General features: G+C 44.6%; 8 protein-coding genes, 2 non-coding genes and 2 pseudogenes across 30 annotated transcripts in view; 6 read left to right on the top strand and 6 right to left on the bottom strand.

Annotated features, from left to right (window-relative positions):
* Positions 1 to 3,545: 3,545 nt before the first annotated feature.
* On the top strand, positions 3,546 to 3,669 carry LOC121446635. Its single transcript, XR_005974075.1, has one exon. It is a non-coding gene; the product is annotated as a small nucleolar RNA SNORA11 (small nucleolar RNA).
* Positions 3,670 to 7,555: 3,886 nt separating this feature from the next.
* Positions 7,556 to 10,091, bottom strand: LOC121446576 (annotated as a pseudogene).
* Positions 10,092 to 12,100: 2,009 nt separating this feature from the next.
* Positions 12,101 to 36,734, top strand: Mapkapk5 (MAPK activated protein kinase 5). Of its 5 annotated transcripts, none has more exons than XM_041648970.1 (14): positions 12,101 to 12,807; positions 17,368 to 17,441; positions 18,519 to 18,594; positions 19,270 to 19,367; positions 20,562 to 20,670; positions 21,908 to 21,997; positions 23,305 to 23,400; positions 28,089 to 28,169; positions 29,753 to 29,940; positions 32,400 to 32,520; positions 33,452 to 33,582; positions 33,807 to 33,922; positions 35,029 to 35,133; positions 36,548 to 36,734. In XM_041648970.1, exons 1-14 carry the CDS (start codon positions 12,772 to 12,774, stop codon positions 36,640 to 36,642), a joined length of 1,416 nt encoding a protein of 471 aa, XP_041504904.1. In that variant the 5' UTR covers positions 12,101 to 12,771; the 3' UTR covers positions 36,643 to 36,734. The 5 variants fall into 5 exon arrangements, with proteins under 5 accessions (XP_041504904.1, XP_041504908.1, XP_041504903.1 ...); XM_041648969.1 differs by having other exon boundaries at positions 12,102 to 12,807; positions 33,807 to 33,928; XM_041648974.1 differs by lacking the exon at positions 19,270 to 19,367 and having other exon boundaries at positions 21,912 to 21,997; positions 33,807 to 33,928.
* Positions 36,735 to 40,742: 4,008 nt separating this feature from the next.
* Positions 40,743 to 43,364, top strand: LOC121445953 (disintegrin and metalloproteinase domain-containing protein 1a-like). Its single transcript, XM_041648131.1, has one exon. The coding sequence runs from the start codon at positions 40,743 to 40,745 to the stop codon at positions 43,149 to 43,151; it is 2,409 nt and encodes an 802-aa protein (XP_041504065.1). The 3' UTR covers positions 43,152 to 43,364.
* Positions 43,365 to 65,249: 21,885 nt separating this feature from the next.
* Positions 65,250 to 67,553, top strand: LOC121445954 (disintegrin and metalloproteinase domain-containing protein 1b-like; the record flags this gene model as incomplete). Its single annotated transcript, XM_041648132.1, has 1 exon — positions 65,250 to 67,553. A coding segment is annotated over exon 1 (2,304 nt), but the record flags the coding sequence as incomplete, so codon positions are not given.
* Positions 67,554 to 69,794: 2,241 nt separating this feature from the next.
* On the bottom strand, positions 69,795 to 132,849 carry Tmem116 (transmembrane protein 116). Of its 8 annotated transcripts, none has more exons than XM_041648136.1 (13): positions 118,621 to 118,687; positions 118,231 to 118,391; positions 117,691 to 117,737; positions 116,754 to 116,817; positions 114,276 to 114,407; positions 85,790 to 85,894; positions 79,606 to 79,655; positions 77,757 to 77,840; positions 75,264 to 75,402; positions 73,452 to 73,596; positions 72,956 to 73,029; positions 72,108 to 72,353; positions 69,795 to 69,894 (listed from the first exon to the last, which is right to left on the bottom strand). In XM_041648136.1, the coding sequence occupies exons 2-12, from the start codon at positions 118,372 to 118,374 to the stop codon at positions 72,147 to 72,149; spliced, it is 1,191 nt and encodes a 396-aa protein (XP_041504070.1). In that variant the 5' UTR covers positions 118,375 to 118,391; positions 118,621 to 118,687; the 3' UTR covers positions 69,795 to 69,894; positions 72,108 to 72,146. The 8 variants fall into 8 exon arrangements, with proteins under 8 accessions (XP_041504070.1, XP_041504069.1, XP_041504068.1 ...); XM_041648135.1 differs by having other exon boundaries at positions 69,888 to 69,993; XM_041648134.1 differs by lacking the exons at positions 69,795 to 69,894; positions 118,621 to 118,687 and adding an exon at positions 132,632 to 132,849 and having other exon boundaries at positions 71,583 to 72,353.
* LOC121445862 lies at positions 122,016 to 122,526 on the bottom strand (annotated as a pseudogene).
* Positions 132,850 to 132,944: 95 nt separating the features above from the next.
* On the top strand, positions 132,945 to 139,380 carry Erp29 (endoplasmic reticulum protein 29). Its single transcript, XM_041648142.1, has 3 exons — positions 132,945 to 133,170; positions 136,966 to 137,104; positions 138,597 to 139,380. The coding sequence occupies exons 1-3, from the start codon at positions 133,027 to 133,029 to the stop codon at positions 139,094 to 139,096; spliced, it is 783 nt and encodes a 260-aa protein (XP_041504076.1). The 5' UTR covers positions 132,945 to 133,026; the 3' UTR covers positions 139,097 to 139,380.
* Positions 139,381 to 141,840: 2,460 nt separating this feature from the next.
* Naa25 (N-alpha-acetyltransferase 25, NatB auxiliary subunit) lies at positions 141,841 to 196,700 on the bottom strand. 2 transcript variants are annotated; one of them, XM_041648375.1, is made up of 24 exons: positions 196,613 to 196,700; positions 186,921 to 187,006; positions 184,654 to 184,792; positions 181,951 to 182,069; positions 177,139 to 177,213; positions 175,573 to 175,680; positions 175,221 to 175,299; positions 173,362 to 173,473; positions 172,443 to 172,532; positions 170,114 to 170,283; positions 168,925 to 169,037; positions 167,202 to 167,409; positions 166,053 to 166,142; positions 164,460 to 164,640; positions 163,855 to 163,954; positions 159,965 to 160,116; positions 159,102 to 159,227; positions 155,560 to 155,803; positions 154,823 to 154,946; positions 153,646 to 153,711; positions 151,804 to 151,901; positions 150,533 to 150,643; positions 146,946 to 147,092; positions 141,841 to 144,604 (listed from the first exon to the last, which is right to left on the bottom strand). In XM_041648375.1, exons 1-24 carry the CDS (start codon positions 196,668 to 196,670, stop codon positions 144,482 to 144,484), a joined length of 2,919 nt encoding a protein of 972 aa, XP_041504309.1. In that variant the 5' UTR covers positions 196,671 to 196,700; the 3' UTR covers positions 141,841 to 144,481. The 2 variants fall into 2 exon arrangements, with proteins under 2 accessions (XP_041504309.1, XP_041504311.1); XM_041648377.1 differs by lacking the exons at positions 181,951 to 182,069; positions 186,921 to 187,006; positions 196,613 to 196,700 and having other exon boundaries at positions 184,654 to 184,790.
* Positions 196,701 to 209,996: 13,296 nt separating this feature from the next.
* Trafd1 (TRAF-type zinc finger domain containing 1) lies at positions 209,997 to 226,099 on the top strand. 2 transcript variants are annotated; one of them, XM_041649026.1, is made up of 12 exons: positions 209,997 to 210,091; positions 211,549 to 211,606; positions 217,267 to 217,402; positions 217,480 to 217,533; positions 218,124 to 218,529; positions 219,087 to 219,293; positions 222,065 to 222,141; positions 222,700 to 222,930; positions 223,685 to 223,805; positions 224,291 to 224,627; positions 225,187 to 225,259; positions 225,423 to 226,099. In XM_041649026.1, the coding sequence occupies exons 2-12, from the start codon at positions 211,560 to 211,562 to the stop codon at positions 225,474 to 225,476; spliced, it is 1,743 nt and encodes a 580-aa protein (XP_041504960.1). In that variant the 5' UTR covers positions 209,997 to 210,091; positions 211,549 to 211,559; the 3' UTR covers positions 225,477 to 226,099. The 2 variants fall into 2 exon arrangements, with proteins under 2 accessions (XP_041504960.1, XP_041504961.1); XM_041649027.1 differs by lacking the exon at positions 209,997 to 210,091 and adding an exon at positions 210,480 to 210,656.
* Positions 226,100 to 228,330: 2,231 nt separating this feature from the next.
* The window catches only part of Hectd4 (HECT domain E3 ubiquitin protein ligase 4), a 191,178-nt gene continuing 132,892 nt past the window's right edge, over positions 228,331 to 286,616 (bottom strand). For 3 of the 8 annotated variants that reach the window (XM_041649106.1, XM_041649105.1, XM_041649101.1), the window contains exons 50-76: positions 286,309 to 286,546; positions 285,498 to 285,634; positions 284,950 to 285,076; positions 283,172 to 283,309; positions 275,834 to 275,970; positions 273,848 to 274,008; positions 266,390 to 266,571; positions 264,786 to 264,991; positions 264,390 to 264,520; positions 263,941 to 264,146; positions 262,063 to 262,242; positions 256,409 to 257,715; positions 255,555 to 255,762; positions 252,125 to 252,348; positions 251,880 to 252,031; positions 247,889 to 247,995; positions 247,129 to 247,252; positions 244,517 to 244,707; positions 242,788 to 242,934; positions 242,006 to 242,125; positions 241,381 to 241,536; positions 239,345 to 239,448; positions 238,990 to 239,211; positions 234,271 to 234,434; positions 233,598 to 233,793; positions 233,238 to 233,460; positions 228,331 to 231,993 (exon numbers count right to left, since the gene is read on the bottom strand). In XM_041649106.1, the coding sequence (XP_041505040.1) occupies positions 231,857 to 231,993; positions 233,238 to 233,460; positions 233,598 to 233,793; positions 234,271 to 234,434; positions 238,990 to 239,211; positions 239,345 to 239,448; positions 241,381 to 241,536; positions 242,006 to 242,125; positions 242,788 to 242,934; positions 244,517 to 244,707; positions 247,129 to 247,252; positions 247,889 to 247,995; positions 251,880 to 252,031; positions 252,125 to 252,348; positions 255,555 to 255,762; positions 256,409 to 257,715; positions 262,063 to 262,242; positions 263,941 to 264,146; positions 264,390 to 264,520; positions 264,786 to 264,991; positions 266,390 to 266,571; positions 273,848 to 274,008; positions 275,834 to 275,970; positions 283,172 to 283,309; positions 284,950 to 285,076; positions 285,498 to 285,634; positions 286,309 to 286,546 (5,625 nt within the window). In that variant the 3' untranslated portion in view covers positions 228,331 to 231,856. Of the gene's footprint in view, positions 231,994 to 233,237; positions 233,461 to 233,597; positions 233,797 to 234,270; positions 234,435 to 238,989; positions 239,212 to 239,344; positions 239,449 to 241,380; positions 241,537 to 242,005; positions 242,126 to 242,787; positions 242,935 to 244,516; positions 244,708 to 247,128; positions 247,253 to 247,888; positions 247,996 to 251,879; positions 252,032 to 252,124; positions 252,349 to 255,554; positions 255,763 to 256,408; positions 257,716 to 262,062; positions 262,243 to 263,940; positions 264,147 to 264,389; positions 264,521 to 264,785; positions 264,992 to 266,389; positions 266,572 to 273,847; positions 274,009 to 275,833; positions 275,971 to 283,171; positions 283,310 to 284,949; positions 285,077 to 285,497; positions 285,635 to 286,308; positions 286,547 to 286,616 lie in introns of all 8 variants that reach the window. The other 5 variants (XM_041649103.1, XM_041649104.1, XM_041649100.1 and 2 more) reach the window with 3 other exon arrangements.
* On the bottom strand, positions 245,394 to 245,556 carry LOC121446643. The gene has a single exon (XR_005974080.1). It is a non-coding gene; the product is annotated as a U1 spliceosomal RNA (small nuclear RNA).

A 286,616-nucleotide genomic window follows, 5' to 3' on the forward strand; every position in this document is an offset into this window, starting at 1 on the left:
TTCTGGCTGGTGGTTTTCCACAGAAGCTTCCCAGTATAAAACGCTTTAGTCAGGGCAAAATAAAGGTTGCTGTTCTTCACCTGAAAAGAAGCCTCTGTGTCTCAATCCCAGTCTTGGCATTCAGGCTGCAGTGGCTCAGCAAGTGGAGGTCCCACCAAGATCTGGAAAGTGGTGATACGTGAATGGGGTCGTTCTGTCTGCTGGCTAAATCGAGGAGCATATTGGGGAAGGTAATGTGTTTTCTTTTTTTTTTATCCCCAGAGATACTCTAAGGGACATCCTCCAAAAGATTAGCAAGTGTAAAGAAGAGGCAGGAGGGTGAATTGAAGGCCTCAAAAGTAACTGAAACTCTTAAAGCTATAAGGCACAGAAGTAACAAGGAAGACAGCTGAAGATTTTGTACAAACAATAGCTCAAGTTAGCCCCTGGTTTATTATGGGAGAGGGTTTAAATGTTCCAGACTGGGAACAAGACACGTCAGATTGAAAGGAGTATGTGTTTCTTCATCCCCAGAGACACTCTGAGGTATGCCCTCTGGAAGATTGGTCAGTAGGGAAGTAATAAAGAGGAGGCAGGAGGGTGAATTGAGGGCCTCAAAAAGATAGAATATGTACAGATGTATGTTATTATGTTGTGTTGTCTCTTGTGTTCTGGATTAGAGAAAGACCTTTGATTCTGGGAACTGCTAAGAAAAGTATTTTGACTTTAAAATATGAGCCTAAGGATTTGATTCTTTGGAAAAGAGGTTCTGCTTTTGTCTCCATAGAGGATGAGAACCTGTAGATTCATTGCAAATTTATGTGGTTTGATACACCGAGACCCCCTGAAATGTTGATGTAAAATACCCCCAAGAATGCAGCACCCCCACTCAGCAGGAAGTAGCGAGACAGGTTGACGACACCCAAATTCCCTAAAAGATTGTTGAACCAACAAGTGGCTCTGGTTCAGGAGCAAGTGGACTATCTTTGGACTTTTCAACAGTTAATCATGTTATGTGCATTAGTCCTGGCACTGTATTGCAGACTTCTGCTACTGTTGTGGGACTCAACCGTCATATGAGAAGGGTTTGGAATACTGCTTTTGTTAATTTTACCACCCAGTTAGTACATGAATGGGCCTGGATGGCTAAAGTAGAGGGATGGTTGCAGTGCTGGTCTGGCTGGTTGGCGATGTCAGTCCTGGGGGGATACTTGGTTTAGGGCTATGTGTCTGGGTAGCCATGAATGGGCAATACTTTGGGGGCAGGATGCTACCTAAGACAGGGAATATTAGAGGGCTATTCCCCACGACGGGCAAGGTATTCCACCCAAAGTAACAAGACAGGTATAAAATAAAATGGGGGGGGGAGGGTTGTGATCTAGCTACACTCACTCCCCCTGACTGACAGTGGAACTTCCTTGTGGTCTGTAATTGACAAGAATTTCTGTGTTCTTTCTGGCCCGTGGTTTCCCACAGAAGTTTCCCAGTATAAAAAGCTTTAGCTGTGGCAAAATAAAGGTTGCTTCTGTTCTTCCACCTGAAAAGAAGCCTCCATGTCTAAATCCCAGCACCTCCACCAGTCTCGGCATCCAGACTGCGCTGGTGCAGAAAGTGGCAACTGAAGGTCCAGGACTAAAGAGTTCATGCAAAGAAGCTGAAGTTTGGTACCATGACTCTATGAGAGGCTGATGGTGAAAGGAGATGCCAGTATTTTGGAGGTGCCAATCCTGTAGGATGACTGCCAAGAACAGCAGCAGTGGAATGAAGCCATCCTGAGCCTAGGAGACAAGCTGTGTGTGCAGCAAAGGGCAAGGCTAGAGAGGGGACCCTAGCTCTCTGGAGGAGCCCAGAAGATGGTGGGAGGATTCCAGACCTGGTGGACTGAGGTATTTATTACACTGCTGGAGTTCAGATTGTGACCATGCCCTGGTCCTTCCTACGTGGAGTAAGAAAGAATTTAATTTACTTTAACATTATAGAAACTTGCAGATGAGAGACTTTGAACTTTTAGAGAGATTTTGGAGTTTTAAAGAGACTGATTTTTTTGTTTTGTTTTTGTTTTCAATAAGCCAAGGCTTACCATGCAGCTCTTGCTCTCTCAGAACTCATTATGTAAATCAGGCTGGCCTTGAACTCAGAGCTCCTTCTGCCTCTGCCTCAGGAGTTATGGAATTAAGGGTGTATGCTTCCAAGCCTAGCTGAGACTGAATTTTAAAGTGTTTGATTTTTTTTTGTTTTTGTTTTTCAAGACAGGGTTTCTCTGTAGCTTTGGAGCCTGTCCTAGAACTAGCTCTTGTAGACCAGGCTGACCTCAAACTCACAGAGATCGGCCTGCCTCTGCCTCATGAGTGCTGGGATTAAAGGCGTGCGCCACCACTGCCCGACAATTGTTTGATTTTGTAAAAACTGTGAGACTTTTTTTTTTTTTGGTTTTTCGAGACAGGGTTTCTCTGTGGCTTTAGAGCCTGTCCTGAAACTAGCTCTGTAGACCAGGCTGGTCTCGAACTCACAGAGATCCGCCTGCCTCTGCCTCCCGAGTGCTGGGATTAAAGGCGTGCGCCACCATCGCCCGGCGAGACTTTTTTTTTTCATACCTACCCCCTCAAGACAGGATTTCTTTGTGTAACAACCCTGGCTGTCCTGGAACTTGTTCTGTAGACCAGGATGGCTTCAAACTCACAGAGATCTACCTGCTTCTGCCTCCCGAGTGCTGGGATTAAAGGTGTGCTACTGCCTGGTACATTACATTTTTAAATGAACTACACAATCACAATACCTTAATAAAGATCAGAAATGCATATACATATACAGAGCTAGTTCCAGGACAGGTTCCATAGCTACAGAGAAACCCTGTCTTGAAAAACCAAAAAAAAAAAAAAAAAAGCCGGGTGATGGTGGCGCACGCCTTTAATCCCAGCACTTGGGAGGCAGAGGCAGGCGGATCTCTGTGAGTTCGAGACCAGCCTGGTCTACAGAGCTAGTTCCAGGACAGGCTCCAAAGCCACAGAGAAACCCTGTCTCGAAAAACCAAAAAAAAAAAAAAAAAAAACCAAAAAAAAAAAAAAAAGAAAAAGAAAAAAAGAAAGAAAGAAGAGAGCATAGAAGTCCAGCACAGGTATAGTAGGAAACGGGAAAGGATAGTCAGGGGTGACGAGATTTGGTTGGCCAAGAGCAGTTAAAAGATGAGACTTCTGGGGCTGGAGAGATGGCTCAGTGGTTAAGAGCATTGCCTGCTCTTCCAAAGGTCCTGAGTTCAATTCCCGACAACCACATGGTGGCTCACAACCATCTGTAACGAGGTCTGGTGCCCTCTTCTGGCCTGCAGACATGCACACAGACAGAATATTGCATACTAAATAAATAAATAAATATTTAAAAAAAAAAGATGAGACTTCTGAGTTGGGCGGAGCGCATTTCTTTAATCCCGGCACTCGGGAGGCAGAAGCAGGTAGATCTCTGTGAGTTCGAGGCCAGCCTGGTCTACAAAAGCTAGTTCCAGGACAGGCTCCAAAGCTACAGAAGAAACCCTGTCTTGAAAAACAAACAAACAAAATGATGAGATTTCTGGGGTATGTGCTCAGAGCAGGGCCAGGAGAACAGCTTCTCTGTTTACAACACACCCAAGAAGATCATGGGGACATGGTAATGAGGCGCACAGCACTGTGTCCTCTCCGTGACCTGAGAAAAAGCGAGGCTTCGAGAGTAGAAGGCCCTGTAAATGAAGCGGGACAGGAAGTGTGCACCGGCAGGGTTGCTCTGTGTAACCCTGACAGTCCTGGAACTCACTCTGTACACCAGGCTGGCCTAACACTCACAGAAATCCACCTGCCTCTACCCCCTGACTACTGGAATTAAAGGTGTGCACCACCACCACCAACTGAAGGTATTTTTAACCATTGTGTTGAAGAGGGCTAGGGGCAGGATGTCTACAGATACCCCCTTAGCAGACAAGGCTGAAATGCAGAGTTGCCTGGTGTAAGAGCAAACATGCATTCAACTGTTCAACCACATCAGAAGCACCCACAACATCAGCAGGTGCAACGCAAGCTGCACTATAAGAATGAGAACAAGACACCTGCCCTAAGAGCCAAAGGGAATCCACCCCCTCCTGCAAAAGCACAGTCCGTCGATCCAAATTCAAAAGTCCAGAGCACTCTGTGTCCACAGGACCCCGTCAACCTCCCCAGACAGCACAGTGTCTGCAGTCACAGCTTCTGTGAAATGGCAACTCCAGCAACTGTAGCCGCCCCCGTTGGCAGTGACAGCAATAGCAGCAACAATTGCAGCTGTTATCCCAAAGTCCCGCCACTGTCGATAAAGGATGATCTCCAGACGTTCTGTTAGACCCCAACTCTGGGATGCTAACTCCTCAGGAGGGTCGCCCCAAGAAACCACTCACCAGTCCGGTTGGTGCAAAAGCAAGAGGAAGTTTATTCTCGTTTGCACAAATGGGCTCCTCAGCCATGCCAGGGAGAGAAGCCCTGACTAGCTATTATAGGCTACTTTTAAAGGCAAAAACCACATATTCAGGGAGGGAGGTACAATGAGTTGTTTGTCAAATGCAGGGATTGGCTCATTTTAAGGGCATTTACTATGATTGGTTATGTCAAAGGCGGGACAGGCTGTTGCTGGGTCAGCAAAAGACAGGGAAGCACCTGCAGGCTGTTGGAAAACAGTTATCTTCTAGTCAACAGGCAGGATGGGGTCACGACTAGTTCACAAAAGCATGTTTTCTCTAATTCACAAAAACATGTTTTCTTCAGCTCTTGAGACACCAGCATGGGCAGAGGAATCACAGCAGGCACTCGAACGATCAAAGCTCCATCAGAACCGTCCCAACAATTACTCAGCTTGCAGATCCTGGAAGAACAATCAGGAGTATTGCCCTCCAGAGTGCCATTCCACAATACAAAGAAAAATGGGGCAAGAACGCAAGCCGAGTATCGAATAGTCATATTGCATCCAGCAGTATAACAAGTCAGGCTCTTGAGTGATAAAGCCTGCAATATCATGTATACCTGCACCAGAAGAGGGCCCTAGATATCATTCCAGAGGGTTGAGCCACCATGTGGTTGCTGGGAATTGAGCTCAGGACCTCTGGGAGAGTAGGCAGTGTTCTTAACCAATGAGCCAGCTCTCCAGCCCCACTTTTGTATATTTCTAAGCATCACATATGTGCCTGGTGCCTTTGTCTGTAACTCTAGTCTCACGGGATTCAATGCTTTCTTCATACCTCCAGTTAGTTGTGAGCCTCCATGTGGGTCTTGGGAATAGAAACTGGGTTCTTGGGCTGGAGATATGGCTCAGAGGTTAAGGGCACTGGCTGCTCTTCTAGAATTCCTGAGTTCGGGTTCCGTTCCCAGTAACCACATGATAGCTCTCGACCATCTGGAGTTACAGATAGTTGTGGACTGCCATGTGGGTGCTGGGAACCGAACCCAAGTCCTCTGTTAGACTGTCAAATAGACTAACTACTAGGCCATCTCTCCTGCCTTTTATTTTTTTTAAAGATTTATTTATATGGTGGTGGCACCTGCTTTTAACCCCAGCACTCAGGAGGCAGAGGAAGATGGATCTTTGAGAGTTCAGGGCCAACCTGGTCTACAGAGTGAGTTCCAGGATAGCCAAGGCTACACAGAAAAACCCTGTCTCAAAAAAAGAGATTTATTTATGAATATGTATATGCATGTGTTAGTGTATGCCACATGCAAATGAGTGTTCAAGGAAGCCAGGAGAGGCTTCTACAAATCCCCTGTAGCTGGAGTTATAGGTGGTTTAGTAGCCACCCAGTATAGGTGCTGGGAATTGAACTGGGGTCCTCTGGAAGGGCAGTAAGCACACCTAATTACTGAGTTGTCTCTCCAGCCTTTTGTTCACCTTTCTGTGGGTTCTGGGGACTGAACTCAGATCCTTAGACTTTGAGGCAGACACACTGAGCTGCGGAGTCCTCTCAACAGCTCCCTCTGGTTTTTTTTGTGAGACTGGCTGTTGCTGTGTCATCAAGGCTGGCTTCAATCCCACAAGCCTCCTCCCTCAGTCTCCTACATCCTGGGATTTCAAGCTGTGTCACTACCCCAGCCTCACACAGCTCCAGCTTTTTGTCTGCTGACCTGTAAGGGAGGATCGCCCCAGTTGAGGGAGGAATGGGGACATGAGCACAAAGCACAGACTGACTCTGCTCCTCCATCTCTAACACTGCTTGTTCCGTTTCCAACACAACCAGCAAACACAGCCGAGGCTAACAAGTTCGCCACGGCCTGGGACCCAAGGTTAGGCACCTCCCTAATCCTAGGAACCTGAGGTCTTTTACTAATTACTGTCAGGCCTGGTGTGCTAGTCACCTGACTCTAATCGACGTCCAGTCTCTCCTCGCACCCAGGGCTGACCGCAGCATCTGTCAGTTTCAGTACTTCGATATTCGCTCGCCAGGTCCAACATGTGAGCCTGACGCCCCCAGGATTGTGCCTGGCTCACCTCAGTGTCCTTCTAGTCTCCTTTCCAGGGACCTGGGCTTCAGTCACAGGCCCACCTGACTGCTCCATCTTGGTTCTCACAGCTTTGGTTTTCGAGACAGGGTTTCTCTGTAGCTTTGGAGCCTGTCTTGGAACTAGCTCTGTAGACCAGGCTGGCCTCTATGTCACAGAGATCTGTCAGCCTCTGCCTCCCAAGCGCTGGGATTAAAGGCTTGAGCCACCACCTTTACATTTTTTCTTTTCTTTTTTAAATATTTATTTATTTATTATGTATACAATATTCTGTCTGTATGCCTGCAGGCCAGAAGAGGGTACCAGACCCCATTACAGATGGTTGTGAGCCACCATGTGGTTGCTGGGAATTGAACTCAGGACCTTTGGAAGAACAGGCAATGCTCTTAAGTTCTGAGCCATCTCTCCAGCCCTACATTTTTTTTCAATTAATTTTTATATGTGGGGGCTGGAGAGATGGCTCAGTGGTTAAGAGCACTTACTGCTCTTCCAAAGGTCCTGAGTTCAATTCCCAGCAACCACATGGTGGTTCACAACCATCTGTAATGAGGTCTGGTGCCCTCTTCTGGCCTGCAGGTATACACACAGACAGAATATTGTATACATAATAAAGTAAATAAATGTTTTTAAAAAAAAAAAAAAAAAAAAAAAAAAAAAAAAATTTTTATATGTGGGTGTTTTGCTTGTATATACATCATAAAGGGTGGTTGCAGCCCCTGGAACTGGGGTTATGGACAGTTGTGACCTGCCATGCGAGTGCTGGGAATTGAACCCAAATGCTCCTAAGAACTGAGCTCTCTCTCCAGCCCAGCTCTTCTTTACTGTCCAGCAGAGGGCAGGTCGCACTGAGCCTTGTCTATGTGTCTTCCTAGGCTGGATTCCTTAACTTCCCATGGGCCAAGCAAGCATTCCCAGGCTGTGTAAATGGTAAATGTTTATTGTAAATGGTACCTGCTGAGGAGAGTCTGCTGCCAGGTGTGCACTAAGGGACTGATTGCCTTTTTTTTAAATATGTTTTTATTTGATAAGCACAGGGGTGGGGAACACTGCAACCTGCCTCGGGCTCCATGCACACAGTTCTGAAATGACAGTCAAATCTTATGTTTCTTCGACTCTGATTCACGCTTCCAGTCTTCATCATAGGATTCCACTTGGGCAAACACGGTTTTGGGCTGAGTTTTGGAATACACCGGCGAAACCCAATATGGGTTCTCTTCTGCTGCTTTGGCGTGAAGCAGAATGGCTTCCCGGGAATTCCTGTTGTTGGTCTTCTCCAAGGCAATGTTTTTCACAATGTAGGATGACAGGGTGCACCCCCCGTGGGCTACAACTCGGCCACCACGACCTGGGCCTGCTACAGGAGGTTCTGGCTTGTGTGACTTCAGGGGGTCCAGTCTGTCCCTCTCCAGCTGTTTCCTCGTACTTTGTTGGCGGGGCTCAGGCAACATGGGCAAGACATGAGGGGTAATGATGTAGTCCTGGGTTAGGCTCTCAGCTTGTTTTGCCTTCCGTTGGGTTTTAACCACACATAATTTTGCTCCCCTCTGGCTTTTGTCGGGGTCATAATACACTTTGGCCAATCCGTTTCCAGTTCCAGCCATGATCTGGTTCAGCTTTGGATGCCAGAGGCAGCGGACAATTCTGGCATTTGTGACGTTGGTCTCATACACCCTTTGGAGAGTCTGTGCTTGAAGAAGACAATCTAGCCGTTGCACATCCCATTGAACAGAGGTCCCGGTGACTATGAGTTTGTCATCGGGGCTGAAACAGCAATCCGTCATTGGGAACAAGGTGGGGAGGTCTGAGGCTGAAAATAGCGGCTTATTAAATTGTATGACATCCCATAATTTTAATGTATCATCACCTCCGTGGGTGGCAAGTACATTACCATCATAGGAGAAAACCATACAAGAAGTATCTGTGCCAGGGTCATGAGCCTGTTTATAGTGGAATTCAGGGTGAACTGTCAGGTTTCGATCCCAGATCTGTATGTTTCCGTTCTGGCAGGCAGCTGCCACCAGGTTCCCATCTCTACTGTATGTATACGTAGTGGGAATGACCATTTTCCCCTGCATCGTCCAAGGTTTAAAAACACTCTTTGGCCTCTTTGGATTTTCGACTTCCCAGAGTGTTGAAATAGGAGCGGTGGGGCTGCGTCCCCGGCATCTGGCCGCCCACCTGGCTAGCTTATGCCCCGAAATAATTACATGGAAACTGTATTCTTTTAAACACTGCCTGGCCCATTAGTTCCAGCCTCTTATTGGCTAGCTCTTACACATCAATCTAACCCATTTCTAATATCCCTGTAACACCACGAGGTGTCTTACCAGGAAAGATCTTAACCTGCGTCTGTCTGGAGTGGAAGAATCATGGCGACCCCTTGACTCGGCTTCTTTCTCCCAGCATTCTGTTCTGTTTACTCCGCCAACCTAATTTTATGTCCTATTAAAGGGCCAAGGCAGTCTCTTTATTTAACCAATGAAATTAACACAAGCCAGAAGACTCTCCCCCATCACCAGAGTCTTACAGTCGCATCGTTTGAGCAGGTCATAAACTCTCCTCTTATTCTGGGATGCCGTGAGCCAGTATGAAGAATCGCCGTGTGACCCTTGGTGTTGGCCATATCGACAATATACTGGTCTCCTTTTATACATTCCATGACTTCAAGACTATCTCTGTCAATCACCTTGGCCTGTGAGCTTCCTGATATGACAAGAATCATGTCTCCTGTGTTGCTGTATTGTAATGCCTTGATCTGGTGGCACTCACAAGGCTAAGGGATCGAAACGCCTTGAGAGAAGCATCCATTCCAGCAAAAATCCCAAAATTTAACACCGTAGTCATATCCTCCAGTGACCAAACGGGCCCCCGAGGGATCCAAACCCAAAGCAGAAACTGTTTTAGTGCCATGCTTCAGTGTTATCTCATGTGAGTCAGGAATCCTCAGGACAGGGTTTTCCTCTTCTTCTTCATCCTCCGAGTCATCATCATCATCATCTTCTCCTTCTTCACCAAGAGGCGGAGCTAAAGGACCAAGGATATCTTCATCCCCAGTACAAACTGGTCCTCCTACCGTTTTAGGGGGTAGAGGAGGGCCAAAGAACTCGTCATCAGATGAATCAGAACTGTCTTCACCTTCTTTGCTGCTCGTGTCCCTGGACGATGGCTTTGAGCTGGATGGTGCTGGTTCGACATCTTCAACTTGTTTTTTTGTTTTTTTGTTTTTTGTTTTTTGTTGTTTTTTTTTTTGGTTTTTCAAAACCGGGTTTCTCTGTGGCTTTGGAGCCTGTCCTGGCACTAGCTCTGTAGACCAGGCTGGTCTCGAACTCACAGAGATCCCCCTGCCTCTGCCTCCCGAGTGCTGGGATTAAAGGCGTGCGCCACCATCGCCCGGCTCAACTTGTTTTTTTAAAAGTTTTTCTCTGTTCATTTCTTCCTCTTTTCTCTTGCTTCCAGTGTTTTCCAGCTTCTTTCCACAGCTGTCCTTCGAGTTTGCTCAAACATGGCCTCCAAGTCAAATGTGCGAGCTTTCTTCCTGAAGGCTGTGAAGCCCATGGTGATGGCCAGCTGAGGGTGGGGTCTGGCCGCATCTGTGCCTGTCACTTCAAAGGGTCCCGAGTGCTCCATGGCTAACCGATCCCCACAGCCTCTGCCGAATCACAAATGCAAGCAGTGTGCCACTCCCGGCAAGACTGACCTGATTGCCTTTGTCTAGGAGGAGAGAGATGAAATTGAGACAAGATTCCAAGCAGCCCAAACTCAAAATCATCCTCCACCTCCACTCCCTAAATACTGGGATATAGTGTGTGCTAGGAGACCTGACTTGGTTTAGTGACCTGGAATTCTGTAGCCTAGTTGGCCTTGAACTCAATGGTCTGTCTCAGCCTTGCAAGTGCTGGGAGGCAGCATGCAAGGCTTGATTGTCTCTGTCTCTGTGTATTTCTCCCAAAATTGTGTGGGCAGTGATCTACATGGGCCCCACAGCAGCCATGGCTATAATATAGCCCACCACAAACACATGAACTAATTTAAAACCATGTGTGGAGGGATATATTTTTAATCCTAGCACTCAAGACTCAGGAAGATCTTTGAAGTCAGCCTGGTCTATAAGAGCGAGTTCCAGGACAGGCTTTAAAACTACAGGGATACCCAGCCTGAAAAAAAAAAAAAAAACCAAATAAAATAAAAACTCAGACAGAAATTGGGGATCATCCTGAAGGTCTGGAAAGCAAAACAGTCAGCCACTTGTGTTAGGTTGGGAGCGTAGGTCCCAGTTCCTTGCATCTATCCCAGCCCCCAGGCCTGGTTTGGACCTCAAATCCCAATAGGCCAGGTCCTGAACCCCTCCTGTGGCTTCCCGGTTTCCCCCTCTGGGCCACCTGAAAACGCAGATCTCCCATTAAACCCGGATATTTCTTGTTGTTTTTTTTTTTTTTTTTTTCGAGACAGGGTTTCTCTGTGGCTTTGGAGCCTGTCCTGGAACTCGCTCTGTAGACCAGGCTGGTCTCGAACTCACAGAGATCCGCCTGCCTATTGCCTCCCGAGTGCTGGGATTAAAGGCGTGCGCCACCATCGCCCGGCTAAACCTGGATATTTCTTAATCTGGCTTGTTTTGATTTGGCTTGATTGGCAATTTTTGTGTCGTCAGGGAGCCAATATTAAGAAATAATCCTAACACCGGAGGTTCTGCCGAGCTAGGGCAGGTACCTTTTCCTCTGGCAGACCATTTTCAACTTTCTGGAGGAGTCTGCCTCCTGCTGTGCGAATCGATAAACACAGTTCTGACTGCTGAAGGTCAGGCTCCCCACGTCTTCTCTGCCTGACTGTCCCGTTGAGCGATCTCAGACATTTTATAGAACAGGTACTAAATTCCTGGTATAACTCTAGTGGCTCCTGGTTTCATTTTTATTAACTAATGATTTCATCCAAAGCATCTCCAAAGGCAGTTCATATGTCTTCTATCGAAAGAGCAGCAGGGTTGGTGGGAGAATTTCTTCAGCAACCCTCCTTCTCAGACTTTGAGACATGTAACCTGGCCTGGAACTCGGAGATCCACTTGCCTCTGATGGAATTAATGGCATTTGCCACCAGGCCCGGCTTCTAGCAACCTGAGCCACCAAAATAGTACAGTTAACAACCCTCCACGATTGGGTACTCCTTGCTTTCCCTAAATTTACTCTTGGGAAGCGCATACTCCCATTTCTATGCCTTTTAACTCTCTCATGTAAATAATCTTTAACAAAACTTTCCACTCCGCTTCATAATCTGTCTAGTCCTAACACTCGCAGCGTGGAAGCCACGAACTCGTTTGGCCCCGAGAAGTCTAGGGGCACTCCTCGGGATATTGAGGTGACAGCAGGCAGCTGCATCTCTGAGCCCTCACAGGTGACAGGACAAGCACAATCTAGTCGGTTCCCACATAGCGAGGTCTCGGTACGTCCCAAGTTCCGCTCCCTAGCCAGCATCCACCACCGTCTCCACGAACTTTTTCCAGCACACGCGCACAACACGCGCCCCGCTGCTCCCTTGTCCTGACTGGCCACCGTACCGTCTTACGTCATTACCACAGCGCCACCATAGCGGAAGGCCCGGGGTCCTCTGCTGCATGCGGCGCGCTCCGGGGATGACCCGGCGGACGCCTGCACATCAGCCGCGCGTCCCCGGAGAGCCTCGGAAAGCCCAGAGGACGCCGGCGAGGCGCGCGTGGGGCTCTGGGGTCGCGGAGCTGGGCAGCAGCATGGGTGGCGTGGGATTGCAGAGGGTTCGGCGCTTCCGGGCGGCCGGCAAGGCTGCCCGGCGCGGGCGTCCCGGCGATGTGTGGCGCTGAAGCGGCAGTGGGAGCGGCGGCGGCGGCGGCGGGCTTGGCTTTGGCTTCGCGGCGGTGCGGGCGGCGGCGGTGGCGGGGCAGGCCCCTCCTCAGGAACTGGCGAGCCCGGGCCTAAGCGGCGGCCCCGTAAAATCCCCGCACGGCGCAACAGGCCGGGCTCCTCCTCGTTTCGCCCTGCCCCGGGAGCCTGCCTCCCCGGCCGGGGATGAGGCCGGGAAGCGGCTGCGCGGGGCCCAGCACAAAGGCTTGTCCCCAGGGGCCACCGCCGCTGCCGCCGCCACCGCCCCCACCAGCCTAGAGTCACCTGTGGAAGCCGAGCCGGCTCCCGGGCCCTCATCCCCTCCGGTCCCCAGTGGCGGGCACTACCCGTGTCCCCGAGGCCCGGGAACCCGCGCTCCAAGCCCTTTGCTTCCTCGGCTGCCAGGGGATCAGACAGCCGCGCAGCCTCCGCCGCTCCAGACTGTGGGAGCCCTGCGGAGCATGTCAGAGGATAGCGACATGGAGAAAGCCATCAAGGTAAGAGAGAGATGCCACCCACGTCTTCCCTGCTTTGTCCTGTGATTTCCCCGCAGCGCCAACCTCGGAAAATCAAGAGAACTTGGACGAGAGTTAGTGGTTTAAGTCACTAGAATCTAGTGAGTCCGGGTTTTGTCTCCCCCGGATCCTTGGACCGTGTTGAGTTGTGGAGAGTGGGGTGTCCGACTCTCTTCAACTTCCTTGGCTGAGATAGTTTCTGTTCACCTAGAACGAAGGCGAGTAGAGTGGGAATACTTGATATGTGTGGAACGAGTAGGACTTCTTAGGACTCGGAGGTTTCTGTCGCCCCCAAGTGCCTCCATTTGCTTCTCGGTGGTCCTCTGTGACACTTGGCAGTGGCTTTAACGGACCCCTCCTGATAGGTCTGAAACAAGCCTGTTTGAGAGCTTGAGCTTCAGGAGTTGGTTCGTCTTCATTCAAAACCTGTTCTTCGGATTTTCCCTCCTTATCCGTGTGTTCATTTTTTGCTGTGCTCTTGCGTGCTCTCCTAGAAATCAAGATTTTATTTCTGAGGAGCCAGCAGCACCCTATGTGCTAAAATGACCCCAAACGGGACTAGGAGTGTAGCCGGGTTGGTAGAGTACCTTACTTACCATGCATGATTTCCTGGATTTGATCCCTAGAATCCCAGAAAACTGGCACAATGGTGCAAGTCTTGTCATCCCAGCGCACAGGAGGATCAGAACTCAGAACCAGTGCCATTCCAAGGTTTTGGTGGATAAGGGCACCTGAGCTCAGGGCTGATGCCTTGAGTAAGATCCGTGGACCCACATGGCTGGAGAGAATCAAATTTCCCTCCCCTCCTCCCTCCCTCCCTCTCTCCCTCCCTCTCTCTCTCCCTCCTTCCTTCTTTCCCTCCTTCCCTCTTTCCTTTCTTTTTTGAGACTGGGTTTCTCTGAGTAGCCCTGGCTGTCCTGGAACTTGCTCTGTAGACCAGCAGAGATCATCTGCTTCTGCTTCCCAAGTGATGGGATTAAAGGTGTGCACCACCTCTGCCTTTGGAGAACTGGCTCTCGTAGGTTATCTTCTGGTCTCTGAGTACACACATGCACACACGCAAAGTGAAATAATAATAATAAGTTTAGGGTCGTTTTTAGCCATCTAGGTCATGTAGCCTGGAGCTACAAACTCTGTGTATAAATAAATAATTACATAAATTAGAATGACCCGAGTAAAAATGACTGTTTTTCTTTGGTTTTTCAAGATAGGGTTTGTCTGTGTAGCTCTGGCTATCCTAGAACTTGCTCTGTAGATCAGGCTGGCCTTGAACTCACAGAGATCCGCACACCTCTGCCTTCTGAGTAGATATTAAAGTTCTGTGCCACCCAGGATTTATCACTACTGGTTGTACTGGCTTTTTGGGATCCCATTCTCTTTGGATGGATGCTTTGCTCAGCCTAGATGTAGTAGGGAGGACCTTGGACCTTCCCCCAAGCAATGTTCCTTACCCTCTGAGAAATGGGTGGAGTGGTGGTGGGGAGGTGGAGGGAGTAGGAGGAGAGGAGGGAGTGAGAACTGGGATTGATATGTAAAATGAAAAAAGATAGTTTGTTTTTTTTTTTAAAAATTAAAAAAAAAAAAAGACTGCCACTACTGCCTGGCCAGAATAGAGTTTCATTTGTTTGTTTAGGTATTCTTTTTCCTATTTAGAGCGACAGCTTTGTTATGGGTTGACACTTTTCATGTTTTTATTTGACAGTTTCACACATTCTTCATTGTTTTTGTTTCACCATTGACAGTATTTATATATGCTGGGTATGGTGGCATGACCATGGTTGGCCTAGGCAGCATAGTGAGATGTCATATTAAAAACAGAAACAAAACAAAACAGAGATGAAAAAAGTCTTTAGTTTGACTCAGTATCAATATTATTGTCTTTTAGTCTTTGAATGTATCAAAAATTTAAAAACATTTTAAATGTGTGCTTGTGTATGTCAGTGTGTGTGTGTGTGTGTGTGTGTGTGTGTGCATGCAAGTATGCACATGAAATTTGGTCCTATCATTTGGGTTCCAGGGATTCAGCTTAGGCTTGGTGGCAAGAGCTTTTCCTACTGAGCTGAGCCCTCTTTAGGCAGATTTTTTTTTTTTTTTTTTTTTTTTTTGGGTTTTTCGAGACAGGGTTTCGCTGTGGCTTTGGAGCCTGTCCTGGAACTCTTTAGGCAGATTTAAAAAAATAAAATAAAAAATAAAACAACACAACTTTTTCTCGGGAGGGCTGAAAAGATGGCTTAGTGATTAAGAACATGTACTACTTTTGTAGAAGACTTCATTCAGTTTGGTTCCTAGCAGCCACACTGGGTGGCCCACAACCATTCATAAAAGTCTGTAACAACTCTAGTTCCAAGGGATCTGACAACCTCCTCTGGTTCCAGGGCACTTATACCTGTACGCAGGTACCCACACATAAAAAACAAACAAACAAACAAAACAAAACATGCAGGGTGTGGTGAAGCATACCTTAATCCAAGCACTTGGGAGACAGAGGCCGTGAACTCTGGATTCAAGGTCAGCCTGGACTATACTTAGTGAGACTCTTGTCTGAAAAAAAAACAGCCTCTGGAGAAATGTCTCAGCAGTTAAGAGCACTGACTGCTCTTCAGAAGGACCTGGGTACATTATTCACAGCACCTACATGACAGCTCACAACTGTCTGTAACTCTAGTTCTAGGGGGATCTGACATCTATCTCCACACAGACCTGAATGCAGGCAAAATAATACATATAAAATAAAAATAAAATTGATTCAAGACAAAATAAACTATTAAATCTATGCAGAGCCTATCTATTTGTGTACAGTAGTCAGAGATATTGCTATTATTTTTTCCTCTTCTAGCATTCAATGATTATTTCCTGGGTTTTATATATCTAGTGATTTTTGTTGAAAGTCGGACACTTGGTAACATTGTAACAACTCTGGACTCTGATCCCTTCCCCAGCTTGTTACATTTGTAGCTGCCTAGAATTAAAGTAGAATTTCTTTTCTTTGTGCATGCTAATGTCTGCTCAGGGATGGTAGTCTTTGTTTTTCTCAGCCTGTGTGTGGTGTCTGCTTAGCTAGCTATGTCAGCCTGATGTGGGCAGGAACTGCAGTGTTTTTGGACTCCTGCCGCTCTACCCCTGAGGTTCTCGAGTCCTTTCAGAATGGAACTGACTGCAAAGTCACTCAGGCTTTATGTTTCTCTGGCCTCTCAGTCTCCCTGTCCATTGTGGAGAGCTCACTTCAGCCTTATTCTATGGCTCTGTGTAGTGATTTGCCCTCTAAATCCACATATTCTGCATTCCTGGCCAGGACCATTGTCTTGGAGCCTAACACAGCTGTCCCTTGTCACCCACATTTTCCTGTTCTTGCCTGCACAGCCCAGCATTTTCTTCCCTGACCAGTAGAGCAGCAGCACTGCCTACTTTCCATGGCTCCATGCTGGGAGCAAGCGACACCACTGACTGCTTTGGGCAGGGAGGCCAGAGGCTAGGAACTGCAGGAGCCAGACTGCATGCTGCTTTGACCTCACTCTGGTGGGTTAGAAAAGATAGTTCTCTATTTAGCTTACACTCTTCTGAAATAATTATTTTGACAACTGACAGGCTCTGACTGTGCAGCTCTGGCTGGCCTGGAACTCAATGTAGACCAGGCTGACCTGCCTCTGCCTCCAGGTGCTGGAGGTAAAGGAGCAGTTTTGTTGTTTTTGCTTTGACAATTTTGTCTAGCTGTAAACATGTTTACGGAAAGCAGTTGCCTGCCTTTCACACTGTATGAGAATCTGAGCCCCAGAGAGTGTTGATGGTCTACCCAAATAAAGATGAGTGACGGATGAAACTAGAATACATCATCTACTCCATCCCAGATCTCAGATTAAATATTGAATTTAAATATTCTCAGGTGGCTGTGGTGGGTGGTTACTGAGGACCAGCAGTCTGGAGTGGGTCTGTCTGCAAGTGCCTTTCTTCCTTCTGTAAAAGCAGGTGTCTGAACTCCAGGCTTTAATGTATAGTCCTTTCAGCTCTCTGTCAGTAGACTGTCACCTTCACATGGTGGAAGATCAGACCTGAGAGTCTACTCTCCTAAACGCACAAGTTGGGCAGTTTGTTCAAGGATGTAAAGCTCTACAGATACCTGACACAGTTTTCTGGACTCTCAGAAGTCCACTGTTGTTGTGGTGAAGATGCACAAGTTACTGTGCTGTGTGTGACGTCCATGAGCATGGAGGTGCAGTGCTGGGGGTGCAGGCCTCGCATGCTAAGTATTCTGCACCCATCGAAAGTCCTGACTTTGTAGTACTTTGACATCCTCCATAAAGCATCATTTGTCTACTTAAATAGACCATGTAGGCGGGCTGCAGAGTTTCCTTTTATTCTGGAGCCTGTACGATTAGGAGGTAGTGATTGTGAGGTAGCAGCAATCACATAGGCAAGTGCGATTATAAAGCCCATGGATAGCTTAGAATGTGAGGTGCTGGACCATGGCTGTCCAACCTCTGCTCAATTATCTAGCTTAACAGTGGAATCATCTCTCCCCCCGCCCCCTTTTCTTCTTTTTAATAGGAAACCTCCATTTTAGAAGAATATAGTATCAACTGGACTCAGAAGCTGGGAGCAGGAATTAGTGGTCCAGTTAGGTAAGACACCAAGACACCCACGTGGAAAACAGGGTGCATTGCTCTGGGAGGAGACACACAAATTGAGCCTTGAGCTACAGGCATCAGATGTACTTTGAGAATTAGCCTGAGTTTAAATAGAGTTTCTGTTTGGTTTTGGATTTGTAGTGTCTTGCTTAGTGTGTATAAAGAACTTGGACCATTGAGCTATACCCCCAGCTCCTAGTAGAGGATATTTATTTGATTATGTTTTTTACATTTTTATGAGTGAATGTGTGTGCATATGTTGTGCACATGTGTGCCATAGCATGTGTGGAGGTCAAAGGATGACTTTCAGGAGTTGGTTCTCCCTCTATGTGGGTCCTGACCCCTTAGTAAAGGCTTCTTATTAGTTTTTTTCTTGCATCTAGACACAGCTAGGTAGCAAGGTCACATGGTCTATAGTATTATAGGTTGGTTTTAAGATGTCAAGTTATTTGGGCCAGTAAGATAGGCTATTGGGTAGAGGAGCTTGCTTACAGTTCTGATGGCCTGGATTTAGTCTCTGGGAGCAACAATAATACTGGAAGGAGAGAACTGATCCCTGCAGGTTCGCCATGTTCTCCACGTGTACATACACACACCCACACCCAGTAAGGATTTTAAAATGGAATTGAAAATGTAAAAGGTGGGGCAGGAGAGATGGGTCAGAGCACTGGCTGCTCTTGCAGAGGATCTGGGTTTGATTCCTAGTATCCATGAAGTAGCTCACAGCCATTTATAACTCCTGTTCCAGGGTATCTGATGCCCTCTTCTGACCTTCACAGGGGCCTGGTGGTGAACAGACTTACATGCAGGCAAAACATTCATACAAAACAAAAACAAAACAAAAAACTAAAGATATGACATTTTTTAACAAATGTAAAAGAAGCCTGGGCCTCTCAGAGAGGCTGTCATTTCTGTAGCTGGGCTGAGACCCAAAAGACCCTTGCCACCTGCTGCTCTAGGGCAAGTTGTCTTTTTTTTGTATTTGTCTGAGACAGAGTCTATATAGGCCATGCTATCCTGGTATTTGCTATGTAGATCCTAACTGCCACCATGATTCCCCTCTACGCCTAGAGTCTGTGTGAAGAAATCGTCTCAAGAACGGTTTGCACTGAAAATCCTTCTCGATCGTCCAAAAGCTAGAAATGAGGTATGTTCCTTTATTACTTTGACTTGCTCACATACACACCACACATGTACACGCGCGCACACACACACACACACACACACACACACACACACACACATGGAAGAGTGAGGGAGGTCTATGCAGATGTCTTGGAACTATAGTTACAGGCAGTGTGAGCCACTCAGCTTGGGTACTGGGAACTAAATTTGGAAGTACAGGAAGCACTCTCAACTACTTGACCACCTCTCCAGCCCGTTTAGGTGTTTTTGGGCCCTAAGAATATGTACATGTTTACAACTAAGGCAGGCAACTTCTTGGAAAATATAGAGATGCATAAAACATCTGTATCCCTACTGAACTGTTCTCTGTTCACATTATCATTGTCAAGTGTTCTGTCTCAGCATGGAATGCTAGCTAGCATACAGTCTTTTTCCCTTCCAGCCACCTCACATTCTTTTTAAAATGAGTAAAAAGAGGGTGTAGACAGCAAATCTGTCAGTGCAGTTTTACTTGTGGAGAGAACACTGGGGAGACGGTCTCGCAGGGCCGCACTGGGTGTTTTCTGTTAGTCTAGGTGGTGAGTAGTTTGACAGAAGTAGACATCCTTTGGACTTAGTGTGGTTAGCTTTTGATGGACATTTGGGGGAAATGATGGCACTTCCTTCGCACACAGACATGTCCTGTGTTCTCTTTAAGGTGCGTCTGCACATGATGTGTGCCACACACCCCAATATAGTGCAGATAATTGAAGTCTTTGCTAACAGTGTACAGTTTCCTCACGAGTCCAGTCCCAGGTAAGACTAAACAGGGCCGTCACCTCTGGCTATATGGAAGCCATGTTGTAGCAGAATCGTCCTCTTCTGTGTTCTCTTCCCATTTCCCTCCCACTTCATCTCTCCTTTTCCTACCTCTTTCTCTTTGTGTTTAAAAACTTGGAGACAGTTGTGAAAGTGGAATTATGTAATGAATCATCACTGAGTTTTACCAGCTGCCGGTGGGAAATCTGCTACTCCTCCTCCATCATTGTTTTGATTATTTTCTCTTTTTAAAAAAACTTTTAAGGGTTGGGGATTATAGGTCAGCGGTAGAGTATTTGCCAAGCTTACCCAAGGCCCTGGATTCAATCTCTAGCACTGGTATGTGTGCTTATGCGTATGCATGTGCATGTGTGTATGGATGTGCATGTGTGTATGGGTGTGCGTGTGTGTATGGGTGTGCGCGTGTGTTAAAAGCAAAATAAAACAGTATAGAGCCAGGTGTAGTGGTGCATGCCTGTAATCTAGCACTGAGAAGCAGGAGCATCATACATCCCAGTCTAGCCTGGTCCACATAGTAAGGCTGTTTATAAATAAACAAAAACATTGTAATTGAAATAGATTCTATTCCAAATCGGTGGGAGGGGCCCAAATGTTCTTCCAGGTTAAATCTTAGAGGCTCGTACAAAGGCCCCATTGCTTGAAGGGAAAAGCCATCATCATTCTTTTGGCTGCACATTTGGGAAGTAGCTTAGGTAGAGACCAGGATGTGACCCTGTCATTGCAGTGTGGCAGGTGTCAAGAGAGGAGCCTCTTCCTTGCATTCGGAACCTTACAGAGCAGCAGTAGTGTAAGTGCAGTCTGGGAGGCAAGCGTCTCACACAGGCTGTGGGAAGTGGGCCTTGTGGAGCTGGTGAAAGAGATGGGAAGTCGATTGTGTCTCACAAGGCGTGCTCTGTTGGTGAGAGCATTTGGATGAAAGCAGAAGCCTTTATGTGAAAGAATAGGAACCAAAATTCACATTTTGTTTTGTTGTTGTTGTTGTTGAGAATGAAGATCATTGCTCTTAATTAGTGGCTAGATAACCCTGGATATAGAAAGTGGTTACATATTTTGTTGATGAGTTCACTTCATGTCAGTTTTTTGATGCTTCCAGGTTTTTCTTTTCCTTTTTTTAAATAATGTTTAAAAAATTTTTTTTTTAACTTAACAAAATCAAATGCTTTCAAACAGGGCTCGACTCTTAATTGTAATGGAGATGATGGAAGGGGGCGAGCTGTTTCACAGGATCAGCCAGCACCGGCACTTTACAGAGAAGCAAGCCAGCCAAGTAACAAAGCAGGCAAGTCAACAGAGGGGTAGGGTCTGGGGCGCTGACACTTTGGCTGAGCAGTCCAATTGCGCCTGGGAAGAAAGCTGAAAGAAAAGCTCTGACCTCTCAGTGCCTGCTTTGTTATAATCAGAAAAGACGCCTTCACAGGGAAGCACAGCCGCTTTTCTACTTTGAGAGGAGGACTGTATTTTTAATTGCTTGTCACATGTGTGCCAGGGCTGCTGTAGAGTTTCCTCCACTCACTGTCTGAGGACAGCTGTGCACAGGTAGACCCTTTAGTATAAACTTGTTCTCAGGCATTCGTACCCGAGATGTTTCTTGCACAAATCATCGATCATTTCTGCAGATTACAATGCTATTCTTGAATTTTTATGATAGTGAATGATTCTTAGTCATAGCCTATCATATTTTATTGTATAAATTTATGGCCCATTTGATACCCTGACTCCAACTAGCACTGAATACTCATAGAGGTGACACGCTAAACCTCAGGCTTGTCTTCAGAACAAGCAAACAGACCGTAGGCCAGCATATGGCATAGCAGTTAGCTTTGCGAGAAAGCACTCACACATTTTCCACCCCTAGTTTTCAAGTCTTTGAATGCCTCCTTTCCTGTTGACTGGGTAGCAGTCAGTATTTGAAATGCTAAGAAGAATCACTAAGTTGAGGAACCACAGAATCTCTGGTTTAACTTTCAAATTACACCATTCATTTCTCAGATACTGAGACAAAAGAATGTAATCTGATCATTCATTTAAAAAGAAAACAAACGGTTGCAGTCTACAGGGACAGATGCATTGTCATTAAGTGAGATGTACAAATTGCAACATTAGGTAGAAAATCAAGCCAGCTGGCTGGAAGGCAGTGCCTGCCGTTCAACTCCCTAGAGTGCAGTTGTCTCCCAGGCGCACCCCTGTCGCCCACTGGGCAAGCTCCTGCCTACTGAAAATGCTGCCTGTGGGTTCTCCTACAGTATCTGTCACAGCACAGGTCAAGGAGCATCTTACAGCATGTATCCACCGCTTTATTCTGACAAAGGATTGTTTGCAGTTATGTTTTGGTAAGTATAGGTTATAGTTAAACTAAGGCTAATTCATTTCTGTTTCTTGGTGTCCTGAGTCTTAGCTTCTGTTTTGAAATCAACACTGACCACAGTTGTAATTGACTTAACTCCTGAAGTTTCACACTAGGTGTGTGAGAGATGGTGCTTTTCTAAGAAGTGTCTGGTCCCTGTGCCCTTTTTCAGATAGCCCTGGCTCTACAGCACTGTCATTTGCTAAACATTGCGCATAGAGACCTCAAGCCTGAAAATCTGCTTTTCAAGGATAATTCTTTGGTGAGAAAATTTGCTTTTTCTCATTTGATGCTGTCACTTTGGTTTTTTTGTTGTTGTTATTGTTTTTTGTTTTGTTTCTCTCTCTCTCCCTCTCTCTCTCTCCCTCTCTCTCTCTCTCTTTATTTCCCTCTCTCTCTCTCTCTCTCTCTCTCTCTCTCTCTTTTTAGATAGAGTCTGTGTATCCCAGGCTGGTCTTGAACTTTCAGTGTAGCTGAGGATGACCTTTAACTTTTGATCCTCCTGCCTTTGCCTCCTGAGTGTTGGGATTCCAGGTATGCATCTCCATACTTGGTTTATGTAACTGGGGGTTGAACGCAGGACTCTGTGCATAGTAGGCAAGCACTGCCAACTGAGGTCCATCCCCTCATCTTGATACATAGATCAGGCTGCCCTGGAATTCATGGAGACTAGGTTGGCTGAAAACTCAAAGTTGCCTTTGCTGCACCGAGTCCACGTGCTTTTTTAGGCCACAGTGCTTCTAACACTTCAGTTTCCTCCACTTGTTTCCATGTTGGGGCTCAGAAAAGTGGTGACACCTGTGGCATTGGTGATTTGGATGTGGGACTTAGGAATTTGGATGATATTTGGAGTGTGTTTGGGGAGAGGCAGGAAGTAACGTGCTTTTTTATATTACCTTGGAAGTTTGATTTGCTGTCAGCTGTTGTGTTTTTCCCCATGTTCCTATTCTCTGCCCTATATTCTACCAGTCCTTTGCTCTAGTTGCTATGACGCTCATGGCTAATGTTCAGAATGAAGCAGTGCTCTGGGTTGATGAGGGAGGGCCAGTAGGGCTAACATACTGCGAGCAAAGCTCACAGCTGTGAATCAAGGTTGACTCCCTTCTGTATTACTTTTAGATTACTGATTGACTGCTTTTTATATGTATGAGTGCTTTGCTGCAGGCTCATGCAGTGCCTGTGAAAGCCACACTGGGACTGGAATTACAGGTGATTGTGAGCTGCCACATGGGTGCTGGGACCCAAAACCAGGCATTCAGCAAGAGTAGGAAGTGCTCATAAATTCTGGGCCCTCTGTAGCTCCTTTGTACTAAGATCTACATCCTCTTCATAGGCTCAAGTCTCAGCTAGAAACTAACAAGACCCTCATGCTTGCGTTGTCCTTCCTCCTTCCCTCCCTATCTACCTACCTACCTACCTACCTACCTACCTATTGTTTTATCCTGGAAACAGGCTATCTTCAAACTCATTGTAATCCTCCTGCCTCACTGTCCACAGTGTTGAATTACAGGCTTCTGCAAGTGTTTACTGACAAATATGAAGAACTGACCCCAGTTTGTTTTCTTTCAGGATGCCCCTGTGAAATTATGTGACTTTGGATTTGCTAAAGTTGACCAAGGGGATTTGATGACACCCCAGTTTACCCCTTATTATGTAGCACCTCAGGTAAGCATGTTTTCTTTCTTATGGTGTATTGCCAAATTGCCTGTAGACTCTTGTTCTACTTTTCCTTTTCTTTTTTTTTTTTTTTAAACATTTAACTATATGTATGAGAGTATATTTTGTTGTTTCTTTGGGTGTTTTTTTTTTTTTTTTTTTTTTTTCCCCCGAGACAGGGTTTCTCTGTAGCTTTTTAGTTCCTGTCCTGGAACTAGCTCTTCTAGACCAGGCTGGCCTCGAACTCACCAAGATCCGCCTGCCTCTGCCTCCCCAGTGCTGGGATTAAAGGCGTGCACCACCACCACCCGGCTGCAGTTCCGACTCTTGTTACTTCTGTTCTAGGCTTGTATTAAGATGGAGAGCAGGAACTCAATTTCAGAAACCTATACATTGCTTCATTGGCATAGAATTTTGCTTTTAAAATCAGTTTTTAGGCTCTGCGTAAAGTATTTCCCTCACAAGCCCGAGGAACTGAGTTTGAGTCTCTAGAGCCTGTATAAGGCTGATGTATTTATAAGCCCATGTTCTGTGTGAGGTGTGCATTTATAATCCCGTGTTCTGTGTGAGGTGTGCATTTATAATCCCGTGCTCTGTGTGAGGCAGGAGGAGACAGGAGAGTTCCTGAAAGCTCATATGCCAGCTAACCTAGGTGTACGCAGTGGAGAAGCAAGAAACTTTGTCTCCATGTGAGGTCATCCTCTGACCTCCATGCATGTGTGTTGTAGCATGCACAAACCTATACTGACACAAAAACATGTAATTATATGTTCATACATACACACAATGGGCTGTGCCTTACTGATCCCATCATGCATCTGTAGTGCTGTTACCCGAAATTGCATTCAGTATATTCAGTCTGCTGTGCATCGTAGTGTATGCTTAGACTAGCTTGCTTGTTTGTGTTTTTGTTTTTATACAGCATAATCTTTATAAGGGACAGAAGACCACATTGTATTCAGTTTAGTAGAGCCCAGGTTCTGGTGCTCTTGCTCGCAGTCCTTGGAGACACTTCAGGCTTTGCCACTTAGCGCATTCTCCAGGGCCTGGCTACTTCATCAGCACTCAGAGACACATTCTTCTCTTGGCCAAAAGTGTACTGGGCCCAGAGCTTGGGCTGTACCTCTGAACATTCGTGGATTAGAAGGGACAGGCCGAGGTGTGCCTTCTTCAGCTCCACATAATGGAGCTGGGTGAAATCCCTGACACCCTGGCTGCCCAGTGAACACTGACTGGTTGAAGTGGATGTAAATCTCGCAGCCTCAGCTTTGTGCTGATGAAGGGAAGAACCACATATAGGAAAAGGTTGTAATGCATTGTATAGTTGTTCTTCCTCTACCTTGTTCTCTCTCTCTCTCCCCCTCTCCCTCCCCCTCCTTTTCCCTTTCCCTCCTCTCCCTCTCCCCTTCTCTCCTTCCCTCTCCCCCTCCTCCCCCCCCCCCCCCCCGCCGTGTTTTGTAGCTGTTGGTTGTTTTGGGATTTTGTTTGTTTGACACAGGGTCTCATTATGTAGCCCTGGCTGGCCTAGAACTTGCTATCTAGACCAGGCTAGCCTCAATCCCAGAGAAATCTGCCCGTTTCTCTCTCCCAGGTGCTGGAATTAAAGACATACATCACCATGACTGTTGCTGCCTTCTTTCTTTCTCTCTTGCTCCTTTCTTCCTTTTTTTCTCCCCCCCCCCTTTTTTTGTTTGTTTGTTTGTTTGTTTTTGGAGATAGGGTTTCTCTGTGTAGCCTTGGCTGTCTTTGGAACTCACTCTGTAGACCAGGTTGAACTCAAACTCATAGAGGTCCATCTGCCTTTGCCTCCCGAGTGCTGGGATTAAAGGCGTGTGCCACTACTGCCCAAGTGCTGCTGATTTTTTTAAGACAAGGGTCTTACTGTGTGGCACAGGGTGACCTTGAACTCCTGATCCTCCTGCCTCTCTAGTGTACTGGGATTACAGGCATGCACTATAATGCCCAGCTAAAAACATTTAGGGATGAGGTGATGCTCATGAAGTGTTTCCTAGGATAGAAGAAGGACCTGAGTGTGATCTCTAGTCTAGTGCTCATGTAAAAGCTGGGTCCATACCAACCAGGCATTATAGCACACACTTGCAATTCCTGTACTGGGGGAGGCAGACAGGAGGGTTCTGAGCTTGTTCTTCACTGAGCTCCCTTCTTTGTTCATCAAATAAGGTGGAAAACAATGAAAACACCCACAGTTGACTTCTCCACCTATGCACACACTGCACCTGCACACATGGACGGACACACACATACACCTACATATACACTGTTTGTGTTTTGTGACGTGATTCATGTATCCTGGGCTGTCCTGAAACTGCCTATGTCGCTGACTGACCTTGAACTCATTTTCCTCTTGATTCTACTGCCTCTATTTCCTATGTGCCCATCTTAAAAAAAAAAAAAAGTCATTACGCCAGGTGTTGGTGGCGCATGCTTTTAATCCCAGCACTTGGGAGGCAGGGGCAGCCAGATATCTGTGAGTTCAGGGCCAGCCTAGTCTACAGAGTGAATTCTAGGACAGGCTCAAAGGCTACAGTTAAACCCTGTCTCGAAAAACAAAACAAAATAAGTCATTGCAAGGATTGTATGTGGGTTTAGGTTTTATACCTATTTTATATAACCCATTTGAGTAAATTTTTACATATATATTAACTATAGATGCCAGCTCAGCTCTTAGCATTTGAATTTACACTTGGTCCGGGACATTTGTTCTGAAGTCTTCTCTGTTGTTTTGGAGTTGAACATGTGTGTGTGAGTTTACATACAGGCTGAGTTCTAGTGCTTACCATTCTGTCTTCATGCCAGTGCTCCATTGTGTTGCTCACTGTTCTTTAGGACAACTCTCAACATTGGCTGAGTGTCAGGCGCCTTAGCGGGTTGATGTTAAGTTCTCTGACCTTGAATTGCCCTGTGGTCTTCGGGACCTCTTGACGATAAAAGCCTGAGATCTAGCCGGGCGGTGGTGGCGCACGCCTTTAATCCCAGCACTTGGGAGGCAGAGGCAGGCGGATCTCTGTGAGTTCGAGACCAGCCTGGTTTACAGAGCTAGTTCCAGGACAGGCTCCAAAAACCACAGAGAAACCCTGTCTCGAAAAACCAAAAAAAAAAAGCCTGAGATCTGACTGATTGTTGGAGAGCTGTGATATGGTCTGCCATCACTGCCCTCTAAACAACACTGGTGATTACTATTTTTTTTTTGCTTCTGAGAAAGCCTCATACATACACACACACACACAGCTACACACAAATATATATTTTGTATATAATTTGTATAAATATATACACATATATTTGTATATCTCAAGGGTGCCTCAACCTTGTAATCCTTCATTCTGGACCATACCCCTCTGAACATGCCTGATCTCAAATTCCATCTGCCTTCTCTAGCCACTGGGAATTATAGGCATTTTCTGTGATGCCTAGCTTCCATTTCTTTTGAATGATATTTTTGTTTGCTATTACTTGTATAGTTTTCATTGTTCAGGTTTTTTTTAAACATACTTTTGTAGACTTGCTCTTTTTTTAAAAAAATATTTATTTAAGCTGGGCGGTGGTGGCGCACGCCTTTAATCCCAGCACTCCGGAGGCAGAGGCAGGCGGATCTCTGTGAGTTCCAGGCCAGCATGGTCTACAAGAGCTAGTTCCAGGACAGGAACCAAAAAAAAAAAAAAATATTTATTATGTATACAATGTTCTGTCTTTGTGTATGCCTGCTGGCCAGAAGAGGGCACCAGACCCCATTACAGATGGTTGTGAGCCACCATGTGGTTGCTGGGAATTGAACTCAGGACCTCTAGGAAGAGAGGCAATACTCTTAACCTCTGAGCCATCTCTCCAGCCCCTTGTAGACTTATTCTTCGCATTTAGTACTTTTATGCTGTTACAAATAGCATTTTATTTTTTAAGTTTAATTAATTTACTTTAATTACTTACTAATTTATTTATTTCTTATTTTTGGTTTTTTGGTTCTCTGTGTATCCCTGACTGGCCTGGAATTTGCTCTGTAGACCAGACTGGCCTGGAAGTCACAGAGATCTGCCTGCCTCTGCCTCCCAAGTCCTGAGATTAAAGGTGTGTGCCACCACTGCCTGGCAACTGGACACACCTTTAATTTACAGGTAAATTACTAGCTGTGAGAAAGAAGCTTGGAAGTGTTTTGGTTTTGAGACGGGGTATCACTGTGTCCTGAAACTCACTATGTAGACAAGGCTATCCTTGGGATTAAAGCATGTGCCAACATGCCTGGCTGAAAGTTATAGTGATGCTTTTTGAAGTTTTTGTTTGTTGGTTGGTTTGGATTTTTGAGACAGGGTTTCTCTGTAGCTTTGGAGCCTGTCCTGGAACTAGCTCTGTAGACCAGGCTGGCCTCGAACTCACAGAGATCCGCCTGTCTCTGCCTCCTGAGTGCTGGGATTAAAGGCGTGCGCCACCACCACCCAGCTGTTTGTCTTTTGAGACAGAGACATGGTTTCTTTGTGTAGCCCTGACTGCTCTCGAACTTATAGAGATCCACCTACTTTTGCCTGCCAAGTGCTGGGAATAAAGGCATGTGCCACCACCACCCAGCCTGATATTACTTTTGATTGTTGATTGTCAGTTCATTTGTAGTCTTCTTGTTGGTTCTGAGCTGTGGAACACTGGTGGTGTGATTCCAACAAGCTATCTCATTGGTTTGCCTTTGACAGGTACTGGAAGCACAGAGGAGGCACCAGAAGGAGAAGTCTGGCATCATACCTACCTCGCCAACGCCCTACACTTATAACAAGGTAAGGGAGCTGGTGGTCTCCTTCCCGCTGTGGACTTCGTGACTGTGAGGTGTTGTGATGCAGCAGCAGCTGATCTAATGAGGGCCTGAAGCAAGGCTCTCACTTGTTTAGTGCGTGCAGCAGGAGCCAGAAGCTGTAGCCCCGTACAGACACTGACGACAGTGAGGCTAACTTTCATTTTAGGAGGAAAGGCCATTTTTGAAAAACTGAAACTCAAGCGCACTCTGGTCATTTATGTATGGCACTATTCCTTGGTGCTTTGTAAAATAACAGCTTGATTAAAGCAGTTGCCTAATTTGAACAGAGCAAGTGCTTAGTTCCTTGGTGCTGTCTTTAACTACAGCCACATACCAGACATAGCTCTGTGAAGCTCACGAAGCCAGCGCTTCTTGAATGGGTTGCCGAGTAGATTTTTAAAAGTGTGCTTTTTGGGCACTTGAAACTAGCTCAGGGTGACAGGGGCGTCTAGGGTCACTCCTGTGGATACACATGCTCCAGCTTTGTGGCTTCATATAGGCCACTGAGCTGCACTCTGAACAGGAGCTTTCGGGACTGAGTTTGCAGTCCACTAGCCTAGCCAGAAAATGACAGGTTCCGTGAGATACCCTTCTCAAGGGAATAATGCCAGACATGATGGAGCAGGACCCTGGGTAGCCTCTGGTTTCACATGCATAAGGCATAGGCGTGTACATCCTCCTACAGTTGCACACAAGCATGCATCATACACAGAGTTCAGCAAAGCGTTGATGCTGAATGCTCGCTGGCAGATCCCTTGACCTCCTGTACATGTTGCCTGATGGGGCTTGCATGGTGTGTGACTGCAGGACAGGACAGGTGACTGCAGACCCAGATCCACCCGAGCCAGTGCAGAGTGCTGACAGAGGCCCCAAACTGACTGCCTGTGCAGCCTTCCACCAAGAGGCTTTCCAGAGTCATTTTAGAAATAAATTTGGCTCCTAGCATTGTTACAGCCTCCATATCTCTGAAGAGTAAGTAGTGAGGAATTCAAGGAAATGTGAAACATGCCTTCAGGTCTCACACCTGACTACTGAGTGTTAGGAGAGAAACTGCTCATTTGGGCTTTTTATTTGGCTGGAGAACTTTCTCTGCTCTCTCATTGCTTACCATAGTCTCTCATTTGCATAGTATTTTTTTTTCAATTCAAATAGAAATTTCTTATGAGAATAGAGTAGAACACAGTTGTCATGTGTGACTAACAGCAAATGCTTTTAGGCCTCCAAATTTTGTTACACTGCTTTGGCCTTTTCAAAATGGCTTAGGCCGCGTGTGCCTTAGCTGCTGCAGTCAGCACTCTCCTGCCCCATCTGGATTGAACACAGTACATGGTCCAGTGTGAGCTGGCTTTTAGCTCTCTGCTTCTCTGCTCTAGGCTGTCTCATGTGCATGTGATATATGCAATGTTGGTGGCTCTCAGAGACAACAAGAGACTCTTAGTCTCTAAAATGTCCTCAGCTGCCACTGCCCTTGGTTATATTAGCTTGTATGTGTGTGTCTGCACACACCTGGACGGTAGTTGGAGGCTCTTCTCTGATTGGAGTGATTCCTTTCTATTTTGCTTTCAGAGCTGTGACTTGTGGTCCCTAGGGGTGATCATCTATGTGATGCTATGTGGATATCCTCCTTTTTATTCCAAACACCACAGTCGGACTATCCCAAAGGATATGCGGAGAAAGATCATGACAGGAAGTTTTGAGTTTCCAGAAGAAGAGTGGAGCCAGATCTCAGAGATGGCCAAAGATGTTGTGAGGAAGTGAGTCCCTGGGCTGCTGAAAGGGTGGTTAGGGAGTCCTGGGGGATGCAGGGCAAAGGGAAGTCCTTTGTCATCGTGTAGGCATCTTCTGTTAAGAGTTCTCCTTATAGTCGGACGGTGGTGGCACACACCTTTAATTCCAGCAGTTGGGAGGCAGAGGTAGGAGGATCTCTGTGAGTTTGAGGCCAGCCTGGTCTACAGAATGAGGCCCTGACTTGAAAAACCACCCCTCTCCCTGTCTCAATTTTTTTTTTTCTCAAGATTGTGAACCCAGGGTTGCTGTGTTAAATTCAGGCCCCTAAGTGGTCAGCTCCTGCTGTGCCCTTCTACCTTCCCCCACCTTATCTTCTGTTTGTCATGTTTTGTTTGCTTTTTTTTTTTTTGTCTTGTTTTGTTTTGAAATAGGATCTTATTCTAGCTCTCGCTGGCCTAGAACTCACTTTGTAGTTGAGGCAGGCCTGAGATCTGTGGCAATCCTCCTGCCTTAGTTTCTTGAGTGTTGGGATTACAAGTGTGCACCTCCATGCCCTGTTGTGTCTTTCTTGTATATAAGCCAGCCATCAGGGATGGATGTGATGCTAGGACTTTAACTGGGATCCCAGGTAACACTGACCTTTGGCCTTTCATTTCTTTACACTGTTGAAGTGTGTGGTGTTAGGCTTAGGGCCACTCCCAGCCTATTCTGCCAGGTGGTTGCTCTGGAAGTATTAAACTGAGGATTCATAAGAATTAGGGATATCAGGGGCTGGAGTGATGGCTTGGTGGTTAAGAGCACTGATTGTTGTTGCAGAGATAGTTTCTTAGTACCAACATGATGGCTCCTAACTGCCGGGAACTTCAGTTCCGTGGGGCTTAGTGCTCTCTCTGGCCTACTCAGCACTGCACACATGACACGTGTGTACAGATAACATTCAGGCAGACACTCAAATATAACATAAAAATGAATATTGGAAAGAATTAGGTGGGCAGTGGTTGGTGGCTCAAGCCTTTTATTCCCAGCACTCAGGAGGCAGAGACAGGAGGATTTCTGTGAGTTCAAGGCCAGACTGGTCTACCAATTGAGTTCCAAGATAACCAGAGCAACATAAACGCTGTCTTGGAAAACCAAAAAGAAAAAAAGAATAGGGCTAGCGACAGTGCATGAGAAGGAGCCAGTGCAGACTGTGGGTAGCAGAGCTGAGCTGAACTTTTGAGTACTCTTTCTGCTACCCGTGTGGAAAATGCAGCTCTGCCCACCTGATCGATTTCTTCATGGGTTAAGAGAAAGGGAAGCATGAAAAGGGACATGCTTGAGGATTGTCCTACTGACAACAGTCTCTTCCAAGTGAGCTTGTGCCAGGCATGCTGATGCCTGCATGTAATACCAACACTTGGAAGACTGAGACAGGAGAATCATGAATTCAGTGCCAACCTGGCCTATGTAGACCATGTAGTGGTTTAGGAAGTCTGCTGCAAAGAGGGACTAGTTCCTAAACTGTATAAAGGACTTTTTATGATGTTGAAGGCAGGGTTTGACTTCTCACCTGTCTATATGCTACTTTCCTGCTGTTTGCCCAGCTTTGTAGTAAACCTCGGTCTTCTTGATGGCTTTCTGCCTCTTGTGTGTGTAGGTTTATGTAGAGGTCAGAGGTCAGTCTTTAGTGTCATTTTTCAGGCCTTCATCCATATTTTTGACAAGGAATGTAAGCTTGTCCTGACTCAGACATGGGAATGAGGGCTATGTAGTTAGAAGAGGTGATCATGCTGCAGAGAGCCCAGGGTAAGCTAGGTGTTGTGTTGTATTAGCCTGGATGAGTGGGGGGCCATGAAGTATGACCTAACGCAAGAGAAAGTGCTGTGCGATGGTCTGTTGGAGTTGTTGACTATCTCTGAATAAGAAAGGTCTAATGTCTACCTTGATGGGATCTCCTTTTATCTTAGATTACAGCCTGGTTCAAAACTGCAAGGCCCTCAGCTAATTTACAGTCCTAGAGACCTCAGAGTGGGGATTAAATACAGCAGGATGTTTAGGCTTGTTGGTTTATCTACTGAGTCTTGTGATATGGACTATCTGAAGGGTTTTTTTTTTGTTTATTTGTTTGTTTGATTTTTTTAAGACAGGGTTTCTCTGTGTGGCTTTGGAGACTGTCCTGGGTGGCCTTGAACTCACAGAGATCCACCTGCCTCTACCTCCATAGTGCTGGGATTAAAGGCATGCACCACCACACCTGGTTTTGAAGTATTTTTGAATAAAACTTCTGGTGTTCCTTTCAATCTGTTGCCCAGGAGAGTAAACCATAGCAAGTACATGGGACTTCTGGTACTCTGTACATCCTGCCTTGCTGCTAGATGTCCCAGGTCTGCAGGAGTTGATAGAAAGTCAAAAGAAGACAAGGTTATTTGGAATCCAGCCCAAGAACTTCCTTTGTTTCTTCTGAGGATATCTATGCATGTTGTGTGTTGGTATGTCTTCTCTACAGGCTCCTAAAGGTCAAACCGGAGGAAAGACTCACCATTGAGGGAGTGCTGGACCATCCCTGGCTCAACTCCACAGAGGCCCTGGATAATGTCCTGCCCTCTGCTCAGCTGATGATGGATAAGGTTCTGAGTGAAACTTATTTTGTTGCCTGAAAAAACAGTGTGAGAAAGGGCTACTGAATATAGGACTTAAAGGGAAACGGGAAAGCTTGTTTTCTCCTATTTCCTGAAAATAGGAGAACAGGTCCCAAGGACTATCCTTTGCACTTGCTGTGTGGGTTTGATGGCACAGGACATAAAAGGTCCTTTCCCCAAAGATGTTTATGTCAGGTTGTTGGGAAGGCAAGCAAATGAAATGTGAGTATTTTAGAAACAGATCTTGCATGCTATGGGAATTCAGAAGTTGGCATCTCTGAGGGCGTGTGCTGCCTAGGATGAAGGCAAAGAGCCTCACACTTACTGGCTGCTTTCTTTCTTGAGGAACATTAAAATTTATTGTATTTATCTGCGTGTGCCACCATGTGCATCCAGGTGCCTCTGGAGGCCAGAAGAGAGCATCAGATCTTGATCTGGAGCCATAGTTTGTTGTGAGCCACCTGCTGTGAGTGCCAGGAACTGAACTTGAGTCTCTGTAAGAATAGTGCCTTTCTAACTGCTGAGCCATCTCTCTAGCACCATTAGTGCTTCTTACTGAAGAAGGCTAGCTGGTAGGTGGCCTGTGTGTGGTCTGCTGGTCCCTGCTGATCCAGGGGAGGGAGAATCCTCTGCCTGATTAAAAAAAAAAAAATTGTATGGATCTCCTTTGTCTTGAATTGGCTGTTAAGTGGTTAAATAACAAATGTGGAAACAAGCGGACAAAACCAGGCACAGCAGCACAGCACTCCTGGCACACACTCGGGAGCTTAGGTTGGCAAATCACACGAATTCGAGAGTTCAAGATGAACTTGGGCAACACAGCCAATATATATATATATATATATATATATATATATATATATATATATATATTTTAATCCAGAAGGTCAGGGTAACTGATGATAGCATTTACATGCAGGCAGTGGTTGCAGGAATCCAGCAGGCTCATGCTGAGCAGCTGGCCAACATGAGGATCCAGGACCTCAAAGTTAGCCTCAAACCCCTACACTCCGTGAACAACCCCATCCTGAGAAAGAGGAAGTTACTTGGGTAAGTGAGCTTATTTCTTTGATCTTCTTTATGATAGGCATGGTTGAGTGCTAGGAACTCAGCCAGGGGTCTGCTCTCTTTCTGCAGAGGGCAGACAATATAAATGGCCTCAGAAGTTGGACATACTCTATTAGTTGCTTTTTTTCTGAACGTTCTGGTATCTTGAGTTTGGAGCTGGGTTCTGAGGTCTTACCTTACTATTATCTTTCCCCACACTTGTAAAGCACCAAGCCAAAGGATGGTATTTATATACACGACCATGAGAATGGAGCTGAGGATTCAAATGTTGCCTTGGAAAAGCTTCGAGATGTCATTGCCCAGTGTATCCTCCCCCAGGCTGGTAAAGGTCATGCCACTTACTAATGTTCTGCATGTGTGTGTCTGTGTGCCTGAGACAAGAGGAGCGAATAATTTGTGGTGGTCTGTTTGTATCTTAAATTAAGTACATTATATAAATGAGTCCACATCTACTAGGAGGTATAAACAGTGCTAACTGCAGACACATGGTAAGTTTGTGTCTTTGGTCTTCAGTGAACTTCTTGTTTAGTCTATCTGCTAATGCCAGGTGTGGCATGTGATTTGTGTTGTCTGAACTTCACAAGGAAGGCACAAAGTAGAGAGTAAAGGACGAAAATGTGGACTAGGTCTAGATTAAAGGCCATCAACACCATTTCCAGAGCCTTTATACTGCAGCACTGTATCTGTGAGGATAAGGACACTGCATGGGCTCACAACCAGCCCTGCTGCAGCTTCCGTCCCTGGACTTCACTGGCCTTTTTACAGGAGAGAGCCTCCCTGTCCAGATGGCCATGATGTGAGTGGCTCTTCTTATAGTGAGTAAGGCTTCATGTTCGTTGGGGTCAGAAAAAGTTGGATTAACCCGTCTTCCTAAATCATTTGCCATTTAAGAGTCTGGGAACATGCCTGAGTATTTTGAGGCGAGGGATGAGTGTAGGAAGAGGGCAGAACACACAGACTTGTTACTTCTTCCCTCTTTTGGCTAGTTGTTTTTTGTTTGTTTGTTTGTTTGTTTGTTTTTTCGAGACAGGGTTTCTCTGTAGCTTTGGAGCCAGTCCTAGAACTCACTCTCTAGACCAAACTAGCCTGGAACTCACAGAGATCCACCTGTCTCTGCCTCCAGAGGGCTGGGATTAAGGGTATGTGCCACCACTGCCTGACTGTTTGGAGGTGGAGGAGGGCTAGGTGTTTTTGTTCAGAAATGCCTCTCACATTTCTCTTGGGTTGTCAGAACACGTGTGTGAAGATGCACTCTTAGAAGAGCTCAGTGACAAGAGGGTCAGCCTGCACACCAGGACCCGCAGGAAGCCAGCAGATTATACATTTTGTCTTTTCTCACCTAGTTGGGCCTCATGCCCTTCCATTTATGACACTAAAATCCCATGATGCTACTTAAAATTGAAACTTCCTCTCCATTCTTGCCCATAGGAGAGAATGAAGACGAGAGACTGAATGAAGTAATGCAGGAAGCCTGGAAGTACAACCGGGAGTGCAAGCTCCTGAGGGACGCTCTGCAGAGCTTCAGCTGGAACGGTAAGCCAGCCCCTGGCATTTAGACACAGACAGTCTCTCTGAGGCCAGAGCCAGGTGAGGATGATGTGTGACGAGAAGGGGCTCTGGGGGGCAGGCTCTGCTTTACCTGCCCAGGCATCTCTGGTGTCTGCTCTGTGCATTTGTTTTCCAAAGTGCAAGTGCATTGTGTGTTATAAAATGAACACTGGAGAGCTCTGTCAAATATTTCTTGAGGAGGGAAAACAGACAAAAGCGAAAGCAGATTCTTGACCCCACATTCCTGGGCTGTTCACTAGGTGACCAAGGAACAGCAGCACACAGTTGCGCTTACCAGAAAGTTCCCCTAACCAGCTGTTAAACTCAGAGTCATTTGACTGAGGTCTGCCACTGGGAAGACAAGGTGGAAAGGAGAGGTGCCTTTTTCCTACTCAGCCCGGCTCTCAGCAGCTTGTGGTGACATCACCACTCCAGCCGAGAAGACTGCCAGGAGCTGCCGCAGTGCCGTCGGAGCATGTGCTTTGACTCTGTTCCTCTGCCTGTGTCCTCAGTGGGCCTGGCTGCTCCATACCTGAAGAGAGTCTAAGACAGAGACCTGTACAGAGTGTGTGCTGGGTGCCAGCAGCAGTCCAGGAGAACTGCAGTGCTCTCCATCCAGCCTCTATTCAAAGGCTATTCCAACCCTGACACTTAGTTCTATAGGCTGCGGGGGGGGATTGACTTTATGTGTGTGGATGTGGACATTCGCGCTAGTGTCTGCACAGTTCACAAGGGAAGTCAGAGTGCCCAGAGCTGCAGTTAATGGGTGATGGTGAAGCCACATGTGGGTACTGGAAACTGAACCTGTGTCCTCTGCAAGAACAGCAAGTGCTCTTAACCTTCTGCCCCAAGTTTTGTATTTTATGTAAACAAAATCAGACAGATCTACGTTCTTTTGTCTCTGGCTTCTTTTTTGTCAGTATTGTTTTTGTGTGTTCCATTCACGTTCTCATGAATATACTGTCCACTCACCACTGAGTGGACATGTCGTTTGTTTGGAGGTTCTAATAAACAAGGAAAGGTTGTTGGGAATACTTTTCTATGTCCTGATGAACAGTTTGGCTTTGTTTTGTTTTTCAAAACAGGGTTTCTGTGTGTAACAGCCCTGGCTGTTCTGGAACTTGCTCTGTAGAACTCATAGAAATCTGTCTGCCTCTGCCTTCCCAAGTGCTGGGATTAAAGGCGTGCACCACCCCACCCAGCTTCTAGGCGGTTTTCTATGCTTGGGTATGAGTGCCTTGTTGGATGGTGTCAGTGATCTCTGGTTTTGTGGCATGTGAAACTGCTCTCTTGCTGCTTGAAAGCAGAGGCTCCGAGCTGCTTTTGAACAGTGCAGTGAACTCTGGCTGGTGAGGTTGTTTGAGTTGGAAAACTGACCTCATTCTTTCTTGAGTTTCAGGTCGTGGATTCACAGATAAAGTAGACCGACTGAAGCTGGCAGAGGTTGTGAAGCAAGTGATCGAAGAGCAGACTATTCCCCATGAGCCCCAATAGTAAAACGTCAAACTGTTTTTAACAATTGGAAAAATAATTCCTTAATGTAAAAAGTAATTTTTATGTAAATTAATAAATCATAATTTCATTTCCTTGTTGCTTAATGTTGCTGTTTAGATTTAGTGTCAGAGTTTCCTAACAGTTAACTGTTTTCCTTTAAAACAAAAAGCTCAGTTCCTATACTATTGACATAGGATAGTCGAGTCTTGTAGTATAAGACGACACTGTCAAGAAAGACAGGTATAGTTACAATAAAGTATTAGCAACCATTTGTCAGAGGCAGGTAGAGGAGCTGCGCCAGGCTCTGCTCAGTCTCTGTTGCTTCTAGCACTGTGGAGCCTTGCTCTATTTGCTTTGACTGTTGCTCCCTGGTCTTAGGTAGATTAATTCTAGTGCTGACCTGTTTTTATGAATTAAGTATTTCTGTCCTCCCCTGCTCCCCTGGCTTCTCTCTGGCATGATTTTACTGAAAAACGTCAGAGGATCCAATCTTGTTTGGTTGTTTTTCTCTTGTGGCTTTCCATAAGTAGTTGTTCTGCCTGGATTTACTTGCATCCTCCTGGCTGTGTTTATTTTCTTCAGTATCCTTCGATCTCAGGTGGCATAATTAAGCAGCTTTGGTTTGTTACTGTGTATGTAGGCACAGCCAACCCCTCTCCTAGTGGTTGGTTTTTAGAGCTGTTTCTGGTGACTGCCTTTACTGACACATAAGAGCTCACAGGTAGACAAAACTGTTTCCTCCGCTTCAGTCAAAGTGGATTTCATGGAATTTGTTATTTTCTAGCTCCTGAGTGTTGTCACTGTTCTCGGGGGCTATGTGATAAAAATCACAGTGTCCTTGGAGCCCGCTGTGGGAGGAAAGGCTCAGTGCTGTTGGGTGAGCAGAGGTGCTGTGGTGAGAAGTGGGGGCTCTGTCGAGATAGCAAGACCTCGGGGCTAGGCAACAGAGAAAAGCCATTTTAAGCAAAATTTCTGGCCAGAAAGATGTAGCTGAGAATTGACATAGGGGCCTGTTCTCCAGTGAACATGTTCTAGATCATTGGGGAGACTGCTTGCTTTCCAACACACCTGTCCTGGGGCAGGAATCCAGTGTGCCCGTGGGGGTAGAGGTTGTTGGTCTCGTCTTTAGAGGAACTTGTTGGCACACCAACTCTGCCATTCATCTTAGAAATTTATCAGCTGGGTATCTTGTAAAAGCTTAGGATGTTTTCCCCTTCCACCGGTGTGGTGTACTGTAGACATGATTGGAAAGGACATAGATCTTGATGGTTGCTTTTGTCTGACCATGGCTTACCAGTGTCACAGCAGCTTCAGGTTGACTTCACCTTGTGCAATAATGAAATCCATGCCTATGTTTGTCCAAACGAGAACCACATTGGATGTCTGTAAAAACCATGAAGATGCCCAACCCTGGACAAAATTCTCCCAAACAACTCTGCTTCAGAGCTGAGTTTTCTTTGTATATTCCTAGGCCAATAGTAAATTATGTTTTAACATGAGTCAGTCTTGGTAATAATACAAAATCTACACCTAGCTGGAAGTTAAACTTTATCTTCCTGGTAACTTACTGCCTGCCTACCACTGATGTCTGTGGAAACAACAGCTCCTGCCAGGCGATGAGCTGTAGTCTCCAGTTTGCTACATGGCCACTGACCCTGCTCATTAAGGCCATTGCTTGTCACTCAGATGGAGAGTGTCTTACCACAGTTACTTCTGCTCACTGGACAGAAGTGTCTTTCTGGCTCACACAGTGTGGCCTTAGGAACATGCATCTCTAAGATGGGTTCATTTACTTATTTTGGGTTTTTCAAGACAAGGTTTCTCTGTGTAACGATCCAAGCTATCCTAGAACTCGCTTTGTAGACCAGGCTGACCTAGAACTAATAGTGATCTGCCTGCCTCTGCCTCGTGAATGTTGGGATTATAGGCTCGTACCACCACTATCCAGCAGAAATTTTTTGAAACAGCTACTGGCTGAATGATGTCACCATAAGGATTCCTTTTATTTTAAAGAGTTTTTTTTTTTTTTTGGTTGTGGACCCAGCCCCCAACGGCTGAGCCATCTGTCCAGCCCAAGTTATTTTAAGATTTATTTACAAAAACAAAAAAACAAAACAAAAAAAAGATTTATTTACTATGTATACAGTTTTCTGCTTGTATATATTATATCTTCTGCCTGCAGGTCAGAAGAGGGCACCAGATCTCATTATAGATGGTTATGAATGGTTGCTGGGAATTGAACTCACAGGACCTCTGTAAGAACAGCCAGTGCTCTTAACCTCTGAGCTATCTCTCCAGCCGGAGAGTTATGTTCTTTATACATTTGAGAATGAACAAGTTGAAAGAATAGACTATCGTTGCTAAAGAAGTCAAAAGATTTTATTCAGATCTTGTGCATCAGGATGTATGTGTATATTGAAGAAAACGTGTTTCAATTTGAGAACAGGAAAATTTGGATATTTAATTATCATTTCATATTTTTAAATTTAAAAAGACTGTTATTCCATTATTGGTCCTTGGTTTACCATTGAGCTGCCCTAACCTTTCTTATGTTTGTTAGTTAGGCACAGGGAAGCAGTGGGGGACTTTGGCATTCCAGGACAATACTCTGAAGAGAAGACGGTCCATACAGCTGAGGACCCACTTCCTTTCCAGTCAGTTCTCAGACGCATGCATAGAGCCAGTGCGGCTCCCTGCTGGAGCCTGAGGCCACCTGACAGGAGCCAAGCATCCCTGGCCGATTACATGCTTAGCTTTTTAGGTTTTTTTTTTTTTGTTGTTGTTGTTATTGTTTTGTTTAGACAAGGTCTTGGTTTATGTTCTTGGTGCCTTGCCTTTACTCCCAGCACTCAGGAGGCAGGGGCAGGCGGATCTCTGTGAGTTCGAGGCCAGCCTGGACTACAAGAGCTAATTCCCGGACAGGCTCCAAAGCTACAGAGAAACCCTGTCTCAAAAAACCAAAACAAAAAAACAACTCATGCAGAGACCAGGCTGGCCGTAAACTTGCGATCTTCCTGTCTCTGCCTCCTAAGTATTGAGATTATAGGAGTGTACCACTTTGCTGAAACAAGCAGGGCATTTCTCCATTTCCAAGTGTTAAATAGTTAATCCTTGTATGTTTAATGTTGTAAATATTTGACTTATAATTTAAAATTATTTTTATGCCATGTGGAAGATGTAGTTTTATTTTAATCTCAGAATATGCAGGAGAATGAAGAAATGAGGGCAGGAACGTTATTCATAGCTTCTGTTTTCTTCTAAACGTATAGTGTTAAATATACCAAGAGCATTAACATGAAACTAAAGCCTGGAATTGGCAGACAGGATAAGCCACTATAGTCAGAGACAAGTATGGGAATTTAAGGGTTCTTCCAGAGCTTGTTTCCATTTTCTTCGCTGTTGAAACTAGTGTCACCAGTCTGTTTTACCATTTTATTTTCATGGTGAGGCCATTGGAAGGATTAGCTTAGGTTTCAGGCTCTAATGTACCTCTGTGGAAAACATCTAACACTTAATGCCTTAGAAGTACTCCATAGAGAAGGAGTGTGTTTGACGTAGATACAAAGTGTCAGAACTCACTGGGTACACAGAAAAGATGAGGGGAAGTAGAACACCCAAATACTGTTCCCTTGAATGAAAGGAGTAAAAGAAGAGTAGCCCTGAGTAAGCATGACCACCATGAGGGTGAGAACAGAGACAGGACAGCAGAGAACTCTGCATTGTTCAGAGAACCCCAAGAAGCTTTGTCCCCTCCCCCACAGCACTGCCAGAATATTGGGCCCAAAAGAAGGAGCAGGTTACCAGATGTTGTGTCCACAGCCTGGGGAGGAGGAAGATGATCTGACTTAGAGAACTGGCTGAGTCACTGCTCTACAGGGCTCACCTCCATGAACGACAAAGGAACGTAAGCAACACGGAAGGAGGCCCAGGAAAGAAGGAAGAACAGAGAGACAGCCTGAAGGCTGCAGGATTCAAGATGGGCAGCACCCCATGAGGGACAAGCACAGATGTGGATGGCTAAGTCAGTGAGAAACCTGCCTATTAGGAAGGGCTGCCGCTGATGGACATAGATCCTACACTATCAACGGTTTCTTTGGGCCATGTCAGTGGCAGCATCAGTGAGAGGGATTGCCTCCATTCTGTCTTCTCTACAGATAACACAAGTGGCTTTAGAGACAGCTAAGATAACATCACACATTTGGGCTGCCCACCAGCTGAACTTGGCTGTGAGACTAGTGCCAGGACACTCATCTGTCAAAGCAGGGCTCCTGGTGCTGTTAATTTTTCTTCCAAGTACGTTCTGTGACATAGGATCTGTATATTCCTCTTCCTATGAAACGGTCATCCCCAAGAGACTGCCAGTCAAGGGGAGTGAAGATCCCGGAGGAAGGTTGTCCTACATGCTGTTGATGCAGGGCCGGCAGCAGCTGCTTCACCTGGAGGTAAAGGGAGACCATTCTGCGAGTAACTTCCCAGTCTACAGTTACCACAATGGCGTCCTGGGGCAAGAAATGCCTCTCCTCTCACAGGACTGCCACTATGAAGGTTACATGGAAGGGGTGCCAGGCTCCTTTGTCTCTGTCAACATCTGCTCAGGCCTCAGGGGCATCCTGATCAAGGAGGAAACATCCTACAGCATCGAGCCTGTGCTCTCCTCCAAAGAGTTTGAACACATCCTGTACACTGTGGCACATCAGCCTCGTGTCTCCTGCAGTGTCATTCCCAAAGACAGCCCAGGGGACACTGGCCAGCAACAGAGGAGCAGGAGACCCGATGACCTGCGGGAGCTGTCTGACTTGTGGTCACACACCAAGTACGTGGAGATGTTCGTCGTGGTCAACCACCAGCGGTTCCAGATGTGGGGCAGCAACGTCACCGAGACGGTCCGGGCAGTGGTGGACATCATTGCTCTGGCCAACAGCTTCACTAGGGGACTAAACACAGAGATGGTGCTGGTGGGCGTGGAAGTCTGGACAGAGGGGGACCTGATAGAGGCCCCGGTGGACCTGCAGGCTACACTGAGGAATTTCAACCGCTGGAGACAGGAGGAGCTCCTGGGCCGTGTCAGGCATGATGTGGCACACTTGATCGTCGGGCATCACCCAGGAGAGAACGAGGGCCAGGCGTTTCTCGATGGTGCCTGTTCTGGTGGGTTTGCAGCGGCTGTGGAGGCCTTCCATCATGAAGATGTCCTGCTGTTTGCGGCGCTTGTGGCCCACGAGCTGGGGCACAACCTGGGAATCCAGCACGACCACCCAGCCTGCTCCTGTGACCCTAAGCACTTCTGCCTCATGCACGAGGATATCACCAAGGACAGTGGCTTCAGCAACTGCAGCTCTGACGACTTCTACCGTTTCCTCCATGACCACAGAGGGGCCTGCCTGCTTGACAGGCCTTGGCACCAAAGCCGCAAGCGCAGAGCTGCCCGTTGTGGAAACGGTGTGGTGGAGGAGTCGGAAGAGTGTGACTGTGGTTCTGCTTGTGACAGTCACCCATGTTGTGAGCCAACATGTACACTGAAGGACGGTGCAGAGTGCAGTGATGGCCTCTGCTGCTATAATTGTAACTTCAGAAAGAAAGGGGCCTTGTGTCGTCCTGTTGAGGATGTGTGTGACCTCCCCGAGTTCTGTGATGGCCATTCCCAAGAATGCCCTGTAAACAGCTACAAGCAGGACGGCACGCTGTGTGACAGGATTTATTACTGCTCCGGGGGTTGGTGCAGGAATCCTGATAAGCAATGCACAAAGATCTATGGGTATCCTGCAAGATCCGCCCCCGACGACTGTTATATTTTAATGAACACCAAAGGGAACCGGTTTGGAAACTGTGGCCATCCCAGCACGGCTAACTCAGGATACGAAGCGTGTTCTGATGAGGATATATTTTGTGGCAAACTGGTATGTACTGATGTTAGTTACTTGCCACAAGTCAGACCCCTGCACACTCTCCTCCAGGTTCCTTATGGAGATGACTGGTGCTGGAGCATGGATGCCTATAACGCTACTGATGTTCCAGATTTTGGAGATGTGCAGGATGGTACTTACTGTGCCCCTAACAAAGTCTGCACGGAGTCCTTGTGCACTGACCACATGGTGCTCCAGTACGACTGTGAACCAGAGGAAATGTGTCACGGAAAAGGAGTGTGCAACAATCTCAGGCACTGTCATTGTGATGATGGTTTTGCTCCTCCCAACTGCAACAGCCCAGGAAATGGGGGCAGTGTGGACAGTGGTCCTGTTGGTAAGCCAGCTGATCGAAACTTGAGTTTATTTGCAATTTTCGGACAAGAGAAGCCTAAGATGGAAGATGATGAAGATGTAAACATGGAAGTGGTGCTGCTTGTGGTCCCTATATTTCTTGTCCTTTTACTGTGTTGTCTGATGCTGATTGCCTACCTCTGGTCTGAAGTACTAGAAGTAGTATCTCCAGAGAGTTCATCATTTTCTTCAACACAATCCTCAGAAGCAGCACCTCCTCCAGGGGCTCCACCCCCCAGGAGGTATTATTGAAGATCTTCTCATGATCGGGGCTATCAACGTCTTTTATCTGCAGGGCAGTTTTGACTGATTGGTTTTCAGGGCGTTCTGCATCTGCACTGTTTAGTGGAATGTGTCATCTGTACTTGTGTTGCTCACCTCAGTAACAACTGCGATTACATCGTGAGTGCTCTCATGGGAACTGAATGTTATAACTTGCCCTGTCAGCTGCTGTTGATAAAGTAGAGGTGGTTTTAAATAAATATAAATAATAAGGTCTTTTCCCCTTCAGATGATGCATCACTCTAGACTAGTCATCCTCATAACGGGATCTTCAGCTTTAAGGCTTTTTGGACAAGGCCAGACCTCAGGTGCCCAGTAAGTGCTTGGCACAGTAGTCGGCCTCAGCACAGTCCGAGCTCATAATAGCAACACTTAATTTTTCTATTTGATTTATCAGTTTTTCTATTGAATTTGATTTTTTAAAAAATATTTATTTATTTATTCTGTCTGTGTGTATGCCTGCAGGCCAGAAGAGGGCACCAAACCTCATTACAGATGGTTGTGAGCCACCATGTGGTTGCTGGGAATTGAACTCAGGACCTTTGGAAGAGCAGGCAATGCTCTTAACCACTGAGCCATCTCTCTAGCCCCTTGAATTTGATTTTTAAAAGATTTATTAGCTGTGTAGTAATGGAGCACACCTTTAATCCCAGCACTTGGGAGGAAGAGGCAGGCGGATCTCTGAGTTTGCGGCCACCCTAGTCTACAAAGTGAGTTCCAGAACAGCTAGGGCTACACACAGAAACCCTGTCTCAAAAAACGAAACAAAACAATGCCTGCATATGAGCATGTGTGCAAGTTGTGTGCCTAGTACCCAAGGAGGTCAGAAGAAGATAGTGTTGGTTCCTGTGGAACTAGAGTCAGACAGTGTGAACTGTCATGTAAGTATTAGGGCCCTCTGCACGGCCAGCAGGTTCTGGAACTCCTGAGCATCTCTCCAGCTGCAGCCTGGCATCTAACATCCTGTGACATCTGACGACACTGCCTGGTCTTCAGTATGGAGGTGGTTGCCTCTGTTAGAGCGTGCAGAAAAGCTCGGCTCATTCCTTATGACACAACAGTCACTGCTGTTATCTCCCTAGCTCCCAGGAAACAGGCAGGAAGAGCAAGTAGTGAGTACTGCACACCCAAGTTTAACCCAGCAGTCACATTCCATGCCCCACGAGCCTTTCCCATCAGTGAAAAGGAAGAACAATGGGTGAGTCTGTAAGTGTCCATGCCATCCCTTTCTCACGCAGAAAAGAACCTCGTGCACAGTGCAGTCAGTATGCGGCTATCTAAACTCTAGCCACTATAAATCAATAGTATTCTTGCCTAGCACGTGCAGTGCCCTAGGTTCAGTCCTCAGTCAACTATGGTATCTCTTGCCTGTAACCTCAGCACTAGGAGGCTGAGGCAGAAGAATTGCCATAAATGCAAGCCCAGCCTGGACTATAGAGGGCGCATGCCTTTAATCCCAGCACTCGGAAGGCAGAGGTAGGCGGATCTCTGTGAGTTTGAGACCAGCCTGGTCTACAGAGCTAGTTCCAGGACAGGCTCCAAAGCCACAGAAAAACCCTGTCTCGAAAAACCAAAAAAAAAAAAAAAAAAAAAAAATTCTAATTCATTGTGTAGTTCTAGAACTATATCAAGTCTTGCTTTGTTTTGTAAGTGGAAGATGCTGGCCCTCAGGATGACAGCAGTTAGATGCTAGCCAGCCATTTTCAACCTGGGGGTCAAGTGACCCTGTCACATGTCACATCCTGCATATCAGATATTTACATTATGATTCATAACAGTAGCAAAGTTACAGTTATGAAGAAGCAACAAAATAATTTTAAGGTGACCTTGTTCCAGGCCACACCCTCTGCCTAGAGCCATCATGCAGATGAGCTGGCAAAGAAGAACGCTATGGGGTTGTGTCCGGGGGGCAACCCAGCAGTCTTTGGGGGCCACACTTCCCCTTTCCCAACTGTTCATTCCTTTCCTCAGCTCTTGTCAAAGCAGTGGTGACACCAGAGCAGGTGGGTTTGGAAAGGAGGGGCCTGCTATGTGCAGCATTCGTGCTGGAGTGGGAGGTGGGCTGCGGGCTAGGGCAGGCCAGCTGTGCTTGCCAAGAGGATGTTAGAGAGTTAGGACAGCCCCACTCCCCAGACAGCAGGAGACAATCCTGTCATAGCTGTGAGCTACGCTAGAATCTGGTCTCAGGGTCTCTGTCTCTCCCTCTGTCTGTCTGTCTGTCTGTCTCTGTCTGCCTCACCCCTACCTCTCAGAATATAAAATAATGTCTTCACTGTACTTTCATGCAAACACCATTGCACAGCCCCTCACTGCCTTGTCAAGTCTCTCTGTGTGAATCCCTAAGTGTCTCCTTCAAGGTTCAGATCGGTGGCCTCTGACTAATAAATAATTTTACTGCTGAGATCCAGTCCACCTGCACATGCTATCAGCTACACATCCAGAATGTGGTGTCTTTTCAGCACCCTGAACCTTCCAGTGCTGGACAGCTCAGCATCAGCACCCATGGGCAATTGCAGAGGACATGAATTGATCTCTGCTTCTGCCTTGTAGTCTGCACCCAGCAGTCAGTGTGGCTCTTAAATGGAAATGAGATCCCCAATGAACTTTTAGATATCACTGATGGATCCATAAAGAGGCCTAGATTGCTTGTGTGACCTGCCATGTGCTTGTAAGCTCCAGTGGAATGATCTGGGTTAGGGGGAACCTTATAAGCCCATCGGTGGAGCTTTTTCATGACTTTTTAAAAAAAATGTTAATGGGTGTTTTGCCTGCATAGTATCTGTGCATCACATCTGCCTATGCCTGGTGTCTGCAGAGGCCAGAAGAGGGGGTTAGATTCCTTGGAATTGGGGTTAAAAACCACCCTGTGGGTGCTGAGAATTGAACCTGGATCCTCTCTCTACAAGAGCAATCAGTGCTCTTAACCACCCAGCCATCTTTCTAGCCTTAAATGACAACTTTTTAAATTTTTTGTTTGTTTCTTGAAACAAAGTCTCTTACGCAGCCCCAGCTGTTCTGAAACTCGCCACTATATAGACCAGGCTGGCCTTGAACTCTTAGAAATTCACCTGCCTCTGGTCTCCTCTAAGTGCCAGGACTAAAGGTGTGTACCACAGTGCTAGGCTTGCTTTCTGAGACAATGTTTCATGTAACCTAGGATTACCTTGGACTTGGAATAGAGATGAGACTGGCCTAGAACTTTTGACCCATCTCTTGAGTGCTGGGAATACAGATGTGCACCACCGCCCAGTTAAATAAGTGTTCTTAAAGATGTCTATCTTCTGCAGGCCTTTAATCCCATTGCACTCAGGAGGCAAAGGCAGGCAGATCTCTGTGAGTTTGAGGCCACCTTGGTCTTCGGAGGGAGTTCCAGGACAGCCAAAAACCAACAACAAAGGGTGCCTATTAGTCCCTTGGGAGATGTAGAGAAAATCACTTATCTCAAAAAGTAAGGCTGATAGCCAATACTGAGAATTAGAAATACCCATTATGTTTGCAGAGTATGGGATATCATGTTGAAATAGTTTATCACATTCTAGTAAGATTTACACTCTGCCTATCTCACGAGCTGGGAATTCCCTCCCAAATATATCTATCTTCCAGAGACCATGTACATTTGTCGTGCGCATCATTAGTAATATCCAAAACGTTGCTTATAGTATTGCCCAGACTAGAAGGGGTCGCCAGGGAGTGAGTTGTAAGGGACTACTATAGAGAGAGATTAGCACAGAGGACAGAAACGGGCCAGGGGGGTAACATGATGACAACTTAGAATGTGAATAGAGAAGCTAAATGTAGAGTTTATACATGTGCTTGTATAAAATCCAGAAAGGCAAATGAAATGATGTTCTAATTGTATACCTAGAAAGCAAATTACCAATGTGGAAAAAACACCATACAAAGAGCATGATTGTGCATAGTGGGGAAGGTTCAGACATTCAGAAGTGTATGGATATGGTTCTGAAGACCTTACAATGCTAAGTACTGGGTGAAACTGGTGGCTAAATAGTTCTATCTTACTCCTTCCCTCAAATCTACACATCTTCAAAATGTACTGTACCATTTGGGAAACACTAAGGCCCGACCCAGTACCCTGCAGATTGAGGACCACTGCTGTCATGGCTAGCACCCTTGGGTCCCATCTGCTTTCTTACTTGAACTCCCACAGCCTTGGGACCTCAGCTACTAGAGAGTGAAGCCAGACTTCACACACTTCCATCCTTTCTCACTGGTCCCTTAGGAAGTCCCAGGTACACCCTGCAGCTCTAGGGCTGTGGCTACTTGTGGTGCCAGCCTCAGGAGAACCTGTTTCACCAAGAGAACTAAGGGACTCTCTCCAACCTGACATTAGGACTGTGGCTGCTGATGCCACTTGTCCTACAACATGCCCAATGTTACCTGTGCTTGTCCTCAAGGTGATACCAAGTACATGCTGCTACTCTAGTACCATTTGCATATAGCTTGTGTACACTAGGGAAGGGCTTCCTGATACTAACTGCTCATGCAAAAAATTCCAGTCCCAGCCTAGCTTGTCTCTCAGGATAAGAAGGTTCCAATCTGCATCCTGTAGCCCCAGGATCATGAATACCAATGACACAAGCCTTAGTCACATCAGTACTGTTCTGTGTAACTTAGGCACATTGCTATCTATGTCTTATAGCTCCAAGACTTCAATTACTAAAGTTATATGCTTCAATACTACATACACTCACAGGACAGGAGAGATTTTCACAGATTTGAGACCCAGACTTTGGTACCAAAACTCTGAGTATGTAAGATTTTCCCTTGGTAACAGCCAGCAGCTTTAGCACTACAACCCCTTGACTATTGGAGGATCTAGTGGAGGTTCTCTTTGTCACACACAACCTTGAGCTTGCAATTCCTGGCACTACACCCTATATTAATGTGCCCATCCCAGGGGAACTTGAGAAAAGTCTCCCCTTCCTGTGGAGTAGCAGAACAGTTCTACTTCATGTGTTTTGACTTATAGATCATGCCTACATGTGTCACGGACGTTAGCCTTACCTCTGTCCTGAACAAACTGTCTCCCTCTGGTACCACTGAGGTAGCACTCACCATGAAACCAAGTGCCATCCATACTCAACTGCAGAGAGGGAAGACACAAGCTGCATAATTCATAACCGCTAGTCTCCAGGTTCTCACTCCTGACTATAGTGGTATTTTATTTGTGTTTTAATAAATAAAGCTTGCCAGAAGATCAGAGTGCACAGCTAAGTCACTAGAGGCTGGGAGTGGTGGCACACACCTTTAGTCCCAGGATTTAAAGTCACTCTGGGCTACAGGAGATTGAGTCTGTCTAAAAGAAAAATAGAATTCACACAAAGGTGCTCCCAGTACTTGGTAGTCACATGCCTTTAACCCCAACAGCACTAGGGAGGTGGAGACAGGAGGAATATGGTTGGGCAGAGAGAGCAGGAGGAGACAAGAGCTCTTTGCAGCTTGAGGTTTGGTGGAGAGCATTGCAGTCTGCAGTCACACTGAAGACAGGACTGCCCCTTCATTTGTCTGAACCTTGGTAGAGGTAAGAACTCTCCAGTGGCTTGGCTGCTTTGCTTTTCTGATCTTCAACTTGAACCCCAATATCTGTCTCTGGGTTTTTGTTAGTTGTGCTATACCTGACAATGACCAAATCTGAAGAAACCTCAGTCAACATTTTTGAAGTATGACAGTCAAAGCCCCTGACACCCTCTATCTCATCCACATATCAGAAGATGTTACATCATATACACACGCATCAGTGTAGGGGCATGACTACAAGAAAGAAACTACGATACCTCTTATAGGAGTAACACTGCTCCAGAAAAATACCAGTTTGAAAGAGATTTAACAAATTCATGGAGGATAATTCAAAATAACAATCCTAAGGAAACTAAGATACAGGAGAATACAGGCAGATGATACAAAGGAACAAGAAATGCAACTGAGGATATAAACATTATTAATGATGTAACGGTCCAATGTCAAAATCATAATATAGCATCCTAAACAGTAGAGTGAAACCACACATAAGAGAGCTGCCTGCCCTGCAGCCAACTGATCAGCAAAAACCACAGTCTAGCAAGATCTGCCAACAACATTACCATGCCCTTAGATGGAAAGACAGCTTATCCAATAAAGAGGCTGCTCCTACTGAGGACCCAGGTCCAAATCCCAGTACCTGCATATACATAAACACTCATGTATATAAAATGAAAATGAGTCTTAAATACCCTTCAGAACTGTGAAAGAGGAAGGTTTTCACAGGTGAGCAGAAGCCGAGGGAACTCATCTCTGCTTGGCCACGCCTATAAAAACCTGTAAAGGAACAGCCAAGAAGCTCAACACTTGACAAAAGATCATCAGCCACCATCAGGAAAACACACGAGCACAGAAAACTCACAAGCACTCAAGGCATGACTCAGTTCGAACAGTGCTTGCCTAGGGTTCAATCCCAGCCCCATACAATTTAGACGTGGTAGTGCATGCACATCTATAATCCCAGCTTTTGCCAGGAGGTATTGGTGCTCGCTTTTAATCCCAGCAGTCGAGAAGCAGAGATTAGGTAGATCTCTGTGAGTTCGAGCCCAGCCTGGTCTACAAGAGCTAGTTCCAGGACGGGCTCCAAAGCTACAAAGAAACCCTGTCTCAAAAAAAAAAAAAAAAAAAAAAGAAAAGAAAAGAAAAAATAATCCCAGCTTTTTGGCTATAAAAGGGGAGTATCAGAAATTCAAGGTTGTCCTTGGCTATATAGTTTGAGGCCAGCCTAAATTCATATAGGAAATATAGGAATTATAAATACATATGTGCCTATTATGGAACTATTCAACAACAAAGAAACATCTGTTCAACTATACTGTAGGAAAAAGTGTCCTGGAAGACACTACAGAATAATTCCTCCAACATCAAATGGGCATACATTATTTCTATTGGCATATGGAACATTCTCTAAGATAAATGTTAGATTAAAAATCAAGTCTCAGGGGCTGTTGAGTTGGTTTAGTGGTTAAGTATGCACACCACACTCATAATGGACCCGAGTTCACTACACAGCACCCAAGTCAAGGCAGCTCACAACTGCTTGTAATTGCTCCTCCAGGGACACAAACACCTTCTGGCCTCCATGGACATGGGCACTCACAGACACATACACACACAGACATAATTAAACATTTTAAAATCAAGTCTGAAGAAATAATTTTGTTTGTTTTTGGAGACAGGGTTTCTCTGTGTAGCCTTGGCTGTCCTGGTACTCACTCTGAAGATCTTGAACTCAGAGAGCTGTTTCCCTCGGTTTTCCAAGTGCTGGGATTAAAATCATATGCAACCACCACCATCAAGTTTCAAGAAATCTTAAAGGCCAATGAGATGGCCCAGTGAGTAAAAGCCTTGTCACACAAGCCTGAAGACCGGAGTCTGATCCACAGAATGCACATTAGAAAGCTAGATGTACTGGCTATGTCTGTAAGACAGCACTGCTCCAGCAAGGTGGGTTGTAGTAATATGAGCGGTGGGCTGCATTCTGGCCACCCTGGCTCCTGCATGGCTAGCTTACGGAAATAATTACACAGAAACTGTATTCTTTTAAACACTGCCTGGCCCATTAGTTCCAGCCTCTTATTGGCTAGCTCTTACATATTGATCTAACCCATTTCTAATAATCTGTGTAACACCACAAGGTGGCTTACCAGGAAAGGTCTTAACCTGCGTCTGTCTGGAGTGGGAGAATCATGGTGACTGCTTGACTCGGCTTCTTTCTCCCAGCATTCTGTTCTGTCTACTCCACCCACCTAAGGGCTGGCCTATCAAATGGGCCAAGGCAGTTTCTTTATTAACCAATGAAAGTAACTCCTCCATCAGTGGGTGGTGGTGACAAGAGGATCATTCAGAAGCAGAGCCAGCTGGCTTGGGGCAGTCAGCAAGATAGAAAAAACAGGGACCATGCCTCAACCAGCTGAAAGGAAAGAACCTCAAATAAAAGAAATGGGCTGGAGAGATGGCTCAGTGGTTGGGAGCGTTGCCTGCTCTTCCAAGGGTCCTGAGTTCAGTTCCTGGCAACCACATGGTGGCTCACAGCCATCTGTGATGCGGTCTGGTGCCCTCTTCTGGCCTGCAGACATACACACGGACAGAATATTGTATGCATAATAAATGAATATTTAAAAAAAAAAAGAAAAATACCTTTAAAAGTTTTAAAAATCTGAAATCATTGCCAGGTGATGGTAGCACATGCCTTTAATCCTTACTAAGGAGGCAGAGGCAGAGGCAGAGGCAGGTGGATCTCTGTGAGCTCAAGGGCAGGCTGGTCACAGAGTGAGTTCCTGGACAACTCGAGCTACACAGAGAAACCCTGTCTTGAAGAGCCAAAGCATGGTAGGCAGTGGTGGCTGATGCCCTTAATCACAGCACTTAGGAGGCAGAGGCAGGTGGACCTCTGTGAGTTTGAGACCAGTCTGCTCTACAAAGTGAGTTCCTAGGACAGGCTTCAAAGCTACAGAGAAACCGTCTTGAAAAACAAAACAAAAAACAAAAAAGAAAAGCTAAACTATACTCATCATACTCCTCTTCTCAGATGCTGAAAGGACAAACTGCAAATCAACAAAAATGGACAGTACACGAGCACCTGGAAACAGTAAGATGCACCTAAGGGACCAGCTAAGTAAAAAAATCAAGAGATTTTATAAAAAACAAATGCAAGACAGCACTGTTGGACCCTGGAGTCCAACTACCAGGAGTCGCCCCAAGAGACCATCTCTCACACCACAGTTGATGTAAAAGCATGAGGATTTTATTAATTCTGTCATGACAGGGTCTTTCAGCATTCGAGAAGCCAGAAAGACCCTGAATAGCTGGCACAGGCTACTTTTAAAAGAAAAAGCCACAGAAACAAGGGGGGTCTCTGGGGGTTGTTCCTTAACTATTATGATTGGTTTATTCAAAAAGGCTATTACCAATAATTGGCTGGAGAGCAGTTGCCAGATTAAATGAGGTAAGAGGGAACATCTGAGGGTCACTTTGCCCCTTTCCCAGGGACTGAGTCAAAACACCAGGAACAGAGTCAGCACCTAAGGGTTATCTTGCCCCCTATCAATAACTGAGTTTTATTTAGAGTACATTCACAAGGACTCAGGGAGATGGAAGTTCCCAACATTTCAGTATGTGCATGTATAGTTGTTAGATTCCCAGCGAGGGGGGGAAGCACTAAGGCACTGAGACTGAGAGGGCCCAGAATTGTTCTCAGAATTGTCTTAAAGTTTTACAGTACCACATACGGGAATCTACAGCTAAAACAAGGCAATGATGAGAAGGTAGCTTACAGCAATCAATTCCCACATAAAGAGGGTTCTAACATTAACAGCCCCTACGCTCAGATTTGGAAAAGTAAAAAGAAGCCAAACCCAAAACTGGTATAAGGAATAATAAAGATCAGAACATAAGAAGTTAAGACCAGAAGAAAACAATGTAAAAGAGAAATGGGGGGAAGGACTGGGTTTCTGAACATGTAAAGGGCCTGACAAAGCATTAATTATTTTATAACGGACACCATGGAACTGCAGGAGCACATCCTGGCCTTCTGCACTGGTGTGGCCTGACAGCAAGTGGCACTTGAACCTCTCTACTTCTGTGACTGGAAGAAAGATGAGGGCTCCTAAAGACCTGCATGTCCAGAGAGTTAAGGGCAAGAGCTCACAGTTGTTCCTTCTGTGGAGCAGCCTAAAGTGTGCCCTGATGATCACCACTGACATGGATGGAGGAAAGAGCCCCTGAGTTTCCCATGGCCTAGCTTTGCTTGCATCTCAGCACCTAGAAACCATACTTCATTTCCATGAGCAAGTTCTCCACTGACTCCCAGGACTCTGGTGTCAGGTGCTATCTAGGAGACATAATCCATCTTCTGAGAGCAGAATGGTTACCTAGCATGCAGGAAGCTCTGAGCTCAATCCTACAATAGAATAACAACCTCTCTTCAGGAATGCTGGCTATGAAGTTCCCAGAGATCCCAAACCATACAGGTCATGCTATTGCTATGGGTTACCACCAGGACCAGAGGGTAAGACCCTATAACAAAAGACACCACGTCTTGGTTTCATGATAGAGAGAAACCATGCTCCAGCTTAGCTAGAGACTTCCTTTCTAACTATAGTTCTAAGCTGCTCTGCAGGCAGCTGCAGGACTGTTGTGTCTTGGATAAAATGGCCCTTTGTAGTTTGGGTGTTTGAACACTTGTATTCTAGTTGATGGCTGGACTTGCTGGAGGAAGTATGCCACTGGAGGCAGGGTTTGATGTTGATTATTATTATTATTTTTTTGTTGTTGAGACAGACAGGGTCTCTATATGTAACAGCCCTGGCTGTCCTGGCACTTGCTATGTAGAGCAGGCTGGCCTCAAACTCACAGAGATCTGCCTGCCTCTGCCTCCTGAGAGCTGGGATTAAAGGTGTACACCAACACCTAGCTTGGCTTTGATGTTTTAAAAGGCTCCTGCCATTTCTAATTTGCTCCCTCTCTTTTTTCCCTGCCTATAGTTTGAGAGGCAAGTCCTCAGTTTTTTATTCTGCCATGCTGGCAGCATTTCCCCGCTGTCATGTGATGGCCTGTATCCCGCTAATACTACAAACTCCAAATAAACCCTTCCTTCTGTAAATTGCCTCAATCATGGAGTTTTATCATAGTAACTAAAACAAAGAGAAAAGTCAGCAGTCTGCTCTCCAACGTCAGACCTTTCCACGGCGTGGTGATGAAAGACATAGATAAATCCAGACCCTCCCCCCACCAGCAGGAAAAAATAGAGCCAAAAATCTAAGCGGGGAGAGAAGAATCAGAAATCTAGGATTAGCCAGTTCAGTTTCAGGAACTAGCTGAAGATAAAGTTAGATTGTAATCTTGAGTATAATCTTGAGAACCAGGGAGTTGCCCCCCTTGTGATCATCACTGGTATTTTCGTAATTTTCTGTGACGCCCTCCCTGCCCCTTTCAGATTACTGGGCTGTAGTTTCTTCCTTTAAAAACCCCTCTCCCAGTTACTCGGGGTCGAACTCCTCCCCTGAGTGGGTTATGAGTCTCAGCCCCAGTACACTGGTATCTGTCAATAAACCTCGTGTGATTGCAGCAAGGACGGTCTCTCGTGAGTTACATGGGGGGGGGGGTCATGTTATCCCGAGACTTGAGTGAGAGTCTCCCCACACTGGGGGGTCTTTCATTTGGGGGCTTGTCCCGGGATTGGCGACCACCCTCGTCTCCAAAGACCCACTTAGAGGTGAGACATTGTCTGTGTGTCTTTGTGTTTTTGTGCCTGTTGAATTCAGGTTCAGGTTCTGTACTTTTGGGTTTACAGTCATGTCTGTGTCTGTGTCTTTGTGTGTGTGTGTGTTTTTGCCAGCTGAATTCAGGTTCAGTTTCTGTACATTCAGGTTTACAGTCCTGCCTTTGTGTTCCCGTGCTGGTTGAATTCAGGTTCAGGTTCTGTATTTTCGGTTTTGCAGTTGCTTGTGTCTCGGGAGGAGATGGAGGCAGTGATCAGCAGACATGCTAGATCACTGACTGCCGCCCTGGAAGATGTTCCGGGAGATGAGAAGGGACCCAGGGACGCCTGGGAGATTCCCATCTGGGTGCTGGTGAGGATATGGAAGTTCTCCTGGATTGGAGGAACTATGTCCTCTCAGCTGTCTGTATTTCTGGAATGGTTTTGTCTGTCTTGGTAGAGACAGACATTTGTTTGCGTGTCTTGTGTCTTCGGTGTTTTGTTTTGTCTTACTTGTGACTTTGACGATTGGGACAGATTGTGACGTTGACTCTTCTGGATCAGTGGTTTTGTCTTTCTAAGTTTTGTTAGCCTTTGTCTGTATATCTTCGGTCTCTGTTTTGTCTTACAGGCAGGTAGCGTGTTCAGTTCTCTGGTGAGATACGCGGGTGGTGTTTCCCAGTTCTGTGGTATGACACTTGAGTGGCGTGGTCAGTTCTCTGTAGAGACATGTGTGGATAGCGGTCTCATTTAGAAAGTGGGGCAGGTCACACCCATGAAGCAGCTTGAAGCTGTGTCTTTGGTTTGTTTGGCGCCTTTGTCCTGTATGTCTGTATAATGTGTGTTGTGCTTTTGTCCTGACTTAGACTGATGCTGACATACTCAAATCATGACTTCTTTGACTTTGATATTGTGACCACTTACAACACTTTAGAGATAGGACCATAAACATAGGGGTATATTTCACAAAAAAGAGTCAGCCTCGGCCCCAAGCACGTGGCTGCGGGCAGCATGCTTGTATGGATGGCAGGGCTATTCAGCCTTGCTGTTACAAGGTATTGAGGCTGCCAGGCACAGTTGTAGAAGGCAGATTACCCCAATAGGATTTCAAACACTAAACAAAAAAATCTGAGGGTAATCGCTATGACCTGAAGAGGTTAACAATTTTTCCCCCAGTGCTGCGTACCACCCTGCCCCACCCCATGCTGATGGACAAGTTCCCTCCGCTGCCCTGGGAGCCGCACGCCACAAACCTCTGGTCAAAGCTGACCAAGGCTTGGCTCCACCAGTTTAGAACTCTTTCAGATCCTATGGATTATAAGTATTATAAGTATCTGTCATCATTTATAGGGGCTGGTTACAAATTATTGTTGGTTAATTGTTAAATAAAAAAAACCATTGCTCATCTCAAATGTTTCACACTGGTACAGGATTTTACATGCTGCTGTTTACAAATTATTGTTGGTTAATGTTAAAAAAACTATTGTTGGTTTCAAATGTTTCACACTGGTACAGGATTTTATGTGCTGTTCTTAATTAAAATGTAGCCATCCATCCCCACTGAGAAAAACCACAAGAAAGTGTAAGACTTTAAGACAATCCTGAAGCCATTTTTGACAATTCTGAATCCTCTCAGCCTCCGTGCCATAGTGCTTCCCCTCCTCCCCTGGGAACCAAGGACCTAACAACTACACTCACATGTACTCAGTTCCTGAACAATTACCATATACGTATGTTTTGATTCAGTCCCCTGGGAAACGGGGTCAAAATGACCTCTTACCTCATCTGATCTGGCAACATCTCTCCTGTCAATTATTGGTAATAGCCCTTTCGAATAAGCCAATCAGAATAGTCAAAGAACAACCCCCCTAGCTTCTGTGGCCCCTTTAAAAGTAGACTGTACCAGCTATTCGAGGTATCTCGGCTTCCCAAATGTTGGGGGACCCTGTCATGACAGAATTAATAAAATCCTCATGCTTTTGCATCGGTTGTGGTGTGTGAGATGGTCTCTGAGGGCGACTCCTTCTCGGTGTTTGGACGCTAGAGTCCAACAAAAGACTTTGGTAAGAGTTTTTATGTTGTCTAAAAGGCAAGAGAGATTTTTGGTGTGTTGTCTAAAAAGCAAGAGAAAATTTTGGTGTGTTGTCTAAAAAGCAAGAGAGATTTTGGTTAAAAAATGTGTAAACAGATGTGGGCCTTCTCTCGTTCTGCGTGTCTGTTTTCAAGGTCAAACTTAAAGCAGGTAGGTAGCAGCTGACAGTCAATCATTGCAGGGCTCCGCCATCTGTGTTTCTTAAACATTTAAAGGAGGCTTACAGGCGTTATACTCCCTTTGACCCAACCTCTGAGGGTCAGCAGTAGCTATGGCCTTCACAGGACAGTCAGCATCAGATATTAAGAAAAGTTACAGTGGTTAGAAGGGTTGCAGGATTATATTTTGCAGGATTTGGTTAAGGAGGCAGAAAAAGTGTTTCATAAGCGAGAGACTGAAGAAGAGAAGCAAGAGAGAGGGAGAGAGAGAGAGAGAGAGAGAGAGAGAGGGAAAGAGAGGACCGGAGGGATTATAGACAAGAGAGAAATTTGATAGAATTTTGGTCGCAGTGGTAGGAGAGAAAGGGAAGACAGGACCTAGACAGATAGAACCTGGGCAACAGAAGACCAACGATGAGTGAAGACGGACAGAGGCACCCCTTGGACAAAGACCGATGTGCTTATTGCAAAGAAAAAGGACATTGGGCCAGAGAATGTCCAAAGAAGAAAAAGGAAGGACCTCTAAAGTACTAGCCCTAGAAGAAGATGATTAGAGGGGACAGGGCTTGGATCCCCTCCCCTGCACCTAGAGTAACCTTGACTGTAGAGGGAACCCCTATGGATTTTCTAGTGGACATAGAGGCTGAGCACTCTGTGCTGAAACAACCATTGGGGAAGCTAAAGAATAAAAAGACTACAGTAATTGGAGCAACTGGACAGAAACAATATCTGTGGACCACCTTAAGAACTTGGATTTGGGGGAAGGACAAGTGACTCATTCCTTCCTTGATTTCCCTGAGTGTCCTACGCCTTTATTAGAAAGAGACTTGTTAACAAAGTTGAAGGCCCAGATCAGGTTTACTCGAACCAGTCAGAGGTGATTAAAGCCTTTTGTTGACTGAACCAGTGACCTTCGCTCCCTCTGCTGTCCTCAATCCTGCTACCCTACTGCCTGAGACTTAAGACACCTCATCTACCCATCACTGCACTGACATTTTGGCAGAAGAAGCTGGTACCCGAAATGATCTGAAGGATCAGCCTTGGCCTGGAAGTCCGAGCTGGTATACGAACGGCAGCAGTTTTGTGGTTGAAGGTAAGTGGAAGGCGGGGGCAGCAGTGGTGGATGGGAAGCAAGTAGTCTGGGCATAGCCTCCCTGAAGGACGTTGGCGCAGAAAGTTGAACTTGTGGCTTTAATACCAGCTCTACGAACAGCAGAGGGAAAAGTCTCAACATCTACACTGACAGCAGATATGCTTTTGCCACTGCCCATATACATGGGGCACTATACAAAGAGGACTGTTGACATCTGCAGGAAAAGACATAAAAAATTAAAGAAGAAATTTTGAGCCTCCTCGAGGCCATACATTTGCCAAAAAAGTTAGTCATCATACATTGTCCAGGACACCAAAAAGCTTGAGATGTTGTGGCTAAAGGAAATCAGATGGCAGACCTAACTGCTAAACAGGTGGCTCAGGGAGCAAAGATCCTGGCAGTCAAAGAGCCTAAAGATTATCATGACATCAGTGAAACCAACGTTAGATACACCCCCGAGGACCATCAAGTTATGAGCAAATTAGGACTGTTAAAGAAAACCCCATATGGGGCAGTAGAGACAGAAGGAGGAAAACTAGTCCTCCCACAAAAAAAAGGGCACAAGTATGTTACCAACTTACATTACCTGACCCACTTGGGGGCTGAGAAACTAAAAGATGTGGTTATGTCCTCCGACTATTATGTTATGGTACTCTCTGACTTGGCAGAAGAAGTAGTCAAAAGCTGCAAGGCCTGTGCTATGACTAACGCAGGACACTCCATATATACAGAGGCTCAGGGGCGACCGGCCTGGGGCCTACTGGGAAATAGATTTTACAGAAATTAAGCCAGCCAGATATGGTAACAAGTACTTATTAGTTTTTATAGATACCTTTTCAGGCTGGGTAGAAGCTTTTCCTACCAGGACTAAGACAGCCAATGTGGTGGCTAATAAGATCATATAAGAAATCTTCCCAAGGTTTGGGATACCCAAGGGTCTGATAATGGACCTGCGTTTGTTGCCCAGGTAAGTCAGGGATTGGCCACCCAACTGGGATCAATTGGAAATTACATTGTGCTTACCGACCCCAGAGTCAGGTCAGGTAGAAAGGATGAATAGAATTCTAAAAGAGACCTTTACAAAATTGGTGCATGGGCTGGGAAGAGACCTGTGGGAATGACTGGACAGCCCTCCTTCCCTTTGCCCTGTTCCAGGTTTGGAACACCCCAGGGTGATTTAAACTCACCCCTTATGAGATCCTATGTGGAGAACCGCCACTGCTCACTGAGTCGGGTGGAATGTATAATCCTGATGCTATTCTTTCTGGACCTTTATTTTCCCGCCTAAAGGCCCTTGAAGTGGTGAGACGCCAGGTCTGGGAACAACTGAAAGAAGTATGCATCTCTGCCTGGATCCATGCCTCCCACGTGAAGCGAGCTCCTGGACTACCCAAATTGCAGTATCTGGGGCTTTTGACAACACTACCAGTCAAGAGGCTTGTGTTTGGGGGACTAGTCAGTAAGGCTGACTCTTACTGAGGTTATGTAATGAGACTCTTAAGAGCCCTAAGACTCCTGACACCAGGTACTAGGTTCCCGGTTTAGCTAAATGGTGGGCTTGTAGTACAGGCCTGACACCTTGCGTGTCGACATCGGTTTTTAATGACACCAAAGATTACTGTGTGCTTGTACAACTGGTACCTAGGATCTTTTATCATCCAGCTAACACGCTTGAAGATGAGTTTGACAAGCACCCAACTCGCTTTTGACGAGAAGCTATTTCTCTGACATTAGCAGTAATCCTCGGCCTCAGGGTAGCTGCCCTAATACAGGCCCCTTAGTACTTTAATGAATTAAAACTAATTACCTTCATTAGAGAAGGAATAAGTGCTGTTCAGATTTTGATGTTACGCCACCAATGTAGTGCTTTACAAGGTCAAGAAGATACTGAAATCTAGTTCTACGATTAGAACTAGGTACTAGAAGAAATGGGGAGATGAAAGACCTGGATAACTCCAGATCCCCCTAGCAGGAAAAAATAGAGCCAAAAATCTAAGCAGGGAGAGAAGAATCAGAAATCTACGATTCAGGAACTAGCTGAAGATAAAGTTAGATTGTAATCTTGAGTATAATCTTGAGAAACAGGGAGTTGCCCCCCTTGTGATCATCACTGGTATTTTCGTAATTTTCTGTGACGCCCTCCCTGCCCCTTTCAGATTACTGGGCTGTAGCTTCTTCCTTTAAAAACCCCTCTCCCAGTTACTCGGGGTCGAACTCCTCCTCTGTGTGGGTTATGAGTCTCAGCCCCAGTGCACTGGTATCTGTCAATAAACCTCGTGTGATTGCAGCAAGGACGGTCTCTCGTGAGTTACATAGGGGAAGGGTCATGTTATCCCGAGACTTGAGTGAGAGTCTCCCCACACTGGGGGTCTTTCAGTAACAACTCAACAAGCTCACTGGTACAATAGCGGCAGCACTCTTTGGGGGTAACCAGCTGATGTTGAATTAGATCTGATGCATGCCCTGAAGGAGTAAGATCATTCCAGTTCTGTGGACCTGGTCAAAAGCCATTGGATGGGGAAGTCACAGGACCTAAGGGCACCTCCTACGCTTCATTTTATTAAATGGACATGTTGTAAACTGTCTGACAAATTTGTTTACACTCACAGGTTCGTGCTGTCCTCAGCCTTGATCAAAGCAGTTTCTCTTTGCAGCACGACGTCTAGTGAGAGACACTGTCAAGGTGTTGAGGATTAATGGGATACTGGTATCACTCCCTAGAAGGATCCTAGCATATCACAGAAGGGCCTGAAAGAATTTAAGAGCCCAAATGGATGGTCATAACATGGTTGAAGTGCTCAGAACTCAAACTAGCTGCAGTTACCCAAAGAGAGTTTGACCAAGTGTGAGGTAGTTAACATTATAGATAGGGGAGGTACTTATGTGGCCCATCCCACTCAGAGAAGCTCATGGCTGTGGGAGGAGAGGAAGCCATTGTCTTCAGTGATGCAGCCACTGGTGAGTTACCTATGCTCCAGTGGATAGCATTTCATACGTGCTCACAGGACAAGCCCTGGTTAAACCTAGTGGGTCTGAGTCACAAAGCAAATACAAAACAAAAAGACATGAACTGAGGACCTGATGGAGGAAGGATGTGGGGACTGGCAGGGTAGGAAGAGGGAAAGAGGATGGAGGGTGAGTGTGACCAGAATATTATATTCATACATAAAACTGTCAAAGAATTAGTTGAAAAGCTAACAAAGAAAACCGGGTGTGGTGATGTGTGTCTGATTCCAGCTCCTAGGTTGTGAAGAAAAGATAATCCTGAGCTATAAGAGACCTGGTTTCAAAAAGGGGGGTAGGTGGCTGGAGAGATGGCTCAGAGGTTAAGAGCACTGGTTGTTCTTCCAGGGGTCCTGAGTTCAATTCCCAGCAACCACATGGTGGCTCACAACCATCTGTAATGAGATCTGGTGCCCTTTTCTGGCCTGGAGGTATACATGCATACAGAACACTGTATAGACAATAAATAAATAAATAATATTTTTTTTTTTTTTGGTTTTTCGAGACAGGGTTTCTCTGTGGCTTTGGAGCTCGTCCTGGAACTAGCTCTGTAGACCAGGCTGGTCTCGAACTCACAGAGATCCGCCTGCCTCTGCCTCCTGAGTGCTGGGATTAAAGGCGTGCGCCACCATCGCCCGGCAAATAATATTTTTTAAAAAAGGCAAGGAACCAGTATAAAAATAGATACAGAGACAAATTAAATGGACAGAAAGGCACACACAAAATTAACACACATGGTTAAGACACCCACAAGATTCCTTCCTTGAGGCTTTGTTATGGTGAGCACATTACAAAGAACAGCAGGTTGACCAGTCATAAAAATACTGCTTTCAGGCCACCAGCATGACATCTGATAAAGGTGCCAAGAACAAGCAGAAGATACAGTCACACCAATAGACACTGCTGGCAAAACTGGATAAACTTATGTGAGAGAATTATGCTGAATTATATCCTCTAAACATATGCAGAAATCAACTCAAAATGAGCCAAAAAGACTAAACAGGGCCTGATGTGCGGCTCAGGTGGCACAGTGCTCACCTAGCATGCATGCACGAAGCTCAAGGGCTTGATCTCTGGCACCAAATAAACTGGTTGGGGTGGAGCACACCCATGACCCTAACACTTGGGAGACAGAGGTACAAAGACTACAAGCTCATAGTGGATTCCGGGCCATTCTGGGATACAGGAGTTCCTGTGAAGAAAGCAAAAGAAAGAGAGGGAGAATGGAAGAAAAAGAGGGGCAAGCTGAAATGTAAAACCTGAAACCTGCCAGGTTACTGGTGGTGCACACCTTTAATCCCACTCTGGAGACAAAGGCAGGCAGATCTCTGTAAGTTCCAGGCCAGCCTGGTCTACAGAATGAGTTCCAGGAGGGCCAAGACTACACAGAGAAACCCTGTCTCAAAAAACAAAAACAAAACAACAACAACAGAAACCCTGAAACACTGAGCAGCAAGACGACATGGGGAAACACTTCAAGGCATTGGCGTGGAGCGGCAGGTCTCAGCCAGTGAGTCAGGAACCCTCTGGGGTCAAATGACCCTTTCACAAGGTTGCATTTTAGATATCCGCAGTATCAGGTATATTTACATCACAACTCATAGCAGTAGCAAAATTACAGTTATGAAGTAGCAATGAAATAATTTTATGGTTGGGGTCACCACAACATGAGGAACACATGGGTCACAGCATTGGGAAGGTTGAGAACCTCTGCTCTGGACAATGATTTCTTTCCTAAGAAGCCTTCTCAAAGACTTGGGCGAGTAAAAATAGAACAAGTGTCTATCAAACTACAGAGGTAAGACAAAGACTGTGGAACCTGAAAAAGACACCTGTAAACCATTCATCTGATAAGGGCTTAAATTTTGAAAACATATGATGATCATACAATGCTGAACACTAAAACCAAATTAATCCAAATTTTACAATGGGCTAAGGAATCCAAGAGACACTTCTTCCAGAGAACACACAGTTGTGTGTGTAGCTCTGAGGCAGTGTTTGCACAACACATACAAAACATACATTTGATTTTCAGTATGAAGGATCTGGAGGAGTAAAAGAAGGAGCTAGGGCACATGGTAATGGGCCAGAGACTGTAGTGCCTGAAACCTCAGCACTTGAGGCACAAGCAGGGGGCCAGGGGATATTTTTCCTTTTCTCTTTCTTTCTTTCTTTCTTTCTTTCTTTCTTCCTTCATTCCTTCTTTCCTTCCTTCCTTCCTTTTTTCCTTCCCTCCCCTCCCTTCCTTCTGCCTTTCTTTTCTTTTTCTTTTTTTTTTGTTGCTTTTCAAGACAGGGTTCCTCTGTGTAGCCCTGGCTGTCTTGGAACTCACTTGCTCTGTAGAGCAGAATGGCACCAACTTACAGGGATGCACCAGTCTGCGCCTCCTGAGTGTTGGGATTAAAGGAATGTGCCACCACCCCTGGCTGAAGCAGGGGGATTTCTAATTGGAAGACACCCTGGACCACAATGGTTATTTCCAGGCTAACCTGTGATTCATCCTGAGATATCTCAAAAGACAAACATTCTACCCAACAAAACCTTCAATCACCAATAAATGTATGAAACAGTGCCCAACCACAGTGGTTATTGAGGCGTTAGAGATCAAATCAGGAGACCAAAACCAAACACTCACATAATGGGAAGGGAACTCGTACACATTGTTGAAGGGGATGTGACTAGCACTGCCATTACAGAAAACCCTATGTAGAGTCCTCACAAAACACAAGGATAGGATCTATAAAAGATCTAGCAACTCCACAATTGGTTGTATTTCTGAAGGTGGACGATTATACCTTAGATATACAGCCAGCCTACTCATCTGCTATAATGTAGAGGGAACTGGAGGTCACACCAAGTGAAGTAAGTCAGACAGCAAGAGAAATAACATGTGTGTTAATCCTCTGCAGAAACTGAAAAGTTTAATTTTGCTAAAGAGCAGAGTGAGTGGTGGTCACCTGAGTCTGGGTGGTGGTCACCTGAGTCTGGGTGGTGGTCACCTGAGGCTGGGTGGTGGTCACCTGAGGCTGGGTGGTCACCTGAGGCTGGGTGGTGGTCACCTGAGGCTGGGTGGTGGTCACCTGAGGCTGGGTGGTCACCTGAGGCTGGGTGGTGGTCACCTGAGGCTGGGTGGTCACCTGAGGCTGGGTGGTCACCTGAGGCTGGGTGGAGGATAGGGAGTAGAAAACAGTTCAGTAAGATTCACAAACACAGAGAATTGCTTCTAGTTTCGTTCCGGGTTTTGGCAGCACTGTGGGTAAACTGTTAAAACAATGTAATACTCTCCAAAGTTAGTCAAGAAGTATGATATCCCTGACATATACCGGCTAGAAATACTCCTTACTTTAATTACTGTGCATTGTTTACACATACAGAATGAATGCAATGCATCCCCTAGGGATACACAGATATATCGTGTGAAAACTTAGTGTGTGTCTGCACGCATATTTGCATGAGATCACGGGACTCTTGTGCATAGAGGCTAGAAGAAAGGCTCACACAGGTAATCCCATCAAATGTCAGGACCAGGACGAAGATTAAGAGTTTCAGGATAGCCGGGGCTATCAGCAACACCCTGCCACATAAACAAAGAAGCACATACAATCCACACATAACCCTAGAGGATCAATGTATCAGGTGACTATCAAGAGGGTGACGCCTTAGAGATGCCAGCCACTGTGGACACAAACACACATATGGGGAGGGTACCATGCCATTGTCCACGGCCTCTGAGAAGCCAAATCTAGAGATAGGAAGGGTGACTACTGTCTTCCCCACAGGCTGAAACACACAGTTAAGGGAGTCAGCTCACTGGCCTGATCTAACAGCCTGGTCTCCCCTCTCTGAGTGCGTTAGGATGCGCCTGTCTATTGAACAAGGACTTTAGAGGTCAGGACACAGATAACAGTGTGTGCACCTAAGGTATCTCCAGGATACCTGATCTGGAACATCTGGGGTTGGCTGAGCAACTGACAACAGGAAGGGTGGGAGAGCCGTGGGGGAGGGGTGTTCCGTATGGCCCTGCTGAGTGAGCCGTGGAGATGTTATATCCTCTTTCAAGGTAGTCTCATGTTATAGAGTTCAGAGTCTGTCACGGTACATCTCTCCATCTTGTCAAAGGAACTGATCGATGGAGCACTAGAGCTGACTCTGAAAGAAGCCACCAATAATGGAAGCGATCTGAAAGGGCACAGAGGTCAGAGACACCAGGACGAGACCCAGTTAGCAAGCTAAGTTCACAGAGGTGGGAAGTAACCACTACTTAACTACCCAGTGTAGCTGGGGGGTAATAGCAGGGGCTCAGTGTCGGGGAGAGTGGCTGCCACCACTGCTGCTTAATACACAGACCCATAGCATCAACCGATTCAGGAGAGCCATGGTAGACAGGTCACAGTGATATACTCAGCCTCCTCTTTCACTTCCAAGTAAACCCTAGGTAGCTTTGTATAAAGGTTGCAGGAGCATTTTAGACTTGGGCTCCCAGATGGAGAGGCTAAGGCTGGGGCAAATGTCAGAACATTTGTGTGTCAGGCTGGTGGCCATGTTGCTCCTGGTTCTGTTAATTTTTCTTCCAAGTACATTCTGTGACATAGGATCTGTATATTCCTCTTCCTTTGAAACGGTCATCCCCAAGAGACTGCCAGTCAAGGGGAGTGAAGATCCCGGAGGAAGGGTGTCCTACATGCTGTTGATGCAGGGCCAGCAGCAGCTGCTTCACCTGGAGGTAAAGGGAGACCATTCTGCGAGTAACTTCCCAGTCTACAGTTACCACAATGGCGTCCTGGGGCAAGAAATGCCTCTCCTCTCACAGGACTGCCATTATGAAGGTTACATGGAAGGGGTGCCAGGCTCCTTTGTCTCTGTCAACATCTGCTCAGGCCTCAGGGGCATCCTGATCAAGGAGGAAACATCCTACAGCATCGAGCCTGTGCTCTCCTCCAAAGAGTTTGAACACATCCTGTACACTGTGGCACATCAGCCCCGCGTCTCCTGCAGTGTCATTCCCAAAGACAGCCCAGGGGACACTGGCCAGCAACAGAGGAGCAGGAGACCCGATGACCTGCGGGAGCTGTCTGACTTGTGGTCACACACCAAGTACGTGGAGATGTTCGTCGTGGTCAACCACCAGCGGTTCCAGATGTGGGGCAGCAACGTCACCGAGACGGTCCGGGCAGTGGTGGACATCATTGCTCTGGCCAACAGCTTCACTAGGGGACTAAACACAGAGATGGTGCTGGTGGGCGTGGAAGTCTGGACAGAGGGGGACCTGATAGAGGCCCCGGTGGACCTGCAGGCTACACTGAGGAATTTCAACCGCTGGAGACAGGAGGAGCTCCTGGGCCGTGTCAGGCATGATGTGGCACACTTGATCGTCGGGCATCACCCAGGAGAGAACGAGGGCCAGGCGTTTCTCGATGGTGCCTGTTCTGGTGGGTTTGCAGCGGCTGTGGAGGCCTTCCATCATGAAGATGTCCTGCTGTTTGCGGCGCTTGTGGCCCACGAGCTGGGGCACAACCTGGGAATCCAGCACGACCACCCAGCCTGCTCCTGTGACCCTAAGCACTTCTGCCTCATGCACGAGGATATCACCAAGGACAGTGGCTTCAGCAACTGCAGCTCTGACGACTTCTACCGTTTCCTCCATGACCACAGAGGGGCCTGCCTGCTTGACAGGCCTTGGCACCAAAGCCGCAAGCGCAGAGCTGCCCGTTGTGGAAACGGTGTGGTGGAGGAGTCGGAAGAGTGTGACTGTGGTAACAGCTGCCACAGTAACCAATGTTGTGATGAAAACTGTAAATTTAAGCAGGATGCAGAGTGTAATAATGAGCTTTGCTGTTTTCAATGTAAATTTAAAAAGAAGGGACAGGTTTGTCGTCCTGCTGATGGAATTTGTGACCTGGCAGAATACTGTAATGGGACCTCTGCAATATGTCCTGAGAACAGGATAGTGAAAGATGGCTCTTTATGTCATGAAGCTTACTTCTGCTTTGAGGGTCAGTGCCTGGACCCTAGCTCTCAATGCTCACGTATTTTTGGGTTTGGTGCAAAATCTGCCTCTGATGAATGCTACAGTTCCGTGAACAGCAGAGGGAACCGGTTTGGAAATTGTGGGCCTTCTTCTGAGTCTCCAGGAACATATATCAATTGTTCAGATCAAAACAGTCTGTGTGGGAAACTTACATGTACAGAGTTACAGTTCTTACCACCAATCAAACAGAAACATACACTGATCCAAATCCCTCACAAAGTGAACTGGTGCTGGAGCATGGATGCTCCTGGTGATGAGACAGACATCCCTGGCAGAGGCTATGTGAAGAACCTGACCAACTGTGGCTCAAATAAGGTGTGTCAGAATTTCATCTGTGAAGACAGCGACACGTTCTCCACCTACCCTTCCTGCAGTAAGGAACTGTGTAGTGAACATGGAGTTTGTAATGATTTAGGGCACTGCCATTGTTCATACGGCTTTGCACCCCCTGACTGCAGACATAAAGGAACTGGAGGCAGTGTGGACAGCGGTCCCACTCCCGAACTATCAGATGAAAATCCTCCAGAAGCTGAGAGTCAAAATCCTGAAGATGAAGGTAAAGAGTTGGTACTTAACTTAAAACTGATAGTTCTTTCTGCTATTTTGATACTCACAATACTCTTTATAATTGTATGCATCATGATTGCGTACAGCAAGTCAGAGACTCCTTATGAAGTAGAGCCTTCAGAGTTAGAGAAGGTTCCGGAAGAGGCTGACAAAGAGGAAGAGAAGGAAGAGGAAGAGAAGGAAGAGGAAGAGAAGGAAGAGGAAGAGAAGGAAGAGGAAGAAGAGGAAAAGGAGGAGAAAGAAACAGAAGAGGAAGAAGAGGATGAGGGAGAGGAATAAGTAGGGGGAACATAAAGCCAACCCAACAGCGAGGCCTCTTGCAGCCCTGAGAATAAGAGGCTCAGTAAAGCAAAGGCTGCACAAACTGCCAGCTGTGATCCCTCCCTGGGACTCCAGGGCCTACGGATACACTTGCGAGTGAGGCAGGAGGCTCTGTCTTTACCATTTAGTTGATGGGTGTTTCCATAGTCAGTATTTCAGTACTCTAGTTTTCATGTTTCATTTGAACTTGTCACATATATCTTTGGACATTCAGGTTCTTGTATCTTTGGGCTAATTCTTTTGGTCACCAGAAACTGTATTTTAGGACATGCTTTCTTCCACATCGATTGTCTGGTGCTCCTGAATTTATCACTATCTCCAGGATTTTTATTCCAACTAACAACTACCTATTATGTAAGGGCAATTTCCACAAGATTCAGTGTTCTGACTTGCCCAAAAATATATTCAATGGATGAATCTTTAAATAAAACTCTTAACATTAGATATGCCTTCGGGTTCCATGTAATGTATTTATTGAGTATGTTCAGTTCTGTAGCTGTGTGGTAAAGGCTGTACCTCATAAGGAAGAAGGCCTAACTTTGAATCTTGAGTTAAGAAGTCAGCATTACAGACATCAGCCACATCCCCAGGACAAAGAGTGCTTGCTGTACAGTCATTAAGTTCAGATTCCCGCACTCACCTGACAAGAGACAAGACAGGGATCTTGCACATGCCCATAATCCAAACTGGCAAGACCAGGAGGTTCACTGGGGTTTGATGGTTTCTAGCCCAGAGAATGCAAACTCTAGGTTTAGGGAAAGAATAGACCAAGAATCATAGAGGAGGACACTAAACACCTCTTCTACCCTATATGTAGATGCATAGGCACCCCCATCTGCACATATATGAGCACTACACAATAAACAAACAATCGTATATTGAAGAGGAAGCAGCAGCAACCAGCACTAAGTAAGTATTGATGGTGCTGTTTGCCATATTGCCAGCTTTCTTCAGAAGGCTTAGCAAGGAGACTGAAGTGTAAGGCCAGCCTAGGTTACTTAGCAAGACTTATCCTAAAAACAAAATGAAGCTGAACAGAATTACTTTGTGCTCTGACTGTAGAAAGGACAGCCTTTCTCATAAGTCATCCTGCCATGTGTTTGTAGCATCATGAGGAAGAAGTTCAGTAATTGATGTGTTAATGCTCCTATAGGACCATACTCCTCAACAGAGTCTGGCCATGTCCTGCCACCTTCTCCCTGCCTTCTCTGGGTGCCTCCGGCTAGCCAAGACCCCAGCACTTTCCTTAGTTTCCTAAAGCCAATTCCAGATTCTAGATTTGTCTTCAGACTTGAGAGGAACAAAGGGAAGTTACAGTGTGGAAGAGATGCTGCAGTTAGTGATGCTCTCATGCCCAGGGGTCATGTTGTCCTTGGGGGTCCAGGAGCAGACCCGTCTCTCCTCAGGCTGACCTCACATCTTTTCTCACCCCATTAGTCAAGCTGAGCTCCCTTGTTTGGAGTTCAGTTGAAAAAAATAAATAAAATAAGGTAACTCCAAATTGATACAATTCTGTGCTTGATGAAAACAAAGTGTTACTTTTGTTTGTTTTTGATATAGTGGTTCACACATGTAGCCAAGGGACTGACTTCCAACTACATAGCCTAGGTCAGCCTCAACCTCAAAGTAATCTTTCTAACTCAGCCTCTGGAGTCCTGAGATTACAGGTGTAAGATATAACATGGAGATAAAAGTGCTACATTTATTTGAAAAGGAACATGGCTTACTGTTTCTCCAGATTTCTTCTGAAATGGAATTTTGTCATTATGATTGAGTGGGGAACAGCTCATTCAAGTGTTTTTTCAAAGGGGAAAAACCGTTCTTTTTCCATCAATAGAAAAGAAGTAAAAATAAGCTTTCACCCTGAGTTGAGAACCAGCTTCAAAATTCCCCATATCCTATCAATCATGGCTTCCCTGTGTGTGGGGAGAGGAGTCTTCCACTTCTCTATCCCATAAGCAAATGCCCTGCACCATCTAGAGTATTATTCTAGAAGATGTCACCACTTCTGCAGGGGAAGCACTCCAACACCAGCCTTGATTCTGGGTCTTTGAAGTTTATGGACATAATGAAAGGATGAACTGTAATTAGAGGCATTTCAAAGGCTTATTTGTTTAATCAGAGCTACAGGCAAAAATTGTCTTTAAATAGGAGAACATCTTTTTTTGTGATTTCACTTCATATGAAGGCAAATCTCAAACTCTTCACTTTCCTAGAATGGAGAAGACAGGATTTATAGACTTGACTCAAATTACAGCTGAACTGTTTTTAATGTGGATAGGTAAAATCCATACTTTGTTATGATGTTTACCTGCATTAAAAAAAAAAAAGGATTTTAAGCTGGGTGGTGGTGGTGCACGCCTTTAATCCCAGCACTTGGGAGGCAGACGGGAGGATCTCAGTGAGTTCAAGGCCATCCTGGTTTATAAAGTGAGTTCTAGGATAGCCAAGGCTACACAGAGAAATCCTGTCTTGAAAAAAAAAGAAAGGAAGGAAAGAAAAGAAAGGATTTTAATGTCACAAAAGTTGGGAACACAATGAGGGAAAAAGAATGTGGTTTAAGAATGCTGGAAGGCAACCTCATCTGGAGGGACATGGCCTAGGAAATGTGCTCAGACCAACCATGAGCGTACCTTGTTAAGCCCACACTGAGAACGCACACTCTTATAACACTGGTCTCACCTCTGTGCTCCTTGGATTCTGGATGCTCATCCCTTTATCAAAAGATATCTTCATTTCTCTTGCTCACCATGTCCTGTCTTCCCTTCTGTATTGGCTATAGGTCTCTGAACCCTTGTTCTGCAAATCTCTGTGAACCTATTTCCACATTTTACAAATCCTTTCCATGTTCATATAAATATATATTTGAGGACCATCTTTTATAAATAAGCCTATTATTTTTTCTAAAGTGGGCAACTCACTAAGCCTTATATATCAATGATTTTTTTTCTTGTTTTGTTTTTTGAGACAGGGTTTCTCTATAGCTTTGGAGCCTGTCCTGAAACTAGCTCTTGTAGACCAGGCTGGCCTCAAACTCAGAGAGACCTGCCTGCCTATGCCTCCCAAGTGCGGGGTTAAAGGTTTGTGCCACCACTGCCCAGATGTTTTTTTTTCATAAATTATTCTTTATTACTAGAGTTCCAAGGCATATTAGTATATCCATAGTTATTTACACCATGTTCTTATAAATAGATATGCATTCTGTTTTGACTTTAGCTATTACAGACTGAATGCAGACAAAGCCCTCAAGTCAAGGCAAAGGGCTTTCTTTTGGGTTCTGTTGCATGCTGTAGGCTGGTACATTTCCCACCACTCCCTGTGGCAGAATTTTTGACCTGGGTGTGCTCAGGAAACTCACTTTAGGTCACTTCTGTTCATTATATAAGGCGGTTTCTTCTGACCTAAATCCTGGAGAGCTTCTGGTCTCACTGTTACCCATAAAACACTACCAGTATGTCTGCGAAAGAAGTGTTAGGAAACTGTTTAGATGCTGGACTGACAGTCAATGTTGTGGAGAAAGCATAAAGCTGCCTTGAGCTTGGTAGGGCTCAAGGAATAATGATGTTGGGAACACTAAGAATCCTAGGGCTGGCTGAACTGTGGTGACTACTGCCACTGTCCTGGGAGCCACGGCTCTAATTATGGGGCCTCTGTGGTTTCCATAGCAACTGTGACCAATTCCTCTCACCATGTATAGGACATACAATTCTGCCACCATAGCTCTATTGGTCACTAAAGAAGCTTTGCTTAGTTATAAATATTTCAGATGGATACAGCCACCAAATCTACTTATTATTTTAGATAAAGTTTAAAAAAAATTGAGCCGGTGGTGGTGACACATGCCTTTAATCCCAGGACTCGGTAGGCAGAGGCAGGCGGATCTCTGAGTTAGAGGAAGGCCTGGTCTACAAGAGCTAGTTCCAGGACAGGCTCCAAAGCCACAAGTCTCGAAAACCAAAAAAAAAAAAAAGTTTTAAAAATTCTATATAAAATTGTTATAATAAACAACTTGAAAAACACTAAAATACTACAAATGAGGGATACGGCAGAGCATTTTGGCTGTGTGAGCATTCTCAGGTCTCCATGAAACCTCACTACAAGAACCCCAACTGCACACCTGCAAGTTGTTGCATGGCTTCCTACTTTTCTTGTTTTTATGGAGCAGAGTTTGCAAATGACACACATATATGTGAACCTGAAATTTATTTTTTCTTGAAGAGATGTAAATAAATCTAGTATTTGAAAAAGTAATGAATCTCTTAGATAGAAAGTAGCTATACCTCCCTGAATGAGCACCTGGAGAGATCCTTCCTAATTCACTCAGAACCGTTACTGACCACAGCTTACATTCCCTTTTAGTTCTCCAGTCTGGGGTATGCCAGAAAAGATGGGAGTGTTCCCTGCAGACCTGCAGAATCCACTCACATGAAACATTCACTTCCGGGATGTTCTAGTTCTATAGTTTCAAAGAATGGTGGAAGAGCTGGAAGCAAAAGCAAGAGAAAACTCCGGTGGGTCTAGGCTCCTGCTATAGATTCTCTTCTGTGAGCACAGCAATGGGGTCTGAGTATCTGCATCACGGCGAGGCTCACGCTTTAGCTGCTGGAACTTGCACTGTGTCCAGCCATATATGCCACAGTTGATCAGACCCTGGGATGCTGCTGTGAGAGCCTGGAAGAGACGAAGAACAGTGGAGCCCAACCCTCTGTGCAGCGTCGTCACTGGAGCTGCTGAACTGTGCACAAGCTCATCTAAACTCTTCACATTGCGTCCTGCTGCGGACAGCTGACGGCTGTTATACTTTTTAGTATTTATGAGGACAAGAAAATGGCTTCAACTGCCAACTGTTCTAAAAAGTTTTCTTCTGATAATGGAGGAAAATGGAAAAGCAAAAAATTCCCTTCCTGCTTATCACTCACTACACACAGGTAATTTGTGCCATTTGATTCACTCTGGATGGGAGAGCATCACCATCAGTGTCTCACAAGAATATATACCCTGGGAGACCTTATTCTACCAACCATATCTTCAATATATCAAAACAAAGTTGCCCAGAGATAAATGTGCTCCAAACTGGACCCAGAAACACTTAGACTAGCCTTTCAGGAAATGGTTATATTCTTCATTAGTAACCATAAACATTAGATGTTCTCTTTTGCAATGCACAAATGAATATACTGAAGGGGGAAAACCTGTGTGCCCTCTAAATGGCAGTGTGAGAGAACCAGGCACAAAGGTGCAAGACAAAAGATTCTGGCTTTGGAAGGGGTTACCTGGAGCACAGAGAAAGCCATGTGCAGGGAGGTATCCTGGGGCTTGGTCAGCTCTATGATCAACAGTGTGGCAGCTGCAAACACACAACGTGTAAACTGCTGTCAGCTCTCAGTGCACACGCCTGCACATCCCGTCAACAGAAGCTACAGGGAACTGAAGATCAGCACTGAGATTAACCAATTATGTAAACCACTGAGACTTTGGCCTTCATTTCTGGTCTGTACTGATTAAAACTTGCAGATTAATGCCAGGTGGACTTGTACATGTCTTTAATCCCAGCATTGAGGCAGAGGCTGTAGGTATACCTCTGGTGAGTTTGAGGCCATTGCCATTGGGGTCTACATAATGAGACCTTGTCTTAAAAAATAAAGCAATAAGAAATAAAATTTACAAGCTAGATAGGAATATGCAGTCATGATTTTAGTGAGATCATTTTGTTTGATGAAACCCATAGCCACCTCCTTCACCTCCAATTCCTTTTACTAAGATACCAACCTGGGCCCCAGCAGCATACAAAGGCCACCGGGAAGAAGCGCACTCGCTGGCCCACAATGTAAATCACTGCCCACTGCTCACTCTCCAGAAAGCCTGTCGATTTCACAAACTTCTTATACAATGACTGGGCATGGATGAGCAAGACCTAAACATGAGTGTAGCAGTGAGTAGTAGGCCTGTGGCTTAGTCAAATTTCCCGGCATCTTAGAAGGCTCACTCTGCAAGGAATGCCTGCCCGGAAAAGTCACTCTCCTTCTTTACCATGAGAGCAGACTTTGGAGAATTACCCAGTGGGAATTTTCATGTAGACAAACAGATACTAACCAAACTTTTAGTTATTATGTTCAGTGTGTGAACATCATCAACCCCTGGCTTTCCCAATCTTAAACAAATCACAATATATATGGGAAGGTGTGTTGTTTTCTTGTGGAGGTGGGAATCAAATCTACAGTTTAATAATAGGCAAGCATTGTACTAATAACTTGCATTCCCATCCAGGAAGTTAAAGTGAGTTCTAACTAATCCATCTCTTAAAATATCTTATTAGTGATTCTTTGAGACTATGTTTTATACTTCATGCCCTGAAGTTTATCAGTACAAAGGCTAATACTAAATTCTCAACTCTGAGTAAAAGAGGAGTTTTAAAAAAATCTCTTCTTGCCGGGCGGTGGTGGTGCACGCCTTTAATCCCAGCACTCGGGAGGCAGAGGCAGGCAGATCTCTGTGAGTTCGAGGCCAATCTGGTCTACAAGAGCTAGTTCCAGGTCAGGCTCCAAAGCTATAGAGAAACCCTGTTTTGAAAAACCAAAAGAGAGAGAGAGAGAGAGAGAGAGAGAGAGAGAGAAGAGAAGAGAAGAGAAGAGAAGGGAGGGAGGGGGGGAGGGAGGGACAGAATATCTCTTCTCAATCAACCAATGGTGGTGCGCACCTTTCACCCCAGCACTTGAAGACAGAGGCAGGAGGATCTCTGAGTTTGAGGCCAGCCTGGTCTATAGAGTGAGTTCCAGGACAGCCAGGACTAAATAAATTGTCTCATAGGTAAAAAAAAAAAAAAAAAAAGAAAGAAAGAAAAAAGAAAAACCCATGCTTTCATTATCTGGGAAATTAAATCAAAGCACAGGTTCTATGTCACAGAATGTCACTTACATAAAGGATACATCATGTCATGTGATCTTTCTACTCTGGGTCCTCATGGGAATCAAAGAAACACATTAATTCTAGAGTGAACATGATTGTCACCTAACTAATATAAGCTTCTTTTCCTGCTTATCATGTAATTTTGGGTAGTCCAAAAAAAACAAAGGCAGTAATTACACTGTCAACAAATCCTTGTCACTTCCTTCCTTTCTTCCTTTTTTTTTTTTTGAAAGAATTTCACATACAGCCCAGACTGGCTATATGAAACTAAGTATGACTTTGAACTTCTGATTCCCATGCTCTCATGCACTCTAGGGAAGTGTTCTACCAGCTGAACTATATCCTCACAGTCATGGTCACTTCCCTGGTGCTGGACCATGGGAAACACCTCTTTTATATATATATATATATAATTTATTTATTATGTATACAATATTCTGTCTGTGTGTATCCCTACAGGCCAGAAGAGGGCACCAGACCTCATTCCAGATGGTTGTAAGCCACCATGTGGTTGCTGGGAATTGAACTCAGGACCTTTGGAAGAGCAGGTAATGCCCTTAACCTCTGAGCCATCTCTCCAGTTCCCGGGAAACACCTCTTGTAGTGTTCCAGTCTTGGTACACTGCCTATCTCTCTGTCCATCCTTTCAGCAGTAACAAACAGGTGGAACCATACCGTGATGAGGAGGAGGCTGAAGAAAAAGCTGGCCAGGAAAACAGTGACGCCATAAAAATAGAGCACACTGCAGACAGATGTGTTGGTGGAAGGCAGGGGTTCAATCATGGCTGATGGAGGCGAGTGCATTAGGAGACACCTGGGAAGAAAACCAATGGGCAGGATGATACAACAATGACAACACAAGAGAAACAAAACCAAACCTGAATGTCAGTGAGGTCACTACTGCTGTGATAAACACATGACCATCAGCAAGCGGGGGATGAAAGGCTTTGTTTGGTCTACTCTTCCATATCTTAGTCCATCACTGAAGTAAGTCAGGGCAGCAGCCTGGAGGCAGCAGCTGATGCAGAGGCCATGGAAAGGTGCTGCTTACCAGCTTGTTCCTCATGGCTTGCTCAGCCTGATTTTTTATAGAACCATGGGCCAACAGCTCAGCGGTGGCCCCACTCACAATTGACTAGTCCCCCCAACATCAATCACTAATGAAGAAAATGTCCTATAGGCTTGCCTGCAGCCCAATCTTATGGAGGCCCTTTCTCAATTGAGGCTCCCTCCAATCTGAGGCCATTAGTTTGTGTCAGGTTGACAGGAAACTACCCAGCACAGTGAGTAATGGGCTCTTACCTATAACTATAACACCCTGTTCCTTCCCACAGATGAAATGCCTTGAGTCACTCTGGACTATCTATTTCCTTGTGTTTCTTCAGCCTGACTACATCATATTATATCTAGAACCCATTTCCAAAACAAGTAATTTTTTTGAGATAGGGTATGATGTAGTCCAGGCTAGCCTCAAACTAGTAAGTAGTTCAGATTGGCTTCAAAACTCTGACCTCCTGTCTCTATCTCCTATGTGCTGAGGTCACAAGTATGCACCACCACACATACTATATGCAGCTCTGGGGATCCAACCCAAGACTTTGGGTAAGCCCAGCAAACATTCTACTGCCTGGGCTAGCTACCTCCACAAGTAAAACAAATGGTTATGGCTAAAGAAGCTCCATTTTATGCTAGGTATTCATTTTAGTACCCACCAGTTTTCTGTTGATGACTCCAGTCCCTGGAAGATAAGTTCCCAGTATAAGAAGGAACCAAACTGAAGCCATTTTGAATAAAAATTCCATCTTGAAAAGCAAAGTGAAATAAAGTTTAAGTTTCCAAGACCTCCCTGGGTAACTGACATCACTAGCATCCTGGCTAGCAAGGTGAGACACGGATGGTGGGCACGCTGCTCCACCACACTTGAGTAGAACAACCAACGAGAACAAGGCAAGTGAACCAAAGAACAGTGTCCCTAGGAAAGTCCCCAATCCTTTCATCCAGGTTGGTGGGAAATATAAGTGCAACTTGGTACAGACATTTGTGGTTTTTCTGTTTAAATACTTGCTGATCACATAGCAGAGACAGTACAAAAAAAAAAAAAGAAAAGAAAAGAAAAGAAAAAGAAAAAAATCAATCATGCCACAAGGACACGTGCTCAACTATGTTCATAGCAGCTTTGTTTGTCATAGCCAGAACCTGGAAACAACCTAAATGTTCCTCAATCGAAGAAGAATGGATAAGGAAAATATGGTACATTTACACAATGGAGTATTACACAGCAGAAAAAAAAACAACAGCTTGAATTTTGCAGGAAAATATGTGGAGCTAGAAAACGTTATTTTTGAGTGAGGTAACCCATACACAGAAAGACAATTATCACATGTACTCACTCATAGGTGGTTTTTAATCATAAAGCAAAGAAAGCCAGCCTACAAACCACAATCCCAGAGAACTTAGACAACAATGTGGACACTAAGAGAGACTTACATAGATCTAATCTACATGGGAAGTAGAAAGTAGAAAAAGACAAGATCTCCTGAGTAAATTGGGAGCATGGGGACCTTGGGGGAGGACTGAAGGGGGAAGGGGGAGGCAGGGAGGGGAACAGAGAAAAACGTAGAGCTCAATAAATATCAATAAAAAAAATAAAATTAAAAACAATACTTGCTGAAATGAATGCTCAGTGACACAGTCAGCTCCCAAGTCTGTACTGCTGGATCTTGCTTTGAATGAGTTCCTGTGTATTTGGGTTGTTTGGGTCTTCTTGGACCCTACCAGTACCCCTGATTCAGTGATAGCTACCCAAAAATATACAACCATTGCTTTGTTGTTGTTGTTTCTGTAACTTACTTATGCAGACACCCAAAGATTGTTCTGAGGTGCTTTAACCACTTAACTTGGCAGAACAAAACATTTTTATTTGCTTACATAGATAGTGAAGGTCTTCATGTGGTTTCCTCTTTAATAATCTTCCCCATAACCCTCCTGCATGGCAACCTAAAATTTGCTTCAGAGATTGTTCACCCTGCTAGCAATTAAACAATACATATTTTAATTATAGTGGGATTGAATCTATGGTCTTTTCCCAGAAGTCATAAACACCAAAGCAAAACATGTTGGCTAGAAAGTATGTAGAACAAATGAAAAGCTGAGTTAGTCCTTGCTTACCTGTGGCTCTGGCTAAAGTTGTGGAAGCATTCATTGACATTGCCCAGACAAAACACAGGTGTCATCAGCAGCAGAGGTAGCAGGCTGATAGGAGAAAATGGATTATGCCATTATCCAGAAATGTTCATGCCCTTCTCCCTTTTGTAAAATAGTCTCTTCTGACTAGATTACCCCACCAACTCCCTATACCTGACCTACATGAAGAAAAACATCTTAAATACCATAGCTATCCTTATTTTATATTTCCCGAAGAACTTCATTGTAAAGTGGACTTTATATCTAACTTGACCTCTTAATAGTTTCTTGAGAATCTTTGGAATTATAGCCAGATAAAAATCTGCTAGGTCAGGCAGTAGTGGAAAGATGTTAAAAGCATTGCCTGCTCTTCCAAAGGTCCTGAGTTCAATTCCCAGCAACCACATGATGGCTCACAATCATCTGTAATAGGGTCTGGTGCCTTCTTCTGGCCTGCAGGCATACACACAGAATATTGTATACATAATAAATAAATAAATATTTTTTTAAAAGAAAACAAATCAGAATCTAAGCGATGTTGGGTGTGGTGGTGCAGGCTTGTAATCTTAGCATGCAGGAAATTGAGGCAGGAGGATCTTGATTTTGAGGCCAGTCTGAGCTACATAGCAAAACTTTGTCACAAAAAAGCAAAACAAAACAAAATTTACATGAAAAAATCTACATGAAAGAAAACAATGGAACTGCCACGAGGTGGTGGTGCACACCTTCAATCCCAGCACTCAGGAGGCAAGGGGCAGGATCTCTGTGAATTTGAGAGGTCAGCCTGGTCTAAAGATTGAGTTCCAGAAGAGCCAGGGCTACACAGAGAAACCGTCTCAAAAAACAAATAAACGGGCTGGAGTGATGGCTCTGTGGTTAAGAGCATTGCCTACTCTTCCAAAGGTCCTGAGTTCAATTCCCAGCAACCACATGGTGGCTCACAACCATCTGTAAAGAGGTCTGGCGCCCTCTTCTGGCCTTCAGGCTTACACACATTCAGAATATTGTATACATAATAAATAAATAAATATTAAAAAAAACAATCACAAAAACAAACAAACAAAACTATGGAACAGCTCTACATGGTCTCCTTCACTCTGCAGTGGCCAGATTAATTCCTGTCCTTACCCTTCCTGTGTGCTTACTCTTTAAACAGACAATTGTTTATCCACTTAAAATACAGCCACTGACCTAGAAGGGATTTGGGAGCAAAGTTATAAAGTCTAAAACCAATGTGATCACTTCTTTGTGTGGATCTGGATTCTTTCTGGACTAGGATTCTCACACAAAGGTGGACTGATCTTGAGAGCTGGGCTCAGCAGGTAAAGCTTGAGGACTGGAGTGGGGTACAGTGGGATGCCCAGGACCCACATAAAAAACTGATAGCTCTTGAGGTCAGCCTGTTGTCCAGCATACTGGAAACAGAGATGTGAATCACCAGGATAAGGTAGCTTGGTCCGACGAGCAGGTATGCTAAGTTCTGGGTTCCATGAGAAACTCTCTTGGTGTATAAGAGAGAGTGATAAATGAAAGGAGCTGACATCAAGCTTCCTTCATACGCAAGCATAGAAAGTATTCACCCGAAACATAAGCATATATATACTCACATATATACAAATGCAAGAAAGAGGTTTGCTCAAAGCCACAAAGAATTGGTGTTATAGAGTTGGAGCTAAAACCCAGCTCTCTAATATCAAACTAGGGAAAGGAAGAAAGTAATCAATAATTATGTTTGTTGCTTCCTATCATTTAATGCTCTATAAAGACACAGGAGTGACAGTGGAAATGAAGAGTAACAGGCATTCGTTCCTTACCAGCAAGAAAAAAATCTTACCTTGACAAAATGAACACTATGTGACTACTTTGACAAGTATGTTTTATCACCTATGAAAAGATGAGAAGTGAAAAATGTTAGGACCAGTGCCAAAGTCACCAGTAAACATTCACACACATTTCCAGTAGCCCCCTTGCTTTGTCAGTCATATTGTTTATAGAACCCACCAAAGTCAGTTCCCTTAATATAGATAAAACATGACAGTGTATAGATAAAACACGCCTTTAATCCCAGCACTTGGGAGGCAGAGGCAGGCAGATCTCTGTGAGTTCGAGACCAGCCTGGTCTACAAGAGCTAGTTCCAGGACAGGCTCCAAAAGCACAGAGAAACCCTGTCTCGAAAAACCAAAAATAAATAAATAAAATAAAAAGAAACAACAATAATAAACCCAAAAGACTACAGAAAGTAATTTAATCCAAAGCCCGAGTGCTGAAACAAATTCTTTTAGGGATAAAGGCATATTTGAAGTCATAGGATGTTTTTTTCTTTTAGCCCCAGAAAGGCACAGATGAATAAAGCCATGTATAAGTTGACCAGCACAAAGTATTAATTGGCCAGTATTGACATGAGAGAGTCAGAGAAGCCCTTGGATATAAGACTATGCTAGAGTACGGAACATTTAAAATCTGGAGACTTAGGAGACAGTTCAGTAGATAAAGTGGTTTTTGAGCAAGCATAGGAACCTAAGTTCATATCCCTAGCACCCACACAAGAAACCAGGCATAAGCAGCACTTGTCAGCAACCCTAACACTGTAGAGGAGGCAAGGGAAGACAGACAGACCCTAGGGGCTTCACAGGCCAATCAGACTAGCACAAATGGCAAATACAAGGTTCAGTAAGAAATATCTCAAAAACAAAAAAAGTGGAGAACGTTAAGTGGTGGTGGCACGCACCTTTAATCCCAGCACTCAGTAGGCAGAGGTAGGCCAGATCTCTGTGAATTCAAGGCCAGCCTTGTCTACAGAGCAAGTTCCAGGATAGCCAAGACTGTTACATAGAGGAACCTTGTCTTGAAAAACAAAACAAAACAAAGAAGGTGAAGATCAACAGAGGAAAGCAGCTGGTGTTGACTACTGATCTCTACACACTGATGCACAGGCACACGCACTACACACACAGACACACACACTACACACACACTACACACACACTACACATACACCACACACAGAGTGTACTGCATTACACAGGGTGATGGAATATGTATTTATCATAGAGAAGTCTTGGGTTCAAATCCATAACACTCCCAGACAGACAGATGAATACTCCCCACTTGCATCAGAGCCTAAACAATTTGAAGCAGCATAACTGCTATCATGATAAGCATAACTTGGTATCATGATGGAAAGTTCATGGCCTATGGGGTTTGCTTTTCACACTTGGCCAGTGGAGCCCCAGCTCAAGCCCAGGGCTTTGAGTGAAGTCGTGGGCAAAGCTCTGGGAGCTGCTGTGCTTTGAGGCACTCATCGCCCAAAGAGAAGAAAACAAACTCCCAGCTCTTTGCTTCCCTACAAACAAGCATAGAAAGGGGTAAGTAGCCACAGGCCCTTCCTAACTGGAGAGATCATGCAAGGTTAAGGTGCAGAAGACACCTATGCCTGTGGAATGCCCAGAGTGGGCAAGATTAAATGGCAGAAGAGAGAGTGGAGTTTTTGTTGTACACAGCAGCTACTATCCGCATATAGCTACTTACAGTAAAACTAAGTAAAATGAAAATATCAACTCCTGTCATGCATGATGGCATATGCCTCCAAAACCAGAATTTGAAAGGCAGAGGCAGTAGGATGGCTGCAAGTTAGAAGCCAGCCTAAAGTACATGGCAAGTTCTAATACTGCCCCAACCAGGGCTAGAGAGTAAGAGACTCTGGTTCAAAGCCTGAGTTCTCCAGTCAGTTCCTTCATTTTGCAGTTACATGACAAGCGCTCAGTGGCCACTGCGGCCAGTAACTATGGATACAAACACACTTGCTACCAGGTGTGGTGGCTACTCTGTTAGTCCCAGCACTTGGAGGGCAAAGGCAAGCAGCTCCCTGTGAGTTCAAGGCCAGCCTGGTCTATATAGTAAAATCCTGCCTCCAAGAAGTTTCATTGAATGCTTTTGTAAAGACTGTAGTATCTTGTTTATGATGCTGCTTATGGGTACTTTTCATGTTTCATTTTCATTTATTTTTTTTTACCATGTTCTCTGGGAAGTGGGGACCAGAGGGAAAAAAGAGAGAACATTATTTGTTCCTACCCTTTCTTACCAGTGACTGTCTTGAACAAAGCTTAAAAAAAGGAAAAGCCGGGTGTGGTGGTGCATGCAGAGGCAGGTAGATCACTGTGAATTCAAGGCAACCCTAGTCTACAAGAGCGAGTTCTAGGACAGTCTCCAAAGCTACAAAAAAAGAAAAAAAGAGCCGGGTGGTGGTGGCACACGCCTTTAATCCCAGCACTCGGGAGGCAGAGGCAGGCGGATCTCTGGGAGTTCGAGACCAGCCTGGTCTACAAGAGCTAGTTCCGGGACAGGCACCAAAGCTACAGAGAAACCCTGTCTCGAAAAACCAAAAAAAAAGAAAAAAGAAAAAAAGAAAACAGAAGGAAAGAAAGAAAGAAAGAAAAAAAAGAAAGAAAAAAAGAAAGAAAGAAAGAAAGGGGAAGAAATGACATTTTCACGATCCCAGCATTTTGGTGTTGAAGAGGCAGCATGGATTATAGAGATTAATACTAAACTTTACGATGAAAACTTGATGCCTGTCTTGGCTACATACTGAGCTGTGGGCCAGCATGGGCTACATAGCAAGAGCCTTTTCAACAAGCAAAACATGAGAGATATAAATCAGACAGTGACCCAGCCAGGCAGTAGTGGCATGCTCCTTTAATTCCAGCACTCAGGAAGCAAAGGCGGGTGGATGGATCTCTGTAAATTCAGGGCCAACCTGGTCTACAAGAGTGAGTTCCGGGACAGGCTCCAAAGTTATACAGAGAAACCCTGTCTCAAACAAAACAAAACAAAACAACAACAAAAAACCAGACAAGTGACCCAGAACAATGCATATACATCATTTTGTGAAAACAAAATATATAGAAATTGGAAGCAATCTTCTAAAATTAATATCCACCATAAATATTGAACTCAATATTTGAATATTAGTTGATAATGAATAATGTTTGTGGGACTAGGGAGATTTCTCAGTGAATAAGAACATTGACTACTCTTCCGGAGGACCCTGGTTAAATTTCCAGCACCCACATGGCAGCTCCCAACTATAACTCCAGTTCCAGGGGATCAACACCCTTGTACAGTTAGACATGCAAGCAAAACACCAATGTACATGAATACAAAAAAGAATAATGTTTGTTATCTGGGTCAGTTGGAGACAGTGACTTCATCCCTTGTAAAGTCCTATTAAAGATCCTGTAACATTCTCACCCTGCCTCCTTAGATGATACTTCTGTGCTGTTCGCTAAGAAGACATGGAAAGCCCTAATGGAGGGACAGACAGACACAGGGGCAGAGTTACAAGACAGCCTCAGGCAGGCCCAAATTCAGACACACAACAGGCAGGACAGAAGGCACAGAAATCGTGAAGTAGAGAATTCAAATCTGGACTCACTCTTGTTCAAATGACTCCAAAGGGAAGTGCTTTTGTTTCTACCCTTAATGCAACACTGATGCGTTGCTGATGACTCTGAGTCAATCACTAACACATTTCATCCACACGCTCTTCCACTTACTCAAACAACAAACAGTCACTGGGCTACTCCCTGTGTCCACTGAGAAGCAATCTGCAGGTCCTAGGGAAGGGTGGGGCAGCTTTCCAGACTGTTTATCATCCTCCTAACAGAATTTTACTTTAAAAAAACATAAAGTGATAAATATTACAGAAGTTAAGGTTAGAATATTTAGTAAGATGTGTAAGATGAAAACAGGCCTGTGTCCTGTAGCACAGTTGGTGGAGTGTTTCCTAGCATTCTAGAGGTCCTGGGTCTAATCCCAGCACCACATAAACTGGGTTTAGTGGTCCACACCAAGAATCCCAGCATTTAGGAAGTAGAAGACAGAAGATCAGAAGTTCAAGATCATCTTCGATTATGTAATCTGAGATAGCCTGGGCTACATGGGACCCTTTTTCAAAAACAAACAAACAACAATAACAAAAATATTAAGTCTAATGTGATAGTGCACGCTTTTAACCCCAGTACTTGGGAGGCAGAGGCAGGTGGATCTTTTGAGTTCAAAGCCAACATAGTCTACAGAATGAATTCCAGGACAGCCAGGGCTATACAGAGAAACCCTGTCTCGGAAAAAAAAAAAAAAAAAACAAAACAAACAAAAAATGTAAAGACATTTAGAAATAAAGACTGAGAAATCACTAATATATTACCCATCAGAATCAGTGATGTTCTCAAAGCATCAGAAACAAGAAACTCACTGGTCTATGAGCACACATACATAACTCCAGCACTTGGGAGGTACAGGCACAAGGGCCAGAAGTTGAAAGCCAGCTGCAGCTGGTTCAAAGCCAGCCTAAGCGCCTAAGCTACGTGGAACACAGTCTCAAAAAGAAAAAACAGCAACAAAAAAACCCTACTAGAGTAAAAAAGTAAGACACTCAGGGGCTGGAGAGATGGCTCAGAGGCTCTTCCAGAAGTCCTGAGTTCAATTCCGAGCAACCACATGGTGCCTCACAACCATCTATAATGAGATCTGGTGCCCTCTTCTGCCCTGCAGTGATACATGCAGACAGAACACTGTATACATAATAAACAAACAAATCTTTTTTAAAAAGAGTAAGACACTCAGTTTACTACACAATGAAGTGCTACTTATTCGGCAGTAAAAAGACTGAGTGGTTTGCACATGTGGAAACGATGACCTTTACAGCACTGTGCTGCTCTTTGCTTTCTCCGTCCTTTGCTCTCCTTCCCACTCCTTGTACTCACTCTCCAGTCTACTACTTTCCCTGCTCTGGACTCTTCCAGTTGCCTTTGGCTGTTCTCTCCCTCATACCTATAATAAAATCTTTACCTTCAACCATAGTAAAAATAATATAAAAATAACTAAAAGCACTGTTATAAATGAAAGCAAACATACATATACATGCACACACATACAGTATTATTGTTACATGAAGTATCCTGAAAAGCAGGTCTATAGAAAGGCACATACAGCCAGGTGGTGGTGGTGCACGCCTTTAATTCCAGCACTCGGGAGGCAGAAACAGGAGAATCTCTGTGAGTTCGAGGCCAGCCTGGTCTACAGAGCAAGTTCCAGGAATAAAGAAGAAAGGCACATATATTTGAACACGTAGAGCAGAGAGTGTAAAGGACTTAATGGTAAATAGCACGAGAGATACCATTGGGGAAAGAAAACATCCTGAAATGATATGCTGATTACACAACTTGAGAGATTACTAAAATGTGGATCCAAATACTCAGAAGGGATGGACTGTGTGCTGTGTGGAATACACGCACGCACACACACACACACACACACACACACACACACACACACACACACACTAAGAACCCAGAAACACTGTGGGTTTGGCATTCTATCTTTTACTGTAATACTGTGCAGTGAAAAGTGTTCTCTGGATGCTTCCTGGCTTCTGACTGTCACATAAGCAACCTTTTGCCCTTCTGCAAAACAAAAGCTCCCACTTATACTGAAGTACAGCAGAGAACATTCTCCCTTGACACCTGTCACTCTAAAACTCATGTCAGCAGACATAGCACCTTCCCTAACTCTTCTTCATGGCCTGTATTTTACTGACAGTGATGGGTGACATGGAGCCAACGCTTTCCCTTTGGCTGAATCAAGCTAAGCAAGAATGGCAGTAGCATCAACAATGTTCCTACATTAAAACATATTGTGTGACAGGAGCAGTGGTGATACAGGCCTTTAATTCCAGCACTCAGGAGGCAGAGACAGGCAGATAGATCTCTGTGAGTTCAAGACCAGCCTGGTCTACAGAGCAAGTTCCATAACAGCCAGAGCTACACAGAGAAACCTTGAATTAAAAACAAAACAGCAACCAACCAAACAAACCTTTTATGTGTCAAAGGAGGAGAGGAAGTGATAAAAACAGATGGAAACTATGAGAACATTATTCCCATCTGCTTCCACACACTCACTCAGTCAGTGCTAAGCGCTTGCATGACTTCCTGAGAACCTCCAGGAGTCCATCTCTGCTTACCTGAGCAGTTGTGCTCCGTCCACTCTGGCTGTCTCTCATCCTCAGCTCTGTGTACAGATACCAGATGTAACTGACGGTGCAGAAGAGTGAGGCAATGAACAGTATCTAGGTGAAAGTCAAGACAGCCCATCAAATTTGCCCCATTCCTATTTTCTTTTTTTTTTTCTTTTTGGTTTTTCGAGACAGGGTTTCTCTGTGGTTTTGGAGCCTGTCCTGGAACTAGCTCTTGTAGACCAGGCTGGTCTCGAACTCCCAGAGATCCGCCTGCCTCTGCCTCCCGAGTGCTGGGATTAAAGGCGTGCGCCACCACCGCCCGGCTTCCCCATTCCTATTTTCTTAAATTTACTCCATTATTCTCAAGATAAGATCTAACTTACCTAAACCATCCATCTTCATCTTACCCTTTAGACTGCTCAGAACCACAGATATCCACCTCCTCTACCTAACCGATCCACTTTTCTGAAGATTTTTCTATTATATTTTTAATTTATCATCATCATCATCATTGTGTGTGTATGTGCATCACAGCTCATATGTGGTCAGAGGACAGCTGTGGGTTAGGTTCTCTCCCTTTCCCCTTGACTTGGGTTCTAGGGATGGAACTACTCAGGTCACCAGGTTTATGTGGAAAATGCTTTCACCTTCTGAACCATTTCATGGGCTCTGTGCTCTTTTTGAAATAGAAAAGGTAGTTAGAATTTCAACTTTCAATAATAGTTAATATATTATTCCTTTTTCATTACTGTAACAAAAGATTAGAGGCAGGTTACTTTTGAGAGAGAGAGGATATTGGCTCAAAGTTCTGGAGGTACAGGGTTTAGGGGTCTCATCTTGTGATGCTGTCTTGATGTTAGAATCCTGGGGTGGTGTTGATGACCTCAGCAGAGGATGAAGAACATGTATGCTTATCTGTACCTGTGTGTCTTTCATGATAAAGCCCCCAGAACCAACTCATGTGCTTTAATAGTCTTACAGTTCTCATCATCGCCTGAAGATCCCCTCTAAACAGAAGAGCAAGTCTCCAACCTTCCAATGCCGTGCTTATGAATGTACGTATGTAACATGGAAAAGTCAGTGTCTGTGCGTGTGTTCACACATACATATCTGCAAGATTTGAGTAATTAAAACTCTACGCAAATTTTATGTGGACAAAATGTATTCAAGACACAGAAATGGCCTATGTTATTTTAACTAAACCTTTCATTCAAAACTTGAACTACACAGGCAAGATCATTTTAAAAAGAAAAAAGGGACCTCAGGTATCCCATTCTGGACTTGAACTTTTTATGTAATCAAAAATGGTCCTTTATTTGATTTTCTTGAGGAAGGGTATCTCTATGTAGTTCTGGCTGTTCTAAAGCTCACTATATAGACCAGGTAGGCCTCTTGATTTCACACAGATCCTCCTGCCTCTGCCTCTTAAGGGCTGGGATTAAAGATGTGGTTTTCACATCTTTAATGATCTTCAAAAATGATCTTAAAACTCTTGATTCTCTTGCCTCCACCTCTCAGGTTTATGGAGTGTTGTGACTGAAGCCAGGGCATCAGACATACAAAAGCAAGTGTTCTATCAATTGATGCGTCCCCAGCACTGATGTTTAAAAGAGCTTTCAGAAAAGCAGGTGCTAGACGTGCTCACCAGGGAAAGTATTTACTGCCAACCCTGGTACTGGAGCTGAATTTGATCCACAGGACCCATAAAGCAGAGAGAATAGATTCCTGAAATTGTTCTATGATCTCTCTACACACACACACACACACACACACACACACACACACACACACACACACACACAATCTGTGTATTGCCACATGGCTGTGGCTTACTGGCTAAAGTTCTGACCAGCATCTGTCTCCCGTGGTTCTATGTTGTCTCTCTGACTCCGCTATTCTTTCTCCCAGCATTCAGTCCAGTCCTCCCCACCTACCTAAGTTCTGCCCTATCAACAGGCCAAGGAAGTTTCTTTATTCACTAATGGTAATCACAGCACACAGAAGGGACTACCACATCACTTTCCCTTTTCTGTTTAAATAAAAAGAAAGGCTTTAACTTTAACATAGTAAAATTACATATAACAAAACAGTTATCAAGCAAGAATTACAGTTACAATGTTTATATCTACTTTATCTGTTGTCATAACTAAGGAAAACTATAACTATAACTTCTTCAACTTCATCAAAGACTCCAGAAGGGCACAATATTACCTAAGTAAACTGGAAGTACATTGTAAGCAACTTCCAAAACTCTAGAATTGACAGAGACATCTCGCTGCCTGGACAGTCACCCAAAGTTATTTTGTAACATTGGGGCATCCATCTTCAGCCTACAGGCCTCTAGTATCCAGCAGACTTTTTCACGAAGCAGAAAGTTTCAAAGACTGTTCCACCTATACTGGCAGTTTGTTTGTCACATTTTTCTGTGTCCTGCAGAATATCTAGCAGACTCTTTCATGAAGCAGGAACCCCAAAGGATCATCTCACGTTTAGGAAAGTTTAGCAGTCATTTCTCTGTGGGTCTTGCATGTACAGTTAAGCACTTCAGACAAGAGAAGTTTCTTGCCCAAATGGCTAAGAAGCCTCTTTGATGCCCATCTTCCTCTAGAAGTAATTGGTACTGCCAGGAGCAGACGTGTCTCATTGTCATAAAAAGTCCTAATTTATTAAAACATTTTAAATGCCATATTCTGAAGGTCTCTGAATTATTTGAAGAACACCTATTTAACTGAAATGCATCTCTGTACATCTAGAAAATCTAACTAACATGAATATAAGCTTGACTATTATAGATGATTATCTATTAACTAATATTACTTAATTATACCTTACATTTTTAAATGAGCTACACAAACACAATACCTTAATCAAGAACAGAAATACATATACATATAACAAAACTGACCTTAAATAATAATCAATAAACCAAGATCCATACCAATGCAAATTATTCATATCATATCTCCCTTTAATGTAAACAAACATTTATAGACAATATGGGGATATGGGCATAATTTTTTTCTCTCCAAACTGCTTCCTGCTATTTTTTGGGTAAAGTAATTTTTTGAGGGCATTTTTGAGGTGTTCATGGCAACCTTTTAGGGCATCTTGGTCCATCAAACCATATTAGCCTGGAATGAATCCACAGGTTCTCATTCTCTGTGGAGACAAAAGAAAAACCTCTTTTCCAAAGCACCATATCCTTAGACCCAAATTCTTAAGTCAAGATACCTTTATAATATACATTCTGGTTTAGCTTAGCAGCCCATACAATGAAATGTCTCTCTGTACTTGGCTCCTTCACAGTCAAAAATTTCAAAGAAAACACAATATACATAATGCAGACTCTCTGTATATAGTCCATCTTTACGTGGCTTATTTTTCTTTACTCCCTTTAATCTATGACAGTCTTTACTCTGTCTCTGTCTCTCTTTGGTTGTTTGAGATAGGCTTTATTTGTAGCTTTGGAGCCTGTCCTGGAACTAGCTCTTGTACACCAGGCTGGTCTCTAACCCACAGAGATCTGCCTGCCTCTGCCTCCCAAGTGCTGGGATTAAAGGCGTGCGCCACCACCACCCGGCTTGTACTCGGTCTCTTTAAAGACTTTTTTTTTTCTTTATGGTACCTGGAGGGACAGCTGTGGGGGCTGGAAACCAAGCTCTTATATTTTTGGTTGTGTGTCTCGCCTTTAATGGCTGAACCACCCCTCCAGGCCTAAAGACTTTTTTTTAAAAAACAATTTACTTCTTTCCAACTCTCTGTACTTTTTCTTCTCTTTCCCAAACCTATGTACATCTATCCAACACTTTTTTTTTTTTTGGTTTTTCGAGACAGGGTTTCTCTGTAGCTTTGGAGCCTGTCCTGGCACTAGCTCTTGTAGACCAGGCTGGTCTCGAACTCCCAGAGATCCGCCTGCCTCTGCCTCCCGAGTGCTGGGATTAAAGGCGTGCGCCACCACCGCCCGGCTTATCCAACACTTTTATACATCCTTTTTATCTGGATTTTTCTTTATTGCATTTCTATAATTATTTACTGTCCAGGAGTGCTTTTTATAATGCTAAGCACTTCTTAAAACTTAAGCTGTGCCATTACTATGACATATATGGTACTTCCTGCTCCCTCAGCACAGTCCAGCATGGTGGAGCTGCTCACCACCTCTGAGACATGCACAGTGCCCCATCTCTAGGCACACAACCTGTCCATGCCGTCATTAAGAAAGCTGCAGCAGTCTGCTTACAAGCCCATCTCCCAAAAGAGTCAGAAGTTGTGCTGGCAGCGTAGCCCAGAAAGCTGGCATTTTAAAATGGCTGTGGCGTTTTTTCTGCTATGGCTGAATCAGGAAAATCTCTCTTAAAGGAGCTGCGACATGCCGCCAGCAAACAGCAAGAAGCTGTGTTAAACTCTGTATTTTTGTGTCTAGAATTCCTTTTCAAACTCTCTCAGGTTTTAAGTGGATTTAGCTGGCCACGTGAGCTTTGGTTCAGTTCCCAGCACCCGCAGCAGACTACTCAAAACTGCCTGTAGCTCCAGCTCTAAGGAGTTCTGATACCCTCTTCTGGACTGCATAAGCACCCTCATGCATGTGTACATAGACACATATTCATAAATAAAATAAAATGCATAGTTTTCCTTTAAAGGAACCAAAGAGCTAATTCATACAATAAAAAAGAAACCACATAATATCATGTAAGGGATGAATTCCTGCTCCTACACAGTTATGGTAACAGGATTTACTCTTCATCCTCATGTAAGCAAAAGCTGGAGCTGGGCAGACAGTTCACTGTATGAAACACTTACCACACCAATGAGGGAAATTCAAATCCCCAGCACCCACAGATAAAAGTCAGGCATAGGCCAGAAAGATGGTTCAGCAGACAGAGGCACTGGTTGCCAAGCTTGAAAATCTGAGTTCAATCCTTGAATCCTTGGGATTCTCCCTCCTGCCCCCCCTCTCTCATACACACACACACACACACACACACACACACACACACTATATATATATATATAAATATATATAATTGTGCATATATATGTATATAATTTTTATAATTATATACATATATTTATAATTGTATAAATAGAAGTATTTAGTATATACAGTTATATATTACATATGAATATATTGTATATATGTTTATAATTATATATACATTATTATATATATATATATACAATTAAAAAAGAAGTCAGGCTCTGCTGCATGTGTTTGTGCTTCCAACACTGGAGGGCAAGGACAGGTGAATCCTAGAACCTTATTGGCCAGTTTGCCTAGTCACAGCGATGAGCTTCAGAGAAAATGAGAAACCCTGTCTCAAGAAATATGGCATAAAACTATAAAGAAAGACAGCCATCATCTTCCTCTAGCCTCCACATACATGCTCACAAATGCATGCACATACCATATGTGCATATGCACAGACCACGCACACAGATGTAACTAACCTAAGTGATTTTGGGAAACAGTATTTTGTCCATATATTAAAAGGCAAAAAGGGACTGGAGGGATGGCTCAGTGGTTAAGGGCACTGACTGCTCTTCCAGAGGACCCGGGTTCAATTCCCAACACTCAGATGGCAGCTCACACCTGTCTGCAATTCCAGTTCCAGGGAATCTGACACCTTCACACCAATGGACATCAAATAAATTTCTTTTTAAAAAAGGCAAAAAGAACTGTAACAACACAAAAAGACAATTACTACATATAGAGCTTAGAGAGCCAGACCGGAGTGTGGTCTAGAGTAGTGGTTGATAGGGGCAAGGGGGAAGGGAGTATCTGTCCACCAATTCACTTTGGAGAGTGATGGGATAGGCCGCACAGGATTTGGGTAAGATTGTAATGTCTAAAATTAATTGGGGTAGTGTGTACTTGGGGTCTATACCTTATGAAAAGGTTAGTTGATGACAACCAAAAGAAGGGATGAAAATAGAGCTCTATTGCAGTAGGATGGTACTATTTGGTGAGTCAAACCCACAGAAATAAAGGTTAAAATGTATCCTCCACCACCAAAAAAAGAGATAAACTTAATATAACTATAAACATGCTGTGTCTTTCATTCTTTTCTTAGCTTCTTTAAAAACACATTATAAGCCGGGTTGTGGTAGCACACATTTAATTCCAGCACTTGGGAACCAGAACTCACTCTGTAGACCAGGCTGGCTTCAAACTCACAGAGATCTACCTACCTCTGCCCAGTTACCACTGTTTTTTTTTTTTTAAAAAAAAGTCTGTGGTTGTATTTTGTTTGTGCTATAACAAATAAAGCTTGCCTGAAGATCAAAGCAAAGAACTAAGCCACTAGTTAGCCATAGGGGCTGGGCAGTGGTGGCACATACCTTTAATGCCAGCACTACAGAGGTTATGGCTGGGAGGAGAGAAGAGCACACACAGCATTCAGTCTGAGGATTTGTGGAGACAGGATCTTGTCCACTTTGGTCTAAGGATTGGGTAGAGATAAAAGGTCTCTCCTTTACTTCTCTGATCTTTCAGCATCTACCCCAATATCTGACTCAGGGTTTTTATTATTTAGAACAACTGGAATTCATGCTACACATGTCCCCAGTAAATGTGCAATATGATCTAGTCGACTGTTCTTCCCTTTTGCTGACCTAGAGAATGATCTTCTGTGATAAAAAATAAATAAATAAACAACAAATCAGACTGCCAACGGTTACCAGGTGTCAGGCCTGTCACTCCAGCACGTGGAAAGACAGGACAATCATGAGTTAAGGTCATCCTAGGCTGTACCATGAGGAAACACGCACACACTTAGAGATTAACAAAGGAAACAATCTTTCACAATAGCACATGACCACTGTTCTGCTGGAACCTCCAGATCACTCCTGCTAGATCCCTCCCTCTCTCTCTCTCTCTTCAAATCCCACCATCTCAGAGAAACTGCAAGAAAGAAAAGGTGCCAAAAACACAGTTCCACATTCTTGATGGTTAGAGCAGCTCCTCCCCTAAAGTTGCCAGCAGTCTAAGGTCCCGCCCAAGCATTCCAGCTTTTGACCAGACTTGGGCACAAACCTAGCTTGTGACACACTTTATCATCTCTCACCTACAGGCTATATAAGCTTCCTGCTTTAGTTCTGGCATGTAACTTCTGCCTTGATTTCTGGAGTTGCTTTGCTCAAATAAACCTGTTCTTTTACTTTTTCAGTTCGGCTTGATCTGGCTTTCTGTGTGGGTGGAGAAACCTTTATCAGGGTATGGAAAACCTATTAACTACTAGTTTTGGCTAACACACAAGGAGAAACCATCTCAAACAGAGAACTGTGGCCCAAGGCTTATGGCCTTACCCTTACCCTTAAATCTCTTTTATGTCTTGGCCTCTGGTCACACTTTGAACAATTTAAACAAAGACAGTAGACTCCAAGTCAGGCCACTTAAGCAGATGTGAGACTTACACAGCAAAGATATTGTCAGGGTTACTTAAGTACAGCAAGAAATGTTGTTCTTGGGCTGGAGAGATGGCTCAGCGGTTAAGAGCATTGCCTGCTCTTCCAAATGTCCTGAGTTCAATTCCCAGCAACCACATGGTGGCTCACAACCATCTGTAATGAGGTCTGGTGCCCTCTTCTGGCCTGCAAGCATACACACAGAAAGAATATTGTATACATAATAAATAATAAATAAATATTAAAAAAAAGAAGTGTTGTTCTTTTCAAATAGTTATTACCCAGGGTCATCTTGCCTGCAGGAACTATGCTTCTCCTGTTAAAGACTTAATGACAATAATAACCTTGCACTGGCCCTCTGAGCTGCCTATTGGAAGCCTGTTCTTTGATATAAAAGGGCCTAATGGGCTGGCTGTAAATCAGGGCTATCTCCTTTTGTTATAGAAATAGTACCTAATCAGAGGTCAATCTTGGTAAATAAACATTAGCAGAAACTTTCTCAAATTCAGAGAGAGAACTCAAAAGAATGGAGTGGAGAAGATGTGAAGACACTGGATGCCCTTTTCTATACATACACACTCTCCAAATAGTACAAACACACACATGCAAACATGAGCATGCACGCACACACCACACACACGCTCACACCCGCCATAAGTGTTTGTGTACATATAAACTTACACACATGCATTCACACTTATGCAAACACACACACCACACACATAGGCAAACACACATCCCAAAGTGGGAAGAGGATGAGGAGAAAAATAAACAGGATGAAGAAGAAGAGAAACAGGTAAGCCAGTATGGTGGTTTATGCCTGTAATCCCAGCGCTTGAGAGGCTGAGGCAGGAGGATGGCTGTGAGTGCAAAAAATTACCTGGGGCCGGGCGTTGGTGGCGCACGCCTTTAATCCCAGCACTCGGGAGGCAGAGGCAGGCGGATCTCTGTGAGTTCGAGGCCAGCCTGGTCTACAAGAGCTAGTTCCAGGACAGGAACCAAAAGATACGGAGAAACCCTGTCTCGAAAAATCCAAAAAAAAAAAAAAAAATTACCTGGGATAAATACTGAGTTTCCTTATAACCTGTGTTGGAGTGAGAAAGTATAAAGAATAGTAATTTCACTTAAGGCCAGTAGAGGGAGCCAGGATATCATGAAACAGATTCCTGAATGGACTCGGGCACAATAAACCATCTTCTTTCATGTTCTTATAAGGAAAAGGAGAGGAATCTGATCAGGCCTGGGGGAAAAATTGATTATTTTTAAAAAATTAAAAATTTGACCGGGCGGTGGTGGCGCACGCCTTTAATCCCAGCACTCGGGAGGCAGAGGCAGGCGGATCTCTGTGAGTTCGAGACCAGCCTGGTCTACAAGAGCTAGTTCCAGGACAGGCTCCAAAACCACAGAGAAACCCTGTCTCGAAAAACCACAAAAAAAAAAAAAATTGGCTGTGCGGCGGTGATGCACACCTTTAATCCCAGGACTTGGGAGGCAGTGCCAGGCAGATCTCTGAGTTCGAGGCCAGCCTGGTCTACATAGGGACAGCCAGGAGAAACCCTATTTTGAAAAAAATAATAATAATAAAGTTAAAAACCTAAAAAAAATATTCTAAAAGCCTGAAAGGCAGTGTCATATTGTTTACTATTAACATTATTGTAGTTAATCTTGTTTTTGTTGTTGCTGCTATTGTTCGTTTATTTGAAACAGGGTTTCTTGGACTCAAGAGAGATTCTCCTGACTCTGCCTCAGAGTGCTGAGATTAAAGGCATGTGACTCCCCTCCCACCCCCAGCAATGTTTTCATTTTCAACATCAACGAGAAGTAATGCAAGTCTATTATTCTACTTTGTTTTTTCTTTAGAGACTCAGAAATCATCTCTATTTTTCTGAATCAGGCAAGGGCCCATTTAATTACTATCACTTGGGGAAGGGAAGCAGGAGAGCCTCCTGCTCAAATCTGCATTTGGACTTTCAGTCCTTCAAATTAAACAGAGTGTAGGCTAATATTTCTCCAGACCTTATAAGAAGAGTAAAGCTTTTTATTTATTTATTTTTATTTTATGTGCATTGGTGTTTCGCCCGCATCCATGTCTATATCACTTTGAGCTGGATCAACAGACAATTGTGAGCTGACATTTAGGTGCTGGGAACTGAACCTGGGTCCCCTGAAAGAGCAGCCAGGTCCCAACCACTGAGCCATTTCTAGAGCCCCAGTAAAGCTTTTTAAACGGCTCTTTAAAAGGCTCATTAGTTTTCACTTAGTATTAAATGAACATGCTAGACTAAGGAGATGAGGGATGAGCTATTACCCATATCTTCCCCCACACCCAATACAGTATGTGCAAACAGCCAATCCCAGAGTCTTGGTTTTCTTTATCTTTTGTTGGTTTTGTTTTTGAGGCAGGGTCTCCTGTCACTTAGGCTGACCTTAAGATCACTATATCGGTGAGCATGAACCTGAACTATTACTCCTCCTGCCTCTACCTCCACAGTGCTGGCTACATACAGGACCCATAAAACCCAGTTCATAACCCTGATATTCAGTCAGAACTAAAAGATCTGAAATGTCACATTGGTGGCACAGACCTGAAATCCTCACCCCTGAAAGTTGAGACAGGAGGACTGCCACACCTGTGAGGCTAGTCTGAGTCTCACAGTAAGTTCTATGTCAGCAAGGTAATGAGGTCCTGTCAAACAAATCTTGATTTTTTTTTTTTTGGTTTTTCGAGACAGGGTTTCTCTGTGGCTTTGGTGCCTGTCCCAGAACTAGCTCTTGTAGACCAGGCTCTGGTCTCGAACTCCCAGAGATCTGCCTGCCTCTGCCTCCCAAGTGCTGGGATTAAAGGCGTGTGCCACCACTGCCCGGCTAAATCTTGATATTCTTATTAGCTTATTTACAAGATGAATGCACCTAAAATTCTTAGTAGAAATAAATAAATAGGTCAAGGTTATTACAGGGAATAGTTTTAAATTTATTCTTAAATTTTTGTTAGTTATTTCAATAATCTGAGTATCACGTTTTCAATATTGAAAAAATTATTTGTAATCCTTGATATTTAAACAATTGGAGGATCAAACAATCACCCAATGATCATGTTACCTAGCCCCTCACAGGTAAAGGGTATAAGGTCCTTATATTCACAATCACTGGAGAAATTAGGAATGTTACACACACAGGGTTATCGTCTCAATAGAGGCAATGGATACCTGATTTCCACCCTGAAGGCTGGATCTGGCTGTAGTTCATAGTTTGGTGACCCCTGCTGACTGTAGGGCCAGGTCACATCTGAATCCCCCTAGACTATTATGTTTATCCCAGACTCTTCTTAGACCTTTCTTTATCTTGAGCATTGTTTCAAGTCAATAAAACCAATCTATATGGGAGATGTCACTTACACTTTATAACAACTTAGGTAACATGTATGTTATCTGTAGGTCCAGGCCCCTCCTAACTCCCAGTCTTTCTCCTAGACCCTTATCTTGAGCATTGTTGTGGTAGTTTGAACATAACTGGCCCCCATAATCTCATAAGGAATGGCACTCTTAGGAGGTGTGGATTTGTTGGAATGGGTATGCCCTTGTTAGAGGAAGTGTGTCACTGTGAGGGTGGGCTGTGGGTTTCCTATGCTCAGGATACTGCCCAGTGTCTCAGTTGACTTCCTGTTGCCCACAAGATGTAGGGCTCTCAGCTAATAGCACGATGTCTACCTGCATGCTGTCACATACCACCATGGTGATAACAGACTGAACCTCTGAAACTGTGAGCAAAATCACCCAAATTAAATGCATTCCTTTATAAAAATTGCCATGGTCAAAAGGAGAGATGGCTCAGTAGTTGAAAGCACTGGCTGCTCTTCAAGAGGACTGAGGTTCAATTCCCAGTACACACATGGCAACTCAGAAGTATCTCTAACACCAGGATCCAACACCCTCACACAGACATACATGCAGGCAAAACATTAACAAAATAAAATAAAAACAGATAAATAAATAAAAGAGTTGCCATGGTCATGGTGTTTCTTCACAACAATAAAAACGCTAAGTTTCGGAGTCAGAGAACCTGTGTTTTAAGGAAGAGGTCATATGGACTCTATAAAAGAATTTCAGTGTAAATATGTCTTAAGCTTAGTTGAACACATAGGATTGAGTTGATTATCATTAGAAAACTCTTTTTCAAGATGGTGCCATGCTTAAACATGGCTAAAGTAAACTGCCTGAGATGAGGCCGTAGACGTTTGCCGCCGCACCTGTTGCTGAAAAATGCTGAACAGGATTACCTTCTTGCCTGTCAAGGAGCAGCACTCTGCTGGCCCTGAGATCTGCAGAGACCTGCACACAAACTATTCTAAATTGTAGGGCTTAGAGTTAGGAGAGGTAAGCCAAAGGGGTCAGACAGGCGCTAGAACAAGCAAAGATCATTAACTCTTCAGCTTTTATCTAACTTCACTGCTACCCTAAGAATCTATCATTTCTCCTCTTGTAAGTATGAAAACTATGACTCAGAGATTTTAGAATGACTAGAAAGTGCATGGCTACTTGTCATCATGAAGGTTTTTTTTTTTTAAAAAAACTTAATTTCTGCTGTTTTGAGATGAGGCTTCTCCATGTAGCCATAGCTGTCCTGGACCTTACTCTGTAGACCAGGGTGGCCTCGACCTCAGAGATCTGCCTGCCTCTGCCTCTAGAGGCTATGTAGCTGAAGACTCTAAACCTTAACTCTAACCAACAAACATCATGTCATTTGCAACCCAAACTGACATGTCTACAGTATGTGACAGGCATGTTCTTTCAGGAAATAGAAACTGGACATTTCAGTCCAGTATACCCAAGAATAAAGACACGCCGCAAGGCATTTCTGACGTTATCACTGTTCCCTGCTCCTGTTTCTAACGGCAGCTGTTTCTGCCAAACAGAAGTCTGAGCAGAGCAGCACTCTGAGGCCCTTAGGGAAAAGACACAGAATTTGTTCCTGACTCTAGCTTGAACAAGCAAGCAGCTATCTAGTGAGAACCCTTCAGTATCACAGACCATGAAACAGTAGACACTGCAGGTAAGGACAAGGACTCACTCATATGTGACTTTGGCACGATAAAACCTGTTTACTGATTGGCTAGGCTGACAAAAGAAATAACCCTTTAAAAACCCCAAATAGGGGGCTGGAGAGATGGCTCAGCGGTTAAGAGCATTGCCTGCTCTTCCAAAGGTCCTGAGTTCAATTCCCAGCAACCACATGGTGGCTCACAACCATCTGTAATGGTGCCCTCTTCTGGCCTTCAGGCATACACACAGAAAGAATATTGCATAAATAAATAAATAAATAAATATTTAAAAAAAACCCAAATATTCTATTAAGCAAAAACAAAGGTTATTCCTGATGGCTTGGTTATCTGAGCCATTTTGCTTCCTAGTAAGATCTGGAACGGAAGCCCAGGTCTGAGTAAATGTCAACTTCTTCTATTCCAGCTCGGGTGAAGTGGCCTCAGGTACTCCAGCTTGGCCAAGCACATACCCTCACAGCTCTGAGCTCCATTACAGCCTTCCACTACGAAGTCAAGTTCAGGAACAGCAGTCACATGATTGAGCTATGCAAACACAAGATGAACAAGTCTACTTATTTTTCTTTTTTCTTTCCTTTTATTCATTTTTTTATTAAAAGAAAACAAACTTTTTTCATTATACATACCAATCCAAGTTCCCATTCCCTATCCTCTTCCCATTTCCTCCACATACCCTCCCGCCCCACCCCCATCGAATCATAAAGAGGGTAAGGCACATTGCTTTGTGGAAGGCCCAAGGCCCTCCCTACTATATCTAGGCTGAGCAAGGTTTCCATCCAAAGAGAATAGGTTCTCGAAAAGCCAGTACATGCAGTAGGGATAAATCCTGGTGTTGCTGCCAGTGGCCCCTCAGTCTGTCCCAGCCATGTAAGTGACAACCACATTCAGAAGGACCAGTTTAGTCTTATGCTTGTTCCTTCCCAGTTTGGCTGGTGTTGATGAGCTCCCATTAGCTCAGGCAAACTGGTCTTGACCTCTTTACTTATATTTTCACTCCTCCTACTCTTCAATTGGACGTTGGGAGCTTAGCCCAGTGCTCTGATGCAGGTCTCAACCCTTATTCATCCAGGCAGAGAAGGAAAATCAAGGAAGAAACTTCTTGAAGCTTCAGCAGTCTAGCCCAAGAACAACATTCATTGGCTGATAATGAAGCCGGTCTAAGAACACACAGAAAGGTGTCCACAATAATAATGGGTTTCTGATAGGGCTAAGTTTACTATTTATTTTTTAGAGATTTATTTTTATTTTATGTGTATGTGTGTTTTTTGCCTTCACTCTGCATGCACCACATTTGTGCTTGATCCCTGAGAAGCCAAAACAGAGTATCAGACCCCTGGAGCAGGAGGTGTGTTGAGAATGGAACCTGGTCCTCTGCAAGAATAAGTGCTCTCCCCCCTGAGTTGTCTCTTCAGCACTTTTTTTTAAAGGGTTTATTTATTCATTATGCGTACAGTGTCCTGCCCAGAAGAGGGTACCAGATCTTATTACCGGTGGCTGTGAGCCACCATGTAGTTGCTGGGAATTGAACTCAGGAACTCTGAAAGAGCAGCCAGTGCTCTTAACCGCTGAGCCATCTCTCCAGCCTAAGAACCACTATCTTTGAGGTTATATTTTTAACAAGTTTCTTTTTCTCTTTTCTTTTTTTGAGACAGGGTTTCTCTGTGGTTTTGGCGCCTGTCCTGGAACTAGCTCTTGTAGACCAGGCTGGTCTCGAACTCACAGAGATCCGCCTGCCTCTGCCTCCCAAGTGCTGGGATTAAAGGCGTGCGCCACCACCGAGTAGCAAGTTTCTCTTTTTCAAATGACATTTATCTTATAAATAATATTTTTTTCCCTTTTTGGCTTTTTGAGACAGGTTTCTCTATGCAATGGCCCTGGTTATCCTGAAACTCACTTTGTAGACCAGGCTGGCTTCAAATTCATAGAAATCCACCTGCCTCTGCCTTTCTAGTGCTGGGATTAAAGGAGTATGCCACCATTGCCTGAAGGGATTTTATTGTTATTCATCTGCAAAATTATAAAGTCTAAGAACCACCGAGTTCTTTGGCATGTCACATAGCTTTCCTAGAAAAGCAGCACTTTTTTTTTTGTTTTTGTTTTTGTTTTTTGTTTTTTTTTTTTCGAGACAGGGTTTCTCTGTGGTTTTGGAGCCTGTCCTGGAACTACCTCTTGTAGACCAGGCTGGTCTCGAACTCTGCCTCCCAAGTGCTGGGATTAAAGGCGTGTGCCACCACCGCCCGGCTGAAAAGCAGCACTTTCAACAGTGGAAATCGAGTGTACATTTGGCAGGCAGATCTCTGGGAGTGGAAGGTCAGCCTGGCCTACAAAGCAAGTTCTAGGACAGCCAGAGCTGCTACACAGAGAAAACCTGTTTTGAAAAAAAAAAATAACAAGCAAACAAACAAATGGTTCCCATAGGCCCATAGGGAGTGGTACTATTAGGAGGTGTGGCCTTGTTGGTGGAAGTGTGTCACTGGGGATGGGCTTTGAGGTTCCAAATGCTCAAGTCTTTAATACCAGCATTTGGTAAGCAGAGGCAGGTGGATCTGAGTTCCAGGGAGGTTTGGTCTACAAAGGAAGTTCAAGGATGGCCAGAGCAACACAGAGAAACAATTTTGAAAAAAAAAAAGTCAAAAAATGCTCAAGCCAGGCCCAGTATCTATCTATCTATCTCTCTCTCTCTCTCTCTCTCTCTCTCTCTCTCTCTCTCTTTCTCTCTCTCTCCTGCCTATGAATCTGGATGTAGAACTCTCAGCTACTTCTCCAGCACCATGTCTGCCTGCACACCACCATGTCCTGCCATGCTGATAATGGACTGAACCTCTAAACTGTAAGCTACCCCAATTGAACACTTTCTTTTAGAGGTGTTCTTGTTGTCTCATCACAGCAACAGAACACTAAGACAATGGGCAAGGATGGAAGGAAAGAAAGAAATTCAGGTAAATGTCAACATTATATCTCCCTGGCATTATGAGAACAAGCTGTCTTTGAGCTCACGCTGCTGCTGCTGCAACCATGTTCTTTTAAGAAACCCATCAAGGTAGAAAAGACCCAACTCCTGAATATGGTTCTCTGACTTCTACATATGCAACACTGCATATGCACATGAGAGCATGTGCACACACGCACACACACATAGAACATGATCTAGAAATATTATAAAAAATGGAGACCAGAAGGTGGATTGTGGATGGAAGTCAGAGATGGAGAAGTGAACTGTCCAGAAGTTAGTCTCTTAACCTACATGGTCTCATCAAGTGTGTGCCTTGATGTAATAGGTAATGTTGTTAACTTGTTGGATGTAGAATCATATAGGAGCTGGTGAGGTGTACTTATCTGAGTGGAGAAGACTCATCCTGCATGTGTGTGTCACTGTCCCATGGGCAAGGATGGAAGAAAGAGGGGGAGGGAGAAAGCCAGTATTGAGTAGCAGCATTGTCCCACCCTGACATGGTGTCATCTAGATCATGTTCCTGCTGCCATCACATTCTGCATAAATGTATGGAGCCAATGTTACACATCAGGACTGTTTATCATGAGCTAGTGTGGGTCACGACAAAATTATAACTTACAGCAATGGAGGGCTGGAGAGATGGCTCAGTGGTTAAGAGCACTGTCTGTTCTTCCAGAGGTCATGAGTTCGATTCCCAGCAACCACATGGTGGCTCACAAACATCTGTAATGAGATCTGGCGCCCTCCTCTGGCATGTGGGCATACATGGAGGCAGAATGTTGTGTACATAATAAATAAATAAATCTTTAAAAAAAAACTTACAGCAATGGATAATTCAGATGTCAACCCACCTGAGAAATTACTCTCAGATGGAGGAACCCTGTCTGGTAAAGCCAACAGGGCCACTGACTCAGAAAACTGTGGCTTTCATCTGTAATTTTGCTTTTGCAATAACAGCTGTGGTATCTCCCCATTACCAATCATTTTCATTTAATATGTACATGTAGACCTAGGACGGAGAGGGCCTGAGGAAACAAGCTGCACCAGGAGCAGAAGATGTAAGCAAATTCAGTCCCAGGAACCAGCCCAGCCCCAGAACACTGGCAGATCAGGACTGAAGGAGGGACCAGATCCAGAGTCAGCGATCTCTACCAGAACAGGTCCAACTCCAAGCCAAGGACTTCTGCAGGGGAGATCCAGGCCAGGATTTACAGAAACAGATCAAAGCCAGTGTCCTAGGCCAAAGTAGGCCAGAGACAGCAAACTCCAAGGGAGCAGAGCAAGTACAGGAGCACTGAGCTCTCTGGAACAGGAGTAACCAATGGGGTAACTAGAACTGTGACTCTGACTGAACCATGAGGAACAACCATATGAGCTTTGGAATCACTGGCACCAAGAAGATTATTCAACAGAATCTCCGACAGCCCCAACCACACCTGAAATAGAAACAATAAAGAAAACACAAGCCAAAGAAATTACAGAAACAGAAAATGTGAGAAAAAGATAAGGAACCACAAATGCAAGCATGAACCGCAGAATACAAGACATGGAAGAGAGAATCTCAAGTGCTGAAGATACAATAGAGGAAATAGACTCATCACTTAAAGAAAACATTAAATCTAACAAAAGCTGAACCCACAACATCCATGAAATATGGGACACCATGAAAAGGCCAAATCTTAGAATAATAGGTATAGAAGAAGGAGAAGTTCAACTCAAAGGCACAGAAAATTTATTTATCAAAATCATAGTAGAAAACTTTCCCTACCTAAAGAAAGATATGTCTATGAAGATACAAGAAACTTACAAAACATCAAATAGACTAGCTGCAAAAAAAAAGTCCTCTCACCACATAATCATGAAAACACTAAACATACAGAGTAAAGAAAGAATATTAAGAACTGCAAAGGAAAAAGGCCAAGTAACATATAAAGGTAGATCTATCAGAATTACACCTGACTTCTCAGTGGAGACAATGAAAGCTAAAAGGTCAGAGTCAAGCATTATGCAAACATTAAGAGACCACAGATGCCAGCCCAGACTACTATACCCAGCAAAACTGTCAATCACCATAAAAGGACAAAACAAGAGATTCCATGACAAATCTAGATTTCACTAATACCTAGCAACAAACACAGCCCTACACAAAATACTAGAAGGAAAACTCCAACCCAAGGAAGATGGCTACACCAACAAAAACACAGACAATTGATGATCTCATAACAGCAAATCCCGAAGAAGAAAAAAATGCACAAGTTAACATCACTAATTAACAGGAGATAGCAACCACTGGTTATTAATATCCCTTAATGTAAATGGACTCAATTCACCTATTAAAAAGCCACAGGCTAACAGACTGGATACAAAAAGAGAATCCATCCTTCTTCTGCATACAAGAAACGCATCTCAATCTCAAAGACAGACATCGTCTCAGAGTAAAAAGTTGGGAAAAAATATACCAATCAAATGGACCCAAGAAACAAGCTGGTGTAGCTATCCCAATACCTACCAAATAGACTTCAAGCTAAAATCAGTCAAAAGAGACAACAAAGGTTATTTCATATTAGTCACAGGAAAAATCCATCAAAAGGAAATTTCAATACTGAATGAACATCTATGCCCCAAATACAAGGGCACCCTCATATGTCAAAGAAACACTTCTAAAGCTTAAATAATACACTAAACTCCACACACTAATAGTGAGAGACTTCAATACTCCCCTCTCACCACTGGACAGGTCAATCAGACAAAAAAATGAACAGAGAAATAAGAGAACTAACAGATGTTATGACTCAAATGGACTTAACAGATATCTATAGAATATTCCATCCAAACAGAAAAGAATATACCTTCTCAGCACCTCATGGAACTGTCTCAAAAATTGACCACATGCTCGATAACAAAACAAACCTCAACAAATACAAAAAAATTGGAATAACCCTATGTACCTTATCAGATCACCATGCTTTAAAACTAGAAGTCAACAGCAATACTAATTCCAGAAAACCCACAAACACATGGAAATTAAACAATGCTCACCTGAATCATCAATGGGTCAAGGAAGAAATAAAGGGGGAAATTAAAGACTTACTAAAATTCAATGAAAATGACCACACAACATACCCAAATTTATGGGACACAATGAAAGCAGTGTTAAGAGGCAAGTTCAAAGCACTAATCGCCTACATAAAGAAGCTGGAAAATCACATACTAGTGATTTAACAAAACATTTGAAAACTTTAGAACAAAAAGAAGCAAACTCACCTAAGAGAACTAGATGGCAGGAAATAATCAAATTGAGAGCTGAAATAAACAAAATAGAAACAAAAAAAAAACAATACATAGAATCAATGAGACAAAAGCTAAGCTGGGCAATGATGGCGCACGCCTTTAATCCCAGCACTTGGGAGGCAGAGGCAGGCGGATCTCTGTTAGTTCGAGACCAGCCTGGTCTACAGAGCTAGTTCCAGGACAGGCTCCAAAGCCACAGAGAAACCCTGTCTCGAAAAACAAAACAAACAAAACAAAACAAAAAAATCTGGCTCTTCGAGAAAAATCAACAAAATAGCCAAACCTTTATCCAAACTAACCAAAAGGCAGAAAGAGAATATCCAAACTAACAAAATCAGAAATGAAAAGGGGGATATAACTACAGACACGGAGGAAATACAGAGGATCATGTCATATTTTGAAAACCAGTCCTCCACAAAATTGGAAAACGTAAAGGAAATGGACAACTTTCTGGATAAATATCACTTACCAAAATTAAATCAAGACCAGATAAGCAAATTAAACAGACCTATAACTGCTGAAGAAATAGAAACAGTCATCAAAAGTCTCCCAACCAAAAAAAGCCCAGGACCAGATGGTTTCAGCTCAGAATTCTACAAGACTTTCAAAGAAGAACTAATACCAATACACCTCAAATTATTCCACAAAACAGAAACAGAAGGAACATTGCCAGACTCTTTTTATGAGGCTACAATTACACTGATACCCAAACCACAGAAAGACATTACTAAGAAAGAGAATTACAGACCAATCTCACTCATAAACATTGATGCTAAAATACTGGCAAATCCAAGAACTCATCAGAACCATCATCCACTATTATCAAGTAGGCTTCATCCCACAGATGCAGGGATGGTTCAACATACGAAAAGCTGTCAACGTAATCCACCATATAAACAAGCTGAAAAATAAAAACCACATGATCATCTCATTAGATGCCGAAAAAGCTTTTGACAAAATACAACATCCCTTCATGATAAAGGTCTCGGAGAGAGCAGGGATACAAGGAACATATCTAAACATAATTAAGGCAATATACAGTAAGCCAACAGCCAACATCAAACTAAATGGAGAGAAACTCCCAGCAATTCCACTAAAATCAGGAACAAGACAAGGTTGTCCACTCTCTCCATATCTATTCAATATTGTTCTTGAGGTCCTAGCTAGAGCAATAAGACAGCAAAGAGAGATCAAGGGGATACAAATTGGAAAAGAAGAAGTCAAACTCTGACTGTTTGCTGATGATATGATAGTTTACATAAGTGATCCCAAAAATTCTACCATGGAAATTCTACAACTCATAAACACTTTCAGCAATGTAGCAGGATACAAGCTTAACTCAAAAAAATCAGTAGCCCTCCTGTACACAAATGATAAAAAGGCTGGAGAAGCTGGGCGGTAGTGGCGCACGCCTTTAATCCCAGCAATTAGAGGGCAGAGGCAGGTGGATCTCTGTGAGTTCGTGGCCAGCCTGGTATACAAGAGCTAGTTCCAGGACAGGCTCCAAAGCTACTAAGAAACCCTGTCTCAAAAAAAAGACCAAAAGGGGGGGGCTGGGGAAGAAATCAGAGAATCAACACCCTTCACAATAGCCACAAATAGCATAAAATATCTCAGAGTAACTCTAACCAAACAAGTAGAAGACTTGTATGACAAGAACTTTAAATATTTGAAGAAAGAAATTAAAGAAGACACCGGTAGTTGGAAAGATATCCCATGCCCTTGGGTAGGCAGAATTAACATAGTAAAAATGGCAATCTTATCAAAAGCAATCTACAGATTCAATGCAATACCCATCAAAATCCCAGCAAAATTCTTCAAAGACCTCAAAAGAATGGCACTCAACTTCATATGGAAAAGAAAAAAGCCCAGGATAGCCAAAACAATCCTGTACAATAAAAGAACTTCTGGAGGCATCCCTCCCTGACTTCAAACTCTACTACAGAGCTACAATTCATAAATTAATACAATTAATAAATGGGACTCCTGAAACTGAAAAGCTTCTATAAAGCAAAGGATACGGTCAACAAGACAAAACAACAGCCTACAGAATGGGAAAATATCTTCACTAACCCCACATCAGACAGAGGTCTGATCTCCAAAATATACAAAGAACTCAAGAAATTGGTCACAGAGAACTCTCAACAGAGGAATCTAAAATGGCTGAAAGACACTTAAAGAAATGTTCAACATCCTTAGTCATCAGAGAAATGCAAATCAAAACAAATCTCAGATTCTATCTTACACCTATAAGAATGGCCAAGATAAAAAACACTGATGACAACTTATGCTGGAGAGGTTGTGGAGAGAATGGAACACTTCTGCATTGCTGGTGGGAATGCAAAGTGGTACAACCCCTTTGGATGTCAGTGTGGAGATTTCTCAGAAAATTAGGAACCAACCTTCCTCAAGACCCAGTAATACTACTTTTGGGTATATATCCAAAGGATGCTCAATCGTGCCACAAGGACATGTGCTCAACCATGTTCATAGCAGCTTTGTCTGTCATAGCCAGAACCTGAAAACAACCTAAATGTCCCTTGATCGAAGAATGGATAAGGAAAATGTGGTACATTTACACAATGGAATACTACTACACAGCAGAAACAAATAACAACATCTTGAATTTTGCAGGAAACTGGATGGAGCTAGAAGACATTATTTTGAGTGAAATAACCCAGATACAGAAAGACAATTATCACATGTACTCACTCATAGGTGGTTTTTAAACATAAAGCAAAGAAAGCCAGCCTACAAACCACAGTCCCAGAGAACTTAGACAACAATGCGGACACTAAGCGAGACTTACATAGATATAATCTACATGGGAAGCAGAAAGTAGAAAAAGACAAGATCTCCTGAGTAAATTGGGAGCATGGGAGCAACCCTTCAGGAAGGGTTGAAGTGGGGAGGGAAGAGGCAGGGAGGTGAGTAGAGAAAAAAATGTAGAGCTCAATAAATATCAATAAAAAAATGTATAAAAAGAATTTTAAGAAAATGGTTGACAGACAAACCTCTATGGGTTAAGCAATGACCTTTAAAAATAGAGAAAATGCAGGCTTTAAAATAGCTGGTGGAGGAGCAACAAGATGCTCAGCATATTAAAGAATCAACTAGCCCTTGGAATTATCCCATATTTGGTATTAAAAAGAAATCTGGAAAATGGAGAATGGTAACAGACCTGAAAACTGTTAAGGTGATTCAGCCAATGGGCTCTCTACAGTCTGGCATTCCTTTGCCTTCTCTGTTGCCGAAAGGATGGCCCTTATATTTTTTTAATATTTATTTATTATGTATACAATATTCTGTTTGCATGTATGCCTACAGGCCAGAAGACAGCACCAGACCTCATTACAGATGTTTGTGAGCCACCATGTGGTTGCTGGGAATTGAACTCAGGACCTTTGGAAGAGCAGGCAATGCTCTTAACTGTTGAGCCATCTCTCCAGCCCCCTGTATACAATATTCTGTGTATATGCCTGCAGGCCAGAAGAAGGCGCCAGACCCCATTACAGATGGTTGTGAGCCACCATGTGGTTGCTGGAAATTGAACTCGGGACCTTTGGGAGAGCAGGCAATGCTCTTAACCGCTGAGCCATCTCTCCAGCCCGGATGGCCCTTATATTAATTGATTTAAAAGACTGCTTCTTCACTATACCTTTACAAGAAAAAAAGCAAAAATTTGCCTTCACAGTGCCTACTTGTAATAATTATCAGCCTGCTAAATGATATCAATGAGAGATTCTCCCAAAGAGAATGTTAAATGGCCCTACCCTGTGCCAATATTTTATAAGTCAGTCATTTGAAATGATATGTAAGCATTTTCCTGAATCTATAATTTACCATTACATGAATGCCATTTTGATATCTGATTCAAATGTAAATACTACAGAGAGAATGCTTGAAGAAGTAAAGAAAATTTTGCCTTGCTGGGGATTACAAATTGCTCTTGAAAAATACAAAGAAGAGATTCTATTCAATATGTAGACTATAAAATAGGTTTACAAAAAATTAGACCCTAAAAGGTGAAAATTAGGAGAGATTGATTGCAGACTCTTAATGACTTCCAAACATTTCTAAGGAACATTTCCCATCTACAGTGCATTATTGGGATAGATCCTGATGACCTGGTTAATTTAAACAAAAGCTTAGATGGTGACAATGACTTAAAGAGACCCAGAGAATTATCAGCTGAAGTTCAGAGAGAGAACTGACTTTGATTGAAGAGAAATTACAGAAGGTACATGTGGATCATGTGAAACCAAATCTTAACTGCATTCTGGTCATATTACCCTCCAAACATTCTCCTATATGAATTTTAATGCAGAGGAAAGATATTATCTTAGAAGGATCCTTTTACCACATAAACCAAGTGAAACTTATAAACGTATGTGGAAAATGTCTCTGAGTTAAATATAAAAGGAAAATTGAGACTTTGCCAATTAGCAGGAATAGACCTAGCAGAAATTATAGTACCTTTTACTAGTGATGAAATTTACAAATTATGGGAAGAAAGTGAACACTGGCAGAGAGCTTCTAGTAACTTTTTGGGAGACACTGACAACAACTATCCCAAAAGCGAGAGAATCTGACTTATTAAGAGAACTAATTGGACCCTTTCTCACATTTTACAGGACACACCAATAACTGGAGCCCCAACATTCTATACTAAAGCAAATAAACCAGGAAAGGTAGGTTACAAATCATAAAATTTAAGTAAAGTGGAAAAAGCGCCTTATGATTCTGTCCAAAAGGCAGAATTATATGCTATTCTCATGGTACTAAGGGATTTTAAAGAATCTCTCAACATAGTTACTGATTTGCAATATGAAGAAAGAGTTGTTTAGCATATTGAGACTGCTGAATTTATACCAGGTGATACAGAATTGACTTCATTATTCATTCAGGTACAAGATATAATCAGGAATAGGCATCAACCCATATCCGATCCCATACGGGTCTGCCAGGTCCTCTAGCACAAGGTAATGCAGAAATTAATCAATTATTGATTGGAAATGTGCTGAAGGCCTCAGAATTTCATAAAAACATCATGTCAACAGCAAAGGTTTTTTTTTTTAAAAAAGACTTCTCCATTACATGGCAACACGACAAGGAAATTATAACAAAATGTCCTATTTGTTCTTTATACAACCAAACACCACACCCTGCAGGAAGTAACCCAAAGGGTACTCAGAGAAATAAAATCTGACAGATGGATGTATTCCATTTTGTAGAATTTGGAAAACAAAAATATGTATACTACAACATTGATATCAATTTAGGTTTTCAATGGGCAACTGCTTTGAGTTTGGAAAAGGCTAATTCAGTATTTGCTAGACGTTATGGTCATCATGAGTATACCTGTACAAATAAAGACAGACAATGCTCCAGCATATGTCTTTAAGAAAATGAATCAGTATTTTGCTTATTATAATATAAAGCACATTACATCTATAACACACAATACTATAGAGTAGGCAGTTTTAGAAAGACCAAATCAAACCCTAAAGGATATGTCAAACAGAAAGGGATGATGAAGACCCCAGAAATAGATTGCACAATACTTTGTTACCTTTGAATTTTCTAACTGCTAATGAGAAAGGAACAACAGCTGCAGAGAGACATTGGATAGTAGAAAAAACTACAGAATTAAATCATCCATTATACTTGAAAGATGTATTGACCTCAGAATGGAAACCAGGACATGTGTATGTTGGCAAAGGGGTTTTACTTTAGTTTTTATAAGAGAAAAAAAGTTATGGATACCACCAAACATAAACATTTGATTTGAACAAGAGACACTGCTTAAGTAGAAGAGATGATAGTTCATCAAACATCTTGGCCTTTTAATCTGTACTATCCTATAAAACTAACAAATGGTTTTCATTTTATCAGATATAACTCGCTGAAAGAGAATCTCCCCAAAGTTAGGGCTGGGGAAGGGTTTTGTTTTCTGTCTTTTTTTTTAAAGATTTCTTTATTAATTATATATATACTAGAAAAAAAGAAGAAAAAAATAATTATGTATATACACACCCACCAGAAGAGGGCATCAGACCCCATTACAGATAGTTATGAGACACCATGTGGTTGCTGGGGATTGAATTTAGGACCTCTGGAAGAACAGCCAGTGGTTTTAACCTCTGAGCCATCTCTCCAGCCCCCGTTTTTTGTCTTTTCAAGAGAATAAAGGTATCCAGCTAAGGAATCTGAAGACTACTGGACAAACCAGACATCTGAAGAAAAGGGACAAATCATCAAGAACTGTTTCAAGAAAAAGAGTAAGTTGGCCTATTGGTATATCACATTTCTAACAGGATAAAACTTTGTAAATCTTCCCAAATGTTTGTTTCTGCTATTCTCTACAGACATATATACAAACGGTCTTTTGTAGTCTCAGTCCAGTTAAAGATTAAAGCTGGCTTTGGAGTTGAATTATGGCTCTCTCCTTCTCTAAAACCAAGTATGCTTTATTAAAGTGAAATCCAAAATCTCCATCTCATATCAGAAGAGCCACCTGATATGGGACAGAAGAAAAGCAAAATTTTAAGGACTTTTTTATTGCTACTAATCTCATAATCCTTTGGTTTTATATTGACTCTTTAACAGCTTTTCTTAAGGTATAAGATTATAATATATGTGTGTGTGTGTGTGTGTGTGTGTGTGTGTGTGTTATGACATTAATGGTCATATAGAATACTACCTAATTCTAGAAAAAGATTTCATCTACCTTCCTGTACATGATTATTTTGGGTTTCAGTCTCTATCAGTTTTCTACATTGAACCATGAGCATGCCTAACCATGACCTTTGACTCCTCTAGGAGTATGTTAACACCACTAAGCTGAAAAACAGCACCTAAAGATCAGCTTCTGGAATACAAACTGGTCAGAACAATTTCAAGATGGCTAGCTAAAATGATCGAGATTAACAGACTACTCTAGCCAGGACTAGGCAAGCCCTGCACTTTCGCATTATGCAGAGACTGGAGAACAAATAATAAAGCTATCTCTCTTAGAATTTTACAATTAACCAAAAATTTTCAGGATCCCCTAAAGATGCTGCCACCCCCAGACAGCAGGAAGTAAATTTAAGAATATGGCACCCACATTCCCAAGAGGTGGGGTGGGTGGTTTTTGGTCATTCATTGGATTATGAATATTTGTCACTGTTTAGGGGGGTTGGTTACCAGTTGTTATTGTTATTATTGTTTATGATCAGGAGGAAATTTGAACAAAGGAGATTAGATGCAGAGTTCTTGTTTTGAAAAGAAAAACAAGATACAGATATGATAGAATAAAAGGGTAGAATCTACTTTGAAAAGAAAAAATGGGCCGGGCGGTGGTGGTGCACGCCTTTAATCCCAGCACTCGGGAGGCAGAGGCAGGCGGATCTCTGTGAGTTCGAGGCCAGCCTGGTCTACAAGAGCTAGTTCCAGGACAGGAACCAAAAAGCTACGGAGAAACCCTGTCTCGAAAAATCAAAAAAAAAAAAAAAAAAAAAGAAAAAAAAAAGAAAAAATGGGTAATATAGATAAGATAAAAAGACGGATCATTGAATCTACTTTTAGAAAGCAACTACTAGTTTTAAATGTTTTATATTGGATTGAACTTGATATACTGTATACTAATTTTGTATATTGATAGAAATTTGAGATTAATTTTGTTAAAACAGACTGCACATACGTTTCTAATTCAAGGTATTATACCTATAGAGCTCATTTAACAATGTAATGCAATTTTCTAGTCCTTGGAAGTTATTATTACCAACTATTTAGAATAATAAGAAATGTAGGTTAGCAATTAGTCACTGGTTACAATCAAACTTGAAGTCATACTAAGTATGCTTTCAAGGTCAAACAAAGAAATATATTAAATAGACAGGTCATCTTCAACTACTTCACAGATATACAGAATATGGCATTTAAGATATTTTAATAACATTGATTATTTTTTCTTTTTTTGAGACAATGAGACATGTCTGATCCTGGCAGCACCAATCTACTTCAGAGAAGATGATGGACATTGAAGAAACACCACATGGAATTTACTTTCTTTGTGACAAAAGTAAGTCACTGGGCAAGAAAAATGTGCTTTCCTCAATTGCTGACAGATGCTGTCCTAATGGGACAAGCAGAACACAAAAGAAGAGTGACTGCCAACCCTTGCTCAGACAAGCTGGTCCTTCAAAAACCCTGCTTCATAGAAAAGTCTTTCAGGCCGGGCGGTGGTGGCGCACGCCTTTAATCCCAGCACTCGGGAGGCAGAGGCAGGCGGATCTCTGTGAGTTCGAGGCCAGCCTGGTCTACAAGAGCTAGTTCCAGGACAGGCTCCAATGCTACAGAGAAACCCTGTCTCAAAAAACCAAAAAAAATAAAAAATAAAAATAAATTTTTTTAAAAAAAAAGAAAAGTCTTTCAGATATTCTAGGCCTATAGGCCAAAGATGGATGCCCCAACATTGCAGAGGAACACTGGGTGACTGTTCAGGCAGCCAGATGTTTCTGTCATTGCTCACATTTTTTAGAAGTCTCTTGCTTACACTTCCTGCTTACTCATTTAATATTATTTGCTTCTTGAGTCTCTGAGGGAGTTGAAGACTAGATAGTTTTAGTTATAGTTTTAATTGTTTATGAATCTCAGAAAAGAAATTTGCTAAAGAAATATAAAGTATATAAAATTGAAAGATATCAAAAGATAATTTTGGACGATAATGCAAGTTATGATACAAAGTAAATTAGGTACAAGGTTTTGGACTCACCAAGATAGGATAGATATGGAGTATTTTCTCTAAATTTGTCAAATGCCATTGTTAATGTATTTATTGCCTGTATATATTGTATATAATTATTGTACCTACTATATATAGTTTTTCTTATATTAGTTATAGCCTTTTTATTTTAGAGAAAAAGTGGAAATATAGTGATTTTTTTTTTTTTTTGGATTTTCGAGATAGGGTTTCTCCATAGCTTTTGGTTCCTGTCCTGGAACTAGCTCTTGTAGACCAGGCTGGCCTCGAACTCACAGAGATCCACCTGCCTCTGCCTCCCGAGTGCTGGGATTAAAGGCATGTGCCACCACCGCCCGGCTAATATAGTGATATTTTATTTATTTTGGTTTTTTGAGACAGGGTTTCTCTGTAGCTTTGGAGCCTGTCCTGGAACTCCCTTTGTAGACCTGGCTGGCCTCGAACTCACAGAGATCCGCCTACCTCTGCCTCCCGGTGCTGGGATTACAGGCGTGCACCACCACCGCCCAGCTACTTTATTTATGTTTTATAAATAAAGCTTTCCTGAAGACCAGAATGTAAAACTAAGGCACTAGAGGACAGGCAATGGTGGTACACAGATTTAATCACAAGATTTGAGAGACAGAGGCAGATGGAGCTCTGTGATTTCAAAGCTACCCTGAGCTACACAAGATCAATGCAGAAACAGATCCAGGTGGTGGTGGCTCACACCTTTAATCCCAGTACTAGGGAGTCACGTGCCTTTAATTCCAGCACTAGAGAGGAATATAAGGCAGGATGAGGCAGAAACTTGCTCTCTTTTCAGTTAGAGGATTTCTCAGAGGTAGGAACTATCTACCTCTCTTTGGTTTGGCTGCTTTGCTTTTTCTGATGATTGGTTAAACCCCAATCATCTTTCTCTGGGTTTTTATTATTTGTGCTACCTATCAAAGTGTAACAGTGGATGATGTGTCTGTATTTCCATAATGGATCATCTCTGATCTGAATGGTACTTATCTGAATCCACCATCCTTGCACAATGTTGGTGGAGTCTAAGAATGCTCACCTCTCCGACTGTCTGTAGGTTATAGCAGATGCTGTCCTTGTAGGGTGCTGAAGTTCCATAGAGAAGTGCTTTTATAAGCCAGCAAATTCCCAGGAACAGGTCAGAAAAGCTCAGATAAAAGAGTGGTTTTATCTGTCAAAAATCACAAAATCTTGATTCAGTAAGTGATGTAGCTAGGAAAAAAATATAAGTTACCTTTATGTTTTATGCTTTGAGTTGAAAATTGGTGCCAAGCCCTCTGCAACTGTTTGTCTATTGATAATGTAAAGAAAGATTCCCGATAGGAAGGGATCTCTAACCAGATCTTCAAAGTCCTGGAGTAAGAGAGATTGTGAATAGCTCAGCACTCTCACTCAGAGGGACACTCCTTCCTCAGCCACAGGGGCCAAAGCTAGAATGGAGAGATGAAAGATTTACAGTAGAGCTGTAGCAAAAGCACTAAGGATACACAGCCGACATATTCTAAAGTTAGAAAATGATGTCATGAGCTACGTGTTTACACATGTAGTCAAGGACTTAAAAGTGAGAGAAATCCAGTATGATCGATGTGCTTTCTTCTGCCTTCTGACTATACTGATGAAGTCTCCATATTTTCTTGGTTTTGTACGTATCTGTGTGAGTGTGGCATGTATTAGATGTGCTCTGTGCATGGACATGAAGACAGAGGAGGGCTGCTCTACCACTCTCCATGTTCCTCTGAGACAGGGTCTTCCACTGAATCTATGAAAGACTGATAGCCAGCAACTCCAGTGGTCCTCGTCTCCACCTACACAGCATTGTGCACAGCCATGCACATGGCCAAGCACACCCTTTACCTGAGTGCTAGGATCTGAACTCAAGGCTTCATTCTTGCATGTGCTCTTATTCACTGAGCCCCTGACTGCTTATGTTTTGGTATCTTTGTGCCTCCATGGTTCCAATTACTTTTTTTCCACTCTATTTTATTATTTAGTTAATTTTTGAGACAGGATCTTACTCTGTAGACCAGGCTGGCTTCCACCTGCCTCTGCCTCCTGAGTGCAGGGATTAAAGGCATGCACCACCACACCCAGTTCTTTTCTGATTATTATACAGAAGAAATATGTTTATTAAGATACAGCAGAGAAAATCTAAGAAATATGTAGTAATCATGGATGTAAGATACTATAAAATGGCAGTTCTCTCTAAATGGATGTATAAATTAAATGCATCTTATTCTCTACTGATTTCCCTGTGGAACTTAACAAGCTGACTTACAATCTGAAACATGTATTAACCACGTGCACCAGAACAGGCTGGTGATCATGGTGCTCAGCAGACATAGGCAGAGAACCAAGAATCTGAAGCTACCTGGACTACAGCAAGACTACCTGGGATTCATAACAAGATTATCAAAGAAATATTTAGGGTTTAAAGCACCGAGAGAATATACCTAGAGTATAAAAAAATATTGTATTTGCTCACTTCGGAGAGACTTGGTCTTCTGAAAAGCCTGGCTCTGCTACTTGGTGTGTAACTTAATCTTGGGCCTCTGCAGTTTCCTCAAGTGTGAACTGTGCCAAACCACAATCTTGATGGTTTTCCAGATCCAACAGCTCTCCAGCATACACATTAAACCACACTGTGGCTAATTCTGAGCCATTCAGTCTGATTACAGCAATAATTTCTCCCTGTCCTTTAAAGTCTTTATTGAGCTGGCAAGTAGACCACTTCTTGCTAGCACTTCATGAGTGCAGTGGGGGGAGGGGGTAGGCACCAGCGCACATGTTGGCATGTATGTGTCTTATTCTGAGATAGAGTCTCACTGTGTCCAGCAGGAAGGTCTTAAACTTGAACATTTTGGTGTGATTATTTTTATAAAGGATGTATTTTTTTTTTCAAAATGAAACTATAATTGCTGAGGAAGATGGGACCAGCAAATAAGTATGTTTCAAGCAAACAAGACTTGGAACTGCCTCTTGGCCACTCCAGTGTTCTCACAAGTCATGATCAGAAAGCTCACCTAACCTGGCCGTGGTGGTGTACACCTTTAATCCCAGCACTGGGGAGGCAGAGGCAGGTGGCTCTGAGCTTGAGGACAGCCTGGTTTATAGAGTGAGCTCCAGGACATGTAGGGCTATATAGAGAGACCCTATCTTGAAAAAAAAAAAAAGAAAAAAAAAGAATCATAGAAAAGGAAAAGGAAAAGAAAAAGAAAGAAAGCTGCTCACCTGGAGGGAGAGCCTTACCACACTTAGCATCAAGACAGGCCCCAGGCTTCAGACAGCAGCTTCCTTAACCTTAACAATTTACAGTACAAAGAGGGTCACACTTAATAGTTAATCTCTAGAAACTGAAGGTACAGCTTGCAGTCCTGGCCAGAGGACTGCCCATCTATTATAATTAGGGACGTATTAGTAAATCACAGAATTCTCCACTGTGCACAGTTGGTGCTTTCCTGGCACTTACTTTAGAGGCTAAATCACCAGCAGTTCAAACTTAATGGAAAGACACGCTTACCTCTGCAGACATCTGTGGGTTCTGGAACACAGCATAAGTGATAAGCGAACTTGAACCTATAACACTGAGAGACACAGACAATTGGCTATTACAATACAGTGATAAGACTCTGGTTTTATTATTTATTTGCATAACTGATATAAAATATACCACACATATTTTTAAATTTAGAGTATTTCATGAATTTTCATGTTCTCCTTGTCTAGATGCATGCCAATCTTTTCATTATCATTCCAATTTCTCTCACTAGGTAGCCTCTGATGGCCTGGAACCCACTCTGTACACCAGGCTGGCCTCAAATTCACAGTGATCCTCCTGCCTCAGTCCCCTAAGTGCTGGGCTTAGATGTTCACTTTCCTCACAGCATTTAACACATGCAGTGCTGAGGTGTGTGCTGATGCTGGTCTGCACCCGTCCTGCTGACAGGCTGCCCACTCACTTCAGATGAGTGGCCTCCCTCCTTCCTGTTACTCCAATTCTTGCTTCCACTGGGAATAGGAGTAGGTGTGGTGACCCAGCAGAGGAGGGCAGCCAGAGGTCAATGTCAGTGTATTCCTCTATCACTCTCCACCTTATTTTTTGAGACATGCTCTCTCACTGAACCTGGAGCTCCCAGATTCTGCTGGATCAGCTAGCCAGCAGCCCCCCAAGAGCTTCTGTCTCTGTCTCTCGCGTCTGAGACAACAGGCAGGTAACACACAGCTGGCTTTTCATGAGAGTGCTGGGGATTCCAACTCAGCTTCTCATGCTTAGGAAGCAAGAACTTTATCTACTAAGCCATCTTCCTAGCCCCTGGACCTTTTACTAGTGAGAAAATATCAACATAGGAAAGAATTTCTAACTAAAAAGTCAAATGGAACCCTCAGGAGCTAGACATAGAAAGCTGCACAGCTCTCTAGTCTGCCAAGTCATGTGATATGAGACTCAAAAAACATACCTCAGAGTAGCTGTGACAAACTGTATCCACTGTATTGCAGGAAAAAACTAAACAAGAGAGAGGAGAGAGAGAGAGAGAGAGAGAGAGGTGTTAATATCCTACATTTAATGTTCAACCTGACTTCCGTTCCAGTGTTTATTAACAGACCCTCAAATCCACTCCAGGTCTGGGAAGGAGTGAAATCTGAGCAGACCTGTGGGAAGGCAGGACCTTGTTGCTCCCAACCCAACTCCTTAAACAGTAAAATTTTAAAGGAAACAGAGCAATGAACGGGAAGTGACTGACTGCGAAAGCAAAGTTGAAAAAACTACAAGAACAAGATGACAAAGAGAGAGGAAAGGCTAAGGTCTAAGGGAGGACAAACAGATGGCAGGAAGAGAATGCTAACTGAAGCTGACTGACAAAGTTGAAGAGAGACAAGGAGGAAATGATGACGAGGGAAAAGGTTATTAGTATGGAGAAAGCCACTGTGAATAAGACATGGAACAGACTGGAAGAAAGGAGCAAAAAGCAGGGGAGGACGACCAGTTTTGACCTTACAGGGTCCCATCTGCCTTCCGGATGGCCAATCTCCAGTGGAAGGTCCATAAGGACTTCAGTCCCAGCAACTCTCCAGTCCAGGCCCTTCTCAGCCAGGCTCATAACAAGTAGCTCCACCCCTGTTTCAGCTGGGCTCCACCCCATCTAATCCTGCCCCGAATCTTAAGGGCAGGAGGTGGAAGGGCCAAGGAGGACAAAAACAGAAAAAGTAGGTGACATAAGAAACCAGGTTGTAAGAAACATTAGAAATTTTAAGAAGGAGCAAGAAGCAGGAGCAATACAAAGCAGAGAGTATATTTTAAAGTGAAAAGATAAAATTTCAAAAAAGAAATAGAATAGGAAAAAAGAAAAAGGAAAAATGGAGTAAAACAGAGGCCTGTTAAAACTTACCCATTTAGGGACAGAATGACGAAAAAGGTGGCAGGCACACTTGATTAACAAAGTTTTAGTAATAGTGAAAATCAAGAAGAGAATAGTTTTTTTTTTCTTGGAGACAGGGTTTCTCTATATAGACCTGGCTGTCATTGAACTCACTCTGAAGAGTAGGCTGGCCTCGAACTCACAGAGATCCTCCTGCCTGTGCCTCTTGAGTGCTGGGATTAAAGGCATGTGCCACTGCCACCACCACTGTCCAGTGAGAGAAGACATTATATTTGTTATAGTCAATATTAACATATTAAATACTATTCTATATCATGCCATTTACTTAGCATGTGTAATCAATTTTGTATAAGTCAATGTATTATAGGAAACACAAAGATAAAAAAAGAATCTAGATAGAGCTTTCCAGGAGCTTATAACACAGGGGGAAATGTTTGAGCACCAAGAAACAGTCTGAATAGGACAACGATGTATAGAACAGCATGTGGACAGTATTTGGGAGGATTCTGACAGAGCCTGGGAGAGAGAAATCACAAGAACGCTCACTGCTTTATCTATACTTTCATGTGCTCAGCAAACACCTCTTGTGTCTAAGGGCTGGGACTGAGCCTAAAGCCTGCCAAATGTCACACAAGCATGCTGACCACTGAGCTACATCCTAGCTCTTGCATATTGTAACAAACATTTGCATGGCTGAAACTATTTAAATAAATGGTGTTCATATTAGAGTGAGAGTATAGTCTAGCATGGAAAACCAGACATTTTAAGTGGATGATTGCACAGAATAACTTGTCTTAAACAAGTAAAGATCGGTAGTGAAGAAAGAGTCTTGGGAACATTTGGAGGTTTTTGATCATGTCTCCCTACTGAGGGTGAAGAGACTAATGACAGCGTCACTGCATGATAAGAAAATGCTCTTGAACAAAAGACACTTCTGTTACTCAAGACAAATCTCAGATTGTTCAGAGAACTTTTCCCTTTGGCATATTGCTAAAGTATCTATGCCACCTTTCTGCACACAAGCCGGTGTGCCTGTACGTGCTTATATGTGTGCTTGTACACTTTCTCCTTGGAGTTCCTTTGTAAATAGAACTATGCCTTCTTTTGCTACAAGGCTAACCCAAACTCAATGATATCAGTCATATTCAGTTTTTGCCTCTGTATTTAAGTTCTGCTGCTGACTTGTGTTTATCTTCGTGTGTGGTTCTGAGATTGCACCCAGGAGTTTGTACATGACAGACAGCTGCCCCAGCCAAGCCCCATTCTTTTTTCTAAGAAGCTCTATAACAAGTTCAGGTGCATGTATGTTCAATGACCATGATAGGTACTGCATGTTACATATCCATCTACATAACAGGAAGTCATTAAACTAACAAATGTCCATGATGTTTTGTTGCTGTTAGTGTTTTTGTCCTTGTTTTGAAATAATATCTCATTGTGAATGCAGTCCTGCCTTGTCTGAATTTGCTATGTAGCCTAGGATGACCTTGAATTTGTAACAATCCTGCCTCCAGAGTGCTGAAATTACAGATTTGAGCCACAATACCTAGCCTGAAAGCTTTACAGTGGTAATGATGGCCAAATTTTAAGTGATTTCTATGTATAAACATCTATGCTATGGTAATTTGAATGTAACTGGTTCCCATAATCTTATAGGATGCAGAATGTGGTGGTTCAAGAGAAAATGGTCCCCCAAGGTAGTAGTACTATTAGGAGGTATGGCCTTGCTGAAGTAGTTGTGGCCTTGTTGGAGGAAGTGTGTCACTGTGGGAGTGGGCTTTGAGTTCTCCTATGCTCAAGCTACTCCTAGTGTCACAGACTACTTCCTGATGCCTTCTGATCAAGATGTAGCTAGCACCATGTCTGCCTGCATGCTACATGTCCTGCCATAATCATAATAGATGAAACCTCTGAACTGTGAGTCACTACCTCAATTAAATGTTTCCTTTATAGGAGTTGCTGTGGTCATGGTGTCTCTTCACAGCAACAGAAACCCTAACAAACACATATGTTAACATTTTAGTCTTTTCCACATTTTTTTGTTTTTGTTTTTCAAGACAGGGTTTCTCTGTATAGTTCTGGCTATCCTGAAACTCACTCTGTAAACCAGGCTGGCCTTGAATTTACAGAGATCTGCCTGCTTCTGTCTTCTGCGTGCTGGGATTAAAGGTGTGTGTTACCACTGCCCAGGGAGGTTTTTTTTTTTTACTTAAAAATTTCCACCTCCTCCCCTCCTCCCATTTCCCTCCCTTTCTCCTCATCCCCCCCCCATCTCCTTCCCCCTCCCTCTCCAGTCCAAAGAGCAGTCAGGGTTCCCTGCCCTGTGGGAAGTCCAAGGTCCTCCCCCTCCATCCAGGTCTAAGAAGGTGAGCATCCAAACAGACTAGGCTCCCACAAAGCCAATACATGCAGTAGCATCAAAACCCAGTGCCACTGCTCTTGGCTTCTCAGCCCTCCTTGTCCGACACATTCAGAGAGTCCAGTTTGATCACATGCTCCATCAGTCCCAGTCCAGCTTGCTTTGGTGAGCTCCCATTAGATCAGCCCCACCCTCTCAGTGGGTGGGCGCACCCCTTGCGGTCCTGACTTCCTTGCTCATGTTCTCCCTCCTTCTGCTCCTCATTTGGACCTTGGGAGCTCGGTCCAGTGCCCAAATGTGGGTCTCTGTCTCTAGCTTCATCCATCGCCAGGTGTCCATGGGGATGTCCCCAGCTAGATCCTTGGGTAGCTGAGGAGAGGGAGCCTGAAATGGCCCTATCCTATAGCCACACTGATGAATATCTTGCATATCACCAGGGAGATATTTTTAAAAGTCATACCAGGCTAAAATGTTCTCTTTGGACAGAATAACTATACTGAGTGTATCTGGGATTTGGGCAGAGTAGCCTGTGAGAAATTTCATAATATAAAAATAACAACCTTTGCCAGGCATGGTGACATACACCTTAAACCCAGCACTCTGGAGGCAGAGGCAGGCAGGTATCTGTGAGTTCAAAGCTAGCCTGGTCTACACAGTGAGTTCCAGGACAGCCAGGGCTACCTATAAAGATCCTGTCTCAAAAAACAACAACACTTTATATTATATTACAATGAAGGTCATTTCTTGCACAAATAAACTGTGGCCAGCATCTACATTCATGTTCTTCAGTAACACTGGTGAGAAGTAGAATTCTTCAGCCACCTCCTTTCCACAGGCTAAAGCAGGCTTGTTTCCAAGAGCTTCTGCCACTAGTGAAAACAGCGTGATCTGTTTGTGTCCTTGACACGGTACATAGACAAGTCAGTCTCCAGGCCTGGCTATAGCTCAGTGCTCTCCTAGGAGACATCAGCCTAACCAGGACCCATACAATTTGGTCAGCACATGATTTGAAGAAGTCACTGGGGGTCACATGAATCTTTTTTTTTTATAGCCAGAAAATAACTTTATTTGTTCCAGGTAAGAACTTTAGGAACTGTTTCTTGGTGCCAGCAGCCTTGGTGACGTTGAGCACATTGAAACACACAGTCTTGCTCAGGAGCCTACACTCTCCCCCAGTGACGATGTCGCCGATCTGTACATCCCTGAAACAGGGGGACAGGTGCACAGACATGTTCTTGTGGCGTTTCTCAAAGCGATTGTACTTTCGGATGTAATAAAGATAGTCCCGGCGGATGACAATGGTCCTCTGCATCTTCATCTTGGTCACGACACCGGACAGGATCTGACCTTGGATGGAGACGTTGCCAGTGAACGGGCATTTCTTGTCAATTGTAGGTGCCCTCGATGGCCTCCTTGGGTGTCTTGAAGCCTAGACCGATGTTCTTGTAGTACCGAGGGAGTTTTTCCTTGCCAGTTTCTCCAAGCAGAACACGCTTCTTGTTTTGGAAGATCGTGGGCTGCTTTTGGTACGCTCATTCGGTCTGAATGTCTGCCATCTTCCCGGCAGCCTGAGGAAAAGAGAGGTGGGCCAACTCCCGGGTTTCCTTCTTCACCATGAATCTTTACAGTATGGGGATTCTGGGTACACCTGACCTGTGGACAAAACTAAACTATCTATCTGTGTGCATTTTCACTTCCTGGTTCTGAATCCGCATAAATGAGGCCCCGGCAGTGAGCATGACTCTCACCCTCACCAGTGGATATGTTATTCTGCATCAGGACCCTTCCTGCAGTCACGGTCAGCACTTCAACAAATAAAACAAACCACCACTGTCTTAGTTAGGGTTCTATTGTCTTTTTTTTTTTTTCATTGACCTCTTTTTTTTTTTTATTGCGAAAAGAAGAAAAAAAAACATAAACAAAAAACAAGTTTCCACCTCCTCCCAGCCTCCCATTTCCCTTCCCTTCCTCCCACCCTTCTCCCCCTCCTCCCACCCTTCCCCCCCTCCTCCCACCCTTCTCCCCCTCCCCCCACTCCTCTCCCCCTCCCTCTCCAGTCCACAGAGCAGTCCGGGTTCCCTGCCCTGTGTTAAGTCCTAGGTCCTCCCCTCTCCGTCCATATCTAGGAAGGTGAACATCCAAACTGGCTAGGCTCCCACAAAGCCAGCACATTAAGTAGGATCAAAACCCCCTGCCATTGTCCTTGGTGTCTCATCAGCCCTCATTGTTCGCCATGTTCAGAGAGTCCGGTTTTATCCCATGCTTTTTCGGTCACAGTCCAGCTGGCCTTGGTGAGCTCCCAATAGATCAGCTCCACTGTCTCAGAGGGTGGATGCACGCCTCGTGGTCCCGAATTCTTTGCTCATGTTCTCCCTCCTTCTGCTCCTCCTTGGGACCTTGGGAGCTCAGTCCAGTGCTCCTGTGTGGGTCTCTGTCTCTATCTCTATCCATCACCAGATGAAGATTCTATGATGATATGCAAGATATTCGTCAGTATTGCTCTAGGATAGGGTCATTTCAGGTTCCCAATCCTCAGCTGCCCAAGGAACTAACTGGGAACCTCATCTTGGGCACTAGGGAGCCCCTCTAGGGTCAAGTCTCTTGCCCACCCTAAACTGGCTCCCTTAACTAAGAATTGTGGTTCCGTGCTCCCCTATCCACCTTTCCTTTATCCCAATTCTCCTGTTTCCCAGGTCCCCCCTTCTTCCCTTCTACCTTTTCTCTCCCCATCTCCCCTTACCCCCATCCCACCCCTCCCCCAAGATCCCATTTTCTCCCCGGAAATTTGGTCTACTTCCCTTAGCCAAGAGGACAACTATATGTTTTTCCTTGGGTTCACCTTCTTACTTAGCTTCTTTAGGTTCACCTCTTGTAGACTCCGTGGTCCTTAGGTTTGGTTTTCGAGACAGGATTTCTCTGTGGCTTTGGAGCCTGTCCTGGAACTAGCTCTTGTAGACCAGGCTGGCTTTGAACTCACAGAGATCTGCCTGCCTCTGCCTCCTGAGTGCTGGGATTAAAGGCGTGCGCCACCACTGCCTGGCTAGGTTTCTATTGTCATAATGGTGGGAAGCATGGCAGCACTCAGGCATATATGGTGCTAGAGAGGGAGCTTAGAGTTCTATATCTGGATCCCAAGGCGTCAGGAACAGACTAAGACACACTCCCTCCAACAATGCCACACCACTAATAGTGCTACTCCCTATGAGCCTATGGGGTCTATTTTTATTCAAACCACCACCAATAAAAACCCAAACATTAGCAATGACTGCAATTATTCCCATTTCAAACTCATTTGTTTCTAGAGTCACATAGCTCCTAAGAAAGTCCAAGGAAAAAACACTGCAAAACCCAAACTTCAGTAGAACCACAAAACTACATCCACAACCTCCCCAGAAAATAAAACCTTATACCATTATGGTGCTCCACCATCTGCATTTGGTCTTAGTATTATAGCATCCATTAGCATTCCCCTTCCTTTTAACCTCCATGGAATAGCCAGGGTGAGCCTTTAGATTTTCCACATCAGGGCAACACTCAAAGTAGTTACAACAATTACTTTTGCAATGTAATTTATAATAAAGGTGTCAATATACCACCTCCAACCAATGTACTTCCTTCCCTTCTTCCAAAATCTAATTCTATCAGAGTATAGTGGTACATGTCATTAATTTCAGAACTTGGGAGATAGAGGAAGGCAGATCTCTGGGTTCTCTGTGAGTTTGAGCCAGCCTGGTCTACATAATGAGTTCTAAGGATATCCAGAGGTGGGGGAAAAATCTACTTCTATAGCTGAGGAGGCTCAGTAAGTAAAGAGCTCACTTCACAAGTCTTAATAACCAATATTCAGACTCCCAGAACCCACCTAAATGCCAGGTGTGCATGTCAGCCTGCCTATAGTTCCAGCAGATGGACACAGGGAATCCTTGGAGCAAACTGGTTAACAAGATTGACCTTATCAGCGAGCTCTAGGTTAGAGTGAGAGACCCTGCTTCAGTGCATAGGATAGAGATGGAATATGACTGCTGACGTCAATATCAGGCCTCTGCATGCACACCCACATGTGCTTACATAAATATGAATACACTTCTCTCTCTCTCTCTCTCCACACACACACACACACACTTATGAAAATGGAAAAAATGTTAAGCCTTCCATACTAACCACAACCAGAAAAGCACTTTTGGATAGCCATTCTAATGGAGCATACCCAGAGCATTCATATACTCAGAAATGAGCAATGTCAAAAATGTCAATGTTTTGCTGGGCACTGGTGGTGTACACCATTAATCCCAGCACTTGGGAGGCAGAGGCAGGTGTATCTCTGTAGTAGGAGACTGCTTGTTCATTTCCCAGCCACCCTGATCCAAATAATCACACCAAAATTATATTAATTATAACACCGTTTTGCCAACAGGTAGACATATTTCTAGCTAGTTCTTATATTTTAAATTAAAACATTTGTATTATTTTATATTTTACCAAGAGGCTTGTGGTTTATTACCTCTTGCTTCCTGGGAATCTACATGGCATCTCTTTGATTCAACCTTCTCTCTATATATCTCTGTTAAAATTTCCTGCCTGGCTTTACTCTACTAAGCCATTGAGCAAAATAGTTTCTTTATTAACCACTGGTAATAAAACTTATTCATAGCATACAGAGGGGAAACCCCCCATCATCTCACCTTTTCTGTCTAAATAAAAAGGGATGTTTTATCTTTAACATAGTAAAATTACATATAACAAAATAGGTATCAAGCAAGAATTAGTTACAATATTTCTTTATGAATCTAAAGTTTCATATCTAATTTATCTTTTCTCATAACTAAAAAAAACTATAACTATCTTCACTCTTCAAAGACCCCAGAAGGATATAATATTACCTAAGTAAATAGGAGGTGCACTGTAAGCAACTTCCAAAACTCAAGAATTGACAGAGACATCTTGCTGCCTGGACAGTCACTCAAAGTTCTTCTGTAACACTGGGACATCCATCTTCAACCTGCAGGCCTATAATACCTGGTAGACTTTCCAGTGAAGAAGAAAATTTGAAGATTTGTTTCACCTTGTACTGGCAAAGTTTGTCAGTTGCTTTCTTCTGTGTCCTTCAGAATGTCTGGCAGCTTCTTCGGTAAAGCAGGAGCCCTGAAGGATCATCACATCTTTTGGAAAATTCAGTAGTCACTTATCTATAGGTCATGCATGTCTAATTCATACAGCATACCATCAAGTAGTCTAAGCAAGAGCAGTTTCTTGCCCAATTGGCTAGCCTTGTCACATTGAAGGCAAATTCCAAAACGAGTTTCTTCAATGTCCATCAACCTCTCTGAATTGGTTGTGCCAGAAGCAGATATGTCTCATTACTGAGAAAAGTCTAAGTTCTTAAAACAGTTTAAATGCTATATTTGTAATTCTTTGAAGTGTTGAAGATTATCTAAATTAAATATATCTCTATGTATCTAGAAAAATCTATCATGACTAAAAGTTTGGCTATTATAGGATGACCACCTATTAATCTGTATTTCTTTTTTTTGTTTGTTTGGTTTTTTTTTTTGTTTTTTTCGAGACAGGGTTTCTCTGTGGCTTTGGAGCCTGTCATGGAACTAGCTCTGTAGACCAGGCTGGCCTCGAACTCACAGAGATCCGCCTGCCTCTGCCTCCCGAGTGCTGGGATTAAAGGCGTGCGCCACCATCGCCCGGCTAATCTGTATTTCTTAACTATACATTACATTTTTTAAATGAGCTGCATAAACACAATACCTTAAACAAGAGCAGAAATATATATATTCAAATGAAAACATTTAAAACAATAATTTTTGGAATTTGGGGATAGTTTTCTACAAACATAACTTTCTCCTGTTGTTTGTTGGACAAAGTATTTTTAGGGCTCATGGAAACCTTTCAGGGAGATCTTGCCCTATTAAACCACATTAGCCTGGAAGGAACCTACAGGTTCTAATCTGTAGAAACAAAAGCAGAACCTCTTTTCCAAAACAACATATCCTTAGACCCAAATTTTGAAGTCAAGATACCTTTATGTTTGTTTAACATAGCAGCCCCCAGAATCAAATGTCTCTCTGCAGTCAAAAAAATTCAAAGAAAACACGATAATATACATAATCCAGACTATCTGTGTATATTCCATCTTTACATGGCTTATTTTTCTTTACTCCTTTAATCTATGACTGTCCTCTTTTATATTACTTTTACTGTCTCTTTAAAGACTTTCTTTTATTTTTTAAAACTTTTTTACAACTGTCTATACTCTTTTTCTTCTCTCTCCCAAGCCCATGTACATTTTTAAAACACACTATGACCCATTCAGAGGTTTATTTCTGTCTGAATCTGTCTTTATTGTGTGTCTAATCATTTCCTGACTAAGAGCACCTTTTTTTTTTCTAAATGCTAAGTGGACACGACTAGGATCAACTCCACGCCTCTGCCTGTTGCCTCTGCCCTGTCCAACATGGCAGAGGTATGTTCACCTCCTCTGTGGGCCATGCTCACCGCACCAGCTCCAGGGACACGGCAGGTCTATATTGCCATTAAGCAATTAGTAGCATGCTCCTTACAACACCACTTAAGTGCAGGACCTCCTGAAAGAGCCAGAGTTCATGCTGTTAGCATGAGCCAAGAATCTGGCTCTTAAAGAAGCCACACAAGTTTTGCTGCTAATGCTCAATCAGGAAGCCTTTTCTTAAAGGAACTGTGCTTCTGCTTGCTTCTAGCAAACAAAGCCCACCCAAGAAAATGCTGCTACCAAGAAGCCACATTTAGCTCCTGTTTTTTTGTGGGTCTATTAGTCCTCTTTTTTTCTTAAGCTTCTTTTAGGTCTTATGTGAATCCATGCCTGAGATGGTGGGTAACATTTTGTAATAAAACTTATTCATAGCATATAGAAGGGAATCCCATATCAGATCTCTGAATTCGAGCTCAGCTTGGTCTACAGAGTGAGTTTCAGGACAGTCAGGACTGTTACATGGAGAAACTCTATCTCAAACACCCCTCCGCCCAAAAGAAAGAAAACAGAAAAAAGGTAAACGTTTTATAAAGAGTTTTCAATTTTCTTTTCTTTCTTCCTCAAAGAGACAGGGTTTCTCTGTGTAGCTGTAGCTGACTTACAGAGCTGTGGCGTTGAACTTCCGGAGATCCACTTCTCTCTCCCTCCCTCCCTTGCTCCCTACAGAATTCTCATCCTATGGGTTGGGGGAGTCTAAACAATGTCCTACCCCTTCCTCATAAGGTCCAAATGACAAAGTTTGATTCCATCAAAGTCTACCCTGGCTAACTAAGGAGTTTATTAGGGTTACTTACAAAGCATGAATGAAGAGTTAAAAGCAGGAGCCTCGGTGACCCTAAAACAGCCACATTGGGAGGTCTGTACCCAGCATGGATGAAAACTAGCCCACAGGCTGCATGGCTAGTGCTTCCTTCCTAGTCCTTCACAGCCTGGATACTCTACCTCCTCCCTAAATCATGCACAATTAGGACAGAATTGCATATAGTCAGTTGGGAGGAGTGGCTGGATTCTCAGATGAGGGTCCTTTAGCCCTCTCATCCCTCCTAGAAGGGAATGTTAACAATCAACAAGCTTAGCTGTGATGGTCTTCTGGAACTGGGCACATCTGATCTGAAGATGGTGGCAGTTAGGCTTGGGAGATAACCCTATATAATATACACATTGAGTTCTTTTTCTCAAATTTACCAAAGATTAGGTCCTGCTATTTTATGACATACAGTTTTTGGATATATACAATAATTGTAGTACTAATTTTTTGTTTTGTTTTGTTTTTTGAGACAGGGTTTCTGTGTGTAGCTTTAGAGCCTGCCCTGGCTCTGTAGACCAGGCTGGTCTCGAACTCACAGAGATCCACCTGCCTCTGCCTCCTGAGTACTGGGATTTAATGGTGTGAGCCACCACCACCTGGCTCCAAAGTCTCTTAATGGTAAGTATATCTCTTTTTTTTCACTATCACGAGCTTATTGTGTCAGAAACAAACATCATCTGTGTCTTTTCACATCAGAACTTATTGACTAACAATCCATTCACAAAGTTATTTGTTAGATTTGCTGCAACTTACCAAGAAATCTTGAATTCAAGTATGTGGATCCTAGCAGTCATAGGTCCTTTTATTCCAGAATTAGTTACTGGCATTAACTCTTAGCTCATACATTACCCTGTCGTATGTTTACACAGATTACATAATGGCCATAAGAGAGGAACAGATGCTGCAGAGTTCTGAGAGGCTGTCCTCAAGTTGAACTGATACAATCTTAATTCAAATCCTGCAGGGGCCATAAAAAGTCATACTAGGCACAGGTTCAGGGTTGTCAGCACAGGCCCAGGCGTCTGGAGTGGAGAGAGCAGCATAAGATGAAGAAGCTGGAGGCTTTCACTTTAGCCAGTGTCTTACACGAGCTCCCGACAAGTGATGGTCAAAATGGAGGAACTCTATACAGTTCCCCGTGTGGGATGCAACATATGTAGAGTTCATACATAGAGTCTCTGCTTTGATTTGATACAGTCACAGGCAGTGTTGTTTATTTGCACAAATCAAATGATTTGTCAGTTGGTACAAGCTGGTGCCCTGACAGACAATAGTTAATGACTTGTGTGAACACAACATAGTCATTTTTCCTTGGCACTTGGCTTCAAAATGTGGTCTATGTGTTGCACAGCCTGACATCAGCAATTGTACACAACAGAGTAAGCTACCATCCAGACCCAACTTATTCTGTTTTTCTAAAAAAGCAGTTTTTAGTTGTTTGAGAATTTCATATAACATGTTTTGATGCTATTACCCTCCTTCTCCAACTCTTTCTAGATTCATACCCCCATTTCCTTCCTACCCAACTTTGTAAAACTAAGTAGACCAGGCTGGTTTCCCATTCAAAGAGATCCACCTGTCCTAGCCAGAGCGCTGTAGCTATTAAGCCTGTCCTGGAACTAGCTCTTGTAGACCAGGCCTGCCTCTGCCTCCCAAGTGCTGGGATTAAAGGCGTGTGCCTCCATTGCCTGGCTTGTGATCTCTTTTTTCTTAAAGGAGCATCAGGCCCCATGGGTTGGGGCCCACCTGTATGATTTCATTTAGCTTTAATTATTTCTGTAAGTATTATAATAACTACCTCTCCAAATGCAATCAGAGTGCACATGAGGCACACAACTTAATCCACGACTAAGACAGTGCTTAGTCCAAACTCTTCCTGAGATTTTTTTCCAGTCCCCATTGCTCTCCTTCCCAGGAAGATTAAGACAGATTAAGATTAAAGGTGTGTCCTTCCATGCCCAGTTTTCCCTCCATGCTTGGGTGATATTTTCACACACAAATCTGACAACATTTCAGTTAAAATCTCTGGTGGCTTTAAACCCTTCAGATTAGTGAGTCTTTATTTTGCTCCCTAGTTTGCCATTTCACAGATTCCTGGCCACTGACTGGTCACTGCTTACCCAATGCTTCCTCCCTTTCAAGGTCATGCTCTAAATCATCTCCGGGATACGATTCTGACACTTCTAAGCAGGACTGACTTTTAATACAGGATCTTTTAAGGTGTATAAATATCCTTGCAGTGATTAGGAAAGAGATGAAATAGGATTAAAGATTTTAATATGGACTGGGGAGATAGCAGCCCTGGAGACTTCACACAGAATTCAAGACGTGTAAGTGAGGAAGACATAGGTCTTTCTTAGGACACAGCAATGTCCAAATATGTTTCCTGGGGAGAGTTTCCTGGGTAGGCTTAGAGTAAGTAGGCATAAATCCCAGCAAGTCACACTGTGACTGAGCATTCAGTGTGATATGAAGGTAAGCATGGCCAGTCAAATGGAGGGCAGCTAGCTATTAGAGGGGTGGGCATTGGGCAGCAAGTGTAGAACCCCCATACTGAAAACCACTGAGTGGCTGGAGAGATGATTCAGGGAGGTAAGAGCACTAGCTGCTCTTCCAGAGGACCTGGGTTCGATTACCAGCACCCACACAGCAGCTTACAACTGTCTGTAACTCCAGTCCCAGGGGGATATGATGGCCTCTTCTGGCGTCCTCAGTATATACATGGTACTCACATAGTACACTGACATATATACACAAACAAAAATCCATACACATAAAAATAAAAGGAGATCGAGAGTGGGAGAGGAAGAGGGACTCCTGAAGGAGGGCTGCAGAGCTGGCTCAGTGGTTAAGAGCACTTGACTGGTGTGGGTCCATGGTCTGTATTCTGGCAATTATATTTTAAATAAATGCTGATTGGCCAGTAGCCAGGCAGGAATTATAGGCGGGACAACCAGACAGGAAGTAGAGGGGGGTCAAGGAGAATAGGAGAATGTTGGAAAGAAGGAAGCCTATTCCTCTGCAGTCCTGACCCGACCACAGAAGAAGCAAGATGTGACTGCCTCGCCGAATAAGATACAAATGGCTAACACAGATAAGAATAATGGGCTAATAATGGGCTATATAAGTTATAAGAGTTAATAAGAAGCCTGAGCTAATGGGCCAATCAGTTTATAACTAATGTAGACCTCTGTGTGATTTCTTTAGGAGTTAATGATTGTGGGAACTGGGCAGGACAGAAACCCCTACAACACTTGGCTGCTCTCCTAGAGGACCAGGGCTTAATTCCCAACATCCACATGGAGGCTTAAAACCATACCTAACTGTGGTTTCACAGCCAACACACCCTTTTGGCCTTCTCTGGCACCAGACACATACACGGTACATACATATACAGTCAATTATAACATTCATGTGCATAAAATAAAACTTTTAGTGGTGACTACTGAACCCTATTTCTAGCACGAGAAAGTACAATTTATGGTCAACATAGATGCCAAGCAACATACAATTGTAAAAACTTACTACATTAGCTAGGTGTGGTGATGGACACAGTACGTGGGAGGCCATGGTAGGAAGATTCTCAACTAGAATGCAGCCCAGGCTACACAGAGACCTTGCCTCAAAAAAGGGGGTGCGGCTGGTAATATGGTTCATTTCCCATACTAAAGCACTTGCTGAGCTGAATTCCCAGGAATATATGGGGTGTGTGTGTGTGTATGAATGTCCATGTATGTATGTAGAGGCCAGTGGCCAACCTCACGGTCTTCCTCAATGATACAACCATCTTTTTTGAAAAGCTCTCTTAATCTGGAACTCACTGATTCAACTAGGCTTGATTTGGGAACCTTCCTGTCTCTGCCTACCCAGTACTGCTAAGTGTGCCACAGCTTTTTTGTTTTGCTTTGTTTTTTAAAACAGGATCTCACTAGGTTTACTCTGGATGGCCTAGAACTCACCATGTGGCCCAGGCTGGCCTTGAATTCAGGTTCACCAGCCTTGGTCTCAGGAGTGGTGTGACTGAAGATGCGTGCCAACACACTAGGCCCAGATCCTTGAGTGCCGAGGATGGAACGGGGGGGGGGGGGGGGGGGGGGGGGGCGGGGAGCATAAGATAGCCACTCAAAACGAATGCTTGTTTTCTCACTATACATCCGAGCACGCTCTTGCTACACCTGACCACAAGCAGGATACCAACAGGCCTTTCCCCGAGCTTCTGGGGTAGGGAGGGCCACAGCACCTAAGTACCCGGTGGGCCTGACCAGGGCTGCAGCCTAAGGGGCCTGCGGCCTACAAGGGGAGGACGACGACTACCAGTGACAGACAGGTGACTAACCAAGGAGATGGCGGATTCCAACAGTCAGCATGACGCCCCAGAGCAGGCAAGGTGGGGGCAGCAGCCTCATCTTCTTCCACGGCGAGAGAAGGCAGCATGGGAATTGTTGAAGCTTCGCTTCGTGCCTCTCCTCACCCTAGAAGAGCCAGCCTAGCCAGTCTCACGTCAGCGTCTCGTCCGTCACGTGACCGCGTCCATGAGCTTCGCGGGCCACGCCTGCGCAGTTGTCTCTCGTTGCCCCGCCCCTCAAGCGGCCTGTCCCTTCCACCCTAAAGGGAGCTCTAGCCGCCTGGAGTGGCCACGTGTGCGCCTGCGCGCTCCGAGACCGCCCTCCAAGTGACGTGAGAGCTCACTCGGGCCGCGTCTCTCATCTCCGGCTCCCGTAATCTGCTGTGATGGCTGCCGCGGTCCCTGGCGCCGTTTCCCTCTCCCCACTGCTGTCTATTCTCCTGAGCCTGTTGCTCCTCTCTGCTCCTCATGGCGGCAGCGGCCTGCACACGAAGGGCGCCCTTCCCTTGGACACAGTCACTTTCTACAAGGTAATGAGGACTGGGGGAGTCGTGCGCAGGTGCAGCTAGACTCCCGTGGGCGCGTGCGCTCATGAGGACGTTGGTCCCCGAGGGGTGGCAAGCAGGCACTCTATAGGAACCATCCCTAGATATCCCACCATCCTATAGGCCCAATGTAGGCAGAATAAGGGCGCACGCTAATCACTCGGAACCCTTGTCTTTGCTTTGCAAGCCGGCTACTCGCTACCTCCTTCTACAAAAGAGCTATGCAGTCAAGGGACCTAAATGTTCCTTCCCTTTATCTATAGGGAAAAGACAATGCCGGGAAAGATCCAATCCACGAGTCCCAAGTGGAAGATTGAAGGGCGGGGCGAGGTCGACGCTCTTGGGCTCCTTGGTGGGTGGGGGTGGCGAAGAAAATTAAGCACGTTAACATGCAAGTGTGCTCCCCCTCTTCTCTGAGGATGGATGCCTGCTTGACAGTGTGCCAACGTGCAAACCATATGATAGAGCGCGGACCCCTACAAAGTGCAAGGGTTAAAAAGGTGCACTTCTGACACCTGTGGAAAGCATGTTCGGGCAGAGAAAGAAATGAACAAAAACCAGGTCAAAGCACGGAAGAAGCGCCACTAGCCCAAGCCCCACCCCCCCAAATGTGGTATCCAGGTCTGGGTAAATGAATGGTGGCAATGTTGGAAGCTGAATGCAGTGGACGGTGTGGACCCAACCTTTTCCTCACGCATCTGTCCCAGACCCCAGCAGTTTTCACTTCCTCTATTGGGCAATCTAAGTGTGGAGAGAAGTAGTCATTTTCTTATTTTGTTTTCATAGTGAGGAACTGAAAATCAAAAGAGAACTAAATGAGCCTGTCTCGAGTGGTTGGACACGTCCGTTTTGGACAGGGTTGCTGTTTGAAAAGGATCCTGCATACATGTAGCCCATTCAATGTCCTTAGGAATTAAAAAAAAATGTCTACCATATTATTAATCACCCACTCAACCCTATATAGCAATCTACTCTCGATACAGCAGTCCAAGTGTGAACAAGGCATTTAGCACCATAAGTTTAACCGGTCAGTGTTTACCATCTTTACCAACTGCTTCCCTGCTCTCATCACTGGAACCCCAATGGCCCCTGACTGCACCTTGAGATTCCACAATAGAATCCCCTTCTTACCTCTCACTTCCTAGCCATTTGCCCCCTTGTCCAATCTTTCCAGCCAGTACAAGCCTGACTTCCTAGCTCACAGCTGTTAGGACTTCGGCACTGTTCCTTGTGACTGGAACACTCCTTGCCAGTCTTTGAAACAAGTTACTTCACATTATTCTGTCTTAGGTTAAATATTACCCGCTTGGGGCCTTGCCTTGCTTTCCGGGCCCCCGTGACGGTCCCCCTCATTCATTTCTGTTGCTCCGTCACTATTTTCTTTAAACTTGTCAGTTTCAAATCTCCCATAGAACATTACAAGCATATGAAGCAGCTGATCTGTTTCTCTGACTCTCTACACGGCACACCAGATTATTCATTGAGCATCTGACAGTGGATCTGGTATGTTGTCTTCACGTCAATCAACAGGTGCCTCCTCTATTGCTTCCAAATTTTTGCCAGGAATCTTGTTACATGTTTTGTCTTTCAGTGATTTCCAACTAGAATGGGTTTTCTTCAAAGTGTTATTTTTGACCATCACTAAAAGGCTTCATTAGATGAAAGCCCCTATGCTGTTCATTGCTGTGTTCATTTAGAATGATGTCTGGGACATGATGGGCTTTTAACAGCTTCTTATATAGTGAACAAATAAATAAAGCCAGCCAGGCAAAGGTGTCAACACACAGTACTGAGGAGGCAGAGGCAGAAAGGTCATGAGTTCAAGGCCAGTATGGGTAACCTGATGAGATCTTGTTTTAAAAATCCCAGTGAAGGGGCCATAAGATGACTCAGCAGGAAGGCACTTCCACCAAGCCTGACCACTAGAGTTGGTGAAAGAAGAGAACTGACTCCCACACACATAACACATACATAACAGCACTACTGCATCCTGTTAGCTAAATCTCCTTTTTACTCCAGTGTCCAGCCACCCTATGATTATTGGTATTCGGTATTCTAAATGAGGTCCCCTGGTAGGGAGCCTGTGCTGTGTTTTTGAAACACCATCCCGCTTCTACTCACCTTGATTCCCAGCCACGCAGCATCAGCTCCCCAAGCCTGTGAGAGCTCTCTTCAGAACATTTTTCAGTGTATCTGTCATAAGACACTGGGACTCAAGGAGTGTACAAGAACAGGGGCATGGTCCTTATCCTTAGAAATCCAAGTGGGAAAGACAGAAAATGAGCAAATAATAAGGTTTCAGAGTGAGATGGGAGAGGGTTAAGGAAATGAAGTAATAGGAGATTGGATCTTCCTATTCACTAGAAGGGGACATTTAAACTGACCCTGGAATGACAGAGGCAGGACGAAGAGGCTTCCAGGCAGCAGAGTGGGACTAGTGTTGAGCAGAAACAAGGGCAGCTGGGCCACGGGGATATGAGCCGATTTATATTTTCAGACTTCCCTGCTGCTGGGCCCTTGGAGCTCTGACTTTTTAGTGTCAGTGACCTGTTCCCGATGGCTTTTGTCTTTGATGTCCCTAGGCAGTTTTAATATCCTTAAATAGGTAAAATAAAGTGTTAAAAATAATAAGGCCTTTTCACCACCAGCGATTGCCTGTGATGAAAATATGACAGTTTGGGACTGCGTGAAAGGCTGATGGAGGAGGCTGGGGAGAGGGCTTAGTGGTTGAGAACAAACACTGCTCTTGCACCCATGTCACGCAGCTTACAGCCTGTCATTCTCTAGCACAAGGTTGATCAGGCATCCTTTTCTGGCCTTCTTGGGTACCTGTACTCAGATGCACATAGCCACACATACATAACTAAAAATAATAAAAATAATGTTTTTTAATTTGAAAGTGGATAGGCACTATTATTGACCAAAGGTAATTAGATAAAATGTATACATTGAACGAAGCCACCAAAAGGAAGTCTTGGGCTCATCAGTAAGTTAAATATAGACTGACCATTATGGTTCCCTGAAGCTCCGTTCCCAGCAAACCAAAGGAATGGAATTTTGTGTGCTCAAACATAACATGTATGTTAACGCTTTTATTCCCAGGAGGCAGAGACAGACAGATCCACTTCATTAAATTAACTACCACAATTAAAATTCTGGCTTTGACAGTTTAAGACAGATGTAGCTAAAGGGAATGCTGGTCTTAGGAGATGGCATGGACTCAAGTATGGCCTCTTCATCAACCTTCTGACCTGAAATTGCTCAGTTCAGTTCAAACTCTGGCCTCTATGGCCAAAGCATCCTGAGTATTTGGTGTTTACTGACAAAGACCCCCTGAGATGTCAAGGACAGCAGTGGATGCTAATGTTTCCTTGGCATTGTTCAAAGACACTGGAAGGGAAGGCCTTAGGTATTTATGCACTATTCTATCTTATGTGGATGTGAACACATGCACACCCAGTGTGGTACCCACAAAGGAATCATATTCTAAGCTTTGGGGGAATCAGTGCATTCACACAGCTTGTCTCCTGTGTAGGCTCGTTTTCACTCTTTTTTTTTTTTTTTCTTTTTTGTTTTTCGAGACAGGGTTTCTCTGTGGTTTTGGAGCCTATCCTGGAACTAGCTCTTGTAGACCAGGCTGGTCTCGAACTCACAGAGATCCGCCTGCCTCTGCCTCCCGAGTGCTGGGATCACTGTTTCTTAAACAGAGGCCCCTTGGGAAGGGGAATTAGCCCTAAAAGTCCCTGAACACCTGACTTGCTCAGCTCTATGCGCCCACAGGTCATCCCCAAAAGCAAGTTTGTCTTGGTGAAGTTTGACACCCAGTACCCCTATGGTGAGAAGCAGGACGAATTCAAACGGCTGGCTGAGAATTCGGCCTCCAGCGATGATCTTTTGGTGGCAGAGGTGGGGATCTCAGGTACGGACAAGACCAGGATGACTGGGGAGGGGCTTGAGATGAAGGAAGGTGGGGCTCATTTCCCTGGTGGGTGGGGGAGTAATGCCCCTGAGCCATTCACTCGGAGAAACTGGTTGTGTAGTCTGTCAGGACCTAGTGCCTGCAGCAAGCTTAAGCGGAGCAGGTGCTGCCCATGGAACCAGAGATGATCCTATAGTTGCCTGAAGGAACAACTCCTCTTCCCAAACCTTCACCTCTCTGACTTCCTTAAGAACTGAGCACCTCCTGAAATGAGCCAGTGCCAACACTAATCGATGGGCAGTCTCTACGGCCATAGTCATAGGAAGACCTGGGAGGTCCTAGTGAATTTCTGGCAGTTTGGTAGCAGAGCTGGCTAGAACACTTCTCCAGGGCAATTAGTGGTGAGTTAACTCAATTTCCAGTCAGTTCCCTCAGAGCTTGGTGAATAATAACTGCAACAGAGCCAGCTTTCATCCTGTATCTACTATGTGCCAGGCCACTGTGCTGCTTTCCATGAGTTCTGTCCCAATACCTCTCTGAAAGAAGTACTATGGAACTATCACCTGTGTCTCGGACCAGTGGACTGATGCACAAGACTTAATGGTGCAGTTAAATGCCAGACCTAGGGGACTGGAGAGATGGCTCAGCAATTAAGAGCACCGACTGCTCATCCAGAGGACCTAGGTTCAATTTCAGGCATTCACATGGCAGCTCGCAACTGTCTGTAATTCAGCTCCAAGTGATTTGCCACCTGAGATATATATACAAAACACCAATGCACATAAAGTAAAAATAAATCATTTTTAAAAAAGACTAGGAGGAGCTCCTGGCAGCCATCACCACCCTTTAGCCTTGGAGGCCACTAGGCCCACTGGGGGCAGTGTCAGAGCCACCACATAGTGAGCACTTAATTCCTCCACATGACGTGTTTCCTCACTGGTCTTCCTCCAGTTTTGGTGAGGCAGGGTCTGCGTTCACTAAATGCTCTCCTTTTCTATAATGCTGCAGTCAGGGTGGCTGTATTAGCTCATGAACTCCCAAGTTCAGTCCCTGCCCAGATCTTTGTCCACTACCCCCAGATCTTCATGTGGCTGATCCCAGTTGTGTTCATAGTGTGGATCATGGGCTTCCTCACCCCCAAACTATTTGTTAAGATACGAGTTATTTTATTAAGATACTGTGAATGTAGCGTCAGAGCTTGACATCTGAACTGTGACTAGGCCCTCACACATAACAGGTTCTAGCACATAGTGGATACAATATTCAGAAGATCAATGTTTCCCCAAAAACAAGAATACCACCCCCCAAAAGACTCAGTGAATGCCACAGTAAAGCTACAAAGCTAAGGTATGTTGGGAAAAAATTTAGACACAGGACTCTGGTGAAACTTCACACTAGACTGTGTACAGCCACTCTTTCTATTTCTCCGTCTGCTCAGCAGGCCCCCGTAGCAATGTTCTGCTAGTTCCTCATGTTTGGTTTCTATTCACAGACTATGGTGATAAGCTGAACATGGAGCTGAGTGAGAAATATAAGCTGGACAAAGAGAATTACCCAGTCTTCTACCTCTTTCGGGATGGGGACTTTGAGAATCCTGTCCCATACAGTGGGGCAATTAAGGTTGGCGCTATCCAGCGCTGGCTAAAGGGTCAGGGGGTCTACCTAGGCATGCCTGGTTGCCTGCCTGCCTACGATGCCCTGGCAGGCGAGTTCATCAAGGCTTCCAGCATAGAGGCCCGCCAGGCCATCTTGAAAAAGGGGCAGGATGGCCTCTCAGGTGTGAAGGAGACAGAGAAGAAGTGGGCCAGCCAGTACCTGAAGATCATGGGGAAAATCTTGGACCAAGGTGAAGACTTCCCAGCCTCAGAAATGACTCGGATCAGCAAGCTGATTGAGAACAAGATGAGCGACAGCAAAAAAGAAGAGCTGCACAAGAGCTTAAACATCCTGACTGCCTTCCGGAAGAAGGGGGCTGACAAGGAGGAGCTGTGACAGGGCACAAGGGTTTCCAGGGTTTGCTGGGGTTGGGAAAGGGAGAGCCACCTGCTGGCTGTGAGGCCCCTATGGAGTACAAGGTTGTGGAACAAAGCAGTCCTGAGCCAGAAACCTGAACCCTGAGTATGCCTGGACATTCATGTTGCTGAGATCATACTTAGGACATCCCTAGAAGCCAGTGTGTGTGTGGAGAGCCTGTCAAGGCTGGTGAGCTGCCCCAGCAGAGGAATTGGTGCTACAGAGGAGTTAATGCTGAACAAATAAAAGTCTTGTTTTGGTTAGATGGTTTTCTTTTCAGATTGTACTTTTTTGGCGTATAATTTGAGTCTCAGCTATTGTGGATTTCTTTCTATCAGGAACTCTGCCCTGCACCAGGCATCACCCTCTGAAGAACCATGAATGGTGAGGTAGAGAATGCTGTCTGCTGACTTTATGCCCTCTGTAATCTATCATGCTTTCTTTCTATAGAGCAAGTTCTTAGTTGTACTAATGCATTCTTTTTAGAATTTATACAATCAAGGCCATATGTGGTGACACACATCTGTAATCTGACAGAGTAGAGGTACAAGGATCACTTTCAGCTACATAATGAATTTGAGGACCAGCCTAGGATACATGAGACTATTAAAAAAAAAAAAGGTACATAACCAGGTGAACAATCACTCCAAAGATTTAAATGATAAATTACTTTCCAACAGTATCACTTACTGGAAGTTACTCAGTCAACACTAAATTTTTATGGTTTTGGCTTTTGAGTCAAGGTTTTTTGTCTTCTTACAGCTCTGGCTGTCCTGGGACTCACTGTAAATCAGATTGCCCTTAAACTCAGACAGATCTGCCTCCTGTGTGCTGGGATTACAGGTGTGCACCACCACTGCCGGGCAAAACCAACTTTTAATAAACAACCTGACTCCACCCAGTGTTCAGCTGGATCAAGCAGAACATACAGCTGCTTTGTACTTGGGTGTGAACCAACCCCACGCCCTAAGTGCCCTTGCTCACAAGGCAAGGCTGACATTCTCAGCAATGAACTTGACATCTAAAGGATCTAGTACTTTTTATTTTCAATGATTTTTCTAATTTTATATTTCTGAGTGCTTGCCTGCAGTATATACGTGCACAATGTGCATGCAATGACCACAAAGGCCAGAAGAGGGTGTTGGGTTTTCTGGAACTAAAGTGGTAGATGGTTGTGAGCCACTTTATAGGTTCTGTGAACCAAACACAGGTCTCTGAGGGCTCTTAACTAATGAGCAAGCCATCTCTCTAACTGCTAATATCATTTTTATCAAAGTTCTTTCTAATCTCCTTGGGTGCTTCTGAAATACACACTTGCCTGAGGTGTTCTAGTTTATGCCCCTATCTAGGCCAGGCCAACTCCAAAGGACAAAATATTGGCAATTTTATAGAAAGCAGAGCATCCAGTCTCTTCAGCCTTTGTGAAAGAAGTGGGACAGTGGCAGTCTACCCTGGGTCCTCCCAGGATGGACTCAGCTTGGTTGCTATGGTTTCTAACCTTAGGAGCTCTGGAGGGGGACTAAATTGCCATGTCTATTTCAAGTTGAATCTGCTTAAGAGATATACCACAGAAATGCAATCTCCCCTCATACTGCCAGATGACTCTGTCCAGCAACACTGACCCAGGGCAGTAAGCATGCTCTAATGATGGTTACCTAGAGTCTGGCGTCTTAGGGTTGGTCACACAGCTGCATTCTGTTTCTGTTTAAGGGAATTAATTCTTCAACAATCTGATGCAGTAAACAATAGATCCAACATAACAAACTTTATTCTAAAGAACCTGCACATTTTCTCAAATAGTGTCAAGAGGAACTTTTTAATTAAGGAGCATTTCTTAGTAATGAATGCCATTAAAAAGGGTGGAGTGAGACAATTCAAGAAAGTCCATGGGTGTATAGAGAAGCACTGTCTCACAAAGAATCTAGCTTTTAACTCTTATGCATGTCCCTGGCATCTACAGAATCCACATGTTGCATAAAGTTGTGAACTGCAATGGCAAGCCCAAAATAACGTTGTGTGATTACAGGACTCGCTCTGTACTCAGCACTGTAAGGTTGGCATCAATCAGTAATAGCACCTGCAAAGTTGAATCATGTTGGAAAGGAGGTTCAGGCAAGCATTCTTTTTATTCAGATAAAGTTAATTCCTCCCTGAAGAAACAGGCAAGACCTGCTAAGGGCATGCGCTATCAGGGAAAAAAAGGAATCAGGAAAACAGCTCCTGCTTATACTGCATGGTTAGTGTGCCTTTGAGCAAGCAGCATCTCCAGACAGCCTGAAGCCTTCCAGTGACCGTCCTAGGTGGGTGGGGCCATTGCACTCTGACTCATTCAGGTCTCCAGACACACTGATAACTTCCATCACACACGAAGGATCTTCTACACCACACATAGCCTCCAACTAGGACTTAGGGTCTCAGTGACTAACAGATGTAGCACAACAGCTTAAGACACACCTGTTAGCTAATAAATGGAATTGTGTAAGGCACTATTGTTAAGCCACAAAGATTAGTTTTGACCTTTAGTCTTTTGGTTTTTGTTTATTTTCATTTGTTTGTTTTTAAGACAGTGTCTTGTAGCTGCACAAAGTTTTAACCTGGTCCTCCTGCCTCCAGCCCGGGCTAGCCCATAGTCGGGATAACATTCAGTACTAAATCGAGATGAGGTACACTGCTTAGGAATCTCTAACCTTTTTAAGACTGAACAAAAATGAACCAGGCAAAAGTGCCAACTAAAAATAAAAACATTTATGTAAATTAACCTGTACAGTTAAAGCCAATTTGCTGCCTTCACTTAATTCTCAAGAGCAGATTTCCCACACCAATAAATCACATCAAAAAAGTAGGAAGAGTTTCAACAAGCCTGCAGATAAGTTGAACCCCTTTTTATATTGAAAAAGTTGAAATGAAAGACAAATACAGATTGAACGTGGTGATTGCAAAATATAATGCAATTTTGAACAATTAAAATTATGAAAATATACAAAATCGATGGCAGCACACCTAGGTTTGTGTACACTCTCCATTATGTGGAGACACTAAAGGACTCTCAGTCCACAGCAGAGGAGTAACTTGAACCCAACACCTGCTTTGGAAAGTCTTGACTTAGGATCTCAGTAGTATAAAAAGCAGTGATTTTTCAGTCTGTAAACAGTAGTCGTGGTTATTTTTTGTTGTTGTTTTTTGTTTTTTAAATATCAATTTACCACACAAAAACAAAACCCATATAAACCAGAACAGCAGCAGCAACGGGTCACTGAGCATCTCCTCAGATATTAAGACATACAACTGTGGGGAGAGGGTGCTTTTTACTCAGTAAGAATATATATATATATATATATACTTTAACTGTACACAATTTATAGGCATGACAGCTTCCAAAAGAACAAACTGATAAAAGATATTGGCCATTTCTTCATAATTTCATTCTTTTTACAATTATCTCCAAATGTAACAATTTGATCTAATTGAAATGCTACATTTAGTAGGAAAATCAGCAAGTAACAAAGGAAGCACAGCTCCAACTTGACATTATTGTCAGTAAAACCAGTGGAGATCCCAGGTGTCCAGGGCAGAAGACTGCATAGACCACTAGAGGGAAGAGCTATGTCCTGAGAACCAGAGCCAGTGTGCAGTCCATACCTAACTGATCATGGTCAGCTGACAGAGCCGTTTTAAAGAGCATCTATATCTACAGACATACAACAATTTGAATATCCCAAGAAACATTATTTCAGGAGCAACACTACAGGCAAAAGCCCACCCAGCCCATAAGACACAGGCCATAGCTACAGAAAATGACCACATGTTGATGTTCAAGGAGTCGGATTCAGAGTCTTCATCTTACTCAGCAGGCCCTTTCTTTTGGGATGGAACATGTGATATTATAGCAAGTTATAAAAATGTTCTGGTGTAATTATGTGGTCTAGGCTTTCCAGCACATCTTACAAGTAAGAAAGTGGTTTATACAGATTCTCTTAGACATTTAAACTATTATTACCCACTATGCTGATCTGTGAATCTAAGAATGTCAAGATAAATGATAAAATGCAAACCTCACACCCAAGATTTTGCCAGCTCTCCTTAGCTGGTGTCACCTTTTGCTGGAACAGTGCGGGGAAAGACCAATACTCAGCAGATCCATTTCTTCACCTTAGAGTTAACTGACACGTCAAGTGACAGGCAATGAGAACAGAGAGGGTGATTCAAACACCAACAGTTACTAAAGGAGTCGTTAGGAGCTCAGCATGACATACAAGAGCAGTCTTCATCCTCTCAGAGCAGCCTCTCAAGCTGCAGGCTTGGGGACCAGACCTCCAAACTCCAGGTGAACAAAGGAAATAAATCCTGGTCCATTTGCCAAGTGTCAAAGTAGACGGACATCAGGCCCACGGAAACACTATCTTTTGTCAAGCTAAAACTTAAAACCTAGGCTAAATTCATAGCACACAACTCCTTCTGTCCCAAACTCCCCACTTGCAAACACTAAAGTAGTAAATCTTTGTTTTGTAGCACCTTTATACCTATGTATATCTCTGTGTGTGACTCATGAATCGGCTGCAGAATGGGACTCCAAACAACGGAAACAAGTATCAGACAGCTTGGCCCACACAAGTCCTGAACATCGCTCTTTAAACAGCTCTTCCCACTTTTCCCAGAGGCCCAATGGACAAGTCTCAGCAGCTGAGGAAGTGCGAGGTGGACTGTACTCAGAGTCTTCCTCGCTGACCCAAGGCTAAGCTCTCCCAGGAGTGGGGCTAGGGACGTTTTGGCTCTCAGGACTATGAGGCCAAAATAGAGCACCTGTGGTCATGTGTGGTGCCCTGCAGCAGCATGTTCTCACATTACATCTCACCTGACCCTCTGTGAACCCACCCTGGTTCTGTGGGAGCCTCATAAGGAACCTGCTGCCACGGAAAGAGTCCTGCTCCTATGTCTGCTCCTGCGTCTGCTTTTTGCCTCCTGTGACTCAGGACCAAATCCAAACTCCCACTGCATAACAGAGAGAAATCACCTGCTTTGAGGTCAATGCTTTGTACTTATTTCTATTGCTGCTTGTATAGAAACCCCACCAAAAACATTTCTGGTGATGGGAAGGAAGTAGGGTTCTCTTGTTGCTGTCCTGTATACATGAACAGGTATAAAGAGTGGTAAACCCAGATGTGGGTCCTGCTTCTGGTTTATATACAATAATTTATAATCAGTTGTATATATTTAATACCTCAAAAATTAATTCACGATCAAAGTCCTTCATGCATGTGAGGAAGATCTGGATGAAAACAATGGCCAGCAGATGTTGCTGTTGCCGGGGAAGGTGGTGTGTCATCTTCTGCTGTAGCGTCTTCAGTGCCCGTGGTTCATACTTTCTTAAATTTTTAGTTTCTTTGTGGTCTCAAGTCTTTTTCTCAGCAGCTCCCCAATTTCCAGAAGTGAGTGAAGGTAACTGCTCTGCACTTTCCCCTGCACAGTCTTTGAAAATTTTCTTTCTTCCTACAACAGAAACAATAATTCGTGTTACTCGAAAATCATTCACTTGGTTTCTAGTGACCTCACCCAGAACACCAGGTCATTTTCAGTTCACAAAATGTAAGTAAGGGGAAAGCCACTTTGTGCATTAGGTGACTCATATGAACATGTGACCCAGGCTGGTATGACAAGTATGTATGTCCCAGGCCAACAAACATGGGATTCTGAGTAGCTGTAGCTCAGACACAGTACTGTTAGTATTTTATGACAAGCTGGGCAAGGTATAAAATCCAAGACTTCTGTTTTCAGATGAAGTAGAACTGTATCACTAATTTGACATCACAGCACCTACTTTATACCAACTCCATCTTTCCCTATTAGAGCACTGTCGAGGCCATCCCCTGTCCCATCCACTGTGCTCATCTCATCTCCTCGGCTCCCCTAATGAATCCCACCCTGGATGGTAGTCCACAGTTTGTGACAGTCCACAGGTTCGAGAGACAAAACCGTACTGCAGTAGGGAGTACCAAAAAGTGGGTTTGCTCCAACACAAAGAGGGCCAGGAAGTTGGGAGGGCTTTATGAGGGTGAAGCCCAGAGTCTCAACAAAAACCAGATACAAACTTCCTGATGAACAATGCTATATATAATGTTTTTTGTACAAGACAATGCATACAAATGTTTTGTTTTGTTTTTGGAGATAGGTTCTCCCTACATAGCCCTGGCCATCCACCTGACTCTCCCTCCCAAGTGCTAGAACTAAGTTGTGTGTCAACAACTACATCTACAAATACATTTTATTCAGTAGTATACATAAAAAGTAAGTACAGCTGTACCTAGCCATAGACTGTATACCCACACATTCCAGCAACCACACATAAAAACTAATCTCAAGAACAAACTGTGCTGAACATAAGACTTTTTTGTTTGTTGTTTGTTTTAGTTTTTCAAGACAGGGTTTTGGGGGGCTAGAGAGATGGTTCTGCAGTTAAGAGCACTGGCTGCTTTTATAGAGGACCTATGTTCAGTTCCCAGCACTGTCATGGTGGCTCATAACTACCTCTAACTCCAGTTCCAGAACATACAGAATGACTCAGGCACCAGGTCCACAGATGTACATGCAGGCAAAATACCCAAACATTAAATATATATATTAAAATATTTATTTATTTATTTGTTATGTATACAATATTCTGTCTGTGTGTATGTCTGCAGGCCAGAAGAGGGCACCAGACCTCATTACAGGTGGTTGTAAGCCACCATGTGGTTGCCAGGAATTGAACTCAGGACCTTTGGAAGAGCAGGCAATGCTCTTAACCACTGAGCTATCTCTCCAGTCCAATGGAGATATATTTTTAAAAGCTAAACAAACAAATAAAACACTAAAAGATGAAGACCATCCCAGGCATGGCATTTCACCCCTATGACCCTCACACTAGGAATGCTGGAGCAGGACAGTACACAGTAAGGCTGTGCTCTGCAAAGGGAAAACCAGATAGACACATGCTAGTGTCCATGCAGACTAGCCCAGTAAACTCTGTGGATCTTGACTAGTTAAAGCAAGCCATAACTGGCCAACTACTGCTGTGCTCCATCCCATCAGGCAGGTGTTCCTCTCTATTTAGGTAAAGAGAAACTTCCTCAGAGTACTATACAGTGAGGGGCAGTGTCTAGCCTGTGATCACTCTGTGACCAGGCTCAGCTACAAGAGGAAAAGGAAAAGGGGGATTCCACAACACTGATCCACACACTGTTCCTTATTTGGAGGCAAGTGAATTAGCAGCCCATTGTACCACACCACCCCTTCCCACAGCTTGTCTCCTAGCTCTCTCCCTACTTAGTAAGAAAATGCTAATCTTCAAATGTCTCCATAAGACTTTCCAAATTCCATTTCAATGTGAAGGATTCTAGGATTTTGTGAGACATCCTTACTCCCCTTGACAGAGTCTTAGCCTTTACTAGCCTGGAATGCACTGTAGATAATACTGGACAATAGTAATCCTCCTGCTCCAGAGTCCTGAATACCAGGAGAACATATGTGCATCACCATGCCAAGCCTCCCTGAATGCTAGGCAAGTGCTCTCTACTAACTAAAACACATCCCCACCCTCTTAGTCCTCTTAGGAAAAGAACAGCCACAAAAAGATGGGTTGAGGGACTGAAGAGGAGAAAATACCTATCACCTTAATGTAATTTCTCAATAATGTAATTTTAAAAACCACCACCACCACAAAAAAGCAACATCCAAAGTACCTTGTTGTTCTGTCTTACAAAGAGAGAATGAGAAACTGAATGAACATTAACTAGTCCTCCTGCTAACGTTTCAAAATGTACAGAAAGCATACTGCTTGCCTATCATCTCTTACCGGAGAGATAGAAGTATCTTCTAATGTGAGTTCCTCAAGTTTAAGTGCAATTAGATTTGCTTCAAGTCCTTTAATATGATCCACAACATTGGAAATTAAAGTCTGAAGTCCAGTAACATAGTCTTGGAAACTGGTGAAGACTGGAGGCTGGGGTGAAGAAGATTAAAAAGTGTTACAATCTCTCTGAGCAGTTGTGTTTCCAGCACAAGTTACGCTACCTCCCCACCGCCAAGTGTTTGATGCTGTGACCACAGGTATGGAACAATGGGATAGTAAGACAGTCTGAAATAACCAATTAGCTGCTAAAACACCGCCTTGGAACAGGAAAGAAAATACTGGTGGTTAACTTAGGAGCAATATTTAGGTTTAGGCTTTTTTCTCTTTGAAATGAATTTTTATTCCCTATTCTCCAGTATAGCTGGAGAAGAACTAGTAGAAAGTATGTTAGTTGTTTATGACTTCTGAGGGTGGGAAATGTAAAAGAACAGTACAGGATGGACAGGGAAACAAGGCTTTATTTTCAGGACTAGGGAGGCAGCTCAGTGGGTAAAAAACTTACAAGGGTAGGATCCAGCAACCACATAAATGCTGGCTGTAATCCTAGCACTGTGGAGGCAGAGACAGGCACAAACTGGCTATCTAGACTAACCAAAGTGGTGTGCTCTGGGTTCGAGTGAAAGACCCTGCCTAAATATGTAATGTGGAGGAGAGCAACCAAGGATGATATGACTCAACGTCTACCTCTTGCTTACATACTTGCATACTCACATGCACATATGCCATATATACATATGAATGGAAAACCAAACCAAAATATTTTATTTTCCTTTCCTTCTTTACATATGAGATTTCCAATACTAATAGAAGATAGAAGAATAATATTCTGAATTAAAAAAAAAATCTCGCTATGTAGCCCCGGCTACCCTAGAATGAGAGAAAGAAAGAGAGTGAAAGAGAGAGAGAGAGAGAGAGAGAGAGAGAGCGAGCGAGCAAGCAAGCCAGGCGTGGTGGCTCATACCTGTAATCTTAGCACCCGAGGTGGAGACAGAAAAATCAGGAGTTCAAATTGTCTAAATTACATATGCAATTCAATGCCAGATCCTGATGCAACAAAAATAAGTACCAGAAGAAAGCTTAAGTAGCAATTTGTTTAAGCATGAAAAGGCCTTTCTAAACATGACACATAACTAGAAACCATTAAAAAAAGACTATCCTCTCCACTCTCCAAAAACAGAAACCATTTACTGAATAAAAAAGACAGAGGGCTGGAGAGATGACTCATAAACTAAGAGCACGAGGTGCTCTTGCAGAGGACCCAGGTTAAGAGATTTCTAGTGGCTCACAACTCTATTTAAAGGAGATCTGATGTCCTCTTTTAGACTCTGTGGGGACCAGGTATCAAGTGGTGTACATGCAGACAAAAGAACCACTCACTGAAAAAAACCTTTTTTAGAATCACTTGTGAAAAGAACAAACTGGATAACTTGTGCCCCTATAATAAAGTTGACACTAACAGTGTTATGAAGAAAGAGCTGTTCTCTAAAGGCTCAGCACCATACAGACTTGAGAACACACAAACCATATGGCCAGTGCTGGGGGCAGGGTTATAAGGACACACTCGGTTCACTTCGGATCTAAGTCTAGATTCTAATAATTGCTCTACTTATAGTCAAGATATTATAAACCGGGGCTGGAGAGATGGCTCAGCGGTTAAGAGCACTGACTGCTCTTCCAGAGGACCCGGGTTCGATTCCCAGCACCCACATGGCAGCTCACAACTGTCTGAAAATGCAGTTCCATGAGATCTGACACCTTCACACCAACAAACATAATAAAGTTAAATAAATAAGTAAAAAAAAAAAAGTTTAAAAAAAATGATTAAAAAAAAAAAAAGATATTATAAACCAACTACATATTCATCAAAAAATAAACTGTAGTTTATTAAATATGGAGAAATGACCAAAAAGAGATAAATCTATATTTGACATAAAGATAGCCTAATATCCTAATCAAATACAAAAACAAAACAGTCAAGTTACAGATTTTTATTTTTAAAAAAGTCTCATACAGCACAGCCTCTAACTCTCTATGTAGCCAAGGATGGCATTGAATTCTTTCTTGCCCTCTCTGCCTCCACCTGCTGAGTGCTATGCATAGCATGATCCTGACTTGCATTATCACTAACTTGTTAGCCGTGTTGTCACACAATTGAGACTATGGGTGATCTCTAATCACATCTTCATGGGTTACTGTAATAATCAGAAAAACAACAATCCAGGTTTAGTGGCTCACACCTTTAATCCCAACACTTTGGAGGCGGAGGCAGACAAATCTCTTTGAGTTTGAGGCCAGCCTGGCCCATACAGTGAATTCAAGGAAAGCCAGGGCTATGGAGAGACCCTGCCACAAACAAACGAGTATGCGAACGAATATACAAATTAAAAAAAACCACACCTCAAAAGTCATAAGTACTGGGTGTATTCTAGGATTGTACATGATTATGAGGCTTACTTTATGTGGGGTTTGTTTGGGGTCTTCTATGTAGCTTTGGCTGCTAGTAACTCTATGTAAACTAAACAGACCTCAGACTTGCTGGGGGATTTCAAGCATGTATTAGCACAACAGTTCTGTAGGATGCCTGTGTGTGTACGCACATGAGTGTGTGAGCTACATGTCTGGGTGTCCATGGACACCAGAAGATGCTGTCTGATGCCCTGGACATGAAGAGGTTGTAAGCCATTTGGCGTAGGTGCTGAGAATCAAATTCAGGTTCTGTGGAAGCGCAGCAAGCTCTCCTAACCACTGAGCCAGCTCCCAAGCCCCATGTCTATTTTTAATCACAAAAGGAAAGAACCACCTCTGCAATGAACCCGGGAGACACTTCCTTCATCCAATACTAAAATCTCAAGAATGGGACACAAACATTTAATGATTTAATGAACTAAAAAGGCAGTGCTCACGTCTAACCTAAATTTCTGCATGTATCTAAGGAAATACTAAGACTCAATAGTGTGAATGTTGACATACACATGCCTTCACTCTTCAAAAACAGACAAAAGAATAAGCACTATTCAGATGCAAGGAGGGTAGAGAGATAGCAACTAACAGCAGCATCACAGGAATCCAGAACTTTGAAAAGGAATAGCAAGGTCCTAGTTGGGAAGAATAGGTACTCTCAACTCTCAAGCCTTCCAAGAACATGCATAAGTTTCCTTTGAGCACCTTGGGTACACAGCTCAGTGTCCTGAGCTTGTAGTATTCTTTCAGATGGATCAACTGACAAGACAGCAAATGTGGCCAAGGATCAGGAAGCGGTGACCTTCATGGAGCCATTAGCCTTTCCCTGTTACTGTGAGGATGTAACTGGGGAAAGAGCTCTCAGGAGGTTGAGGCAGGAAAGACTGTCTCAAAACCAACAAACACTTATAGTCCCAAGTACTGGGAAGACTGATAATCCAAAGTCAAGACAAGGCTAGGCAACAGAGTAAGGTCCTTTCAGAAAAGGCTGTGGGAGAAAAGGTGCCTCCAGAGCCCTGAACTTGCACAGCATGCAGACAAAGGGGAAGGAAAGGCAGCCGAGTTATTACCATGACGATGCTGGTCTCTTTTTTCTTCTTTTTCTTTTTCTGTATATTTAATTTGTATGGTCGCAGGACACTCTCACAGTAACTGGATACCCAAAGGATGATAGAGATTGTCTGAAAGAGGAAATGTGCAAATTAGTCAGTATGGATTACAGTAAAGTATGGAAACAGCAGCTAGAGACAGACATGGCAACTGACAATTCTACAGAAGACCACCAGACACCATGGAGATGAGAAAAGCCAACCAGGACTGAAAACTGTCTGTGAGCCAGAATGAACCTTTCTTCTTTGAAGACGTACCCTCATGCTACCTAGCCTCCTTATTCTTCCTGCCAGTTCTCATCTGCCAGACCCCACTGCACGTCACCTCTCTGCATGTTCCTTTGCTAAGTGTGACGTCTACATACTCCCCAGGGCATGGGACCCCAGGATTCTACACAAGCAATCACTGGGACTCAACAGCGAACCTGGGAGTCCTCAGCTAGAAACACACCCTTGAGCATTCAGTTAGCTTCTGTTCCATAGTGTGGACCATGTGTGTGCTCAGTAACCACTGAGCACTTGCTGAGTAGCCCCTAGGCTCTCACCAGTCACCAGAGCAGAGCATACAGCCTTCAGGAAGCTGCAGGCCACAGGAAAAAGAAGGGAGAGATGGGTTTAAAAAAAAAAATGGGTATTGGATTCGGGAACACTCTACAGTTAAAAGTGCTGGCTGTTCTTGCAGAAGACCAGGGATCAACGCCTAGCACCCACAAGGCAGCTCATCACTGCCTGTGACTCCAGTTCCAAGGGATTCCATGCCCTCTGGCCTTCTGCAGGAACCTGTGCACAAGGTACACATATACACATATTAAAAAACAACAACAAACAAAAAGAATCTGGTTAAAAATAAGAGTTTTGCTTCCAGGTAATGTTGGCATGTGTCTATGACTCTAGCACTTGGGAAGCTGAAGCAGGAGGACTCAGCTTCCCTGTTTCAAAAAAGCAAAATGGGAAGAAAGTTATACTTTATCTCCTCCAGACTCCAGAATGTTAGGTAATTAGTAAAACAGCTGGAGGAATGAACTAAAGAGCCAGAGGAAATGGGACAAACTAACTTTGGGGGAGTCTCAGAGAAGAAGACTGCCACTCAGAAGCTGTCCCTAAGCACAAGGGATGAACCAGTTTAGAAAACAATGTGAAACTGCTTCTAGTGTCCCAAACAATCAGGTGAGAAAGGGTTAAGTGGCAGGTGTAAAGCCCTGCCTATGCCCCTCAGGAGGACGGAGACACACCTCAACAAAGAAGACCAGATTCTCTAGGACAGCAGGCTGTGTCTTCACATTGCCATCTTTAACTTCTAAGAGCTCGCCTTTACACGTGCTGAAGACACCTGAGGGAGGAAACGGTTTTCTGCTTTTATTCTCCTTAACTTGCCATACATTTAGACACACAATGAAGAATCTGAAAATAACTGGTATAAAAACCAAAGCTAGATATAGTGCCATACCTTTAATCTCAGCATGGTAGGAAGAGGCCGCAGGCAGATCTAAGTTCAAAGCCAGACTCGTACATACTAAGTTCCAAGCTGCACTATCCAAACTGCCCAGAGCTAGAAAGTGAGACCCTCTCTCAAAAAACAAAAACAAAAATAAAAAATAAAAGCTACAAAGGAATGGGACTGTAGGCAGCTTACCTGGCCAGCTCAAGATCCCAGAATCCATCCCTAGTTCTACCACCACCAAAAAAAAAACCAAAGCACCCAAACAAAAAGTCCCAATGCATATAAAAAAAAAATGTCTTAACAATGACTTGTTCTGGGCTGGAGAGATAGCTCAGAGGTTAAGAGCACTGGCTGCTCTTCCAGAGGTCCTGAGTTCAATGCCCAGCAACCACGTGGTGGCTCACAACCATCTGTAATGAGATCTGGCACTCTCCTCTGGCGTGTGGGCTTACATGGAGGCAGAATGCTGTATACATAAATAAATAAATCTTTAAAAAGAAAAAAAATGACTTATTCTGTAGTCTCCAAAATATAAAAAGTAGTCTTAAAAATGATACATGCTAGGCATCTAGCCATCAGCTAAGAGATGTGGAATATAGGTTACCATAATGTGAAGACTCAGTGAGTGGTTTGGAAGAACACCCTGACCTGAAAGGGTAAGGCCACTGTAGGAGAGCATCTACATGGGGCTGGAGAGATTAATAAAGTACTTGGATCACCCAGCAACCATATGTAAGTGAGGCACAGTAGTGAGCGCACATAGAAGAGTCTCTGGGGCTCACTGGCAGCTAGTCTAGGCAAATTCGTAAGCTCAAGTAAGTGGCCTTGCCTCAGAGAACATGGTAAGATGGATACTCAATTTTAACCCCCACACACCCAGACACCATTAACACTCATAAGACACCCATGGCAACTAAGTATTAAATCTATACCATTAATAGTCTGGTCAACTGGGCCATAGCCACTTGCATCCCAACTTCTAACAGTTTTCAAGTACTTCTGCTGTAAATTTAACTTTAAGGCATGGTACTGTTGCATGCCTGTAATCCCAGCACTCACAAGGGAGAACGCCAAAACCATCCTGGACTGCAGAGTGAGTGTGAGACAAGCCTGGAATACACATGATGCCCATCTCAAACACTTAACAACAAACAACTGTTAGTTTTGAATAGTGAAAATTTAGTTTTTTAAGGTTCCAAAAATATGAGCCGGGCCGGGCGGTGGTGGCGCACGCCTTTAATCTCAGCATTCGGGAGGCAGAGGCAGGCGGATTTCTGTGAGTTCGAGACCAGCCTGATCTACAAGAGCTAGTACCGGGACAGTTAGGATTGTTACACAGAGAAACTCTTGTCTCGAAAAAACAAAACAAAAAAGAAGATTCCAAAAAATGTCAGGCAGTGGTGGTGCATGCCTTTAATCCCAGCATCAGCAGGTGAATCTCTGTGAGTTCAGTCTGGTCTCAGAGCGAGTTCCAGGACAGCCAGGGCTACACAGAGAAACCTCAACTCAAAAAAAATTTAAAAAGAAAAAAGCTTATTATTTCCAAATCTTTGGATGTGTTTATATTATTTTTAAACACTGAGCCACTTTCAGACATGCAAGCCCAATTCAGAAATCTGCAGTCAGAACTTACCTTTCAATAGTTCTAGTAAAGCTGCAAGACTATTTTCTATTCGTTCCTGTATATCCAGTGTACCCTCTAAAATTGAAAAACAAACAACAACCAACATTCATTTTTGTAGAAAGATAAAGAAGCAGATTGGGCATGACTGCACATAGTTGTGATCTCAGCACCCAAGACACTGAGTCAGCAGAACTGAGTTCAAGGCCAGCCCACAAGCCATGGTGAAAACACCAGTGGGCTGGAAAAGGTATTTGTTATCAAGCTTCCGGACCTGAATTTGACTCCTGGGACCCACATGGTAGGAGAAAACGGACTCCTATAAGTTGTCCTGTGACCTCTCCGTGAACACTGCGGCACATCCATATCTGCACACTCACACACAATAAACAATGAAAACTGCAATAGCAGGTCTGGAGAGAGGGCTTAGGGCTTAGAGAAGTACATACAATCTCTCTCTTACAGAGAACCTGAGTTCAGTTCCTGGCACTCATTTCAGAAGGCTCACAACAGCTGTAACTCCAACTCCAGGGAAACTGGTAACTCTGGTCTCTACAGGCACCTGCCATAACGTACATACCCCAACACACATAATTAAAAGCTGGGGCTGAAAAGAAGATTCAGTAGTCAAGAGTACTGGCTGCTCTTGCAGAACCAGGTTCAATCCCCAGCACTTAAGTGACTCACAACTGTTACTTCAGTTTCAGGAGATCCTCCCACACACACTTCTGGTGTCTGAGGGCACCAGGCACACATGATGCACAGAAATGCACACAAGTAAAACACCCATATGCAGAAAATAATAAAGTAAAAACTTAAAGTAATAAGAATTCTAAAAAGCAATAGCAAACTCAAATCAACAACCAAGTCATGATAAGGGCCTTTTCCTCCTGAAAACAGCATGCATGTAATCCCACTACTGAAAGACAGACATGGCCAAGGGGTTGGCAGAACAGTGAAGGGAAGAGGGACAATGATTGCTCCTCTAAGAACTATCTCAGGCTCTCTAGTAGGACTGGTCAGTTGTGTCCCAAATGCTGCAGCTCTGAAGGAAGCCTAAGGGTGGGGGCTCAGCCTATGGTTATTTTTGATCCCCCATAAATTTAGAATCTCATTAACATTTCAATATTTATTCACTTATTATAATTTTTAATAAGAGTCTAATTAACACACGCCTGTGCACACTTACCTAAACCACTGGTATCGAGCTCATAGACATCATTGACAAGGTGAAAGGAGCGGACCAGGCACTGACAGCAGCCAGAACTAAAGAACCTGCCCATCCTGGTGGGGACAGGCCCAAGGAAAGGATACTGAAAAAAGAGGAAAAATCATACCCTTAATTCACAAAAAGTGTGAAAACAGGACTTGTTTGGATAAAACGTAATAAAAATTCACTAATAAGAAAACTAGTAACCAACTCCCACAATTAACAGCAAAAGGCCATGTGTATTAGTAGAGCATGGTGGTGTGTACCTGTAGTCCCAACACTGAGGCAGAAAGACTTGAAATTAAAGGCCACCCGGAACTATACACCAAAACCCCATCTCAAAAAAAGAAAAACAGCCGGGCGGTGGTGGCGCACACCTTTAATCCCAGCACTCGGGAGGCAGAGGCAGGCGGATCTCTGTGAGTTCGAGACCAGCCTGGTCTACAAGAGCTAGTTCCAGGACAGGCTCCAAAACCACAGAGAAACCCTGTCTCAAAAAACCAAAAAAAAAAAAAAAAACAAAACACCCTCAAAATGTTATTTTGCTTTTCCTGACTGATGAGTCTAGACAGAGCAAAACCCTGAAATGGCTCAAGACCATTAAATCCTTCTTTCTCACAGCGCCACAAATTGAGCAAAATGTGCTCTTCATTATGCATTAAAAGACAATTGCTGAAATAATTATTGAGCCTCTGACAGCAAATACTTGTTGATACCTGAATTTCTTTCTCAATAAACCGCTTCCCCGTCTCCACGGCCACTTCTAGCTGTTGGAGGAGCAAACGAAGAATGTCAATCCGGGAGGATACACCATTCTCCGAGGTCTTCTCTGAGTTCTTTGGCTCCACAGGGTGGGTAAGATTTGGAAGTCCACTGATCAGTCTCAACGTTAAGGTGCGAATTCTTAACCACATGGTCTCCTCCTCCAAGGAGAGTTTCTTATGCTCTTCAGAAACATTCCTTAAACAAAAACATCCCCAGACCATCCATTTTACTCAGCCTGTTGCCTTCAAAGCTTTGAGCATTTGCTTTCACCCATCAAGAAACCTCAGTACAATTTCTGCCTCAGGCCAAACATCTGATTGCTGCCTGCTTTACCAGGTAAGCTGGCCATGGCAACCTTACCAACAGGGCCATCTCCCCACTCGGAGCATCTGCTCTGATTAAAACACGAGTGACACAAAAAAGCTGAAATGCCAGAAAAACAAGTGGTAATAAAGAACCCAGCTACCCAAACACTCAAGAGTCCACAAACTCACACAAACCCCTTCAGACTTCTCTATACAAAAGTTATATAAGTATATAAACTGTACTGGGGCTCAATTTGTTGGCACAGAATATCCTTACCATTTGCAAGTTGTATTCCAAATAGCACCAAAAAAATTACATATATGCAAACACATATATTATACATGTATTTGGTAATATATATGTGTGTGTGTGTGTGTGTGTGTGTGTGTGTGTGTGTGTGTATGTATATGAGGCAGGGTCCTGCTAAATCCACCTGTCTGTCTTTCTAAGTGCTGGGATTAAAGGCATAGATGGCCAACCCAACTGATTTGTACTACTTTTGTACTGTATTTATTTAATGGCAGAGGATCTATTTGCAAGGATAGCCTTCAACTGATGCCTGACAGCTTGTACTCCAATCATCACTTAACAAGAGCAGCTCCTGTGGCCAGACTATAAGAACACACCACTTGTGTATGGTGAACATCTTTTCTACTGGAAGCCTGGAACCTTGGAACATGCTGAACAGCGTATGATGTAGCCAGCTGCTAAAAACCTTGGACACTGAGCTGCCCTAAGCAGAAACAGCACAAACTGTGTGATGGCACCATCTCTCTCCTAGATGATGCTCCCCCAAGTGGAGGGAGGAGAAATCAGTGTCCCAGGCTGGGTCTATCCTACCATGTAGCTTTTGCTGGGATGAACCCTAGTGCTGCAGTACAGCAACTACAGTCTTTCTGCCAGTTTACTCGGTGAGTCGTGGCAACCTACAAATCAGTATTCAAAGCCCTCTCATACAGGGCTTACATGCCTATGCATTAGCTTCCTAATACAGACCCTAAAGTAAATATGCTGCATTTTAAGTACTGAAATATGATTATCAATTCCATATAAATTTTACATGTCAATTAAAAACAAGACAATAATCATGTTCCCACACAGCCAATGTTGACCACAGATGTTCATCCCTAGAAAACAAGTCCTGGTGGTAGTAAGCCTCACCTAAGTAGTTCCTAGTTGCTGATTTTGCTCACTATGAACTCTTTATAAAGGAGGTCACTACAAATGAAGAAATGTGTATTTAATATTTAATTTTTTTTTGAGTTAGGGTCTCTTACAGCCAAACTTGCTATATATTCAAAGATAACCTTGTACTTCTGATCCTTCTACATCCCTGCCTCTCAAGTTCTGGGATCCAGCAGTATGCCACCACATCAGGATCTATACCTTACTATCGTCTAGTGAATCCCATTCCAACCTCTTCTCAACTTTTGTGGGCACAACTCCTTATATTCCTTTAAAAAAAAAAAACTTTTAATTTCCATGCCTATACTGGAGAGGGCAGTGGGTTCCCTGTACTACTACTACCTCCCTTCATACCATGTCTCCTTGGACTGTCACCCTTTGAGCTGCCTTGCTTATCTTTATGCCCCAGCTCCAATTCTAGGGCCCAATGTGGTAGGCACACTGTGTTTGTGGAATTGAGAGCCCTGCCTGTGGCTTCTGTCACTATTTACCCTTCCTCTTTACATACTTCATGCATGCACATGGAGGCCAGAAAATGGTTTTCTTCTCCACCAGGAAGGTCCCAAGAATTGAACTCAGGTTGATGGCAAGTCCCTTTAACCACCGAACTATCTTGCTGGCCCCCCTGCCCCCTCTGAAGACAGGACATAAAGGCTAGCAATCTGAAGTACGCTCAAGAGTATGGCAAATGCAGCTCTTCTGGTGGCTGAGAAGTTGCTTTTCAAAGAATCACAGGATGGTCTTGTGATTATCTCATTGATATAGGGCTTGAACATGCTGTGTAACTAGGGATGACCTTGAACTCCTGATTCACCTGCCTCTTAAGAGCTGGAATCACAGACAGGTGTACACCAGCAAGCCAGGCTCTCGGAAAGATTTTAAACCAAACTGTTGGTTATTCAGCAGATAAACTGGATCCAGAGAGTTTACTGTCCAGGCCACAATTAGTCACAAAGGGAGCACAGTTCTCACCTCACTGCTCTGGACTGCTAACAGTTTTTTTGGCACCCAAAAACACAGGGCGTTCATTTGACCTCGTCACAGGGATATGACCAGAGAGATACTGAGAAGCCATCTGAGAGAAGCAACAGGACATGAAGCTTAGCGGAATTAAGTTAGGGGACAGCAAAGGGGACAGTAAATAGACACTATGGTACATTCACTAATTCTTCTCTGTCTGGGGTTCTCCCTTTTTCCACTCACTATCACCAGTGAGAAACCTGAGTGCCCGAGTACACACCAGAAGTCTGCATCTTCACCTTCACCTCAGAAGCCACAAGTCCAGAGTAAGCTGTCAGCTCTAAAACGTACATGAGAAATAGGCAGAGCAGAGGGCTGGCTCAACTACATGTTGCTGAGTGGGCAGAGGGCAGCACATGATTTGTCCTTCAGTTTTTTGACTTGCCAGGGCTATTCATGTTTGCATGTGGCTTAGAATAGAACACCAATTAAGTATTTTTAAGTTATTTTTTTCCCTGAAACAAAATCATACTATGTAGCCCTGGCTGTCCTAAAACTGATTGGCCTCAGAGTTCTGCTACCTCTGCCTCCAGGTGTGAACAACACCTGGCTAATAAACACTGATATGATTACAACCTTTTGTACTGTTAAAAAGAAATAAGTAATTCTGTATACAAATACCAGATACATGCACAAACACATGCACATGTGCACGTGTGCACACACACACCCCTGTCAATGTGCCATAACCCTTTAGAACCTAAGGGAGATTACAAGCCTCTACGAAGTGCTAGAAAAGCCAATATATCACATAAAAATATTTTCTACCTTCCTCTTAGATGACTAGGGAACTGCATCCTGCACCTTGAATCACCTGAAAGTCATACATGCCATGAACAGACATAAACTTAGCAGGCCCAGCGCTGGGGTGGGATGTGCTGTGCACTTGTGCTCCAACAATGAACATGTATATTTGTGTAAAAGAGAAACTTTTAAAAAGTTTTAGATGCACGCTGACTCTTCAGAGCTGAGCTCCTCATACCTGTCCTTTGGATCCCAGCTAAAGAAAACATCCAAGTCTCTGTTGTCTCGCAAATCTTCCCATGGAACGTCATCTTCCTCTGGCCTCAGGTTCATTGATTTGATACTTTCTGCCAAGCTAGTTGATCTGTAATACAGAAAGTTTGCTTTGACTGTACCTGTGCATATGTGCACGCATCTGTTATATGTTGCACATGCAAGAAGACTGCGTCACTGTGTATGCCTGGGGCGACCAGAGGTTTACATCAGATGTCCTGCTCTGTTTGTCTCTATTTTGTTTTGGAAGATAGATATCTCACCAAACCTGGACCTCACCGATTGCCTGGCTGGCCAGTGAATCTCAAGGATCCTTCTGCCAGCACTGGGCCTCCTGGCTGGGATTACAGGCATGCACGGCCATGCTAGACTTTTTACTTGGATGTTGGGGATTGGAACTCCAGAGCTATTTATCTCTCCAGCCCTAAGGTCTTATTTCTAAAACAATATAATTATGACAACATTAGCTAGGACTTTCTTTTACTGGAAAGAGAGAAAGGTTTTACATTAGAAAACAAGGTCTTATATAAGGTCAAATAGAACTGAGACAAGTTATGACAGCAAGCAAAAGATTTTTGGAGTTCAGCAGAATACAGTGGACAAGCACCTGCCCTGTTCCTGAAGCCTATCTAGAGAGGAAGGGGAGGCTCTACTGGATCTGAGATAGTCTCAGCCCTCCAGCATTCTCCATGACAGGGTCAAGGCTCTGTGTCTCCATTTGCAGCTTCTTCTCTTCTCATCCTCCATTTACCCTTAACTCAGCTACTGACAACTAAGACCATCTGATCTGGCCCCTTGGTCCCACTTGGCCTCTCATCACATACTTACATGTTTGCTTCAAGAAGAAGGTCTAAGAGCATCCGTTCAGTGCGCACTTGTGCAAAGTGGAGAGAATTATTCAGCCTGTTCCTAAAAGCGATAAACTCTGGAATCTTCTCAAATGCACCGTATTTGTAAGCTTGAATAATGTATTCTGAGGTCTGAGAAGGAAAGACACCACCTTGGTATAAATACTTGCACAGGTCAGCCAATGTAAGCAAAGCTTGCCAGCCAACTAAATATTCAAACTACAACAGAGGCTCTGGTCCAGGCTCAGAAGGTCTGGCCACACAGCGCAATCCCAGCCATGAATGAATAACACTACTTTTATTTCCTTCTGCAGATGAGTCAAATGTCTCCTCCACTACAATGCTAGCCTGAAGTGGCTACAGCCATCTCCAGCCATGTCGTAGCACTCATGTCATTCATGACAGCAGGACTTAGAGGATGTTCTATCACAACAGCCAAAAATTTGGCAAATGCCATTCTGGAATGGAGCTTATGTATCCTACAATCCTAACACAAACTATGCTCTGCAGAAAGCATTCAAAGGTGCCATAACTACACAGGCATACCCTATGGGTTCCAAATGAAACCCTCTCCTTCAGAAAGAGACTGCTCCTTGGGTGGTTCTTTCTCAATACGGTACCAGACACAAGGCAGATAAGCTTCTCAGAAGGACAGAAGACACCAAACAACGAGACCCATCAACAGGAATGCCATCTACTCTGAGGAAGATGTCAAGAACCAAGATTCCTGAGCACACAAAACTGCTAGAAATCACCATAGACAACTAAGGGAAGGCAGCGCTCACACGTGTATTTTAGTTACAGATTAAAATCATCAGATGAAATGCTGCAGAACAAAGGCAGGACAAAGAATTCTTCATGAAGTACTGGTGCAACAGAAGCAAATCTCAGGGAAGAACATTTCACAAAGTGGGTCGAAGCCACCAGGATCAGAAAAGAGATCAGCCCTGTGGGCCAAGGAAGTGTTTAGCTCAATGCTGATGTCTGCCTCAAGACACTTTCTGGAAAGCCAGTCTTTTGCCGAGCCTTAGTTTGCTTGCTCTGCCCCCATTTCCACTATGCCTGAGTAATTTGCCCAGTAGAAAAATAGGCCAATAGTCAACAACATACCCTCTGATACACAGCCTCGCAGGGTTCATTTCAGGCCGTGGGGTTGCACCACGGGCGCTAAGTCAACTGCTTTCGATGCGGCTTTTAAACCCCCAGGGGACACCTCGGCCAGCTGTTTGCCTGCAGTATCTGGAGAGATTAAAGACGGACGGACACAAGAAAATTAAAAAGATTACGTGTGATCCTGTGGGTTTAGGATTACCTGCCAACTTGACTGAGGACAACTGCATGCCCCATCAAGAGGCCCACACTTATCACATCCTTCTCTCCTACAGTCCCCAACTTAGAAGACGTTGGCTGCTGACCCTTGAAATGGGAACCTACAGCTTGACAACACTTCCAACAATTCAGGATAGAAATAGGACGTGGGGTGGTTCTAGACAGAATGTAGTTCCAACATGAGACCCAGCCTTCCCTCAGTGGGAGCCTCAGTGTCTAAGTGGCCCATGGAACTTCACTTGTGAAAAAGACAACAGCTTTTCAAAGAGAGAAACAAGGGGCAACCAGGAGTTAAGTATAGTTTGTAACAAGCCAGGAACAGCTGCAGTTTGTCCATCTGCCTGAGATAGTCCTTAAATGCCACAGTAAAGTGACTCTGCAGAGCTAGCCAAGGGCCCAGGGAATAACCAGGAGGTTGAGAACATCACTGATGAGGCCTTGTGCCTCGTGGAACACACCCAAACCAGAAGCCACAGGCACACTAAAGACTACTGACCAAAGTGTGCATCCACAGCTACTGCCATTCATTTGTGCACCAACGAGGCTAATTAGATGCCCAAAAGACCACTGAAATGAACCCGAGTCGCTGTGAAAAATCAGTAAAATACATGGGTATCAGACCTTTAAAAATGACCTTTATTAATACCTAAATCAGAGATTTCAAAAAGAACTTTAAAAAGATTTTTATTATTTTTATTTCTGTGATGTGTGTTTGGGCAGATCCCTTGGACCTAGAGTTACAAATGGTCACGATCTGCCTGATGTAGACTCAGGCCCACTGCAAGTCCAGCAAGTTCTTCACCACTGTGCCATGTCTCTGTCACCAAAAAGCAAGCTTTTAAAACCATGAACATTTAAGTGACTTTTGACAATGAGGAAACCTAACACTGATTCCCAAGTACGATGACAACAGACAGACATCCAAAGATAATTTTCATCCCACAGCACAAAGCCCCTGTACAACAGAGTGTTTGTTATTGAAGAAGTGCTAAGTTGAAGAATTAGAAATGAAATACCTTAGCCGCCTAAGAGAAAAAGCACTTGGGACATTCCCAAAACCAAAGAATGAAAGCTGCAAAACATGGAGTTTGGGTTTTGCAGAGATAACAGGTGCAGGGTTCCATTTCCTTACTGGGGACACAGGCACAGCTGCCTCAGGTCAGGTTAGAATGGTTAAAAGTGGCACTCAAGAAGGGGACTGTTACTCCCTGATCAATAAGATGCCAACCATTTATCAGGCTCAATATCATGCACATTTAGCTGCATAAATCAGCTATTCAATGATTCATAATCAACTATTAGCAAAACACTGACCCCTCTGAGGACAGGCAAGAAGATAGAGAGGAAGTTTAGAGCCAGCCTCACCTACACTGCAAGGCCCTGTCTCAAATTTTAAGTCTTCAGTAAATGAAATGTCTTTAACCTCTTCCTTATAAATATAGGAAGAAGAGATAAAATAATGAGACTTGAGGAAACAGTTTTCAAAAACTGTAAATTCCTTGAAAAAAAGAGGAGGGTAATCACAGATTCACTCAAATGATAGTTACAGCGGGCATTTAACCCAGTGTCTGAGACAAGGTTTCTGCTTCTATGCCAAGCTGGCACCTTGAAAGCAACAGGCTTAGATGCAGATACCCTCTTCTCTCTCATCAGGAAGAAAGTCTCCACAGATACCAATCCCTTCCATTGATGGTAAGGGCTGAGACAGAGGGGTTAGCCTTCTCCGGGATTGGAGTTGTCCTCTGCTACAGCACACCTACAACTCAAAGTACAGACTACTCAGAAGCGCCTCTACCCTACTTCTCTAGTCTCCAAAACACCTCTCAAGAATCAAGTGGATGACAGGAGTGACTTTAAAGCAAAGGACTCAAGAGTATTGTCAAGATAAATCTCAGATGGTGACTTCCTCAAAAAACTCAAAAACTCCGTACCAAGAGACCAAAAAAATGGAAAGCTACAGGCTGAGGCTGGCATAGCCAAACTCCAGGAAGTAAGGCTTAGCCACCACACAGGAAGGACAGCAGCAAGGGCCACTCTAACAACACACCTTCTCTGAACACAAGCTCCCAGACAGTTTTGCAAACCATCAGCTGAGAGCACCTGGATGCCCTGAGACCTTCTTTAACCCAATGATCAAAAGTGAGCAGCAGGGTGAGTGCACACAGTCCACCCTCACCTCCAAGGCAGCTCTAACTCACTGCTCCTTAAATGTAGTAGGGGTGGCTGTTGGTTGGTACCTCTTGCTTCTTCTAATCTTGAAAAGTCTCTGAATAGCATTTGAAACAAAGCTGGCAGACAAAAAACTTCTTAGTCTCTTAATGCCCAGTTAGAAATGTAAACTTCCAAAAATTCAATTATATGCATGCACACTGAACAAATGCAAATAGCTCTACATATGGTCTAGGATGATTAAACTCAGCTTAAGGGCACCTGCCAGCAACAGAGCATGGTGTCATGTGATATGCATGTTGTGACCCTAGGGAGTGCACTCTGAACCATGTCAATCAGCAGTAAATTACAGCACCAATGGGTTTCACTTACATCTTTCTGGTTGGAGTGGAAAAACCTGAGTGCGAAGTTACAGGACTGGGAGGCAGCAGCGTACTGACCCAAGGATGCAGCGTATCGGGTCAGAAGATAGCTAGGTAGGAAGGAAAGAAAAAAACATGTCACAGTTACCTCATTCTACTGTCAAAATATTAAGTGCCAAGAAAGAGCAGGGCATAAAAGAAATCAAACAAAAAACACTGCCAGTGGAATGATCTAGTTCACAGGATCAAATTAAAAGAAAATGAACAGAGTTCTTTCTTTACACCTGACAATAAGAGAAAAATAAAGCTGGTCAGAGAACATGGTGTTCTCTTCCTAAATGTAAATAGAAAATGCCCATTAGTAATTGCATAGCATAGCCAAAACTCAAACTCAAAGGGATACTTTGGGTCAGTGCCAACAGCAGGGAGAAGTAGCAACTTCAAAATAGTGTGTGTATGATTGAAGCTGTAAACTCTGTAATGCTTGGAGATATAAGTCCCTCGTGCTTTGCAGAGGGTCACAGTAGTGACTGGTGTCTAGAGTGCTGTTTTGTTATCACCTATAAGTGAGCTTCCTAGGCTGTCTGCACAGTATTCAGAGTATATACTACCAACCCAATGGTGTCGTGCTGGATATGCTTAGCATCAAGGCTGGAGTAAAGATCCACCACTGGCTCAAATGCACCCAGCATGCAGTAGATTCGAACAAGCAGCAATTTGAACTGAGCATTGGATGGGCTATGGGTTAAGCCTTCTTCTAGCAGAGTCAGGGCCTGCCACACAGCAGTCTCCTCACCTAGAATCAAAACACATCATTATCCACTCATCTTTAGGGAACCTGCCAAAATCAATCGCCTGCCTTGACTAGTCTTTGAATAATTTTGGATGCATACAAATTTTAGATGCAGACCTGCAATCAAAACAGGGGATTTCCTTGATCACAAAGCCCTTCAATAGTTCTATCAGTAATTAAATACAGCTGTGCAAGAAGACGACGTGTAGATCTAGAGAGGGAAATCATGGAACCTCACAGAATCTTGGATTCTGAGAAGAGAGGGACTTAGAAGAACTAGAATCTGCTAGATGCCCCCACCCCTGCAGCATTGTCCCAAGACCCTACAAGTTATCATTTTTATTCCATATACAATCCTACTAAAAATATTACATTTGAGGGGGCTGGAGAGATGGCTCAGTGGTTAAGAGCACTGGCTGCTCTTCCAGAGGACCTGAATTCAATTCCCAGCAACCACATGATGGCTCACAACCATCTGTAATGAGATCTGGCGCCCTCCTCTGGCATGCGGGCATACATGAAGGCAGAATGTTGTATACATAATAAATAAATAAATCTTTGAAAAAAAATATTACATTTGATACTGTAAAAAAAACAAAACAAAACAAAAAACTGCTATTAGGACTAGAGAGATGGCTCAGCAAATAAAAGTGCTTGCTGCCAAAGCCTGCAGCTGAAATCAATCCCTGGGTCCCACAGGGTAGAAAGAGAGAAATGACTCTGGCAAGTTGTCTTCTGACACGTGACCCATGAAACATCTGTGTCCACATGTCATACATAAACACACGGAATTAAATTAAAAAAATAAAGAAGCTTATGTGGTGGCGCACACCTTTAATCCTAGCACATGAGAGGTAGAAGCAGGCGGCTCTCAGTTCTAGGGACAGTCTGGTCTAATATTGAGTTCCAGGCGGAGAGAGGAGAGAGAGAGAGAGGGAGGGGAGGGGAGGGGAGGGGAGGGGAGGGGAGGGGAGGGGAGAGGAGAGGAGAGGAGAGACACAGAATATCTTTTATGTGTGTGGTTTATGGAGACAGGCTTTAGCCCTGGCTGGCTGTCCTAGAACTGACTTTTTAGGCCAAGCTGGCCTCAAACTCACTTGCCTCTGCCTCACAAATGCTGAGATTAAAAGCATACACCGCTGCCACCACCACCATCTGGCAGAAAAATCATTTTTTAAACATTAATAAATAAAAAGAGGGTTTTTGTGTTCTGTGGGTTTGCCCATCTGCCTTTTAAATCAGTGTGGTTATATCTTAACTCTAGTTTTAAATCAGAGTGATCGTTCATTATGCAGATAAATTTAGAAACCAATGAGATAGCTGCTGAGTTGGGCCCAAGGTTCAGTGCTAAGAGTTTCCACAGTGTGGCCTCCATCACCAGCAAACCCCCATGGAGGTGACACCGGTATCCTTACCTGCTTCTCTCCATATATCAGTGAGCACATGGACAGCGAGGAGGCAGTAATAATCAGAGAACTGCAACTCTGTCTTCAAACAAGAGCGCCCTAGGGGAAGGATTAAAAAAAAAAAAACACGCCTATTTTTAATAATTACTCATAAAGTGCTGCGACAGGAGACTTTTGTTTACTTTTGAGGAAAAATGATAGGCAGAAAAAGAGGAAAAGAAAAAAGAAAGTAAGAATAGGATGAGTAAGCCGGGCAGTGGTGGTACACGTCTTTAATTCTGCTCAGGAGGCAGAGGCAGACAATCTCTGGAGTTTGAGGCTGACCTGGTCTGGTCTACAGAGTAAGTTCCAGGACAGCTAGGGCTAGACAGAGAAACCCTGTCTCGAAAAACAACACAAAAACAAATAAATAAAAAAGAATAGGGCCTGTACCGAAGAAAAATACAAGCCATAAAAACGGGATGTAGCATGAACATAAGTACTTGCTTAGCATGCACAAGCAACTGGCTTCAATCCCTGGCACCACAAAGGAGGGCAAGAAAAAAATGGATGTATAGAAGGAAGGGAGGTGAGAACACAAACCAAATCGCTTATAAGTCACACTGAGCTGGAACAGAACATTCCAGAGGAGAAGGTGCATACACCAGTCTTTACAAAGGGAAAGATCTAAGAAGTCTGAGGTGAAGAAAAGAACCAGAGCCTCAGCTTAACTAATGTTGTATCAACCCTCCTATCAAATGGTTCTTAAAGCACAGTGGTGCTCAAGTGACACCTCTACTGAGTGGCTTACAGCCAGCCAGCCAGAGTCCCTGCTTCTGCACTAAACATTACCTTACAATTCACACTACACTACTCTGCTTCCTGCAGTGTTGTGAAGACATAAGGCCACAGCTCACAAGCGCAAAAATCCTCACAAGTCATACAACTTGTTTAAGAACCATGGAATAGTCTGGCTGCTCAGGAGGAGTAGACAACACCTGTTAGCCTAACTAGGTTTCTGAGAATTACTCAGATTGAGGAAGCATTTGATAAAATGCCTAGTATATGCACTAGAGGAGTGTGCTCTAGGTACTTTACATACTGACTTCTCGGTCTTAGCAGAACTGGCAGGAGGGTGGGGAGGACACGGGCAACACACACATCTGAATGGCTACTCACCAAACTCCAGTCCGTGTTGGTACCTTAACATCAACTCTCTGACCACACCCAGCTTCTGGTTCTTATCCATGATGTGGTACAAGCCAAGGAGCCTTGTCAGCTGCACGACACACAGATGCTGCTGAAGGGCACGGATGTCACCTGGCAGGGCAAGTTTGTCCTCTGTTGGTGTTGACAATGGAACAACTCCAAGAAGCTGATTAATGAACTGCAGAGAGGAAGAACAAAGGCCACACAATGCAGATGTGTTTGGGACACCTGAGATGCTCTATGGGATTCCTGTACCAGCTATCTCTACCCCCCACAGCTATATTGTCCAACCTCTAGCTCTCAAAGACCAGGTATGGTGCTGCACGCCTAGATCATGCATGGCTATGCAAACTGAGCCACAGGAAATCCTCCCACCCCTTTACTTTTATTTTATGTGTGTGGATGTTTTGCCTGTACATGTGGTATGTACTACATTGCGTGTATTCATGGAAGCCAGAAGTCGTCACCAGATCAATGTTCAGGTAATTGTGAACCACCAAGTGGATGGTAGGAATTGAACCTGGATTTGTGTGAGAGCAGGCAGCACTCTTAATCGCTGAGCCAATCTCTCCAGCCCCCAAAGACCTCATCTTTAATACTTATGGTCTTCCCTTCTGCATGTTACAATTTACCCAAGAAGTCATACCCCTGAACTCTGTACACAAACACCACAAAAACAGCTCCACTTAGACAACAAGAATGAAGAGTCTTTCAGAACTCAATTGAGACTAATGGATCCTTATTAGTTAGGGAGCTGGGATTAAAGGCATGGATACACATGTGTCCTAGATGAGTCACCTAAGTCTGTCAAAGTACTAAGTCCTGGTGGAGTGAAGATACAGTCATTCCACTGTGCTCAGTCCACTTTACTCGTCATGGGCACAGAAGGCTTTATGGTAGGCCACATGGCAGCAGCCCTAGCACAATAAGACTTCCTTTCCAGTCATCAAGCTTTGCCACAGGGTTACTAGTAAACCAGTGGATGGCAGATATGGGTTTATTCATGCCTTTATCTCTGCACATAGTGTCCTATCCTACCTCAGTCACATTGCTCCCCAGTAGATAAAAGGACTCCAACTGCCTATGACCAAGGTCAGCTCTGGAACATGCACCAAATACTTCTGAGTATGAAACAGTCTAGGGAAGTGGTTCTCAACCCCTTTGGGGGTCGTATAACACATATATACTGACGATTCATAACAGTAGCAAAATTGCAGTTATGAAGTAGCAATGAAATAATTTTATGTCTGGAAGTCACCACAACACGAGGAACTGTATTAAAAGGTCACTGTGTTAGAAGGTTGAGAGCCACTGGTCTAGGGAAGTCCTATGTATGGCTCTCCAATGTGTAAAGACACAGCAAGATATACATGCCACACAAGTGCCAGAGTAGCTTGACTTGAAACTGCTTAGCCTCTAGATGACATCAGTCAGGTGTAAAGGCTCACACCTGATCCCAATGTTTGAAGGCAAAGGAAGGAAGACCCTGGGCCACATGATCCTTCGCAGAAAAATTAAGATCCTATTGACAGGTGAGAAATCTGAGCCAGGTGAGATGTCCAAGTGTGATTTTCCACTGGTTCTAGACCTCACCAAGCACTGTGGCTGCAAGGCACTTACTATATCGCCTTTCCTGCACTAGTGTACATGCACAGATACTCTGGACACTAACAGAACTCTGAGAGACACGTACTTGTGTGCATTGGGCAGCAGGCAAGAGGTCAACAAACACCTTCAGGTCTGTGAAGCAACATGGCTTATCCCCAAACTTCTTGAAATACTGGAACATTAACTCTTCTGGGTCACCTTCAAGAGAGGACACTACATTACTCATTACTCAGACTGGTCTGTTTCCTTCAAATTAACTTTGCCTGCCGGGCGATGGTGGCGCATGTCTTTAATCCCAGCACTCGGGAGGCAGAGGCAAGCGGATCTCTGTGAGTTCGAGACCAGCCTGGTCTACAGAGCTAGTTCCAGGACAGGCTCCAAAGCCACAGAGAAACCCTGTCTCGAAAAAACCAAAAAAAAAAAAAAAAAAACAAATTAACTTTGCCTGAAGCCAGTCACAGTAGCACACACCTTTAAGTCCAGCACTCTCTGTCTCAAAATATAAAAGACAAAACACAATAAAAGATAAAGAAATAAGAGTTAAGTATGGTGTTGCTAGGTAGTAGTGGTACACACCTTTAATCCCAGCATTCAGGAGGCAAAGGCAGAAGGATCTCTGAGTTTGAGGATAGCCTGGTCTATATAGCGAGTTCCAGGATAGCCAGGTATACACAGAGAAACCTGGTCCCAAAAAGACAAGAATTATGTATGGTGGGCACACCTGTAAACCCAGCATTTGGGAGGCTGAGACAGGAGGGTCACTTTAAAGTTATTCTCAATTTTACAGCAAGCTCCAGGCTACCCTTCCCACCTTCAATAAATAAATAAATAAATGAAAGAATAAATGAATAAATGAAAGGTAGGCTCACACTGGGAGGCTGAGTTCCAGGTAAGTTTGGGCTACTGAATGAGATCCATTAACAAAAAAACGCAAATCAGAAAGAATACTCAAGTACTCTGAGAAATATTCAGAAGGGCAGGACTGGAAATTTCTCTTTAAGACCAGATGGACTAAACAGATACACTAATATAAAAAGCTAAGTCGATGGGGGAGGGAATGGGAAGAGAGGAGGGAAGGGCGACAGTGGATGGTATGTAAAATAAATAAAATAAAGCCAAACGGAATATGTGTGGAAGATGGATTTTTTTTGTAAGTAAGCCATCTTTAGTAATTATTTTCAGATAATAAGCGCATTGATAATGAGGACTGAAGTCAAGATCTGAAGCGTATCCCTCATCTTCTCTAGTGCCCCCCAATGGCCAATTATTCTTACCCAGCTTGTACTCGTCATTACAACCTTGGCTTCGCAGGCGCCTGATGAGCTCCAACTTAGCAAGGTGTGGGCCTCGGACATGCCTGGCATTTTGTGATGCCTCCATTATCCGATCCTCTATAAACTTCACAGCGTCTTCTGCAGAGCAGTGTACTTCCCCTTCTAAGGAGCTGAAGGAAACACAAGGCACTATTACTGCCTCCAACAGGCTCCATAAAGTTGAAGCCAAGAGAGACTGATCTTAAGAAACCGTAGTGTGCTATCTATAAACAACAAAAACAGCAATAAAAGAACAGTGACAGAGTGTGGTAGGTGACACAGCTACAACCCACGCCTCTAGCAGATAGCAGGAGACTAAGCAAAGGTCAGCAATGGCTGCACATGAAGACCTTGCCTCAAAAAGTCAAGGGCTCCGAGTACCTGGGAGGAAGAGGCAGACAGATCTCTATGTGTTCTAAACCAGCCAGGTTTACACAGTTCCAGAACAGCTAGGTCTAGAGACCCTGTCACAAACCCCACCCCCCTAAAAAAAGCAAATGGCTAGCAGAGTGGATTAGTGAGAAATCACTTGCTTCACATGATTAGAGGGCTAGGCAGTCCTTAGCAAGGCAGTGAAGGGGCGCAACCCACACGAGGTCAAGCAGGTATGAGAAAGCCATGAGCCTAATCTAACAAGTAACAAGCTATAAAATTCTTCTTCACTTTGACTTCTGAATACTGTAGATTAACAAATCACCCTCACCTCTTTAAAGGTGGCAAGACGGCTCAGCAGTCAAATTGCCTCTATGAATGAGGACCCACATAGTAGGAGAGTATTCACTCCCACAAGGTGTCCTCTGACCTTTGGGGTGGCACACAAGTACACACACAAATAAATAAAGCTTTTTTGTTGTTTTGGTTCGAGACAGGGTTTCTCTATGTCGCCCTGGCTGTACTAGAACTCATTCTGCAGACCAAGCCAGCCCTGGACTCAGAGATCCACCCGCTTCTGCTTTCTCAGTGCCCCAAGTACTGGGACTAAGGGTGTCAATCAATATGCCTGGTTAAATGAAGCTTTTACAAAAATTGGTTTTTGGCCAGAAGGTGGTGGCCCCTACCGTTAATGTCAGCACAGAGGAAGCAGGTGGTTCTCTGAGTTCGAGGCCAACCTGGTCTACTGAGTGAAAGAGTTCCAGGACAGCCAGGGCTACTAAAGAGAAACCCTGTCTCAAAAATGCAAGCAAAGCAAAACAAAACAAAACAAAACCCTGTTTTTTAAAGATTCAATATTTTTTTCTTCATATCAGCTATAAAAGGGGAGAAGAAAAATTTCTGCTAATAACCTAACTGCAATCAACAGCAGAGACATTAATGGATCAAGAAACATCTCTCAAAGATAACTCTTGAGCCACTCAAAAAAAAAAAAAAAATGAAACAGACTTACATCTACCACATATGAAAGAGCCTACACATATTTAGGGAGGAAGACATCACAACAGCATGTCTGATCTAATCCCACTCTCAGTACACAGCACTGTGTTAACAAAGGATAGAAGCCAGTGGGGAGGCAAGAGGCTGTGAGGATTTATTTTTACATTAACAGGTTAAGTGGGACTAAATACCACATGGGGACTAAAATGAGTCTTACAGGGCACATGTGTTTATTACAGTAAAACAAAATGACTGTTTAAAAAGAATGTATTTGTGGAGTGATAAAGCATAACATAAAGTCCTTTTGCTCCATCACACTCAAAAGTACCACTGTAAAACGGACATGCTGACATATGCCTGTAATCCCAGCACTCGGGCTAAGGCAAAATAGAAGTCACTATCCTGGGAATAAAGTTCAGTGCTAAGAAGCCTTGCATACCAGTGTAAGCCCTAGGGTCAACTACCTGTCCACAGAAAGTGAACCTGTACCTCAAAGATGACAACCATTTGGGGTCACTTAATGCAAGCTGCCCAAACAAAACCACTTAAAGTATAACCTGAAGGCTAGAGAGATGGTACATCAGTTGTGAACACTATTGCTCTTCCAGGCGTTCAATTCCCAGTACCCACATGGCAGCTCACACCAGTCAATAACTCCTGTTCCAAGAGATTCAATGCCCTCTTCTGCCCCCTGCGCACTAAGTAGAAACACAGTAAACATATATACAAACATACAGATATACATATATATATACATACATGGACACGCGCGCGCACACACACATATATACACATACATGCAGGCAAATTAATATATGTTAAATAAAATGAAATTTTTGGAAACATCTTACAATTACGTCACATATCACTCCTTATTTAAAAAAAAAATGTTAAGAAAGTAAAAAAGATGACAACTTACTGTTCCCCTTCAGCAGGAGGCGTCCAGGCCTCTTCAATCAGTCGAAAGACAGAATCGAAATAAGTCAGATAGAACTGCCAGTCATCTGAGCTAAAATCAGATTGAATGATGCACATAGTATTAAACTCAAGTCGTGATAAGGTTCCTTAGGTACTATGACTTCAACCAATTTTCTAAGTCATGCCCACGTATACCAGGACCCCCCAAGATGGCACTGTGGAGACTGTCAGAGCCTGGGGCTTTCTAGATACTCAAAGACTAACTTCAAAACATACAATTACGGGGGCTGGAGAGATGGCTCAGTGGTTAAGAGCACTAACTGCTCTTCCAGAGGTCCTGAGTTCGATTCCCAGCAACCACATGGTGGCCCACAACCATCTGTAATGAGATCTGGCGCCCTCCTCTGGCGTGCGGGCACACATGAAGGCAGAATGTTATATACATAATAAATAAATATATCTTAAAAAAAAAAAACATATAATTACCCAATGAGCTCTTCCTAACTAGGAACTGGCATGGAGAGGGAAGCCTCTTTAAGGCCAGTGTCAAATATGACACAGAAACTTGCTAGGTGGTGATGGCACACGCCTATTATCACAGCAGAGGCAGGGGGATCTCTTCACAGAGATCCAGGCCAGCCTGGTCTACAAAGCTAGTTCTAGGACAGCCAGAGCTACACAGAGAAACCTTGTTTCAAAAAACAAAAACAAACAAAAAGTAATACAGTAACTCCACGCTAATCCTTAAGAAATAACTTATCCACCACTTCCCAGGCCCCATTAGGAGTTACTTTCAAAATATAAAGCTCATTGAAAACTTCTAACATACCCAGAACTCTCACAACACAGACCAGCATCAGTCTCGGGGGCCTGGAAACCTTCCAAGGCTCTCAGCTCACAAGCAGTGGCCATCTACTTACTTTTTCAACAGGAGCCGTCGGGAAAGGGCGTTGCACTCTGGCCACCTGCTCAGCTTCTTGTACATGGCCATGCATTTGTTTTCCCGACTCTGAATCTCACTTGTCAACTTATCTACAACAAAAAGTATAAAAGTTTGGCTAGTTTCATGTCTACCGGAATAAAATCCAATCGCGGGGGGGGGGGTCCTATTTGTTGGCTCCCTCAAGAAAATAAACTTCTAGCACTAGGGAGGCAGAAGCAGATGGACCTCTGTGAGTTCGAGGTCAGCCTGGTCTACACAGCTAGTTCTAAGACAGAACTACAGAGAGAAACCTTGTCTCAAAAAACAAAAACAAGGGCTGGAGAGATGGCTCAGTGGTTAAGAGCATTGCCTGCTCTTCCAAAGGTCCTGAGTTCAATTCCTGGCACAACCATATGTAATGAGGTCTGGTGCCCTCTTCTGGCCTGCAGACATACACAGACAGAATATTGTATGCATAATAAATAAATATTTAAAAAAAACCAAAAACACAAAAGAAAAGAAACTAACTCTTAAAATAATACACTCTACTATCTTACAAAGATCCTTTTCCTAAATAGAAACATTTCCTACAATAAATTTAAATAATGGTTGAAGATCCACACTGAGCTGTGATAGATACATGTAGAATACAACATATCCGGACTCAGAAACCTCAACTGACACACTTCTGAAAAATGAGTACTGCAGACATGCAGTCAGGCAAAACACCCATACCTATAAAATAAAAGTAAGTAAAATGGCCAGGCGATGGTGGCATACACCTCTAATCTCAGCACTTAGGAGGCAGACATGGTAGATCTCTGAGTTTGAGATCAGCCTGGTCTACAGAGTGAGTTCCAGGACAACCAGAGCAACACAGAAAAACCCTGTCTTGAAAATTCATAAATAAATAAATAAATAGTGGGGGGTTGTTTAACCGGAGCTGGGCATAGTGGTGCCCACCTTTAGTCCCAGCATTTGGGAGGCAGAAGAGTATGGGTCTACAGAGAACACCATTCCCAGGATGTCTTGAAAAACAAAACAAAATAAAAAAAAGTTAAACCCAGGAGTTTATGGGAAGCACAAACTGGGCTCAATGGAAGCAACTGGGGGCAGGAAGGTGGTGGTAGGGAGATAATGAGGTGGGGAACACCTAGGGAAAGTTGAAAGAGGGTAAAAAATGAATACAATCAAAATTACCTTGTATGAAATTCTCAAAGAATTAATTAAAAAAAAGTGTTACTGTTTGAGACAGGGTTGGTCTCTCTACACAGCCCTGGCTGTCCTAGAACTCACTATGTAGACCAAGCCTGCCTCTGGCTCCTAAGTGCTTGGGATGAAAATACTGTTAATAGTTTAAACATAAGTTTAGAAACCAGCCTACAGGGCTGTAGAGAGCACTGGCTCCTCTTCCAGAGGTCCTGAGTTCAATTCCCAGCAACCACATAGTAGCTCACAACCATCCATAAAGGATCCGCCTTCTGGCGTGTAAGCATACATGCAGGCAGAACACTGTAAAAGTACTAAATAAATATAAATCTTTAAAACAAAAACAAAACCACAACCTTAAGAGGGATATACATAGATCTACAGAGAAAAAAGGACAAGATCTTCTGAGTAAATTGGGAGCGTGGGGCTCACAGGATAGGGTAGAAGAGGAGGGAGGAGAAGAGAAGGAAGGGAGGGAGGGGAGCAGACAAAAATGTACAGCTCAATAAATACTACAAAAACCCCTATGTTTAGAACATAGAAGTATATAGCAAAGTTATAGGACTTTTATGACTGTATGGGAACTTTTCAACCACAAGTAAGTTTCATCTTCAAATTAAAAACAAAACAGGAAACTTTTTAAATTACCTCCTAATTTCCCTCTAATGACATCCAGGGCTTCCTGGTACTTCCCCAAGCGTTCCAGGATCATATAATAAAGTTCAACCTTGTAGAAGACACAAACAGTTACAGCATTGAGAAGCAAGCAGGAATACAAGCATCTGTGTACTCATTACAATTATTTAACAGAACTGTGTCGACGACTTTTCCTTTCCACACACATCTTAATTAACAGAGAGCACTTTTCAGAGATAGCTCGGTTTCATGATCCTTAGCTGAGTCAGGCAAGTCTTTTTTACCTAAGGCCCAGATAGGGTCACCAGCTATAAAGTGGACATTGTTGTCACAATTGGAAAATGGAGTAAGGGCGTATACTCACTTCAGCTTCAGCTTCTATCTTGTCCTCTTTCACCATTTTTTCTACCATCCTCTCTGCCAGGGGCAAAAACATGGTTTTTGAGAGATTTTCATCTCGTGCGGATATAGACTGCAAGAGGAATGATAAATATTTTGCTGTAATCTCTCTCCTGCTTGTTCTGTTCACATCACCATGCAGAACACCACTAAGACCTGTGACTCTGGCCCCCAGTCCACTGTGTACATTAACAGGCCTAATATGAATCTACCACGTGGACACACGGAATCATAGCCGCCTTAGCATCCCATTCATTCCTACAACCCCTGGCTTCTACATGACTTAGTGCTTTGACAGGCTGATCTGATAGTTACCTACAAGTACTCAAAAAGGGGTGTGCCTCTGTTTGGTATTACATTACCAGGGTGCCAAGAAGGAAGCTGTGTACACTGTGCTTTGATATGCTAACACAGCTACAAAAGGAGACATCCCAATTCTAGTTACACAGCTCTTGTTATTAGCTAATTACCATATAGCCACCACTTTTAAACCAGGACTACTGTTAACTGAACAGTGCAAAGATTCTGCTCAAGGATCACTTATCCAGAGGACACAACCTTTCAAAGTAGATATATACTCAACTTACAGATATAGAAACTAGAGAAAGGATTCCCCCAGTAGTTTGACAATTTCTAGTAAAGCCCCACACACTTGAAGATAGAGAGCTTGGTTTATTGTGATGATAATTTTTTTTTATCTTTTCGAACAGGGTCTCACTTGCACCCTGATTCAGCCTCAAACTCCAGATCATCTTGCTGTGCTTGGGGTTCCAGGTGTGTATCACCATGCCTAGTCTATAATGTGTTTTCTCAGCATGACCTCCCAGCCCCTTCTCCCCAGAGGGTGTCAGTGTGATTCTCACAGGAGTTCTGGGAGATAAGCATCTCCATTCCACAAAAGAGGAAGTTGAAGCTTGGTAAGAACAAACACCAGCCAGTTGTAGTGATGCACACCTATAATCCCAATACTCAAGTTCTCTGTAGCCACATACTATTGGGAGCCGGCCTGGGATAAACTAATAGGACAACTGAGAAACTACCAAGCAGCCAGGCACGATAGCCACCTCACCTGTAATCCCCAAATTCAAGAGGTGGAGGCAGCAGGATCTTGAGTTTGAGGTCAACCTAGGTTACATAGTAAGTTCAAGGTGATACCCTATCTCAAAACAAAACAAAAAAACACTAAATAAGAAAGGTGGAAAACTGTCTCAGCGGTTAAGAGCACTGGCTATTCTTTCAGAAGAATCAAGTTTGATTCCTAGCACCCACATGGTGACTCAAAACTGTAACTCCTGTTCCAAGGCACCAGACACCCTCTTCTGGCCTCAGCAGCTACCAGTATATGGTTCACAGACATACATACATACAGGCAAAACACCCATATACATAAAATAAAATTTAATTAAACAAAGACTACCAAGTATTCCCAAATTGAAAACCAAGGGATGATCCATCAAGACCCTCCTGACACAGTTCATTAGAGACAAAGATGGTAAAGACACTTCAATCCAATTCTGAGCAACATACTTACTTGCATGATTAAGCTCATCACAGACCAAAAGTAGTAAGGGTTTTTGGGGACAATCTTATACAAAGCCATGCCAGCCTGAAAGAGAGCATAATTTAGAGAACATCAGATAGACAATTAATAAACTGGAAATGAAAACAAATATAAGTCTGAGTGTGTGGCACGTTCCCGAGGAGACCAGTAACACAGTTACATACTATAGGTGATGGCAGTGCCTGATAACCTCATCACTATGACAACAACAAATAATCATAAATGTCAAGTTTTACATCCTGAGTGACAGTTCAACTTTTGAACCATTTAAGTCCAAACTCAGAAAATGGATGTGACACAGTACAGTTCTAAGAAGACTACCAAAATTCACAGAATTTGACTATGAATGTTTATCAGTGTGATCTTCAGACTTGGATAAAGTTCAGTTGGTGGAGTGCGTGCCTACCATGCCCAAAGCCATAGGAATGCCCACCACTGTCCAGGCACGGGATGCATGCTCATAGTTTCAGGCACTTGGGAGACAGAGGAGGTCCAATCATCCTCAGCTGCACAGGGAGCTTGAAGTCAACTTAGGCTGAGACCCTGTCCAAACAAACAAGCCACAGCAGCAGTCCTCACTGAAGACCCTGAAACAACTACAGCAAGCAGGGCCACCAGACAGGAGGTAGACTTGGTGGGAAACATTTGGTGGGAAACATTTGGTCCTTCCAAGCTATCAATAATTACAACTAACTCCACCAGCCAGGCACTATGGAACATGCCTGTAATGAACATGGCCTCCCAGAACTTGAGGTAGAGACAGAAGATCAAGAGTTCACTCTTGTTATATAGTGAGCAACATGAGACACTGTCTCAAAAAAACTAACAGAAAAAATGACTAACCCTTTTACATACTATGCCCACACTTAGAGCAGATGTAGACAAACAGAGCTAACAAGAATTACTTGAGCATACTGAATTGCTGTCCCCAAATCCCTTCAACTCAAAAAAGGAACCTGTTCTAGGCATGAGCAAAATCTAGCACAAGCAAAACAGATAAGGCAAAATGTAAACCACACAAATAATTCATTAGAAGTGGTGTGTGTTTATGCCTATGTGATGGAGGAAGGTCACTGGCTAATTAATAAAGAAACTGCTTGGCCTGATAGGTTAGAACATAGGGGGGTGGAGTAAACAGAACAGAATGCTGGGAGGAAGAGGAAGTGAGCTCAGACGCCATAGCTCTCCTCTTTGAGGCAGATGCGATGAAGCTCCGACCCAAGATGGACATAGGCTAGAATCTCCCTGGTGAGTCACCACCTCGTGGTGCTACACACATTAATAGAAATGGGCCAAGCAGTGTTTATATGAACACAGTTTGTGTGTTATTTTGGGGCATAAGCTAGCCAGGTGGCCAGGAGCCAGGCAGTAGGAACGCAGCCCGCAGCTCCTTCAACACATATAGATTCACATGTGTGCACATGCCTATGGAGGCCAGAGGACAACCTCAGGGGTTGTTCCTCAGGAGCTGTCCACTTTGCTTTCTGAGATAGGGTCTCTACTGGGATCTGAGGCTTGTCAATTAAGCTAAGCTGGCTGGCCAGAAAAAGGCCTCCTTAGCACTGGAATTACAAGAAAGCCATCATATTTAATGTAGTGTACTGGGCACTGGGAATCAAACTCTAGCCTCATGTTTACATGGCAAGCATTTTACCAACAGAGTTATCTCTCAATATCTTGATTATTATTGTTTTGTTTTTTTCTGTGTAGTTTCGGAGCTTGAACTGGAACACATTCTGTAGACCAGGCTGGCCTCAAATTCACAGAGATCCACCTGCCTTTGCCTCCACCTTCCCAAGTGCTGGGATCAAAGGTGTGCACCACTACCACCCAGCCCAAGTCCTTGATTCTTTTCTGGGCACAGGTAAACATGCAGCTGAAGCCACCTCAGGCTTGCTATGTAGCTGAAAATGGCTCTAAATTCTCGACCTTCCTATACCCATCTCCCAAATGCATAACACAGATCTAACCAATTAAAATTTACCTAACAATAGAAATGTGTATAAAAACACCATACTAAGGGGCTGAAGAGATGGCTCAGAGGTTAAGAGCACTGCCTGCTCTTCCAGAGGTCATGAGTTCAATTCCCAGCAACCACATGGTGGCTCACAACCATCTATAATGAGATCTGGTACCCTCTTCTGGTCTGGTGGCATCCATGCAGATAGAACACTGTATCCATAATAAATAAATAAATCTTTAAAAAAACAAAACAAAACAAAACAAAACAAAAACACCATACTAGCCAGGTGGTGGTGGTACATGCCTTTAATCCCAGCACTAGGGGAGATCTCTGAGATCAAGGTCAGCATGTTCTACAGAGCGAGTTCCAGGAGAGGCTACACAGAGAAACCCTGTCTTGAACACCCCTCCCCCCACCAAAAAAAAAAAAAAACTCACCATACTACAGGCTGGCAAGTTGGGAGCACTGGCTGCTCTTCCAGAGATCCAGATTCAGTTTCTAGCACCCACAAAACTGTTCAAAACTGTCTTTAACTATAGACCCAGGAGATCTAGTTACCCACCCACTTCTATCCTCCTCAGATACTGTACACAAACATACAAGTAGCAAAACACACCCATATATGTATGTATGTATGTATGTATACACACACACACAAAACAAAAGGAACAATAAATAAATAAACAGAATCACATGCTAGGTGATTCCAAGAAAGGTGAAATCACACACGTTCTTTCCTCCTTAAGAGAAAATGGGGAAGTATCATTATGAAATCCCCTGAAAAACAGCATTTCAGATGGATCTTAAAGGACAAGTGAGGCTCTAGGCTAGAAGATATTAGGATGCACAAACATTTGAGGTCAATAGGTGAGTAAGTCATCAATTCCCAGGAGGAAAATGAGTCTGAACAAAATCAAAGAGAGTGAGTCATGGGGTGGAAAAATGGCTCAGCAGTTAAGAGAGCCGGCTGTCCTTCCAAAGGACCCGGGTTCCAGACACACACAAGAAAAATCAAGAGGGCTGGGCCAGTTTTAGTGGGAAAGCGCTGGCCTATCACCAGAAAGCCCTGGGTCCAATCTCTAAAACTAACAAAAAAACTCAAGGAGTCAAAGGCTGGGCTTTGCATGAAGGGTAGACATCAGTACGTGTAGGGCCCTAGGTCAATCTCCAGCACCAAAAACCATAGAGGAAGGAAAACAAGTTCATGAGAGACACAAGAAGTACTTCTACTTTGAAAACTTATATAAGAGAATATAAACGCTGATTCTGAGGAAGGATTTGTATTACTCTGTCTGACTTCCTATAGTTACGGTGTGATACTGCAGGCAAAGAACAAGTTAAACAAAAACTCAAATTTCTTTTTAAGATTTATTTTTTTTAATTATGTATAGTGTTTGCCTGCATGTATGCCTGCAAGCCAGAAGAGGGCACCAAATCTCATTATGGATGGTTGTGAGCCACCAGGTCCGTTGCTGGGAATTGAACTCAGGACCTCTGGAAGAGCAGCCAATGCTCTTAACCACTGAACCATCTCTCCAGCCCCCAAAAACTCAAATTATAAAAATATCAGCACTCAAGAGGCAGAAACTGAAACTCAAGCCTTGCTAGATACTGCTTATTAAGTTTAAAGCAGCCGGGCGGTGGTGGCGCACGCCTTTAATCCCAGCACTCGGGAGGCGGAGGCAGGCGGATCTCTGTGAGTTCGAGGCCAGCCTGGTCTACAAGAGCTAGTTCCAGGACAGGAACCAAAAGCTACGGAGAAACCCTGTCTCGAAAAATCCAAAAAAAAAAAAAAAAAAAAAGTTTAAAGCAAAGTTCCACGAAAGGCTTAGCTACAAGCAGGTTTTGTTGTTGTTGTTTTCTTTTTGAAGCAAGATCTTGAATTCATTCCAGGGCCTTATACTTGAACTTACTATGCAGCTAACTTTCAATTCTTGACCCTCCCACCATCTACCCAGGTACTTCAATGATAGGCACATGCCACTATGACAGGTTTATCCTACAATGCGGCTAAAGACACAAAACACTACACTGTACAATCCCAGCTACTCAGGAAGCTGCAGACAGAATGACATCAAGTTGAAGGCTATTCTGGGCAAGTCTTTCATGGTGCCCAGGCTGACCACAAATCATCATATAGCTAAGGATGGCCTCGAACCTCTGATTGATTGATTGATTGATTGATTGATTGATTTTGGCTTGACTTCCAGAGTGTTGGGATTAAAGGAATGTGCCACTATGTCCAGCTCACATTAATGTTGATGGTAAACCCAGAAAATGTGCACTCCTGGCAAACATTCCGACTGAGCTACAGCCCCAGCCCTAATGCAACTTCTAAAGGGCTAAAAATACAGTCACCAGTAACATCTGCCTAGCCTGGGTTTCACCCACCATGCCACAAAAAAAAAAAAAAAAGTAAATATTTGTGTAACATTCTTCAAATGTACACAATGAACCCCTAAAATCCGATCAAATAAGCCACCTCTGGAGAGCAAAAGCTAAGAATTTCAGCCATAGGGACTTTTCCCCTGGTGAATTTATCTCTCAGAAGGCTAAAGCAGCTCAATTAACTGGATGTAAACTTAAGAGCAGCTCTGTTTTGTGCTCTGTGATTTCTGCCTATCCACTTTCTGAAACCTGAACAGGCATGTCACTCTAGAGCAATCTCAAGCTGACAGCAAACCAAAGCAAACACATGAGCAGCCAGCCAACTTCCCCAAATCCCTGAGAACTCCATAACTGGCTGATCACCACACACACAGCAGCTCAATCATATCAGAGACTTTGTGCCCTACCCAGAAGGCTGTGAATTTGGTTACCTGCTGCATCTTCTTGTACTCGCCCACTCTGGCGTAGGCCATGAAGAGGTGAGAGTGATACTCCTCGCTGTTGGGAACTTTCTTCACAGCCGCCTCATAAAGCTTTGTGACTAACTCCGCTAAGAGGAAGACAAGCAAGATTGGGTTTTGCTTCCATAAGATAAAATCCTAATGCTCTTTTCTGTTTGGTTAAAGCAGGTGTTCTCAGTCTTTCTAATGCTGAGACCCTTTAATACAGTTTCTCATGCTGTGGTGACTCCCCCCAACCATATTATTTTTGTTGCTACTTCATAACTGTAGTTGTCACTGTTATGAAATATAATACAAATATCTAATATGCAGGATATCTGGCTTGACCTCTGTAAAAGGGTCCTTTGACCCCCAAAAGGTCTTGACCCACAGGTTGAAAGGGTTAAATGGTTCCTCCTTGCACTAAGGACATGGAGGGAGGTATTGTTCCCATCTTCTGCTTAAGTATTGTTGAGAGTATTTTTTGCTGTTTTTTTTTTTCAAGACAGGGTTTCTCTGTTTAACAGACCTGGCTGTCCTGAAACTCTGTAGACCAGGCTGGCCAGATCCTGCCTCTGCCTCCCAAGTGCTGGGACTAACGGTGTGTGCCATCACATCTAGCTTTAAGTGTTGTTTTGATGAAGCATGGATTAGGTCATATCTCTTCATGGTATCTGTGCCATGAACTCAATCTGTCTCCTTTCAACTCTCTCTTTTAGCCCTCCACTGTGTAGTGACATTAACTGTAGTTCTTCAGGGTACCCTATGTCATATCCTGGCCTAATATGCTGTTCCCACTGCATAGCTTCTTCTGTTCCCTTTTCTACTCAGTAAACCCCATGCACGTACCATTTCCAGCAAGAACACAATCCCAATCCTCTCTGCAGGCCCCACCCTGAAGAGTCTGCCTCTCCTTCCCAATTTGATCGCTGTCTCTTCTCTGTGTTAAACTCTGACTAAAAGAGAAGATCTCTAGTATAGCATTAACTGATACCCAATGCAGCTAGGTATGGCAGCGCATGCCTATGATCCCAATTTTTGGAAGGTTGAAGTTGGAAGACAGCAAGTTAAAGGTCTTGTCTATAGACTAAGTTCAAGGCCACTCTGGCATAGTTAGTAAAAGTCAGCTCAAAATAAAAAATATATTAAGGAGTGTAGCTTAGGGGCTGAGTACTTGCCTAGCAATGTGTAAGGTCCTGTATTTGATCTCCAGTATCACAGAAATAGTCAATATTATCTTTCTTCATCATCAAGCAAAACAAACTCTCTCTGATACAACAATTCTATTCCTAGCTGCGGTGGCATCATGGAATGAATAATCCCTGGCAATGAACATGGATTCACCAGAGCCACATGGGTATCAGTCCAGAAGTGCATTACACAGAAGCACATAGCACAGACCCAGCAACATGAAACCCAAGATAAACTAAAGGGGCATTGTCACACTGAAACAACAAGACAGAGAACTAAAGCCAGCAGAGGGCCTCAGATGTGATTCCTTGGCAGAGGGATTGTCCAGCTCAGCAAAGAAGGGAAGAGACAGAAGGGATAGGGCAGCAAACAAGTCAATCAAAGTAATTCAGGAGAGGAAATACTCCCAAAGGAAACTGAGACTCAGTTGGAATATGGGAGGCTTTCCCAGCATCAACACTGTTCTAATCCATTCTGCCTTTCCCTTACTGCTTAATGTGAGAGCGTGGGCACAATAGACGTGAGGGCAAGGAGAGCATGGCACAACAGACATGTGGGCAAGGAGACTGTGGACAGAGCAGACATGGTGGCTCAAGGACAACTCTTAGAAGTTTCTTCCTCCTTCCATTGTGGGCTCAGTGGACTAAAGTCAGGTGTCAGTCTGCATGGCAGTCTTTTACCTCTGAGCCATCTTACCAGCCCAACAAGGTTCTACTTCTTAATTATAGGGTAGCTTCATGACTCACCAAATTTACTAGCACATTGCATAAAACAATGTATTTTGCCGGGCGATGGTGGCGCACGCCTTTAATCCCAGCACTCGGGAGGCAGAGGCAGGTGGATCTCTGTGAGTTCGAGACCAGCCTGGTTTACAAGAGTTAGTTCCAGGATATGCTCCAAAACCACAGAGAAACCCTGTCTCGAAAAACAAAAACAAAAAATATGTATGTGTGTGTATATGTGTGTGTGTGTGTGTATATATATTTTATAATAAAATATTTATGAAATTCAAATGAGGGCTGGAGAGATGGCTCAGAGGTTAAGAGCACTAAATGATCTTCCAGAGGGACTGAGTTCAATTCCCAGGAACCACATGGTGGCTCACAACTATCTACAATAAGATCAGGTGCCCTTTTCTGGCCTACAGTCATTAAATGAAGACAGAACACTATATACATAATAAATAAGTTATAAAAAGAAAAAGAAAGAAATTCAAATGAGGCTGGGGTTTGGAAGTATACAACATTAATCCCAGCTAGAGGGAGCCAGAGATAGGCGGATCTCTATGAGTTCCAGGCCAGCCAGAGCTACATAGCAAGATCCTGCCTCAAAAAAATAGAAAAGAAAAAAGAAAGAAAGGAACTCATTTTGACTCTCATTTCGAGTTAAGCTAATGCATTTAACTATCCTGGTGAAGCTCTCCAAAGGCCACGACCAATACATTCATCTCTCTACTGTCATCCACACAGGTGTGGGGGGGGAGAGACAAGGAAAGTCACATACGACGGTGCATCTCCCGGTAGAGGATCGTCAGGGCCTGCAGAGAGTTGTCATCTGTGGGTTCAAGGGCAGCCACCTCCTGTGCCAAGGTGAAGGCTTCTTCCTGTTTTCCAGTTCTCTGTAAACCAATTGCCTTGAGAACCTGACAGCAAGAAAAGAAAAATCAGCTTCCACGGGAAAAGAAAAGCTAAGGCAGAATGGAGAGTTCCAAGTCTGTGCCTGGGCTACATAGTAAGATCCCATCTCCAGAAAAGCAAGGCGAGAGGTGAGGGCGGGACTGGTAAAGTTCTCCTTGGAAGCACTATAGCTGAGCCTGATACCCAAACGTTAGCACTTGCTCCTAATCCCAGTGCTAGGAATGCAGAGGCAAGTGATCTAAAGGCACAGTGGCCAGCCAGCCTAGCTTACTTGGCAAATCCCACATCAATGCAACTCTGTCTCAAAATCAATAAATAGGTGGGGGATGAAGAGTTGGATCAGTGGTTAAGAGCACTTGCTGGTCAATAATGAAGACTAAACTAATGATCCCAGCATTCATGTCAGGCAGCTTTACACACCTGTAACTCCAGTTTTAGGTGACCTATTCAAGTCTCCACAGGCATGGAGAAGGGGGTGTATATACAGACAATTAAATAATAAAACCTTTTTTTTTCTTTTTTTGAGTGAGAGAGAGAGAGAGAGAGAGACAGAGAGACAGAGAGACAGAGAGACAGACAGACAAGATTTCTCTGTGTAGCCCTGACTGTCCGGAAACTTGCTTTGCAGACCAGGCTGTTCTTGCGAACTCACAAAGACCCTCCTGCCTCTGCCTCACGAGTGCTGGAATTAAAGAAATGGGCCACCATCATCGGTTCTAAAATCTTGAAAATGTCACCTTTACCTCCACATGCACTCACATGTGCACCAAATCCATGAATGGCCATATGCATACCCCAAGACAAGAAAGTGATAACCAAGAGCAAAGTGGCCATATGCATACCCCAAGACAAGAAAGTGAGTGGCCATATGCATACCCCAAGACAAGAAAGTGAGTGGCCATATGCATACCCCAAGACAAGAAAGTGAGAACCAAGAGCAAAGATAAAAGCAGAAGCTGCAATCAATGCTAAGCTGTGATCAACTACAACTCTTCTCACAAAATATAAATAAACAGCAACTCAAAATTCCTTCTTAGCCTAGCCACAATACAAGTACCTAATACTGTTTTCCGTTTGTTTGTTCGTTTTGTGTTTTTTCTCTGTAGCTTTGGGACCTGTTCCCAAACCAGCTGGACTTGAACTCAGAGAGATCCGTGTGCCTCTGCTTCTCTAGTGCAGAGGATTAAAGGCATACACCAACACCACCTGGCTCTAATATTGTTTTAAAAGATTATGAAAATAACCCAGGTGTGGTAACACATGCCTATAATCCCAGAAGGCTGAGGTAGGCAGATCTCTTTCAGTTTGAGGCCAACCTGTCTACACAGCTAGTTCCAGCGCAGTCAGAGATACACCACAGACAAGCCCTGTCTCAGACAAAAATGACTGTGAAAATAAAGTTAAGTAGTATCCCAAAATATACAGTTAAGCTTCAATTAAGAACTATCAATGCACTATAAAGTGCTCAGGACAGTAATACATGGGGAGGAAAGAGAGCTGACAAGCAAGCAAGCTGGGGAGCCGGCTTGTTGGGTAGAGGCTCCTCCAAACAAGTCTGGTGACCTGACTTCAGTCCCTGGAACTGACATGATAGGCGGAGAGAATCAACACCCAAAAGTTGTTTCTCCTCTGACTTCTACATGCTCTGCACTGTGGAATCTGTACAGCCACAGGGAAGAAAGGGAGGAAGGGAGTGAGGGAGGGGAAAAGGAGGGAAAAAGAAATGGGCCTGGGAGGGCAAAACGAGAGAATCTGAACTTCAAAGTCATCCTCAGTTACATTAAGACCATGTCTCAAAAATACAATATAATATAGAAAAAGTACAAAATGAAAATGAGAAAGAATTATAAATACAACTCACAACCCAGCATGATGGTGCAGGCCTTTCATCCCAATATTTGGGAAGCAGAAGCAGGTGGATCTCTCTGAATCTGAAGTCAGTTGGTCTACATACCAAGTTTCAGGACAGCCTAGGCTACAGAGAGACGCTGCCTCAAAAAATACAAGAGCTAGTTCGGGGACAGGCACCAAAGCTACAGAGAAACCCTGTCTCGAAAAACAAAACAAAACAAAACAAAACAAAACATATATATATATATCCCACAAATATAAGTAAAGGACAAATGCAATTACCTTCGCACAGTGAAGATCTTTGTGTTTCTTCAACAGTTTATCAGCTTGCTGAATTGCCATTTTATTATTCCCATTATCAAGATAATCTATTAAAAAAAATAAGAGGTATCATAATATTTCACCAGCAAACATGAGAAATACAGTTGCCTTTGAGACTTTAGAAATATCCTGATTTTTTATTTAAAACATCATGGGCCAGGCAGGTGGTGTCTGTTTGCACATGTGGCAGAAGCTCAGACTAGCTTCAAACTCACTAAGTAATCTAGGCTGGCCTTCAACTCATTGGGATCTTTTTGCCTCAGACTCCTAAGTACTGAGATTACAGTGCAACACCCCACCTCCACCCTTTTACACCAGTCCCCAGTTTAGGATTGTGAATTGAGTAGTTGAAGCCAGCCTGGGCTACATGCATAGCAAGGCCACCGTTTTGTTGTTGTTTGGTTTTTTTAAAATAGACTTTCTCTTAGACTAGTCATCTTTTTTAATCATTTATTTTATGTGCACTGGTGTTTGGCTTGTATGTGTGTCTGTGTGAGGATGTTAAATCCCCTGGAACTTGAGTTACAGGCAGTTGTGAGCTGCCATTGTGAGTGCTGGAAATTGAACCCGGGTCCTCCGGAAGAACAGCCAGTGCTCTTAACTGCTGAGTCATCTTCCCCAGCCCCTATTTTTGTTTTTTAGATTAGTCATCTTTGGTGAGCTCAAACTGTTAGGGTGATTATTTGATAAATAATCAAAGCTGGGGTCAGGACTAAGGGCATTTCCCTATTGGCTCTGGAAGGTGACAAGGCTCTGACAAGGGGCTCCACCAGGGCTGGGAACATGGTAAGACCATATCTAAACCACAGAACTGCAGCCCACGCCAATGTGGACACTTTTTTTAAAGATTTATTTACTTTGTATGAATGCTTTGCTAGAATGCAGATACATGCACGATGTGTGTGTACTTGTTGGAGCCCCTGGAATTAGGATTCCAGATGGTTGTGAGCCATTATGTGGGTTCTGGGAGTTGAACTCAGGTCCTCTGTAAGAAAAACAAGTGCTCTTAACCATCGAACCATCTCTCCAGTTCCTTGACGGTTTCTTCCTGGTAACCAATAGCTACAACACTAGAAATCTGCATCAGAAAGCCATGGGCAACCCCATGGAAAAGCCTGAATATATGGAGTCTAGGGTTATTAGTGACCGCTCTAGAACTTCCACTAAGAAGCTTCACAGGACATAAGCAGGATGAGGATAAGGAAAACTTCACCTTCAGGCTCTGTTCATGTAAGAAAGAAAATCCAAAACAAGAAAAAAGCTGAGGAAAAACTCCCTTTATCCAAGATCCCTTGCAAGTGGGGTTGGAATAATGCCTGCTCAGCACAGGACCAGCATTGTTCCCGCACCAACATGGCAACTCAGTTACCTTTAACTGCCACTCCAGAGCATTCAATAGCCCCTTCTGGCCACTTTGGGCACTACACACATGGGGTATAAACCCACACAAACACGTACATACACATAAATATACTTTTTAAAAAAATACAAAACTTGGAAGGAAGGAGCCACCTTGATGAAGTCTGTCTGTGGGATGAGGCTAAGGGACTCTCCCGCCTCTAGCCACAACTTAGTAGGGCTACAAAGCCAACAAGGTCTGCCCTGAAGAACATAATGAGCAAAAGAAAATCAAGTCTGATACCGACAGTGGTGGTATACACCTTTAATCATAGCACTCAGGAGGCAGAGGCAGGAAGACCTGAGAGTTTGAGGCCAGCCTGGTCTACAGAGTGAGTCCTAGGACAGCCAGGGCTACACAGTGAAACCTTAGAGGGGTAGGGGTGAGGCTGGCTTTCAACTTACATTACTGAGTCTCTAAATCACATAGCTCTTGAACAAACAGGTCAGTAAATATGATATCCAAAGTTAGTAAATCTTTTAAAAACTAATTCAGGATCTTCAGCTTCCGGCCTGAGCTCACTCTCTTTTCCATCTTCCTCTCGGAGAGGCAGCTTCGCTTCTGCCTCTCTCCCCACTTCTCTGTTTCCCCCCTTCTCTGCCTCTTTCTCCTCTTCTCTCTCTCTCCCTCTCTCTCTGTCCCCCCCCTTCACCCTTCCTCCTCCATAATGCCCTGAATAAACATTCAACCTCAAAAAAAAAAAAAAACTAATTCAAAGGCAATTAATTGTAGTTTGGCTGGGGACTGGGGCTACCCCGTAGTAAAAGGAGTCTGACAAAAGAGCCTGCAGGAAACCAGACAGAGGCAGAAACAGCACTGGCTACAGTGCAGCTTCACAGGGTATGTACGGTAAAGCACCAGCTCAAAGGACAAGCATTCTTTTTTTTTAATATATTTATTTATTATGTATACAATATCCTGTCTGTGTGTATGCCCGCAGGCCAGAAGAGGGCACCAGACCTCATTACAGATGGTTGTGAGCCACCATGTGGTTGCTGGGAATTGAACTCAGGACCTTTGGAAGAGCAGGCAATGCTCTTAAGCTCTGAGCCATCTCTCCAGCCCAGGGCAGGCATTCTTTTGGGTGTATCGTCCTCACAGACAGAACTAGAGAATCCCACAGCAAGATCCCAGAGGACTAGAACCCACGAGTCAGCTTTTCTGCAGCCAGCTTGATCGCACCTTGCCTTCTCTCACCTTCTTGTTATCTTTACTAGTATCTATTTTTGTTTCTTCTTTTTAATTTCTTTTCCTTTTTTGTTTTTTTTAATATTTATTTATTATGTATACAATATTCTGTGTGTATACCTGAAGGCCAGAAGAGGGTGCCAGACCTCTCCACAGATGGTTGTGAGCCACCATGTGGTTGCTGGGAATTGAACTCAGGACCTTTGGAAGAGCAGGCAATGCTCTTAACCACTGAGCCATCTCTCCAGCCCTCTTTCCCTTTTTTTAAAGATTTTTTTAAAATTTATTATGTATACAGCATTCTGCCTATATATATGCCTGCACGCCAAAAGAGGGCACCACATCTCATTATAGATGGTTGTGAGCCACCATGTGGTTACTGGGAACTGAACTCAAGACCTCTGGAAGAGTAACCAGTGCTCTTAACCCCTGATTCATCTTTCCAGCCCCTTTTTGTTTCTTTTAAAGAAGGGGAGTGCATTTTATTTTCATTGTTTTCTCCCAGCAAGAGATACAAGTTTCCATTACTAATAAGAATATATATTATAATTATTGGGGTAGGGTGACATATTCTTTTTTTAGGATCTCATGTATCTTGGCCAGAACTATATAGCCAATAATGACCTCCAACTTTTTTTTCTGGTTTGTTTATCTTTTGCTTTTTCTTTTCTTTTAGAGACACGGTCTCCATGTAGCCTTGGCTAGGTGAAATTTGCTATGTACACCAAGCTGGCCTTGAACTCAGAGGTCCACCTACTTCTCCCCACCTAACACTGGGATTAAAGGAAGGAAAAAAACGTTACATTTGTGTATTTATCTATGTATGTGTGGAGGACACATGTGCCACAGTGAGTTCAAAGCCAGTCTGGTCTACACAGTACATTCCAGGCCAGCCAGGGCCACACAGTGAGACCTTGTCTACAAGAGAGAAAGAAACTGGCTGCCTGGGCTGGAGATGGCTCAGTGGTTAAGAGCATTGCCTGTTCTTCCAAAGGTCCTGAGTTCAATTCCCGGCAACCACATAGTGGCTCACAGCCATCTGTAATGAAGTTTGGTGCCCTCTACAAACATACACACAGACAGAATATTGTATATATAATAAATAAATCAATTAAAAAAAAAAGAAAGAAACTGCCTGCCTGACATGGTGGTGCATGTCTGCCATCCCAGCAATCAGGAAGATGAACCAAGAGGATCAGGAGTTTGAGGCCAGCCTGGGCTATATAACAAGATTGCCTCAACAGTTCAAAAGTGTATCTATCTCCACATTGCCCTGTTCACCATTTGCCCCCTTTTAAACCATTCCCAATGCCTTGTCTACTTTGATGGACTATATCCACTCACATTGAGTCTAAGAGCCTTTCCATCTTTCAAAAGGGAGCAGAGGGGCTGGGGAAATACTCAGTGCATAAGAGCACTGGCTGCTCACCCACATGGCAGCTCACAGACAGCTGGAATCTGACCCCCTTTCTCGCTTCCAGTCACCAGGTATGCAAGAGAAACACAGACATACACACAGGCAAAACATCCAACACATTCAATAATAACTAAAATAATAACACATTTAAAAATCTAACCCTATTTGCCACCCAATATTCACAAGCCTAATGATGAAACAGTGCTTCCTGTTTCCTTTTAAACTAGAGCTCAGCCACCTACAACCCCAGCATCCAGGGAGGTAGAGACAGGAATGTCAGCAGTTGAAGGTCTTCCCTAGTAACAAAGCTAGTCTGTGGGTAACCTGGGCTACATAAAATTCAGTCTCAAAAAAAAAAAAAAAAACAAATGAAAGGGGCCAGAGAGATGGCTGCTCTTCCAGAATTCTTGAGTTCAATTCCTAGCAACCACATAGTGGCTCACAACCATCTGTTATGAGATCTGGTGCCCTCTCCTTGACTGTAGGCATACAAGCAGACAGAATACTGTATACATAATAAATCTTTAAAAAAATAATAAATGAGGGCTGGAGAGATGGCTCGCGGTTAAGAGCATTGCCTGCTCTTCAAAAGGTCCTGAGTTCAATTCCCAGCAACCACATGGTGGCTCACAACCATCTGTAATGAGGCCTGCAGGAAGAATACTGTATACATAATAAACAAATAAATATTTAAAAAAAATAAAAATAAATGAAAAAGGCAAACCTCTCAAAGAAAAACCAAAACAAGCTTCCTAGCATCCTTGTCCTCTGCCGCCTGGGCCCGCTTCCACTCTACCCACTCTAACTCCCACCATAGAAGTCTTCTGCTTGTGTCCTCAGCAGACCATACTCAAGGGGTGTTCACCACTATTTCCCTCATTCCACATTCAAAGTACAACATTACATCCACAAGGCGGATTCGAGACCTGCTCTTAACAGCCCAGATGCCCACACTTCAACACTTCATGATCAGCCCTCAGCACAAACACAGCTATTAAATGTCTGAGCTGTCAATAGAGCTCAGTGGACCCCAACACCTCCATAAGACTGCATGTGGTGGGCTGGGCAGTGGTGGTACACGCCTTTAATCCCAGCACTCGGGAGGCAGAGGCAGGTGAATCCCTGTGAGTTTGAGGCCTGGTCTACAAAAGCTAGTTCCAGGACAGCTAGGACTGTTACACAGGGAGACCCTGTCTCGAAAAACAAGAAAAAAAAAAAAAAAAAAAGACTGCATGTGGTGACAGAGCCTGTGATCCCAGCACACAGTTGAGGCAAAAGGATCTGAAGTTCAGGGTTATCCTTAGCTATACAGTCAAGTTCTAGTGTCACCCTGAGCTTTGTGAGACCCTCCATCAAAAAAAAAATAACCATGTGTGCGTATGTACACACAAATTATCGTAGTAATACACATTACACAATATGATAAAAATCACTTACAAGGGTAGGTCTCTCATGACCATGATACTCCATTATACTCTATCCCACACAGAAATTTTTGAAGTGTTTTCTTTTTCCCCCTGCCCCAGTACTGGGGGCTGAACCTATGGCCTATACACACTAGTCAGACACTATCACTGAGCTACATCCCCATCTAAACACAGCTTTTAAGTAATTGTGTTTTCACTACAGAAGAAAGGATCTTATACCAAGTGAAATTTCTACAGAAAGTCAAAACAGGGGCTGAAAAGATAGCTCAGGGGGTAGTGTTCATCATGCAAAATGAGGACTAGGTTTGATCCCCTGATCAAGTAAAAAGGACAGCTACAGTAGCATACATTTGTAATCCCAATGCTGAAGAGACAGAGACAGGACAGACCCTGGGGGTCTCAGTCAGCCTCAACTACCTAGCAAGTGCCAGGCCATAAAGAGACCCAGAGTCAAAAAGCAAGGCAGATGGTGCCTGAGGAATGACAGCCAGGGTTGACTTCTGGTTCCACATATATACACACTCACATGTACACCCACACATAAAATGACACCTTGTCACTTCTAAGACTCACACAGTTAATACTTTCCAACAAAATACTCAGAATAAATATTAACCTTGACTGAACACTTCACGTTTTAATGACTTGCCCTAAGATTTGACCAGACACCCAAGGAAAACTGCCCAACTCATAAAAGAAGTGACTGTCACTGGAGAGCCTGCTGGAATCATGGCACACCTGACTGTATAAGACTGGAGGTACAACAGATTTGAACAATGGATCATGTGTGTGCATATGTGTGTTCACAGGTTGCTGCTGTGCCTGAGGTTTTCTCCTAACACCATGAGGGCCCCAGGATGAACCTCGCTTGGTGCCTTTACCTGCTGAGCCATCTCACGGCCCCAGCATCAGAATAATGGCAGTAGTGAAAAGCACTGTGCTGCCCACCCACACCAGAGTGCCCACTGGTGAGAACTGCCCAGCAAGAGGTCATTTCAAGAAGGCAGGAGGATGCGGTGGTACTAGCCTTTAATCTGAACACTCATGTGACTGAGACAGGAGGGTCTCAAGTTTGAGGCCAGCATGAGCAATTTAGGGAGCTCTAGTCTGGACTACAGAAGCCTGTGTTTAACCCCGGCCCTACAACTCACTTCTTACAACCCTGAGCCTGCTAATCTGTCCAGCCTTCAGTTCCCTGCAGTGACCAGCTCTCAGTTAATGCAGTTACTGAACATCATGCCATGCCTGAGCTCCATGATGAACTTGGTCACGGGTTAGCTAGTACAGCCTGGATTTGAGGATTAGCAGTTGTTTAGGAGCATTAATGTGTCTGACAACAAAGTTCAGGAGCTCTACAGTCTGAAAGCTGCAGCAAGGCCTAGTCCTGCCACTTTATAGTAGCCCCTCAGAAGCCCTCCTCTACTCTCCCCACTAGCTGAAACAAAAGCTACGAAATTCAGACTTTAGGTCTCAGAATATGACCTGACACTTCTGGTTAATAAATACATCCTGATGTTTGGCAATGTGAAATGGTAGTTTCTTATTGAACAATTCAAAACACTATTCCTTGTAACTGAATGTAAGACCAACAGTATTCTCCTTGGTCTTCAAGAACAAATTTATGATTCTAATTATTCTTAAGTTGAGTCTTTTGTAAAAGTTCAGAAAAATGAGAAGTTTTACAGGTGGTGTCTGTGTAAGGATGTGATTCACAAACCATGAACCCTAAATTTAGGTTTTACTTTCTATTGCACAGAAGTAGAAGGGCAGCCGGGCCGTGGTGGCGCACGCCTTTAATCCCAGCACTCAGGAGGCAGAGGCAGGCTGATCTCTGTGAGTTCGAGGCCAACCTGGTCTACAAGAGCTAGTGCCAGGACAGGCTCCAAAACTACAGAGAAACCCTGTCTCGAAAAATTAAAAAAAAAAAAAAAAAAAAAAAAGAAGTAGAAGGGCAGCTACAAGCCAAAGGTTAGCCTGGTCTACATAGGGACTTCTCTGCCTTATGCAAAGGCAGGAGGATGTGTAGCAATGGGGAAATCTGAGTAGGCAAATCAAAGTGATGCAATTTCTTATACAGTGGTTAAGACAGTGTGCCTGAGCTGGGCCATGGTGGTCCATGCCTTTAATCCTAGCACTCAGAAGGCAAAAGAAGGCGCATCTCTGTGAGTTTGAAGCCAACTTAGTCTACAGAGTGAGTTCCAGAACATCCAGGGCTACACAGTGAAACCCAGTCTGGAAAACAAACAAACAAGCCAGTGTGCTTGGAGTTCAAACCCAAGTTCAAGAAGCATTAGCTTTAGATAAATTACATAAGCAATAAAACTTGTTTCTCCAGCTGTTTTTTTTTTGGGGGGGGGTCTGAAGAAATGCAAATGCGTAAGGTTAACTGAGACACCCCAGGTAAAAGCTCTAGGGCACTGACTGACTAAAGATCCTTCTTATAACAGACTGACTGTTCTGAACTTTATTATTATCATTATCCACCACAGAGGGCCAGTAGTACTAGGAACAGGTAATGAAGGTAAGCCATCACACAGCACAGCACCTAAAAGCCAGTGAGATGGCTCAGCGGCTGAGGGCACCTGCTGCCATTCCTGACAGCTGGCCAGAATTTAATTCCCAGAATCCACATGATAGGAGAGGACCAACTCCCTCTTGCAAGGTGTCCTCTGAACTCCAGAGGCGCACAGTACCAGTCCTGTGACCACACCCAAAAATATTTCAACAAGTATAATTTTTAAAATGTACCAAATATATATGCATATATAAAACTATGACCACTAGACATAAGGCCACATGCTTGTAATCCCAACAGATGGAAGGCGGTGGTACAGCTGAAAGTTTGAGTCCAGCCAGGAAACTTAGTGAAACCTCCTTGTCTTAAAAAAGAGCAGTCAAGCCGGGCGGTGGTGGCGCACGCCTGTAATCCCAGCACTCGGGAGGCAGAGGCAGGCGGATCTCTGTGAGTTCGAGACCAGCCTGGTCTACAAGAGCTAGTTCCAGGACAGGCTCCAAAACCACAGAGAAACCTTGTCTCGAAAAAAACAATAAATAAATAAATAAATAAATATAAAAACAACATATAAAAAAGCCAAAACGGCCGGGCGGTGGTGGCGCACGCCTTTAATCCCAGCACTTGGGAGGCAGAGGCAGGCGGATCTCTGTGAGTTCGAGACCAGCCTGGTCTACAGGAGCTAGTTCCAGGACAGGCTCCAAAACCACAGAGAAACCCTGTCTCGAAAAACAAAAAAAACAAAAAAAAACAAAAAAAAAGCCAAAACGCAGAGTCACACTGAAATGTGAGGTTTACTTTATTGAGAAACCACTGCCCTTGAATCTTCCTCAATCAGTACCTAAGACCGTACAATCATCGAGGAGGAAAAGGCAACGCAAAAAGGAAGCACTTCCAATAACAGACCAGCTCAATTATTGCAAAGTGTTCCTCTCCGACTCAATTCTGGGATTCTTTTATTCTACCAGGGAAGGAAGATGACATCAAGATTCATCTGAAAGTCTGTGGGTTTGGGACAGTGCCGTGAAGAGGGATCTACTAAGCACGCGGAAGGTAAGCTGCAGAGAAAAACCAGACACGGTGCAGAAAGGAAAATCCTTCCAGCAGTCCGGCCCGCACCTCCGACACCAGTTACAGCCATCTCTTCCCCGCTATTCTGGGGACCCCCTCCCCCCGCCTCCCACGTGCGCCCAGAGCAGCTGTTCCTGCACTGAGTAGCATCAGAATGGGGCTCGATCTGGGTGACCTTGCATCAGTCCCTTCCTTTCTTTGGGCCTCAGTTTCTCCAAGGGCACCAGACCTCATCAGTCTGACAAATCCCGGGCACTCATCCTCGTTAACAAAATCACTACCACTGGGGCATCCTCCCCTCAGGAAGGCGCTCCCACCTCATACCGGAGCCGGTTGTCACCTGCAAGAAAGACCACGGCCTCCCGGGGAGCGGCTGGAATAAAGCGGCCTAGTGGTCTCTCCGGAAGGGCGCATCCCGCGCGTCCTGACAGCTGCGTGCACCCGCCGGTGCCACCTCAGGGACGAGCTTCGCCAGCCGGCACCTACGCGAGGCCGAGGCTGCGGCCTAGCGTCCCGCGCGGCCCGCCCCCTCCCCTCCCCACGCCTCACGCGCCCCCGGCTGCCCTCTTGGGCCTTTGCTCCCGGCAGGGCAAGCCTCGGCTTGCCGCACTGGCCAGCAGGCCGGCTCCAGATACTCACCGTAAATGGGCCGGAGGCGCCGGTCGTTCGGATCCTGCACATGGCCCCGCGTCGCCATGATGACAAGCGCAGAACCGCAGTGCGCACGCGCTGGGCAAGCCCCCCGGGAAGGGACCGTTAAAGGGCCAGCGTCGATCTCGTCGGTGTATCGCGATAGTGAAGGGTCGCTGCAACGGAGTGCGCCTGCGCGGAAAGGGAAATTCGCCTCTCCTTTAATTGGAGCTGTGGTTAGATTTTTGCCGGTATAATAATCTGAACCCCAGGGGCGGTTGTTGCTGTTGGTGGCTTTTGTCCTTGAGAGGGAAAGACGTGGAAAGCGAAAAAGCGGTTTAATCCCATTGACTTTACATCAAGAAGAACCAATTAGTTGGTCTTGGCTTTGGTCATGGAGTCGCCGGGAACTCCTGGGTGAGCCTTAGGAAAGAGAGCTTGCCCTACATTGAAACTACAAAAAGTTTACGAGCCCCTTCCCTGGACTCAATTCCGTGTGTGTCCAGATACTAGTGAAGCTGTTTTAATTAGTTTAATTTTCATATTGCGCTAGACGTTATCATGATCTTTGCTCTTTACAGATTTGTTACACCACACAAAGTTATGAATGCTAATTATTTCCAAAGTAATTTTAGGCGTCAAGATCTACAAGGAAATCCCAGCACTCGGGAGGCAGAGGCAGGCGGATCTCTGTGAGTTCGAGACCAGCCTGGTCTACAGAGCTAGTTCCAGGACAGGCTCCAAAGCCACAGAGAAACCCTGTCTCGAAAAACCAAAAAAAAAAAAAAAAAAAAAAGATCTACAAGGAGCTTAAGGTGCACACCTTTAATCCCAGTACTTGGGAGGGCGAGGAAGGCTGATCTCAGAAAATTCAAGGCTAGCCTAGTCTACAGAGTGAGTTCCAAGACAGCCAAGGCTATATAGAGATCCTGTCTCAAATAAATAGAGAGAGAGAAATAAGTAAATACATTTTCCTGCCATCTTGTCTGTGGACATTCCAAATAAATCTTCCTCTTTGCACCAACAATTTTTCCTCAATTCCTGGAGCCTCTTCAGCAGCATGTTGCGACTTGGCTGTCCTAACACTTGCACAGAAAGGTGAATCTAGTCCCTTTTTTCAAAGACACTGAGTAGTGGTATGTAGGACGTATATAATCTTGGCCCTGGAAGAACTAAGGAAAGAGGATAGAGTCAAAGAGAGTCTGGACTAGCTACATAGTAAGACCGTGTCTCAAGAGAGGCAGAGAGAAGAAATGACTCATGTTGGAGTTGCCTTGCTGCATACTTGTGTCACGACAATACATATACCCTATACATAAGTATAACTGTTTTAATGAGTTGATTTTCAGTTTTGAAGGCTTAACATTGGTTATTTCATGCTTGTGTCCGTGTATATATGTTTGGGCACTCTGGTACTATTGCAAATGTGGGGGGCAGGGTGAGAGAACAATTTAAGAATCAGTTTTTGCCCGGTGGTGGTGGTGGTGGCGGTGGCTCAGGCCTTTAATGCTAGCACTCAGGAAGCAGAGGCAGACATCTGTGTGAGTTAAAGGCCAGCCTGGTCTACAGAGTGAGTTCTAGAACTGGCTCCATAGCTAAAAAGAGTCAGTTCTCTCTCCTTTTACCATGTTGGTTAGATCTTGAGGCTTGATGAAAAGTACCTTTACCTTCTAAGCCATCTTGCTGCCTGTCACTTAGAAACAGTAGAAAAAACAGGTTCTGGAGACACATGCCTTTAATCCAGCACTCAAGAGGCAGAGACAGGAGGATTTCTGTGTTTGAGGCTACCCTTGTCTACCAAATGAGTTCCAGGACAGCCAGGGCTACATAGAGAAATTAAAAAAAAAAAAAAGATGACCCAGGTTCAGTTCCCAGTTGTCTGTCACTCCAGTTCCAGGGGGTCAGAGCCCTTCTGACCTCTGGGCACTGCATGCAGGTGGTGCACAGACATACATACAGACAAAATACTCATACACATAAGTAAATAAATGCTTTAATTTTTAAAAAAAATGTTTGCATCCAAATGAAACGCACACACCGGAATCAGCACCCACACACAGGACTTGGCCTAGGCTTGGAGTCTTTAACTCCAAGTCTGGGGTAGTACACAGAATTTTTTAAAGATCTGTGTGTGCACAGCACGTGTACCTGACAAGCCAAGAGGAAGATGTCAGCTGTCCCGCTCTATCCTTCTCCATCTTACTCACTTGAGACAGGGTTTCTCATCCTAACTTGGAGCTGGCTATTTTTCAACTACATTGGCAGTCAGCAAGTCCCTGCCATCCCCCTGTCAGATGACAGCCCCACCCCAAACACTAGGATTAAGATACACTAAGCCAAGCCTGGCCTTTCCATGGGTGCTAAAGATCAAAGCTAGGTCCTCATGCTTGTTCACCAAGCTCCTACCCAGTGAACCAGCGCCCTGCCTTACTGTTTCTTTTTCTACTGGGGGGCAGAGTCAGAGATCCGCCTGCCTCTGTTTTCCAAGTTCTGGGATTAAAGGCGCGCACCACCAGTGCCCGACTGCTTTTTTTTCTTTCATATGTATGGGTGCTTGCTTACATGTATGCCCGTGTACCACATGCGTGTGCCTGGTGCTATGAAAGGTTAGAAGAGTGTGTTGGATCCCCTGGAACTAGAGTTACAGCAGGTTTCTGAGCCACAGTGTGGGTCCTGGGAACCAAACTCTGGTCCTTCAAAAGAGTAAAAACAGTGTTCTTGCCTACTGGGCTATCTCTGCAGCTTCTAATTTTGGATTTTTGAGACAGGGTCTCATGTAGCCTAGGCTAGCTTAAAGTCCTGACCTCCTTTGTGAGTTCTAGGATAGCCAAGGCTTCATAGAGAGATCCTAACTCAAAATAATAAAATAATAATAATAATAAAATCACTACTAAGAAAAGATTTTTCAGGCAAAATATAATTAGGGCATGTGTAGCCAATTCGCTGAGTCTGAAATTCAGGTTCTACTGGGTGTCCTATACTACACTTGCTGAACCGGAAAAGAACAACCTTGAGGGGAAATCCCATGATTCTGTGCTTCCAATATCCTGTTGGCAGAGCCAGGCTTGGAGGCACAAGTCTGTAACCCATTACAGGCAGAAGAAGGTAGATCTCTGAGTTTGAGGCCAGTCTGGTCTACAGAGTGAGTTCTAGGACAGCCAGGGCTGTTACACAGAGAAACCCTGCCTCAAAAAAGTTTAAAAAAAAAAAACTGTAGAGTGTAAAAAACAAAGCACATTTGGGTGTAGGGGAAGGGTGGAGCTGAGATGGCTCTTGGCCAGGTCTGGGCCACTCGGCTCTGTCCCTACGGTTACCTCTGTTGTTAACGGAGCATGGACATGGACTGGCCTAGTAGCTATCTCCCTGGTCTTGGCAAGGCTCGGGGTGCCAAGGACCTCCTAAGAGGCGCCTCCAGCCTTTACCGGCTCTATTTCCTTGTACGCTGAAAGTCTGCTTGGGATCTAAGCATGATGAATCATCCCCTCTGCCTTTCCCATCCCATCCTTTGTCTTCAGAGGGAACCCAGGTGCCAACTGGGGGCCTGTCCTTACCTGCTCCGCAGAAGGCAGCTTTCACACCCTTTCAGAGAAAGGCCTGAAGGGACTCTCTAGGACGGTAAATACCCCGTTGTTCTGCTGCTGAGAGCTTAGAACATCCACAGAGGACACTACGAACATTAAGAGTTTGGCATACAGCAGGTGCTCATTAAATGGTGCCTTCAACGTCCTCCCCACCTGGACCAGAGGAGTTGCCGCATTGGGGCAGCACTGAGCACTGCTCTTGGGAGAGGCCTTCTTTGCTTTTTTGTTTTTTTGTTTTTTTTTTTTTTTTTTGGTTTTTCAAGACAGGGTTTCTCTGTGGCTTTGGAGCCTGTCCTGGAACTAGCTCTGTAGACTAGGCTGGTCTCGAACTAACAGAGATCTGCTTGCCTCTGCCTCCCGAGTACTGGGATTAAAGGCGTGCGCCACCATCGCCCGGCAAGAGGCCTTCTTTGTAAGGATAGGGAAGTCGATGGGGCACTGCTCTGGGCATCACGAGCTGGGGATACAGGAGGTGGTGGCTCTGGGTATCTTGTCTGATGGACTCTGATAGTTTTTCTCTTTGGTCTTGACCTCCTGGTACCTACCTCCTGCAAACCTTTTACCCCTCACAGAATAAATAGAAAAGTGTTGGGCTGGAGAGATAGCTTAGAGGTTAAGAGCATTGCCTGTTCTTCCAAAGGTCCTGAGTTCAATTCCCAGCAACCACATGGTGGCTCACAACCATCTGTAATGAGGTCTGGTGCCCTCTTCTGGCCTGCAGACATACACACAGACAGAATATTGTATACATAATAAATAAATAAATAAATATTTTTAAAAAAAAGAAAGAAAAGAAAAGTGTTGTATATGCCTGCACAGGCCAGAGGATGATGGTGTCAGATCCCCTGAAGCTGGAGTTACAGAACCTTGTGAGTCAAGATCTAGGTGCTGGGAATTGAACCTTGGTCCTCTGCAAGGGCAGCCAGTATGCACTGCTTAGCTAACTCTCCAGTCATCCCTCAAAAAAAAAAAAAAAAAACCTTAAACAAGAAGAGTTGAGATAAGGTGGTTATGGTCTTGCTCTGCAAATATTCGAGGAGTGAATTTTCTTCACCGAAATGGAGAAGGCAGCTTTCTAGTTTAATCCGGAGCCAAAGTTGTTTGTTGCAATTCTAACTGTATCCATCAGGTGGCACACGAGCATGAAATTGCCTCGGCCATTTTCAAGATTAGGAAGTTTTAGTTTTTCTTGTTTAACAAAACAGCAAATGTAATGCGGGGGGGGGGGGTTAGATGTATATCGCTTTTGTATTTGTGCTTGGGATGTAGGTGTGTTAAGGAGCATGTCTGCGTGGGTACACGTGTGTGCGTGTTCCTGACTTTATCCAGGCACCATCTTTACTGTGTTTTGAGACAGGATCTTTCACTGGGACGTAGTGCTGGCCAACAAGACCATGGGCTACCTGGGCAGAGATCCCCAAGGGTCTGCTTGTGGCTTCCTCCCCAGCATCGGGAATATCAAGCCTGTGTCTTCCTTCATGCAGGGCTTTCTTTCTACCCGGGTTCGAGGGTTCCAGATCAGGTCCTTACATTTGCTCTGCAAGCACTCTACCCACTTAGCCATTTTTCTAGCCCTATTTCTGGAATTTTGGAGACTTTCTCACTATGTAGCCAAGGCGGGCCTCAAATTTACAGCAGTAATCCTGCCTCAGCTACTTATAGTGCTGAAATTAAAGTTGTGAGTCCCTTGGTTAGCTTTTTGTTTGTTTGTTTTGTTTTGTTTTTGTTTTTGTTTTTGTTTTTCAAGACAGGGTTTCTCTGTAGCTTTGGAGTCTGTCCTGGAAGACCAGGCTGGCCTGGAACTCACAAAGATCCGCCTGTGTCTGCCTCCCGAGTGCTGGGATTAAAGGCCTGTGCCACCACCACCCGGCCCTTTGTTGGCTTTGTAAGGTACATTTTTCATCCTTTTCTTCCCTCCTTTTTTTTTTTTGTTGTTGTTAAGATTTCACTGTGTGGAAAAGAGAGAGAGAGAGAGAGAGAGAGAGAGAGAGAGAGAAAGAAAAAAAATTATTTCACTGTGTAACCCTGGCTGTCCGGGCCCTCGCTATGTAAACCAGGCTGACCTCATATTCACAGAGATCCTTCTGCCTCTGCCTTCCAGAGCTGGGATAAAAGGTGTGTGGTGTGTGCCATCACTACCACCCTCATATGTATAACTATTTTATGTGTTATTTAGATGTAGTTCAAACTTGAGAGGAAAAGGTTCATTTCTTCTCATACTTCCAGGTCCTACTCCATCACTGAAGGAAGTCAGGGCAGGCAGGAGCTGACACAGAGGCCATGAGTGAAGAATCACTTGCTTACTTCCCATGGTTAGGTCAGTTTGTTTTCTGTTACCCTCTAGGCCCACCTGCCCAGTGAGCCACACAAGAAAATACCCCAGAGGCTTCCTTACCAGACGAAGGCTCCTCTTTCCAAATGGCTCTAGCTTGTGTTAAGTTGACAAAAAATAAAATAAAAGACCAGGACAGTGGGCATTTCGATTTTCCTCCAGTAAACTGATTGCTTTTTTGCTGTTGGATTTTTTATTTCTTTGTTTTTGAGAAAGGGTATGTAGTGGTAGGAGCGGCGGGCTATGTCCCCGGCACCCGGCCGCTCCCACGGCTAGCTTTACCCGAAATAATTACCCGGACACTGTATTCTTTTAAACACTGCTTGGCCCATTTCTATCTAGCCTCTTCTAGGCTAATTCTCACATATTAATTTAGCCTATTTCTAATCATCTGTGTTGCACCCCAAGGTGCACTTACCAGGAAGATTCTAGCCTACGTCCATCGTCTGTCTGCTTGGGAGCAGGGAGCATGGCATCTCTCCTGAGGCATCTGCTCCCCAGAGGAGAGCTGTGGAGTCTGAGCTCACTTCCTCTTCCTCCCAGCATTCTGTTCTGTTTTCTCCACCCACCTGTGTTCTAACCTATGAGGGCCAGCCAAGCAGTTTCTTTATTTTTTTAACCAATGACCTTCCTCCATCAAGGGTATCTTTCACTATGTGGTAGAAGCTGGCCTGGAACTCAGAAAGATCCCCCTTGCCGCTGTCTTCTGGGTGATGTATTAAGTTAAGGCCACCAGGTTCTTTTGAATTTTCGGTTGTTTGTTTTTGTAGGATAAACCTCAGAGCTGTAACACAGTTTTGAGACAGGGTCTCTCTACACAGCTCTGGCTGTCCTGGAACTTGCTCCAATAGGCTGGCCTCGAATTCCCAGAGATCCGCATGCCTTTGCCTCCCGAGTGCTGGGATTAAAGGTGTGAGCCACCATGTTCGGGTTCTTTTTAAAAGTAAGGTCTTGTGCAGCCTAGGGGTGGTCTATGTATCTGAGAATTATCTTAAATTCCTGATCCTCCTGCCTCCACCTCCTAAATACTGAGCTTACACATGTGTGCCACCATGTTGGGCAGTGGAATGTACTTCCTTAGATAGGGCTAGGAGAGAAAAAAGAGTTTTCTAGAAAAAAAAAAAAGAAACAGAATCTTAATACATGTGATTCTAAGCTGTCTCCTGCTGCAGACACCAGAAGGTTCTGTGCAGCCACTGACTATGAAGCTGTCAGGGTCAGGGATGGAACCACAGCTCCTAGGAACTCTGCCTAGCAACCAGGCAGCCTGGAAAGTGTCCCAGCATGCTCTGAGGACTATAGTCCAATCCCTGTCATCCTCATGAATATGTATGAGTCCCCAGATGTCAGCTGAACCCCCCCTTCCTGCTCAAACACCACAAAATCCTTTCTCTCTCTCTCTCTCTCTCTCTCTCTCTCTCTTTCTCTCTGCCTCGTTCTTACCCCCAGTAGCTGGCATTATCTTCAGCTCTCTTCTTTAGAACTGGAAAAATTATGTGCACTTTGCATTTCAGGGCCCGAGGATACACCCACAGAATGTTCCAGAGCCTGGCACTTCCAATAGGAAACTGACTTGAAGTGGTTTTGCAACTATGTCCCCAGCAATGATGGTTATTCCCATGATTATGAAAAAAAACAAAAAAAAAAACAAAAAACAAAGGCTGAGAGGCAGGCACTGTGCATAGCGTAGCACAGCACAGCGTTGCTTGTGACCTCCAGCAGAGGAAAGGGAGGAAGGAAAAGAGGCTGCATGGGCAGTGCAGTGGATAGAGGGTTTGCCTAGAAGAACCTGGTTCAGGCCCCAGGACTATGTAAGATGTGGTGGCACACACCTGTTCCTCCAGCACTTGTGAGGCAGAGGCAGAGGGCTCTCTACAAGTTTACACCTACATCGTGATCGCCAGGTCAGCTAAGGCTATATAGGGAAGCATTGCTGGAGAGATGAAAGGGAGATTTAACTTATCCAAAGGTGACCACCACCTGATAGATGAGTGCAATGTGATATATTGATATGAAGAAGTACTTAGTCTGAGCATGGCACCTCACACTTGGAAGCTCAGGGTTTGGAAGGCTGAGGCAGGAAGACTACCTTGTTTGAGGCCAGCCTGGGGTACAGATTGAGACCCATTAAAAAAAAAAACAGCTGGGCGGTGGTGGTGCACACCTTTAATCCCAGCATTCGGGAGGCAGAGGCAGGCGGATCTTTGTGAGCCTGGTCTATGAAGAGTCCAAAAATAAGAAAATAAAAATGTAGATTCCAAAAATAAGAATGTAAAAATAAAGAAATATAAAGTTATAAGTCTAGGAGAATGAGAACAGACTACCAGCAGCTTTATTTTATTTATTTATTTTTTTAGCAGATTAAGGATCATTTATTTACAGTGAGCTATTTTTTTTAGGTGTTTGGGAAGCTTAGGTTATTTTATAACTAGCTGTTTTATCTACAAGGACAGAGCTTTTCGGTATAAATTGAGAGTAGTGTCCTGGCCATCCTTGATAAACGACAGATATGAACTGAGTTAACCTTTAGGAGACAGAGATATGTGACCTCTGGGTTAGATACTGTCTCCGTTATGAAAAACTGGCGCCACCAGAAGAGAGGCATAAGATTCCAGTTTACATCTGGAGGCACAGGAGACAGTGGACGAATACAATGGTTTAATTGATGAGCTCTGATAATGGAGGTTGTAAAGTATGGCAGTCAGTATCTGAGTTTTACCTTGAGATAGTGTGAAAAGCTTTCTGCCATCTTCTAATTCTCAGCCTAAGAACCAGTTAATCCTAATTTATTAACCTTCTAGTATTACTAGCAGTCCCTTTCTGACTAATTGCTGAAGACATCTGTTTTCTCGCAATCAGTGACTTTCGTTGTAATCTCCTCTGAAACATATTTCATGATCGCATTAGAACTCACTCCCCTCTTTAGGGTCTCCCCTGACCAACCCAAGGGTCAGGGCAAGATTGTAAAAATGCATTTGTTCAGAGCTAATGCCTGGTGTCCCTACTATAAAAAGTGGGTTCAGAACCGGCCTTTTGCCTCAGCCTAACAAATACCATCTCTGGCTGTGGTCTCAGCTAGCTGATAAGCCTCTGTGCCCCGTGGTGTTTTATTTTTATTTTTTTTATTTTTAAGTTTTCTTCTGGTTTTCCTAAGATCTAGTTTCTGAAATAAAGTTTGCTTCTGGTTTATTAGACTTGGTGGTGTTCTCATCTTTGCGCCACTCCCCTGGACCCAATAGTCTACAGAGCTAGTTCCAGGACAGGCTCCAAAAGCTACAGAGAAACCCTGTCTCAAAACAACAACAACAACAACAACAACAAACAAAACAGCAAACAAAACCACAAAGAGCCAGTAAAAAGGTCTCCAGTTTTTGTTTTTGAAATGAAGAGTAAAGGCACGTATGCATACACACTTACAATCACACACACACTCATACACATGCTCACACACACAAACATATTTATACACACACACACACTCACAAGTAATAAATCAAATACATACATACAATCACACACAAACATATTTATGCACATACTCACACACACACTTACACACAAGAAATAATCAAATAAATCCAGCCACAGAGCTGGGCTGATTTCATGCTTCTTTTCACAAGAAATGCCCAGGCAAGGCCAGGGGAACAAGTTAAAGACAATAAATGGTGAAGGAGGCAGTGCTGTTTCTTTGGGGGCCAGGAATGGTTTGACCACATTTCTCTTTGTAGCCCTGGCTGTCCTGGAACTTGCTCTGTAGACCAGGCTGACCTCGAACTTACAGAGATCTGCCTGTCTCTGCCTCCCAAGCACTGGGAATAAAGGTGTGCACCACCACACCCTGCCACCAGCTAACACGTTTCTTAAAAAACGTTTTCAAGTATGGCACACTAGCAATGGGTGAAATTATATGGCCTGAATATGGCTCAATGGAGCAGTTAGGTAATTTTAGCATTGGGCAATACACTAAAGATGTATGTACTGTAAGGGGCTAGCAAAATGGCTCACTGGATAAATGGGCTTGCCAGTGGACCCAATGACCTGGGTTTGATCCCTGGATCCCACTTGGTAGAGGGAGAAAACTCCCATAGCTGTCTTCTGGCCTCCAGACATACCAGGGACTTATGCCTGCCAAGTAAATAAATACATGTAATAAAATGTTTATGAACTTTATTGTATGCAATTATACTCCAATAAAATGTAAAATAACTCAAAGCTACTCCTACCTTTGTCCCGGGAGTGTTGGAGAAGGTGGGTGGAAGAAGAGAAGGTGTTGCCAGGGATCTACAGAGTCACTCCCTGCTTCAGAAAACAAAGTGAGATGCCTCTAAGGGTAGAGGTGCTTGCTGCCAAGCCTGGTGACCAGGGTTCAATCCTGGGGTTCCCCAGGGTGGAAGGAGAGAACTGATTCATGAAAGATGTCCTCTGACCTCCACATTCATGCCCAAGTCCACACCAACATCATCCTCCTTACAACACCAGCATTAATGAGTAAAACACATTTCATTTTTTAAATATTTTTAACATGTGCATATTTGTCTGTGTAAAGGTGTTGGATTCCCTGGATGTGGAGTTACAGGCAGTTGAGAGCTGCCATGTGGATGCGGGAAAATGAACTTAGATCCTCTGGAAAGAAGTCAGTGCTCTGAACCACTGAACCATCTCTCCACTCCCTAAAATACATTTGAAAAGGGAATTCAGTAACAAATTTGGAACCTGGCCTGGTGGTGCATGTCTTTAACCCTAGCATTTAGGCAGAATTTTGTGGGATTGGGGCCAGCCTGGTCTATACAGGGAGCTTCAGGACAGCCAGGGTTACACAGTGAGATCCAGGCTCAAAAGAAAACAAATTTGTAGCCAGGTGGTGGTGGTGCACACCTAGCACTTAGGAGGCAAAGGAAAGTGGATTTCTGAGTTCGAGGCCAGCCTGGTCTACATAGTGAGTTCTAGGACAGCCAGGACTGTTTCACAGAGAAGTTCTGTCCCCAAAACCCAAAACCCAAACCAAACCAAACCAAACAAAAAATAAATAAATTTGCAGCTTGTCAGCGACAAGGAGGGTAACTTTTTTTTTTAATATTTATTTATTTATTATGTATACAATATTCTGTCTGTGTCTATGCCTGCAGGCCAGAAGAGGGCACCAGACCCCATTACAGATGGTTGTGAGCCACCATGTGGTTGCTGGGAATTGAACTCAGGACCTTTGGAAGAGCAGGCAATGCTCTTAACCTCTGAGCCATTTCTCCAGCCCAAGGAGGGTAACTTTTAATGTCTATCACTAAGCAGCAAAAACAAAACTACCAATTTGAGGAACTAGAGTTAAATAAATCCCGTGAGCACCTGGCTTCCGAAGTGAATCCCAGTCCCAGCTGGGCATCTGGCCAGGGGTCTGAGAATCTCAGCAGTTGCTGGGAAGTCAGAGGGAGAAAGTGAAGGGGCAGGCAGCAAGGACCAGGTGCCTAAACTTCCTGTCAAGGAGACCCTGGAGCTGAAGTGGGGGTTGGGAGTTGGGGGTAGAAGTAGTGACAGCAAGCCGGGCGGTGGTGGCGCACGCCTTTACCCAGCACTCGGGAGGCAGAGGCAGGTGGATCTCTGTGAGTTCGAGACCAGCCTGGTCTACAAGACAGGACAGGCTCCAAAACCACAGAGAAACCCTGTCTCGAAAAAAAAAAAAGAAGTAGTGACAGCCTTGGCTAGGGCGGGGCTCCCTCTCTCAGCCTGGCAGAGCCTTGAGCCCAGCGGGGCTGAGAAGGGCAGCGCAGCACCTCCTCCCCTGGGGCTTTATCCAAGTTCCACACTGTCAGTACTGAAGCTGGCAGAGCTCAGACAGATGTTTTGACTATGACATTCAGATTCAGATAATTTGCCACACATGTGGAGACAGAGGGCTATCCACATCTAAATATTATTAATTTGAAATGCTTTTAGTAGCATATGTTTCCATATGACATTTCACAATGCTACCCTCACTTACCCTCTGTTGTGACCCCCATTCTACTGATCTCTTTTCTTTACTCTATTAGCCCCCTTCTCCATTCATGTCTTTGTTTTAGACAGAGTCTCTCTGTGTAGCTCTGGCTGTCCCGGAACTCCCCGGGATCTATCTGCCTCTACCTCCTGAGTGCTGGGAACAAGGTGGGCATCTCCACGCTGGACTGTTGACTTTTTTGGACAGAGGGTCTCACCATGTAGATCAGGCTAGGCTAGAACTACAGCCATCTTCCTGCCTCAGCCTCCCAAGTGCTGGAATTAAATGTGTTTGCTGTCACAGTGAGCCCCAAACTTTCATTTTTAACAAAGGCAAGCGGTTAAGCTGACCCTGAAGTGGTCAGTCAGCCTTCCCACATCACTGCTGACCTTCCCTTGGAAACTCTGAATCCGAGGGAGCCTCTGAGTCACCTTCCCAGTGAGGACAGTGATTGTTTCCAGGAGACAGGACTGCCATTCTCTTGTTTATTTCTTCTAAATGTATTTATATCTCGTTGGGAACATGTGGGGCATCTGGAACTTTCCTCCATTCCCGATGGGAATGTTAAATGGTGCTGTCACTTTCAGAAACAGTTTGTCAGTTAAAAACAAAAAACAGAAACATGGGTAACCACAGCAGCAGAGCCAACAGCAAACCCACAGTTCTAATTTCAAATATTTGAGAGAAATAGAAACATGGCAATCAGCTGGCTGAGGTAGCACAAGCCAGCAAAACCAGCACTTGGGAAATGGAGGCAGGAGGATATTGAATGAGGTCAACCTTGGAGCATAGGCATTTGAGGCCAGAGTGCTGGGATTAAAGGTGTGTGTCTCAGGGTTTTGCTTTTTCTCTTTAACATTTTAAAAATATTTTGCTTTTGTGTGTGTCGGTCTGTCTGTCTGTCTGCCTGCAGAGGACCGAATCATTGGCTATCCTGGAGCTGGACATAGGGGAGGTTGTGAACCACCTGTTGTAGTTGCTGAGATCCATATTCGGGTCCTCTGTCAGAGCAGCAAGCGCTCTTAACCACGGGGCCACTCTCCCTCTACACAGCCCAAGTGTGCTCTTTGCAGTTTACACGCCAGGTCAGACTTCGAATTTTCACCTCTGTATCCATGAGGTATGAGATGCTCAGGTGAGGTTTTCCACCAAGGCCTGAGGAGGCTTTGGCTGTTGCATCCGAGTCTCCAGCGCCAAGAGGTCTGGCACGAGGAAGCGTTAATGACGAGTGGACGGCAAGTGGGTATTAACGGCCCATGACAAGGCACAAACGCCACCCACCGTCTTACTGGGCACATTGGATCGGGAATGTTGGCCCAGTATCATTCAATCATTGCCTGCTGAATCCACAAAGGCCTCCGCTTTCCTAGGTGAGGGGGTCGGGGAACGTACAGACCACGCCCCCTGGTTTCCGTGAGCCAATGGGAATGAGGAGGTGGGCCAGAGGGAGCGGCAGCGCTGCCGACCAATGGGCGTCCGGCATTGCCCCGCGGCCGTCCAATGGGCGCGCCCCTCGGTGACGGTGGGAAGCAGCCCCGTGGCTGGGCCGTTGTTGGCGCGGGGCGGCCGAGGCGTCCGTGGCGGCTTCGTTCCCGCTGGGCTCCGAGGTGAACGTGGGCGGCGGGGTGGGGCGGGGCGGGTGGCAGCAGCGGTGGCCGAGGCTCGCGGCGGGAGGTGGAGGTCGGGCCGTCTCCAACCGCTCCGACCCGCGGAGAGCAGAACGGCTGCTCCCCGAGGCGCGGTCGTGGCGTGTGGCCGGGCCTTGCCTTTGCCTCTCCGGGCCTCCCGCCCGCAGAGCCTTCCCTGCCGTCGCTAGAGGTCCGTCCGCCCCGCAGCCCGCTATGTCTGAGAGCTTTCCCTTAGACACTCACCTTAGGTTACCTCTATTCATTTGCTTGTTTTCAGGGCTCTGCGACATTGGACTCTTTAATTCGTTAATAGTTTCAGGTTGCCAGGCCACCGAGAATGGCAGGTGGCTTGACAATGCCCAGATCAGCCTGGCGCCCTGTTAGCAGTCAGTACCTAAATCTGTTTCTGTGTCATGGGAAGGAGTAATGTAAACATTGACGCTGCAGTTGACAGCGCTTCGCCTTCTGTATGGAAAACGAGAGAAAGGACTTTGCCTGGCATGCCCGGGTGGGAGGGCCTCAAACTTGACAGAGAAAAACCATGGTAGGCCCCATCTCAGTTAAGTGGGCAGCTTCACTAGTCATCCTGTTACTTTTTTTTTTTTTCATCCTGTTACTTTTGATGTGATGTACCAACATGAGTTCTCTGCTGCCTTTTTTTTTTTTTTTCCGGTTGTGTTTTCTATGAAATAGGGTCTAATGCATCCCAGGTTGACTTTGAACTTACTAACTTACTATGTTGTCAAGAAGGTTTTGAACTTCTGATTCTTCTGCCTCCATATATCCCTAGTGGTAATATTACAGGCATGTACCATCGTGCCCAGTTTGATGGCTGGTCAGGGAACACAGGGCCCTCCCCGTACCACCTGAGCCCCAGCCGAGGCTCATCACAGCAATGATACTCCTGCCAAAAGTGTATAGCATGAATTTAGTCCCAAGAAAACATCAGACAAACCCAGACTGAAGGATTCTCTACAAAATAACTAGCCGGTAGCTAGGAACTACTCTTAACTGCTAGTGACTAGCAAGCTGTGATTCAGGTACTAATTAGCTGAATAAGCAATGAGAGGAAAAAACTAGAGGGCTTTCATATCGGAGGAGCAACATCAAAGTGCTTTATGTGTTTCAGGGCTGAACCAGAAAAGGAGACTGGTTGTCTCACTGACATTTGAATAAAGTCTATAGATTAGTTACAGTTATTTTTAAAATTAATATTAGGACTTAAGAATGTTAACTTTTACTGCAGTTGGGTGAAGGCCATAAGAGAATTATTTGTATTTTAAGCTTTTTTTGCAACATTTTGTAAGTCTCATTTTTTTTTAATTGGAAATTTAAAAACCAGTGGAAAGGAATGCCCCGAGTGTTTATTCTTTTGCATGTCATCCCTGAAGCAGAAATGAAACAGAAAGTGACATCTCTTCCTTTGCACTTTCCAGGAAGAGCTAAGATGGCTGAGTTTCCAGATGACCAGGCTGCTCGGCTGTGTGACAACTGGTAAGACATGAGGCCATGCCAGCTCTGTAAAGATTTGGGTGTTTTATTTGCAGGTTGTGACTGTGTGTGTGTGTGTGTGTGTGTGTGTGTGTGAGAGAGAGACAGTAAACTGTGCAAGTCATTGGAACTAGAGCCTTTTAACCATTTGGGAAAATTGCTTGTTTAGAACTTGGTAGGAAGGTTTCCTGGGTAGAATAAGGATTGGAATGGATCATGCTGGGGCTTGGGACTCTGTCCTGCTTTTAATGGATAACTTATCAAGAAAAGACTCGGGCTGGAGAGATGGCTAAGTGGTTAGAGCACTGTTTATTCTTCTAGAGGACCTGGGTTTGGTTACCAGAGCCCAGTCAATGGTGGCTCACAACCATCTGAAACTCCAGTCACAGAAGATCCAATGGCTCTGGCCTCTCTGGTCAACAGGCACACATGTGTACAGACATGCAGGCAGGCAAAACACCCATATATAGAATAAAATAAATAAAATTTTTTAAAAAGATACTGGAGATGGGTGGGGTGGCACATACCTAATTCCAGCACTCTGGAGGCAGAGGCAGAAAAATCTTTGTGAGTTCAAGGCCAGCTTGGTCTACCGCATGCTATATAGGGAGCCCCTTCTCCAAAGACAAAACAAACAAAACAAAAAAACAACAATAAAAATCCTTACTCACTCTTCACCTTTTTTGGAGGTAGTGGTAGGAATTGTATGCAGCCTTGTGTGTGGTAGGCAGGCTCTGTCACTGAGCTACCTTCTGTCCCTGCAGTCTTTATTCACATATAATAAGCAAACTTGATTTTTTTTGTTTACAAAAGTAGATATTTTACTTCTGTTTATTCATTTTTGAGATGGTCTCACTGGCTGGCCTGGAACTCTTTGCAGAACAGATGGCATTGAACTCAGAGATCCACCTGCCTCTCCCAGTGTGAAAGGAAGGAGTTCCCCGAGTGGTCCCAGGGTTGTCTTCAGGTGCTTGGGACAGTCTTTGTGAACTGGCTCTATGTGTAGTGATGGAAAAGTTAGCTAAGCAGATCAGGATAAACTTTTTCTTTTCTTTCAGTTGTGGGATGTTTGGAGGCAGGGTCTTGGTATTTAACCCAGGCTGGCCTGGTATTGGATATGTAACCTCCAGAGTTCTGGGATGACAAGTATGAGTTATACGCTGGGCTTTTCTTTTTGAGATGGTTCATGTAGCTCAGGCTAGTTTCAAAGACAGCGAATAGTCAAAAATGACCTAAATCACAGACCTTCAATCTTTACTTTCCAAGCACTGGGTCTGGAGGTGTGAACTTCCTACTGTTCATAGCTATAGCATGAATTTGTCCAGTACTGGGAGCAGACTCAGGGCTTCTCAGGAAGCAGAACACCCGAGGACTGGGATTTAAGGATAAGCCACCATGCCTCCTTACCACCACCTCCTTTTCCCCCACTTTGAGTGCAGGGGATTAAACCTGGGGCATGTGCTAGCATGGTGGCAGGAAACCAGTTCCTAAGGCAGCCATGTTTAATTGTTTTTGTTTTTTGTTTTTTTGTTTTTTTGGTTTTTTTTGGTTTTTTGAGACAGGGTTTCTCTGTGGCTTTGGAGTCTGTCCTAGAACTAGCTCTTGTAGACCAGGCTGGTCTCAAACTCCCAGAGATCCGCCTGCCTCTGCCTCCCGAGTGCTGGGATTAAAGGCGTGTGCCACCATCGCCCGGCATCCATGTTTAATTGTTATCGTATCATGGTTGGAAGACTACTAGTGAGGTCTGCACAGCACAGTCTTGAATGCTAAACTTAGGATTTTCATGTTTTAATCCAAGTGTTGAAAGAGAAACCTAAAAAAACCCATAGATTTGCTGGGTGGTGCAGATGCATGCCTTTAATTCCAGCACTTGGGAGACAGAGACAGGTGGATCTCTGAGTTCAAAATCAGCCTGGTCTACAGAGTGAGTTCCAGGACAGTCAAGACTGTTACACAGTAAAATCTGTCTCACCTCCCACCCCCCAAAAGAGAATTTGCAGTGTCAAGCCAAGTGATGGCAGTGCACATCTTTATCCCACACTTGAGAGGCAAAGGCAGGTAAATCTCTGAGTTCGAGGCCAGCCTGGTCTACAGAGTGAGTTCCAGGACAGCCAAGGTTACACAGAGAAACACTGTCTTGAAAAATCAACAACAACAATAAAACAAACACCCCAAACAACCAAACTAAACCCCCAAACCATATATTTTGTATGTCAGTAAGAGGGTATATGAATGCTGCTGCTTACTGTGGTTCAGAGGACATCTTGCCAGACTCGGTTCTTGATTTCCATCATGCGGTGCCTTTGCCTGTTGGAATGAGTACTATGCAGGGAGGCGAGAGTAGCTGCTTCCTCCTGTGGTTTTCTCAAGAATTTTCCTTCCTCCTTTGAGATAAGGTTTGTTTTATTGTGTGACCCCAGACTAGCTTTGTTTGACTTTGGTTTGTAGCCTACTAGTTCCAACTCTTGATCTTCTCGCCTTAGCTCCTGAGTGCTGGGTTATGGGAATGCATCACTGTTCCTGACTCCATTCATACACACACTTAAGATTTGTTTATGTGTGTGAGTGGTTTGTCTGCATATATGTATATGCACCATGTGTGTGCCTCATGCCTATGGTGATCAGAAGAGGGCGCTGGGTCCCCTTAGGCTAGAGTTATGGGTAGTAGTGAGCCACCTTGTAGTTCTGGGAACTGACTCCAGATTCTCTGTAAGAGCAGTGAGTGCTCTTATCCTCCAAGCCATCTTCCCACACTTTGCACTAATACTATTACTGAAAACTAATGAAGAAAGAACTTTTTATCCTTTTTGTGTACATGTGTAGTGGGCATCTTGCCATTTCACAAGCCCCAAATCTGACTGTCTCTGCCATGACACCTGGCTTTTACATGTGTCTGGGAATCTAAACTCAAGTGTGCTGGCACAGCAAGCATTTTATCCACTGAGTGGAACTGCAGTGTGGTGTGCCTGTTCACTTACCACATGGCGGTGGGACGTACTGGTGGAGGAGTCTGCTCTGCTCTGCTGCTGGCCCTGCCCTCATGGGTGGAGGGCGCATTTTAGAGAGTGGCTTTCTACTGGTATTCCCTCTTTGCCACTGTAGACTCTCCATGCATCATTTGCATGTCTGTAAGTCAGTGGCTTTGTCATCATTGGCATGGATAAAGTAAGAAAATGTGACTTGAGAAGCAAAATGACATTTGGCTGAGACATCCTGATTTTCAGTCTGTTCTAATTTGAAGGAGTCTAAGGCCTGGGACAGTGTATAAATAACTGTGCTAAGGGAGTTCAAATAGCACAAGGGAGAAGCTAGTGAAAACAAGGTTACCCAGAGCAGAGCAACTTAAAGATGAAAAGCAGCTTAGCACGGCAGACTGACCTAGCCCACGCCTGCTGGCTAGCCTGAGGAACTGTTTACATTGCAGCTTTTGAAAGCTGTAGAGATAGCTCAGTGGTTAGAGCATGCACCACTCCAGCAGAGGACCTGAGTTCAGTTCCCAACACTAACATCTTGTGGTTTACAATCACCTATAATTCCAGCTCTAGGGGAATCAGATGCCTCTGTCCACATGGACACCTGCCCTCATGTGCACATACCCATACATACATGCATGTCAAAAATAATGAAGCTAAATCTCTTTTTAAAAGTTGGTTTTCAAATATATAGCTGGGTGTGGTGGCATACGCCTTTAATGCCTATACTCCAGAGGCAGAGGTCAGAGGATCTCTGTCAGTTTGAGCCCAGCATAGTCTACAGAGCAAGTTCCAGGACAGCCAGGACTGATAGACAGAGAAACACTATTTTGAAAAACAAACCAACCAAATGAAAAAAGGTTGGTTTTGGTTTTAGGCTGGGGAGATGGTTCAGTGATTAATAGTGCTCTTGTTTGTTTGTTTTCGAGACAGGGTTTCTCTGTGGCTTTGGAACCTGTCCTGGCACTAGCTCTTGTAGACCAGGCTGGCCTCGAACTCACAGAGATCCGCCTGCCTCTGCCTCCCAAGTGCTGGGATTAAAGGCGTGCGCCACCACCACCCAGTGATTAATAGTAGTGCTTTTACAGAGGAGATCTAGATTCAGTTTCCCAATTCCCAGCAACCAAATGGTGGCTCACAACCATCTGTAATGAGATATGGTGCCCTCTTCTGGCATGCAGGGATACATGCAGACAGAATACTGACAATACTGTACACATAATAAATAAATAGATTCAGTTTCCATATTGTGGCTCCCAAGCTGTCTGTTCCGAAGGATGTGATGCCATCTTCTGGCTTCTATGGGCACCAGACATGTACATGGAACACATATATACATGCAGGCATAACACCCATATACACAAACTAAATATACTGAATATAAAACCATGTTGGTCTTTAGCCAGGCATGATGGCATATACCTTTGATTCCAGTACCTGGAAGGCAGAGGCAGGTGGATCTCTTGTATGTTAGAGGATAACCTGGTCTACATAGATCCTGTTTTCAAAACAAAACCAACCTTCCAATCAAACAAGAAAACATTTGGTCTTTGAAGTTTTCTGTCATCTCTTTCTGACCCCCATTCCCCACCCTTTCATTTTCAACATTGGGTTTCTCTGTGTGGCCCTGGCTATCCTGAATCGAAGTCACTCTCTAGACAATACTGGCCTCAAACTCAAATCTACCTGTCTGGCTCCTATATTGTGTGCCACTATGCCTGTCTTTCTGTCATCCCAGCACATGTTCTGAGCAAGCAGATATCTGAGTTTGAGGTCAGGATGTCCAGGATCACACAGAGAAACCCTATCTCGAAATACCAAAAATAAATGAGTAAATAACTAAAGGAAGGGATAAGGTATTCTTCAGCATCAACATTGCATTGGACACAACTAGGCAGTTAGTAGAAAAGTTTGTTGTGATTGGAAATCCTTTCTTCCTAAATGCTGTCTAGTATATTTTGTTTTTATTTTGTATGTGTGCACATGCACATGCATGCCACACTGCAATGAAGGCCAAAGGACAGCCTTTTGGAATCAGTTCTCTCTCCACCCGCCATCCCTTTAGGATTACATTTAGGTTGCTAGGCTTGGCAACAAGTACTTTGGTTCACTGAACCATCTCACCAGCCCCTGAAATTGTTTGTGGTTACCTCTTTTCTTATGGCATCTGATATTCCAGGACATGGGAATATCAGGGTTCGAAGGCTCCCTGAACCTGAGAGGCTAAGGAAGGAGGTCCAGGCCAACCAGAGCTACAATAGCAACACCCTGTCTTAAAAGTAAAACAGCAAATAAGCAAACAAGACAGAAATAAAAAATTGTTAGTCAGGCAAGGTAGTTAACACCTTCATTCCAACACTCCGTAAGCTAGGGCAGGAAGATTGCTACGAATTTGAGGACGTCTGTGTTCCAGTGTGAGAATCTGTCTCAAAAACAAGTGGGGCATGGTGATCCACACCTATACTCTCACCTGGGAGGTAGAGAAAGCAAGATCAAGGTCTTTCCTGCATAGTGACTTGAGGCCAGCCTGGGCTACATGAGATCCTGTGTGAAAAGACAAGCATAAAACCAAAATGTTAATGGAGACGAAGACCTGTAGAATGGGTGCCCATGTGATAATCACTCTTTGAGAAAAGTCATTGATCAGTTAGTAATGTTTGCTTTTTTTTTTTTTTTTGCTTATTTCTGTAGCAAAAAGGAAATTCCTGTGTTTAATTTTACCATCCATGAAATCCACTGTCAAAGGAACATTGGTGTGTGCCCTGTCTGCAAGGAACCATTCCCCAAATCTGACATGGACATTCACATGGCCACAGAGCACTGTCAGGTGAATTGCCCATTCACTAATACGTAATAGGAAAATATGTTGTTACAGAGACACTTGATTGACTCTTTTTATCCTAGGTGACATGCAAATGTAACAAGAAGTTGGAGAAGAGGCACTTACAGCAGCATACGGTTAGTCTCACCCTGGGAAGAGGGACTTCTGGGGCCAAGCCCGGTGAGATCAGAGCCATACACAGCCTGTTTTCCACCTACTCTCATGAAGACCCAGGCTCAAGGCCCATTTGAAGCTTTGGCTGACTCCCGCCAGATGGGACTACCTAGCTCTTGTACTCCCTTCCTTTGGAATTTTGTTCTTTCTCCTTTGGAACCAAGTCTGTCTGTCCAGTGAGGTTTACCTGTTGATGCCTTCCTGGGACATATGAAACCAAGTCTGTGACTTATCCTATATGTTGAAAGCTGGCTTTTCTTTTTATTTTAAATTACTTTTAGTTAGTGTGTGTATGTGCTGTCTGTACGCCACAGTGCAAATGTGGAGGTCAGGATAACTTGTAGGAGTCAGTTCTTCTTCCACCATGTAGGTCCTGGACTTCAAACTCAGGCTGTCAGCTTTGGAGGCAAGCACTTTCACTTGCAAAACCATCGAACAGGCCCCACAGGTCATAATTAGAAAGCATAGCATTCTAGCCAGAGTCGGAGTTTTCTTGCCCTGTGCTGAGCTCCAGCCTCTCTGTGTATAAGCACCTTTCCGCCTTGCCTTGCAGGAGACTGAGTGTCCTCTGCGACTTGCTGTCTGTCAGCACTGTGATCTGGAGCTTTCTGTTCTCAAGCTAAAGGAGCATGAAGATTACTGTGGCGCCCGGACAGAGCTGTGTGGCAGTTGTGGGCGCAATGTGCTTGTGAAAGAGCTGAAGACCCACCCTGAAGTCTGTGGGAGAGTGGAGGAGGAAAAGAGAAATGAGGCTGCCATCCCTCCTGATGCCTATGATGAGTCTTGGAGTCAGGATGGAATCTGGATTGCATCCCAGCTCCTCAGACAAATTGAGGCCCTGGACCCTCCCATGAGACTCCCTGGAAGGCCCCTGAGAGCCTTTGAGTCGGACCCTTTCCACAGTAGGACTGTCAGCCAGAGGCACACGACAGCCCATTTTCCAGTTCAGAATAATCTGGGTGAGTTGTATTTTCCTTAGGAAATGAGAGTGAGGCCACAACCCTAGGACAAAAGGGCAACAGGACTTTGGAGCCAATAGATCTTGATACTAGACACAGAGGACACTCACTGGGAAGGATGCTAGACTTGCCTGTAGAGCAGGAATGATGGAACCTTGTGGTATGCTGTTGCTGTTAGGATTGATGGTGCTAGGCCTGACAGTGTCCATAGTCCCCGAGGCACCTGCAGAATGCTCTCAGATTCTTAATGGCTCACAGGCACAGGGAAAGATCAGACTCAGGTTGTCCACACAGCCTGAGTCTGCTTACTCATAGCACAGATAAGACATGTGCAGTGTCCAGCATGGTATCTGTCTCATAGTGACAGCTCAGTAATACTGTTGACTAGTCATTTATTTATGATCCCAATGGACTGTTGTCTCTCGGCAGGTTCAGAGTCCATGACAGCAGAGGGTTCAGGTTGCTAGTGAGGTTGGCAAGTTTCTGTTAATCCTGACAGCTTGTTAGACATGGATGGTGGCAATCTCTAATGTGCTAATGAGTTGTTTTCTTCCCAGTTGAAGAACAAGAAAGGCAGGAAAGGAATAGAAGTCAGCAGTCGCCAAGAGAGAGTGCTGAAAATAATGCACACTTGGACTTCATGTTGGCCCTGAGTCTGCAGAATGAGGGACATGCCTCCAGCATGGCAGAACAGGGCTTCTGGGGGTCTGTGCCTGAGGCAGATCCAGTACATGGTGGGTCCACTTCTCTGGGTGATATAAAGGGTAAGTTTGCTTATTTTGCATAGACTCTACAATATTTTACTTTTTTAAATTTTTTATGAGTGTTTTGCCTGTTTGTATGTATATGCACCATCTGCACTTAGTGCCTCAGGAAGCAGAAGCACCTAGAACTGGAGCTGCATTGGTGGTGAACCACCACTCAGGTGCCAGGAAGAGAACCGGGTCCTCTGCAAGAACAGCAAGGAGCCGGGCGGTGGTGGCGTACGCCTTTAATCCCAGCACTCGGGAGGCAGAGGCAGGTGGATCTCTGTGAGTTCGAGACCAGCCTGGTCGACAAGAACTAGTTCCAGGACAGGCTCCAAAACCACAGAGAAACCCTGTCTCGAAAAACCAAAAAAAAAAAAAAAAAAAAAGAACAGCAAGGGTTCTCAACCACTGAGCAGTCTCTGCAGCCCCTCCTGTCACCACAATTTTTGTTAGTTTTACATTATATAACTCATGAATAATTGAAATACTGGGTTGTGAGATGGCTCATTGGTTAGAGGTGCTTTTTGCCAAGACCAGCGATTCTGGGTTTGGAACCAACTCCCATAGTTGCTCTTTGATACTACATGAGCCCCATGGCATAATTGTGCCATCTCCCACTACAAACAAAAATTTTAAATAAATAAAGGTTTATTAGCATACACTTTTAATCCCAGCACTTGGGAGGTAGAGTAGACAAATCTCTGTGAATTCCAAGCCTGGGCTGTATGGCAAGAATCTGTCTCAAAAATATAGATTGTATTTATTGTTGTTTTTGTTTGTTTTTTTTAGTTTTTCAAGACAGGGTTTCTCTGTGTAGTTTGGCTGTCCTCGAACTCACAGAGATCTGCCTGCTTCTGCTTCCTGGGTGCTGGGATTAAAGGTGTGCACCACCACCGCCTGGCTGAAAATACAAGTGTTTAATGAGATAGTCTTTGTATTATTTTTGCCTCCCTACCCCTCTTCTTTTTTTGGTTTTGTATTTTTTGGGGGGGGGGGGGGGATTTGTATTTTTTTTTTTTTTTTTGGTTTTTCGAGACAGGGTTTCTCTGTAACTTTGGAGCCTGACCTGGAACTAGTTCTTGTAGATCAGGCTGGTCTCGAACTCAGAGATCTACCTGCCTGTGCTCCCAAGAACCACCCCTATTCTGAACCGTTCTCAGAACAGTCAGTGAACCCCAAAAGCTCATCATCTGTGCTCTGTTCTCTACACTTACCTCAATATATTCATTCCCCTTGAGCTCTCTTATCCAAACATGTACTTCTTCTTTTTTTTTTTTTTTTTTTTTTTTTATATTTTTCGAGACAGGGTTTCTCCTTAGCTTTTGGTGCCTGTCCTAGAACTAGCTCTTGTAGACCAGGCTGGCCTCGAACTCACAGAGATCCGCCTGCCTCTGCCTCCCGAGTGCTGCTGGGATTAAAAACGTGCGCCACCACCGCCCGGCCAAACATGTACTTCTTAACAAGAGCACCCTCCTGTGTAAACAAGACAGTGCCACACAAGTTTTTTTGGTGTGTGGGGGGTTTGCTTGTTTTTTGAGACAGTTTTCCTATGTAGTGCTGGGATCAAAGATGTGCGCCACCACCACCTGGCCACTGCTCTTACATACTGTTCCTTAGCACTTGTTTTTGTTCCAAGTGTTTATGCATCGGCACTTTTGGTTTGGTTTATTATTATCATTTTGAGACTGGGTCTCATTATGCAATCTTGACTGACCTGGAAATTATAGAGAGCCACTTGACTCTGCCTCTGAGTGCTGGGATTAAAGGTGTGCACCACCACTCCCGGCCACACTGGTGCTTTTGAAAAGTCCATAGTAGCTGTCTGTGCAGAGCATTCTTCCTCTGTGTCTGGCTGTTTTCTATGTCTGGTGTCTCGATATAGTTCTGTCAGGACTGTCTATAGCTTTTTCACTATTTTTTTTTTTTTTGAGACAAGCTATCTTTGTAGTCTCGCCTCATCCTCCCAAGTGCTAAGGCTATCATACCAGGATTCTTTTTTTTTTTTTAAGATTTATTTATTCATTATGTATACAGTGTTCTGCATGCCAGAAGAGGGCACCAGATCATCTCTCCAGCCCATACCATAAGACTGTACAGCAAACAATGGGGGGCGGAGAGAAGAGCTAAGTGTGATGGTGCAAGCCCTTAATCCCAGCACTGGGGAAGCAGAAGCAGGAGGATCTACAGATTGAATTCCAGGACAGCCAGGACTGTCTTGAAAACAAAGAAGAAAACAAAACAAAATGTACAGCAAGATGTCTGTGCTTGGGCTGGAGAGATGGCTCAGCAGTTAAGAACACTGCCTGCTGTTCCAGAGGTCCTGAGTTCAATTCTCAGCAACCACATGGTGGCTCACAACCATCTGTAGTAAGATCTGGTGCCCTCTTCTGACCTGCAGAACACTGTATACATACATAATGAATAAATAAATCTTAAAAAAAAAAGGCAAACAGACAAACAAAAATCACTCAGAAGAGAGCAGATGAGCATTAATGTAAAAAAAAAAAAAAAAAAAAAAAGATGTCTGTGCTTCCTGACCCTTTATGATGGGGTTCTTCCTTCATTATGTTTAGCTCATTCCATCTTTACCTAATGGTTTCTTTTCAAGTGTCCTGTTTCCAAACAGTCTTTCTCAAATTTTCTTTTCTTGTGAAACCTCCCCTTGAACCAGATTATTTGTGTCCTTTCACGGTAGTCCAGCACCTGCCCTGCCCCAAGGCAGACTTGTGTGTCAGATCCTCTACGGGTGAAAAGGCTGACTGCGGGTCTTGTTCCTGTGGCCTCAGGTGCGGCTGACGAGACTCTGCTGCCCTGTGAGTTCTGTGAGGAGCTGTACCCAGAGGAACTGCTCATTGACCATCAGGTGTGTATTACTTGACAGCTCTGACAGGAACATGAGCAGGCGATGGTCAGTGTGAGAAGCCACGAGAGCCTTAATGAGTGCAGTGCCTGTGATGAGGTGTAACTGTTTCACCATATGGCTGCAGCGCTCAGCCTCATCCCCTCTTAGACTCAAATGACCTTTCTGCTTCAGTGTCCCAAGCAACCAGGTCCGTGAGCATGTAGCCCTGTGCCTGGTTATAAGGGAGCCATGTTTCCCTTTGTACCATGTATAGTGAGGCCGAGTCCAGCATTTACAAGGTACCAAGTTCTCTCAGCTTTGGGTAACCATTTCTGCTCTCAGAAATGTTGCTGAAAATTTTGACTACATCTAGTGTTTGGTCCTTTAACAAGGATAAAAAGACTGTTAGGCCTCTGTTTTATTGTATCGTCGTGGGCGGTATGTGATGGTGCAGGTGCTGTGGTGCTCTCTGGCTTCCAGCTCTGCACTTGGGGTTGAAGCAGTTTCTTGGAGAAAATGTTTTAGCAGTATAATTTTTCCTTAACCTCTTTATTTTTTAACATGTTTTTTGAATGACAGACAAGCTGCAACCCTTCACATGCCTTACGTTCACTCAATACTGGCAGCTCTTCCATCAGGGGGGCAGAGGATCCTGGTGTCATCTTCCAGAACTTTCTACAGCAGGCAACAAGTAACCAGTTAGACAGTTTAATGGGCCTGAGCAACACAGCTGCTGTGGAAGACAGCGTTATCATCCCCTGTGAGTTCTGTGGGGTACAGCTGGAAGAGGAGGTGCTGTTCCATCATCAGGTGAGAATCCCTAGAGGCTGCCCTCTGGTCCCCATGTGGGTCATCTGGGAGTGCACGTGATGCCATCCGGCCTCCGGCTGCATCCTGTCCTCAGAGCCCTGCTTTCTAGTAGCTGAGTCCATGGTGTCTGCATTTGAGACTGCAGAGGGCTGAGGATCACCTCCCTGAGAGCAGAGGCATCTTGCATTTGACAGGCAGGCTCTTCCGTCTGCTATTTGAGAGTTATACCCATGAGATCTGGGCTCCAGCTCTGGCTTTTCCATGTAGTGGCCTGGTTCTGTGATAGAAGGAAGGGGTAGTACACTACATACTCCAAAGTCCTTTTCCAATTTTCTAGTCTGGAATCACAGGTTGTTCGCAGAATATACTTTTTTTTTTTAATGAAGAGCCAACAGTACAGGCCTCATTTCCTTCTTTGCTCTTTATACATCTCAAATTTCAAGGACAAGCCTGCTGTTTGTCACCTAGGAAAGACTGGACTAAGCCACCATTCCAATACTCCAGCCAGATTACCTTTCTGACTTTTCCACACCAGCCCTTGCTGCATCCCTGCCTAGAGCCTCAGGAGCCCATGATGACTGTCCATTCTCAGGATCTGGCTTCCTTAGTTTCCAGATTTTCTTAATGGTTCTCAGTGTCCCCTGTGGGGGTGGATGATCGCCCAGTCTACTCTTGCTCTTCTCCCCAACACCCTAAGTACTAACAGTACTCACTTTCTTTTCTTTCCATTTTTTTTGTTTGTTTGTTTGTTTAGGAGCAGTGTGACCAACGCCCAGCCACAGCAAACTACCATGCAATGGAGGGCATCCCTACACAGGATTCCCAGCCTGAAGACACTTCATCAGAGCTGCCCAGGAGGAGGATCAAACACCAGGGTATCAGCTGGGGCTCTGAGCTAGGCCACGGCACTGCTGGCTCAGGCCTGCTTCCTACTTCTCACTTCTCCAGGAGGCTTAACTCACCACTCATTGGCACACATGAGGGTCTCCTGGGGAGCTGTTGAGGTTAAGTGGTCCCCACATGACCCCTAGCTGTCATCAGTGCAGATTTTGTAGGGTACAACTGTCAGAAACAGCTGTGAATCACAGGCTGTGGGGAGCCACGGCTCCTGACTGCCTTATTATCCTCTGACTGGGCATGTGAACTGTTGCTGAAACTTCCCACCACAAAGCCAATCGCAAACTTCTCCTAAGTTAGGAGACCGTCTCTGAGGGTCAGAAAGTCAGCATGCAGAGTAGGGAAGAAAGCATCTGACTCCTCTGGAGCTCAGTGGAAAGCAGCTGTCTGTTGTCTGCCCTGCATCCAGCACTAACAGCTAAGTAGCCTTTTCCCTAAAGCCATCACCGCCTTCTCTTCCCAGGAGAACTGTCTTCAGGCTACATGGATGATGTCAAGCAGGAAGCAGCAAAAGGCTCCACCTACTCGCTGTCTCCCAGCAGAACCATGAACAACGTGACTACCTGTAATCCACTGTTGAACTCAGCATCAGGCTCCACATCTGAGTGCCAGCCTAGCCCTCCTCATGTGCTGAAGCTCAACAACTCAGACAGCCAGGACATTCGAGGGCGGAATCGAGGCAGCCAGAATGGGCCTGTGGCATCTGGGCATGCTCCAGTGATCCACTCTATTCGAAATCTCTATCCAGAAAACCTTGCGCCCTCTTTTTCTCAGGGTCCCCCTGGGAGATATGGAGCCAGGTAAGCAGCAGCCCCAGAGTGGATGGAGCTGATAGTGGCTAAAGAGAGCATGGGCAGGCAGTCTGGGGCCGGCAAGATGGCTCAGTGGGTAAAAGCACAGATTTGAGTTCTATCCCACCTAGAAGCAGGTCACAGAGTTATCCTCTGACCACCACATACATTGCACACACGCAGAATAATTAAAATGCAGTGAGTTTAAAAAAAAAAAAAAGAGTGGGGGAGGCGCACGCCTTTAATCCCAGCACTCGGGAGGCAGAGGCAGGAGGATCTCTGCGAGTTGAAGGCGAGCCTGGTCTATTAGAGCTAGTTCTAGGACAGCTAGGACTGTTACACAGAGAAACCCTGTCTTGAAAAGCCAAAAAAAAAAAGAAAAAAAAGAAAAAAGGTCTGTTCACACTGATCCATCAAGTCCCACGGTGCCGGGGTGGAGCCCCATTTTCATTGAGTCTGGGTTTTGCCTGTGTTGCCACCATATCTGCTGTGCACAGGGGTTTGCTGTGTTGGTGTCCCCTCCTCCAGTCCTCAACACTTGGTTCCTGTTCTTTTTTTTTTTTTGCAGTGGGAGGAGTGAAGGTGGCCGGAGCTCTCGGGTCACCCCTGCAGCTGCCAGCTACCACAGCAGATCCCCAAAGGTAACTGGGGTCCCAGAGTTATGCTCAGGGCAGATGCAGACATGGCTGGGCTGGTGGGTTGTGAGATGAGAAGTCTTGCTGGGCAGACTCCCAGTGACTCTTTGTGAGGAGAGCTGTCTGAGAATAGTTTCCCTGCTTAGTCTCCCCTTGTGTTATTCAACAGGCAAAGCCTCCGAAGCAGCAGGAAGCAGGGGATGCAGAGGAGGAAGAGGAGTAATGGTGACTATGGGGGCTCTTACTGCCCACCCCTATGCATAGCAGCATGTGCTGGTGCAGTGTCCAACTGCCTCTCCGGCTCATCAAGCAGGAGAGACTCCAGATTTTAATTTTTTCCAGGTTACGGCCATTTTGTGTCTTTGAGATTGTGCTGTGGGTGTTTGGGTTGGAGGGAGGGCTAGCTGGGAGACCCTTGCTGCTACTGTTGGGCAGCAGTGAGATGAGGGCATCTGTGCCGTCTTAGCCCATAAGGGCTCCATCCATAGACATACCATCACCAGTGCTTCTTGGTGCTTTGTGGTCCTGGTGGACAGAGAGGAGGGTTCTGGGAATCTCAGAGCTACCAGTGAAGCAATTCTCTCTTTGTGAGGGCCTAAGCTTGGGTTTACAGCATGTTAGGAACAAGTTGAGCTGCAGGTACATGGACTAGAGGCCACCTTGGTGCTTCTGGGTCACTCATCACCCTCTGTTCCTGATGGGGAATGTATTGCTTTGTTCTCAATGTCCCTACCAGGGCCACGCCTGCCCTCATGAGGACTGAGGTTCCAGCCCCTTCCCTTTTTATTTTACTGTTCTAATTATCTATTTCCTTGTAATAGAAATAAAGTTTGTATTCAGAGCTCAGCTGAGGCTTGTGGTTTTTTCTATAGAGATGGTCGAGTGTGCATAGTCATTGTATAGCCTAGACTGTGAACTTGTAGTCTTCCTGCTTCAGCCTCTAGATTGTAGGCACAGTTGAGGAACTGGGTGGGCTCTTTGTTGGATCTCCAGCACATATTCCTTCTTAGAGTGCCCAGAATCAAGGGGTTTCTTAAGATGGTCCCTTGTAGACCAGGCTGGCCTCACCTTAAGTGTTGGCAGTTTCCTCCAGAATTTGTTCTTTGGAGGACACTCAGAGAGAGGTTCACTGTAGGTGTGGAGGTATGTGGGGCCTAGAAGAGAAAAAGGAGGCTTCTTAGGAGCCTCAGTCCTGGGCCAGCCACACTGCTGCACACTTGGAGCCACTGGAAGGCTGAGGAAGATAGATTGCTCAGGATTTGTCTCAAAGCAAAATATACAAAATTGTGAATCCCAAAGGGAGCCATGCCTTTGAAGGACAACCACTTCTACTTCAGCACTCCTGTGAGCCACACAGATTGAGTAGATATATGGAAGAACCATCACTTCCATGGATGGAGCGTTGAAACTATGACCTACAGAAGTCATATGCTTAGCAGACACCAAAGAGAATTCTGTCCCCAGTGAAACATACTGTAGGTAGATACATCACTCAGACACCAGACTCACAAAGGGTGGTTAGCTCACAAAAGCCATCTTCAGTGTCACTGTCATCCTCTTGGGACTTGAAAGAGGTGGCAGGAAGGGTCTGGGGCAACTTGGCCTCTCCCTGGTGAGGCTGGAGCACAGGCTTGCCAGGAAGTAGAACTCTCATCCCACAGGATGCTGTGTGGATGAGACATGGTACATCAGCTTGGCTCATTTGTAATCTGCTGTCCTGAATGGCTTGTGAAAACGTTTAAAAAATACTTACACATGCAGCTAAAGTAAGCTGAGGATAGCAAAAAGATTTCCCTGTATTCTCAGGAATCTGCATGATGTCTCAGCCATCCTGCTGTTCACAGCCATGATTTGAAGCCATTACTTTGGTATTTTTTGTTCAAACTGTCATATATCCTTAGTGTCAGTAATTCCCTCTGAATTCTCAGAGTTACAGGTATTATATACCCTTGCTTAGTTTTTTTAAAATTAGTATATATTAGTTGTAATTTCAATATGACTTTCTTATACTTAAAAAGTCAATGTCTCACAGTGTAATCCTCCTGGCCTTGAACTTGTGACAAGCCTCCTGGGTGCTGGTACGACTGATGCCTGTGTCCTCCCATACAATGAACTCTGATCATACTTACAGCCTTGTTACTGTCCTCCTCCTGGGGGAGGTGGTGAGAGAGGCCTCCTGTAACCCAGGCTGACCTTGAGTTTTTCCCTTTTTCTCCTCAGTGTACCACTGTCCCTCACTTGACTAGAGCTTAGTCCTTTGCTGGTAGGTGTTAACTGGAAACCTGTCCCCCAGTTGTGTCTGTCCCTGTTGTTTGATGTAGCAGGTGACTTCTGCTCGGCTAGGGTTAGAAGGTATTTGTCATTTTTTAGGTTACAAAGTCTCCACGTCAGACACAAGGCTGATTTTGTCCTTTGAAGCTCTGCACACTCCTAGAATAGGAAGTCTACCTTGTATGTGTGGCCTGTGCCGCTTCCATATACAGAGTGCCCTCTGCTGGAGGGCGTGTGTTCCTTGCCTCTTTAGAGCTTTTTGGACTCAATATAGGCAGTGTTGGCATTTCTTCACAGAACCCCAAAGACCACTGCACTCCTGGACTGATTCTGACAATTTTTAAACATCTCTTTGTCCTTTGGTTCTCCACAGACTAACTTCTTTTCATCCTTAAACTGCTTTAATGCCAACCTTCAAAGCCTGTCTTCTGTCCCCTCAGGTTGTTTGTGTCTGTTGTCTACTTCTGCTTAGACAGTCAGGATGGGCACTAAGCCCTTAGGCAGCTCCCAGCAGCCTTCACTATGACAGTCAGCTGGCACTTCCCCAGGTCTTTTTTTTTAAAAGATATATTTATTTATTACGTTTACAACATTCTGCCTCAATGTATGCCCGTACACCAGAGGAGGACACTAGATCTCATTACAAATGGTTGTGAGCCACCATGTGGTTGCTGGGAATTGAACTCAGGACCTCTGGAAGAGCAGCCAGTGCTCTTAACCTCTGAGCCATCTCTCCAGCCCCCCCCCCCAGGTCTTTCTTTTAGGACACCTGAAAGCCCCTACCCCCACCCCCAACTGCTTGAGATTCTGTTGTTTTCTCCTGGCACACAGCCCCCACTCTTTTCTTTCTTTCTTCTTTTTTTCTTTCTTTTTTGAAGACAGGGTCTCTACATAGCCCTGGCTGGGAACTCAAGAGGGATCAACCTGCCTCTGCCTGCCAAGGCTGGGATTAAAGGTGTGTGCCACTTTGCCCAGCCACATTCCTTTTTAAAATTGAAACAGGAAACAGCATGAGTCCTAAGAATGTTTCCTTCAACTCAGTCTTTTTTTTTTTTTTTTTTTTTTTTTGCTTTTTCGAGACAGGGTTTCTCTGTAGCTTTGGAGCCTGTCCTGTAGACCCGGCTGGCCTCGAACTCACAGAGATCCACCTGCCTCTGCCTCCCAAGTGCTGGGATTAAAGGCGTGCGCCACCATCGCCCGGCTCAACTCAGTCATTTTACATGGGCTGGCCTTGTTCAGAAACTGTGACCTAAGATCACACCTCACAGATGTTTCACTGTTCTGTACAGCAGATGTGTGCCCCTGGTTCCACTGTCTTCCAGTCCTCATTAGAGACCTTCACAGTGGAGCCTCCCAGCAGAAAGGCCTGTGCACACCCAGGGGAGTTGCTCTCCAGTCACTACCGTGCTGGCTTCTTTCTGGGACCAATGCCTCAGACGCTTGAGGTGTTGCAGGTGGATGCTTCATTCTGCTCTTGCAGACCTCACCTTGCTGGCTGGGTTGGGACTCTTTGGTGTCTCTCATGTGGGTCCTGAAGAACAAGCATCCCTTTCTACTGGTTTTCCACCCAGTAGAGCTGCCGTGGACACATGGTGCAGGAAACCAAAAACCTTCAGGGTCACACTGCATGACCCAGACTACACGAGTGTCTGTGCCCTAGGGTGCTGTGGAACACCTCCCTGTGTCCCAGCTGAGGGCATCTCCTAAATGTGCTTTGCAAGGAGAGGATACTGCAGAGTTGGGAGTCCTTGCTGTGCCCAAGTGTGAGCAGAGCAGTGAGTGAGTGCTGGCTTGTGCTGTTTCCAGTGACAGGATTAGGAAAGAGAAAGCTGCTTGGTTGGCACCCACATGGGTCCTCTCTGAAGATGTATTTAGGAGTCTGAGTGAGGATGGCCAGGGAGCGGTAGGAGGGGACAAGCAGGTTACAACAGAATTGGGGTCCCTGGGATGGGTGGTCGCTGTTCAAGCAGCTCTAGATGCACTGCCACTCCAAGAAGGACTGTTTAGAAACAGCCAAATGCTTCCAGAGTAATAGTTGGCTCTGGAAAAGCCCCATGCCAGGCTCCAGAGCAGATGAGCTGCCAGGACAGAGTGGGCAGCATATGCAGGGCTAGGTTGAGCTCTGACCATGACTCTACCCTTCCACGTGGACCAGGAAGTGGGTGTTCATAAGCTAATGGAATGAGTGCAGAGAGAGACCCTGCTAACTACAAATGTTAATTCCTAGCCACTTGTGACATTAGGGATCAGAGCCATCTAGCAGTGCCAGCCTGTGAGCTTACTCAGCAAGAGGACATGATTACACACTCTTAGGGTCAATCAGTTAGATGAAGGTTATTTATTGGTGTGACTTTTTCCTGTAGTGAGCTTCCTTTACACAGCATAGTGTAAATGGCATCAGACTGAATGGGAGTCTGTTAACGCAATCATAAATAATTATAATAAATATACATCAAGTAACTTTACAGCACACATTGTTCAGGGCAAAGGTTGGGATCTGTCTGAACCTCAGTGTGCTCTCTAGGAGAAGCAGCTGAGTTAGCAGCAGATATCTCACTCACAGCTGTCATTTAATCAAGGAATGGGCCAAATAAGCTTCCAGAACCCTCCTGAGGAGGTAGCTGACAGAATCCCAAGTCCATTCGTGGGAAGACAATTGAAGGGAACCAAGAATTTGAGGGTACAGGGATGAAAACCCACTTTAGTAAATTCAGAGGCTCCTTCCTTCTGTAGAATGCAGTCAGGATCCTTAAGGTCGCTGGGGTGGTCCCGAGCAGCGGCCACTATCTTCTTTATGAGCAGGACTTACTTGGGCACTCTCCTTTAAGTGAGTGCTGCAGCACAGTGACTGGCATGGCAGTCACACTGAGCTGGGTGTATCTCTTCCTCGGATGGGGTTGGGTGGGGGTCTTTTCTATAATGGTCCTCAACACATTTCCTAAGCGTAACAGGGAGGAGATGGATGCTGGCATGCCAACCCTAAACCTTGCACACCTTCTGGCAGGCCAGATGCTGTGGAGAGGAATGTACCATCCTTACCCTTCTCGGGACTTCTGTGTGCACAGTATCATACAATAGCTTACAGCACTGCCATTCTGTGATGACTGGCAAGGCCCAAATGACTGTCCAACAGGTGGCATGTATTGTTCTTGAACAAAGTACCATTGGACAAAGACTTATTTAGGGCACAGATGCACTGGGGTAGTAGGCGAACCTGCAGGCAGCTCTGCCCTGGCGCACACACACACATACTTGGGGTGTGAAGGGTGCTGGGCAGATCAGTCAGGGCACAGAGGAATCCCCTGCAGTCTCCGTCTGGGTCATTGATGCAGCCCTTACTGGGCAGAGGCACCTCAGTATTTAAAGACAGGTTGTAACCCTTCCCTGGGTTCCTTCCAGCACTGTGCTGAGGAAGGGCCGTCTTTGAGCACAGAGTGGAGCAGGCTTGAATCATGTGCTTTCCTGTGCAGTCGGTGTAGAAAAGGCCCATTCAGCACTATCCCTCCAGCTTGCTGTCTTTTCAACTCCAACCACCAGGAGGTACCCAACCTGTCTCTGAACTAAGGCCTGGAGTAGCTCCTGGGTGTCTGCTCCTGAGGAGCCATCAGAGGAAACTCAGCCCAGGGACCCAGAAGAGACAGATGGCAGATAGGGCTGTCTGAATTGGGAGGAAACAAGGGGCCTCTGTGGGATTTTCCAAAAAAAAAAAAAAAAAAAAAAAAAGGAAAAAAGAAAAACAAACAAACAAAAAACTACGGCCAGGAACACATGGTAAAGCAGGAAGGTGAACACATGAGCTCCCTGTATGTCTCTTGCATGTTTGAGCACTAGCTCAACCATTTCAAGATGGAAGAAGGGAGGCCTGCAGAAAGTGCCTCTGGGAGAGATGCCAGCTCAGAGCAGGAGGGCAGGACTGGCCACACACATTTGTGGAGATACTCTGTAGAGAGAACAGAACACTTCATGTGGCTGAGGTCATCTCACCCCCAGCTTTCCACTGGTGACTCTGGTGACCAGCTGGAACCTTGTGGCATCAGAATCTGATAGCCACCGAGGACAGTGTCCAGGAAGATCAAATTAGACACAAACTGTCTGTGAACTAAACTATCCTACAAATGTACCACAAATAGGCAGCAAAGGAACAGACCCTCACAAACGGACACATATAAAAGGTGTCTTCCAGGTGGTTCTGGGACACTGACGAAAGTTCAGAAAAGCAAAATGTCGCCAGCTTCTCACTCAGGACCCTGGAGGGATGTGCCTGCACTGGCAAGCTTCCCAAGTCGGCAGAATGATGCCTTGGTGATAGCCTAACCTCCTGGTTCACTCCCATCAGCCACTTAGGGGGTCTTCTCGGTAGTGAATGGCACAGCGCAGCTTCTCCAGCATGATCTCCAGGGAGGAGTACTGGGGAAGCTTGATCATGAACATGCAGGTCTCCACTCGGATGTAGCGGGAGTCGGGGGGACCTAGAGAAGATACAACACCCACTTTAGGGGGCTGGAGACAGGCTAGCCTTTTTGGCACCCATTTGTTTATCTGGCAAATGCTGTGTGTGTGTGTGCATGTGCGTGCAGGTACACTGTGTGTGTCTCTGTGTCCCTGTGCATGTGTGCTTGCGTGTCTGGAGGACAGAGGATAATTCTGGCCGGCTGGATTGGCTACAGTGAGCCTGTCTCTGTTTCTCCAGAGCTGGGACCACAAGTATGACACTGTGGCTTTAAAAAAAAAAAAAAAAGATTTTGTGTGTGTGTGTGTGTGTGTGTGTAGTGTTCCACATGTCATCAGAAGACAACTTATAGGAGTCAGCTTTCTCCACCGCATGGGTCCCAGGGATAGAATTCAAGTCAGGCTTGAACCATCTTGCTAGCTCCTGACCAGCCTGTCTTCCTTCCTTTCAAAATGTGAGTTCCATAGGTTAAACTCTTACTGTCTTCACAAGTACAGTAGTAAAAATCCCCACCTGTCACACTAGAGTTTGATTCCCCAACAGGAGGCAAAGTTATCCTTTTGAGTGGGCATGGTGGTATACTAGTTTACACCTATAATCCTAACACTTGGGAGGTAGAGGCAGAGGATCAGAAGTTCAAGGCCATTCTCAACTACATAGTGAATCTGAGGCCAGACTCAAACAAAAGACGCTGTCAAAAAAAAATCAAAACAGAAATGATCAGTTTCTGCATTTGAAAGTTTAGAAACTAGACATGTGCCTCCGAGGTATCTAGTCTCCCTAGCTCATGGGGTCCCTGGATTTAATTTCTAGTACAACTAAAAATAAAATAATGTTAAGAAATTTAGCCTGGCGGTGGTGGTGCACACCTTTAATCCCAGTACTGAGGAAGCAGAGGCAGGTGGATCTCAGTGAGTTCAAGGCCAGCCTGGTCTACAAAGTGAGTTCCAGGACAGCCAAGGCTATTACATAGAGAAACCATGTCTTGGAAAACAAAAACAAAAACCAAAAAAATTTAAAAGAAAGGGAGGGAGGGAGGGAGGGAGGGAGGGAGGGAGGGAGGGAAGAAGGGAGGGAGGGAGGAATTTAAAGCTATGGCTCCTTCACTTTCTTTAAATGCTGTATGCTGCGCAGCATCAGGGCTGGGTAGCAACAGAGCTCACCAAGCCTCCCCCTTTACATATATGTCATGGTATGTGGGGTCACTGTTTTCCACAAGGACCTAAAGGTCCCACCTAGAACAGGAGCTGGGAAGGGCAATACCTGCTGTGCCGTCTGGAGGGGCAATCTTCATGGGGTATGGTGGCACATGGGCTGTGTCGGGGCCCCCATCCTTGCAAGGGCAGGTAAAGGGGATGCGTTCCTGGTTGCAGGCAAACTTGATGAACTTGCACAGCTCCTCCTGAGTGAACGTCTCCAGAGCCCCCCAGAAGAGCTCTATGTGCTGGTCTGTCTCCATCAGCCCCACCTGGTACATGGTGTGAGCCTGGGGAAGAAAGGCCAAGGTGTGAGCAGGCCTGGCCCAATCCCAGGCGAGGGGTAGGAGTTGTGTGTGGGCCAGAACACAGAGCAACCAACTGTGGCAAAGGCAGAGTGCTGAGACAGGCCTGAAAGGCTGCCTACCTTTAGGAACTCTAAGTTGATGTATGGGAGGCCACAGGTACGCAATTCCATCTCCAGTGGGCTGAGGGTGGTGAGCAACTGCAGGGGGATGATAGAGCCTAGGCCAGCACGCACAGCTGTCACACATTCCACGTTCTGTAGCTCACGCAACCGCAGACTCCGGATGGCTGCCGCGTAGATATCCTTGTTCTCCCAACTGCTGGGTTGAGGACCAACAGTGAGGGTTGGGGAGAGTGATGGCACAGCTCTTGGGCCTGAGGGCCACACCTACATAGGCGGTTGAGCCCTGGCTTAAGTGGCTCACCTCTCTCCTTCAGAGCTGTGTGGTTTCTCTACCATCCTAACATTGCGACTCTTTAACACAGTTCCTCATATTGTGGTGACCTCCAACTATAAAATTATTTTTGTTGCTATCCAGTTATATTTCGCTCTTATGAATTGTAATATAAATATATGATATGCAGGATATCTCACATATGACCCCAGTGAAAGAGTCATTTGACTCTCAAAGGGGTCACGACCCACAGGTTGAGAACTACCGCTTTAAGGAAAGTCTTTAAACTGAAGATCATCTTTCCTTTGTGCCTAGTGTCCTACCTCCTATCTTATGCCATCCCCTACGAACATCCCCCACTTACTGGTGTGGTTCACCCCCACCATGTCACACACTCACGCCACAGGGATGTGCCGACCACGGCTGCACAGCTCCACCTCCTCGCCAGTCATGGTCAGGTAGGTAAACCGGCAGCAGGGCTTGGGACCTTCAGGGCTCTCAGTGGCCAGATGCTGGGAGGCAATCTCGGCACACAAGGCCTCCAGCTCACTCTCGTCGTTGATCTGCAGGGCACAGGAAGGGTGAGGCTGACTGATGCACTGCTGCCAAGCCCCTTAGCAGTGGAACTGTTCTCCAGCTGGCAAACATTGGCATAGTCAAAGGCCCAGAGTTGCCACTAGTTCAGGGCTGTGCCTGTATAGCGGGGCAGGCTCAGGGAACTCAAAGTGAGGTTGTCTGGAGGGCAGCCCTCTTCCCTGAGTGCATCTCTTGATCCTTCTATCCACTTCCAGGGACTGCTGCCACTTTTTAGCAGTCTGAGGCAAGAGCTTGCTAAGTTGCCTTATTTGATGTGTAGCCCAGACAGACCATGAACTCATAATCCTCCCGACAGTCTCCCAAGTAACTAGGATTAAACACCTGCTCTAGACACCTGGCCTAAGACTGACTTTATTTTTTTTTGGTCTGGTTTGTTTGGGACCAGGTCTCATTATGGCCTTGAACGCCCCCTTTGCAGCTGGAGATGATCTCTTGAGTCTCATGCTTCCTCCTCCAAAGTACCAGGATTCTGGTGTGTGCTTCTGAGACTGATTTTTTATTGTGTATGGGTGTTTTGCATGCATCTATGTCTGTACATAACATGCATGCACTGCCCAGAGGGAAGGGCATGCAGGCGGGAAGATGGCATCAGATCCCTGAGACTGGAGTTACTGATGGTTGTGAGCTGGCAAATGAAACCGAAGAGTTCCTCTGGAGTAGCAGCCAGTGCTCTTACCCACTGAGCCATCTCCCCAGCCTTTAAAAAGCTGGTCTTGAACTCAGAGATCCAACTGCCTCTGAGTACTGGGAATAAAGGTGTTTGATGTGAGTCTGAGACTTGATGACATCAGTTGAACTCCTTGATTCAGTCTTGCCTAAAGTCAAGCCATTATGTTTCTCCCCCATGATTAAAATGTTTTGATGTGTATGAGTGTTTTGCCTGCTTGTGTCTGTACCATGTGCTTTCAGGAACCTACAGAAATCGGAAGAGGGCACTGAATCTCCTAAAACTGAAGTTACAGCTGACATGTGGTGCCAGGAATCAAACCCATGTCCTCTGGAAGAACAGTCAATGTTCTCAACCCCAGAGCCATCTCCCTAGCCCCTTTCCAAGAATTTCAAAATCAGATTTATTTATGGAGAGGGAGGGCACCTAGTAGCAAACACCTTTACCTTTTAAGCCATCTTGCTAGCCAGTAAGTATATACATGACTCCACACGTCCACACCCTATCCCTTGGCCCGAAGACAAGGTTTCTCTGTGTAACCCTGGCTGTCCTGGAATTTACTTTGTAGACCAGGCTGGCCTCACATCGATGTTCCTGCTTCTTGTCTCCTGAGTGCTGGGATTAAAGGCATACCACCACTGTCTGACATCTATGACTTTTGAGAGTGGACATTTTTGCTTTTTTTTTTTTTTTTTTTTTTTTTTTTAAATATTTATTTATTTATTATGCATACAATATTCTGTCTGTGTGCAGGCCTGAAGAGGGCACCAGACCTCATTACAGGTGGTTGTGAGCCACCATGTGGTTGCCGGGAATTGAACTCAGGACCTTTGGAAGAGCAGGCAATGCTCTTAACCACGGAGCCATCTCTCCAGCCCGACATTTTTGCTTTTGTAATGTTCTTTAGTTGGTTGGAGCTGGGCTTTCTGTCACTTGCTACCTACCAAAGAGTTATGACTTAATTCTCTCCCAAGAAGATGTCCATACTGGGCTACAGGGGACATGACAAGATTTGACCCAGGGGAACCAGCCTACAGCTGAAGGCAGTAACAGTGGGGTCATGGTCAGAGTCTATCATCCATCCCCAGCAGTGGGTACCCACCCAAAGAGTCCTTAACAACCTGTGAGCATGGCTCTCTCTCTACCACCTTGCTTCTGGAGATCAAACACAGATGGTGAGGCTTGGTGAAAAGTGCCTTTACCCACTGTGCCATCTCACAAGCCCAAGAGACAGTACTTATTCCTTAGAGGCACCAGTATTTCTATAGGTCCTGCCTCGCTTGTATACCACTGCTTGTTCTGGCCCCTTGCTCCCACTTAGAATTTTGGTATGCTTTCAGTAAGCTGCCTAGTAGCCACATTGTGGTGGTTTGAATAAGAATGGGACTCTTATACAGCCTGGGCGTGGTAGTGTACACCTTTAATCCCAGGACTCAGGCAGAGGCAGGTGGATCTCTGAGTTTGAGGCTAGCCTGGTCTACAGAGTTAGTTCCAGGACAGCCATAGCTACACAGAGAAACCTTGTCTCAGTAAACAAAACAAAACAAAACAAAACAAACAAAAAAGAGAGAGAGAGAGAATGGTCTCCATAGGTTCATGTATTTGAATGCTTGCTTAGTCATCAGGGAGTGGTACCATTTCAGATGGACTAGGAGGTTTGAACTTGTTGGAGGATGGGGAAGCTTTAGGGTTTCAAAAGTTCAGATTAGGCCCAGTTCCCTCTCTGCCTGTGGATCAGGATGTAACTCTTAGCTACCTCTCCAATGCCATATGCCTGTCTGATTCCTGCCATGATGATAACGACCTAAGTCCCCAATTTAATACTTTGTTTTATGAGTTGCCTTGGTAATGTGTCTGGGGTAGTTCTAATATAATAATTAGCCCACATAGGTTCATAAGGATTGGCACTATTAAGAGGTGTGGCTTTGTTGGAGTGGGTATGGCTTTGTTGGAAGAAGTGTGTCAGTGTAGGGGCAGACTTTGAAGTTTTCTATGTTCAGGATACTGCCCAGTGTCTCAGTCAACTTCCGGTTGCCTGCAAGATGTAGGATTCTCAGGTACAGTTCCAGCACCATGTATGCCTGGATGTCGTCATGCTTCCTGCCAAGACAATAATGGACTGAACCTCTGAAACTGTAAGTGAGCCACGTTAATTGAACGTTTTTCTTCTAAGAGTTTCCATGGTCATGATGCCTCCTCACAGTGATAGAAACCTTAATTAAGACAGTGTTTCTTTATAATAAAGAACAGTGGCTAAGACACACACATTCCCAGCCCACAGTGGGTATATTCCTGGGATCCTTTAGATAATTTCAGTGTTCCTGTTTTTTATTCTTTTTCTTTATTTTGTTTTTACTTTTTTTTTTTTTTTTTTTTTTTGGTTTTTCAAGACAGGGTTTCTCTGTGTAGCCTTGGATGTTCTGGAACTCACTCTGTAGACCAGGCTGGCCTTGAACTCAGAGATCCATCTGCCTCTGCCTCTGCCTCTGCGTTGGGATTAAATCTTGCACCACCACCATCCGCACTGTTCAGCCAGTGGTTCTGTTTTTATGCAGACGAACAGCCAGTGCTTTGCTGCTCCCTGTGGTGGCTAAGGGGAACAATAAACCACTTGTCCTTGAGGTCCCTCACAGGCTGAGGTGACAGAGGCAAAATAAGAATCAGCCCGAACTCCTTCAGTCAAGGTCCTGTAGAGAACAGCCTTGCCAGGCCTCAGACACACATCTCATCCTATGTCAGCAAGAGGGGACCTGGAGGGAGAAGTAGCTGGATGCCCATTTCCCAACTCTCTCTCAAATCTTGGAAGGTAAGGAAAGCATGCATTCCCTGACAGCTTTGTGCCTTGCCCTGTCACCTCTTCCAGACACTCTTCCCTTGGTGCTAGAAGAGTGGAAGAAAGTCCTTAGTGTGGTATGTATACAGAGAAGGATAATCTGGAGCTCCTGAGGAGACAGCCTGGCCTATACAGGGACACAGTGGCTCTGCAAAAGCAATGAGACTCTCTAGTGGCTCCACAGACCCAGCTACAAGGCACGCACTGGGCACCTCCTCTTGGAGGAGGGCTATAGCCTGACCATCTACACATGTGTTCCGAGAGGACAAAAGGGAAGCAGGAATGCCAGCTTCATAAGTCTCTGCTGTCTGTATGGGTCCCACGCTCACTTCTTTTTTTTTTTTTTTTGATTTTTTTTAATTTATTTATTTATTAAGGATTTCTGCCTCCTCCCTGCAACCACTTCCCATTTCCCTCCCCCTCCCCCGATCAAGTCCCCCTCCCTCATCTGCTCGAATGGGGATGTTCTATCGGGAACTCACCAAGGCCAGCTGGCCTGGGTCTGAAAAAGCATGGGATAAATCCGGACTAGCTGAACATAGCGGACAATGAGGACTACTGAGAACTCAAGAACAATGGCAATGGGTTTTGATCCTACTGCACGTACTGGCTTTGTGGGAGCCTAGGCAGTTTGGATGCTCACCTTAGGAGACCTGGATAGAGGTGGGCAGTCCTTGGGCTTCCCACAGGTCAGGGAACCCTGATTGCTCCACGCTCACTTCTTGCTCCCTTTTGGAAGCCCTAACCTGGTGTGTATGCATGCACATACACACACCTGGTCTTTCAGCTGCTGGAATACTCCATTGTATCCTTGGTTATAGACATAGTAAATGCACCCATAGAGTGGCAGCAACATCCATCTGCTTCTGTCAGTTGCATGGAATGCCTGAGGCTCTGGTCCCAAAACAAGCCTTCTGTGGAGAATCCCAATTCCCTTTCCCTGGAAGCTTAGGTCCTTATGGAGTGCTAGCCCAAGTTACCCTGAGGCCCTGTTGCCCCAAAACAGTGTGCCTTCACTCACACTCTCAAACTTCTTGACGTAATTATAAGTGAGGATGTCTGCTTCTTGCAGGTCCTGGTCGGGGTCGAGGGGTTCGCCAACCAGTGTCTTCCAGAAGGAGGGCAGCAGGTCTAGCGGGAGAGGCACATCTGCACGAATGGCAATCCCCAGCAGCTGGCCTAAGAAGTGCAGCAGCTGCTCCTCCCCGTAGGTGATGGGGCTTGGTGTCAGGATGTACTTGCCCTGCAAGATAAGGTCAGGTCACTTCTGAGCATGTGTCCCATGCTCAGTCAGATGGGCATCAAAGCTACCTCACCTGGGCCAGGAAATTCTGTGGAGAGGGTCTGGACCACAAGGATACTTGCCCCTGCCTCACCTTGTTCTTGTTGACAGCAGAGCTGGGGCACAGCAGCAGCAGTGACAGTGAGGAACTCTGCAACTCCTTACACACCTGCCACAAGAAGTGACGAAAGGAGCCACCTGCAGAGCAGACAGACCATGAGGTCTCAGCATTGGCTGAGAGTTCCCTGGATAGCACTTCCTCCATACAACCATCTGCCAGGCCGACAAGGCCAACTTATTGCCAACTCCTATAGTGTGTAGAAAGAAGCCTTGCCTGTTTGAGCATGGAGGCCTGAGGTTGAGTCTGCTGAGCTGTTGGCCCCAGCTCTTCACAAAGGTACCTGTGCCCAGGCTTAGTTGTCTCCTGTCATATGGGGGAAGAAATGGAACCTGAAGCTTGAGGAGTAAAGGAAGCCAGTGCCAGTCCCAGGCTTGGCTTAATTGTGTCAGCATCCCCAGTGGAAGGGGTTGCTTTTGTTCAGTGCTGCCTTCCACCATCTCTCAGAGCTGTCCTGCCTCAGTGAATACAGATGAGAATGGCCAGAAGTGGCAGCCTTGCAGACAGCTGGGGCCCCTTTGTCCCCTCTCACTCAGAATGCTCCTGCTGGCACTCATGGATCAGGAGGCTGAAGGGAGTTCAGGACACTGTAGGCTGGGTGTGGGCCTTGGGGAAGCCCAATCTGGGGCAAGCTGTCAAGGCCTGAAAGGCAGGAGCCTGGTTCAGGCTGGAGTCCATGGTCAGCAGTGCTTCAGCTTGGGGTTGCAACTGCCTAGTGGACTGTGGGGATGCTGCAAAACTTTCTGGAGTTCAGGTCCCCATCTGTGTGATGGTAAGATGCTGGTCTTGCAGCAAGACATGGAGCCTGCACCTGGCACTCATGGATGCAGCTGCTCACTGAATCATGGCACTGTTCAAAAGTTTCCCTGACTGAGGCTGCTTGTGTTATCCATGGGGCAGAACATAGGGAAAGGGGGGCAGAGTGGGTTCTTCACCCACTTACAACAGGTAAAAGTTCCAAACATGACTGGCAAGGCTAAGGGACATCTCAGCTGTGCTTCCTAATTGCCAATGAGTGTTATGATGCCGAGTGTCACTTTCATGGAGGGACCCCATGTGTATGAATTACGGGCAACTCAAGAGTTGGGCTCACGCAGCTGCTTAGCTGTGCCTCTCACTAGGAAAGGTGTGTGGGTAGGACTGGTGTGCTAAGAAGGGTGTGGTCCCCACATCTGGAGAGACAGACCAAGGTCTCAAACAAGTGCAGGCACTAGTTCCCCATGTGGTTGGTGACAGGACAGGTCAATGGATGCTAGTCTGATTTTGGTAGCCCAGTACAAGGACATGACATTTACTTTTGCCACTTTGCATTGAGAATTGAGCCTAAGAGCTCATAAAAGTGCCCTACAACTGAACATACTTCCAGTCCCCTCCACTCCACCCCTCTGGTCCCCCAGTCCCCTCCACTCCACCCCTCTGGTCCCCCAGTCCCCTCCACTCCACCCCTCTGCTCCCCCAGTCCCCTCCACTCCACCCCTCTGTTCCCTCAGTCCCTTCCACTCCACCCCTCTGCTCCCCCAGTCCCCTCCACTGCACCCCTCTGTTCTCCCAGTCCCCTCCACCCCATCCCTCTGCTCCCCCAGTCCCCTTCACTCTACCCCTCTGCTTCCCCAGTCCCCTCCACTCCACCCCTCTGCTCCCCAGCCCTCCCCATCCCTTTGAGCCTCTAGCCCTGTATACCTCCAGTCCTGCTATATCCCTAGTCATCTATACTGCCAGTTCCCTACACACCCGGCTCTTTCCACCTAAGTCCTCTCCACCCCAGCTCTCCTTTCCCCCTACTTTTATATTTGGAGAAAAGTATCACAAAATTGCCTTGGTTGCCCTTGAACTCACCTATAACCCCCAAATGATCTTCAACTTGTGATGCTCCTTCCTGTCTTAGTCCCCCAAATGACTGGTATGACAGGATTGTGCCACCAGACCTGTTTGTGGCATTTCTTCTCACCAGCAGGGCACTCCTTGGATTTCAGTCCTCCCCCCGCCCCGACCCAGTGCACCCAGCCACTTACTGGTGCCATGAACCTCCTCCCCAGTAAAGCGGATGTTGAAGGCATATGTGGGGTCACCACCACTGGCCAGCTTGACACAGAGCTGAGAGGATGGCACAGAGGACAGTTGTCGGGCAGCCTGGCAGAAGTAGGAGTTTTCTGAGGCTCTGATTTCCCCTGGAAGTGGAAGGTAGATCATAAGCTCAGCAGCCACACCCTACCTGTTCACCAGGAGACTCAAGCCTGGTCAGCACAGGCCGGCTTTTCTTCCCACTGTGCATATGTGGTGCTCTGGTAGCTAACCTAGAGGCTCTCAGAGGCTTTTCCTCAAAATTCACACCTGGCTCCTCCCTTGAGTCCTTCATGTTTGCTTCAGGCCTACAATAAGTCTGTCTGTACTACAGGACTAGGGCATGTTCCCAGGTAGAATGGCTTCTGCACCCTCCTACAGTCAGAGAGGAAAGGCCGCTGAGGCAGGGAAGGCTAAGCGCCTCTTCTTCCCCTCCTTGGAGCTGGAAGGTCCCATCAGGAGCCTAATACACAGACAAAGGCAGCCCGATGAGTAAGGGGTGGGACTGCCCTACCACTCTCCAGGCCTCCCTGGTGGTTTCAGGCCAGTTTGTTTAAGGACCGAAGCCTGCCCTACCTCCCACAATTTCTAGTGGGTCCAAGGTGATCTCCGGAGCTGCATGGTCAGCTGTCCTCTGCACAGTGGCATTGAGCACTCGATTCATCACGGTCACCTTGGTGTCGTAGAAGATCAGTCCTGCAGAGAAATGTGGGAGAGAGGCGGGCTGTAGTTGCCTCTCCTCATTCCCAGTCACCCCTGCAACCCAGGGAAGACCATGTTCACCCCTCAACCCTTTGTTGAGGCTCCTGGGTATTCCAGAAACACAGACATGTTGGGAGATAAAAACACACCATGTAAAATGCCATCTATTTTATGTGTGTGGTACAGGAACACACGTGTGCCTATGCAGAGGACAGAGGTCAACATAAGGTACTCTATCTCTGCCCGTCTTATTCTTTGGTGTATGTGTCTGCATTTCCCTGTGTGGGTGTGTATGATGCAGAAAGGCCTGGAGGATGCTCGTGTTCTTTTGTCACTATCTGTCTTATTCCTTTGAGACAGTCCTTCACTGAAACTGGAGTTCACTGATTCAGCTAAGCTGCCTGGCCAGCAAGTTCCCCGAACCCACCTGTCTCTGCCCCGTCCCAGCTCACTGTGTGTAAACAGGACTGGACAGACAGCCTTGCACTAACTAATGCCTAAGGGCACATTGGGCAAATGGCACCAACCTTATTTCAGAATGCATTGAACTTTTACAGAGATCTACTTTTAATTAGCTTCTCTTAGGGAAGCTGCTGCTTGACAGAAGAAGGGTAAGCCTTCCTGCTCGCCAGCTCTGAGGGTGGCCCAGCACTGACCTTTTGCCTCCTTCAGCAGGGCAGCGATGCTGTGTGTGTACATGGGTGTCTGGCGCAGCTCCACTAGGGGCAAGAAGAAGGTCTCCAGTGTGGTGTTGAGAGACTGGAGGAGTGCGAAGCGTAGGCGCAAGCTCTCAATAGGCACATCTGCAGGGAGAAGGTGGTCAGGCTGAGTGCTGGCCAAGCCAGACAGTCTGTTCCCAGGAGAACACCTGGGTCAGGGGCTCCCCAGGAACACAAGTCAGTACATAGCAGATCCAGAGGGGAGGCCCTGGGAATTCAAGTCGTACCCCTATCCTTCTCTTGGGCCACGCCAGGGCTACATATGATCTTACTGTTTTTGTGGAGACAGAACCCAGGGCCTTATGCATACCAGACAAGCACTCTGCTCCTGAGTTACACTTTCTACCCTACATGTATGTTTGTGTGTGTGTGTGTGTTTTGTAAAATTAATTTATTTATTTTACATCCTGAACACAGTTTCCCCTTCCTCCTTTCCTCCCATTCATTCTTCTTACTTCTGCCCCCTACTCCCCCAAACGACTCCTCTGTTTCTGTTCAGAAAGGGACAGGCCTCCCATGGGTATCAACAAAGCATGGCATAGCAAGTTGCAGTAGAACTAAGCACCTTCCCTTATATTAAGGCTAGGCAAGGCGACCCAGTACAAGACTAGGGTTCCAAGAGTCAGCCCCTAAATGTCTTTTTTTGTTTTTTTTTTAAATTTATTTATTATGTATACAACATTCCTTCCATGTATGCTTGCAGGCCAGAAGAGGGCACCAGATTTCATCACAGATGGTTGTGAGCCACCATGTGGTTGCTGGGAATTGAACTCAGGACCTCTGGAAGAGCAGCCAGTGCTCTTAACCTCTGAGCCATCTCTCCAGCCCCCTAAATGGTTTTTTTGTGTTTTTTTAAAAAATATTTATTTATTTATTTATTATGTATACAATATTTTGTCTACATGTATGTCTGCAGGGCAGAAGAGGGCACCAGACCTCATTACAGATGGTTGTGAGCCACCATGTGGTTGCTGGGAATTGAACTCAGGACCTTTGGAAGAGCAGGCAATGCTCTTAACCTCTGAGCCATCTCTCCAGCCCCCTAAATGGGTTTTAAACATTGAAATAATGACAGATTATAAGAAGTGGCAAATGCAGTGCGCAGTCTGGCATGCTCTTTGCCCAGCTGCCTTTGGCAGTGACAAAACAGGGCCGCTGGCACACTGCCTTTTAGCTCATTCCCTTTCATAGCTGTGTCCTTTCCCCTATGAGAGACTAGCATCATGGACAACTTGCCCATCTTTGTCTCCCGCATCCAGAAGAACAAGGGTCCTGCCCTTGCTGCCAAGGAAGGCAGTGGCCCTATGGCACCTGTGTGCAGCCTTGCATGGGCTCTGCCTGGGTGATGCCTGGTGGAGTGGTAACTAACTAGTGCTTTCTTGCTGTTCATTTCTTGTTTTTAAGGAAAATGTGCTGCCCACCCCATGGACAATCCTCTACCACAGGTCAGCAGTGATCTGACCCTCTTACCTCACAGCAGCCTGACCTCAGTGGGTGTGGTGGCAGGAATCTCTGCCACTCTGAGCTCATTACCCAGCCTTGGCTTTGTTTTAATGAGCATTAAACAAAGGCCAGCATAAGAGCTCCCTCTGCCCTTTTGGTTGATGCACATGGAGAGCCCTAAGTATTCCTCTAACATAGGTGAATACCCTTAGAGGCAACATACTCGAGAGACAGGCCATCCTGGGGTCGGTGGCATCAGCTGGGTCAAGATACACCTCGTGAGGGTGAAGCCGTGCTGGCGTGATAGCAAGATGACGGCACAGCCTGTTGATGTATTGTACAAGAGCCACATCCATCTCCAGAGTCCACTTCCTGGAGGCTTTCTGTGCATGTCGGACGTCGATGCAGGCACACCTGGGGCAGGACAGTTTCCTGGTAAGACACTGTTAGAGCCACACCTAACCCCTGTCTTTCAGGGATTTGGGGGGAGGACCAGATTGCTCCTCATGAGGGAAAGCTTTTCAGAGTACAAACAATAGGGTGTGGGCACAGAGGAGCCTTGTGGGAAGTCTGGAAACCCACATGCACAAGTGTTTCCCTCTTATTAGGTTGAGGGATGGGGTCCTCAGGAGATACGGGGACCACGCAGTGACCTGGGCTAAAACACACCCACTTCTGAGCCTGGGTTTACTTTTCCATAACATGAGCTCAGAATGGCATTGGTGTACTTGTCACAAGAATTCAATGAGAGGCTGCCTGTGAAGCACATGGCATGGTGCCCAAGTGCCCACCACGTAGCTGCTGCTGGTACCAACATGGTTCCCTCAGCTATGTGACCCCATTCCAGCATTTATCTACACAGGACAGACCAAGGTGTACTTGAAGTGTACTTTATTTACTGCAAGGCTATATTGTTGCAGTAACACTGGGTGCAACCTGCATGTCCATCCCTGGAAATTGCCGCCTAAACTGTGCTATACCTAGCAATGGAACTCTGGGCAATGTGGGAATGATTGCATGGAACCCCATAACCCCAACTGTGTGAAAAACTGAAAAACTAAACCTAATTAATGTCTTCAATAGTAAGCAGAGTCTCAAATCAGGGCAGAGTATAAACATAGTCCCCCAGGGCTACAAATGATGGGGCTGGGTTTCCCTCATTTGGCAAAATTATAGGGATCAGCATGTTCAGAGTGTAATGGGTAAGCTGCACCCTGGGAAAAGCACTCTGTGATCATGGGATCACCTCCGCCAAGTAAGTCTCTGAAGTCTGATTTCTCAGAATGTCTATATTGGACAGCCCCTCCTTTGTGGCTCAGCATATATCCACCTATGGACAAGGCTGAGGGACTGTGTGTGATTTAGAGTACTGGCCTCCTCAGTTCTGCAGGTTCCTTGTTTGCTCCATATTCACTTGTGGACAGGAATGAGCCCTGCTCATTCAGTCCATTGGATCTGAAGGCTTGGCCCATGCCTTGCTGTCTTCATGGGAAGGGGAACAATGGAGACCCAAGGAAATCTGAGGAAGACTTTAGAATAAGCAATGTTCTTATCAGGGACTAAATTGTGTGCCCCAATACAGTGTGACAGCACTTGGAGAGATAACTATGATAATTATAGAATTAAAGCTAAATAAAATTATGTAAGTGGGTGCTGTGGGACAATGGTCTTTTATCTTGCCACTTGTATTATTTTTAATAAAACACTAACTGGCCAGTAGCCAGGCAGGAAGTAGAGGTGGGGCAATGAGAACAGAATTCTGGAAAGAGGAAAGCTCAGTCTGCAGTCATCACCCAGACAGAGAGGAAGGAAGCAAGATGAGAATGCCTTGCTGATGAAAGTTACCAAGACATGTGGCTAACACAGACAAGAAAAATAGGCTAATATAAGATGTAAGAAAGTGTTAATAAAAAGCCTGAGCTAATAGGTCAATCAGTTTATGAATAACGCAGACCTCTGTGTGTTTCTTTGGGACTGAATGACTGTGGGACAGGGTGGGACAGAAACCTCAGCCAACAAGTGGGCCCCAACTCAACAGGGTTGATGTCACTTTAAGAAAAATGAGATTAGGGCTGGAGAGATGGCTCAGTGGTTACGAGCATTGCCTGCTCTTCCAAAGGTCCTGAGTTCAATTCCCAGCAACCACATGGTGGCTCACAACCATCTGTAAAGAGGTCTGGCGCCCTCTTCTGGCCTTCAGGCATACAGACAGAATATTGTATACATAATAAATAAATAAATAAATAAATAAATAGATAGATAGAAAAAAAGAAAAATGAGATTAAAGCCAGGCATAGTGGCCAATGCCTTTAATTCCAGCATTTAGGAGGCAGAGGCAGATGGATCTCTATGCCTTCAAGGTTAGTAGGGTCTATATAGGGAGCTCTAGGACAGCCAGGGCTACATAGTGAGACATTGTCTTGAAAAGAAAGAAATAAATAAAAAGAAACAAAGAGGGAGGGAAGGAAAAGAAAAGCAAGCAAGCAGAGATTAGGTCATACAAGGACAGAGAAAGGTTGAGTGAGATGAAATGAGCAGGGTACCATGTGCTGGTCACTGGAGGCCCCAGGTACCCTCCAGAACTGCATGGGGAAGTGTCTGCTATTTCAGCCATGTGTGTAATGGCACCAAGAAGTCAAGATTTGAAGGAAAAGAACAGTCTGTTTTCAAACATGTACGAAAAAGTCACTTGAAAATCACGTAAACTCAGGGAGTAGCTTTGAAGGCTAGAGCATCACAGACAGAGCAGACCCTCAGCAGGATGACAGCTGAGATATCCACCTGCCAAAACCAGTTCTATCCCAGACTCAACCTAGAGGAAGGCCCATTTCTCACCTCTCAAAATGAAGGTCATAACCACAGGATAAGATTGCCCTCCAGACACTGCGGATATCTTGCTTGGCTCTGTCAATGACGAATTTGTGAAAGCCTTCTAGGGTCAGGTACTTTTCCTCAGGAACTGATGGTACAGCACGTGCATGCCGTCAGAGGGGGAACAAGAATGTGCACAATCAGGGTGGAAAGCCTGCACACGGTGGCCCTTCACTGTCTGTCATTGCTCCTCTTGTCCATGGCCTCCTCTGCCTAGCTCCCCTCCTTTATTGTCCCCAGCCCTGTCACAAGTGCGATGCAGCATTCACATACTCCACCTCTCACCCAGGCTTTGCCATGGCTTACCGTCTTTCTTATTTCTCCAAGTCTCAGAAGCATAAGGCTAACAAAGCAGTTCGTACACAGTGAGCAGATTTCTCTGCTGATGTCTTAAGGCCCTCCCTCATTAGTTCACTGGTTCAGGCAAGTGCCTTCTAGAAACCCCAAGCAAATTTCCACACCTTTACTTTTCAGTTAAAACTATCTATTCTTCACCTTATATTTATTCCTTAAGCTGATGGCCACAAAGCTGGCAGTCAGGAATACATCCCACTGTCCGCATAAACATTGTCTCACCTCAACTACAACTTAAAAGAGCTTGGAGCATAAAGAGCTGGGCTATCCTAGTGGGTGGAGCCATCCAGGCAGGCCTTGGCCAACAGGCCTGTCCTGGAGTGGGCTGCTGTCCCCAGGATGAAAGCAGGTTCTCCAGCCACTAATGTACCTTCTTGCTTTTTGGTGGGTGATTTTTCTGGATCTTTTTCATCTGGTTTGCTTTTCTCAGGTGACTTTGCCTTCACGGTTGGCTTCTTCTCACTTAATGCAGTCCTGCTACAAACCAAAGCACTGCAGTTAGGGTGTGCATGTCTGCGCCACCTCCCAATATGAAACACAGAACTTCACACACCCCAACTATGGTACAGGGGTACCTAGGGCTGAGTTTAAGGCTTTGTTCTGAGCAGATTACAAAGACAAACCAATGCTTTAAGACACGAGAACTCCTGAAACTCTTTTCAGACATTTTCTATATATTTAGAGTGGCATTGCTCAATAAAGTAGCCAGTAGCAAGGATTAGCTACCTAAGGTTAAATTAGGCAAAACTGAGTAATTCACAAGCTCAGGTTCTCAGCTGCGCTCACATTTTCAGTGCTACCGAGAAACCACAGGGCAGCAGTACTGAGCAGCACAGGGACATCACTGAGTGCTGTCAGCACTGGGAATTCTGCAGGACAGGGCCATTTCCACATAGTGGATTAATGAAAGGGAATAGGGTATCTCTGGTCACTCACAGAATTCTAAATACACTTGCAGTGCAAGGGCTATCAGAACAGTGAGGATGGAGTCATAAACTAAGCTAGGCATGACAAGGAGTGACAGCGATTCCTGAGCTGATATAGGAGGATCACTAGTTTGAGCCTAGCTGGGGTTGTAAAGTAAGTACTGGTTTTTGTTTTTTGAGACAGAGTCTCACATAGTCTAAGTTGGAACATACTACATAGCCAAGGCTGACCTTGAATCCTTGATCCTGTCTCCACTCCCAAACATTCAACCTCTGCCCTCAGTGGTCTTGAGAGGGAGGCAGAGGCAGATAGATCTCTGAGTTTGAGGCCAGCCTGGTCTACAGAGTGAGTTCCAGGACAGTCAGAGATACACAGAAAAGTCCTGCCTCAAAAAAATAAAAATAAGGGTCACGGAGTCTACAATTGGTGATCCCAAAGAAGCTAAGTAAGAAGGTGAACCAAAGGAAAAACATATAGTTGTCCTCTTGGCTATGGGAAGTAGACAAAATTGCCGGGGAGAAAACTGGGATCTTGGGGGTGGGGTGGGATGGGGGTAAGGGGAGGTGGGGAGAGAAAAGGGAGAAGGGGAGGATGGGGGGAACTTGGGGAAAAAGGAGGATTGGGATAAAGGAAGGTTGGATAGGGGAGCACGGAAGCACAATTCTTAGTTAAGGGAGCCACCTTAGGGTTGGCAAGAGACTTAGGGTTGGCAAGAGTGGCTCCCAGGTGCCCAAGCCGAGGTCCCCAGTTAGTTCCTTGGGCAGCTGAGGATAGGGAACCTGAAATGACCCTATCCTATAGCAATACTGACGAATATCTTGCATATCATCATAGAACCTTCATCTGGTGATGGATGGAGATAGAGACAGAGACCCACACTGGAGCACTGGACTGAGCTTCCAAGGTCCCAATGAGGAGAAAGAGGGAGAACATGAGCAAAGAAGTCGGGACCACGAGGCGTGCACCCACCCACTGAGACAGTGGAGCTGATCTATTGGGAGCTCACCAAGGCTAGCTGGACTGTGACTGAAAAAGCATGGGATAAAACTGGACTCTCTGAACATGGCGAACAATGAGGGCTGATGAGAAGCCAAGGACAATGGCACGGGGTTTTGATCCTACGTAATGTGCTGGCTTTGTGGGAGCCTAGCCAGTTTGGATGTTCACCTTCCTAGATATGGACGGAGGGGGGAGGACCTAGGACTTACCACAGGGCAGGGAACCCTGACTGCTCTTTGGACTGGAGAGGGAGGGGGAGAGGAGTGGGGGGAGGAGGAGAAGGGTGGGAGGAGGGGGAGGAAAATGGGAGGCTGGGAGGAGGTGGAAACTTGTTTTTTTTTTCTCCTTTTCTCAATAAAAAAAAAAAGTTAAAAAAATAAAATAAAAAATAAAAAAAGAATGCCGGGCGGTGGTGGTGCACGCCTTTAATCCCAGCACTCGGGAGGCAGAGGCAGGCGGATCTCTGTGAGTTCGAGACCAGCCTGGTCTACAAGAGCTAGTTCCAGGACAAGCTCCAAAACCACAGAGAAACCCTGTCTTGAGAAAACCAAAAAAAAATAAAAAAAGAAAAAAATAAAAAAAAATAAAAAAATAAAAAAAGAAAGAAAAAATTACACTAAACATATATAAAGACTCAAATATGGAATATTATAGAACTACCAATAAGAAAGGAAGTAGGCTCAAAGGGAGAAGAATGGTTCAAGAGTTAGACGTGCTTATTGTTCTTGCAGGACCCAGATTTGGTTCCCGCCACTAACAAGGTAACTCATAACCATCTGTAGCTCCAATTCCCGGGTCCCCTTCAGGTACCTGCAAGCATGTGGTGTACATAAGTTCATCCAGGTGCACACACCTACACATTAGTAACAAATTTTTATAGAACATTTTTTTTAAATGTTGTTGTTCCATCTTTTTTTTTAAGATTTTTTTTTAATTTATTATGTATCCAATATAGTGTGCTGCCTCCATGTATGACTGCATGCCAGAAGAGGGCACCAGATATCATTGTAGATGGTTGTTAGTCACCATGTGGTTGCTGGGAATTGAACTCAGGACCTCTGGAAGAACAGTCAGTGTCCTTAACCTCCGAGCCATCTCTCCAGCCCCCTTGTAGAACATTTTTTAAAAGATAGGAAAGTTGCTAGGTGGTCATGGTGCACAACTTTAAGCCCAGCACTTGGGAGGCAGAAGCTGGTGAATCTCTGTGAGTTTGAGGCCAGCCTGGTCTCCAGAGCAAGTTCCAGGACAGCAAAGGTTATGCAGAAAGACCCTGTCTCAAAAAACCAACATCAAACCAAACCACCCAAACAAAAAGATGGGGAGGTTATTTTTGTGCTGAGCCAAGACTAGTATTAAAACAGAAATATCAGGGGACTCACACTGTGCAGAGTACCCACATTTCCATATGAATATATTCACTAGCATGCCACAGACAGCTCTAGAAGGCTTCTAACATAATACATCAGTCTCAGAGAAGGGAACCCTGAAGTAAGTTGTTGTTCATTTATTCATTTATTTATGTAGTGCTGGCAACTGAACCCAGAGCCTAAGGCATACTAAGCAACTGCTCTACCACTAAGCTATATCCCTAGCCCTATTTATTTACTTATTTATTTGAAATGACAGGATTTCAATATATAGCCTTAGCTATCCTGGGGCTTGGTATGTGTAACAGGCTAGCCTCAGACTCACAGAGGTGGATTAAAGGTGTGTTCTCAGTCTTTTGGCTTTTTGTTTTGAGACAGGCAATTTAGGAACTCACTCTCTGGCCAAATAGGCCTTGAGTCTGTGGTCTTTTTGCCACAGCCTCTTCTGAATTTTATGTCAGTTAAGAAAATGATACATACTGCAGGGCGGTGGTGATACACGCCTTTAATCCCAGCAGGAAGACAGAGGCAAGTGGATCTTTGTGAGTTTGAGGTCAGCCTGGTCTACAGAGCAAGTTCCAGGATAGCTAGGGCTGTTACACAGAGAAACCTTGTCTCGAAAAACCAAAAACAAAACAAAACAAAAAAAAAAAACAAAAAAAAAAGAAAATGATACATGTATATAAATAAAAGGCCCTGGGTCCTGCACACATTGAATGGACACTCTGCTGCTGAGGTATGTACCCGGTCCCAGTCAGTCTTTCCCTACAAGCTTTTAGGAGGTCTCTAAAATGACTGCTTTATGTGTATGGATAAAGTCTGACTTATTTCAAAGTATACGCGTGTGATGTTTTCTCAAGGCACACTGTCTGCCTGACAGTTCACATGGCCCAGGAGGTGAGATAAAATGTTAACTTGCAGTAGATGAAGCTAAGGACTGACTGGACCTCAGCAGCAGAGCAGAAGATAGATGGCATGCCTGGCTGCTCCAGGGTGCCACAGTCTCTCAGATGCCTGCTGGAAGGCCACACCATAGCCACCCTCCTCCCAAGCTCCTTGGGTGTGCACCTGAGATTGCTGAGCACGGCTTTGTCCTTGGCAGGTGGCTTGGTGACAGGCCGCTTGGTGCTCACCACCTTCACAGGGTGCTGCTCCTTCCCGGCTTTGCTGTACTTGCTCTTATCCAGCTTGGGTTTGGGCACGCCATATTTCCTCAGGATCTGCAGAGCACACAAGTAGTGAGGGGGATTCTCAGGCCAGCTCAGAAGAGGAACCCAGGCTCAGCACAGAGACTATGTGGAAAGAGTGGCTACCTGTGTGAGCTGGTCCTCCAGCACCTTCTTTGGAGGCCGGACGTTGGTGAAGAAGAGGTGCAGGAGGTTGCCTGGACTCTGGGAGTTGATCTGTTCTTTGCTAAGATAGATGTCAGAGACCCTAATTGGTTTCGCTGGTGTTAGGCTCAGTGTCTGCTCAGAGTGGGCACAGCTTTTAAATATTTCTGTCAGGACCTCTCTGGCCCCAGGCACCAATTTCTCACCTGTTACAAAATAAAAGGTCAAATAATTTTCATAAACATACTATGCCAGGATACACCCTAGAAAAGCATCTTTCCTAGAAACTGTGGGTTTTGTTTTCAGAGACAAGGTCTCATGTAGGAGAGGCTAGTTTTCAATTTCTGGTTTTTTTTTTTTTTTTGTTGTTGTTGTTGTTGTTTTGAGACAGGGTTTCTCTGTAGCTTTGGAGCCTGTCCTGGAACTAGCTCTTGTAGTCCAGGCTGGTCTCGAACTCACGGAGATCCACCTGTCTCTGCCTCCTGAGTGCTGGGATTAAAGGCCTGTGTCATCACTGCCCAGCAATTTCTGATTCTTTTGCCTGGCTAGCAACCACACATTTAAAATGTGTGTGCATCACGGAGGTGTGTGTACCACATCATATGTGTTGAGAACAACACTGTAGAGTAAGTCTCCTCTCTTCAACATTATATGGGCTTCAGGTTGGACTTGGGTAGCGAGGTTTTTACAGCAAATTCCTTCACTCACTGAGTCATCTCTGCCCACAATCACACATTTTTTTTTTGTAGGTAGATAATAGACTAAATTAGGGGAAGTAGTTACTTGAGTCCGCATCCTTAATTACATACCCAGACTTCCTTGCAGTGAGGCATAACCCTCTGAGCATGTCTTCTGGGTCAGGTTGCTGTGCTCTCTACAGTTGCCAGGAAACGATAAGCTTCCTTGCTCGCGCTGGACTCTTAAATCAGTTGCTGTGCTCTCAGGCCTACTTGTCCCACTGCTTAGCTAATTTTTATTATTATTTTTCTTATTTTTTAAAGGTGTGCATCACCATTTGGCCTGACTCTATTTTTAGATCTATTTTTATTTTATGTGCATGATTGTTTTGCCCTCATTTAAGTATGTGCACCACATGGATGCCTGGTGTCAGAGGTGTAAGAAAAGAGCATGAGATCCCCTGGAACTGGAGTTATGGACGGTTGTCAATTTCCAGGTAAGCACTGGGAACCAAATCCAGATCCTTTGCAAGAGTAACAGGTGTTCTTAATTACCGAGCCATCTCTCTAGTTGCAGCTCATCTTAATTTAAACAGCACAAATGTACTAGACAATCCAAATTAGTAAAATAACACATAGGCAGTTAGGGCTTGCAGTATGACAGAGCAAGGAAATTAATCTTTGTGCTGTGAGAGAGCATGTGAAACTGGCAGGGTGTACAGGGAGAGAAGCAGGGTCTCTGAGGCTGTGCATGGTGCCACACACCTGTAATCTCACCACTTGTGAGGGTGAAGCAGGAAGACCAGGAATTCAAAATCAGTGTTGGCTACATGGTGAGTCTGAAGCCAGTCTGGATTACGTGAGATCATTGTGTGTGTTGGGGGGGTGGGGGATATGGCAAAATGAGGCCCTAGTCTGCATTAACAAAGCCTTGAGCACTGTCAACAGAAGGATTGACTGCAATAAAATCAGAAGCTAAGAGTGCATCTGGATTCAAAGTGGGAGAGACAAGGAAGCACTAACAGCAAGAAGTCCTTGAGCATCCTGTAAATAAATCCTCCACTGTTCATCTTCTAAGGGGACAGCCAAGGTGAGGGGTGAAATACAGCCTCATCTAGGATAGGCTCCAAAGCTACAGTGAAACCCTGTCTAGAAAAACCAAAAAAAAAAAAGAAAGAAAAATGAAAAAGGAAAAAAAAAAAAGAAATACAGCCTCAAAGAAACAGTACAGGACTTTGGGAGCACCAGGCAGCTGCTCAGGCACAAAATTTAAGGTACCTCCCCTCAAACAAAATACTACCAGATCAACAGTGCTGCTTTAAATTTGCTGGGGCCTGGATGAAGAATCACTAGCATCTTATTCATTTATTATTTATTTCTGAGTGTGTACTTGCACCGACACAAGTGTGTAAGCCAAAAGACAACTATTTGTGTATGTTGGTTCTCTCCGTATACTGTGTAGGTATTGGGGGATCAAATAGATCATCAGTTCCGATGGCAGGCATACTTATCTGCTGAGTCACCTTGGTAGCCATCCTCTCTGCCTGTTTCTGAGATAGAGTATTATAGGCTGGAATTGAACTCTTGAAATCAGACAATCCTTCTGCCCTAGCCTCCCAAACACTGGAACTGCAAGATGCTGTACTATTTCTTCCTGGTCAGATTTTTTCATTTTTAAAAGATTTTACTAATTTTATGTATGAATGTTTTACCTGTATGTATGCATGGGTGCCACATGTGTACCTGGTGCCCACAGAGATCAAAAGAGGGCATCAGGCCCTCTGGAACGGGAGTTACAGACTGCTGTGAGCCTCCATGTGGGTGCTGGAACCTGAACTCAGGTCCTTTAGAAGAACAGCAATACTCTCAAGCACTGACCGAGCTAATGCTCCAACCCCTAGCTTATTGGGTTTTAATGTTTTTATTTTTTGAGACCTGGTTTCTCCATTTAAGTCCTAGCTCTTCTGGGAACTAGCTCTGTAAACCAGGCTGGCCTTGAACTCACAGAGATCCACCTGCCTCTGCCTCCAGGAGTGCTAGGATTAAAGGCGCGTGCTGCCACTACCTGGCCGTAGCTCCTGGCTAGATGTAAAAGTGAGACATGAACCCTGTAAACACAAGTAGTCCTGTCTGTGGCTACATAGGACAGTGCACCACAATACACTGTGACAAGGAAGGTCACAGTGGGGCTTAGAGTAGGAGAGTCCTTCTCAGGGTCTCTAGCTGGAACATGGGTTGTGGCTCCCCGCCAACCATCTTCACAAAGCCCATAGCACCAGGCTGAATTCTAGTGCTTATTACAGAGCTGCATAGACTTGGCCACAATCAGCCAGCAGACAATTCAAAAATTTCTGTACACTTAAAACTGTTCACCAAAGGAGTAAATAAAATTGAAATTAAATAAGAATATAACTCAAACCTATATTCTTAGTACTGGAAGGACAGAGGCACATTGGGAATTCAAGGACAACCTGGGTTAAATGAGACTCTTATTTCAAAACCTAAAATCTGGGCCTGTGAGACAGCTCAGTGGTTAAGGGTGCTTGCCTCTAGGGTTGATGAGCCGAGTTTGATCCCTGGGTCCCACATGGTGGAAGGAGAAGAAGGACCACCACAGTTTTCCTCTGACCTCTACATGGGTACCATAATGGGTATGCACACTCACACACAAATAAATACACAGGATTAAAAAAATAAAAACTACAAACACTAAGCACATACACCCTGCAGCCCACCTTTAATGGACTTGTCATTGAAGTAGTCTTCTAGTCCCGGGCTCCCCTGAGTGTCAAACAGACTCTGGTTCACCACAGACACTGTCAGAATCTCCTCTGTGGACATCTCCATCAACTCATCCTCACCGTCGAGACTTGACAAGCCAATCAAATCATTATTGTTAAATAAACTTGCTCGGATTTTCTCAATTTTGGCTCGGGACCTTATCTGTATGAACAAAGAGAAAGGTTGGGCTCTGAATGGATCTGCCCTGACAGAGCATGGGCACTGCTGGTCTGCCTTCTTGAGACTCTCCCTCCCAATGCCAACATGGCCATTACAGAACAGCTCACCTGGGAAGTTCTGGAGCCTAAAGACTGGCCAGTCCCCAGGAAGGCAGCCCGGTTGGGAGGGCAACTGATAGAAGTTCTTGCCCTTGGGCTTTATGTAGCCAAAGGAGAGGGCACTTACTCTTATGTGGTTCTGGGTCATGCGCCTGGTTCAGGGCTTTGTGCACACTAAGCAAATGCTGCACCCCACTGCTGGATTTTACCTTTGAGTCTAACTCTTGCAAAAGTGCAGGAAGTCACAGTGTACATGATTCTCACACTGCCAACACAGTGCCTCTCAAAATACTGCCATGGTCCTCCAGTGTACCTGCCAGAGACTCTCACATCAATGAACTGCCTATGCCTTATAACACCAGTCTGGATGTCCCTCTTAATAGTTGACCTCAAGAAAAGCAGTTGCTGAGAGGTGCCCAGGAGCTCCCCAGAACCCCATGTTGCCTACTAGCTAACTCCTTGGAAGTAGCTTGGAGAAGCCATGTTGACCAGGTCAAGGTTGAGTGACTTTCAAGGCTGAGAGCTATTACCTCCACCACTGCAAAGCCTTTGATAGGGCGCGCTGTGAGGGGCTGGGTATCCAGGGAAGTGACAGTGTACATGGAGCCCACGTCTGACACAGATGCTGTCTCTGCATTGTCCATAGGTTCCCCTAGGCTACCCAGGCTACCCAGGCTGCCAGTGCTGCACAAGGAAATGTCCAGGCTCTCCTGGCTGGACACCACGTGGGGTTCCAACAGGACAGGAGGAACAGGCAGCTCCAGGCCTGAGGGAAGTTGGTCCACTGAGAGGTCACTAGCAGTCTGTGAAACACCCTGGGAGCTACAGACTGAGGCCTGGCTGGTAGAAGCTGAGGCGCTGATGCTCATGGCAGGGGCTAGACTGCTGGATGTGCTCCCCTCCAAGCTGTCCACACTGGGGAACCCCAGCAACTTCTCAGACTCAACCTTGCTGTCACCACCCTCGGCCTTGTCTTTTGGCTTCTTGGGGTCTTCCTCCTGCAGTGGGATGTAGATCTCATCTTTGAAGACACCGCCATGGGCATTGCAGGCCTTGCGGATAGCACCTCTGACAACAGCTTCATCCAGGTGTGTAGGAATGCCTGAGATTACTAGCAGGCGACTGTGGGCAGTGGGGCCCACCAGGGCCTGGCAGGCATCGGCAATGGCATCACTCGTCACACCCAGGCCTTGTGGATCCTTTCTGGTAAGGTGCCGGAGGATGATGAGCAAGGTGAGGGCACGGTGGAACCACAGCATGTCCTCAGGTTTGCTCCCCGCAATGCTGAGCATGGTGGAATCTGCATCTGTGGCACGGGAGGACTGGCGCTTGCTGGAGGATGAGGCCTTCTCCCGCTTCATCTTGACTTTCTTCCTCTTGGACAGGAGACTAGGGCTCTGTGGGGTCTGTCCCGGGGAGGAGGAGGAGGATGAGGATGAGTCGCTGAGGTTTGGGGTGGTCGTTGAGGTCACGCCACTAGCTGTGACACTGATATTGGTAGGCAGGGTTACTTCAGCAACTGCCAGGCAGCCTTCCATGAGAGCATGGAAGTAGGTGGAAAACCTGCCCTGATCACCCACAGCTACTGCTCCAGAGCCACCACAAGCACTGCCTGAGACCCAGCTCTGGGTCTCCTCGTCGTACAGTTTATGCAGCTCTGACTGTAAGGCCATCAGCATGGCCAGGCAGGGGTTGAGTTGGAGGGCAATAGAGGAGGACAGGCCAGCGGGGTGTTTCCGTTGCTCCAGGGTGTGTACTGTACGCAAGAGCTCAGCCAAGAGGTGGAAGACCAACTCCTTCACACAGGCTGCCATGTCTGTGGTCCACAGAAAGTTTCCTGAGACAAAGAGAAAACAAAGTAACCATGTCACTGCTCATCATTTCCCAGAACAGCTCTGAGCACTGTGGTGGAGCTTAGACATGGAGAGACCAGTATAGTCTGGCCGGCTGGCTGTGGCCATTAGCCTACGATTTTGACGGCATGCCACCTTCTTCTGGATCTTAGGCCAGACATCTCTGCCTAGGACTAGTCAGAAGCCATTAGAATGCTTTCCAATAGAGAGGATGCCTGCCACTGGGGATGAATAACTCAGTCTACTCAAAAACACACACTGAATGATGATTTAAAGTTGCCCCAATTTAGTCAACAAGAAAGCCTTACTCTGGTTTAGGGTATAGCTCAGGGGCAGAGCATTTGCCCAGCATACTCAAGGCCCTAGATTTTACCCCAGTACTGCCAAGGGCAGGAAAGGGAAGAAGAAAGGAATGAAGAGAGAGGACCGAGGTAGGGGAGGGGAGGAAGAAAAAGATAGAAGAAGGGAAGTAGGGGGAAGGAAGAGGAGGGAAGAGAAAAAGGAAGAAGGAAGGACTCTGAGATAATCTTTTTAAAGATTGTTTTTTATTTTTTAAAAATAGGATTTATTGAATTTTAATTTATATGTATATGTACCCCTGTATAAGTTTATAAGGTTCAGAAGGTGTAGGTCTGGAACTGGAGTTACATATGGGTGTGAGCCATTTGATGTGGATGCTGGGAACTGAACCCAGGTCCTCTGAAAGAGCAGTGATTGCTCTTAACAACTGACCATCTCTCCAGCTCAGTTTTTATTTTTATGTATTTAAATGTGTTGTGTCTGTGTGTCCACCTACCAAGTGTGTGCAGGTATCCATGAAGACCAGAAGACGATTTCAGATCCCTTGGAGCTGGAGTTACAGGCAGCTGTAAACTACTACACATGGATGCTGAGAACTGAATCCAGGTCCTCTGGGAGAGCAGCAACTGCTCTTAACTGCTCAGCCATCCTTCCACCCTCATGGATCTGTTTTTAACATAGTAGCCTTTGATAGACTACAACATGTACCTTCACAACAGCCTTTATTTTCCTTGTGTTTCTCTTATACTTACATTTTACAGTTATGACAAGGTATGCTAACTTTCCATGTACAGCAAGGGTGCAAAAAACTCCTTGAAAATTAAGTTTAAGCTGGGCAGTGGTGGCACACATCTTTAATCTCAGCACTTGGGAGGCAGAGGCAGGCGGATCTCTGTGAGTTCGAGGCCAGCCTGGTCTACAGTGCGAGCTCTAGGACAGGCTCCAAAGCTACAGAGAAACCTTGTCTTAAAAAAAAAACAAACAAAAGAAGAAAAGAAAATTAAGTTTAGAAGAAGAAAGTGGCTGGGGAGGCAGCTCAGCTAGTAAATGCATGCTGTATAAGCATGAAGCCCTGAGTATGATTCTCACATCCACATATAAGCTGGGTACAGTATAACTCCACTTCTGGGATGGCAGACAGGTGACTCCCAGGAGCTTGTTGGCCAGCCAGCCTAGCAAAACCAGTGAGTCTCAGATTCAGTAAAAATAGAGTGGAGAAGAACTGAGGAAGACACCTAACAGTGACCTCGGGTATCCATACACATGCACACACACACGTACTCGCACATACATGCACACAAGGAAGGGAATCAAGTATGGGTGCACACACCTATAATTCCAGCATTCAGAAGGTAGAGGCAGAAAGAGCAGAAAATCAAAGTCATCCTCGGCTATACAGTAAGTTCAAGAGCAGGCTGGCTAAACCGAGACTCAATCTTCCAAAAAAAAAAAAAAATCAAATAACAAACAAGAAACCACCAAGCAACAAGAAAACAAAACAAAATCCAATGGACCAAACAAACAAATCAGGAAGGAGCTGAATTGAATAAAAGTATTACATTCTCCAAGCACACATGTCTAAAATAAGACATACATGGTACTCCACACATGTAATCTCAGCACAAGAAGTGGAGGCAGGAGAATCAGAAATTTGAAATCATCCTTGCCTATATAGTGAGTTCCAGGCTAGCCTGGGTTACATAAGATCTTGAATTAAAGAAAATCCTACTTGATGGGTGTGATAGTTTGAATGTAATTGCCCTCATAAGCTCATAGAGAGTGGCACTATTAGCACATGTGGCATTGTTAGAAGAAGTATGTCTCAGTTCACTTCCTGATGCCTGAGGATCAAGATATAGAACTTTCAGCTCCTTCTCCAGCACCATGTCTGCATGCACACCACCATGTCCCACCATGGTGATAATGGACTAAACCTCTGAAACAATAGCCATCTCATTAAATGGTTTCCTTTGTAAGAGTTGTAGTAGTCACGGTGTCTCTTCACAGCAATAGAAACCCTGGCTAAGACAATAAGAAAAAGGATTTGTGGGAAAGGGAAGGAATAAGAGATGATATGGGGAACTGAGTGCATGGTTTAAGAAATGTATATAGTGTATGAAACTGAATGATTAAAGAAAAGAAATCCAACAAAATGATGTCCTGATATCTCCTCACATCAGATGCACACCTGGGTTATGCAGTGTTAGGGATTGAACTCAGGGCTTTGGACATGCTAGGCAGGTGCTTTTCTAGCTGTGCCATAGCCCCAGCTCCCAAATGCTTCTATTCATGTTGGCTGAGACAAGATGGATGTCATGAAAACTCAGGTATTTGAGCAACTGAGGACGGTGAACATTTTGATCCAGTCCCAAGGAGGCAGTTGAGTCCAGAGCTGCAAGGGAGCAGGCTGCAGCTGCTTCCATCCAGATGGGGTTTGCACTGGGTAGAGCACTTCCTGGGGCTCCTAAGTCTTCTGCTTAGGTGCAACACCTTCCAGAAAAGGCATTTAGCTTCCTGCTCTCTCAGGAGGAGGCTGCTTGGAAGTTCTTAGTGAAAATAAGTTCATAGGTTCTTATGGAGCCTTCCAAGGCCAAGGTTAAAGTTCCCCTGTCCCTAGCCTCAAGGCTTATGTTACCCACACCAAGTCTTTTCTTTACCATAGGACACTTATGTAAGAGGACAGACATCCTCAAACAGAATTCTTCACCAAATCCAAATAAGGCAGCACACATATCTGTTCCTGCACCACCCAGAGTGTCTTAAATGTCCTACAAGTTTGACCGAGTTGCCAATATTTAAAAATTGGGAGGATCACAAAAAATTTACTTTTCTATCTTTTATTGAAATGAAAATAAAAATTCTGGGGCTAGAAAGATGGCTTAGTGGTTAAGAGCAATGACTGCTCTTCCAGAGGACCCGGGTTCAATTCCCAGCACCCACATGGCAGCTCACAAATGTCTGAAAATGCAGTTCCACGAGATCTGACACCTTCACACCAATGCACATAAAATAAAGTTAAATAAATTTAAAAAATGTACCAAAAAAAAAGAAGAAAATAAAAATTCTGGCTCAGCATGTTGTCGTATGCCTTTAATCATAGTATGAACCATCTGGTTTCCACAGGGAGTTCCATGCGAGCCAGGGCTACAAAGTGAACCACTGTCTACTTAAAAGAAGGAAGAAAGGGGGGGGGGAGAAAGAAACAAAACAAAGCAACAAAACCACACACCTCTAGCCAGATGTCATCTGACAGTGAACAGTCAGGATGTGGTCACTGCCAGGTGGACATATGTCAACACTCCTTTTCCTCTGGCTATTTGTGCCAGTGACATAGATAGGCCCCGAGGCATCTGGGATTGCTACCTTGTTTGTTTTATTTTTTCATCAGGGTTTATTTCTCTAAGTCCATCATTCAGAGTCCACCATTAACAAGTCATTGGATTGGCTTTAGCACACACTCATCTGTGCCTCTAGCCATCTAGCCCCTATGTCCGGATTAATATGAAGACTTACTTCTAAACTGTGAGCAGACACATCGTGAATTAAAATTCAGTATTTACTTCAAATATTTTAGAGGTAAGTTTCTTGTAGTTAAAAAATCTGACACCTCAGCTGACCATTTTGTGAGTGTTATATGCTTTAAGTCTGTTAGTAGCTCTATGGCTGTAGCGTTCCATACATCAGTTATAAAAAACAGCATATGAGGCAAACATTTACATTGTGTTGTTGTTTATAGACAAGGTCTCACAGTTTAGTCCTAGCTGGCATAAAACTCACTCTATAGACCAGGTTGGCCTCAAACTCACAGAGATCAGACTACTTCTGCCTCCATTAATGGCAAACATTTAACATTTTAAAGCATGACAATGCTGTTCTTCACTTCATAGGCAGCTGCTACCAGATGGTACAGTGGTGATACCCTGCAGACCACTGACTAGAGTCAGGACTCCCAAGCCTATTTTCAGAGGAAGTGCTCTGACATGTTGCAGCTGCCTGGGCTACCAAACTCCACCTACCCGACACTTGCTTACCCAGCAGTTCCACCACGTGAAGGAGGACTGCAGTAGGAATGGCATCAGGCTCGTCCTCTGACTTCCCTTCACTGTCCTCTGATTTCCAGGACAGCAGCTGCTCTGCAAAGGCCATAGCCAGGGGAAACTCCAGGGGCAGAGAGTGCAAGACCAGCACAGCTCCAGGAGGTGGGGACACTCCTAAGAGAAGGGCCCAGAAAAAACATGTGTGACTGGCAGCATCTGACCCAGATACATTTGAGAAAGCACCTGCTGCCCAGTGTCTCCAAACAGTTATCCATAGGCATGGCAATCAGAAGCCAGCTGCACCATACCTGCTGGTGTGGCAATGGGATAAAGCAACATCTAGGGAGGTGTTACTGGGCAGGCCAGGCATAGTGGCATAGTGGCTCACATTTGTCACCCTACAACTTGCAAGGCTAAGGCAGGAATATTTTGAGTTTGAAGCCAGTCTGGCTACATAGCAAAACAATTAAAGATAAACTAAGTGAAGAAAGAAGAAGATACCAAGTGCCTCAAGTCCAGAGTTAGACATGGGCGTAAGGCCTATGCTAAAAGGGGCTTTCCTGAAGCCTGCCCAGCTTGAAGACACAGCCCTTTTGCACGGTCACAACTCACTAAGACCTTAAACCTACATAAGACGGCCTTAAGTCCCAAGTACACTCAGGACCCAGGCAGGGGAACTGGGAGGTTTCTGTGCTCTTTGTAGTAATGGCAATTGTGCTCAGGGCTCTGCACAGACTTCCACCTCCAACTTTGACCATCATTACCTGCTTTCACTGCCACAGCCCAAGTCTGACCAAAGTGACCTCCTGTGAGAAGCAAAGTGTCAAACTTCCTACCCTGTACTGCAACCCATCCCCTCTGTGAACACCAGGGATGGAAAGTGAGTCTCGGGGGCCTTTAGGCTTTTCCCTCACCTGTACCTTGAGGTAGATGTCTGTATGCCAAAAATGTGAATGACAGAAAACCTCTGTTTTAGGTTGTTATGCTGGAAGTGCACCACAGGGCCTGGCACATGGTAAACCCTTGCAATGAACTACATTCCTAGCAAGGTCCTGTGGGGTTTTTTGTTTGTTTGTTTGGTTGGTTGGTTTGTTTTTTAGAAGACATGGTTTCTCTCTGTAGACCAGGCTGGCCTTGAACTCACAGAGATTCACCTGCTTCTGCCTCCCAAGTGCTGTGATTAAAGGCATGCACCACCACTGCCAAGCTGAGATTCTGATTTTAATGTAAAGCTTAAATAATGAAGACAAAAGACTATGGGAAAAAAGATTAAGAAAAGAGTGTAGGTTGCTGGGCAGTGTAGGGAACACCTTTAATCCCAGCACTAGGGAGGCAGAAGCAGGTGAATCTCTGAGAAGTTCAGCTAGAGCAAATGACTGTCTTGGGCAGATACAGGCTGCTCTTTTCTGGTTAAATAGGTTGAGCAAGAGTGGAAATCTGGAATGAAGATTTCTTTTCTTTCAGTTGGCTTTGTCAAGGACAGGCATTGACAGCTTCATCAAGACCCTAATCCCTGAGGCTTACTAGGGATGCCAGAGATAAGCACAGCAGATGCTCACAGGTCACTTCAGAACCAGAGCATTGTCATAACAAAAACTCCAGGAACATTTGGCAACTAGGATTGCTACAGCCAGTGATACTTGCAAGAATGTGACTGCCATTCTTTGCAGATGGCTCCCTGTAGCTTGAGGAGGAAGGCAGCAATCCCTCTGTGCCTGGGTGACCTCTAACTGGTGTTAATCTACTGTCTCTCAAACACTGCTCTGAGCAGTCTTTCTTCACTCCTAGCAATGGGACTGGGAGCTCCCAAAAGAAGGCCAGCAGAGCACAGCTGCTCACCAACCGCATCATTGTGAGCTGAGAAAGACTTACCTAGTTTGATGTGGACCTTGTCTGTGGAGAGAACCACGGAAGGGTACTGGTCAGCTGTGGGTGGAGGAGCAAGCCCAGTGTTGGCTGGGGAGGCATCTCGGGGGTAGCAGGCAGCTTCAATGAGGTTCAGTTGGCCGGTGCGCTTCACTTTGTGGCCAAGCCCATAGACGAGAACACGCGCCCACGGGGCCTTGTACAGAGAGGAGCTGAGAGGAAGTGGGGGTTAAGACAGACTTGGCCAGGCCATGCACTGGGCATAAGTCATCTCCACCACCTTTAGAAGGTCATTTTCTATAAAGCCTAGTTCCCCACCGAAGGAGATAAAGGAAGAACTGCAAGTTAGCTTTAAAGATAGTGTGCACTCGAGGGCAAGGACAGCTGGAGACATGTTCCTGGGGCAGTGCTGCTTTCTCTCCCCAGCACTGACTTCTGGAGAAAGGACAACTTACTCTTTGCGGAATCCAGACTGACTTTCTTTGCAAGACACAACAACAAAAGCTGCTCCAGGGAAATTCACATCCATATTGACTTTGGACTCAGAAATTGGGAATTCTTCAGAGGGAAACTGCTCCGGTGCTGTCTGAAAGGAGACATGCAATAAGCAAGCATGGGAAAGACACAGGCAACACATTCCATCTCCTCATATCACAAGGAAGACAAATCATCCAGGACATGCTGAAATAGGTGCAAGTGGCTGATGGCCTCTGGAGGAGAAGACCACCAAAGGCAGAAGAGTCTTCAAGAATGGCTGCCCAGCGGCTCAAGGGAGAGCACTATACAGCAAGTCAATGAAACTCCTGTTTCAATGGTGTCCACAGCTGGGATCCATGAGTACAAGCCTATACCTGCAGAAAAGCGCAGATCTGCTTTGTCAGTTCCAGAAGGCTGTCCTCTCCCTGGTGCAGGGTGCGGGTGATGGCTACGCTGAGCCACTCCCTCAGCGTCTGGGAGCTGCCCTGGTAGAAGAGGTCGGTGGCAGAGCAGCTCTGTGAGTGGATACAGTGCTGCAGAGACTGTGCCAGGAGGATGGAGCTGGAGCTGATGGTACCATCTATGGACAGGGAAAGAAAGAGATATTGACAGAACTGCAGCCTTCAGTGCCTGGGGGGGCCTGCAAAACAGACAAATAAGCAATGACCCACCGGAAAAGATGGCACGGATGGGAAATGGTAGATGGAAAGTCCCGGATCATCAGGACAGGGTGAAGAAGTCAAGGGCTTGTGACCTTTAAATGTATTATTTTCTTTTTAGCAGTAACACAATACTTCAAATAACACCTTCAGTGGAAGCCCAAGCTTCTTGTTGTGTGTACATGTATGTGTGTGTACATGTATGCTAAGTGTATGCAGGTGTACATGAATGCCTGGAGGCTAGAGGTTGACATTAGGTGTCTTCCTGAGTAGCTCTTTACCTTATTTTGTGAGATAGGGTTTTTCACTGAAGCTGGAACTCACCAATTCAGCTAACCTGGCTTGCTTCTCCCTAACAGTGAGGTTACAGATGCACACCACTGTACTCAAACAGGGTTTCTCTGTGTAGCCCTGGCTATCCTGAAATTTGCATTGTAGGGCAGGCTAACCTCAAACTCACAGAGATTCTCTTGCCTCTGCCTCCCACATATTAGGATTAAAGGTGTGCACCCAGCTTGTGCCCAACTTTTTATATGGATGCTGGCAACCTGAATTTGGATCCTTATGCTTATAGTAAGTATTTTATTGATGTCATTTCCCCTGCTAAATTTCTTAAAGACCAACATGGGGTGGCCCATCTAGCTGTTCTGGGCCAGCCTAGCTTCACTAACGTGTTGAGGTGGCCAGTGTATTACTCAGTTGTCAAGGCAAAGCTCCTCTTATGGTGTGTTCCTTGAAGAGGGCTGATGAATGCTGGTGCTCTGTCAGGCTAGAGGAGAGACGGTTCGCTGGCTGGGATCCTGTGGCTGTCTAAAATGCCATGGGCTCACAGTGCCCTTGCAACAGAGTCTGGTGGTGGGGGTGGGGCCTGTGCCTCCCTTACCACTCGCTCCTATCTTAGGTGCTCAGAAGAAAAAGGGAGGGTGAGGTACTAGAAGCAGACAGAGGAGCCTCTCAGTCATGAGTGGACCAAGGAATGATTCCCTCACTTAGCACTGCCCAAAGGGACAAAAGGAGCCCTTGCCTGAAGTATTCCAGGCTTAGCTGATTCACTTGAGCAGCTTAGGAGCAGGTCCTGCCATGGGAACCTATGTCTGTTTCCAGGGTCAAGCAGAACATCTGTGGCAGCAGCTCCATGTTTAGTAAGCACAAGGCAGAAGACTAAAGGACTAGGGTGAAAGTGCACTCACAGTTGTCTAGGAGCAGACAGACAGACTGCAGTTTCAGGTCTCCTGACCCCACCATGGAGAACTAGCATGCTAGGCAGCCTATGTGACCTGCCTCAACCTTGGGGCTCTTTTCCTCTGGCCAAGTCTTACCTGGGAGGGGAGGCGCAAGGAGCTGATTGGACAGGAGCTGCAGGTGTTCTAATGTAATGTCTCGGATGGCGGGGATGTGGAAGAGGCGAGTGAATAAGTGAGGTAGCTTGGGAGCGAAGATGTTGAGCAGGGCCATGCGACAGTACAGCCTAGCCAGTGCAGCCTCACACCGCAGCAGCTCTCTGAGGGACGAGAAAGGTGAGACATACTGACTGTTGAGCAGAGCTCTTGAGGGTAGAGTGGGGACAATGACAGATAACATTACATCTCAGGCTTCTCTTCTGGCCCTATCTTCTGTGTTTCAAGTAACTCACTTGAGTTTTAAATAAAAGCCACAATAGTTTGCTTTGTGGTTTGTTTGTTTTTATCCCTCAACTCAGAAAACACCCTTGAGGCCGGGCAGTGGTGGCGCACACTTTTAATCCTAGCACTTGGGAGGCAGAGGCAGGCAGATCTCTGTGAGTTTGAGGCCAGCCTGGTCTACAGAGCAAGTTCCAGGACAGGCTCCAAAGCTACACAGAGAAAACCTGTCACAAAAACAAAAGCAAAAACCAAACCAAACCAAACCAAAAAAAAAAAAAAAAAAAAAACAACCTTAAAAAGGAAATGAAAATGTACGTCCACACAAAAACTTGTAAACACAAATACATAGTAAGTGTTTCTAAGGGCCAAATAGTGGAAACAGTCTTAAAGTTTATTAATTTAGTGCTAAGTTCAAACAACTGAATGTGACTAGGTAAGATAAAGGGATAATATATCAATGTTTTGAAGGGAGACCTTCTGAAGAGGTAACAGTTCATGGAAATTAGCATAATTACAGTGAGATGGCCACACAGATGCCAGAGGCAGAAATGAGTCCAGTATACAGAGAACAGAAAACCCAGCATGGCCTAAGGAGGGAAGACGCCTCAGAGACTCACAGGGATGTAACAAGAGGCACAGTTTGGAGCCCTCCATATGGGAAGGTCTGGTTAGAGGCACAAGCGTTGACTTCAACCTGACTCCAATCATTCTTTCCAGAGTTCTCGCACCAGCTGTCTGTGCAGAGACTATAGAGGAAGGCTATTTATTGGTCTAGATCAGTTTTCAATTCAGTTGTCTATGAGCAGATGGCATGGCTGTCTCAGGCCCCCCACCACAGAAAACTAGCATGCTTGTAGGGATAAGTCCCGCCCCTTAGGGAGCGTGTTCGCCTCGGGCTAATGTTTACCTATAAATCTGGCAAGCATGCTTGCAGCGCTCGCTTCTGCTTTCCTGGTCTCCGCAGAACGGTGGTTCTGTAAGTCTATTTCTCCATTAAAGCTGTATATATTTTTACAATCTGTCTGCATTCGTTTACACCGTTACATTTTGGCGTCCAACGTCGGGCTATTTTGCCCCCGACTCAAGCACGTAGCCCAGCATGCTCCTGGGTGCCATTTTTTAGTTCGTGACTCGGGCCCCAGTGCCGAGATACATTCGGCCACACAGGCCCATTCTGCCCCGCCTGCTCGCCAGAGCAATTAACCCCTCCCTGCCTGCCTTGGCTAAGTTTGCAGCTGAACCCGCTGCCTGAATTAGCGGAAGCTCAAGTACCTGCGGTTTTGCAACAAAAGCCACCACAGCGGCAGATTTGGTCTGACACAAAGTGACTTGGCCAGGCGGTGGTGGCGCACGCCTTTAATCCCATCACTCGGGAGGCAGAGACAGGCAGATGTCTTTGAGTTCGAGGCCAGCCTGGTCGACAAGAGCTAGTTCCAGGACAGGCTCCAAAAACACAGAGACCACCACTGGCAGGAACCGGTCATTGCAGGTAAAAAAATTTTCTTTTATAAAAAAAAATGTCTGAACACGTTACCATTCAAGAATTTAACAGTTTTTTTTATTGTACCATGTGGGAGATTTTACAAGAGGTGTCTATCACCCCACATCTATGGATCCTTCTGGGATTCGTAGTTTTCCTTGGCACTAAATGGTTTGATAACAGAAATATGATAAAGTCTTTAAGAGACGAATCCAGGATTCTTAAGGCAGAGGTTGAACGCTTAAAAACAATTGAGAATGACAACAATCTTCTCAAGAATCAGTTTGAAGTTCTCCAGGAAGAGAACAGATCTTTGTTTAACATGACTCGATCAACTGAGCAAAATTTAAAAAAGGTACAGGCTGATGTTAAGGAGAAATTCATTACTATGGAAGAGGGAACAGCTGATCTGGATCATAAGCTTCAGTCCCTTTCTGTAGGAACTGAAACATTAATGGCTGATATTAAGGAGAAATTCATTACTATGGAAGAGGGAACAGCTGATTTGGATCGTAAGCTTCAGTCCCTTTCTGTAGGAACTGAAACATTAACTGAGAGAATCAAAACTGCTGAATGTGACAATCGGATTTTGTCTAAAGCTTATGACAGATTGGTGGAAAGACTGTCAATACAAGAAGGCACGGTTTATGCCATAAAAATTATGTCCAAAGATGAGATGTTATCTCTAATGGATAAACTTCATACTTTAGAATCCTCAATGAAGGCTTTGGAACATAATTCTGGACAGGAGATTCACACATTGCAGAAGGCAATGGTGAATAGAATTGAAAAGATTGAGGAATTTCTAAATTCTGATGAAGAAGAGCAAAGGGTAGAAAGGCAAATTTTAACTACATCTGTGGGTAAATCTCTCCGGGACAATTTCCACAAAGCCCTTCCTACAGCTCTACCTGCCTTTCCAGTAATAACAACAGAGAAGGTGATTGGTTCCAGAAACCCTAGGGTCATCAAGGAAGATACATGGGAGCCTGTCTGTATGAATGATCTCAAAGAAATTAAACAGGCTGTCATGACTTTTGGGATGCACACCTCTTTTGTTAAAAAGATGCTAAAATCTTGGGCCACAACAAGCAGAGCCCCCCTCAGACTGGCTCCAGCTAAGCTCTGCAGTACTTGAGAGTGGACTGCAATTGAAATGGAAATGCTTATTTAGGCAAGAGGCTAGACTTTTAGAACAGCAGGAAAAAGCAAAGGGAATTGACATTTCCCTAGATAAAATTCTAGGTGAAGGGCTCTTTTCCGACCCTCAGGAACAAGCTAATTTGGATGAAAACACACTCTCCATGTGTACTACAGCAGCCTTAAGGGCTTGGGACAGGGTACAAGACCCAGGACAGAGAATGGAATCATTTGTCAGAGTTAAACAGGGTCAGAGAGAACCCTTTAGTGACTTTTTACAAAGACTAACTAAGGCTGTACAAATAGGGATATCTGACCCAGAAGCAAGATATATAATGATTGAGTCTTTGGCTTATGAAAATGCAAATGTGGAATGCAAAAGGATTTTGGGGCCTTTAAAGCTCAGATCAGCGCCCTTGGAAGAATGGGTCTTGCATACACTGAATGTTGATACATTTGATTATGGCACTGAAGCATGGGTAGAAGAAGCAATTTCCAATGGTAAAAGGAGACACCAGAATACCAAATGTTTTAATTGTGGCAAAATGGGTCATATGAAAAGGAATTGTAGACAACGGATTTTCAGAAATAATAATAATGCATCTTCTAGAAATAACAGAAATAGGAGGACTCAGCCTTCAGGTTTATGTAGAAGATGTGGACATTGGACGAATGAATGCAGGTCTACAAGAGATAGACAAGGCAACCTAATACAGATGGGAAACGTGTGGGGGGGGACCTCACAGGCCCCCATGGCAAACATGGTTCAGTCATTTCCAGTTTCTGCAGAGAACATGCCTCGTCAGGACAATTAGGAAGCCCCATGCCTACTGTTACAAGCAATAATGATCAGAAAGATAAGTTACGTGTGTTTTGGCAAACTTCTATAAATGATCAAAGACCTAAACTGAGAGTGTGTGTAAATGGCATTTTTATTACTGGCCTATTTGCAATTTTAAAAGACATTGATCTTGAAATTTAACCATCATTTTACTTTCACAGGATCCCCCAGAAAGAACGTCGCCCCCATGACAGCTGGAAGTAATTCTAGAGGACGACGTCCCCTCTCCCAGTAAAGTTTGCCCCTGGGTTTAGAGACATCATTTAGGAGTTGGGAGGTTGGGGGAGGAATTTTATAAGCTCAGGGATCATTTTGAAAAAAAAAAAGGGATGATGGGATAATAGATTTATAATTGTGAGTTACTGTTTTTAGACAAATATATTGGTATTGATTCTTGTATATTGATACAAAGTTAAATTATATTGACTATTGTATGCATGCATGTTTCTACCTCTGTTTAAAACATTTTTTATATATTGACATATATTGTATTGATATATATATTGTATATATTTACCATATTGCAGTGTACATTTCTACCTCTGATTAAGATACTTATATAATGTTTGTGTATTGATATATATTTACCATATTGCAATGTATATTTGTACAGTGTTTATATTTGGAGGTCATTATCCTCATTTGTTACACAGTTGTTTATTGTCTTAGTCTTTAAGTTAGATAGATATTGGGATATAGATAATAGTCATCTAAGTTTGTCATTTATAATTAGACTAATCAGGTTCTTTAGATATATAGAGATTAAACTCAGTATAGATAGATAATCTTCAACCTCTTCAAAGAGCTAGAAAATGGCCTTTAATCTAACTCAGAGTTTCGTGATAGTGAGACACAATTGCTCCTGGCAACACCGCTCTATTCCCGAGAGAATGTTGAGCACCAAGACACTCCACCTGGAGCCTTTCTTTTTGGCAGAACTGGCCTTTGGGCAAAGAAATGCCCATACCTCAACCACTGACAGAGATACAGAGCGTGCATCAATGGATAAAACAGGACTGTCATATCCTGCCAAGACAGGATAAGATAGTTTTGAAAAGTTCCTTGCCTTTAATAATGGTTTGTCAGTTATGTTAGGCCTTAGCCAAAGTTGGTTGACTCAACATTGCAAACGAGACTTTGGGTGATTGCCCATGTAGTCATTTGTCTCTGTCAATTGTTGCACATTTTGGATATATATCATTTGTTAAGTAATATTTATTCCCTTCTCGGATCTTTGACGGAGTTGAAGATTATATAATTGTAGTTACTCTCTACATTATTTAGACTCCTTAAGATAGAATGTTTAGCAAAACTTTTGTTTTCAATATTGTTTGTTATATTTATTATTTGTTATTATTGTATATAGTTGTATTTGGTTTAGTTTTGTCTTATTTAGACAAAAAGGGGAGATGTAGGAGTAAGTCCCACCCCTTAGGGGGCATGTTCGCCTCGGGCTAATGTTTACCTATAAATCTGGCAAGCATGCTTGCAGCGCTCGCTTCTGCTTTCCTGGTCTCCGCGGGAACGGTGGTTCTGTAAGTCTATTTCTCCATTAAAGCTATATATATTTTTACAATCTGTCTGCATTCGTTTACGCCATTATACATGCTAGGCAGCCTGGCTCAACCTTGGGGCTCTTTTCCTCTGACTAAATCTTACCCAACCATAAAATTATTTTGTTGCTACTTTATAACTACAATTTTGCTACTGTTATGAATTGTAATGGAAATATCGGATTACAGACCCCAAAGGGTCTAGAAGTCTGTGGACAACTGTGGTGTGGAGGCTGGAAGGCCACAGCACAGGAAAGGTGATTGCTCATTTGACCTCCAGATTGATAAGACCAGGGACAGAAGGAAGTTTGAGGTCAAATCTAACTCTACCCCACATGCCACATTCAGGTCAGCCAAACCCTTTCCTTGACTCCACCAAAATGGCCTCAGTCAGTCCAGCTCTCCTTTGGGTTCTAGAAGCCTGACAGCAGCTCATCCCAAGAGGCACTGCAGGTAGTGAAGAGGAACCACACTGGCAGCAGCGTGCAAACATTCTTGACTGTCACTAGGCCCTGCCCTCTGTGTGTAACAGTGAGGACTTTTGTTGAAGTGACAGCTGTGCAGCAAACCATTCTTCCTGCCCTGTTGGCTTGCTTGAGTGTCACAAACCATGGCCTGTTTGTTTTTGTATTTTTTTTTTCCAGACAGTGCCTCATTATGTAACTGGCTGCCCTGTAACTCTCTCTATAGACCAGGTTGGCTTGAACTCAGAGCTCCATCTCCTTCTGCCTCCTGAGTGCTAGAATTAAAGGTTATGGCCTGTTTTGATCTAGTGACTAACTGAGCTTCAGACAACCCATGGAATAATGTAATATCCCAGTGGACAGCAAGGTGGAGGCTGAGTTTAGATGGAAGCCTGGAGTTGCCAAATACAGTCAAGACAGGCATGGTGGCTTGCTCCTATAACCTTAGCACTTGGGAGGTGAGGCAAGAGGACTGACGACATGAGTTTAAGACCAGCCAGAATGATATAGTCTTTAAAAACGAGAGGGCAGTTACAGACATAATCAACTCAGGTCCAAATTGACACCCTAGAGAGAAGTTTTTTGCTGTCGCTATTTGGCTGCTTTTGGGGTAGGGTCTCAATGCATCAAGCTCAGGTGATCCTCCCGCCTCAGCTTCCCAGGTGTTGGAAGCACAGACATAGACAGCATGGGTTTCCCTAAGGAGGAACTAGGATGTTAAAGGACAGATGCCATGGAATACAGTCTGTAGAGACTTTTAGTAGAGAACTGCACTTGTTACACTGCCTTCCTCTCAACTGCAGCAAGGATTTCTTTTCTTTCTTCTTCTTTTTTTAATGATTTACTTATTGCATTGGTGTTTGACTACATGTGTGTCTGTGTAAGAGGGTTGGATCCTCTTGAACTAGAGTTATAGACAGTTGTGAGTTGCCATATGGGTGCTGGGAATTGAACCCAGGGCCTCTGGAAGAAAACCAGAGTCCTTTAACTACTGAGCTACCTCTTCAGTCCCACAGCAGGAATTTCTATGATGGGAAGGAACAAGTCACAAAAAAACTATTTATTTATTTATTTATTTATTTTTAATAAACATAATCCTTGACTGGCCTGGAATTCATTATGCAGACCAGGCTGGCCTCCAAGCCACAGAGATTTTCCTGCCAGTGCTCTGAAGCTATGAGCCATCTCTCAAACCCCATAGGGGTATTATTTAACAGTGCATGGCAAAGAATGGTGACTGACCATCATTAGATTTTCACCTGTAGAGGGCAGGCATGTCTCCACTGTAGCTCTATCCCTTTCAGGATCCTGTGCTGTACCGTGCACAGAGCCAGTGTTCAGGGTATGCTTCGTTAGCCAAGACAGAGACAGCTGACTGTTCTTACATGGATGAACTGGATGTCTTACCTGTTCCCTTCTGACTTCTTTCCTCTGCATCTCTTCATATTGCCTTTCTAGTTGGCTCCAGCCCCAAGTATACAATTGAGTGCATGTGACACAGGCCATGTGCTTTTAGACCTATTTTTTCTTCCCAATTCCTGCAAGTATGCAACTGTCTTCCCTCTTTCCAACTCTTAGCTTTGAAGGAAAAGCCTTCTAGACAAGTATAAATGGGACACATGGAAAAACACAGTAAATAGATCTTTATTCCCCAAAGAAAGAAAGGCTCAGTTTTACCTGTGAATTTGAAGGTTGGTATTGTCCAGTGTGACCAGTCCATTAGTGGCCGTCCTTCGGTAGCCTGCAGGGGGCCGTTCCAACATATCGATGGGATACCAGTAGCGCACTAGCACCCCTTCACTCCGGAGGTACGTCTCCACCTGCACCAGTTCATTCACCTGCAGTGGAAAAGCAAATATCCAATATGCTTTTCTGAGGCTTTATTTTTCAAGTTCATGCAAAGATATGTACATATGAAACCTTTAGATTTATAATTTGTATCTAGTTGCTATTTTATGAACAAAATTAATGAACTCAAAGTGAATTTACAAATCATATGTTTATTTAATTTTTCCCCAAAAAGTATTTGAGGCAGGGTCTCACTGTGTACTCCTGGTTGACCTGGAACTCAGAGATCCACCTGCTTCTGCATCCAGAGAGTTGGAATTACTAAAAGATTCATTTTTTATTACTTTTAATTTCATGTATATCTGTGTATATCTATGTGTATGTATGCACACTGAGGGCAGTTGACCATGGAGGACATAATAAGGTGTCAGATTCCTGGAGTTACAGACAGTTGTGAGTTGCCAAACCCAAGTTCCCTGTAGGAACAGCAAGTGCTTACCTACTGAGCTATTTCTTCAGTATTCTTCCCCAAATAAATTCTTAATTATAAATTAACACATAATAGAAAACATAAAAATAGTTATTTTAAAAAATCCTTATGGGTAGGTGGGGCTGAAGAGATGGCTCAGGGGTTGAAAGAACTGACTGTTCTTCCAGAGGACCCTAGTTCAATTCCCAGCACCCACGTGGCAGCTCAAGACTGTCTGTAACTCTAGTTTCAGGGACTCCAACACCCTCACACAGACATGCATGCAGTCAAAACACCAATGCAAATAAAATAGAAATAAATAAAATATTTTTAAAAAGCAATTGGGAAAAACAGGAAAAAACTTCCAATAAAAATTAGAAAGAACAAATTTTGTTAAAATAGCCCTTGTATTATTTTGTAATTTTTAAATTGCTTTTATTTTAAGTAAATTTTTAATAATCACTAGGTAAAAATTATATTGGTATTTGAATCCAGAATGTATATATATCAGCTTACTTTCAATTTTCACAAATAAAATTAAGCTATCAGAAAGATTTCCTGCTTTGAAAAAGTTATTAGCATAGGGGCTAGAAACAAGGCTAGAAACAAGGCTCAGGCAGCTTTCAAACCTTTAGCCTCCTGTACCCCTTCTCTCGGTCTCTCCTTGGCGCCTACCCCATTGAATCCTTTGAGCTTCAGGAGAGAGCTTTGCAAAATGGAGGCAAGTACTGATGAGCATAAGACACTTGCTTGGCAGAGGGGAGATCGATACTGGAACAGTCCACGCAATGATGTGATAGGGACAATGTCTTTCTCTTCCACCATCTCCAGAATCAGAGGCCCAGCCTAAATCTTTAACTCTGTCTGTAACAACCCTGATGTTTGCTCCATACTGAAGAGATGTGAGACACTGACAGTTTGCAGGGCCCCCCGTGCAGCTGCATTCCCATCAGTGTGAGATGTTCTCACTGAGTCCTTCCACACAGCTGAACTTCCATTTGGTTTCCTTTATTTCTTTATGTGGCTTATTTATATGTATTTGTCCATGTGACTATATGCACATATGTTTTTGGGTGCCCACAGAGGCCAGAAGACCCTTCTGATCTGTTGGAGTGAAGGTGTCTGACATAGGTGCTGGGATCTGAACTGTGTTGCTAATGATAGAATGAGTGCTTTTAACCATTGAGTCATCTCTCTAGTCCAGTTTCTTTGTTTCTAACTTCAAGAGAAATCTCAAAGCACAATCCCCTTTTCATGTGTCTGTGTGGAGCTGAGGACAGAACCCCAAGGGCCTTGCACATTTGCACACATTAAGCATCCCTGCCTATAGTCCCTTTGAATGGTACATGGCATATAAGCCTCTCTACACATACAAGACTGAATAACCAGAGTGGCTGTTCACTTACTGAATCAACATCTAGGACGACTCCATGAAGGCCAAAAGTTTTTAGCATCCCTCGGATAGCAAATTTTGGCAAGGCTGTTCCCACAGTACTGCTGGCTACATTGCTGCTATCTGGAGAGCGGGTTACAACTGTGAGACCTAGGAGGTAAAAGAAGTGCCATGTCACTAGGGAAGGCTACACTTACTATAGGGACCAAAATAGCTCTGCAGCATGTGACAGTAAAAAGGAACACACCTCAGCCTGTAAAGTAATAAGAGAATGATAAACTCTTCCAATTCTGAGTTAAGAAGACAAGTAAACCATTTAAAAATGGGCAGAGGACTTGGATAAATACTTTCTCCAAAAGAAATAAAAAAGGTAACACTTGAAACAATGTTCATTATTACAGATCAATCACCAGGGAGATGTATGTCAGAGCCACAGTGAGACCTCTCATACTAACAGCAATGGCTGAGGTAAAAAGACAGATGGAGCATAGAACACATTGCCACACATGTACAGAAACTGGAACGCTCAGGCATAGCTAGCTGGTAAGCTGCTGGGAATGCAGGACAGTCTAGTTGCTTTACAAAGTATTTTGGCAGTTTCTCAAAAGGTTAAACATAAAGTTATCATATCACCCAGCAATTCTACTCATGCTTATAGATTCCAATTTACTATAATACATATGTATTTCTCCTAGAGAAATGAAGATATATGTTCATACAAGAATGTGTATACAAAAACAACTCTGAGATTACATCTTACACCAGTAAGAATGGCCAAGATCATTCTTCCATTGAAGGGCATCTAAGTTGTTTCCAGGTTCTGGCTATTACAAATAATGCTGCTATGAACATAGTTGAACAAATGTTTTTGTAATATGATAGGGCATCTCTTGGGTATATTCCCAAGAGTGGTATTGCTGGGGCCTGGGGTAGGTTGATCCCGAATTTCCTGAGAAACCGCCACACTGATTTCCAAAGGAAGAATGGATGAAGAAAGTGTGGAATATATACATATTAGAGCATTACTCAGTGGTAAAAAAAACAATGACATCTTGGATGGAAATAGAAAACACTATCCTGAGTGAGGTATCCCAGACCCAAAAAGATGAACATGGGATGTACTCACTCATAATTGGTTTCTAGCCATAAATAAAGGACATTGAGCCTATAATTCATGATCCTAAAGAAGTTTTTTTTTTTTTTTTTTTTTTTTTTTTTGGTTTTTCGAGACAGGGTTTCTCTGTGGTTTTGGAGCCTCTCCTGGAACTAGCTCTTGTAGACCAGGCTGGTCTCGAACTCACAGAGATCCGCCTGCCTCTGCCTCCCGAGTGCTGGGATTAAAGGCGTGCGCCACCACCGCCCGGCGATCCTAAAGAAGTTAAATAAGAAGGTGAACCAAAAGAAAAACATATAGTTATCCTCCTGGATATTGGAAGTAGACAAGATTGGTGGGCAAAAATTGGGAACTTGGGGGTGGGGTGGGATGGGGGTAAGGGGAAATGGGGAGAGAAAAGTGAGAAGGAGAGGATGGGGAGAACTTGGGGCAACGGGATGATTGGGATAAAGGAAGGTTGGATAGGGGAGCAGGGAAGCACATATCTTAATTAAGGGAGCCATCTTAGGGTTGGGAAGAGACTTGGACCTAGAGGGGCTTCCAGGTGTCCAGGGAGATGTCCCCAGCTAGTTCCTTGGGCAGCTGAGGAGAAGAAGCCTGAAATGGCCCAATCCTATAGCCATACCGATGAATATCTTGCATATCACCATAGAACCTTCATCTGGCAATAGTTGGAGATAGAGACAGAGACCCACATTGGAGCACCGGACTGAGCTCCCAAGGTTCAAATGAGGAGCAGAAGGAGGGAGAACATGAGCAAGGAAGCCAGGACTGCGAGGGGTTCACCCACCCACTGAGACAGTGGGGCTGATCTATTGGGAGCTCACCAAGGCCAGCTGGACTGGGACTGAAAAAGCATGGGATAAAGCCGGATTCTCTGAACATGGTGGACAATGAGGGCTGATGTGAAGCCAAGGACAATGGCACTGGGTTTTGATCCTACTGCATGTACTGGCTTTGTGGAAGCCTAGCCTGTTTGGATGCTCACCTTCCTAGACCTGGATGGAGCAGGAGGACCTTGGACTTCCCACAGGGCAGGGAACCCTGACTGCTCTTCAGACTGGAGAGGGAGGGAAAGAGGAGTGGGGGGAGGGGGAAGGAAATGGGAGGCGGGGAGGAGGCAGAAATTTTTCAATAAAAAAAAAAAGAATGGCCAAGATCAAAACCACTAATGACAACTTATGCTGAAGAGGATGTGGGGTAAAGGGAACACTTCTGCAATGCTGGTGAGAATGCAAGCTGGTACAACCCCTTTAGATGTAAGTATGGCCATTAAGAAACAACCTTCCTCAAGACCCAGTAATACCACTGTTGGGTATATATCCAAAGGATGATCAATCATGCCACAAGGACATGTGTTCAACTATGTTCACAGCAGCTTTGTTTTTCATAGCCAGGAAACAACCTAAATGCCCCTTGATGAAAGACTGGATAAAAAAAAATGTGGTACATTTACATAACGGAGTACTACACAGCAGAAAAAAATAACGACATCTTGAAATTTGCAGGCAAATGGATGGATCTAGAAAACATCATATTGAGTGAGATAACCCAGGCCCAGAAAGACAATTATCACATGTACTCACTTCACTCATAAGTGGTTTTTAGACATAAAGCAAAGAAAACCAGTGTACAATTTCACAATCCCAGAGAACCTAGACAACAAAGAGGACCCTAAGAGAAACATACCTGGATCTAATCTACATGGGAAGTAGAAAAACAAGATCTCCTGAGTAAATTGGGAGCGTGGGGATCAAGGGAGAGTGCTGAAGGGGAGGGGAGAAAAAAGGAGGGGAGTGGAGAAAAATGTAGAGCTCAATAAAATCAATTAAAAAAAAAAGAATGTGTATACAAATGTTTTCAGTATTCCTAATAGCCAAAAAGTAGGATCAATTCAATCGTCCATCAACAATGAATGAAAGTAAGTAAGAGTTATATCTATACAATGGAGTATTGCTTAACAATAAAGAGAGTGAAGTATGGATGAGTGTTGTGGAGTACTTTGTAAAGGCGTGTTACATTTGTTTATGCTGCATTTGTTTAACTAGGCAAAGATGTGTTACATTTGTCTATGCTGCATTTAATTATGTAAAGATGTGTTGCTGTTTCATCTTGCCTGCCTAAGGTACCTGATTGGTCTAATAAAAAGCTGAATTGCAAATAGCGAGGCAGTAGAGGGATAGGTGGGGCTGGTGAGCAGAGAAAATAAGAAGGAATCTGGGCTCAGGTAAAGAGAATGAGAGAGGAGAGAACGAGGGAGAAAGAAAGGGAGACAACTGGGGCCATCCAGCCAGGTGAGCCCCCAGCTAGTCAGACATGGAGTAAGACATACAGAAGTGGGGGTGGGGGTGGTGATGGGTGGATGGGGAGTAAAAAGCCCCAAGGCAAAACACAGATAAAGAGAAACAGACTAAAACAAGAGTTAAGATAAGGTTGAATGTTAATAACTAATAATAAGTCTTCATGCCATGAATTGGGAGTTGGTTGGTGGCTCAAAAGAAAAATCCTAGCTGGGCGGTGGTGGTGCACGCCTTTAATCCCAGCACTCGGGAGGCAGAGGCAGGTGGATCTCTGTGAGTTCGAGGCCAGCCTGGTCTACAAGAGCTAGTGCCAGGACAGGCTCCAAAGCTACAGAGAAACCCTGTCTCAAAAAACTAAAAAAAAAAAAAAAAAAAAAAAATCCTGTTACATTTAGTGCCCAAAATGGGGCCAACATTTCCACATAGGGCCTGAGACAGTTGGAAAAAAAGAACAGAAAAAAACAAAGAAAAAAGCCAGCACACTAAGTAGAAATAGCAAACTAAGTAAAAATGCCTGCCCCAATGCAGTCACCAACTTCTTAGAGGTGAGATAGATGAATCCAGTTTCCAGTCAGGTTAGAGTCTGGCTCATACATCAGAGAATGCTGCAAGTGTGCAGATGTAGGCACTGGTAGAGAAAGTTCAGAAAGAAAAAAACCTCTAAGGTTACAGTGCACTTAAAAATGTGTGTAGGCTTAAGAAAGAAAAGGCATAGATAATCATAGAAAATATAATCTAAAAATAATAAAGCCTTTAAAGAAAAAATAAAGTAATATAAAAGGAATAAGCCACATCAAGATGGTAAATACACAGGGAGTGTGGATCCTTTATGGTGCCTTGTTGATTTTGAAATTTTTGATTGCTGATAAGCAAAGGACAGCTGCTGAGAGACATGGGATAGTAAGAGGGACTGCTGAATTAAACCTGCCGAGATACTTTAGGAATGCCTTAACTTTAAAATGGACATCAAAATATGTATTGAGTTGGGGAAGAGATTATGCTTTTTCCACAAGAAATGAAAGGCTGTGGATTCATGCAATGTTTTTGTTGTTGCTGTGTTTTTTGTTTGTTTTTCGAGACAGGGTTTCTCTGTAGCTTTGGTGCCTGTCCTGGAACTAGCTCTTGTAGACCAGGCTGGTCTCGAACTCACAGAGATCCACCTGCCTCTGCCTCCCGAGTGCTGGGATTAAAGGTGTGCACCACCACCACCCGGCAAGGATTCATGCAATGTTAATATAGATAATGTTTGACTAGGGAGACCTGAAAATCTTGGCTACAGATATAAAGAAATAAACTAAATAAACTTAGAAAAACTACAAGACAGGTAACATACCTACTCAAACATAAAACAAAAAATTATCTTTGGCTGGCTGTGTACAACACACAGCCCACACTTGTGTTAATGCAGATATGTATGTTAGAAAGTTTGTGTGTTTTCAGAGCAAGGGGACCAGTCACCAGTGAAATGGGTAACCCAGGTGATTCAGACTTTCAAGAGTGACTTTGGCAGTTTCCTCAGAGTTCTGCATCCAGAATAGCTTCAAGGCTGCTGGCTCACAGACTATTCTAGGCAAGACGTCAGATAAGTCTTGTGCTTTCCCACTGCACAGAGACTGTACAACAATGTTATAGCTAGCTTTATCAGGACTTGACCATTATTTCAATTTTTTTCAGGATTCCTAAAGAAGCTTTGCACACAGACAACAGGAAGCAGTCTAGAGAACACAAGGCCCACATTCCAAGAAGTGGAGTGGGTGGTTTTTGGTCATTTGGTGGGTTTTAGATGTTTGTCATCATTTGGGGGGAATATAGGATAAAAAGACAACTATTAACCTCAAATGTTTTATATAGGTATGGACTTTGATATACTGATACAAATTTAAAGATATTTTTGCTATCCTGAATATATGCTTCTACTCTTGGCTGGGGCATTGAGCTCATGCAGCTCATTTAAAAGTGCAATATATAATTAAGAAATGAAGGTTAGTAGTTTGTCATCTATAATAATAAAACCTGTAGTCTCATATTACATATGTTTTCAAGGTTAAATATAGATGTTCTTCAAAAACTTCAAAGACCTACAGAATATGACATTTTAAATGTTTTGTTAACATACGACTTTTCATTGACAGTGAGATGCATTTGTTCCTGACTGCGTCAATTTACTTCAGAAAGGCTGATAAGCATTGAAGAACCTCCCTAAGGAGCTTGCTTTCAATGTGGAAAAGCTAGCCATTTGGGCAACAAACTGCTCTTGCCTTGACTGCTGACATATACCATTTAAACTGAACATGTAGGACACAAAGGAAAGCAACTGCCAAACTTTGCCAAAACAAGGCAGGACAGTCCTTGAAATTCCTGCTTCATAGAAAAGTCTGCCAGATATTCTGCAGGACACAAAGGAAAGTGACTGCTGAACTTTGTCAAAATAAGGTGGGACAATTCTTCAATATTCCTTCAATATTCCATAGAAAAGTCTGCCATATATTCTAGGCCTGTAGGCCAAAGATGGATGTCCCAATGTTGCAGAGGAACCCTGGGTGACTGTCCAGAAAGCCAGATGTCTCTGTCATTTTGGACTCGGGTAATATTATATCCTTCTGGAGTCTTTAATAGAGTTGAAGACTAGATAGTTATAGTTACAGTTTTCCTTAGCTATGATAGGTAATTTAGCCACAGAGCTTTGGACTCATCAAGATAGGATAGATAATATAGTGATTTCTCTAAATTTGTCAAGTGCAAAGGGACTGGATATTCTACATGCAATTTTTTCAAAGATTTATTTATTATGTATAGACAGTGTTCTGTCTGCAAGTATGCCTGCACTCCAGAAGAGGGAACCAATTCTCATTACAGATGGTTCTGAGCCACAATTTGGTTGCTGGGAATTGAATTTCGGACCTCTGGAAGAGCAGTCAGTACTCTCAACCACTCTCTAGCCTTACCTGTAATTCTTACTTGATGACTGTATATAATCTTACTATGTTAAAGTTAAAACCTTTCTTTTTATTTAGTTAAAACGGGGAATATGAGCCTGGAAAGAGAAGTCCGACCTGAAAGATCACATGTTAAATGATTCCATTTGTAACAAATGTCCAGAATAGGTAAACACACAGACAAGAAGCAGAGACACACAGTTCAGAGGCTAGGGAGAGGGAAAGGATGGGCAGATGGAGAGCACAGATTTCTCTGCGGATATGAATATTCTAAAGAATTTGATAGAGGAAATAGTTTGGTGGATCCCATGGAACTGGAATTCTTGGCGGTTGTGAGCTACCATGTGGGTGCTGGGAGCCAAACTCAAGTCCTCTACAAGAGCAGCCAGCACCCTTAACTGCTGAGTCACTTCTCCGGCTCCAGCTATCATGTATTAGGTTAAAAAAAATGAGATTAAAAAATTCTTTGTGTATGTGTTTTTCTGTTGTTTCTTCAAAATGCATAACAAATTATTTTTGTGAAAAGCATATTTAAATTCTACAAAGCTCTATAAACCATGGTCATATGGTTTTGGTGTTTTGGTGTTTGTTTGTTTGTTTTTGAAACAGGGCTTCACATAACCTAGGCTGTTCTCAAGCTGTCGCCAATGCTGACCTTGAACAGATCTCATTAACTCCAGGAGAGTGCCGCTTTGGCCAGCTAAACATGTGGCTTATTAACTCAGAGTCCATGTCCGTGCCAGGAAGCCTACCTGAAGCCCCACTTCCTTCCTTTACTCTCAGCCCTGCCACAGCTGCTTATGCCTAGTGAAGCTTGGGCACATCGGGGAGACTACCAGAGACCACATAACTTCTTGTGACCTCCCAGGACACTTGAATGAAGGCTTCACATGAGAATCTGGAGGTCAAGTCACTCAGAGAAAGATCACTCTAGGGAACCAACAGCTGCTCCTTTCAGAGGAACTGCCACACACAGAGCAAGGAGGAAGCAAAAGCAAAACCTTTTCGAACTTTGTCAATTGTGAACTTGTTTGCTTCATCTTTAATGTCCTCAATGGTGGGAAGATAAAGGTCTCTTGGGATGCCGCCGTTCTCCTCATAGAGAAATTCAACTGTCTGCCGGGCGATATCCACCATGCCTGCAAACATAGCACACCAGTAACTCCTCAGGAGACATAATCTTCAGACCAACAGGGCACTTACTCGTGCCTGGAACGAAACAATGGAGAATGTTTCCGTGCCCATGTTGGGAGGACAGTTTGTACTCAGTTTAAATACTAAAGATATCACTTCTAGGAGCCTCAGATCTATCTTGCTAAGTGTGCCAAGGAGTGAGAGCACCTGAGTTAGCACTGCTGATGTGCAAGAAGTGAGAGCACCTGAGTTAGCGCTGCCAGTATGCATCAGCAGAGCAGGAAGAGTTGGAGCCCCAGGCCAGGATGGTTAACAAGGCATACAACTATGCTGCATTTAACTCGGGCTAACTGAAGAACAAATGGGGCAAACAGGGAGGAGGAGAACATAAGAGCAGTGTTTGCTTCTGACTTTGCACACTATTTAGAAGGCAGAGAGGACACTAAGAACCTTCTACTCACTACTGAGATGTGCTGTGGGATTTTTGTTTGTTTTGAGAGGATCTCACTATGTGGCCCAGGATGGTCTTGAACTTGTCACTTTGTATCACAGGACTGCACCACTATATTCAGCTGCTTTGTTTTTCCTTTCCATCAGAGAGGATATGATTATACTTATTAGCAAAAATGGCATTATCATATTAATTATATTAATAAGCCAAGTAAAGAGATGTTCAAACAGTAACAAAACAAAAAGCACTGTGGGGAGTTCAGCAAGGTGTTTCCTTTTGCTGTAGCTGTTTCAGACCCACAATCCTTAGCTACCGCGGACAAAACAATATGGGTTGACAGGAGACTGTTTTTAAACAGCCCAGCCATCATACAGCTACAGTCTTCCATTCACTGGCCTTTCTATAATGAAAAGGGGTAGCAATGTGAGCACACTCTAAAGGAAGTTGCAATTACAGAAGGACGCCATGGAAAGCAGCAGCAGTCACCGGGGTGGGCAAGAAGCTGGGCTCAGCATTACAAGATTACAGAACAGTAATCTTTGTATCTTTTTCAAAAGGAATAGTACAGAGGAGGAAAAACTACTGTTTAAGGAACAAGTCAGGGGACACAGGGAAATTCCATGTTAAACCTTCCAGGTCTTGTGGGTGGCCCATTAGCCTTCCCCATAGGACTCGGTGACAGCAGCTGTGCTCTGGGACAGCAGCTGTGCTCTGGGTGCTGGGAGCTATCCCCCAACCTCCTTCTCACCTTTGTCACCACTCTGTTGAAGGGGAAACGACACCACCACCATCATTGCTGCTATGACACTGAGGACTGTATTGAGAGCACTACTATACACCAGATGCGCTCTTAGGAACATTCATTGATTTCACACATGCTCATGAGGTAGACTCCATTCAAGATGGGGAAGCCCAAGCTCCATCAGCTGATAAACAGCCCATCTATGATTGCAGATGTGAACACTCTTCACCAGGCCACACAGCCTCCCAGGGCAACTATTCCAGCTTCACAAGTCACACTGACAAGAAAGATCAAGTCTAGCAATGAGGGCAAAGGACCCTGAGTTCACTGACATGCATAGGGTAAGACACTGTCAAGCCAGATATGCCATTTGAGGAGTACTTCTTCTCAACTCTATCTCCCTCATCCCTCAAGCCTCTGAGTGACTCTTCAGGTAACAGAACACAGCAGACCTAGTTGTAAAGCGCCCTTGATCTGGTCCAGGCCCGACTTTCGCTCAGCTTCATTGCGGAAGCGTCTTCGGATGGTAGGAAAAACCTTGGTCTCCCATGCTTTCACCAACAGGGCATAATGGTCCTCCTGCAGGGAGAGGAAGCCTGTGACCTGAGGAAGGGCTTCATGCCGGCACCTGTAGGACCTGCCCTGCTCAAGCCTGGCCTAAACACACACATTTAGGAACCTCCCCCCCCCCCCCCCCCCCCCCCCCGCAGAAGGCCTTCATCCCCCACCACAGCAAGCCCCACCCCCAGCAAGCCCTTCCTCCCCAGCAAGTGCCTCTTTCCCTTCAAAGCCACCAAAGGGTTCTCACTATAGTCTAGGATACCTGCTGAGCTACCATGAAGGTACCTCACCCTTCAACAGGTAGACCTCTCTAGGGCAGCCCAGCCTAGTAGACATGGCTGCTCATGGGTGGTTCAGAGTTGGCATTTGCCAAGGTAACTACTCACACAAGGACATAGCTAAAAGCTAACATCATAGGTTTTATTCCCGAGGTTCTTACCTGTGGGATGTCATCATCATCATCATCATCACTTTCATCATCTGCAATGGGAGGTGGATGGGGGTCTGGGCCAGAGGTGATGAAATTCTCATAGCTGAGTTCGACTTTATAATGGCAGGAGGTATCACTATCATATTCTGTAACAAAACACAGTTAGGCCCTTTCCCTTTCTATATCTTCTATCTTCTTTCACAGGTCTAGGGATGGGATCTTATCTACTCTAGGTATGGCTTCTAACATTAAGATACATGCCTAGCTTCTGTCAATGTATGTATGTATGTATGTATGTATGTATGTACCTGTCTGTCTGTCTGTCTGTCTGTCTGTCTGTCTAAATGTTGAAATAGGGTCATGCTAAGTTGCTCAGGCTGGCCTTGAACATACTCTATAGCACACACAGGCCTTGAATTCATTATCCTCCTGCTTAAGCCTCCTGAATCACCTAACCAGGCTTAATATGATTTTTAAAAAATGATCAGGAAACATTGCAGCACACAGTTTTCTATCCATGTCCTTAATTCTACCAATTTATTATTGACGATCTCAGTTTAAAGGTATTTTTAAAAAACGAGTAACACTATCAAGTGAAGTAAGTGATTTCACACAAATGTCAGGGTTCTTAGCTTCCTACACATACTTCCTATACCTACACTTTTATGTAGTGGGAACACTCCTGGTTTGATACCTTCTCCTGTGTCTTTTTTTAGGAAAGCCTCTCACTGAATTTCAGATGCCCACCCTAAGTGGACTTGTGAAATTCACAGCACTCCTGATAGCACTAGCAGCAGGGCTAAAAGATGATGTGACTTACGTTGCTGGGCTGTGGCCACTGCAGCAATTCGGCATGGTGGCCCATGAGTGCCTGGGTCTGATGCAATACTGGTGCCAGCATCGTTGTCACTGTCAGATGCCATGGCAAATGGCAGAGCCTCAAAGTTAGCGCTGATCTCCTCTGCCAGATCAGTGCACAGGTCTGCAGCATTACGATGGGCCTGTCCTTCAGCATATGCAAATGGGCGGGAGCCAAAATTGGCTCGAGTTTTTGTGTTCTAGAAAAAGCAAATAAAAGATTTAGGATTATTTAGATTTTCTTTTTTCTTTTTAAACAACAAAGTGCAC

This window comes from Microtus oregoni, unplaced genomic scaffold (genome assembly GCF_018167655.1).
Source record: "Microtus oregoni isolate MIOR12 unplaced genomic scaffold, Mior012 000003F_ref0000135, whole genome shotgun sequence".
Lineage (NCBI taxonomy): Eukaryota > Metazoa > Chordata > Mammalia > Rodentia > Cricetidae > Microtus > Microtus oregoni.

Bases quoted from the DNA above. Each gene is read 5' to 3' on its own strand.
- Mapkapk5 (XM_041648969.1), top strand. From the start codon at position 12,772: ATGTCAGAGGATAGCGACATGGAGAAAGCCATCAAG. The intron at 21,998-23,304 runs GTGAGAAAATTT...GTTTTCTTTCAG, and splicing joins TTTTCAAGGATAATTCTTTG to GATGCCCCTGTGAAATTATG. The intron at 33,929-35,028 runs GTCATGCCACTT...TCTTGCCCATAG, and splicing joins CCTCCCCCAGGCTGGTAAAG to GAGAGAATGAAGACGAGAGA.
- LOC121445953 (XM_041648131.1), top strand. From the start codon at position 40,743: ATGTCAGTGGCAGCATCAGTGAGAGGGATTGCCTCCATTCTGTCTTCT.
- Tmem116 (XM_041648136.1), bottom strand. From the start codon at position 118,374: ATGGGGTGGAGCCCAGCTGAAACAGGGGTGGAGCTACTTGTTATGAGC. The intron at 116,818-117,690 runs GTATGTTTTTTG...TGTGTCTCTCAG, and splicing joins TTTGTCACAGCTACTCTGAG to TGTTATAGGTTCAAGTTCGC. The intron at 73,030-73,451 runs GTTGGTATCTTA...GTGTGTTTGCAG, and splicing joins TGTATGCTGCTGGGGCCCAG to CTGCCACACTGTTGATCATA.
- Erp29 (XM_041648142.1), top strand. From the start codon at position 133,027: ATGGCTGCCGCGGTCCCTGGCGCCGTTTCCCTCTCCCCACTGCTGTCT. The intron at 133,171-136,965 runs GTAATGAGGACT...ATGCGCCCACAG, and splicing joins ACACAGTCACTTTCTACAAG to GTCATCCCCAAAAGCAAGTT. The intron at 137,105-138,596 runs GTACGGACAAGA...TTCTATTCACAG, and splicing joins GGCAGAGGTGGGGATCTCAG to ACTATGGTGATAAGCTGAAC.
- Naa25 (XM_041648375.1), bottom strand. From the start codon at position 196,670: ATGGCGACGCGGGGCCATGTGCAGGATCCGAACGACCGGCGCCTCCGG. The intron at 151,902-153,645 runs GTAAGTTCTGAC...TTCCTCCCTCAG, and splicing joins TTTACTAGAACTATTGAAAG to GTGTCTTCAGCACGTGTAAA. The intron at 144,605-146,945 runs GTAAGAGATGAT...TTTCTGTTGTAG, and splicing joins AAGATACTTCTATCTCTCCG to GAAGAAAGAAAATTTTCAAA.
- Trafd1 (XM_041649026.1), top strand. From the start codon at position 211,560: ATGGCTGAGTTTCCAGATGACCAGGCTGCTCGGCTGTGTGACAACTG. The intron at 218,530-219,086 runs GTGAGTTGTATT...TTTTCTTCCCAG, and splicing joins TCCAGTTCAGAATAATCTGG to TTGAAGAACAAGAAAGGCAG. The intron at 219,294-222,064 runs GTAAGTTTGCTT...CTGTGGCCTCAG, and splicing joins TTCTCTGGGTGATATAAAGG to GTGCGGCTGACGAGACTCTG.